Below are 288,358 nucleotides of genomic sequence, written 5' to 3' on the forward strand. Positions count from 1 at the left end.
AGAAAGCGTTTTAGTTAAATAAAGTGAGTCCCAACTTGATCGTTAGTTCTTTCCTGCGGACCGCAGGAATCTATAGGCGTGGCGCCAAGACACCTCTCTGCCAGCCGTTGTCGGCTTTCTCGACCTCGGAGCTGCTACCACTCAATCAAGCAGCCCTTCAATTGGCGTCGGAAGACTTAACGCAGGCAGTTCCAGTCCTCCCACCGAGGAAAAGTCTCTGGCAGTGCCGGGTCCTCCGGCGAATAGCAGCCTGACACCCTGATCTTACTGCGCGTAAGAAAGCGCTACGTGCGGAAAGACATCAACTGACTGTACATCAGTGTGTCTGAACACGGTAGAGGAACGGCTCTGAGCCGAGTATTACATCGGCACCGTAATGCACGCTGTCAAAGTGAAAGGGTACAGTACGACCCAACATAGAAAAGATTGCAAGTTGCAACTTTATCTGGCTTTTGCCATCACAAGAATTATTGTGTTTCTTGTTGTTGTTGAGTCTGGAAATTAGTGCATGCCAAGAAGGCGTTTTAGTTAAATAAAGTGAGTCCCAACTTGATCGTTAGTTCTTTCCTGCGGACCGCAGGAATCTATAGGCGTGGCGCCAAGACACCTCTCTGCCAGCCGTTGTCGGCTTTCTCGACCTCGGAGCTGCTACCACTCAATCAAGCAGCCCTTCAATTGGCGTCGGAAGACTTAACGCAGGCAGTTCCAGTCCTCCCACCGAGGAAAAGTCTCTGGCAGTGCCGGGTCCTCCGGCGAATAGCAGCCTGACACCCTGATCTTACTGCGCGTAAGAAAGCGCTACGTGCGGAAAGACATCAACTGACTGTACATCAGTGTGTCTGAACACGGTAGAGGAACGGCTCTGAGCCGAGTATTTCATCGGCACCAGAATGCACGCTGTCAAAGTGAAAGGGTACAGTACGACCCAACATAGAAAAGATTGCAAGTTGCAACTTTATCTGGCTTTTGCCATCACAAGAATTATTGTGTTTCTTGTTGTTGTTGAGTCTGGAAATTAGTGCATGCCAAGAAGGCGTTTTAGTTAAATAAAGTGAGTCCCAACTTGATCGTTAGTTCTTTCCTGCGGACCGCAGGAATCTGTAGGCGTGGCACCAAGACACCTCTCTGCCAGCCGTTGTCGGCTTTCTCGACCTCGGAGCTGCTACCACTCAATCAAGCAGCCCTTCAATTGGCGTCGGAAGACTTAACGCAGGCAGTTCCAGTCCTCCCACCGAGGAAAAGTCTCTGGCAGTGCCGGGTCCTCCGGCGAATAGCAGCCTGACACCCTGATCTTACTGCGCGTAAGAAAGCGCTACGTGCGGAAAGACATCAACTGACTGTACATCAGTGTGTCTGAACACGGTAGAGGAACGGCTCTGAGCCGAGTATTTCATCGGCACCAGAATGCACGCTGTCAAAGTGAAAGGGTACAGTACGACCCAACATAGAAAAGATTGCAAGTTGCAACTTTATCTGGCTTTTGCCATCACAAGAATTATTGTGTTTCTTGTTGTTGTTGAGTCTGGAAATTAGTGCATGCCAAGAAGGCGTTTTAGTTAAATAAAGTGAGTCCCAACTTGATCGTTAGTTCTTTCCTGCGGACCGCAGGAATCTATAGGCGTGGCGCCAAGACACCTCTCTGCCAGCCGTTGTCGGCTTTCTCGACCTCGGAGCTGCTACCACTCAATCAAGCAGCCCTTCAATTGGCGTCGGAAGACTTAACGCAGGCAGTTCCAGTCCTCCCACCGAGGAAAAGTCTCTGGCAGTGCCGGGTCCTCCGGCGAATAGCAGCCTGACACCCTGATCTTACTGCGCGTAAGAAAGCGCTACGTGCGGAAAGACATCAACTGACTGTGCATCAGTGTGTCTGAACACGGTAGAGGAACGGCTCTGAGCCGAGTATTTCATCGGCACCGTAATGCACGCTGTCAAAGTGAAAGGGTACAGTACGACCCAACATAGAAAAGATTGCAAGTTGCAACTTTATCTGGCTTTTGCCATCACAAGAATTATTGTGTTTCTTGTTGTTGTTGAGTCTGGAAATTAGTGCATGCCAAGAAGGCGTTTTAGTTAAATAAAGTGAGTCCCAACTTGATCGTTAGTTCTTTCCTGCGGACCGCAGGAATCTATAGGCGTGGCGCCAAGACACCTCTCTGCCAGCCGTTGTCGGCTTTCTCGACCTCGGAGCTGCTACCACTCAATCAAGCAGCCCTTCAATTGGCGTCGGAAGACTTAACGCAGGCAGTTCCAGTCCTCCCACCGAGGAAAAGTCTCTGGCAGTGCCGGGTCCTCCGGCGAATAGCAGCCTGACACCCTGATCTTACTGCGCGTAAGAAAGCGCTACGTGCGGAAAGACATCAACTGACTGTGCATCAGTGTGTCTGAACACGGTAGAGGAACGGCTCTGAGCCGAGTATTTCATCGGCACCGTAATGCACGCTGTCAAAGTGAAAGGGTACAGTACGACCCAACATAGAAAAGATTGCAAGTTGCAACTTTATCTGGCTTTTGCCATCACAAGAATTATTGTGTTTCTTGTTGTTGTTGAGTCTGGAAATTAGTGCATGCCAAGAAGGCGTTTTAGTTAAATAAAGTGAGTCCCAACTTGATCGTTAGTTCTTTCCTGCGGACCGCAGGAATCTATAGGCGTGGCGCCAAGACACCTCTCTGCCAGCCGTTGTCGGCTTTCTCGACCTCGGAGCTGCTACCACTCAATCAAGCAGCCCTTCAATTGGCGTCGGAAGACTTAACGCAGGCAGTTCCAGTCCTCCCACCGAGGAAAAGTCTCTGGCAGTGCCGGGTCCTCCGGCGAATAGCAGCCTGACACCCTGATCTTACTGCGCGTAAGAAAGCGCTACGTGCGGAAAGACATCAACTGACTGTGCATCAGTGTGTCTGAACACGGTAGAGGAACGGCTCTGAGCCGAGTATTTCATCGGCACCGTAATGCACGCTGTCAAAGTGAAAGGGTACAGTACGACCCAACATAGAAAAGATTGCAAGTTGCAACTTTATCTGGCTTTTGCCATCACAAGAATTATTGTGTTTCTTGTTGTTGTTGAGTCTGGAAATTAGTGCATGCCAAGAAAGCGTTTTAGTTAAATAAAGTGAGTCCCAACTTGATCGTTAGTTCTTTCCTGCGGACCGCAGGAATCTATAGGCGTGGCGCCAAGACACCTCTCTGCCAGCCGTTGTCGGCTTTCTCGACCTCGGAGCTGCTACCACTCAATCAAGCAGCCCTTCAATTGGCGTCGGAAGACTTAACGCAGGCAGTTCCAGTCCTCCCACCGAGGAAAAGTCTCTGGCAGTGCCGGGTCCTCCGGCGAATAGCAGCCTGACACCCTGATCTTACTGCGCGTAGGAAAGCGCTACGTGCGGAAAGACATCAACTGACTGTACATCAGTGTGTCTGAACACGGTAGAGGAACGGCTCTGAGCCGAGTATTTCATCGGCACCGTAATGCACGCTGTCAAAGTGAAAGGGTACAGTACGACCCAACATAGAAAAGATTGCAAGTTGCAACTTTATCTGGCTTTTGCCATCACAAGAATTATTGTGTTTCTTGTTGTTGTTGAGTCTGGAAATTAGTGCATGCCAAGAAGGCGTTTTAGTTAAATAAAGTGAGTCCCAACTTGATCGTTAGTTCTTTCCTGCGGACCGCAGGAATCTATAGGCGTGGCGCCAAGACACCTCTCTGCCAGCCGTTGTCGGCTTTCTCGACCTCGGAGCTGCTACCACTCAATCAAGCAGCCCTTCAATTGGCGTCGGAAGACTTAACGCAGGCAGTTCCAGTCCTCCCACCGAGGAAAAGTCTCTGGCAGTGCCGGGTCCTCCGGCGAATAGCAGCCTGACACCCTGATCTTACTGCGCGTAAGAAAGCGCTACGTGCGGAAAGACATCAACTGACTGTACATCAGTGTGTCTGAACACGGTAGAGGAACGGCTCTGAGCCGAGTATTTCATCGGCACCAGAATGCACGCTGTCAAAGTGAAAGGGTACAGTACGACCCAACATAGAAAAGATTGCAAGTTGCAACTTTATCTGGCTTTTGCCATCACAAGAATTATTGTGTTTCTTGTTGTTGTTGAGTCTGGAAATTAGTGCATGCCAAGAAGGCGTTTTAGTTAAATAAAGTGAGTCCCAACTTGATCGTTAGTTCTTTCCTGCGGACCGCAGGAATCTATAGGCGTGGCGCCAAGACACCTCTCTGCCAGCCGTTGTCGGCTTTCTCGACCTCGGAGCTGCTACCACTCAATCAAGCAGCCCTTCAATTGGCGTCGGAAGACTTAACGCAGGCAGTTCCAGTCCTCCCACCGAGGAAAAGTCTCTGGCAGTGCCGGGTCCTCCGGCGAATAGCAGCCTGACACCCTGATCTTACTGCGCGTAAGAAAGCGCTACGTGCGGAAAGACATCAACTGACTGTACATCAGTGTGTCTGAACACGGTAGAGGAACGGCTCTGAGCCGAGTATTTCATCGGCACCGTAATGCACGCTGTCAAAGTGAAAGGGTACAGTACGACCCAACATAGAAAAGATTGCAAGTTGCAACTTTATCTGGCTTTTGCCATCACAAGAATTATTGTGTTTCTTGTTGTTGTTGAGTCTGGAAATTAGTGCATGCCAAGAAGGCGTTTTAGTTAAATAAAGTGAGTCCTGTCGTGAATCACAGTAGAGCAGCGATTTGCAGTCTAACAACACTTTATTACATAGTCACAGAACATACAATATAACAAGTCAAAGATACATTGTCCTAAGAGTAAACAAACAGTCTCTCACTTGCGAGAAGTACATCACTCTGTGACATCCTCCCCACCCTGGTCGACCTCCAAAGGTACGGCCAGCTGCACAGGACGACTAATGATGTGACCTTCTGGTGTCCGGAGTATTATCGTCCTTACCCTGCCGTCTCTTCCTGGTAGTACCTTTTCTATCCTGGCCTTCTTCCACATATGTCGCGGACGAAGGTCCTCTTGGATCAGCACGATGTCGCCAGGGCGAAAGGGGATGACTCGTCCCGATGGGAGTTTAACTTCATGGTAGTTCCGGAGCTCCAATAGGTATTCTTTAACCCAACGGTTCCAAAAACTGTCACAGAGTTGCTGTCTCAATCGGAATTCCTTTGTTAAATTCGTGCTCGCTGAAGGCTCTGGTCCCGTCGGAATAGTCGTAAGTTTTTCTCCCGTCAGAAAATGGGATGGTGTGAGTGCATCACAATCATCTCCTGGTGTGATGGGCCTGGAGTTCACCGCGGCTTCAATACTGATCAAGGTGGTGTTCAGTTGTTCCTCAGTGAGCTTTGCGAGTCCCAGTACCTTCCGTAGGCAACGCTTTATAGTGCCCACCATTCTTTCCCACCATCCTCCCCACCAAGCCGCACGGGAGACAATGAATTTCCAAGTAATACCGTGGTGGGCGAGGAACTGATAAGATTTTGTGGTGGTTAATGCCTTCCAAAGTTGGGCTAGTTCCATATTCGTGGCGTGGAATGTTTTCGCGTTATCTGTATATATCGTGTGAGGTAGTCCGCGTCTTCCGGCGAATCGCTGAAGTGCCATAAGAAACTTGTCCGTTGACAAGTCTGTACAGAGTTCGAGGTGTACAGCTCGTGTGGTAGCACATGTGAAAAGAGTAATATATGACTTGTGCGTTTCCTTCCCCACTTTGATGAATAGTGGGCCAGCAAAGTCTATTCCGGTTACAGCAAATGGTTTGGCAGGTGAAACTCGTTCAGGTGGCAGCGGTGCTTCGATCTGTTGCCCTCGTGGATTCTTCAAGATCTTGCATGCGAGGCATGAGTATAGGATTCTTTTGATGGCCTGACGAGCTCTAAGGATCCAAAATTCGGTTCGCAGTTCGGATAGTACAGAACGAACACCAAAGTGATGAAGGCGGATGTGTGTCTCTCGAATAACCAATTGTGTGAAGTGGTGGGAACCGTCAAGGAGTACAGGATGTTTTTGTTCCCTATTTAGGCTAGTGCACTGCAGTCGACCTCCTAGACGTATCAGTCCATCTTCTAGGAAAGGATTGTATCGTGCGATTTTTGACTCTCTTGGCAGTGGTAAGTTATTCTGAAGTGCATGTAATTCGTTGGGGAAGGAATCTCTCTGGCCCACTTGAATCCAATACATTTTGGCAGCTGATAATTCGGTGGCAGTAAGTTCTCCTGAAGATTTATTCTTCTGACGAATGTTGTGTAGGAAACGGAGAGTCCATGCTGTGATACGAATGAGCTTCCAGTATGAGCTGAATTTAAGTAAGTTCAAAAGGCTGGTTGGCGTAGATATCGACAAAACTTGGCTCTGCGTTTTCTTCCTCTTTTCTTCGGCAGGAAGTCGTACCATCGTTGGAGTATCGTTGTTTGGCCAGCATTCAGGGGGGCGTGTAAGCCAAGGCGGCCCATGCCACCAAATGTCCAAAGAATTCATTTGGTAGCCGAGGAGTCCACGTGAGAGGTGGTCAGCAGGATTGTCTGGTCCTGGGCAGTGTTTCCATTGCGTGGGAGTCGTGTGTGTTTGTACCTCAGTTACACGATTACAAACGAAGGTCTTCCATTTGTTAGGATCACAGCGAATCCAACTTAGTGTTATTGTAGAATCCGTCCACAGTATTGCACGGGCAATTTTAAAGTCTGTTGCGCGGCAAAAGTAACACAATAGTCTGGTCCCAACTACGGCTGCTAAAAGTTCGAGTCGAGGCAATGTCACCTTCTTAATAGGAGCAAGTCTGTTCTTGCTACAGACTAAATGGGTTACGACGTCATCATCTAAGACAGTACGAATGTACAAAGCTGCTCCATATGCCTTTTCCGAGGCGTCACAGAATACGTGCAGCTGAGAGTCTCTTCCATGAGCTGTAGCTATCCATCTAGGGACACGTATATGTGACAATGAAGGTAAGCTAGATATCCAAGTGCGCCATCGTGCCCCTAAGTCCCAGGGCATAAGTTCATCCCAGCCAATTCCTCGGCACCATGTGTCCTGGAATAGCAATTTCCCAACAAGAGAAACTGGGGAAAACAGTCCGAGTGGGTCATAGAATTTAGCCGTACATTGTAAAAGGAGTCGTTTGGTGGCTGGCTCTTCTGACGACCTTCTGATGATTTCGCTAGGGTCGATACAGAAGTAGTCACCTGCGGTGTTCCAGTCTACACCTAAAACTTGAGTCTGGGTGTGGAGTTCTCGCCCTTCTGCCCTCCAGATAGTGTGGAGTTGTTCACAGTTGGTAGCCCATTTTGATAAGGGGAGACTGATCAATTTCATTAGGGTTACAAGTTCATAGTATATAGTTATCACCAAATTATCACCTTCTACTGAGATCACAAAATCGTCCATGTATGCGGTCTTGTTTATAAGTGGCGCTACGGTGGGAAATGCTGTCATACACTTGTCGGCAAGTTCTCTTAGTGTTGCAGAAAGTAAAAATGGGCTGCAGATCAGGCCGAATGGGAGTCTGTTAAAACGGTATTCTGTTAGTTCGTCCGTCGTTTGAAGATTTCCTGTTTGATCCTGGCTAATTTTGAACCAGAAGAATCTGGTCAAGTCTTTGTCCTTTTCGTTCAAGGTTAATTGAAGGAAAGCTTGTGTGATGTCTGCGACGATAGCCGTAGAATATAATCTGAAACGCAGTAAAATTTCCAGAATCTCTGGTAATAGGTTCGGTCCTACTTCTAATACCTCATTCAGAGAAGGTGCATTGTTTTCGTGAGATGAGGCGTCAAAGACTATTCTCCACTTAGTGGTTCCGTATTTCTCCTTCCTCACTGCATGATGAGGGAGATAAAATAGCTCCTTTCCTGAGAGTGGGGTGGGAGCGACCTCTACTTGCCCCTTCGTAATGTAGTCTAGCATAAGATCGAAATACATTTGCTTAAATGTCTCTTGACGTTGAAATCTTTCCCTGAGGTGCTTGAATCGTTTTTCCGCGATAGGTCTGTTACTCGAAAGCACTTTATGTTGCATTCTGGGAAGTGTAACGACTGCTCGATGATCCTTTATAGAGAAAGATGCTCTAAACTCTTCAAGAAGTCTCGTATCCTTGTTGTTCACAGGTAGATCCTGATCGGCAGTAATCCCTATAGTTTCCAAGTCCCAAAAGCGTCTGAAATCATTGTCAGAGTGCAGAGGAGATCGGTCAGTCTGAGCAAAATTTACCACGGTTGTATGCACACAGGCTTGTGACTTGTTACCACTAAGTATCCAGCCAAACAGAGAAGGAACTAACACTAAGGTTTCAGAGATGCGTATGGGCGAATTGTGCTTCACTATCTTCCAATAAAAATCGCCTCCTACAAGAATCTCCACGGGAAGATCTTCTGTTGAATCGGTTTTCGGATCTGCTAGTGTAATCTTACGGGCATCTGGTAAACTCTTTATATGGTGTGGAACTGAAGGCTGGTGAGAAATAACGTGAGTACTTTCGAAGGCAGTAAGTGGCACTGAAGAATTCTGCCAAAGTCCCTTCATACTAAACTGAACAAGCCTGCGGTGGCGTGGGCGTGTAGGGTTTGATTCAAAGGAACAAACGGTTAGTTCTTGTCGGTCTACCGTTTGCAGTTTCAGATCATCAATCAGCGATTTTGCTATGAAGCTGGACTGACTGCCTGCGTCCAGTAGACATCGCGTTGTCCTGCTCAATCCTGTAGGTCCTGAGACGCATACTTGGGCTGTCTGAAGGTACGTGTAACCGTGGGGAGCGACAGATACCTTTCCAACGGAAGTAACGTTTGTCTGACCCGCAGGACCCCTAATATCCTTTCGTTCCTCACAAATGGACTTATGATGCAGTCTTTTACAGTTAACACACCGAGCCTTTTCTTTCTTTTTGCAATTTGACACTTTGTGCCCACGTTGAAGACAAAGAAAGCATCTGTTTGCTAGTTTCAATTTCTCTATTCGATCATTAACGCGTACGATCTTCTTACAGTCTTGCGCCCAATGACCGTCGGATTCACAAAAGACGCAGAATGGTTCCTTTACGCTGGTATCCTTCGGAGTCGATCTTTTAGATTTCGCGTGTACGTGAAGTGTGGACGCTGTGGGAAGGTTACTAGAAGTGCTTGAAAATTCACCGCGTATCTTCTGCGTGGTAAGCGCCCCGTCGACTTCCTCGTTCAGAAACTCCATCAGTTGCAAAATGTCCCCTTCGGATATTCCTGTACGCTTGGCGTGAATTATCCAGCGGCGGCATATATCATCCGGAAAAGCGCGTAAAATTTTCGGCGCGAGGACTCGACCGTATCCGTTCACGTCTTCCCCAAGTGCCCGGAGAGCTTGAATACGTCGCTGGCATTCAATGAATGTTGAATTAAGTTCCTCTGGGGTGGACAGCTTAATTGGTTTTATGGCTTCGAGATAATCTAAGTGGGCTTGAATTATTCGATCCTTGTTGCCATAACGCGCTCGGAGAATCCTCTTCGTTTCTGCGTACGTCTCGGCCGTCACCGCAATACCGTCCACTAAATGCTTTGGTTCTCCCGAGAGATAGCCGCGAAGAAAAATGTGTTTATTGATTGTAGTTACCGTCGGATCTTTGTCAACCGACTGCTCAAACTGCTCCCAGAATCGCGCCCATGTCTCAATATCGCCTGAAAAAGGCTCAAGTTTGATCGGCGGAAGTTTTACTGAAGCTGTGGGAACACTCATTGTTACAGATTGTGCCGGCGGATTGTCGGGAATCTTTATGTCTGCTACCGATTTCGCAAGCTGTTTCTCTATTTCGTGAGACAATCGGGAAATTGTGAGTTTCGCGGTGTCTATATAATCTTCGCATTTAGGAACATCTTCTTCGTATTCGCCATCGTCTAACAACTCGTGAATATCTTCATCTAATTTAACGAGGCGGTCCAGAACGCTTCCCAATCTGTCATTGTAATATTTATAATCCGCGATTTCCGATGTGTCGGGCAACCTTGCAACTTCCGCCACGAGTCGCGTAATGTTTGCTCTTTCTCTCGTACGTTTTCTCTTTAGAGAGTGTAATTGCGCTTCTGGTTTGTGGTCTGGCACGTCCATTCCGTCAGATTACTCGAAAGTTTAAAGCAGTGTCGGCTAGCGATCAGCTGGTCCTAGTAAGGCGTTATCTTTGGTTCGCTAGTCGAAGTAGTTCAATCAATGGTCGCTAGATGGCAGCACTAGTCATAAACAATCTACAGGCGTAGCGTAGGATCTGATAATTCGTTAAAGCGCTAATCGAACAGCTACAATAGCAGTACACAGCGGCAATAATGTAATCAGTTGCCTTTACAAATGGCACTACAAAACATGTTGCGTGATAATTCAGTTGAACTTAGCTGTGTATGATGGCGGTTGTCGTCGAAGAGCTTGTTGCGTGGTGTAACAAATCGCTGCAGTAAACCCCGTCGTAGTATTGCCGCGTGACTTGCGTCCAGAATTCGGTTCACTACGACAATCGTGGAATTGTCTCGGGCAAAGTCTGTCTCCCGGGTTTCGGCACCAAAAAACTCTTGTGTCGTGAATCACAGTAGAGCAGCGATTTGCAGTCTAACAACACTTTATTACATAGTCACAGAACATACAATATAACAAGTCAAAGATACATTGTCCTAAGAGTAAACAAACAGTCTCTCACTTGCGAGAAGTACATCACTCTGTGACAAGTCCCAACTTGATCGTTAGTTCTTTCCTGCGGACCGCAGGAATCTATAGGCGTGGCGCCAAGACACCTCTCTGCCAGCCGTTGTCGGCTTTCTCGACCTCGGAGCTGCTACCACTCAATCAAGCAGCCCTTCAATTGGCGTCGGAAGACTTAACGCAGGCAGTTCCAGTCCTCCCACCGAGGAAAAGTCTCTGGCAGTGCCGGGTCCTCCGGCGAATAGCAGCCTGACACCCTGATCTTACTGCGCGTAAGAAAGCGCTACGTGCGGAAAGACATCAACTGACTGTGCATCAGTGTGTCTGAACACGGTAGAGGAACGGCTCTGAGCCGAGTATTTCATCGGCACCGTAATGCACGCTGTCAAAGTGAAAGGGTACAGTACGACCCAACATAGAAAAGATTGCAAGTTGCAACTTTATCTGGCTTTTGCCATCACAAGAATTATTGTGTTTCTTGTTGTTGTTGAGTCTGGAAATTAGTGCATGCCAAGAAGGCGTTTTAGTTAAATAAAGTGAGTCCCAACTTGATCGTTAGTTCTTTCCTGCGGACCGCAGGAATCTATAGGCGTGGCGCCAAGACACCTCTCTGCCAGCCGTTGTCGGCTTTCTCGACCTCGGAGCTGCTACCACTCAATCAAGCAGCCCTTCAATTGGCGTCGGAAGACTTAACGCAGGCAGTTCCAGTCCTCCCACCGAGGAAAAGTCTCTGGCAGTGCCGGGTCCTCCGGCGAATAGCAGCCTGACACCCTGATCTTACTGCGCGTAAGAAAGCGCTACGTGCGGAAAGACATCAACTGACTGTACATCAGTGTGTCTGAACACGGTAGAGGAACGGCTCTGAGCCGAGTATTTCATCGGCACCAGAATGCACGCTGTCAAAGTGAAAGGGTACAGTACGACCCAACATAGAAAAGATTGCAAGTTGCAACTTTATCTGGCTTTTGCCATCACAAGAATTATTGTGTTTCTTGTTGTTGTTGGGTCTGGAAATTAGTGCATGCCAAGAAGGCGTTTTAGTTAAATAAAGTGAGTCCCAACTTGATCGTTAGTTCTTTCCTGCGGACCGCAGGAATCTATAGGCGTGGCGCCAAGACACCTCTCTGCCAGCCGTTGTCGGCTTTCTCGACCTCGGAGCTGCTACCACTCAATCAAGCAGCCCTTCAATTGGCGTCGGAAGACTTAACGCAGGCAATTCCAGTCCTCCCACCGAGGAAAAGTCTCTGGCAGTGCCGGGTCCTCCGGCGAATAGCAGCCTGACACCCTGATCTTACTGCGCGTAAGAAAGCGCTACGTGCGGAAAGACATCAACTGACTGTACATCAGTGTGTCTGAACACGGTAGAGGAACGGCTCTGAGCCGAGTATTTCATCGGCACCGTAATGCACGCTGTCAAAGTGAAAGGGTACAGTACGACCCAACATAGAAAAGATTGCAAGTTGCAACTTTATCTGGCTTTTGCCATCACAAGAATTATTGTGTTTCTTGTTGTTGTTGAGTCTGGAAATTAGTGCATGCCAAGAAGGCGTTTTAGTTAAATAAAGTGAGTCCCAACTTGATCGTTAGTTCTTTCCTGCGGACCGCAGGAATCTATAGGCGTGGCGCCAAGACACCTCTCTGCCAGCCGTTGTCGGCTTTCTCGACCTCGGAGCTGCTACCACTCAATCAAGCAGCCCTTCAATTGGCGTCGGAAGACTTAACGCAGGCAGTTCCAGTCCTCCCACCGAGGAAAAGTCTCTGGCAGTGCCGGGTCCTCCGGCGAATAGCAGCCTGACACCCTGATCTTACTGCGCGTAAGAAAGCGCTACGTGCGGAAAGACATCAACTGACTGTGCATCAGTGTGTCTGAACACGGTAGAGGAACGGCTCTGAGCCGAGTATTTCATCGGCACCGTAATGCACGCTGTCAAAGTGAAAGGGTACAGTACGACCCAACATAGAAAAGATTGCAAGTTGCAACTTTATCTGGCTTTTGCCATCACAAGAATTATTGTGTTTCTTGTTGTTGTTGAGTCTGGAAATTAGTGCATGCCAAGAAGGCGTTTTAGTTAAATAAAGTGAGTCCCAACTTGATCGTTAGTTCTTTCCTGCGGACCGCAGGAATCTATAGGCGTGGCGCCAAGACACCTCTCTGCCAGCCGTTGTCGGCTTTCTCGACCTCGGAGCTGCTACCACTCAATCAAGCAGCCCTTCAATTGGCGTCGGAAGACTTAACGCAGGCAATTCCAGTCCTCCCACCGAGGAAAAGTCTCTGGCAGTGCCGGGTCCTCCGGCGAATAGCAGCCTGACACCCTGATCTTACTGCGCGTAAGAAAGCGCTACGTGCGGAAAGACATCAACTGACTGTACATCAGTGTGTCTGAACACGGTAGAGGAACGGCTCTGAGCCGAGTATTTCATCGGCACCGTAATGCACGCTGTCAAAGTGAAAGGGTACAGTACGACCCAACATAGAAAAGATTGCAAGTTGCAACTTTATCTGGCTTTTGCCATCACAAGAATTATTGTGTTTCTTGTTGTTGTTGAGTCTGGAAATTAGTGCATGCCAAGAAGGCGTTTTAGTTAAATAAAGTGAGTCCCAACTTGATCGTTAGTTCTTTCCTGCGGACCGCAGGAATCTATAGGCGTGGCGCCAAGACACCTCTCTGCCAGCCGTTGTCGGCTTTCTCGACCTCGGAGCTGCTACCACTCAATCAAGCAGCCCTTCAATTGGCGTCGGAAGACTTAACGCAGGCAGTTCCAGTCCTCCCACCGAGGAAAAGTCTCTGGCAGTGCCGGGTCCTCCGGCGAATAGCAGCCTGACACCCTGATCTTACTGCGCGTAAGAAAGCGCTACGTGCGGAAAGACATCAACTGACTGTACATCAGTGTGTCTGAACACGGTAGAGGAACGGCTCTGAGCCGAGTATTTCATCGGCACCGTAATGCACGCTGTCAAAGTGAAAGGGTACAGTACGACCCAACATAGAAAAGATTGCAAGTTGCAACTTTATCTGGCTTTTGCCATCACAAGAATTATTGTGTTTCTTGTTGTTGTTGAGTCTGGAAATTAGTGCATGCCAAGAAGGCGTTTTAGTTAAATAAAGTGAGTCCCAACTTGATCGTTAGTTCTTTCCTGCGGACCGCAGGAATCTATAGGCGTGGCGCCAAGACACCTCTCTGCCAGCCGTTGTCGGCTTTCTCGACCTCGGAGCTGCTACCACTCAATCAAGCAGCCCTTCAATTGGCGTCGGAAGACTTAACGCAGGCAGTTCCAGTCCTCCCACCGAGGAAAAGTCTCTGGCAGTGCCGGGTCCTCCGGCGAATAGCAGCCTGACACCCTGATCTTACTGCGCGTAAGAAAGCGCTACGTGCGGAAAGACATCAACTGACTGTGCATCAGTGTGTCTGAACACGGTAGAGGAACGGCTCTGAGCCGAGTATTTCATCGGCACCGTAATGCACGCTGTCAAAGTGAAAGGGTACAGTACGACCCAACATAGAAAAGATTGCAAGTTGCAACTTTATCTGGCTTTTGCCATCACAAGAATTATTGTGTTTCTTGTTGTTGTTGAGTCTGGAAATTAGTGCATGCCAAGAAGGCGTTTTAGTTAAATAAAGTGAGTCCCAACTTGATCGTTAGTTCTTTCCTGCGGACCGCAGGAATCTATAGGCGTGGCGCCAAGACACCTCTCTGCCAGCCGTTGTCGGCTTTCTCGACCTCGGAGCTGCTACCACTCAATCAAGCAGCCCTTCAATTGGCGTCGGAAGACTTAACGCAGGCAATTCCAGTCCTCCCACCGAGGAAAAGTCTCTGGCAGTGCCGGGTCCTCCGGCGAATAGCAGCCTGACACCCTGATCTTACTGCGCGTAAGAAAGCGCTACGTGCGGAAAGACATCAACTGACTGTACATCAGTGTGTCTGAACACGGTAGAGGAACGGCTCTGAGCCGAGTATTTCATCGGCACCATAATGCACGCTGTCAAAGTGAAAGGGTACAGTACGACCCAACATAGAAAAGATTGCAAGTTGCAACTTTATCTGGCTTTTGCCATCACAAGAATTATTGTGTTTCTTGTTGTTGTTGAGTCTGGAAATTAGTGCATGCCAAGAAGGCGTTTTAGTTAAATAAAGTGAGTCCCAACTTGATCGTTAGTTCTTTCCTGCGGACCGCAGGAATCTATAGGCGTGGCGCCAAGACACCTCTCTGCCAGCCGTTGTCGGCTTTCTCGACCTCGGAGCTGCTACCACTCAATCAAGCAGCCCTTCAATTGGCGTCGGAAGACTTAACGCAGGCAGTTCCAGTCCTCCCACCGAGGAAAAGTCTCTGGCAGTGCCGGGTCCTCCGGCGAATAGCAGCCTGACACCCTGATCTTACTGCGCGTAAGAAAGCGCTACGTGCGGAAAGACATCAACTGACTGTGCATCAGTGTGTCTGAACACGGTAGAGGAACGGCTCTGAGCCGAGTATTTCATCGGCACCGTAATGCACGCTGTCAAAGTGAAAGGGTACAGTACGACCCAACATAGAAAAGATTGCAAGTTGCAACTTTATCTGGCTTTTGCCATCACAAGAATTATTGTGTTTCTTGTTGTTGTTGAGTCTGGAAATTAGTGCATGCCAAGAAGGCGTTTTAGTTAAATAAAGTGAGTCCCAACTTGATCGTTAGTTCTTTCCTGCGGACCGCAGGAATCTATAGGCGTGGCGCCAAGACACCTCTCTGCCAGCCGTTGTCGGCTTTCTCGACCTCGGAGCTGCTACCACTCAATCAAGCAGCCCTTCAATTGGCGTCGGAAGACTTAACGCAGGCAGTTCCAGTCCTCCCACCGAGGAAAAGTCTCTGGCAGTGCCGGGTCCTCCGGCGAATAGCAGCCTGACACCCTGATCTTACTGCGCGTAAGAAAGCGCTACGTGCGGAAAGACATCAACTGACTGTACATCAGTGTGTCTGAACACGGTAGAGGAACGGCTCTGAGCCGAGTATTTCATCGGCACCGTAATGCACGCTGTCAAAGTGAAAGGGTACAGTACGACCCAACATAGAAAAGATTGCAAGTTGCAACTTTATCTGGCTTTTGCCATCACAAGAATTATTGTGTTTCTTGTTGTTGTTGAGTCTGGAAATTAGTGCATGCCAAGAAGGCGTTTTAGTTAAATAAAGTGAGTCCCAACTTGATCGTTAGTTCTTTCCTGCGGACCGCAGGAATCTATAGGCGTGGCGCCAAGACACCTCTCTGCCAGCCGTTGTCGGCTTTCTCGACCTCGGAGCTGCTACCACTCAATCAAGCAGCCCTTCAATTGGCGTCGGAAGACTTAACGCAGGCAGTTCAAGTCCTCCCACCGAGGAAAAGTCTCTGGCAGTGCCGGGTCCTCCGGCGAATAGCAGCCTGACACCCTGATCTTACTGCGCGTAAGAAAGCGCTACGTGCGGAAAGACATCAACTGACTGTGCATCAGTGTGTCTGAACACGGTAGAGGAACGGCTCTGAGCCGAGTATTTCATCGGCACCGTAATGCACGCTGTCAAAGTGAAAGGGTACAGTACGACCCAACATAGAAAAGATTGCAAGTTGCAACTTTATCTGGCTTTTGCCATCACAAGAATTATTGTGTTTCTTGTTGTTGTTGAGTCTGGAAATTAGTGCATGCCAAGAAGGCGTTTTAGTTAAATAAAGTGAGTCCCAACTTGATCGTTAGTTCTTTCCTGCGGACCGCAGGAATCTATAGGCGTGGCGCCAAGACACCTCTCTGCCAGCCGTTGTCGGCTTTCTCGACCTCGGAGCTGCTACCACTCAATCAAGCAGCCCTTCAATTGGCGTCGGAAGACTTAACGCAGGCAGTTCCAGTCCTCCCACCGAGGAAAAGTCTCTGGCAGTGCCGGGTCCTCCGGCGAATAGCAGCCTGACACCCTGATCTTACTGCGCGTAAGAAAGCGCTACGTGCGGAAAGACATCAACTGACTGTACATCAGTGTGTCTGAACACGGTAGAGGAACGGCTCTGAGCCGAGTATTTCATCGGCACCGTAATGCACGCTGTCAAAGTGAAAGGGTACAGTACGACCCAACATAGAAAAGATTGCAAGTTGCAACTTTATCTGGCTTTTGCCATCACAAGAATTATTGTGTTTCTTGTTGTTGTTGAGTCTGGAAATTAGTGCATGCCAAGAAGGCGTTTTAGTTAAATAAAGTGAGTCCCAACTTGATCGTTAGTTCTTTCCTGCGGACCGCAGGAATCTATAGGCGTGGCGCCAAGACACCTCTCTGCCAGCCGTTGTCGGCTTTCTCGACCTCGGAGCTGCTACCACTCAATCAAGCAGCCCTTCAATTGGCGTCGGAAGACTTAACGCAGGCAGTTCCAGTCCTCCCACCGAGGAAAAGTCTCTGGCAGTGCCGGGTCCTCCGGCGAATAGCAGCCTGACACCCTGATCTTACTGCGCGTAAGAAAGCGCTACGTGCGGAAAGACATCAACTGACTGTGCATCAGTGTGTCTGAACACGGTAGAGGAACGGCTCTGAGCCGAGTATTTCATCGGCACCGTAATGCACGCTGTCAAAGTGAAAGGGTACAGTACGACCCAACATAGAAAAGATTGCAAGTTGCAACTTTATCTGGCTTTTGCCATCACAAGAATTATTGTGTTTCTTGTTGTTGTTGAGTCTGGAAATTAGTGCATGCCAAGAAGGCGTTTTAGTTAAATAAAGTGAGTCCCAACTTGATCGTTAGTTCTTTCCTGCGGACCGCAGGAATCTATAGGCGTGGCGCCAAGACACCTCTCTGCCAGCCGTTGTCGGCTTTCTCGACCTCGGAGCTGCTACCACTCAATCAAGCAGCCCTTCAATTGGCGTCGGAAGACTTAACGCAGGCAGTTCCAGTCCTCCCACCGAGGAAAAGTCTCTGGCAGTGCCGGGTCCTCCGGCGAATAGCAGCCTGACACCCTGATCTTACTGCGCGTAAGAAAGCGCTACGTGCGGAAAGACATCAACTGACTGTGCATCAGTGTGTCTGAACACGGTAGAGGAACGGCTCTGAGCCGAGTATTTCATCGGCACCGTAATGCACGCTGTCAAAGTGAAAGGGTACAGTACGACCCAACATAGAAAAGATTGCAAGTTGCAACTTTATCTGGCTTTTGCCATCACAAGAATTATTGTGTTTCTTGTTGTTGTTGAGTCTGGAAATTAGTGCATGCCAAGAAGGCGTTTTAGTTAAATAAAGTGAGTCCCAACTTGATCGTTAGTTCTTTCCTGCGGACCGCAGGAATCTATAGGCGTGGCGCCAAGACACCTCTCTGCCAGCCGTTGTCGGCTTTCTCGACCTCGGAGCTGCTACCACTCAATCAAGCAGCCCTTCAATTGGCGTCGGAAGACTTAACGCAGGCAGTTCCAGTCCTCCCACCGAGGAAAAGTCTCTGGCAGTGCCGGGTCCTCCGGCGAATAGCAGCCTGACACCCTGATCTTACTGCGCGTAAGAAAGCGCTACGTGCGGAAAGACATCAACTGACTGTGCATCAGTGTGTCTGAACACGGTAGAGGAACGGCTCTGAGCCGAGTATTTCATCGGCACCGTAATGCACGCTGTCAAAGTGAAAGGGTACAGTACGACCCGACATAGAAAACATTTGTCTCACTGGGTACAATAATACGGTTGTATAACAACATACTTCGTTGTTCTTGTCAGACAGCGGTTTTATGGTAACACAGTTTTATTCATTACACTTCTTCTTCTTCTTCTTCCGTATCCGGATGCACCAATTATATCTTCCCTTCCCAGTACTTATCAACGTAGTTTGCTTTGTCATTGACTTTCAAAATATCATCTTTAGTGCATGTTATAGACATATCTGGGCAAATCAGTAGGTGGTCCAAGTCCTGTATTGCTCCGCATTCACACCTATCGCTATCACTGTAACCCCATTTAAATAGGTTTGATCTGCACCCAGTTACTCCAGTGCGCAGCCGGTTTAATGACCTCCAAGTTGTAAAAGGTAGTTGAAATCCTGCAGATCCCTCCTCAAGTAGTTCCATTGTGGAGTGTGGCACCATTTCTTCCCAAAGAGATAGCCGCCTTGCGACGGGCTTGGTGGCGAGCTCTTCAGTAGTTTCAATGAAACTCCTGCGGGATTTCAGCCGGACACGTTGTTTTCGGTGTATATGCATCGGGTGTCGAGGATCATTCTTTTGTTTTGATCTTTCGATCTCGGCGGCTACTTGTCTGCGGATAGTGGGTGGTGCTATGCCTATGATGGGATAAATGATGTCTGAGGGAGTTGGTTTGAGGCATCCTGTGGCAATACGTACAGTTTCGCTTGCGGCGACGTCAACTTGCTTAGTGTGAGCAGAGTTCCTCCAAACTGGCGCCGCATATTCCGCTGCTGAGATACTCAGCACCAGACCCGTGGTGCGCAAGACAAGTGGTTGAGCTCCCCACGGTGAACCTGTTAGCTTCCGCAGTATGTTGTTCCTGGCACAGACCTTTTTTTTAGTGTTGTGACAGTGCTGCTTAAAAGTAAGTGCTCTGTCCAGTGTTACTCCCAGGTATTTTGGGCTGTTTGTATGTTTCAGCTCTTCCCCTTGCCACATGACTTGGAGTTTCCGTTTGGTTTGTTTGTTCCTAAGATGGAAGGCGGATACTTGAAATTTACTAGGGTTTGGTTTGAGATTATTGCCGTCGTAATAGGTAGCAAGTTCTGTTAAGGCTCCTGTGAGATTCTCCTCCACTTGTTCAAAGGTTTTATCCTGAGTGGCCACTGCTGCATCATCAGCATATATGAACATTCGTGTCTGGTGGCTGATGGGAAGATCATTGGTATAGTGTTAAATAATATTGGAGCCAAGACACTACCCTGTGCAAGTCCATTTTTCTATGTCCTCCATCGGCTGTTTTTAGATTGTAAGGTTACATAGTAGCGTCTGTTCTGTAGCATGCATTGCACGAACATAGAAAGGTTGTAGTCCTTAGTGACATTATACACTTTCTGGGTAAGCAACTTATGGTTAACTGTGTCATATGCAGCACTGAGGTCCAGGGACCCCAGTTACTTCTCCTCTCTGATAGCCGTCTTCGATGTACTGTGTGAGATTAAGGATTTGGCCACAGCATGATTTTCCTGCTCGAAATCCAGCTTGTTCGTTAATGAGAGCTTTGTCCACATAATCAGCTATACGTTTGAGGATCATTCGCTCCAGCACTTTAAATAAATGACAAAGCAGTGAGACAGGCCGGAAATTTTTAACTTCAGCTGGGTCTTTCCCTGGTTTTAATAACGCAATAACCCGAGCTTTCCTCCACAGTTTAGGAATTTGCATTGTTGTGATACAGTTATTCATTAGCTCTAGGATCCATGCTTGTACTCCCGGTCCAAAATGTTTAATTTGCTCAAATCTCAGATTGTCGAGGCCAGCGGCTTTATTGTTTTTCAAATCGTTGATGGCATCTTGTAGCTCCTGAATGAAGAACGGGCTAGCAAGGAAGCTAATCTCCTCGTTCAATTTTCTTTTAATTTTGCCATTCCTGATCTTCCTTTTAGTTTTTCAGTTCATGAGTAGTTGGTGAGCTATCTGATCAGGTGTAACTTCACTGTAATTTGGTTGCGGTTCTGTTGGGTCGTTGTTGAGACTTTTGACCAGTTTCCATGCCTTCCTACTGCTGTGCTTCATGTCCGTCTCTTGTAGGAGGTTGCACCACTTTTCCTTTCTCGCTTCGGAGATACCAGACATCAGTACCTCCCCTGCCTGGATCGTTTCCTCTGAGAGGGGGTCCTTATTGTACAGTTCTGCAGTACTGCAGTAATCAAACCAGATGTAATGCCCTTCAAGAGACGCTTCAATTTCAAAAAAGCTCATTGGGAACTTTTCACAGAGGACCTTGATAAGGAAATCTTGGAAATTAAACCAGAGATACAATCATATGAAACTTTTATAGACCTTGTCAAGAAAATCTCTCGACGGCGCATACCTAGAGGGTGTCGCACCCAGTATATCGCTGGACTCAATGGTAGCAGCAAGGAAGCTCTGAAGAAGTATGAAGAACTGTACAATAAGGACCCCCTCTCAGAGGAAACGATCCAGGCAGGCGAGGTACTGATGTCTGGTATCTCCGAAGCGAGAAAGGAAAAGTGGTGTAACCTGCTACAAGAGACGGACATGAAGCACAGCAGTACGAAGGCATGGAAACTGGTCAAAAGTCTCAACAACGACCCAACAGAACCACAACCAAATTCATTACACTGAATCTGGATAGTGATGTAGGAAAGAAGGAAAATTTGTATATTTAATTATTAATACGTGCACTTCCTTCAGAAATATGACCCTTTATCCAGTTTTGTGATGTTTCAGAAATGAGTGAATGGTTTGTTTGTTGTATGCTTTCCACAGACAGTGGATATAGAATCTGTAATTATCTTTGAGACAGTCCTCTGGTCACCTTTGGCAGAAGCAAAGGAAGGAAGTATTCCAGAGCACTAGAGGGTCTGGAGTGTGGCTGACCAATAAGGTAACAGGATCCTCCCCCACTTCTGAGGAAGCGTGGGATGTACTGCTGAACGGCCATGTTCTGACAATCTGTCGCTGGTCCCTAAAGTTGAAACACCTATTTTCAGTGTGCTCCGTAAAACTAAAGAATATGGGAAAGGTATGCCTGTGGAATATTTAAGAGTAGCTCGAAAATAATGATTTCCCCTTTCACAATATCGACGAGAACAAAACTTTTGGTGGAGGATCCATGTAAAGGTAGCTAGGTGAAACTCAAGGGGAACTTAGGATTCCTTGGTAGTGACCAACGGTCACAATGATACCACGCGTGGTAATTTTGAGATAAGTTACTTACGTGTGGTAATCTTAAGTTGAGATACTTGCGTGTCTAAATTTAAGCTGAGAATATTTCAGAATTGCATGTGCAGAATTTCAATTAGGAACAAGCACTTCCACATGGTGCGTACTGACTTTGTCTCAATGTGACCAAGAGACAATGGAAAACAGAAGTGTTTGTGCAAACTTTCAGTTGAGGATCCGTGTGTGACATAATTAAGTAATCATGATATCAAAATTACCGTTGTTAATTATATTCGTGTGAAGCAAGTCAGAAATTTTGATAGAGAGAAAAAGGTGAGCTAGCCCAGCAACCCAATGAGGGTTACATTGCAGAGAGGGGTCCGCCTCCTTAGCGTAGCGGTAGTGTTTCCGCCTACCACGCAAGGGACGCGGGTTCGATTCCCGGGACCGGGCGTTGTGTGTCCTTCTTCATCATTGATCCGCAAGTCGCCGAAGTGGCGTGAACTGAAAAGGACTTGCGATATGGCGGCCGAACTCCCCCGCTTGCGGCCTCCCGACCAACAAAGCCATTCGATCTTTTTTTTTTTTTTTTTTGAGAGGGATGAGCGTAAATCCTATACGTGTGAAATTTAATCAGAAGGTCTGTGACTTGCTAATCTGGGTTGAAATTTCGTTGTGGGGAAGTCGGTTGTTCTGCTTTCTTTTACATGTTTAACCTATGTAATTTGGATATGGTGACTTAGTTACAAGTACTGTACCAAAAAGCGAGTATTTTCTTTGAATAGCCTGACCCCTAGTAAGTTCTGTAGTTTATTAATGAATGAGCTTATGAGAGAGAGAGTGGATATCTGTACCAATCCCGGAATTGCACTATAGTAATAAGGAAACACATTAAGAGACCATATGATCTTGAAATGTGTACGTAATAACATGTGCACTGGGCAGAAATGTCTTCTTTTCTTTCATGTTTAAATGCATTGGAGGAAATTCTGTATCATTGCGGTGGTAGAATCTCAGAAAATAAAAGAGGAGATATGAAACAAAATGGTGGTCATTTTCATTCACTAGAGGGTAGCAATTTTGTTCAGGCATTTTTTGCCATAAGCTCCCTATTACTAGAACAGCCATGCTCTGATTAAAATGAATACAATAGAACGGGAATGTGGTCTTGCCAAGGTGGAGTGAGTCCACCGTAAATGTTTACAGACAGTGCCATATTTAAAATTTATTCGTCAGATGCGTTTAATTCCGTTGCGTTGAGATAATTAAAAAGAAAAAAATATAGCAAAACAGTTGGGTGATATGGCTTCGCTATCAATGTACACTAGCAGTGGCTACGATAAGTCATGTGAACATTTCCGATGCACAGATATTAAAAGCACTCGCTCGGCAGGCCACACAACTAGTAGGCCTGATTGTTAGGTGCAACAGGTGGGAGAGTTGAGACCAGGAAAGATAACGGTAGGAACCTCTCAACAGAGGAGTGTCTGTGAGGCAATGACATTCCCGAAATGGACTGGCCTGCCCACAACCCCGACCTCAACCCAATGGAACACGTTTGTGACGAGTCAGACCGCCGACTTCCCTCCAGACCCCGCCGTCCAACACCACTGCTGTGTGTGGTTTCTCCTATTGAGGAAGAATCGGCTGCCATTCAACGTGTCCGCAGTGGAGTTGAAGCCGTCAGAAAGACGCAGGGTGACACACCTGATATTAAATCCTCGCACGAACGAAAAAATGGCTGACACCGAAATAAGTGTCCAAGGAATAGAAAAACAACTGAAATCACTCAACAGAGGAAAGTCCACTGGACCTGACGGGATACCAATTCGATTCTACACAGAGTACGCGAAAGAACTTGCCCCCCTTCTAACAGCCGTGTACCGCAAGCCTCTAGAGGAACGGAAGGTTCCAAATGATTGGAAAAGAGCACAGGTAGTTCCAGTTTTCAAGTAGGGTCGTCGAGCAGATGCACAAAACTATAGGCCTATATCTCTGACATCGATCTGTTGTAGAATTTTAGAACATGTTTTTTGCTCGCGTATCATGTCATTTCTGGAAACCCAGAATTTTATCTGTAGGAATCAACATGGATTCCGGAAACAGCGATCGTGTGGGACCCAACTCGCTTTATTTGTTACATACAGGCTCCCAGGTAGATGCTATTTTTCTTGACGTCCCGCCGGCCGAAGTGGCCGTGCGGTTAAAGGCGCTGCAGTCTGGAACCGCGAGGCCGCTACGGTCGCAGGTTCGAATCCTGCCTCGGGCATGGATGTTTGTGATGTCCTTAGGTTAGTTAGGTTTAACTAGTTCTAAGTTCTAGGGGACTAATGACCTCAGCAGTTGAGTCCCATAGTGCTCAGAGCCATTTGAACCATTTCTTGACGTCCGGAAGGCGTTCGATACAGTTCCGCACTGTCGCCTGATAAACAAAGTAAGAGCCTACGGAATATCAGATCAGCTGTGTGGCTGGCTTGAAGAGTTTTTAGCAAACAGAACACAGCATGTTGTTCTCAATGGAGAGACGCCTACAGACGTCTACAGACGTTAAAGTAACCTCTGGCGTGTGTTATGGGACCATTGCTTTTCACAATATATATAAATGACCTAGTAGATAGTGTCGGAAGTTCCATGCGGCTTTTCGCGGATGATGCTGTAGTATACAGAGAAGTTGCAGCATTAGAAAACTGTAGCGAAATGCAGGAAGACCTGCAGCGGATAGGTACTTGGTGCAGGGAGTGGCAACTGACCCTTAACATAGACAAATGTATTGCGAATACATAGAAAGAGGGATCCTTTATTGTATGATTATATGATAGCGGAACAAACACTGGTAGCAGTTACTTCTGTAAAATATCTGGGAGTATGCGTACGGGACGATTTGAAGTGGAATGATCATATAAAATTAATCGTTGGTAAGCCAGGTGCCAGGTTGAGATTCGTTGGGAGAGTCCTTAGAAAATGTAGTCCATCAACAAAGGAGGTGGCTTACAAACCACTCGTTCGACCTATACTTGAGTATTGCTCATCAGTGTGGGATCCGTACCAGGTCGGGTTGACGGAGGAGATAGAGAAGATCCAAGGCGAGCGGCGCGTTTCGTCACAGGGTTATTTGGTAAGCGTGATAGCGTTACGCAGATGTTTAGCAAACTCAAGTGGCAGACTCTGCAAGAGAGGCGCTCTGCATCGCGGTGTAGCTTGCTGTCCAGGTTTCGAGAGGGTGCGTTTCTGGATGAGGTATCGAGTATATTGCTTCCCCCTACTTATACCTCCCGAGGAGATCACGAATGTAAAATTAGAGAGATTAGAGCGCGCGCGGAGGCTTTCAGACAGTCGTTCTTCCCGCGAACCATACGCGACTGGAACAGGAAAGGGAGGAAATGACAGTGGCACGTAAAGTGCCCTCCGCCACACACCGTTGGGTGGCTTGCGTAGTATAAATGTAGATGTAGATGAAGGTCCACCAACAGGTTCCCGATAATTTTTGATCGAATAGTGTACATCATGTAGGCGATGATAACAGATCCTGGTCACTTGCAGTAACGAAGTCGATCGCTATTAGTTACGGACATGTCACGAACAGTAGCAAACAGTTTACTTCCCTAATTAATAAAGAAAGAGCAATACATCGAAATTTCAGAATGGAAAGTTTAACGACAGACATCCCTACCTCAACTGCAAAGTGATTTTCCACAATGGCGTGACAGTCTCTGTTGACCGAGTTAAACTACTGGCCATTAAAATTGCTACACCACGAAGAAATGCAGATGATAAACGGGTATTCATTGGACAAATATATTATACTAGAACTGACATATCATTACATTTTCACGCAATTTGGGTGCATAGATCCTGGGAAATCAGTATCCAGAACAACCACCTCTGGCCGTAATAACGGCCTTGATACGCTTGGGCATTGAGTCAAACAGAGCTTGGATGGCGTATACAGGTACAGCTGCCCATGCAGCTTCAACACGATACCACAGTTCATCAAGAGTAGTGACTGCCGTATTGTGACGAGCCAGTTGCTCGGCCGCCATTGACCAGACGATTTCAGTTGGTGAGAGATCTGGAGAATGTGCTGGCCAGTGCAGCAGTTGAACATTTTCTGTATCCATAAAGGCCCGTACAGGACCTGCAACATGCGGTCGCGCATTATCCTGCAGAAATGTAGGGTTTCGCAGCGATCGAATAAAGGGTGGAGCCACGGGTCGTAACACATCTGAAATGTAACGTCCACTGTTCAAAGTGCCGTCAGTGCGAACAAGAGGTGACCGACACGTGTAACCAATGGCACCCCATACCATCACGCCGGGTGATAGGCCAGTATCGGTATGACGAATACACGCTTCCAATGTGCGTTCACCGCGATGTCGCCAAACACGGATGCGACCATCGTGATGCTGTAAACAGAACCTGGATTCATCCTAAAAAATGACGTTTTGCCATTCGTGCACCCAGGTTCGTCGTGGAGTACACCATAGCATGCGCTCCTGTCTGTGATGCAGCGTCAAGGGTAACTGCAGCCATGGTCTCCGAGCTGATAGTCCATGCTGCTGCAAACGTCGTCGAACTGTTCGTGCAGACGCCGGCCGCTGGTGGCCGAGCGGTTCTGGCGCTACAGTCTGGAACCGCGCGACCGCTACGGTCGCAGGTTCGAATCCTGCCTCGGGCATGGATGTGTGTGTTGTCCTTAGGTTAGTTAGGTTTAAGTAGTTCTAAGTTCTAGGGGACTTATGACCTCAGTAGTTGAGTCCCATAGTGCTCAGAGCCTTTTTTTGTTCGTGCAGATGGTTGTTGTCTTGCAAACGTCCCCATCTGTTGACTCAGGGATCGAGACGTGGCTGCACGATCCGTTACATCCATGCGGATGAGATGTCTGTCATCTCGACTGCTAGTGATACGAGGCCGTTGGGATCCAGCACGGCGTTCCGTATTACCCTCCTAAACTCACTGATTCCATATTCTGCTAACAGTCATCGGATCTCGACCAACGCGAGCAGCAATGTCGCGATACTATAAACCGCAATCGCGATATGCTACAATCCGACCTTCATCAAAGTCGGAAACGTGATGGTACGCATTTCTCCTCCTTACACGAGGCATCACAACAACGTTTCACCATGCAACGCCGGTCAACTGCTGTTTGTGTATGAGAAATCGGTTGGAAACTTTCCTCATGTCAGCTCCTTGTAGGTGTCGCCACCGACTCCAACCTTGTGTGAATGTACTGAAAAGCTAATCATTTGCATATCACAGCATCTCCTTCCTGTCGGTTAAATTTCGCGTCTGTAGCACGTCATCTTCGTGGTGTAGCAATTTTAATAGGCAGTAGTTTAGTTTATCTCATTCCTATCGCATCTACCCTTGCGAAGGAAACGTCAACAATGGCAAGGATGTCCCCTACCAGGCCTGCAGTGGCACCATACGGCACCAAATTTAACTCGCCGTACGAGAGCGAGTGCCAGGGTGTGGGCAGATCCGTGCAGCAACAGTGGCCAGTTTCTCCCGGCACGCGGCGGCGATTATCTGGACAGGGGGCAGGGGTGACGGCTGAGAGGCGGGGCGAGCAGCAGGCGGGGCGGCCGCCGGCTCGAGAGGCCGGTAATCGGGGGCGCGTGGCCGCCCAGCCCCAGCCGCGGGCAACGCAAACACCGTGACACCAGGCGGCGGCGGTGGAGCTGCTGCCACCGCGCGAGGCTTTCCACCTCCGGCGGCGACAGCGAACGCGCCCTAAGTTACGAAAAATTAGGTCGAGCTGATTAGCGATGTAACATTTCTGGATGTCGGAGCCACACGTTTCGTTCCAACGCTTCTCATCTCAGTAGCGCTAAGTCACATAGTGGAGTGAGGTATGTAATGGTACTTGAATTACGTAACCACTACGGCACCTCACTTCAACCTCTCGATACCAGCAATATTCTACTGTGTTTCTGTAAAATAGTTGACATATTTCTGTGACAGCATTCAGATTTGATTTCATTAATGTAGAGGTACTTAGATACATCGATATGTATATATTGCAATGATATTATTCTTATGTGTATTCTTTCTTTCGTCACTATGATCATTGACGTACTTGTAACTCTGAAATTTGGACGCGTAAGCTGTTATTAGAGAGTCAAGCTTTGGTCGTCATGTTAAAAAGACGCAAATTGTAGTCAGTTTATCAAATGTGAACTTCAACAGTGAGGAAGATATTTTCATGTACGTTTTATATTGTGAAGTGATGTTTTGGAACGAGTTACGTGATATTGCAACAAAAGTAATAAAAAAAGAAGTGTAACTTAAATTCGGAGTGGTGATTACTTTTTTACATCGCCATTGTCCTAACTTGCAAAAGTTTCATCTTCAAGAATGGTTTATGAAACACATCTATAAAAATTTTGAATATCGCAGAATAACACCTAGGCCTCTTTGCATCCGAGCTTGGAATCATCACTACCTAGATTTTCGACGATTGAACCATGAGTTCACAACGAGACCAGCGTGGGAAACACGAAAAGATGAGTGCCTAGTTTATCCATTATTTCAAGAAATGACTTTATTAACTGTGCTCTAATGACACCTACCACATAATATAACTTTGTTGTTGCCCGAAAATGCAATATGTAGCAGCGTGAGCAACACTACAATCATAATTAATTTTTGACCTTTGTTGTGGTAGGGTTGTTAGAGGTACGAACAACAAACGTTGCCATAAGAGCACCTATCGTGAGAAAGTGCATCGTGTGAACAGTCTCGTAATCGGATTGGCTGTTATGGTGGAAGATGGGTGCATTATCGGGGAACCAGCCTGCCAAAACGCACATTTCTCCCTTATTAATTATTAGTACAGTGTAATTAAATGGTTCAAATGGCTCTGAGCACTATGGGACTTAACATCTGAGGTCATCAGTCCCCTACAACTAAAACTACTTAAACCTAACTAACCTAAGGACATCATACACATCCATGTCCGAGGCAGGATTTGAAACTGCGAACGTACCAGTCGCGTGGTTCCAGACTGAAGCGCCTACAACCGCTCGGCCACCGCGGCCGGGATACAGTGTGATTAACATTACATTTCCGATAGTAAGGAAAACCTCCGCATGCTAAGCTATGACCATACACTTAAAATTTGACTTTGATATCAAATTTTCGAGAGTATCTGAATAACGAGACGGAGTCGCATTTGTTCGTTTGTTTTTGTCGACTGTGCGACTTACGATCGCCCAGTGGAACCGTTCGCGGTGAGACAGTCACAGGGCTTAGCGGAGCAGTCCGTGCCACCCACGTTCTGTCTCAGTGGAGAGGCCGAACTAGTCAAGTCCCGAGTTAAGCGCCGAACACTCGTTCGGGAGAGACCTAGTATTGAAGTTGCTACGATTTCACTGTGCGTCCAAGTCGCGACTCTGCAAGCAAGCCAGTAAGGAATTCAGCTAACGGTGTATATCTCAGATTGTGAAATACTAATAATACTTTCTATCTTTCGTGAATATAAGAACGATTAATGATTTGACGACGCGTGAATCTTGTAGACGAAAATTTTTTGTCACGTAATTTCTGTTATCAGTTTTCGGCTTTTCTGGTGAAAAGTGAAAAATAAAAAGTCGACGGCACCCCATCAGACTTGTGGATTTTAACTGCAGTAGCAGTGAGACGTGGCCAGTTTATGAGCAGCAGCGCTAAAATGTTCAAATGTGTGTGAAATCTTACGGGACTTAACTGCTAAGGTCATCAGTCCCTAAGCTTACACACTACTTAACCTAAACTATCCTAAGTACAAACACACACACCCATGCCCGCGGGAGGACTCGAACCTCCGGCGGGACCTGCCGCACAGTCCATGACTGCAGCGCCTAGACCGCTCGGCTAATCCCAGGCTGCGCTAAAAACTCACAGCAACAGCATTCGGCTGGCCACCCTACACGCCAGGTCTCTGCTGTGACGAAAACATCACCTGAGGACGCCAGGATGGCGGACATTTGCAGAATTCCAGTGTTCTGTGACACAGCTAAGCGCCTCACGCGTTCTGCTGCTCCAGTACCACATGGAGACAGTCACGTGGTAACCACCAGCGCACGACTGACTCACGTCACATCCGGTAGCCACGGCACTGTGTGCTAATCACACACACGTCTGTAGCGGAGGGTCGCCGTAGAGCGCTAGCTCAGTTGGAGGAAGGAAACCGAGCGGTCGCGGCCTTTTCAGGGACACATCCCAGAATTCGCCTGCTGTAATTTATGGAAGGCGCGAGGGTCTTAAGCGTAGAGACGTCGGCCTGCTGTTTGAACCCCACCAATCCCGGATACGAGTCCAGTGCTGCATATCGATAACTCCGTAATCTTCGGTTTTAAACGCTTATCATTTTCTCTATAATAAGGCTCCTGTAGGAATAAACATCCTGCGAATAATGGGACTTAGCCGGCCGGAGTGACCGTGCGGTTCTAGGCTCAAAATGGCTCTGAGCACTATGCGACTTAACTTCTGAGGTCATTAGTCGCGTAGAACTTAGAACTAATTAAACCTAACTAACCTAAGGACATCACACACATCCATGCCCGAGGCAGGATTCGAACCTGCGACCGTAGCGGTCACGCGGTTCCAGACTGAAGCGCCTTTAACCGCACGGCCACACGGGCCGGCTGCGGTTCTAGGCGCTACAGTCTGGAGCCGAGCGACCGCTACGGTCGCAGGTTCGAATCCTGCTTCGGGCATGGATGTGTGTGATGTCCTTAGGTTGGTTAGTTTTAATTAGTTCTAAGTTCTAGGCGACTGATGACCTGAGAAGTTAAGTCGCATAGTGCTCAGAGCCATTTGAACCATTTTTTTTAATGGAACTTACTTTACTTTCTTTTCTAACAACCAGTTTTTAATCGGCATTTTACCAATTAAAATGCTAAACCATCGCTTATTTCAGTGCTTGAAAAAACACATGCTTATAATTCACCGCATATGTAGTAAACTGATTTCACTATTCACAATCAAAAAACCGTGAATGAAAATGAAGAAACCTAAATAACGCTCAGAGAGAAAATTCTACATTATACGTACAAAAGTACATAGGACGAAGGGACAGGATGGTAACACGTTGGTTAAGGCATCGACGACTGACTTCCACAGTAGCAGATAGAGCTGTGACGGATAAAAACTGCCGGGGAAGATAGAGACTGCAATGCAGCCAACATGTAATTAAGGATGTAGGGTCCAGCTGCTACTCTTGCATTAAGAGGTTGGTACGAGACGAAAAACCGTGGCGAACTTAAAAAATTAGGTTGAAACGTAGTAAAAGCAGGGAATTTTAATGAAGAAGCGTAAGAACAATTCTGAGAAAAGTGTTGGGGTATTCAAAAAAGAGTAATGAACACAGAAAGAGAAATAATGCAAATCTGTACATGTACGGTTAGCCAGAATCTACGAGCATGGGAAAAAATGCTCATATTTTATGGTTCTCTAGCACTAATAGCAATTTATTGATCTATTGATCATTTTTGCAGTGGCATGGGATATGTTCAAATGGTTCAAATGGCTCTGAGCACTATGGGACTCAACATCTTAGGTCATAAGTCCCCTAGAACTTAGAACTACTTAAACCTAACTAACCTAAGGATATCACACACACCCATGCCCGAGGCAGGATTCGAACCTGCGACCGTAGCAGTCCCGCGGTTCCGGACTGCAGCGCCAGACCCGCACGGCCACCGCGGCCGGCATGGGATGTTGTTGTTGTTGTGGTCTTCAGTCCTGAGACTGGTTTGATGCAGCTCTCCATGGGATATGTATCCTTAATTCAAGGAGCCAGTATAACTGAAACTTAACTAATTTATGCATACAGTCTGAGAGTGAGTTAAAAGTCTTCTTAACTCTTTCGCCTATAGGCCGATGTATTCGTAAATAAGATTGGAACACTAAAACTAGTGTCACATATTCAGTGCACACTGCACACACGAAACCCACCTAAACGTTCGGCTAAGACAGTACCAGTAGGAAACTGCTCCCTTTCTTCACGCTGTGATATGTCATAACGCCCGTATAATGAATTAGATACACAACGTTGTAACATTAACGGGGTTAAAGCTATTGCACACAGAACTGGATGCAAGATTTTTAATCTATTGTTAGATGGTTTGTATCACGAAATCATATTACAAAATGCTAGCGAGATTTCATTGTTAACTTGCGTTATAATTTTATTAGCACCTGTTCAGTATTATTTGAATAATCATTGACTGTGCAGTATACATGACGTCGTCCTTTTTAAACATGCGTATTTATAATACACTCCTGGAAATGGAAAAAAGAACACATTGACACCGGTGTGTCAGACCCACCATACTTGCTCCGGACACTGCGAGAGGGCTGTACAAGCAATGATCACACGCACGGCACAGCGGACACACCAGGAACCGCGGTGTTGGCCGTCGAATGGCGCTAGCTGCGCAGCATTTGTGCACCGCCGCCGTCAGTGTCAGCCAGTTTGCCGTGGCATACGGAGCTCCATCGCAGTCTTTAACACTGGTAGCATGCCGCGACAGCGTGGACGTGAACCGTATGTGCAGTTGACGGACTTTGAGCGAGGGCGTATAGTGGGCATGCGGGAGGCCGGGTGGACGTACCGCCGAATTGCTCAACACGTGGGGCGTGAGGTCTCCACAGTACATCGATGTTGTCGCCAGTGGTCGGCGGAAGGTGCACGTGCCCGTCGACCTGGGACCGGACCGCAGCGACGCACGGATGCACGCCAAGACCGTAGGATCCTACGCAGTGCCGTAGGGGACCGCACCGCCACTTCCCAGCAAATTAGGGACACTGTTGCTCCTGGGGTATCGGCGAGGACCTTTCGCAACCGTCTCCATGAAGCTGGGCTACGGTTCCGCACACCGTTAGGCCGTCTTCCGCTCACGCCCCAACATCGTGCAGCCCGCCTCCAGTGGTGTCGCGACAGGCGTGAATGGAGGGACGAATGGAGACGTGTCGTCTTCAGCGATGAGAGTCGCTTCTGCCTTGGTGCCAATGATGGTCGTATGCGTGTTTGGCGCCGTGCAGGTGAGCGCCACAATCAGGACTGCATACGACCGAGGCACACAGGGCCAACACCCGGCATCATGGTGTGGGGAGCGATCTCCTACACTGGCCGTACACCACTGGTGATCGTCGAAGGGACACTGAATAGTGCACGGTACATCCAAACCGTCATCGAACCCATCATTCTACCATTCCTAGACCGGCAAGGGAACTTGCTGTTCCAACAGGACAATGCACGTCCGCATGTATCCCGTGCCACCCAACGTGCTCTAGAAGGTGTATGTCAACTACCCTGGCCAGCAAGATCTCCGGATCTGTCCCCCATTGAGCATGTTTGGGACTGGATGAAGCGTCGTCTCACGCGGTCTGCACGTCCAGCACGAACGCTGGTCCAACTGAGGCGCCAGGTGGAAATGGCATGGCAAGCCGTTCCACAGGACTACATCCAGCATCTCTACGATCGTCTCCATGGGAGAATAGCAGCCTACATTGCTGCGAAAGGTGGATATACACTGTACTAGTGCCGACATTGTGCATGCTCTGTTGCCTGTGTCTATGTGCCTGTGGTTCTGTCAGTGTGATCATGTGATGTATCTGACCCCAGGAATGTGTCAATAAAGTTTCCCCTTCCTGGGACAATGAATTCACGGTGTTCTTATTTCAATTTCCAGGAGTGTAGTTAAGGCAGCTTCTTTACTCGCACTGGCCATTTTATTGAATAATTATGTTTCCTGGTAGACAACGAATTTCGAGGATGAGATTTTCACTCTGCAGCGGAGTGTGCGCTGATGAAACTTCCTGGCAGGTTAAAACTGTGTGCCGGACCGTGACTGGAACTCGGGACCTTTGCCTTTCGTGGGCAAGTGCTCTTCCGACTGAGCTACCCAAACACGACACACGCCCCGTCCTCACAGCGGTTCGCAGGAGAGCTTCTGTAAAGTTTGGAAGGTAGGAGACGAGGTACTGGCAGAAGTAAAGCTGTGAGGACGGCGCGTGAGTCGTGCTTGGGTAGCTCAGTTGGTAGAGCACTTGCCCGCGAAAGGCAAAGGTCCCGAGTTCAAGTCTCGGTCCGGCACACAGTTTTAATCTGCCAGGAAGTTTCAGCGCATTTCGAGGTTAGCGTTTTTACTTGGTTGTTTAATTAAGTTAAATTTACCGTTTGTTATATGGTAATTAAGAGATATATCTATGATTTGTTATGTGGTAACGAAGAGAGATATTTTGTAATAATTTTTAATGTGTTCCGTAATATGGAGAACTGATTTGTAGGTACTTAAACACTGAAATTACCGTCACAAAACTAATTGATGCGTATCATAAACAACGCTCTTTCTGAGTTACTACTCTGTGAGAGTCTCATATTAATGTATTTTGGATTTGATAAGTTTTTCACAAAGAAATTACGTTTTTTTATGGTTTGTACTATGTCCATGCTCCCACAGAATAACGCTGCTCCTACCAGTCTGCCCTGCGTCCGTGGCGCGCTGCGCGTTTCGAGCCACCGTTTATCTCTATGGCGGTGTTTGTGGAAACGACCAGCGACATAGTGTTGCAAGAATGTGGTTCACCCAAAGAGCCGACACGTTTCCATTGATCGACACTCGAATCCCGATGGTCTCGTGCTCACTGTAATCGTAACTGGCGACGTCGTTGGGGCCACCATGTGAACACGTAGTGGTGGTCAACTGCGGAGCTCCATGTTCAACAACGTACGATGAACGGTGTGCTTCGAAACAGGTGCGTGCACCAGTATTGTGCTCTTTCGGCAGAGATGCCAGGTCACCATCTAACCTACTTTACAGACCAGACAGGTCTCCGAACCCCACGTTCTGGGAAGAGTCGTGGACGTCCGACCAATTAGCGCCTAGTTGTAGTTTCACTGTCCTACTTTTTCCGTAGATGCTCACGACAGTAGCACGTGAACATTCGACCAGCTTCGCCTTTTAGAGACCCTCGTTCACAGGCTCTGCCTGTTAATAATCTGCTCTTTGTCAAAGTCGCTTGACTCAATGGATTTCCCCATTTGCAGCCCATATCTTCACTAAGGTGATTCCCCGTCCGTGTCTGCTCCACATACATACTTTTGTTACCGCGTCACGTGCCCGCAGCGCCAGTACGTGACATCCAACGTTGCGGTGGGCGATGGTCATAATTTTTTAGCTGCAAAAGTTAAGGACGAGCTCTATAAAGTAACATAACGCATTAACTACTCGGTGGAAATCCACGAAAGTACAGGAGCATGTTGCCACAGGTCTCCCAGTCGAGCACAGAAAGTTGTACGTCACATGGCGTGACGTCTATATGAATATAGCGCCATATGGGGCTGGCACTGAAACACGAGCCAGTGTGTGTCAGTCATCGAGCAGCTACGGTGCGCTGTGGTGGTGTTTTTGATCATAACATGGCCAGGAGACAACATTCGGATGACTTCACGTGGGGAAGAAGCATCGGGACACTGGAAAAAGGACGAAGTGTCCGGAGTGTAGCACAGGAGCTGGGTATTGCTCACAGCTTCGGGAGCGTTTGGGACCACAGGCACTATCGCCCTTATATATATAAGTACGAAAGGGCCCTTAAAACATGCTCCACAAGTATTTTGGAAATTGAAAGTGCTATTGATGTGCGGTTGTCATAGTAGTTCGGTTGACAGCGTCTCGTTTCGTTAGCCAACAAACAGATAGTAATTATACTTAGAAAATGTATTTTTTCCTGCAAACAAACACGGTTTGTAAATGGAAAGTGCCTATTCACATTTGTTGTTGTTGTCTTCAGTCCGGAGATTGGTGTGATGCAGCTGTCCATTCTACTCTAAAGCGTGCAAGCCTCGTCATCTCCGAATAACTACTGCAACCTACATCCTTCTGAATCTACTTAGTGTATTCGTCTCTTGCTCTCTCTCTCTACGATTTTTACTCTCCATGCCTCCCTCCAATACTAAATTGGAAATCCCTTGATGCCTCAGAACATGTCCTACCAACCGATCCCTTCTTCAGACAAGTTGTGCCACAAATTCCTCTTCTCCCCAATTCTATTCAATACCTCATCATTACTTACGTGATCTACCCACCTAATCCTTAGCATTCTCCTGTAGCACCACATTTCGAAAGCTTCTATTCTCTTCTTGTCTAACACTGTTTATCGTCCATACAAATAGTTTCAGAAAGGACTTCCTGATACTTAAATCTATACTGGATCTCAACAGATTTCTCTTCTTCAGAAACCCTTTCCTTGCCCTAGCCAGTTTGCATTTTAAATCCTCTCTACTTCGACCTCATCAGTTATTTTCTTCCCCAAATAGCACAACTCTTTTACTACTTTAAGTGTCTCACTTCCTAATCTAATTCCCTCAGCATCACCTGATTTAATTCGATTGTCCTGATAACGACGCCCTCCTGAGTAGTCCCCGCCCGTAGATTGGAATGGGGGACTATTTTACCTCCGGAATATTTTACCCAAGAGGACGCCATCATCATGTAACCATACAGTAAAGCTGCACGCCCTCGGGAAAAATTACGGCTGTAGTTTCCCCTTGGTTTCAGCCGTTCGGAGTACCAGCACAGCAATGCCGTTTTGGTTGGTGTTACAAGGGCAGATCAGTCAATCATCCAGACTGTTGCCCCTGCAACTACTGAAAAGGCTGTTGCCCCTCTTCAGGAATCACACGTTTGTCTGGACTCTCAACAGATACCTCTCCGTTGCGATTGCACCTACCGTGCGACTATCTGTATTTCCACCAACGGCAAGGTCCAAGGTTCATGACATTAACAGACAAAAAGTAGGGTAAATTGGATTGTCACTGGTGTTTGTTGCAGGATTCTAGTGCGAGCAGTTTACGAGGTGTCGTATTTTGAAAAGTTCCCACACCGACATTTGTTCGACACTTGTGGCAGCTCATATTAAAGGCAACCCAAGTGCGTCACTAGTTGCCGGCATTCTTACTAGTAACGAGACAATTGACCATCACAGGTTGTGTTCAGAATGACTACTGGCAGCGTCAACACACGCTTTCAGTCTGGTATGGAACGACTGCTGCACACGTGCTAGCACTGAGGCTGCAATAATACGTAGTTGCATATCATCGGGTGTAGTTGATCAGACATTGTAGACAGGAGTCTCCCAGCTTTCCCCACAGCAAAAAGTCTATAGGCGACGAATTCCGGAACGGACCGGTCGATGTATAGGTCCTCTGTGTTCGATCCAACGGAAGGGAAACAACGCGTGGAGGCACGCTGTAGCACCTTGTACACTATGACCTGGACAGCCATCATGTTGGCACCACAGGTTCCGCCTAGTCTGCAGAGGAACGTCTTCTAGGGTCCGTGGAAGATGGTCTGTTAGGAGGATGCGATACTTGCGCGCGTTCAGTGTTCCGTCTATGAGACTCCGATCTGTGTCCTGATGGTTTACTATCCCACACCACACTTTCCATGGAGGCTGACGTTCCACCTGACGAAGCCAAGGGGTGCTGTCAACAGACCAAAAGGGCATGTTTCTACGGTTTATCTGCCATGTTTGGTAAATGTGGCTTCATCACTAAACAAGATACATGATGCATCTGGAGTATACTGTCTTAATGTCAACGTACAAAAGTTAACACGATTCTCACAACCGTTTCCATGCAGATCTTTATGAAGATAGATGTGATAGAGATGGAACCTATGTGGCTGCAGAATGTATACGACACTTGCCTAACTCGTGCCACTTTCTCGTGCAGCAGCAAGAACATTAGTTCCCCCTCTGTTTCCTTCTGTTCCGCTGTCTAGGTGTTACACAACCACTTTCACGAAACTAGCTTAAGATGTTGATAAATAATTGCCAAGATGGTTGATGTCCATAGGGCTATCTTGCTACATACACCGCCCAAGAACGAACTGCATTCTCGGGCATGGATGTGTGTGATGTCCTTAGGTTAGTTAGGTTTAAGTAGTTCTAGGGGACTTATGACCTCAGCAGTTGAGGCCGACAGTGCTCAGAGCCATTTGAACCATTTTCGAACTGCATTCTTCCCACATTCTCCACACACCATAAGAATGTCGGCTTTTCCTGCATTGATAAATCCCATCGTCCACTCGCGACCTACTGCTTGGACTGTTACACACTGGCTAGCATGTCGAGTGCACTCAAGGAACACACAAGCACACTGTAAGCAAATATTACATCATCATACCTAGCAAAAACGCGGGTTCAATGGCACAAACATGTGTCGGAGTGGGAACTTTTCAAAATACGACATCTCGTGAAGTACTGGCAGTAGAATCCTGCAACAAACACCACTGGCATTCTAATTTACCCTACTTTTAGTCTGATAATATCAGTAGGCATTGTTCCATTAAAAATGTATGTTTGCACAAAAAATACACTGTCTTAGTGTTATTATAATCTGTTTACTGGCTAACAATACGAGCCTCTGACTACCAAACCATTCCGTGAAAACAGCACATCAGTGGCCCTTTCCATTTCCACGATATTCACGGTGCAAGCTTTAGGTGATTCACCCTGTATATATTACACCTGTCACATAGTCTTCCTCGTCTGCAGCACCAAATACCTCGTTTGTAGAGTCTCGTGTGGCTAATTCAACACTTCTAATTGTTTGGGATTCCATCCTTGCTTCACAGGATATCGGAAGGTTCAATTCAGACAACTGAGTGATTTGTAATTCATAATTGATTCCGCCCCCCATGAACCATGGACCTTGCCGTTGGTGGGGAGGCTTGCGTGCCTCAGCGATACAGATGGCCGTACCGTAGGTGCAACCACAACGGAGGGGTATCTGTTGAGAGGCCAGACAAACATGTGGTTCCTGAAGAGGGGCAGCAGCCTTTTCAATAGTTGCAGGGGCAACAGTCTGGATGATTGACTGATCTGGCCTTGTAACATTAACCAAAACGGCCTTGCTGTGCTGGTACTGCGAACGGCTGAAAGCAAGGGGAAACTACAGCCGTATTTTTCCCGAGGACATGCAGTTTTACTGTATGATTAAATGATGATGGCGTCCTCTTGGGTAAAATATTCCGGAGGTAAAATAGTCCCCCATTCGGATCTCCGGGCGGGGACTACTAAGGAGGACGTCGTTATCAGGAGAAAGAAAACTGGCGTTCTACGGATCGGAGCGTGGAATGTCAGATCCCTTAATCGGGCAGGTAGGTTAGAAAATTTAAAAAGGGAAATGGATAGATTAAAGTTAGATATAGTGGGAATTAGTGAAGTTCGGTGGCAGGAGGAACAAGACTTTTGGTCTGGTGATTACAGGGTTATAAATACAAAATCAAATAGGGGTAATGCAGGAGTAGGTTTAATAATGAATAAAAAAATAGGAGTCCGGGTTAGCTACTACAAACAGCATAGTGAACGCATTACTGTGGCCAAGTTGGACACGAAGCCCACGCCCACTACAGTAGTACAAGTTTATATGCCAACTAGCTCTGCAGATGATGAAAAAATAGATGAAATGTATGACGAGATAAAAGAAATTATTCATGTAGTGAAGGGAGACGAAAATTTAATAGTCATGGGTGACTGGAATTCGTCAGTAGGAAAAGGGAGAGAAGGAAACATAGTAGGTGAATATGGATTGGGGGGAAGAAATGAAAGAGGAAGCCGCCTTGTAGAATTTTGCACAGAGCATAACTTAACCATAACTAACACTTGGTTCAAGAATCATAAAAGAAGGTTGTATACCTGGAAGAATCTTGGAGATGCTAAAAGGTATCAGATAGATTATATAATGGTAAGACAGAGATTTAGGAACAAGGTTTTAAATTGTAAGACATTTCCAGGGGCAGATGTGGATTCTGATCACAATCTATTGGTTATGAACTGCAGATTGAAACTGAAGAAACTGCAAAAAGGTGGGAATTTAAGGAGATAGGACCTGGATAAACTGAATGAACCAGAGGTTGTACAGAGTTTCAGGGAGAGCATAAGGGAACAATTGACAGGAATGGGGGAAAGAAATACAGTAGAAGAAGAATGGGTAGCTCTGAGGGATGAAGTAGTGAAGGCAGCAGAGGATCAAGTAGGTAAAAAGACGAGGGCTAATAGAAATCCTTGGGTAACAGAAGAAATATTGAATTTAATTGATGAAAGGAGTAAATATAAAAATGCAGTAAATGAAGCAGGCAAAAGGGAATACAAACGTCTCAAAAATGAGATCGACAGGAAGTGCAAAATGGCTAAGCAGGGATGGCTAGAGGACAAATGTAAGAATGTAGAGGCTTGTCTCACTAGGGGTAAGATAGATACTGCCTACAGGAAAATTAATGAGAACTTTGGAGAGAAGAGAACCACTTGTATGAATATCAAGAGCTCAGATGGCAATCCAGTTCTAAGCAAAGAAGGGAAAGCAGAAAGGTGGAAGGAGTATATAGAGGGTTTATACAAGGGCAATGTACTTGAGGACAATATTATGGAAATGGAAGAGGATGTAGATGAAGACGAAATGGGAGAAAAGATACTGCGTGAAGGGTTTGACAGAGCACTGAAAGATCTGAGTCGAAACAAGGCCCCGGGAGTAGACAACATTCCATTAGAACTACTGATGGCCTTGGGAGAGCCAGTCATGACAAAACTCTACCATCTGGTGAGCAAGATGTATGAGACAGGCGAAATACCCACAGACTTCAAGAAGAATATAATAATTCCAATCCCAAAGAAAGCAGGTGTTGACAGATGTAAAAATTACCGAACTATCAGTTTAATAAGTCACAGCTGCAAAATACTAACGCGAATTCTTTACAGACGAATGGAAAAACTGGTAGAAGTGGACCTCGGTGAAGATCAGTTTGGATTCCGTAGAAATGTTGGAACACGTGAGGCAATACTAACCTTACGACTTATCTTAGAAGAAAGATTAAGAAAAGGCAAACCTACGTTTCTAGCATTTGTAGACTTAGAGAAAGCTTTTGACAATGTTAACTGGAATACACTCTTTCAAATTCTGAAGGTGGCAGGGGTAAAATACAGGGAGCGAAAGGCTATTTACAATTCATACAGGAACCAGATGGCAGTTATAAGAGTCGAGGGGCATGAAAGGGAAGCAGTGGTTGGGAAAGGAGTGAGACAGGGTTGTAGCCTCTCCCCGATGTTATTCAATCTACACTCCTGGAAATGGAAAAAAGAACACATTGACACCGGTGTGTCAGACCCACCATATTTGCTCCGGACACTGCGAGAGGGCTGTACAAGCAATGATCACACGCACGGCACAGCGGACACACCAGGAACCGCGGTGTTGGCCGTCGAATGGCGCTAGCTGCGCAGCATTTGTGCACCGCCGCCGTCAGTGTCAGCCAGTTTGCCGTGGCATACGGAGCTCCATCGCAGTCTTTAACACTGGTAGCATGCCGCGACAGCGTGGACGTGAACCGTATGTGCAGTTGACGGACTTTGAGCGAGGGCGTATAGTGGGCATGCGGGAGGCCGGGTGGACGTACCGCCGAATTGCTCAACACGTGGGGCGTGAGGTCTCCACAGTACATCGATGTTGTCGCCAGTGGTCGGCGGAAGGTGCACGTGCCCGTCGACCTGGGACCGGACCGCAGCGACGCACGGATGCACGCCAAGACCGTAGGATCCTACGCAGTGCCGTAGGGGACCGCACCGCCACTTCCCAGCAAATTAGGGACACTGTTGCTCCTGGGGTATCGGCGAGGACCATTCGCAACCGTCTCCATGAAGCTGGGCTACGGTCCCGCACACCGTTAGGCCGTCTTCCGCTCACGCCCCAACATCGTGCAGCCCGCCTCCAGTGGTGTCGCGACAGGCGTGAATGGAGGGACGAATGGAGACGTGTCGTCTTCAGCGATGAGAGTCGCTTCTGCCTTGGTGCCAATGATGGTCGTATGCGTGTTTGGCGCCGTGCAGGTGAGCGCCACAATCAGGACTGCATACGACCGAGGCACACAGGGCCAACACCCGGCATCATGGTGTGGGGAGCGATCTCCTACACTGGCCGTACACCACTGGTCATCGTCGAGGGGACACTGAATAGTGCACGGTACATCCAAACCGTCATCGAACCCATCGTTCTACCATTCCTAGACCGGCAAGGGAACTTGCTGTTCCAACAGGACAATGCACGTCCGCATGTATCCCGTGCCACCCAACGTGCTCTAGAAGGTGTAAGTCAACTACCCTGGCCAGCAAGATCTCCGGATCTGTCCCCCATTGAGCATGTTTGGGACTGGATAAAGCGTCGTCTCACGCGCTCTGCACGTCCAGCACGAACGCTGGTCCAACTGAGGCGCCAGGTGGAAATGGCATGGCAAGCCGTTCCACAGGACTACATCCAGCATCTCTACGATCGTCTCCATGGGAGAATAGCAGCCTGCATTGCTGCGAAAGGTGGATATACGCTGTACTAGTGCCGACATTGTGCATGCTCTGTTGCCTGTGTCTATGTGCCTGTGGTTCTGTCAGTGTGATCATGTGATGTATCTGACCCCAGGAATGTGTCAATAAAGTTTCCCCTTCCTGGGACAATGAATTCACGGTGTTCTTATTTCAATTTCCAGGAGTGTATATATTGAGCAAGCAGTAAAGGAAACAAAAGAAAAATTCGGATTAGGTATTAAAATTCATTGGGAAGAAGTAAAAACGTTGAGGTTCGCCGATGACATTGTAATTCTGTCAGAGACAGCAAAGGACTTGGAAGAGCTGTTGAAGGGAATGGACAGTGTCTTGAAAGGAGGCTATAAGATGAACATCAACAAAAGCAAAACAAGGGTAATGGAATGTAGTCGAATTAAGTCGGGTGATGCTGAGGGAATTAGATTAGGAAATGAGACACTTAAAGTAGTAAAGGAGTTTTGCTATTTGGGAAGCAAAATAGCTGATGATGGTCGAAGTAGAGAGGATATAAAATGTAGACTGGCAATGGCAAGGAAAGCGTTTCTGAAGAAATTTGTTAACATCGAGTATAGATTTAAGAGTCAGGAAGCCGTTTCTGAAAGTATTTGTATGGAGTGTAGCCATGTATGGAAGTGAAGCACGGACGATAAACAGTTTAGACAAGAAGAGAATAGAAGCTTTCGAATTGTGGTGCTGCAGGAGAATGCTGAAGATTAGATGGGTAGATCACATAACTAATGAGGAGGTATTGAATAGAATTGGGGAGAAGAGGAGTTTGTCGTACAACTTGACGAGAAGAAGGGACCGGTTGGTAGGACATGTTCTGAGGCATCAAGGGATCACAAATTTAGCATTGGAGGGCAGCGTGGAGCGTAAAAATCGTAGAGGGAGAGCAAGAGATGAATACACTAAGCAGATTCAGAAGGATGTAGGTTGCAGTAGGTACTGGGAGATGAAGAAGCTTGCACAGGATAGAGTAGCATGGAGAGCTGCATCAAACCAGTCTCAGGACTGAAAACCACAACAACAACAACAATTGATTCCGCAGTGTAAAGCAAGGAGCATAGTTAATTTGTGCATATTCTGCGGGGCCTTTCTTTCGAAGAAGAACAATTCTTACTTATTGTTGACACCCTTGAAAGTTTCCTATGTCGAAGGTCTCATTTATTACATTAGTTAAGGCAAGTTACATGCTGCCTAAACTTTCTCTTAGTTTAGAGATGGACGCTTCATCTATTCCTGCTGACTTCCTACTCTTTCACTTTTGTGTCACTTTCATGGCTTCACACAGTGGTGACTAACAAAATTAATTATACTTGTTGCATAGGATTTTCAGCAGTTACATCTGGTTTTTGAAACGTTTGTTGGATTTTGTATGCAAAACAGAGAAAATACTCATTAGCACAATTTGCTAGTTACTATGGAACATTTGCTGATTGATCTTGTCGTTTATATGCAACTACTAATTAACACAAGGATCAACAAGGAACACATTGAAAGTAACTACGAGTATTTTTTCTTTTCTCTGAATCCTGTATAAAAAGGTTCCAGGTCGCATCAGCTTCCTTTTACAAGTATTTCAATAATGGTGATAAAAATTTGTCACTATGACTATTTTATAGAATTAAAATTGTTAAAATGACTGCTGAGATTTCTAATACCCACACTTATTCACTTGTTTGAATCTGACACGGATGCTTCTGAAAATTGCTCAATATTACATAGCGATTAGAAAATTCTGCATCTAAGTTGGTTTCGGTATACCACGGCTTCCATCTTTTGACTTACTGTCCTTAAAAAACTTTTGACTTCCGACTTTTGGAAAAAAATTTCTGCAGGCCTGGAGTTAAGTGTACTTTTCAAGTCGACCAAATACCTTTCTTACGCGTCAGTGGCAATCCATGAGGTCGACATATTTTGCAAATACACCGAGGTGTTCTCCCTTTGTGTTTATAGCAACAGACTAAAGGTTTAGTGTCCCTTCTTGGACTATCGATCAACTGGGACATTCCGAAATAGTCAGTGGTCCACAATGAATGAATGTATTTTCATTCCGAAACGAAGTGTGTGCTGATTTGAAAGTACCTGGCAGATTAAAACTGTGTGCCGGGCCTGTATTCCAACCTGGGCCTCTGCCTGTAGCGTGCAAGTGCTGTACCGACTTTTCTTTCCGTTTTGTTCCTCACTTTCCTCGCCGTCTGATCTGGTCGGACGTGACAGAACAGCGCTTCATATTCATGGTTGAATATTTCACTCAGCCGTTTTATTATTATTATTACGGACGGCAGCCAGCCCTCTGACCGAACGTGGCGCCAGCGAACCGACTGATCTACCCAACGGCAATTGACGGCCGTCCTCGCAGCTTCACCTCCACCAGCACCTCACCTCCTCACGACGTTTATGAGGTTACTGCTCATTTCATCTACGATATTTCTGTTTATGTTTATATTTGAAACCAGATTATTTTATCTTTGGGGTTTGTGGTCCAGTAATCATCACACATTTCTCCTAGACTTATGGGTTTCCTGTGTATTCCCTATCACTTCCCATGCAAGGACGACACAGCTCTTAACACGATGTGGCAGCAGCGTACATTTTTACACAGTGAGAGAATCAGGTTATTCAAAAGTAGGCTTTTACAGGACTTCTCCCCTGATGACGTAAGTGGTCGGTTTTGCTGTCTACGAACACCGAGTTATTATATGCAGTTAAGTAAAAGTGAGAGTAGCTCGCATGATGCTAATTTTCAGAGAACGGCACTGCAGTCCTTTACTTTAGGAGTGGCTGCCCATGTCACTAGTTTTCCTTTCTGTTTCACATATTCCCAGAATTAGTATTATTCTGAAATCTTTCTTATGGATTACATCAGGACTTATATAGTGCAGCTCCACTCACTGTTACTCGCATAGCTGCAGAACATTCTCGACTTTTAATCTTGAACAGCTATGCGTCTTTCAGAATATGAATATATGAAATCAAGTGAGACAGTGTTTAATCAAAGAGTAATGTGACGCCCAGTGACTGTAAACCGGGCTTTTGATTCACCTCAACTACCATTCAAGTTATTTTAACAGTACTGTCTAAGAAAAATAAAAGTGAGAGTATATGCGAAGACTACAGGACTTTGAAATGAAACTAAACAAGAAAAATTACAATACATGGGATAACGTTGTAGCTTGGAACACTCTTCAGTCCTGTAATAGAATTGTAATATATTTTCTTATTTCATTTTTAAATGACGACATCACTTTTAATGCCCTGTGGTCCTTTTCTGAAACCACAAAAAATGGTTCAAATGGCACTGAGCACTATGGGACTTAACTTCTGAGGTCATCAGTCCCCTAGAACTTAGAACTACTTAACCCTAACTAACCTAAGGACATCACACACATCCATGCCCAAGGCAGGATTCGAACCTGCGAACGTAGCGGTCGTGCGGTTCCAGACTGTAGGGCCTAGAACCGCTCGGCCACTTCGGCCGGCTGGTGTGATAGTGTGGGGAGTCATGAGTGAGACTGGGGGAGAGTGAGTGCCGTTCTAGCTCCGATTGCCTTTTATCTCGTTAGTCGCATTTCCTCCGTTTGAACCACATTCATTTCCACAAATTTCGTATTGGCGCTGACAACCTCGTTGTTGACCGCCCCTAAAACACACAACTGCCCTCACCCCCCCCCCCCCCCCCCACACACACACACACACATCACGAGCGCGCTCTTCCATGCTCTCACATCTCTTTTTGTTTCAATGTACAAGACTGCGCACGACCGTTTAAGTATGGCTAATAGTCCACATTTTATGTAATTAACTCTAAAAATATATAGCATTTTACTCACCATATAATTCTATACCTGAAGAATTAACACTATCCTAAAAATGACTTTGATTGCAGCACTTAAATATGCGGAACGCAAAATTCAAATGTATTTACAAATGCTGCACAAAACACAACCTCATGTCTATCAACAACACAGACTGTAGAAAACAGAGGAAACTGTTTATGGCGGTCTCTAGTGCGCACTCCACATAATTCTGAAATCAGCCACTAGCCTGAAGTGGCGACGAAGAAACATCGCGATTCTTGTACTTCTGTTTCTGATTCTTATTTAGATCTTATTCGCTGGGACACCACTTTCGCCTTTCGCCACGGACTTTTGAAGACCTTTATAACTGTAAGAATTTGAGGGAAACAGCATTTTATTCTCAGTCCCACAGTAGGTGCAACGTCATGAGAAGTCCCACTGAAAATCTATTTTTTATGGCGTTGTAGATGGATGTGGAGACTTGGACACGACGATACACATAGGATGATAAGAATTTGAGGGAAACAGCATTTTATTCTCAGTCCCACAGTAAGTGCAATGTCGTGCAAAGTCCCACTGAAAATCTATTTTTTATGCCGCTGTAGATGAATGTGGAGACGTGGACACGACGATGCACATAGGATGTCTCGTTATACGTTTCCCACGCATTTTCCAAACGGCGTACGCTTTCTGTTATTGCTTTCACAGGAAAAATAGGAATGTGGCGGACCACGAATGGAGCTAAGAGGAAGAGTGACTTATATTGTATATCATGGACATTACTTGTGAAATCCTTTACGCTCGCAGAAAACACTGTGCATAAAGACAATCACCTAATCAACACGATTCCCTAAGATACATCGAGAGTTACTACTAACAGTCTGTCCTTAACATCAGAACATGAACCGCGTGGAAGTAAAAGTGGAGTGTGCGAACGCCAGGAAAACGAAATAACTTTGTGTCTCATAACACACGATCATTCGTACCAGAGAAAACTTAGGGAAAATTTGTACAACGTATTGATATCAGCATGCACTGCGATCGCATGTTGAAGTTCCAAGGGAAGGATAGCCAAGTCCACTGCATTTGATAAAAGGCAATAATTTTAATAAAAGGTAATCTATTGGAGCATTCCCAGCCACACAGGTTTTCTTTCTGCTTAGGGAGTTGAGTGTGATGCACTTAGGTGAGCCTGCTATGGATGGACAAATCAGGCGAGGCTGTAAAATATGGAATAAAGTAGGTAAAATGTGATACTCACACATTTGGATATAGATATGAATATTCTTCTACTCAGTGACTGGAGAATTATTGGATTAACTAACGTCGTAGAGGGAAAAACTCTATTCAGCACTCACATGTTGGTTGGTACGACACAGACGTACAAGTTCAACTTGGATAGTCACCTACGAGTTACAATCGCAACTAGAACGATCAAAACAGAAAAATTATAGGTACATTAATTCATTGATGGCAATCAATCAACTACATGATTAGAACGGTACACACTTCAAACTCGGTGCAGCGTTTGTAATGTCTCTTGCAGCGGTCTCTCCGCGATATTTTCAGAAAATTTTATAAATTATATAACTCAGTACATATCTTGAAATATCTCTTCTTATCTTACCGATTATCAATGCAAAGTAGTTTCAAGCCCAATTATTCCTTGGAGCGTCCATTTACTCCATGGAATAGCTTCTCTGCTATCTATGTTTTCTCGTATGAAAAGAATGAAGGAATGCTTGCCGATTAGTCGTGAAAGAAGGAGGATGTATATGTATGTATTGTTGAGCTAGTCGCCATCTTGATGAGATTCTGTATGAGAAGTAAGTGTGTTCGTGTATTATTTAACTGATTATTATTGACAGTGTCTGCTTACTACGCTGTGTTGCACGGGATCAGTGGGGAACGTCTGATTTACACTGGACGAACCTGCCGTTTTGTATGCTCAAGATATCCAGTTTACTACTTCAAATAAATAGGCTAACACGGTCTTACCAGCAGATCTCCGGTCTTCCCCATGTGATCACCGAAAGTTAATAATTATTACAAATGTTTCCAGGAGATCGACTGACAATTTTCGTCGCACCGAGACTTCGAAATTGCTTCACTGCCTTATGGAATTTAAGTTAAGCTCAATTTAATCAAGATAGAACAGTATTGAATTGTGTGAATGTGATAAGCCTGCTTTGTGATTGAAAATTCCCTTAACATACGCATGTTTTTACCATCCTGATCAGTGAAGCTAAATCAGGCCGGTGTGAGAGAGGTTTTAAATTTTAGATCCCAAAAAAAAAAAAAAAATGTTAAACGTTCTCAGGCATAGTTAATGAAAACAAGGGAAATTTATTCACATTGATGTGTGTGAAATCTTATGGGACTTAACTGCTAAGGTCATCCGTCCCTAAGCTTACACACTACTTAACCTAAATTATCCTAAGGACAAACACACACACACCCAAGCCCGAGGGAGGACTCGAACCTCCGCCGGAACCAGCAGCACAGTCCGTGACTGCAGCGCCAATAGACCGTTTGGATAATCCCGCGCGGCATTTATTCACATTGTCTTATTCTCTAAGCACATTGTGTAATCCTACCCTCCCACACATCACCATTAAATTTCTCTGTCTCTGCAAAAGTTTTGAAAGCTTCGTGAGGCGTAGTATATACAAAAGCAAAACTTTTCACTTATCTTCATTTTCATTTCTTGTTGTTGCGTCTAGAGGTACATTCTTGCGGCTGAAATTTTGATTTAGCATTGTGGGCTCTTGTTGATCTGAATAGTGTTTGAAGATTTGCCTGTTTTACTATGGAATTTTATTTTTTGTCACATTTTTCAATATCACATGGTCTTTACGATTTCCACTTAATATTCCAGATTAGATTGTTAGTGTTGATCATAAAAAAAATACGTCTGTCTTCATCAGAGGGATATCCACTACTATTTACATTCTGCGTTACTCACAATATTCCAGAGAGTTTACAAAGCAAAAGAGTTTACAACCGTTCTTGACAAAAGAAGAATCTTCCAGTGATATTATTATTTTATAAATGAGACTAGAAATAAATTTAATAATTCGTATTAGATTTTGCAATTAATAATACGAATTTTAAGTATGCCAGATATTTCGTAACTTCAAATATTTCTAAAAGAAGAATAATTTTAACCACACATAGAGAGTGTAATAAATTAATTATGCCGCGCGGCCTGAGGGGTCTTGTCACGGTCCCCCCTCCGTCGAAGGTTAGAGTCCTCCCTCGGGCATGGGTGTGTGTATCGTCCTTAATGCAAGCTAGTTTAAGTTAGATTAAGTAGTGTGTAAGCTTAGGGACTGGTTCAAATGGCTCTGCGCACTATGGGACTTCACAACTGAGGTCATGTCCCCTAGAACTTAGAACTACTTAAACCTAACTAACCTAAGGATATCACACACATCCATGCCCGAGGCACGATTCGAACCTGTGACGGTAGCAGTTTGGTCCCATGCGAATCTGCAATTTCCACAAAATCAAATGAAACTCTTTCAGTGAAACAGCCAAGAATGTTCACCTATACCAGATTCGGAATTAATCCTGCTATCGGCTATTTCTATAGAAAAAAATGTTATGTTTTCTAACGGGTGTCCCATTACAAGCGCGATTATGCATTAATCAAGTAGTAACCAGGGAAAAAACAACTGCTGAATCTTCGGCGTCGCCGGCTGGTGTGGCCGAGCGGTTCTAGGCGCTACAGTCTGGAACCGCGAGACCGCTATGGTCGCAGGTTCGAATCCTGTCTCGGGCATGGATGTGTGTGATGTCCTTAGGTTAGTTAGGTTTAAATAGCTATAAGTTCTAGGGGACTGATGACCACAGATGTTAGGTCCCATAGTGCTCAGAGGCATTTGAACCATTTTTTCTTCAGCGTCAGACCTAGCACAGAGGATTAAGACGTAAGACCACATTAAAATGACAAACTTCTTAGAAGTTGGACCAGAGACTCGAAATCATTTTGCACCCTGTTGACACGTATCGTACGACCAGTTTTTCCTACCGCTGCTGTTGCTGAGAACATTATACGCCGCACCAGGACAGGCGTGTGTCTACGAATAATTCAGGCGAATGGAAATGAACCTTTCTGTGTAGGCCGACTTGCCCCAGTGTGTTATATCGCAGACGGGCTGTTATTGAACCCGACAGCAGGCGGCAGTGAGTGTGCCGGTTCGGCGAGAGCAGGCGGTGGCAGCGCGAAGCTGGTGAGGCGGCCGCGCGGTGTGCGGTGAGCTGCGCCAACAGGTGAGGCAATTTCAGGGTCCAGGGCGGCCGAGCGGCGCTAAGCCGAGGGCCGCGATCCGCCGGGGAGCGGAGGGCGCGCGAAAGGGAAAGGGAAAGGGCGAGGGGAGCGGGCGAGGCGCGCAAAACTCCTCCCACGTCTTCCGCCGCCCTCCTTCTTCCCTTCTTCCCCGCCATCGCGGCTGCACCTTCCCTCCCCACCTCTCCCCACCCCTCAAGTCGTCCAGCTCTGCCGGCAGCGGGTCGGGTCTTTGTGCGCCGCCGCTGCTGCCGCCGCGGAGATCAAAAAGTGGTCACGAGGTGAAGCGCTCCCCCCCCCCCCCCCCCGCTTCCACCCTACCACTGGCCGCCCTTTGAGGGAGGATTTCTCTTCCTTTTTTGTGTGTGTGTGTGCGGCGTGCACCCGCTGTCGCAGGCTCGTACCGCGGCGCCTTCAACAGCTGACATGCAAATTAAAAAACTTTGGCCCGGGCCCCGGAGGCGGGCCAGATTAGCCGCGGCTTACACCGCGCCACACCACACCCGCCTCTGTGCCGACTTAATCGCGCTTTACGCGGAAATTTCCGCGGCGGCGGCGGCGTACAGACGGGTCGCGACAACTTCGGGCGCCCGTCCCTCGTCTTCTGAATGCGACTCTTGGGCCGCTTTTCGTTTTTCCTCCCGCGAACGCTGCGGAAAATCTCGTACTGCTGCGCTGTTACGCCCTCTTCCCTCGCCACAAGCAGGCGCCGAGTGTGTGAGCGGAAGGAAAAACGCCCATTGAAAGGCACAAAGGCGGAGTTCCGCGAAATATACAATCAAACGGAACGTCCGGCGAGCCCTGCGCGTCCCGGGCCCTTTACCGACGTCGAATGAAAAGCTCTTCGGATTTCGGTCTACGGGACCATGAATTTGCGAACGAGATCGCTACTCGGCAGCTGTGGCCAACCGTTGCCTCAGCTCGGCGGCTCTTAGTGGCCCTCCACAGCAACTCACACGTTTTCTGCCATTTCTAATCAGTACTTCATCCAAAGAGATTCTGGTCGTATGTGAAGTATGTTAGCTGCAAGAAACAATCAATGCCTTCTCTGCTCGTTAACAATGGAGATACTATCGAAGACAGTGCCGCCAAAGCAGATTTACTAAACACAGCCTTCCGAAATCACTTCACAAAAGAAGACTAAGTAAATATTCCAGAATTCGAATCGAGAACAGCTGCCAACATGAGTAACGCAGATGTAAATGTCCTCGGAGTAGTGAAGCAACTTAAATCGTTTAATAAAAGCAAGTCTTCTGGTCCAGACCGTATACCAATTAGGTTCCTCTCGGAGTATGCTGATGCTTTAGCTCCATACTTAACAAACATATACAACCGTTCGCTCGACGAAAGATCCGTACCCAGAGACTGGAAAGTTGCACAGGTCACACCAATATTCGAGAAAGGTAGTAGGAGTAATTCACTAAATTACAGGCCCATATCGTTAACGTCGATATGCGGCAGGATTTTAGAACATTTATTGTTTTCGAACATTATGAATTACCTCGAAGGAAACGGTCTATTGACACACAATCAATATGGGTTAAGAAAACATCGTTCCTATGGAAAACGACTAGCTCTTTATTCACATGAAGTGCTGACTCCACATTGACAACGGATTTCAGATCTATTCCGTATTCCTCGATTTCCGGAAGGCTTTTGACACTATTTCACACAAGCGGCTCGTAGTAAATTTGCGTGCTTATCGTCTCAGTTATGTGACTGGATTTGCGATTTCCTGTCAGAGAGGTCACAGTTCGTAGTAATTGACGGAAAGTCATCGAGTGAAACAGAAGTGATATCAGGCGTTCCCCAACGTAGTATTATAGGCCCTTTGCTGTTCCTTATCTATGTAAACGATTTGGGAGACAATCTGAGCAAGCAGCTTTCTTCGGTTGTCGTTTATCAACTAATAAAGTCTTCAGAAGATCAAAACAAACTGCAAAACGATTTATAAAAAATATATGAATGGTGCGAAAAGTGGCAGTTCACCCTAAATAACGAAAAGTGTGAGGTCATCCACATGAGTGGTAAAACGAAAACTTCGGTTACACGATAAATCAGTCTAATCTAAAAGCCGTAAATTCAACTAAATACCTAGGTATTACAATTACGAACAACATAAATTGGAAAGAACACATAGAAAATGTTGTGCGGAAGGCTAACAAAAGGCTGCGTTTTTTGGCACGACACTTAGAAAATGTAACAGACCTACTAAGGAGACCGCCTACACTACAATGAAATTTCATTCTAGAAACATCCCCCCGGCTGTTTCTAAGCCATGTCTCCGCAATATCCTTTCTTCCAGGAGTGCTAGTTCTGCAAGGTTTCGCAGGAGAGTTTCTGTGAAGTTTGGAAGGTAGGAGACGAGGTACTGGCAGAAGTAAAGCTGTGAGGACGGGGCGTCAGTCGTGCTTGGGTAGCTCAGTTGGTAGAGCACTTGCCCGCGAAAGACAAAGGTCCCGAGTTCGAGTCTCGGTCCGACACACAGTTTTAATCTGCCAGGAAGTTTCGTGCCGAGACTAGGCTTGTCCGTCCTCTTTTAGAATACTGCTGCGCGGTGTGGGATCCTTACCAGATCGGACTGACGGAGTACATCGAACAAGTTCAATGAAAGGCAGCACGTTTTGTATTGTCGCGAGGTATGGGAGAAAGTGTCACAGAAATGATACAGGGTTTGGGGTGGAAACCATTAAAAGAAAGGCGTTTTTCGTTGCGACGGAATCTTCTCACGATATTCCAATCACCAACTTTCTCCTCCGAATGCGAAAATATTTTGTTGACACCGACCTACATAGGGCGGAACGATCACCACGATAAAATAAGGGAAATCAGAGCTCGTACGGAAATATATAGATGTTCATTCTTTCCGCGCGCTATACGAGATTGGAATAATAGAGAATTGTGAAGGTGGTTCGATGAACCCTCTGCCAGGCACTTAAATGTGATTTGCAGAGTATCCATGTAGATGTAGATGTAGATAAAGGATTATATATTGTTATGCCGACAGCAAAAGTTTCTAGCGTTTTCCTCATTACAGCAACAATATCTTGCTACGACCTTCTTTTACATTAGTCACTCATCATTCGTTAACTGCACCCTATTCTCTTAAATATGGCTTCAATCTTGGTGACTATTGACTACCTATGATCAAAATAACACAAAAGACAACTGCATAACATACTTATGACGTAGTCAGGGTTGCCACAAGTTTCCCCAAGTGAAATTCCCTGATATTTCCCTGATTTCCAGACAAGTTTCAACATTTTTCCCTGACAAATTTAGAGATCAGGGGTAATTTAAGACGTAAGTTGACAATCTGTCTTTGCAACTACAGTACAAGAAACGATAGTGCAAGCTAGGTGATACGCCCTGCTAACCCGCAGGACAGGTTGTAAGTAGGCTGTTTAGGTTTTTTTATTGATAACGCCACCTCAGTATGAAAATCACCGGCTGTGCCGTGTGCAGTCTGTGGCTGCTTTGCATTGTTGTAATACTCAACCATTGTAGTGTTAGGCAGCTGGCTGTGAACAGCGCGTAGCGCTGGGCAGTTGGAGGTGAGCCGCCAGCAGTGGTGGATGTGGGGAGAGAGATGGTGGAGTTTTGTAATTTGTCATGATATCAAGGTAAATAATTGTTTGTTCTCTATTGATATCTTTCATTTGCTAACTATCCCTATCAGTAGTTAGTGCCTTCCATAGTTTGAATCTTTTATTTAGCTGGCAGTAGTGGCGCTCGCTGTATTGCAGTAGCTTGAGCAGCGAAGATTTTTGGTGAGGTAAGTGATTTGTGAGACGTATAGTTTAATGTTAGTCAGGGCCATTCTCTTGTAGAGAATTTTGAAAGTCAGATTGCGTTGCGCTAAAAAAAAATATTGTGCGTCAGGTTAAGCACAGTTGTGTAAAAATGATTAAAAGGGGACGTTTCATATGTCGACCCTTAGCCGAGGATACCTCACTGGAATCTTCTGATTTTTTCTTGTAGTTTGTGCAATTAGTGTAGATTTTGTTTATTGCTAGCGCGTAATAGTAGAGAGAATCTCCTTTATAGTTGTAGTTTTTCATTGTTGTACAGTAAAACAGTTGTGGCATGCATGTAGATTTGCACCAAGTATTTCGCAGCTGCGTTTGCAATTAACTACATATTATTTTCAGTGCTATGTTAATGTGTTCTCTTATTTTTGCTCTTCAAATTGTGTTTTTCTGTGTTGTCGTGTGAAATACTGTGACAATAATGGCGTGTGAAAAACGTAATACTAGGCTCCAAAGTAAACTGCGAAATGACAGTGAAAACGAAAGCAGCATGTTAGCGCCACCGAGTAATGAATTAACTAATGTTAACAGTAGTAATTTGGTAATTGCGCATAGGGAAATGGAGCGGGTTGCAAACAATGGCGTAGACAGTGAAACAATTAGTGAGCAGGGAAGCATTATCGATCGGTCGGTCGGCAACAGCTCGCCTCAGGAATCCGAAATGACAGGACACAATTTCGCAAATACTGTAGATTCAGGTTCTGGGTCATCACCGTTTTCTCAAATGAGTCAAGACACATTTTCTGCTTGTCAAAATGTGAATGTTGTCGGTGAAAATGCACTGCCAAAAAGCATAGAGAAACAGATTCCAGACACTAATACATTATTATTGCAATTAATGCAACAAATGGAACAAAATCAGAGACAAATGGAACAAAATCAGAAACAAATGGGACAAAAGCTTGAAAAATTAGACACAATGGAACAACACCAGAGACAAACACAGCAACAGTTAGACGTAATGGAACAAAATCTTCAAAAGTTAGACTCATTGGAGCAAACTCTTGAACAAACACGTGAGGATTTAACTAATGAGTTACATCACATTGAATCGAAATGTCAAAAAGTCTGTAACGACGTAAAAACACAAATTTGTGAGCATTTCCAACCTATTTTTTCGCGTCATGAAAATGCACTACAGAATCACGAAGCAGCCATAAAAGAACTGCAAACTACTGTTCATGAAAATCATGAGACCTTACAAGCTAAATTTGACTCGGTTGCATCTACCGATTCGGTTACGCAACTTGCAAAAACTCAGGAAAACTTGAAGGACACAGTAGATTCGATTTCAACACAAATGGACAATCTGAAACTTGGTTCAGAAAAACACACTGAGGAAATGTGTTCACTATCGGAGAAAGTAGGCGAACTTTCGGATCAGGTCACTAACTTATCTACAAAGGTAGATGATGATCTGAATGACACAAGACCTGTAGCCTTCACTGACACAGAAGAGTATGAACAAATTAGAAAATTCAAACAAAATCAAAATCAAATTAATACTCAACACCAAAGAGAAATCCGGGAAGTACAAGATCAGCTGACACAGGTAATACAAGAATTACGTACTTCAGAGGACACTCGCACCCCAACACGGGAAGAGGGACATAGAAATACGGAACAACCACAAAATAATAACACAGGACACTTCGGAAATTATGAAGGAAATTGGCAAGGCACACCGAATTTTGAGATGGAACCGCCGACACGACGTAACAATGACCGATATGCGACTCGCCGACATGATGACTTTGACTATAAGCTGTTCATTACTACACGTAAATTCAAAACGTTTAAAAATTCTGCCAACGACATTCATCCACAAGCGTGGCTCCATCAATTCTCTCATTGTTTTCCCCCCAACTGGTCATTAGAACACAGATTAGAATTTATGTGTGGCTATTTAGAGAATGAACCAGCTGTAAGAATGCGTTCGGTCATTCATGATTGTCATAGTGAAGGAGAATTTTACCATGCCTTCCTCTCAGCATATTGGTCTCAAGCCACACAAGACCGAGTAAAACATGGCATCATAATGATGAAACATTTCGAACAATCTGAATTCTCCAGTCTTGTGAAATATTTTGAAGACATGTTGCACAAGAATCAGTACCTGTCAAACCCATACAGCCCCTCAGAACTCATCCGCATTTGCTTAATCAAACTGCCTGAACATTTGCGACATATTATTTTGGCAGGACGTTGCAAAGACGACATTGAAGCATTTCAAGGACTCTTACAAGAACTGGAAATTGACACTGACAATCGCGGAACGCACGAGCACAACAATTACAGATCACATCCGTCGCAATTCCGCGATGAAAGAAGTAATAACTGGACACGACAAGGCTATTCTTTCAACGTAAATCGAGACCGAAACAGACACCACCCGTATGACAACCGTTGGCAGAGTAGTAATAATTACAGGGAAAGATCACCTCTCCGCGGTAATGACTATCACAGAGACAATCAGAGAAACAGACAATATGGGAACCAAAACAATTATTATCAAGGGAGGCAGAATAACTTCAGACGCAACAGTTCGGCGCACAGTTACGATTCAGGGAGAAATTCTCCACCACGTGACGGACAAGGAAGAAACTACGGAACCTACCGACATGACGACAGACGGTATATTCGTAACGACAGACCTGAATTGCATCAGAACTGGCGGGATTTAAACACGGCAGTGCCCTCTCGGCAAGGCGAATTTGTAGAAGTTCGGTCTCCTAATCCGAATAACGACACGCGCCAGCAAAGAAACAGACAATGACTCGCACAGCAGGCAGCCGCGTGCGCCCGCTGGCTCCGAGAAAAATAACACAGACGCTAACCTTGAGAAAAATTCCAGTATTCTTTACCGACGTATACCACTTGATAATTGCGTTAAAGTTGAAACTCTGCGTACTAGGAAGAGCAAAGGTTTACACCACATTTCACATGTAACACCGTTTATTGAAAGATAATCTGCTTTTTTTTAATGCAACATTTTGGTTTACTTGCAAATACATTATGGATTCAAGGTGGTTTCTGAGAGATACCAGATGATACAGGGGTTAGTTTATGTGACAGCTACACGATGTTATCACGACGCTACTAATGAGTGACAGTTTACAATGTTGCTTTTGAGGTGTTTCTGTTTTATATTTGCACAGTTTTCTGAATTCTTTTGGAAAGAAAAACATGTTTTATTAGTAACTTTTGTGGTATAGCTACAATGAGACAGCCTTTTTCGTGGCACAACAATACGTTACAGGACAGTACTTTCCTCATCACGGCAATAAGCGTAATAACTAAGATATCTATACGCAAAGCATTTCACTTTTGTGTATCATCAGGTAAGTACATTGACTTCTGTAGAACTTAGCTTTCGGAGGACGATAACTACGAGACTTCCACAGAGATTATCTTACAACATGACGCACAGTTTAGCGCTACAGGACACGTATTTGAGTGATTAATTTTGTACTTAAAACATTTATTTTTAAAGATTTTTAAATTGCAAAGAAAGTTTTCCGAGAGATATTTCATTCCATTGCTGTAATCTGTAACACCTGAGGGTATAATTACATTAATCCTCAGGGGGGTGCACGCTTACTTTGTGTACCATGTGTGTGGCAACCACAAGGAACCCTAGCTAATATGGTATTTGCTTATACAACTTTACACATCGGTACCATATTTCTCTAACACATAAATTACACAGCTATCTGATTATTTGACAGAGAAACAAACATTCTTTTTACTACATCAGTGACAGATGTTTACGTAATTACACAGTTGGATACCTTCACACTCACGAAATTGTATTTTGTCTATACTTTGTGAACTGTTCATATTTTTTTTTGGACCCATTGTGATACTATGAGAGCTTTGAATGATATATTTGGTAAGGGAGCATGATTTTAAAGTACGTTTGAGGTAGATAACACTTTTGAAATGAGCAGAGAATTTTTTTTTAGGTTTTAAAATATTCAGGAAGCTACGACGATTTTGAGATTTGGCTGAGGTTTTATGATGTTATGACGACGATGTGTATTATGCTGCTGATGTATGTTTATGGTCAAGGAGCTGATGCTATATGAGTTATTTGATTATGTTATGTATTTATTAACAGGAAATATTGAAGAAGCGTCGACGAATTTGTATATATGTAATAAGGTAAGGAGTAATGAATAGTGATTAGGGCACTCTGATTTGTGGAAAAGGATGTTGGAAACCAAGAATCGTACTTTAAGAGTTATGAAATGTGTGTAAATGCGTGAATGTATCACAATGACGGCGAAAATTTCTTGGACACTTATATTCATAGGATTTTGTTTCTACAGATTTGCAACGCTAATTCTTGACCTGTGAAATATTTTTATGTGAGACTGTCGTAGCGGAAACTGCTGTCGTATATATTTCGGTAAGAAAGTTCAGTGACCACCTGCACGTAATGCGTCGTGGGCACGCAGCTGGGCGACAGCCGCCCGAAAAAAAAAAGCCATTAGCCTTCCAGCGGCATAGGTAGAAAAAGAAAAAGCCATTAGGGGAGGCCATTATAATCGCTATTGACGTTCCTTTGTAGAAAGCATCGCAAAAACGACACGGTCGAACTTGAAAACGATGAGAAACATTTCACGGCTATTGTCGTGCTAATTGAGAGAAATGCCATATGGCTAGTGAATGACGTTTCACGCCTTGCTTTGCCCATTTTGTTTAATATCTAGTTTCTAGCTGCACTGCAGCACTGGTTAAAATAAAATTTTATAGATGTACTAATTTAAATATTTTCTGTCTACAGATCTATTAAATAATAATTTTGTAATCCACATTCTTAAAAAAAAAAAGGAGCACTTGGAAAGGAAAGAACAATAAGAAGGGACTAGTAACAGTAACTGCACACACAATTTTCTTTTCAAGTATATGGTAATATTTTTTTTACAATAAGTTGTTGTGGTGCACCACTTTAATTACTTAGACATTAAGATGTGATTATACATTTCCCTTATCTGCATTGTTATCTTTAGTGTACTATTTTTTCTGCTTGAGCTATGTCATATTTAGGTATAAGTTGCTGCTGTTTGCCAGGCATAGTGTTATTGAATTTGATTTTGTATTATTCTGTTAAGCCAGTTTTACTAATGATTTATTTTTATATTTTTATTGTTTGCTGCACATTGCCTTAGATTAGTTGTAGTATTACAATTGCTTTGCTAATTTCTTAATGCTGCTTGCTTCGCAAATCTGCGTTTTTTTGTTGTTGTTTATATTAATTGTTTTATGTGATGCTGCATTGCCTTGTCCCTTAGTTTAGCATCTGAGCTCAGTAGATTTAAGTTAGCTTAAGAGGGGGTAGACTATATAAGAGAACAAGTTGTGATGAATTGGAAGAAATACATTGAAAATCTATAGGAAAATGGTTTGGCCAAAACAGTATTTTGAAAGAGGATATGAACCAAAAAAAGTAGGGTTTAGGGACAACAGGTTTAGGTAGGATTTTCTTGGAAATAAATGATGAAGTAAGATAATGGAAAATAAATAATGAGGTAAGAAATATGTGAACCTATATATACAGAAAGCATGCTTGAATAGGATTTTTTTGGTGGAAACAAATGTGGAAATAAGATGAAAGATCTATGGAATGAAGTCTTGGGTTGGACTGCAGTACCAAAAGTTACACTGAAAACGAACCCTGTCCTTTCCATTGTGTTATCCCCCTATGTGTTTGTGTACCCTTGTGTATTTGTTTTCTTCCTGTCTCTGTGTAGTTTCATAGAATTTTTTCTTCTTCTAATACTAAGCTACATTCACTATGATGAGGAATACTGTTCTCCTCAACTATAATTGGCATTAATAATATGTTATTTTCTTTGTAAAGATGTTAGACTTTAGTAATTCTGCTCTGTTTTAATGCTCATGTGTAAAGTTGATGTTTCAAAAGCTATTCTGATCTTTTATGTATGTACTCATGTCATAATTCCTGTAACACTGACGTATATGTCTATTTCTATTCTTTTGTAAAGCCTGTTTTACTACAAATGTTATCTGTATTGTTATGTTCTGTAATGATGTATTTTATACCTTTGTTATTTTGTTCTTATGTTGTAAATTTATAATTGTATAGACACCAGTTCTTCAAATTAAGTATATTTTGACTGCTCACGTTTCTGTTGGTCATAGCATATGCACAATATGTGAGAAGTAGGGAGTGATAGTGTTTGCACGTGTGTTAATAATTCAGCAAGGGACTGGATAACAGCATTGCTTGTTCTAAGGACAATTCCAACAACTTTGTGAGTGCACAAGTGGTGGTTATGGACTTGTTATATTATCCGCAAGACTCTTCAATGGTGATTGTGTACCTGCACAGTCACAACAGATGGCTGCTGGCCATCTCTACAAGGACTACAGTGGGTCTGCGCCTCTGGTGGCCCACCAGTACCATTATCTCTACAAGGACTACAGTGGGTCTGCACCTTTGATGACTCACCAATACCATTATTTCTACAAGGACTGCAGTGGGTCTGCGCCTCTGGTGGCCCACCAGTACCATTATCTCTACAAGGACTGCAGTGGGTCTGCACCTTTGATGACTCACCAATACCATTATTTCTACAAGGACTGCAGTGGGTCTGCACCTCTGGTGGCCCACCAATACCGTAATCTCTACCAGGACTACAGTGGGTCTGCTCTGTGATGACCTACCCACCAATACTCTTCAAAACTTCGACTGACTCCGCTGTGGGTTTGCTCTCTTGTGGCCCATTACCTGTCAGCATGTCGAGAGTCAGCACTGTCTTTCCGTTGGAAGGACAACGATACTTCTTCAAGACTGCATGGAAATCCACTACTTCCGTGTGCATTTTCTTTTACTGCTCAGACTTTGAGAAAAACACTGCAATGTTATGAATGATCAGAACTGTCTTTATGGACTGTGAGAAAATTTTAGCTTTTGACCAACATTGTATCAATAAGTGTGTGCATTTGATTTCTTTGTTATTGTAATTGTGAAAAAAAAATTTTAACAAATATGTATTGGCCAGTGCCCAACAAAATTTGTAAAATTTTTTGTGGGGAGCATGGGGGCTATGTAAGTAGGCTGTTTAGGTTTTTTTATTGATAACGCCACCTCAGTATGAAAATCACCGGCTGTGCCGTGTGCAGTCTGTGGCTGCTTTGCATTGTTGTAATACTCAACCATTGTAGTGTTAGGCAGCTGGCTGTGAACAGCGCGTAGCGCTGGGCAGTTGGAGGTGAGCCGCCAGCAGTGGTGGATGTGGGGAGAGAGATGGTGGAGTTTTGTAATTTGTCATGATATCAAGGTAAATACATTGTTTGTTCTCTATTGATATCTTTCATTTGCTAACTATCCCTATCAGTAGTTAGTGCCTTCCATAGTTTGAATCTTTTATTTAGCTGGCAGTAGTGGCGCTCGCTGTATTGCAGTAGCTTGAGCAGCGAAGATTTTTTGGTGAGGTAAGTGATTTGTGAGACATATAGGTTAATGTTAGTCAGGGCCATTCTCTTGTAGAGAATTTTGAAAGTCAGATTGCGTTGCGCTAACAAAATATTGTGTGTTGAAAGTCAGATTGCGTTGCGCTAAAAATACTGTGTATCAGTTTAAGCACAGTCTAGTAATATTGATAAAAGGGGACGTTTCAAGGTGAGTTAGTTCAAATTGTGGAAAGGGGCCAAAATAAGTGGCTGTCACTTACACTCGAACATACAACTTTATTATTTGATCAAACATTACAGAGCCCTAAGAAAAAATAATTTTTACACACACGCCTTTAATCTTTGGGACTTAATTACTGGCTGAAAGTCACTTTAATTTAAAAACGGCTGAAGGCCAATAACTTAAAATGCAAACATAATCAGAAAGTTAAAAGGCGAGCCTTATCTTACAACAGTTCTTTATTTAGGCTGAATGCCCAAAGAATCAGACACATCAAGAGCAAAAAAGTTAAATTTAAATCGGCTGAAGGCCTAACACTTAAAGCCGTAACATTAATTTATTTGAAATACCAAAAGCCTTACGTGAAACAGTTCTTTAATTCAGGCTGAAGGCCTTAAGAGCAAAACAACTCAAAATCGTCTGAAAAAACAATGGCTCTGAGCACTATGGGACTCAACTGCTGTGGTCATAAGTCCCCTAGAACTTAGAACTACTTAAACCTAACTAACCTAAGGACAGCACACAACACCCAGCCATCACGAGGCAGAGAAAATCCCTGACCCCGCCGGGAATCGAACCCGGGAACCCGGGCGTAGGAAGCGACAACGCTACCGCACGACCACGAGATGCGGGCAAAATCGTCTGAAGGCCCAACGCCTAAAATTCAACAACATTAAAATTTTTTAAATGCCAAAGGCCTTAAGTGAAACAATTCTTGAACTAGGCTGAAGGCCTTAAGACAGAGCAACTCAAACTCAGAATCGGCTGAAGGCCCAACTCTTAAAATTTAACAACATTAAAATGTCAAAGGTCTTACGTGAAACTGTTCTCTAAATTAGTCTGAAGGCCTAAAAAATCTTACGCCTTTAGGGCAAAACAACCTTAATTTTTTTTAAATCGTCCAGAAGCCATACAAGTACAAGCAACAAGAACAAATAAAAAAAGGGCAGTACACCCAAGGGCGCTCAGTTGTTCGAGGGTCGGCCTGAAATTCAAACACTAATGCTCGCTTAGCTGAGACAGGCAATCGGGCCAAGCATTCACGATCCGACGACAACCCAACCGAGCGACCGTCAACGGCTCCACCGACAGGGTAACTTCCACTTCACCCGACCAGAGCACAACAGGGAATTCAACGGAACATTGTAGGAGATATTGGAGCCCACAACCTAACATACATGGAGCTGTCAAACTACACACCATGCTGGACAGCAACAACACGATGAGGAATCTATACTGCCTCAAATTTACGTCAACGACCAGGGCAGGTAACCGGAACGTCAACGGCCACAAGGCAGAAGATTCCGTTGGTGCACTCCAATTCAAATAACCAAATACAGTGAACCTCCACTAGAATTTTCCAACTTGAAAACCACGTTTTTGCTCGCGGGAATATCTCAACAGCCTACAACGAACTCCAAATGACACAATGCGAACTGTCTTGACTTGCTGGTAGATTAAATCAAAACTCAACCTTCGTGTCCAGGGTCGGTGAGCCACGGACCTCGTAGCAATGGGAACAGCCCACGCACTCCGACACCGCGTAGAGACCGCCAGTGGCCCCGGCCAAACTACGTCTCGCAGAGAATTCCTCGCTGCTCCACGCCAACTGGCCGACTACCCATGCCCGCAAACGGTGGAAGGACTAAGTATAGGTCGGCCGATGAGACGACCAACCGAACGACCAACCAACGGTCGTCCCCCTCCAATCACACTCCGTCGGACAGTCCATGTGTGTCGCCAGCGGTCGGCGAGCACTGGCTGTCGGCGCCTCACCGGCGCTCCGTCCCCGACTTCACTGCTGCTGCGTCCCGATTGCACAGCTGGTCCGTCTCCGACTGACTGCCAGACACACGAGGACCGGAAATACTGTCGGTCGCTCCAGAGATGGTGCGACAGTGCACTTACCGATACGCGCTGCTGCTGCCGCTCACGGACAAGTAAGGCAGGAAGTTAGTGACGCTAGTAAATGGAATAAGAAAACGAGGTGACAGTATCGTAATAGAAGATGACAAATAATAAATGGGTTAAACGTGCACGGCTCAATAGGAAATACCTAAAAAGAAACTTGCAAGCAGATAGCGTTTCCGCCGGCCAGAGTGGTTCAAATGGTTCAAATGGCTCTGAGCACTATGGGACTCAACTGCTGTGGTCATAAGTCCCCTAGAACTTAGAACTACTTAAACCTAACTAACCTAAGGACAGCACACAACACCCAGCCATCACGAGGCAGAGAAAATCCCTGACCCCGCCGGGAATCGAACCCGGGACCCCGGGCGTGGGAAGCGAGAACGCTACCGCACGACCACGAGATGCGGGCGGCCAGAGTGGCCGAGCGGTTCTAGGCGCTACAGTCCGGAACCGCGCGACCGCTACGGTCGCAGGTTCGAATCCTGCCTCGGGCATGGATGTGTGTGATGTCCTTAGGTTAGTTAGGTTTAAGTAGTTCTCAGTTCTAGGGGACTGATGACCATAGATGTTAAGTCCCATAGTGCTCAGAGCCATTTGAATCATTTTTAGATAGCGTTTCCTGATGTGAGCAAAAATCTTGAGTACTTACATCAACATCTGTTATAATGAAATGTTTATAGATGGAGAAAGCAAGTATGTGTGTTTCCTTAAGACCACTGATGTTACTTTATTTCAATAAAACGAAACACATTTGGCAACAAATATTCGCATTTCCTTATAGTCGCAAGACGGATTCCACAAATAACCTCAGAAAAAAAAGTAGGCCTCTTGAAAGAAGTGTATAAGGTGGGGAAGAATTGTGTAAACCAACACTATACGTGACTGTCAATAAAATGTTGATTCTACTATTTTCGTTGTTGTCGTTTATTACCCACTGTGTTATATCCATTATTTTACAGGTATTGTGTGATTTTTCTTTCAAGAAATGCATGAGTACATAGTTCACAAACTGCCAGCAACTGCCACAATTTTCTTCTTCTTATCGTCCATACTTTCTATAACATAAACTATTTTTTTTTTTTGAAGTTTGGAAATTTGTGGTAAGGTCTTATGGGACCAAACTGCTGATGTCATCGGTCGCTAAGCTTACGCACTACTTAATCTCACTTGAACTAACTTACGTCAAGGACGACACACACTCGCATGTCTGAGAGTAGACTCGAACCTCCGACGGGGCAGCCGCATGGACTGTGACAAGGCGCCTGAGACAACGCGGCTATGTTTGAAGTGCCAAAATATACTAGAATAAATAAAATGTCTATAAACTGCCGCACTGTACAATGTACTTGCAGTGCGACTGTCGCAATTCCTGAAATCCATCACGCGTGGCCTCTGGCCTGATGATGAACAATGCAGTTCTGGATCCATGGATGAACCACGAAAATCTGCTGCATTACGGCACACACAGACAGACCTAGCCTGCGGGCAGATCGGTGAGACTAGATGTGATGGGCAGGGCGTGCACATTAGTGGGCAATGGGGGGTTGTTTTGGGGAAGGAGACCAGACAGCGTGGTCATCAGTCTCATCGGATTAGGGAAGGATGGGGTAGGAAGTCGGCCATGCCCTTTCAAAGGAACCATCCCGGTATTTGCCTGGAGCGATTTAGGGAAATCATGGAAAATCTAAATCAGGATGGCCGGACGCGGGGTTGAACTGTCGTCCTCCCGAATGCGAGTCCAGTGTCTAACTTAGTGGGCAATGATGGGCTTGCGATCGGCAGGGCCAACCCATTACAGATACCCGCTGTAGCGGCACTACCGTTTGGGATAGGAAAAGTCAGTTTTGGTGCAATATTTCTGAGCACGCAAATTACAGCCAGCCACATGCCTGTTTACAGTAAGTTACGCTCACCAGCAGGTACGAAATAAAATAGAGGCCAGAGGGGTGTAGAACTGCCAGAAAAAGTACACGCAGTGGTTTGCATGATGCAAAGTCACAGGCAGAAGGGGCCCACTGGCCAACCTAAATGTTATGAGTACGTGACACGGAGCGGCACGCTTAGCAAAACAGAGGCGCACAGCTGCATGAAAATAGGTGCCGGTTCACTAACAAAGCATTCGTGTGTAACAGCTCTCCTGGACGGCCAGGCGTGTCACACCACTGGCTACACGCAGCAGCAGATGGGGTGCCAGCGTTCCAGTCCACAGCAGGTCACTGGTTTGACCCTCTGAGGCCAACACGGGGACTGCAGCCAGCCAGTGGCAGGCCATACCACGGCTCGCTACCACGGGCAGACTTGTTGGCTCGCAACACACGCTGGAGGCACGCCGAGGCGAGGGCTGCAGATTAGGACGTCGGATCGCAGAGCTTGTTGTCGCCCGTGATCTGAACCACGATGGCAAAGAAGCGTGCAGCAGGCTGCCTGCGGCTCCTGGCGAGAGGCACTGAGGCGGCAGGGGCGAGGACCGCCGAGTCGGCTGCTGGCGCACCTTGACGTCCCAGCCGTGCAAGGCCTACACACAGCAGTACATGCACGGGTCACTGAGGAAGCCACTCCACGCCAAGCCATTTTGCAGACAGCGAAGTGGTGTCCTCAGCATTGTGGGACCTGGTGACGCAGACATAGGGGAACGGGGCCACTGTAGCTGGAAATAATAAATCACTGCAGAAACTCAGACGAGTCTTAATATGGTGCCTTCTACCTCTTCCTGCTACAATTGGTGTTACTGTTACATTTGGTGTCAGAAGTTTCCACTACACCACAGAAACGGCATCCTGTTTTGGCCTGTCACGGAGATCCACATGTGTGGCCAACCATTAATGAGCCACAAACAGCATGTTGATGAAACGAGACCATGGTGATCGTTCCATGCAACAGATAACTTGTTCAAATACTCTGAGAATGAATACTAATGAGGATAGGTAGCGACTCACTATAAAGATGATTGCTGGGCCACAGGCACGTAGCAAATACAATCACACTCTCACAACTAAATTTTCGGCCATAGCTTTTGTCTCACACACACATACATTGACACAATCACTCAGACAAAACTGATGCACACATGACCACCGCTCCAGCCGCTGCGTCTACAGTCTCTGAGAGTCAGATCCAAACCAACCACTCCTCACGTTTGGCTGCCTCTCGTCGGCAGCTGCTAGGCTAGCTGCAGGAAGTGCTGGCAGCACTGACTGCAAGCTGAGGGCAGTGGTAGGACGAGCAGATGCAGTAGGAATGAGGCAGCAGGGAAGCGGCGCACGTACACAGCTGCACCCATCCAGCGCTCATGCATGACCCCTCAGCAAACAAACCATTTCATATTCTGACACAAAAATGAGATTTTGCCAGTGTTTTTTTTTTTTTTTTTTTTTCAAATTTCCCTGATATTTACCGTTTGAAATTCCCTGAATATTCCCTGGTGTGCCTGACTTCCAGAATCTAAGGCAACCCTAGTAGTATTGCCTTGCATATGGAAGAGCTGGGAGGTTGATGGTCCTACAAAATTTTCCCTTGATTTTTACTCCCTTGTCTCCTACCGAGTACAGTTCTGGAGAATATTCCAAAGGTCTTTACCAAGATCCCACCTGACAAAGCAAGGTTTGCAAATACCTCCAAAATCATACTTCAAAAACGTCCATTATTAGTCACTTGTTCTAAATGATAACCAATCCAAAACCGAGCCAAATAACTTTTGTAGTCACACCACCGATTAGGAGAGTTAATCTTTACTAACATGGATGAAAAAGCCACCCTCCATGTTAATGTTGTGGTGTCACCGCCAGACACCACACTTGCTAGGTGGTAGCCTTTAAATCGGCCGCGGTCCGCTAGTATACGTCGGACCCGCGTGTCGCCACTGTCAGTGATTGCAGACCGAGCGCCACCACACGGCAGGTCTAGAGAGACGTCCTGGCACTCGCCCCATTTGTACAGCCGACGTTCATAGCAATGGTTCACTGACAAATTACGCTCTCATTTGCCGAGACGATAGTTAGCATTGCCTTCAGCTACGTCATTTGCTACGACCTAGCAAGGCGCCGTATCTTATGAAGCATGTACAGTCAAGAGAGATGTTCACCAATTGTGGATTAAAGTTAAGTATTCTACCAGTTACCTCCTGTTTTGTTAGTCTTATTTCTCTGACCTGTTCCAGACCTCACGCCAGTCTGCGTGTAATTAAACGCGTGCATTTCGGCCTCCTCTAGCAACCCGGTGTTGGCTCTTCAGCCAACACAGCAAATGTACTATCTTTTCACCGTCTACATTGCATTGTCGCCAGGTGACGAAAGCACTTTTCAGAGCCCCTCTCATTATGAATAGCCTGTAAAAATTATGTTATTGTTTAAATATCGAAGAGTGATGAATGCTATTACCTGCGAACGACAGGCACAGTTTAAATTACCACTGACAAAAAGTTCCTCAGTTCATGCAGAGACAGAGATCCTGATGAAGACCAGCTTCTCACAGTTGATGCGGTAGTGGAAAACTCGAAACTTAATCTGCAGCACGTCGTCGGTAGGCAGCGTCCTGATAATGTAGGCGCCGACTTCTGCCGTGCAGCAACTCTGTGTCAACACCTGGCCGCGAAGACTGTCGAAGAATTCTAAGTTCTTCCGAAAACGAGCGACCAAGTCACAAGACTGTCCGACTCTGAGGAAGATCAGATCCCGAAACCCACTTCTGTGATGCGATGCAAGCAGCAAAGCCAGCATTGCTCAACTCCCTACTCTCCTCGGAAACCGCGAACCAGCATCCAGTGCCGATTCCAAAATTCTCCCACACTGTCTCGGAACATCATTCGCGCCAATAGCGACCGTTCCCTCTAATTTCGAGCAGGGTTTTATGACGTCAACTAGCCTCAGTTTAAGTTGACCAATCATGCCTCTGCTATTCAGCTGAGGGCACTGAACTTGCCGTTTGACCGGCTCCAAAAACAACCTGCCTAGACCATCGGCCATCCGACGCCAGACAGTCTCACCCAGCAGAGCACAGTCCACAAGTATTCTTAGAATCAAGAGGACAATGCAGTCAGTCGGTGCCAGGAGTCTTCGTTCCGGACGAGCCGGAACAGTAAACACATAAACTGCGGCGACACTCAGACGTCTCGCAGGTCGTTTCGCCCTGCATACAATAGGGGAAACTCGGCCGACGTCAGTCGTTCCGCCAGGCGCTTAAGCCTGCTGGACGAACTCCTCAGAATTCAGAGAAGTGCAGCCCCCAGCCGGAAGTGCCGTGTGCCGCGTCCTAAGATGCTTGTCTCGCACAGGCCACCCAGGGAAGTAACCCAACATGTTTAGCAATCAAGTGGAAAGTATTTTTTTGAGCTCTCAGTACAAATACTCTCATTACAATAACCTTATTTGGTCTGTTACGACCGTGCAATGACATAGAACTTTAATAAAATTGATTAAAATGAGAGGAGACATGCAAAAGAGGGCATGGAACCTCTCACTGTCACTATCGCCTAGAGACAAAGCAGCAAAGCGAGCACTGCGAACGCGTAGCTTCAGCACCAGCCGTCGGCGGGCAAGGTGACGCTCTGTACTTAGACCGTCGCGGTACGCTGCCGCCATCACTTTACACGCTTCTACAACGACAGCCGTGGTGGCAGCCCACCAGCCCAAACCAGGCCGCAATCTGCTCGGCTTCCGCAACCGGTGCTTCCCCGTGAGTAACGTCACGCCGACTCCCGCCGCACGAACGACAGACCTGCCGATTACGCCGAATGCCGGACATTTGCCACACTTGCCCGTTCGCCAGGTAGATTGAGTAGAGATCCCTCAGGTAAGGGACGCCCTTCCCCGTACTTCTTCTGTCCGCTTTCAAACCGCCGTCTCCACATCTTACTCGATACAAACAGTACGTAAGGGACCTTCTTCTTCGACATCTTGGCCAAATACAGAGCTTCTTTTCCGAAATCGAAATATTTATAACTTTTGGGAAACGAAAGCAATACCGACGAATATGTCAGTATGTAATTAGTTCTGTCAAGAATAAACATAGATCCCTCTGTCTGTATGGTAGCTTCCTTTCACGCTTACTGATTGCGATAGGAACAGTCCGTCGGCAGGGGAGCGAGAAGAAAGGAACGATGTAAAGAGAATACGAATGTACGCTAATCATTTCTTTTTGATCACTGCATTTGTGGCTACTTCAATTATTACAACTGCATGCCCCCCCAAAAAAAATGGTTCAAATGGCTCTGAGCACTATGGGACTCAACTGCTGAGGTCATTAGTCCCCTAGAACTTAGAACTAGTTAAACCTAACTAACCTAAGGACATCACAAACATCCATGCCCGAGGCAGGATTCGAACCTGCGACCGTAGCGGTCTTGCGGTTCCAGACTGCAGCGCCTTTAACCGCACGGCCACTTCGGCCGCATGCCAAAAAGACAATAAGGAAAGAAGAAATGGAAATGTGAATGTTTGAAAAAAAGAACGACATATTTGATATTAATTTACTCTCTAACATCCGATATCCCTTGCGGCGAAACATTAATTAATAAAGTGTAGCGGGACAACGTTCAAAACATGACTGAAAATACGTTCACTAAATAGAGATAAGAACATTTATGATTGACTTGTCATCTAAAGTCGACGTACAATTTTAAAACGTTCGAAATAAGGAAATGAAGTCATACAGAATGTTATGCTTGTAACGTACATTGTTGTTCTAGATTGTTTAACTCTGGTATTTACAGGGTCACAGAGAAAGCATCTTAGGTTTTGGAGGGAAAAGCCGTAATTGTAATTATCTGCACTAGAAAAGAAACAAGAAACACTACTTAAGGAAAAATAATGTAATGTGTGCTTCAGCTGACAAACGACATTGAAGCAATTAGTTCCTGTGACTTAGTATGGGCAGAGGTTATATTCGACAACCGGAATAAATTAATAACTGGCTCCTTTTACCGAGCCTCGGTCTCACATGAAACAGTTGCTGAACAGTTCAAAGAAAACTTGAGTCTCATCACAAATAGGTACCCTACTCATACAATTATAGTTGGCAGTGACTTCAATCTATCTTCCATACGTTGGCAAAAATACATTTTCAGACCCTATTGTAGATAGAAAACAACTTCCGTAATTGTTGTAAATGCTTTTTAAAAATTTATTATTAACAATTAGTTCACGAGGCCATTCAAATTGTAATTGGTTACGAAAACACACTTGACGTCTTAACCACAAATAATGCTGAGCATCACGACGGAAACAGGGATTAGTGAACACACAGTCGTAGCGAGGCTCAATTTCGTAACAAAGAAAGTCACCAAAACTAAACGCGAAATATATCTATTTATAAAAGCAGCTAAAAATTCGGTTGACGTCTTTCTAAGAGATAGTCTCCAATGCTTCCAAACTATGTAAATGAAGACCATATATGCCCGCATCTCGTGGTCGTGCGGTAGCGTTATCGCTTCCCACGCCCGGGTTCCCGGGTTCGATTCCCGGCGGGGTCAGGGATTTTCTCTGCCTCGTGATGGCTGGGTGTTGTGTGCTGTCCTTAGGTTAGTTAGGTTTAAGTAGTTCTAAGTTCTAGGGGACTTATGACCACAGCAGTTGAGTCCCATAGTGCTCAGAGCCATTTGAACCATTTTTGAAGACCATATGTGGCTTAAGTTCAAAGAAATAGTATCAACACCACTCGAGAGATTCATTCCAAATAAATTAATAAGAGACGGAACTGATCCCCCATAGTACACAAAATACGATAGAAAGCTGCTGCAGGAGCACCGAAAAAGGCACGTATAATTTAGACGAACGAAAAATCTCCAAGACTGGCGAAGTTTTACTGAGGTTCAAAATTTGGTGCAGATTTCAATGCGAGATGCATTTAATAGTTTCCATAACGAAAGTCTAAAAATGGTTCAAATGGCTCTGAGCACTATGGGACTTAACTTCTGAGGTCATCAGTCCCCTAGAGCTTAGAATTACTTAAACCTAACTAACCTAAGGACATCGCACACATCCATGCCCGAGGCAGGATTCGAACCTGCGACCGTAGCGGTCGTGCGGTTCCAGACTGTAGCGCCTAGAAGCGCTCGGCCACTCCGGCCGGAAACGAAAGTCTCTGTAGAAATGTGGCGGAAAATCCAAAGACATTGTGGTCCTATGTTAAGTAAACCAGCGGTAAGTACCTTTACTGCACGACAACGATGAGGAGGAGGAGGGGGAGACAAGGGACCCAACCCTTCGGAGCAGGTAAAATCGTGGCAAACGTTCGGCGTGGCACACCGATTACGCCACACCGGGCCGTCGACCCCGCTCCAGGTGTTTGGAAGCGGCCTCGGCACACGGAGCCTTCTGCAACTGTCAGCTCACAGGGGCGCCGACCCCCTGCACGTACCGACACCCTGCTGCCTTCAGCCACCATCAACCATCACGCCGTGGCAGCCGGGCCGCCGCTACCGTCCACACAAAACTCCTGCGTCGGCACCCCCATACCAGTGTGCTGGCGTCCGAGGTTTACCTGCCCTCGCCTGCACTCAGTCTGTTTCAGATGTGCTGATCCGTGCCTGTTCGTGTTCTTCAATAACGTGTTCTATCAACGCCTTGGCTGCCTTCTTCGTCCAGGTGTGATATTTCTGACTGTGGCCGCCAGTAATTTATTTTGCTAGAAGTTCGTCTTGATGCAGCTCGATACAGGTGAAGCAGCACATGGTACAAAAGTGGGGTGAGGTACAAGCGACAGATGGTACAGTTGTAAGGTGCCAGGACATGAGCACTTACGCTTTAGCTTACCAACATTAGTATTAATAATAAAGGGACTGGCCGGGGCATCAGATCATGACTCTATTGAATTATGATAAATATGAGGCACTCTCGAGTAGTATTCCCTGCATGTCTGCATGATTGAGCCACTAACTTAAAGCCTCGGTGAAAAGTGTCGGAAGTTGAGAATTGTGGAATATAAAGTCTGCAGCTGGCCGTAGCTCGCCGGGCCGCCGTGGGCGGCAGGTAGCGCTCACCGGAAACGTGGGACGATACGGCGCTTTTGGGGGTAGCCCGGCATCCGGAGCCACCTGTACTGGGCAACACGTGCCGAAGACGGGAATTTCGTTTGCCTAGGGGCGTTATGACCTACTCGAACATTGGGTAGATCTCAGTGGAGGGATTTCAGAGATGTTAGAGCGTTCGACATTGGCTGAAACAGAGTATTCTTCCGCCGCGTTTTCGTACGCGTGGGCGACTAGAGAATTGTGGAAGGGCTTCGCCTTCAGCCATCGAGCGGTACGGACTTGGAGACGGCGTCTCGGGCATCGTCTTCGAAGTGAGATATGCGGTCTGTATCGCAGCACTGCATCAACGCGTGTTCCGTGCAGAGTTCTGCGGTTAGAGCTCTTTGTGTGCTCATAAGCGAGATTTTCACCAACGCTTAACCACTTCCAACAACTTACCTAATATTCTTGATCTGGTAGTTATCCTTGCGAGGTGCCGAATATTTACAACGTAGCAGCCGGCAATAGGGGCGCGTAATTGCAAACTGTTAATGTGCCATTCTCAGGAGTGTGTGGGTGGACAAAGAAATTGACCTTTTTTTTTTTGTAAATTTTGTCAGTTGTGGGGGATATCAAATAAAAATTCCAGTATTACACTCGAATTATCGTCTTCATTGTAGCTAGCATTTCACCTGTCCCACTAAGGTTTACATGTACTCTAACAGCTTGCCCAGACGGGAAGGAAAGAAAGTTTGCGGTCTTCTATGTCAGCGACGGACAAATAAGCTTACACAGTATGTACCAGTCCCGCGGGAGAGCCGGCCAGTTGTACTGAACTTGCTTCTCATTGGTTGGCAAATTCGGATGTCAGGCACCAGAACACCTAACTTCTATTATTACTTGTTTATATGCTTTTTTATTTAACCCAGTTTTCAGTAAGACAGTCCCTCATGGTTACCCTAAGAGTCTACAGTTTTTGTTTATCAAATGTCAAAAGTTTTGAGAAACATAAGAGCAACGAGATTGCAACCGAAGTGCTTCGGACACCTTCGGGTCGCTTTGGCGTGCCAGGGAGTCGAAGAATTTCAGCTGCGCTAGTCACTCTGTTTCGGGCGTTCTGAAGGTCCGGTCACGCATCTCTGTTTCGGGGGTTCTTCAGAGCCGGACGCGTAAGTCTGTTTTGGGCGTTCTTCAGAGCCCGACGTGTTGTACTCTACATCGGAACTTGGGTAGAAAAGTTAGCATACAATTAAAAAAGCTATGTCGAGTGTTGTAAAAGACAGTTTAAAATGTATGAATATTTAAATAATAAGGAAGCAGGCTACATTAATGAGGTGACGCCTACCATCGTTTTCAGTATTACAGATCTTGCCCTCTGTAGATACGGAGACTAAACTGCGCAAGTGTCATCCCATAAAAAGCACAATAACAGGTTCCAGTTGACAGCTTAGCAGCCTCTTCATCTACATCTGCATGATTACTCTACTATTCACAATTAAGTGACTGGCAGAGGGTTCAATGAACCACCTTCAAGCTGTCTCTCTACCGTTCAGCTCTAGAACGGCGCGCGGGAAAAACGAGCACTTAAATTTTTCCGTGCGCGCCCTGATTTCTCTTATTTTATCGTGATGATCATTTCTCCCTATGTGGGTGGGTGCCAACAGAATGTTTTCGCAATCGGAGAAGAAAACTGGTGATTGAAATTTCACGAGAAGATCCCGTCGCAACGAAAAACGCCTTTGTTTTAATGATTGCCACTCCAATTCACGCATCATGTCTGTGGCACTATCTCCCCTATTTCGCGATAATACAAAACGAGCTGCCCTTCTTTGTACTTTTTCGATGTCATCCGTCAGTCCCACCTGATGCGGATCCCACACCGCACAGCAGTACTCCAGAATAGGGCGGACAAGTGCAGTGTAAGCAGTCTCTCTAGTATAACTGTTGAACGTTCTAAGTGTTCTGCCAATGAACCACAGTCTTTGATTTGCTCTACCCACAACATTATCTATGTGATCGTTCCAATTTAGGTTATTTGTAACTGCAATCCCTAAGTATTTAGTTGAATTTACAGCCTTCAGATTTGTGTGACTTATCGCGTAATCAAAATTTAGCGGATTTCTTTTAGTGCTCATGTGAATAACTTCACACTTTTCTTTATTCAGAATCTATCGCCACTTTTCACACCACACAGATCTCTTACCTAAATCGTTTTGCAATTTGTTTTGGTCATTTGATGACTTTACAAGACGGTGAATGACAGCATCATCTGCAAACAATCTAAGACGGCTACTCAGATTGTCTCCTATGTCGTTAATATAGATCAGGAACAATAGAGGGCTTTATAACACTTCCTTGGGGAACGCCGGATATTTATTCTGCATCAGTCGATGACTTTCCGTCTATTACTACGAACCGTGGCCTTTCTGCTAGGAAATCACGAATGCAGTCGCACAACTGAGGCCATATTCCATAGGCACACAGTTTGCTTAGAAGACGCTTGTGAGGAACGGTGTCAAAAGCCTCCTGAAAATCTGAAAATATGGAGTCAATTTGACATCCCCTGTCGATAGCACTTATTGCTTCATGAGTATAAAGAGCAAGTTGTGTTCCGCAAGAACGATATTTTCTGAATCTGTGCTGACTATGTGTCAATAAATCGTTTTCTTCGAGGTACTTCATAATGTTCGAATACAGTATATGTTCCAAAACCCTACTGCAAATCGACGTTACTGATGTGGGGCTGTAATTCAGAGGATTACTCCTATTTCTCTTTTTAGGTATTGGTGTGACTTTCCAGTCTTTAGGTGCGGAACTTTCTGTGAGCGAGCAGTTGCATATAATTCCTGTATATGAAGCTATTGCATCTGCATACTCTGAAAGGAAGCTGACTGGTATACCGCCTAGACCCGAAGCCTTGCCTTTATTAAGTGATTTAAACTGCTTCGCTACAAAGAGGATATCTGCTTCTATGTTTCTCATCTTCGCAGTTGTTCTTGATTTGAGTTCGGAAATATTTGCTTCGTCTTCTTTGGTGAAGTGACTTCACCGTTGTTATCCCGCAGTTAAGGTACTGATTGCGTCTTGTCACTGCTGTGCTTTATATATGACCAGAATCTCTTTGGGTTTTCTGCCAGATTCCGAGACAGAGTTTCGTTGTGAAAATTATTAAAAGTTCCTTGCATTGAAGCACGCGCTGTTTCGAACATTTGCAAAACTTTGCCAATCTTGGGGATTTTGCGTTCTTTTAAATTTGGCATGCTTTTTTCGTTGCTTCTGCAACAGCGATCTGACCCGTTTTGTGTACCATGGGGGATCAGTACCATCACTTATTAATTTATGTGGTATGTATCTCTCAATTGCCGTCGATATTATGTCTTTGAAATCATTCCACATCTTTTCTACGCTTACGTGATGCCTCCGCCGAACAAGATGCAAAGACCGACGAGCTTTCTTCTGCGCTGGGGACACAATTTTAGAAGGCGACAGGTAGGTGGAAAGAACGGTTAGGGACTCTGATTCAATCTCTGCAGATCTCTCCAGCTTCCAGATCTGACTTCCAAAGGACACATAATTTATGCAGTCCAAGGTCAAGCTCCAGCAGAGAACCACTCGCCCACTCCCACCCTGTCATGGTGGTTATTCTGAGCAAAATGGCCGTCGCTGAGAAAACAGGAGAGGAAACAGTTCGGCATCTACTGAATGAGGTAGCTAAGGCTAGAGCTGACACTGAAGTTTTGTGTACAGAAGTCATTCGTTGTAAGGGTGAAAGAAGCTAAGGGTTATCTTCGAGCACGTCTTCGTATACCCCTGATGCTGATGTGGCCTCACTGGCGGCACAGTTTTCCTGTAAATCTGGGGAAGACGTTTTTGTATTCGTGGGTGGTTTGCACACTGCCGTGAAATGAGGGTACTGCAGTGATGAACAACTCTTCAACGTAGCTCGTTTAAAATTGGTAGGAGATACCAGGGCGCACTTGATGTGCAATGAGATACTGCGGGACGCTCTGTCCTGCGCCGACTTTCGTGGAGGATTTGTGGATCTTTACGGGAAGAAGAATACCTCGCGATATTATCATATACAACTTAATAGTGCAGCACAGAATCAGAAGGTTTTGTGAACCGCACCAGGCTAATCGGTGTCAATAAGAAGGAAATAACGAATGACGATTGTGCCAATAAAGCAATTTTCCAGGAGGCAGTACAATGGATGCTTTATGCAGTTTTACGAGGCCTGCCGTCCGAAATGTCACGGAAAGTGCGCAAGGAGTTCCGGAGAATCCTTGACGATGCAGTGCCAACTGCGGTAGCTTTGACTGGAACTGATTCTATAACTAGACCAAAGGAGAAGCGAGTAATGAGGGGACTGTGTGTTGCACGTGTGGTACTCCGGCCCACATTCTGCGTTTCTGTACGAAACTGCAATATCAGAGGCGCAAGTAAGAGGAGTAATCTGTTCAAAAATGTCCACAGGCGCGTAGACGGTGGAATCAGCCTAACAAGGGGAGGCCGCCAATTGTGAAATTCAGATTCGATTCATACTGCGCATAATAAAAGCTCATGGCCAGAGGTGTAATGTGGCAAAGCACCAAGATGCACTTCTCAGCCGTTGTCGAGAAAATCGACAGTTAAAAGAAACCGTTGCGGTGAAATACTCTTTACGATTAATAACTTTCTATATAATTCCCGGCAATCAGTTGCAACAATTATGCATATCATAAGTTGTTGAAAGTCGTTTGTCGTGGAAAAACTGGCGACTTCGAACATCATTATGTTTTCCGTAAACAAAGTTCTATTTCACAAATGTTATTAATTGTCTTCATATGTTAACCACGTATGGTTAACGGAAGACGTAGAAACGATATCCCGAAACGAATACGTATAGCGTAAGTCAAACGTTCGAATTAGAATAGAGACCCCACGAACATAAATTTGCTGTGGCAGGTATGAAATATAAACTCCGTTACCCGCTCGTTACACTTGAAGAACAGACGTTGAATGGGCCGAAACGAGCCGCCGCATAACTAGCGTAGTTGCCTGCAAACTTCGAAAGAAGGTAGATGCGGTCCCTAGCGCAACTTATAACATCGTCGAAAATCAGTGCGGACGGGAGAGCTTTGGTACACCCTGTTAAACAAACGGAAAAATGGAGGGGGTACAATCGGAGAGCGGTCCGCCTTCACCAACATGCATAAGCAATTCATTAATAGTATATATATATATATATATATATATATATATATATATATATATATATATATATATACTCGGGGCGGTTAGTAGACCCGCAACCGAGCGCCTCCCCAGGTGGCGGATAGGGGAATGCCTCCTAGATATAGGTGGTACCGAGGAAATGAAATACTCGGGGCGGACCAAAACTACTAGTAGCGTCTGTTCCCACAGTGGGCGGCTACAAAAGGCGTCTGCTCCACATGTCAGTGGCGGCCTCAACCAACCTCCTGATCTGGAAAGTCAGGTTGTAGTCGGCAGCATGCCATACATCCAACTACTAAACACCATGATGGTACAACGAGAAAAATCTCACTACCCCGGGCCCCAGTCAATAGACTGGGATCGTCGTGAGCATCGGATTCCGGGGGCTCACGGACATCATGAGAAGAATCGGAGCTTCTCAAACTCCCTCAAGACCAAACGCAAACACTACATCGGCACACTCAACGTGAACACACTGATGAAGACAGGAAAGATGAAACAACTGACAGACACTCTCGAAAAATTTCAAATCAAAATATGTGCACTGCAAGAAACACGATTCACAGACGAAGACCATTTCAACACGGAGAATTTCAGTATATACAAAGGAAAACCATCGAGACAACTGAAAAACCTAAGGCTTTGTGGCACAGGATTTGCAGTACACAGGTCCATCACGGACAGCAAAATCGACTTTTCGTCACCAAACGAAAGAATCAGCACCATCACAGTGAAATCAGCCAATAAATCCTACACAATAATCAACGCACATGCACCGACTAATGACTACAACAGGAAAAATCCGGACGAAATTGATGACTTCTGGACGACAATGGAAGAAACTATCAGAAAAATTCCTGCACATAGAGTCAAAATAATATTGGGAGACTTCAACGCCAAACTCGGAAAAGAAAAGATATACAGACATATCACAGGAAAACATACTCCACACAAGGAAACCAACAAAAACGGAAAACATCTGATAAACTTTTGCAAAAGCCACGACCTCGCCATTATGTCAACAAAATTCAAGAAACCAACACGAAAACTTACCACATGGAAATTCCCCAGCGGAAAGCAAGAACTACAAATCGACCACGTAATAGTGCAGAAAGACTCACAAAAAGAAATTTTGAACATAGACACCCGTAAAGGCTACTTCGACTCAGACCACCACCTACTACAGATCAGGATTCGCCTTTTGCCCAAGAAAAAGCTCCAGAAGAACAAAATTGTTAGACCAGATCCAGAATACGTTACTTTAAACCAGACACAAATATTACACAAAATTAAAATGGAGAAAACGACAGACTGGACACAACTTTCACGAAGAATCCGAGAGGCCATGAAACTAGCACAAGCACCACGAACACGGAAACACCGTTGGTGGAACCACACATGTGACCAAGCTATTGACCAACGAATCAGTGCATGGAAAAAATTTAGTTGCCATAAATCCCAAGAGAATTGGATGAACTTCTTGAAAACACAGAAGCAATCAAGCAAAATCATTCGCAGTGAAAAACGGCAGTATGACAAACGGCGACTGACAGAGATCGAATCGGACTTCATGAAGAACAATACAAGAAACTTCTACAGAACGTTCAGAGAAAATATGACTGGATATCAACCACCCAACTTGTGCTTCAGAAGACCGGATGGAACACTAGAAACCAATACCAAAAACAATTGTGACATTCTGGCAAAGTACTTTGAAAAACTACTCAACACGGACCCCCCCATGAAAGAAATGATGACAGAAACGAGCACATACAATCCAGATAGTGAACCTCCAACTCTAGAAGAAGTTAAAGAAATAATAAAGTCACTCAAGAATCGTAGAGCACCAGGAGAAGATGGCATCATCGCGGAAATCTGGAAGTTACAAGACCCAGAACTCACTAAAGCCATCCACAGGATCTTGGAAGACATCTGGAAGACCATCAAAATTCCTGACGACTGGAAAACTGCCCTGATACACCCACTACACAAAAAAGGTGACAAGACTAACCCGAACAACTACAGAGGAATATCCCTACTACCGGTCACATACAAGATCCTCTCTAAAGCTTTACTGAACAGACTAGAATGCCAAACCGACCACTTGATTGGGGAATACCAAGCAGGCTTCCGTAAAGGGCGGTCTTGTGCGGAACAAATTTGGAACCTGAAAATGATTTTACAACACAAACAGAACCGGATCATTACCTTTGTTGACTTCAAAAAGGCGTACGACTCTATCGACCGGAAAACTCTCTTCAAAATTCTAGCAGAATACAAAGTAGACAACAAAACACGGGCTATCATAGAGCAAACTTTAACCAACACGACCTCCAAAGTAAAGTTCTGTGGGGAACTATCAGAGCCCTTTGAAATTCGCACAGGTGTCCGACAAGGTGATGGCCTCTCACCTCTCCTTTTCAATCTGGTGTTAGATAAGGTCATAAAAGAATGGGAAACATCACAACAGGGGATAACCTTAGGAAACCTACAGATTAAATGCCTGGCTTTTGCAGACGATTTGGCGATTGTCACGAAAGGTATAAAGGAAACAAAAGACGCTATTGAAAAACTGCACGAAATCGCTGCCAAAACTGGACTACAGATCTCTTACGAAAAGACACAGTTTATGAGCACAAAGAAACTCTCATCTCTGAACACAAAGTATGGCACGATTTACGAAACGGCAAACTTCAAATACCTCGGTGAAACACAACAAATGAGTGGACATAACAGAGACTCAAACGAAGAAAGAAAGACTAAACTGGACAAGGCATACAAAGTAGTGTGGAATCATTACAACAAGAAGTCTATCTCACAAAAAGCCAACTTACGCCATTACGACACGGTGGTGCTCCCCGAGGCACTATATGCAGCAGAGACCACACTAATCCTTGGGCATACACGTATCAGACAATTAGAAAAAGTAGAACGGAAAATACTTAGGAAAATATTTGGCGCAACTAACAACAATGGAATATGGATCAAGAAACCTACAGAGGAACTGTACAAACATACGGAGACAATCACAGAAAAGATTAGAAAACGCAGACTACAATTCTATGGACACCTATACAGAATGCCAGCACACAGGCTGACCAAACAGATCTTTGACTGGGTAACCACTAGAAACAACAAATGGGTGGCAGAGGTAGAAAACGACCTGAACCAGCTCAACATAACAGCAGACACAATAAACGACAGAATAAAGTTCAGAAACATCATTAAGAAAAGTAGACTACATGAGATACAATGCGACAAACGAACAGGCATAAAATGGACCGAAGAACGCAAGCAAGATCACAGCCAGAAGATGAAAGAAATATGGGCAACCAAAAAGGCAATCAAGATGAAGCCGAAGACACAAAGCCGACAAGAAGCATGGACAGAGGACCGGAAACAGAAACACAGCGAGCGAATGAGGGAAGTTTGGGCAGCAAGGAAGGCAGCAAAAGGAACTGGCCATGTAGTTTAGTCCAAATGCGCTCTTTAAGGGCAAAACACCAATAATATATATATATATATATATATATATATATATATATATATATATATATATATATATATATTTGAATTACAAAAAACTAATTATAAAAAAAATTGCATGGCGCGAGATTCGATCCGGCGACCCTTGGATTACGAACCCGAGCGCTTACCGCTGCGCCACGACGCTGGAGAAAATTATTAATCGTAGAGAGTATTTCACCGCAACGGTTTCTTTTAACTGTCGATTTTCTCGACAACGGCTGAGAAGTGCATCTTGGTGCTTTGCCACATTACACCTCTGGCCACAAGCTTTTATTATGCGCAGTATGAATCGAATCTGAATTTCACAATTGGCGGCCTCCCCTTGTTAGACTCGCACCCCTGCGTTGAACGGTACAGGTGACTCTGTGACCACTGCGCAACGCTCCCACTGAGTTCCACTATGGGACACCCGAGTGCAAAACCAGTGGCAGACATGTGCATATTCGGCTATATATCAAGAGAAGGTCGTGTAAGGTATTGCTGGATACAGTGTCACAAACATTCGTTGTTAACCAGCGTATATTAAGTGCAGTGAATTTGAACCCACTACGCTGTCGGCTAAGTGGTGTGGGTAGTAAAGATGAGAGTTGTCTCCGAGTGGGAGGGAGAGACTTCCGAATGTGAGTGGAAACTCCGTGGGCGTTAGGTACGATGTCATCCTGGATCTAGACTTCCTGAGTAAACATCGTGCTAAAGTCGTTTTGCAGCAGTGCACGGCAGAGCTGGGTGAGATATTGTTTCTTTTCGGCTTACGTCTGAAAGAGGCGAATTGTCACAATGAACAACTGAGACGTCCGGTATGCCGCTCAAACTGCGTACACAGTCTCTTAGGCACGACTTGCGGGATACGAGATCTGATGGCCAATACTGTTTGTGTGGTAGAGACCTTGCCAGACAACGAGGCACCAGATAAGGCGTAATGCTTTGTACGACGAAGTTTGTTGTACGTGCAAGAGTTAAACGGCAGCCGAGGAGTAACCGTCAGTACCAATAATTTTGGTTCAGAGGAGGTGAAGCCAGGAAAAGTAATCCTCATAGTTAACTTAGAGGTTTTAGGGGACAGAATAGAAAGGGGTTTCAGTGCAGAATATCAAAAGATGGGAGAATTTGTCAGTTTTACTGCACTGAGGGGAATTGTGTCGCACCAAGTGGGACGTCAGAGAGTAGATACGGAGAAGCTATTAGAAGAACATGCAAGACTGTTTAACCCATCTGGACCACTACCAGCTTCACCTCTGCTACAAGACTGAGTTCCTACATCTACATCTACATCTATACTCCGCGAGCCACCTTACGGTGTGTGGCGGAGGGTACTTATTGTACCACTATCTGATCCCCCCTTCCCTGTTCCATTCACGAATTGTGCGTGGGAAGAACGACTGCTTGTAAGTCTCCGTATTTGCTCTAATTTCTCGGATCTTTTCGTTGTGATCATTACGCGAGATATATGTGGGCGGTAGTAATATGTTGCCCATCTCTTCCCGGAATGTGCTCTCTCGTAATTTCGATAATAAACCTCTCCGTATTGCGTAACGCCTTTCTTGAAGTGTCCGCCACTGGAGCTTGTTCAGCATCTCCGTAACGCTCTCGCGCTGACTAAATGTCCCCATGACGAATCGCGCTGCTTTTCGCTGGATCATGTCTATCTCTTCTATTAATCCAACCTGGTAAGGGTCCCATACTGATGAGCAATACTCAAGAATCGGACGAACAAGCGATTTGTAAGCTACTTCTTTCGTCGATGAGTCACATTTTCTTAGAATTCTTCCTATGAATCTCAACCTGGCGCCTGCTTTTCCCACTATTTGTTTTATGTGATCATTCCACTTCAGATCGCTCCGGATAGTAACTCCTAAGTATTTTACGGTCGTTACCGCTTCCAATGATTTACCACCTATGGCATAATCGTACTGGAATGGATTTCTGCCCCTATGTATGCGCATTATATTACATTTATCTACGTTTAGGGAAAGCTGCCAGCTGTCGCACCATTCATTAATCCTCTGCAGGTCTTCCTGGAGTACGTACGAGTCTTCTGATGTTGCTACTTTCTTGTAGACAACCGTGTCATCTGCAAATAGCCTCACGGAGCTACCGATGTTGTCAACTAAGTCATTTATGTATATTGTAAACAATAAAGGTCCTATCACGCTTCCTTGCGGTACTCCCGAAATTACCTCTACATCTGCAGATTTTGAACCGTTAAGAATGACATGTTGTGTTCTTTCTTCTAGGAAATCCTGAATCCAATCACAAACCTGGTCCGATATTCCGTAAGCTCGTATTTTTTTCACTAAACGTAAGTGCGGAACCGTATCAAATGCCTTCCTGAAGTCCAGGAATACGGCATCAATCTGCTCGCCAGTGTCTACGGCACTGTGAATTTCTTGGGCAAATAGGGCGAGCTGAGTTTCACATGATCTCTGTTTGCGGAATCCATGTTGGTTATGATGAAGGAGATTTGTATTATCTAAGAACGTCATAATACGAGAGCACAAAACATGTTCCATTATTCTACAACAGATTGACGTAAGCGAAATAGGCCTATAATTATTCGCATCTGATTTATGACCCTTCTTGAAAATGGGAACGACCTGCGCTTTCTTCCAGTCGCTAGGTACTTTACGTTCTTCCAGAGATCTACGATAAATTGCTGATAGAAAGGGGGCAAGTTCTTTAGCATAATCACTGTAGAATCTTAAGGGTATCTCGTCTGGTCCGGATGCTTTTCCGCTACTAAGTGATAGCAGTTGTTTTTCAATTCCGATATCGTTTATTTCAATATTTTCCATTTTGGCGTCCGTGCGACGGCTGAAGTCAGGGACCGTGTTACGATTTTCCGCATCTTCTAAGTGTCCTGCCAATGAAACGCAACCTTTGGCTCGCCTTCCCCACAATATTATCTATGTGGTCTTTCCAACTGAAGTTGTTCGTAATTTTAACACCCAGGTACTTAGTTGAATTGACAGCTTGAGAATTGTACTATTTATCGAGTAATCGAATTCCAACGGATTTCTTTTGGAACTCAAGTGGATCACCTCACAGTTTTCGTTATACCCCATAAGCTGCGGGCCTATGGGGTATCGTCTCAGTTGTGCGACTGGATTCGTGATTTTCTGTCAGGAAGGTTGCAGTTCGTAGTAATAGACGGCAAATCATCGCGTAAAACTGAAGTTATATCAGGTGTTCCCCAGGCAAGTGTCCTGGGACCTCTGCTGTTCCTGATCTATATAAATGACCTGGGTGACAATCTGAGCAGTTCTCTTAGGTTGTTCGCAGACGATGCTGTAATTTACCGTCTAGTAAGGTCATCCGAAGACCAGTATCAGTTGCAAAGCGATTTAGAAAAGATTGCTGTATGGTGTGGCAGGTGGCAGTTGACGCTAAATAGCGAAAAGTGTGAGGTGATCCACATGAGTTCCAAAAGAAATCCGTTGGAATTCGATTACTCGATAAATAGTACAATTCTCAAGGCTGTCAATTCAACTAAGTACCTGGGTGTTAGAATTACGAACAACTTCCTGCTATGAGCAACGACGTTCCGGCAGCGCCCAGCGCATAGAGCTATAAGGTCAGGGATTGCTTGTCAATGATACGCAGTGCTGCAACGCTGTGAAAGATCATGACTCTAGCAAGGTTGGGAATTGTCATTTTATCGTTGAAATAAATCAGACGTCATTAGGGAGGCAACATCTACTCCAATCAAGACATTATTTATGTGTGTAAGGTGGCTATAATTTCGCACCTTACAAGCACTCATCTACATACTTTGCCGTGATCTACAACTACAATTAGGTATCATTTGATAGGTTGTACATCGTATATTTGAATATTTAAAGAAACTCACAGTGTCACTTATTCCTTGTAAATAATGTTTAAAGCTTTTGCATGAAAGGTGACGGAGTGTCTTTATTATCAAAATGGCGTAATGAATGATTGCCTATACTATAGTTGAATTCTTTTATCTTGGCGGCTCGCGCATGCCCGCCCAGACGCGGGAGATTGCTGCGTTGCCAGTTGCACACGACGCACGCGCCAAGAGAAGCAGCTCCATAGTATAGTATAGTTCGCAAGCTTACGTTTAGGGGGGAGCGCGCAGTTTATGAAGTAAAGCCACCACGGCCGCATTAACCCAATCGCTGCTACAGAGACGTGCTCCCCGCATTCCGCGCTGTGCGCGATTTTGTCACTGCACTGCTCGCCTGTGCTGACACATGGTGTTTCCGACTGCTTTGACACACTTATCATTCGATTCCACAAAAACTATTTGGCCCAAAAATTAGATTTTTACACATCTTCTTGACTGATACCTTCCCCCCACTTCCTTTGACTGATTGAAGTGCTTTAAAATAAAGCCAAACGCGGCCGGTGTAAGTAAAACTTTTATTACAGTCGCGAAAGACGGAATATTTCTCAATATTACATACGACACTTATGTGGCACTTAAATTAAATGAGATATTGTTACACAGTAAATTTTATATGAAATTTAGGTACGTTGTCCACATTTCATTCTCAACATTGTGGCAACTAAAATCGACCTTACGGAAAGTATACGCTATGGACTTTTACCTCGGCAAATTCTTCAAAATTTCGTGCAATGGTTTACTACATTTAATGCTGCACAATAACTGGGTTGAACATCGAAACAAAATTAAGTCATTTATGGGGGGAAGGTATCAGTCAAGAAGATGTGTAAAAATCTAATTTTTGGGCCAAATAGTTTTTGTGAAATCGAATGATAAGTGTGTCAAAGCAGTGGGAACACCATGTGTCTGCACAGGCGAGCAGTGCAGTGACGACAAAATCGCGCACAGCGCGGAATGCGGGGAGCACGTGACTGCAGCAGCGAAAGGGTTAATGAAGAGACAAAGCACTAGAAATTTCAAAAAATTGCATTCAAACGAATAAAATTCGTGAAGTAAGACACTTCGATATTGTTTTTAAATAAAGAAAATATTTAGTATCGCACAAGTTTTGAACTCTTTACCTTTCGCTTTCTAACCCAACGCCTTAACCGTTACGCTAGCGCAGCACGACGTGCAATGTCTCTCCATAAGGACTCGAACGAGTCTCGCAAAATTCTGACAAACACTGTTGGTATGCCTATGAATTACTCGCACTTCGTCGAAGTACAATAGGAAATAAACAAATACCGCTGTTCTTTATTGCGAAAAAGCGGTTCGTGAAATTGATACAAACACCTTTCCTTGCTATCGCCTGAATTAAGAGTCTTATTGCCTGTTTGGTTTAATTAATTAATAGAAAATGAAGCAATTGGTATAAAGAATGGTTTTTCCAAACTTTCAAAAAACAAAGTCTGCTATCAAGACATTGCTTTTGTTCTATTACTTTATTTATGACTGAACGTTTCTAAAACTGAAGACACTCGTCCGTGCTCTGCTCTGCAGTCGAGATCCGGCAACGTCGTTCTCTGTTCATTGGCTGACTGTATTTTTTGACGTCAGATGCGCAGAACGAACCTAAACTCGGCCGCCAACATAAATGACGCGCACTTTAGTAGGAGTTGGAACGCCAGTGGAGATGAATCGGCAGGCGGAACTGAAGCCCTGGGTGGAAGGCCCGCACAGGTGTGTTGTTCGTGCTTAATCACAGGAAGCAGCAAGACGGACGTTAGGGCACCTGAGCGCTGAGGCACAATAGAGTCGTGGCCGGCTGGTCTTATAGTCGGACCGGAAGGATAACCGGGAGCTCTGCAAATCGTGGACGCATCTGAGAGGAACGAGGAAGCGTCAGCTCGGAAATCAAACAGGCTGGATTATTTCCAAGGATTTTTACTCAGAAACGTACCGTTGTACTAGTATAGGTATTCCCTCGCAAACTTTCCGCGCTGGATGACAAAAGACTGAAATATGGTTGGTCGGCGTTTGGAAGAATCTGTAGAGAGGGAGAATATTACGGGGTTTCGAGAATATGATTCGCTTTCTGCAGTTACGAAGAAGGGGAGCCGAGTCTTGCTGGGAAGCCAGTGGTGGAGAGGAAGAGGTCCTCCATTTTGAGCGCCCGTGTGTGACGGTTGCTTACAAGGGAACCTCCCCATCGCACCCCCCTCAGATTTAGTTATAAGTTGGCACAGTGGATAGGCCTTGAAAAACTGAACACAGATCAATTGAGAAAACAGGAAGAAGTTGTGTGGAACTGTGAAAAAATAAGCAAAATATACAAACTGAGTAGTCCATGGGAAGATAAGCAACATTAAGGACGATGGGTCTCGTGGTAACGTGAGCAGCTGCGGAACGAAAGGTCCTTTGTTCCATCGAGTGAAAAGTTTAATTTTTTATTTTCAGTTTATGTGAAAAACTCATGTTTTCATCACTTTTTTGGGAGTGATTTTCACATCCACAAGAAAACCTAAATCGGGCAAGGTAGAAGAATCTTTTTACCCATTCGCCAAGTGTACAAGTTCGGTGGGTCGACAACATATTCCTGTCATGTGACGCACATGCCGTCACCAGTGTCGTATAGAATATATCAGATGTGTTTTCCTGTGGTAGGAATCGGTTGACCTATGACCTTGCGATCAAATGTTTTCTGTTCCCATTGGAGAGGCACGTCCTTTCGTCTACTAATCGCACGGTTTTGCGATGCGGTCGCAAAACACAGACACTAAACTTATTACAGTGAACAGAGATGTCAATGAACGAACGGACAGATAATAACTATGCAAAAATAAAGAAAGTAAAATTTTCATTCGAGGGAAGATTTTAACCAAAGACCTCTCGTTCAGTAGCTGCTCACGCTACCACGGGACCACGGCGCTCCTAAGCTTACATTGTCCATTATGTTCTTTATGTGGCCCATGGACTACTCAGTTTGTATATTTTGCTTATTTTTCACAGTTCCACACAACTTCTTCCTGTTTTCTCAATTGATCTGTGTTCAGTTTATCAAGGCCTATCCACTGTGCCAACTTATAACTAAATCTGAGGGGGGTGCGATGGGGAGGTTCCCTTGTTAGTATCAACTTTGTTGATACAGACGGACTTGCTGTCTTTGATCACAGGAGAGTTTATAATTAGAACGGTTAGGCACTGTACTGTTTCGAAGTTATACGATTCTGGACTTCGCTTCCGGGTTGGAAGTCGTCATTGAGTATGTAGCGTTCAGTGTTTGAGAGGAATTCTTCTGCTCATACTTAGGTTCCGACATTATTTGAACTCCATCCTTGTGGCTGGGAGTTGGCCTTTCTCGTCTGTAGAACACAGAGAGGAGAAAACAATATTAGAGTATATTAGGACCACCTTCTGCCGTCCTAGTGTTTGAAAGAGTTTATTTTGTGGCTGTAGTTCTCCCATCGTCGCAGGCGAGTACGAGAACCATCACTCCGACACACCGGACACACCGGACGCAGTACATACGGTGATATTGCTAACTGCTTCGGATTATTACGGCTATGAAGCTAAACAGCTGTGATCACGTTAGTTTATTTCCACTGAGGTTCCGCACCACCGTAGATCATCTTTGAAGGTAGTGTCTGCTAGTGTTTGGTACGTAGATGATGTCAGTCATTTCGCGTTACTTATGTTAGATCGCGTAGCCATGAAAAGGGGCAGAGGTGGGAAACTGATCAGCAATTTTAGTTAGGAAATATATACATTTGTAATAAAGGGTTGTTTTCTAATCTACAATCAATGTATAATAAGAAACAAGGTTTATTATTTACTAGTATTAGTTGCCTTAATCATTCATTTATGTTTATGTTGTAATTTAAGTGTTAAAGAGCATTAAGAGATCCTAAGATCTGCTTCAGGGTGGAAGTCAGACAGGGCCAAATCATCATTTTAGCGTTCATTATTTTCCATTGCGCACATGGATTTTACACCCGCCTGGAATAGCATCTTGGAAGTGAAATGTTTATTTCATTTAAAAAAAGCTTTAGAATGGACAAACGTCTAAATAAATCATGAAGTCACGAGGGTTACGAGGCCAGAATATTTACTGAGAGAAAAGTGAAGTATCAGTTGGCAAACTCACCAGGTGGGGTCGAAATTAGTTAATAATCACGTATGTGACTTTGTGAAATTTATGTCGACGTGCCTACACATCAATTACAGTAGTTGTTTGTCTGTACAGGATGCTGAAGGAAGTCGTGCAAATAAAAACCGCGGGCGAACGTGGGAACGGGAAAGCAATCACGAATCTGAACTTCCATTTCGTGATCGTCATAACACGTCGAATCTCCTGATTACGCTCGTCATTATAGTCAGTGCGATACGAGCAGGAGGGTGACAACTGATACCGAGGATGACTCTGTAACGCGGCCATTTTTCGCTGAAACTGTCCACTAACATATTTCAGAGGTTGATAAGCAATTCCCTTGATCAAGTAGTCGCTGAATACACTGCTCTGTAATTCGAGATCTAGATTAGCATTGCCCAGTGGCTGTTTTTCGCTTCCCTTCTGCGTTTCTTATGTGGTTGACGGTGGTTCCGAAGACCGAAAAGGTCGCAAGATGTAGCGCAAGATTTAGAGACTCCGTTAAAAGGAATCCGCCGCTATAAAACTGTAGCAAACGCCCTGTCCGCAGGAAGGGAGCTCGGCGATCTCGTCGCCAAGCACGCTCTGCAGAAGGGATGGGGAACACTCGCTCCTCTGTCGAAGGAAATACCAGATTCCTCACGGAAGCTCTTATGGAGAGATAAGAAATCTCTGGGCAGGTATTGCTTCTCACAAGGCTTGTAAATGTTCGTTAAGAGTCCTCAGAGCACAGTCCAGTTTAAACTATAGCCTTCTGACTGGCTCACACTGTCATTTCCGGGAGTGCCCACTCTTTTTCAGGATCACGTTATGGAGTGGAAAAAATCTCCCGGCTCTAGCTGCCCGCCTCTGAGCGATTGGGTGACGTATAATTGGGACAGAAAAGAGTAGGAGTTTGTTTAACGCTGTTACGCATTTTTCATTCATCGAAACTTGGAATCTCCGCGGTCATTGGGCTGCGATTTCCAGTGCTGGCAGCAAGACAGACGAGTTTCAGACGGCTCTTAGAGAAAACTCGTGGCATTAGGTTCAGTGACGACTTTGCTTTGGGCTTCGGGCTAGAGGAGATGAGGGACGAGGCGCGCCTTGCTGCCGCTGGGGAGATGTTTGTACTTCAGCGCTCTAACAAGGAACCTCCCCATCGCACCCCACTCAGATTTAGTTATAAGTTGGCACAGTGGATAGGCCTTGATAAACTGAACACAGATCAATTGAGAAAACAGGAAGAAGTTGCGTGGAACTGTGAAAAAATAAGCAAAATATACAAACTCAGTAGTCCATGCGCAAGATAGGCAACATAAGGGAGAATGTGAGCTCAGGAGCGCCGTGGTCTCGTGGTAGCGTGAGCAGCTACAGAACGAAAGGTCCTTGGTTCAAGTCTTCCCTCCAGTGAGAATTTTACTTTCTTTATTTTTACATCGTTATTATCTGTCCGTTCGTTCATTGACGTCTCTGTTCACTGTAATAAGTTTAGTGTCTGTGTCTTGCGACCACATCGCAAAACCGTGCGATTAGTAGACGAAAGGACGTGCCTCTCCAATGGGAACCGAAAACATTTGATCGCAAGGTCATAGGTCAACCGATTCCTCCACAGGAAAACACATCTGATATATTCTATACGACACTGGTAACGGCATGTGCGTCACATGACAGGAATATGTTGTCGACCCACCTACCTTGTACACTTGGCGAATGGGTAAAAAGATTCTTCTACCTTGCCCGATTTAGGTTTTCTTGTGGATGTGATAATCACTCCCAAAAAGTGATGAAAACACAATAGTTTGTCACATAAACTGAAAATTAAAAAAATAAACTTTTCACTCGATGGAGGATTTGAACCCAAGACCTCTCGTTCCGCAGCTGCTCACGTTACCACGAGACGACGGCGCTCCTGTGTTCTTAGAGTCCTTGATGTCGCCTATCTTCCCATGAACTACTCAGTTTGTATATTTTGCTTATTTTTTCGTAGTTCCACACAACTTCTTCCTGTTTTCTCGATTGATCTGTGTTCAGTTTTTCAAGGCCTATCTACTGTGCCAACTTATAACTAAATCTGAGGGGGGTGCGATGGGGAGGTTCCCTTGTAAGTACTAAAGGAGGCCTGAAATCCTATTTTGTAGTCGTTGCTGCCGTCAGCCTGACCGATCGCTAAGACGGCTCACTGTCGGGCCCGCCGTAGCAGTTCAGAAATGAATCTAGCTCGCTCCCCTCAGGAGTATACTTCGTGAACTTAAGTCGCCGGCCGGAGTGGCCGAGCGGTTCTAGGCGCTACAGTCTGGGACCGCGCGATCGCCACGGTCGCAGGCTCGAATCCTGCCTCGGGCATGGATGTGTGTGATGTCCTTAGGTTAGTTAGGTTCAAGTAGTTCTAAGTTCTAGGGGACTGAAGACCTCAGAAGTTAAGTCCCATAGTGCTCAGAGCCATTTGAACCATTTTTGAACTTAAGTCACTCATTCAGCTCGTTACTCTCAGTGTGCATTTTTGGCAACCTGATGGTCTTTACTCCTAATTTCCGTGTACTTTCTACAACTTGCGCAGTCACTGGCAGTGTCCGCAAGCTGTTATCATATCTGTGTTTTATCCTCCCTACCGACCACTGCCAAGGCTATACTTTGAGTTGTATTCCCTTATCTGACAGTCAGTTGTTATTTTTAAGATACCAGTGGGTAAATTTGATGTTCAAAGTCAGTAAATTTATTTGTTATAGAGTCAGTATGTTTTCATTTAAAACTAAAAGATCCCTTCTCCCATTAATATATCTATGGGATTGGTATGGTACCGATTTCTTTCGTGTTTAATTGGGTTACCCCTATTAACATTCATATAGATAAGTTGTTTCCCGTTGTACGACAGTATCCTTGTTTTCAGACGAACAACTGAGGTGGTTCCTCATCCTCTTGAGCATCAGAATTTGGTTTCTTCCGTTCTAGAAGTATGCTCCGATCACAAGCGACATCCCACAGTTGCCAGTTGCTAGAACTGCTCTGCCAAGGACCCTATCCGTGCTGTTGCAATCTGCTGTTCCAGCTGGCGGTGCGACCTGCGGATTGCCGATGTGTTCAGTGGGAACCCTTAGACGAAGTCTTTGTTTCCGGTCTGTAATGAACTGAGTGCATCCTTATCCCCAACAAGAACATCGGCAACCAGTCCTCTAAAGTTATATCGGCCCGCCATTGGTTTGATTGTTCGCTTAACAAGATATCATGCCAAGAAGAGGCGATACGTTGAGAAACCAGTAACGTTTCTTTTCTGCTCCTGACGTCACAGCAGTTTAAACAATCGATGTCCTCTCAAGCAACAGCTGGCTTCGGGTCACAGGCCCTGGCAAAAGCTAAAAAACTTTGGTAGCAGCTAACAGCCAACTCTGCGGTGTTCTCTGAATCCGTGGTATGTCAGAGCTGTGTTGCCATTCTGTTTGGAAAGCCGAGATATGTTTACGAATAGAATGCACTTCTCTGAATATGGTCCGAAAGCCTACCTCCTGCAAGCAAAGTTCCGTCGTTCGGAATGAATGCTGACAGCTCAGCCGTCCAGACTGGATACGTGCAACACACCGCACAGGAGGCTGGGTGCCGGTACGACGCTAGCCGGGGCTTCTTTCTTGAGACAACATGAGGGCAGCTACACCAGCACCTCCCTACCTCGCAGTTCTGTGCAGGCCTCGCCTTATGGGAGCTGCTTTTGCCTATTGCGACTCCTGTCTCATATTCGCAGCGCGCCTCAGTTCTAAAACTCACCCAGAAAAGCAGATTCAACTAAATAATGTTAAAAAAAAAAAAACAGGAAATGAAGTCAGCGCATACAGTCACATTAATCTCATTAATCCATCTGAGCTTTATATTGTCAGAGTGTGTCTAACTCAAATCCCATCCGGAAGAACTATACACACATCCAAAAAGTTTTTCATCACCCCGGTTCCCAGAACTCGTCAAATTAGACGTTGATGGTGGATATTGTATCACAGACACGGTCCCTTTGACTGTTCAGAAATGTCACTAAACCCGCCCGAAGATGTAAACAACCCTGCATGAGCAGCGCTTATTAGACGGAGGGGGTCCGACAGCCGATAAGTTCCACTCATTCCACCAGGAAGGAGGTACATGGCTCATGTTGTCAGTAGTTCAACCGTGCCTAGATGGTCAATACCGCGGTTCGATCGTGTCCGCATTGTTACTTTGCGCAAGAAAGCCCTCTCAACTAGGTAAGTGTCCAGGCGTCTCGGAGTGAACCAAAGCGAAGTTTTCGGACATGGAGGAGATACAGAGAAACAGGAACTGTCGATGACATGCCTCCCTCAGGTCGCCCGAGGGCTACTACTGCCGTGGATGACCGCTACCTACCGATTATTGATCGGAGGACCTCTGACAGCAACGCCACTATGTCGAATAATATTTTCGTGCAGCCACAGAACATCGTGTTACGACTCCAACTGTGCGCAATAGGCTGCATGATGAGCAACTTCACTCCCGACGTCCATGGCGAGGTCCATCTTTGCAACCACGACACCATGCAGCGCGGTTCAGATAGGCTCAGCAACATGCCGAACGGACCGCTCAGGATTGGCATCACGTTCTCTTCACCGATGAGTGTCGCATATGCCTTCAACCCGACAATGGTCGGAGACGTTTTGGAGGTAACCCGGTCAGGCTGAACGCCTTAGACACACAGTCCAGCGACTGCAGCAAAGTGGAGGATCCATGCTGTTTTGGGGTGGCAGTATGTGGGGCTGACGTACGCCGCTGGTGGTCACGGAATGCGCCACGATACGTGAATGCCATCCTCCGACCGATAGTGCAACCATATCGGCAGCATATTGGTGAGGCATTCGTCTTCATGGGCGACTATTCGCGCCCCATAGTTCACATGTGGTGAATGGCTTCCTTCAGGATAACTACATCGCTCGACTAGAGTGGCCAGCATCATCTCCAGACATAAACGCTATCGAACATTCATGGGATACCAGAATGAGATTTTTCACTATGCAGCGGAGTGTGCGCTGATATGAAACTTCCTGGCAGATTAAAACTGCGTGCCCGACCGAGACTCGAACTCGGGACCTTTGCCTTTCGCGGGCAAGTGCTCTACCAACTGAGCTACCGAAGCACGACTCACGCCCGGTACTCACAGCTTTACTTCTGCCAGTACCTCGTCTCCTACCTTCCAAACTTTACAGAAGCTCTCCTGCGAAACTTGCAGAACTAGCACTCCTGAAAGAAAGGATATTGCGGAGACATGGCTTAGCCACAGCCTGGGGGATGTTTCCAGAATGAGTTTTCACTCTGCAGCGGAGTGTGCGCTGATATGAAACTTCCTGGCAGATTAAAACTGCGTGCCCGACCGAGACTCGAACTCGGGACCTTTGCCTTTCGCGGAAGTTTCATATCAGCGCACACTCCGCTGCAGAGTGAAAATCTCATTCTGGAAACATCCCCCAGGCTGTGGCTAAGCCATGTCTCCGCAATATCCTTTCTTTCAGGAGTGCTAGTTCTGCAAGTTTCGCAGGAGAGCTTCTGTAAAGTTTGGAAGGTAGGAGACGAGGTACTGGCTGAAGTAAAGCTGTGAGTACCGGGCGTGAGTCGTGCTTTGGTAGCTCAGATGGTAGAGCACTTGCCCGCGAAAGGCAAAGGTCCCGAGTTCGAGTCTCGGTCGGGCACGCAGTTTTAATCTGCCAGGAAATTTCATTCATGGGATACATTGAAAATGGCTGTTTATGGACGACGTGACCCACCAACCCCTCTAGGGATCTACGCCGAATCGCCGTTGAGGAGTGGGAGAATCTGGACGAACAGTGCCTTGATGAACTTGTGGATAGTATACCACGACGAACACAGGCATGCATCAGTGAAAGAGAACGTGCTACTGGGTATCAGAGGTACCGGTGTGTACAGCAATCTGAACCACCACCTCTGAAGGTCTCGTTGTATGGTGGTACAACATGCAATGTGCGGTTTTCATGAACAATAGAAAGAGCGGAAATAATGTTTATGCTGATCTGTATTCCAATTTTATGTACGGCTTCTGGAACTCTCTCAACCGGGGTGATGCAAAACTTTTTTGATGTGTGTATATCATGATTAAATGAAAATCGACAAGACGAGCGCCTTCCTGCTTTTCAGGCGTTGTTAACAACGCACACCAAATTATCAGTGTCATCAATAAGTATTTTGGTGCACGTCCGTAACAGTGCTCAGCAAGTAAATACAAACGTCAAAGGATAACTCCTACTATCGCGCCTTTTTCCCAGTATGGACTCAACAAGTCGTTTGAAGTCCCTTGCAATAATTCTGAGCCATGCTGCCTCTATAGACGTCCATAACTGCGAAAGTGTTTCCGGCGCAGGATTTTGTTCACAAACCGACCTGGCCTATAAAAATTAGATGGCATTCAAGTCGAGCGAAATTGGTTGCCAAATCATTTTCTCGACGCGACATCGTTGTCTGGGAACATGAAGTCCATGAATGGCTGCAAATGGCCTCCAAGTAGCCGAATATAACCATTTCCAGTCAGTTCAGTTCGCCCAGAGGACGCAGTACATTCAATGTAAACACAGCCCACACCATTATGCAGGCACCACCAGTTTGCACAGTGCCTTGTTGACAACGTGGGTCCTGCGTCACATTCGAACCTTACATCAGCTGTTACCAACTGAAACCGGGACTCATCTGACCAGGCCGCTGCTTTCCACTCGTCTAGGGACCAACGATATGGTTACGCGTCCAGGAGAGGTCTCTGGGCGACGTCGTGATGTTAGCAAAGGCTCTCGTGTCGGTCGTCTGCTGCCATAGCCCATTATCGCAAAATTTTGCCGCACTGTCCTAACGGATACGTTCATCGTACGTTCCGCATTGATTTCTGTGGTTATTTCACGCAGTGTTGCTTGTCTGTTAGCACTGACAACTCTACGCAAACGTTGCTGCTCTCGGTCGTTAAGCGAAGGCCGTCGACCACTGCGTTGTCTGTGGTTAGAGGTAGTGCCTGAAATCTGTTATTCTCGGCACACTCTTGACACTGTGGATCTCGAAATATGAAATTCCCTAACGATTTCCGAAATGGGATGTCCCCTGCATCTAGTTGCAACTACCATTCGGCGTTCAGAGTCTGTTAATTGCCGTGGTGCGGCCACAATTACGTCGGAAACCTTTTAGACATAAATCAGCTGAGTACCAAAGACAGCTCCGCCAGCGCACTGCCCTTCTATACCTTGTGTAAGTGATACTATCGCTATCACTATATGTGCACATCGCTGTCCCATGGCTTATGTCACCCAAGTGTGTATTATACACTGCAGTACGAGCTATGTAACCAGCGGATCTGCATGTGTACCACCACACCTTGCACGGAAGTCTATGCGTCTGCACGCCCTTGTGGAGTATGCCGGGCTTCACGCTTCGAAAGGCATCCTCGACACTTATGCGCCATTCTTCAGAGGCCTGTCTTGCATCCACGTTGAGCCTCATGGGACTTTATTTTTCCCACAACGAGTGTGGCGTTGTGAGATGCAGCATCCGTGGTAGCAACTTCAGTGGGGTTGAAGGTATTTCTGAACCACCCCAACGGCTTCGAAGATTTTCGTCGTGCAACTCACGCACTTGAATAGCAGCAGACTGTGCTGGTGCTCCGTCCTGCTGAAACCACCCATGATCCACGATTCCATAGTTGTTGACATGAGGTGTTAACCAAGTTTGAAACGTGTCTAGATAAGAATTTCAATTCACATTACCTTAAAAAAAATATAGGCCGAACAAGTGTCGTGGTGACACGCATGCTTCCTACAGCCCAACAAATAAGCTGTTGCCCCAGTTTCCAGTGAATATTCCGTGAACTACGGGGAAGTCGAGATATTGGCGACAGCCTCATGTTATTGGCATTCTGGTTCAGGGAACCTGTATTAAGGGGCTCCGGAAAGGCTCAAAATCATGAAAAATTCAAGTTTTACCTTTTTTGCGTTTTCTGAATCTGCAGACTATTACCTTTTAATAGATGTATAATTTATTCAATTCCGAAGACTACAACTATTTTTAAATTTTTTTTGAAATGTGTTCTACATGAGCGTGACCCACTGTGGCGCTGTTAAACTGCTGTCAAATGGTGTTATTATTAACGTCCGTGTTCATCAGGTACATTTTAGTGATGTGAGATAAAGTATGTGTTGTGGCTAACCTGTGATGGTTCAATATATATCGCTGGTGTGATTGTCGATTGTTTCATGTTTATTTACTCTGTCGTTATCTCGAAAATATTCGTAATTAATTCTGTTTCTTGAGTCTCGGTTTTGTTGAAGTATAATAATGAGTAAAAGTAAAGTTATTAGAAATCCTCTTAAGGCTTTTAAGAAAAGGAGAAATGTTGGAAAGCCAAAGGTATGTGTTATTACTGTAAACAATAAAGACGATGAAAATCCGCAACATAGCTTGTGTCCCAAAGAAGAAGACAGTTGGTGTAAATATAACAAAGGATTGCTAACTGGTGAAGTGTACACTCATAAGCATAGTCTGCCTCATGCAATAATGGAGGTGATAAAACCTATTTTCAGAGACTTAGCAGCACCTGAACTGTTGAAAAAGTGTATTCACGGAAAAACTCAAAACCCCAATGAAAGTGTGAATAGTGTTATATGGTCGAGAATCCCCAAGACTGTATTTGTTGGAATAGAAACACTTCACTTTGGTGTGTATGATGCTGTTGCGACTTTCAATGATGGCAACATTGTAAGGTGCAAGGTATTTAGAAACATGGGAATGAAGATAGGTTCTAACATGGTACGAGCGATGCTTGCTTTAGACAAGGAACGCCTTCGGGCTGCAGACAGGGCTGTAAAGAGTCTAGAAATACAAGCAAGAGTAAACAGGAGGAGGAACAAGAGGAAGCTGGAGGAGGAGTTTGCAGAGGATGAAGATAATCCATCCTATGGACCTGGAACGCACTAAAAAGTTAATCCAATCTTTGTCGCTCGATTCCCAAAACTTTTATTTTCTGATACTAATTACATGTTTTCTAAGGATCTTCCAAACATATTTGTTTCAAACTTTCAGTAAATGTTACACAGTACCTTCTGCATAATTTAACACAGCCTTTTTCCAAAAAACTGTATATTTTTGAATATATAAATAAAAAATTGCAAAAAAATGTTGTGAATTTTCATTACATTTGAAAAAAAAAATCATCTTTAATAACTGAACTAAAATTTTGTAAAATCCCTGTGTTAAGTTGTAGCCCATATTTCAATAAATAATCTGTAAAAAGTTCAACTTCCTACCTCAAATACTTTGTGAGGAAAGATGTAATTTATAAGCGTTATTTTAACACTGCAAGTATAGGGCGTTCCGGAGCCCCTTAATAGAATTAGCAAGCGAAATGCTCCACTGAGGCGAGGATTTCAAGCTCGACAGGTCATCGAAATGATTCGTCTCAAGTCTGCGCTCTCAGAGGAGTTACTGTTGTGAATCTTCTCTGGCTGGCGTTGCAACACATGCCACCCGTTTTAGTAGTCATGCACGTAATTCGTAAGCACTGTGAATTTGCTGATTCTGCTCCTGTTTTGTGTTACTTTTCAAATTAGAAGCGTAAAGTTTTATGTGACTGACGCTCTTGTTGCCGACACTGTTCTCTAGCTTCCTCGCGATTGCTCCACACTGTTGTACCAAGTGGTTTAAATTCCTCCACCGATTCGGCCGGAAGATGGCTGTAACGTTATCACCTGAAATGTTGGAAGAAGAAACTATACTATCCGAGATTGCCGCCCAAAAGGTGATGGAGTGAGATAAACAGGCTGCTTGGCTACTGCCAACGAATATTCCGACATTTTTAGGACTGCAGGATATTTGTTATTTACCACGATAATTATGCTTGCGGAATGTGTTCGTGTCACAATCACAATCACTCTGAATAAAAATCACACGAAGTTGAGGTGAAATAAAACACGTGCTTTTTACAACAAGCTCTCGCGCTATGTACTGTACGTGTCTCTCCATGCACTTTCAGTGTCAAGACTGTCCGCAGCTCGTGTTCTAGTGGCTAGCGATGCTGGCCGGATTCGATTCCCAGCCGGGTTGGGGATTTTCTCTGCCCGCGGACTGGGTGTTTGTGTTGTCCTGATCATTTCATCATCATCATCGTCATTCGTGACAATGGCTACATTGGACTGTGAAGGAAAATTGAATTGCGAAAAAATTGGGACTTCGTACAGGAGCTGATGACCGCGCAGTTGAGCGCCCTGTAAACCAAACATCATCATCATCATCGTCACTGTCAAGGTTGCGGCCACACCTTGTCAGGCCTTTCTGGAAACTATGTCCTCGAACCCTGCCCCCTCAGGGGGCTGGAAAGTCAAAGCTTCCTGTAAAGGGCGTGCTCTGTACAGCCAATGGAAGATCAGAAACCTACTCATAAGTACGCTACCACGCACGCAGAGCGTGATCACAACGAAACACGTGTCTCCCAGTTGAGTTCATCCCATAAGGCATAGTGCGACATTACACTTCACAAACACCTCATTATTTGGCTCTAATGACCTTCTCCAACAAACCAACACCATGTAGTAGCTTTGACACTTTCTGCAGAGTGCCAATTAGACAGAATTTTACACTGTACCCTGTCTGTAGGTGAATCAGACCCCACCTGGACAAGACATGGCGCAGCTTAAGTCTTTCATCTGAAAGAGAGCTGTTGTCTTCATTTATATCAACTGCTCAAATCAAAAAATGCGGATTTCGTGTAACTGATCACAGCCTCTTCCCTGGCAAGCCCCAAACGAAACGCATATTACTATAATTTACGTGGTAACAAGAGTTAACCATCGCAAGCACCACGGAAAAATGAATCATTAGCCTCAGGAAGAAATGATTTGTTAGTGCTGCAAGGAGAATAAGTTGAATCAAGGCGTTGCAAACTTCGTGAAACTCTTAGCGTAATAAAGGACGCCTTCTACACGATCTTTCGTGCAACGAACATGTTCACACTGTGCATAATCTGAAACAACTCTGTACCACACTGAAGTGCAGAAATTGAGCTCTCTACGTGGAAAATGTGGTTCCCTTTGAGCTTGCGGTAAGAGTTCCTGTGCTGGCTGTACTGTAGCATTTGCCATCAGTCTGCTGTACAAGTTTTCATACGTACCCTAAAATGATGAAAAATCTGGTAATATACCGGGTGATCAAAAAGTCAGTATAAATTTGAAAACTGAATAAATCACGGAATAATGTTGATAGAGAGGTACAAATTGACACACATGCTTGGAATGACATGGGGTTTTATTAGAACTAAAAAAATACAAAAGTTCAAAAAATGTCCGACAGATGGCGCTTCATCTGATCAGAATAGCAATAATTAGCATAACAAAGTAAGACAAAGCAAAGATGATGTTCTTTACAGAAAATGCTCAATATGTCCATCATCATTCCTCAACAATAGCTGTAGTCGAGGAATAATGTTGTGAACAGCACTGTAAAGCATCTCCGGAGTTCTGGTGAGGCATTGGGGTCGGATGTTGTCTTTCAGCATCCCTAGCGATGTCGGTCGATCACGATACATTTGCGACTTCAGGTAACCCCAAAGCCAATAATCGCATGGACTGAGGTCTGGCATGACGAAAGTAGCGGCTGAGCACACGATCATCACTAAACGATGCGCGCAAGAGATCTTTCACGCGTCTAGCAATATGGGGTGGAGCGCCATCCTTCATAAACATCGTACGTTCCAGCAGGTGTTTATCAGCCAGGCTGGGGATGATGCGACACTGTAACATATCGGCGTACCTCTCACCCGTCACGGTAGCATTTACTGACGTTTTGCTGTCCAGCGCCATCTGTCGGACATTTTGTGAACTTTGTTTTTTCCTTTTTTTTTTTTTTTTGTTCTAATAAAACCCCATGTGTGTCAATTTTTACCTCTCTATCTACATTATTCCGTGGTTTATTAAGTTTTCAAATTTATACTGACTTTTTGATCACCCTGTACAATAATATTACCCGAGAGTTGCGAAATGTGCAAGATATTCATTAGTGCCTGTGCAATTAAACATGCCGTGGAATCATCGTATGAGCTGTTGCAGATCGTGAGCTTAAACAAGCACGTGGTTGCGAAAAAAATACTGAAGATTTGGAAAAAGGTAGCATGTCGACTGCAGATTTGTTGATAACGTGCTGTGTTAGGAATAAATCCTTTTACAGAATAAGCAGACGTACATTGAGCCGCCATAAGCAACATCTAAGTTCAAACAAGGCACAAAATAAATCACTTTATGGGATAAGTAAAATAGTGATATCTAAGAATTCAACGGATTTGTTACCGAATGAGTAGGGTTTCTAGTATGTAGCATGATCATGGATGGCAACAGACAGAATATTTCGGTCCAAGCGGACCCACGACTAAAACCCATCCACAAAGTAAGTAACTTCAGTTTTCAGTCGGAATGCTAAGTAATCGCAATTGGTTTACCGTGTCGAACTGCGACACCAGAAGAACAAGTTCTCTCTACACCTACGCAGGTAGCCTACTTACATGGGCCGCGCGGACTGGCGGCGCGGTTAGAGGCGCCATGTCACGGATTGCGCCGCCCGTCCCATTGGAGGTTCTAGTCCTCCCTCGGGCATGGGTGTGTGTGTTGTTCTTACCATTAGTTGGTTTAAGTAGTGTGTAAGTCTAGGGACCGATGACCTCAGCAGTTTGGTCCTTCAGGAATTCACACACACACATTTTTCGCCTTTACATGGCTTAACACATCAACAGGCCCGAGGTTGCCGGCGGCCATAGCAGAGTCATACGCTGGCGCGGCAGCCGACGCTCCACAGGGTTTACAACAGTACACCGCATACTGAGGAACCCTGCACTAATTTGTGTTTCTCGACTGCGTTGATGCCGGTGTACAATAGCAATTGTGTACCATATTTGTATAATGTAACAAGCATCTCTCAGAAATATGTAAACTAAAGCGCCGAAGAAACTGGTGTAGGCATGCGTATTCAAATATAGAAATATGTAAACAGGCAGAATATGAAGCTGCGGCCGGCAAACGCCTATACAAGGCCGTTCAAAAAGTTTTCCAGTCATCTCAATTTTTTTTATTTTTTGCAGGAGAAGAACAAAAATTTTTGTGGACATACTTGGACCATTTAGCTATACACTGAGCCTACTCAATGTAGCCTCCATCAGCTGTGACGCATCTGGCCCAACGTTCTTTCCATTATGTAAATGCACTTTGGTAAAATTCTGGTTACTGACTTTTACACCATCGCCGGACACAGAAAATAAGGTCTCCCTCACTATTAAATGTTTTACCGCGCAGGTGGGCCTTCAGACGACCAAAGAGGCAAAAATCAGACGGGGTCTAGTCCGGACTGCAGGGAGGATGAGGAACAATTTTCCAACCCATTTTCCTGGTTTTCTCCTGCGCCATAGGGGCTGTATGGGGTTTGGAATTGCCATGGTATAGTCTGATGAGCTGACCCTAAAGCTGTGGTCTGATCGCAACTTGTCCTATAACAAACAGTAACGGTCCCGGTTAATTCTGGAGCCAGGTTCCAAAAAGTCTCCTTATTCACATCACTCACTGCCGTAGATGGTCTACCGCATCGCGGATTGGCCAGTAGAGAGAAATCACCTTCCTTAAACCTCTGCAACCACCGCTGGATACTGCTGCGATCCACTGTGTCCTCCCCATAAACAGGGAGCAACTTTCTGTGAATCGATGTGGCAGCGTCATCGCCGGTCTTGAAGAGGAACTCCATCACCGATCGTTGTCGCAACCTGACATCTTCTTCACAGTCCATTCTGGCTCACCTGTAAATAAAAGAGAATACTTGTATATACCAATTTATAGCGTCTGTCGCAGTTGTTGGATCGGTTACTGCTGCTACAATATCAGTTTATCAGGATTTAAGTGAGTTTGAACGGAACGAGCGATGGACCACAGCAACTCCGAAGTAGCGATGAAGTGGGCATTTTCCCGTACGACCACTTTTCGAGTGTGCCGTGAATATCTGGAATTCTGTAAAATGTCAAAACTCCGACATCGGTGAGGCCGGATAAAGATCCTGCAAGAACGGGAACAACGACGACTGAAGAGAATCATTCAACGTGACAGAAGTGCAACTCTTCCGCAAACTGCTGCAGGTTTCAATGTTGCGCCATCAACAAGTGTCAGCGTGCGACCCGTTCAACGAAACTCGATATGGGCTTTCGGAGCCGAAGGCCCTCTCATGTACCCTCGATGACTGCACGAGATAAAGCTTTACGCCTCGCCATCGACATTGAACTGTTGATGACTGGAAACATGTTGCCTGGTCGGACGAGTCTCGTTTCAAATTGTTTCGAGAGGGTGCACGTGTGCAGGTATCGAGACCTCATGAATCCATGGACCCTGCATGTCATCAGGAGACTGTTCAAGCTGCTGGAGGCTCTGTAATGGTATGGGGCGTGTGCAGTTGGAGTGAAATGGAACCCCTGATACGTCTAGATACGACTCTGATAGGTGGCACGTACGGAACCATCCTGTTTGATCACCTGCATCCATTCATCTCCATTGTGCATTCCGATGCACTTGGGAAATTCCAGCAGGACAATGCGACACCCCACACGTTCAGAGTGGCTCTAGGAACATTCTTCTGACAAGGGAACTTCCCCATCGCACCCTCCTCAGATTTAGTTATAAGTTGGCACAGTGGATAGGCCTTGAAAAACTGTGGAACCATGAAAAAAATAAGCAAAATATACAAACTGAGTAGTCCACGCGCAAGATAGGCAACATCAAGGATAATATGAGCTCAGGAGCACCGTGGTCCCGTGGTTAGCGTGAGCAGCTGCGGAACGAGATGTCGTTGGTTCAAGTCTTCCCTCGACTGAATTTTTTATTTTCAGACAATTTTAGTGTGGGAGTAGACGTGATTACCATTCCTCCAGGTTGTACACGTCTTGTGGAACCGTTAAATATGTTTGATTTTGGGCAAGTTAAATACTTTGTAAAAAGATTCTATGATTTTGCGAAGCTGCACAGGTACACAGAGCAGTATTGTTTACGTGATCGTGTGTCAATTATCAAAGTTCAGGCACTGACACATAATCAACTCCGCTCTCCAGAGTTCCAGGATATGTTCAGATTTGCTTGGACATATGCAGGATTTGACGGTCTGCACACGGAAAAATTTTAAAACGTTGAAAACATATGTTTTGACAGAGCACAGGGAAAACTGTGCGACTGTGAAACTGTTGCATTCAGTTGTTGCCGTTTATGTGACAAAGTCTTACGTATTCATCGCTTTTTTGGGAGTGATTATCACTTCCACAAGAAAACCTAAATCGGGCAACGTAGAAGAATCTTTTTACACATTCGCCAAGTGTACAAGCTAGGTGGGTCGACAACATATTCCTGTCATGTAACGAACATGCCGTCACCAGTGTCGTATAGAATATATCAGATGTGTTTTCCTGTGGAGGAATCGGTTGACCTATGACCTTGCGATCAAATATTTTTGGTTCCTATTGGAGAGGCACGTCCTTTCGTCTACTAATCGCACGGTTTTGAGGTGCGGTCGCAAATCACAGACACTAAACTTATTACAGTGAACAGAGACGTCAATGAACGAACGGACAGATCATAACTTTGCGAAAATAAAGAAAGTAAACTTTTCACTCGAGGGAAGACTTGAACCAAGGACCTCTCGTTCCGCAGCTGCTCACGCTAACCACGTGACTACAGCGCTCCTGAGCTCACACTCTCCTTGATGTTGCCTATCTTGCACATGGACTACTCAGTTTGTATATTTTGCTTATTTTTTTCGTAGTTCCACACAACTTCTTCCCGTTTTCTGGATTGATCTGTGTTCAGTTTTTCAAGGCCTATCCACTGTGCCAACTTATAACTAAATCTGAGGGAGGTGCGATGGGGAGGTTCCCTTGTGGGTGTAAACACTTCCGCTGGCCAACAAACTCTCCAGACATGAAGATTATTGAGCATATCTGGGGTCCCTTGCAACGCGCTGTTCAGAAGAGATCTCTGTGGTATCGATAGTTGCGATGCCGCAGTGTAGGTGCACGCTCGTAGGTTGGCACTACGAGAGCAGACGAACCACGCCGACCACAGAGCCCTCTAGCCGACGCTGTGGAGCTCAACGACCGCCGCTCTACTTTCTGCCCATTTCATCAGGAGCAGACGGCATGGATACATCGCTTCAACTTCAGAGGCTTGCTATTGAGACTCTGTACTACTTACGAGGGGAATACGGCTTCGCACCTACGTGCTCATCATCGCAAAGTTATGTAACCATTTATTAACTTGTTTTTGCCTATAGTAAACATCTTTAAATTTACACGCAGTACCGAAGTGCTTTACCTCTCCTCCTCCTACCCGCTTCATTCATTCGGCCTATTTTGCAGATCACAAGAGCAGACCCACGCGCCGCTTTCCAAGCAGGATACAAAAATCTCCGCTCCTTTCTCACAGATTGATTGACAACCCTGCAGGATTCATGGTGTCAGTCTGCAGCAGTACTTCCGACATTAGTCGAGTCCATGTCGCGTCGTGTTGCTGCACATCTGCATGCTCGCGGGGAGCGCTACACGGTATTAGGCAGGTGTACCAGTTTCTTTGGCTCTTCAGTGTACGTTTGAGGCTTAGCCCGTTTTGCCGCGCATGTCTTCAATTGGAGAGACAAAACTTCCAAAACGGAACGCAACTACAGAAAAGCTAAAAACATGTGCTTTGACAGACCACAGAGAAACCGTGTGATTGTGAAACTCTTCCGTTCATTTGTTGCATCTAAATGGTTCAAATGGCTCTGAGCACTATGGGACTCAACTGCTGTGGTCATAAGTCCCCTAGAACTTAGAACTACTTAAACCTAACTAACCTAAGGACATCACACACATCCATGCCCGAGGCAGGATTCGAACCTGCGACCGTAGCGGTCGTGCGGTTCCAGACTGTAGCGCCTTTAACCGCTCGGCCACTCCGGCCGGCCATTTGTTGCATCTCATGTGACAGATTATTATACAGGGTGTTACAAAAAGGTACGGCCAAACTTTCAGGAAACATTCCTCACACACAAAGAAAGAAAATATGTTATTTGGACATGTGTCCGGAAACGCTTATTTTCCATGTTAGAGCTCACTTTATTACTTCTCTTCAAATCACATTAATCATGGAATGGAAACACACAGCAACAGAACGTACCAGCGTGACTTCAAACACTTTGTTACAGGAAATGTTCAAAATGTCCTCCGTTAGCGGGGATACATGCATCCACCCTCCGTCGCATGGAATCCCTGATGCGCTGATGCAGCCCTGGAGAATGGCGTATTGTATCACAGCCGTCCACAATACGAGCACGAAGAGTCTCTACATTTGGTACCGGGGTTGCGTAGACAAGAGCTTTCAAATGTCCCCATAAATGAAAGTCAAGAGGGTTGAGGTCAGAAGCCGTGGAGGCCATGGAATTGGTCTGCCTCTACCAATCCATCGGTCACCGAATCTGTTGTTGAGAAGCGTACGAACACTTCGACTGAAATGTGCAGGAACCCCATCGTGCATGAACCACATGTTGTGTCGTACTTGTAAAGGCACATGTTCTAGCAGCACGGGTAGAGTATCCCGTATGAAATCATGATAACGTGCTCCATTGAGCGTAGGTGGACGAAACTAAAATGAGCTCTAACATCGAAATTAAGCGTTTCCGGACACATGTCCACATAACATCTTTTCTTTATTTGTGTGCGAGGAATGTTTCCTGAAAGTTTGGCCGTACCTTTTTGTAACACCCTGTATTTTCATCGTTTCCTTTGACATTCACATTGATACGAACACCTAAATCGGGGAAGAACGCCTATCTCACTCACTTACCAGTCGTTCAAATTAGGTGCGTCGGTAAGACATTCCTGCCATATGACACACTACTGTCGTTAATGCCATGCATTACACACCAGACATGTTCTCCGGTGGAGGATTCGGTTGACTCGTCGCCTTGTCATCAAAAGTTTGCGGTTCTCATTCGAAAGCCACTTTCTTTCGGCTGCTAAAGGAGTAGATGCGCAGAATCAACTTTAATTATAGGTCCCTTCGTCAAACCTCGCTGTTGCAGTTACACCACGACACACAGACACAAATTTGAATACAGCGAACAGTGGGAAAAAAAGGCACAAGCCGCTCGGGGTAGTAGCGCTGTCTCAGGCGTCTTGTCACGGTCCCGGCGGCTCCCCACGTCCGAGGTTCGAGTTCTCCCTCGGGCATGTGTGTGTGTTGTCCATAGCGTAAGTTAGTTTAAAGTTAGATTAAGTAGTGGTTAAGCTTAGGGACCGATGACCTAAGCAGTTTGGTCCCATAAGATCATACTACAAATTTTACACAAAAAAAGGCACGAGGAAGGTTTGAACAGGGCTCACGCGCTGGGTAGTCCAGCACCGTGACCACTTAAGCACAACGGCGTTGCTTTTTCAGGCTGCTCTATATTGCACGTCTCGGACTGGGATCGTTAACCGTTTCTATATCGCCTTTTTTCACAGTTCAGTACACCTTCCTCCTGTCTTGATGCTTGATCTGTGATCATTTTTTGACGGGCTATCCGCTGTGGCATCTTATCATTCAAGCTGGGGGGCGGGGGGCGGGTCCAGTGGGAGTTTCCCATGTTATTCATCAGCAATGTGATGAGGAGTCCCAAATGGTCAAGCCGGCCGAAGTGGCCGTGCGGTTAAAGGCGCTGCAGTCTGGAACCGCAAGACCGCTACGGTCGCAGGTTCGAATCCTGCCTCGGGCATGGATGTTTGTGATGTCCTTAGGTTAGTTAGGTTTAACTAGTTCTAAGTTCTAGGGGACTAATGACCTCAGCAGTTGAGTCCCATAGTGCTCAGAGCCATTTGAACCAAATGGTCCATAATGACCCTACCACATGGGATGGCTACAGTACTGGCTTTTAACTGCACATTTGAGTCCACGCAGTTATTGTGCACAGAGGGTTTCAGCACTGTAGGCAGCAGGTGCTATCTAAGGCATTCTTCTCCAGTCTGTCCACACTGCAGAAAAAATTTTGAAAATGGAGATAAGATCCAAAATGGGATCAAAATTATTTCTAGCCGTGCGGTCTAACGCACTGCTTTCCGGGTGGGAAGGCGTGCCGGTCCCCGGCATGAATCCGCCCGGCAGATTAGTGTAGAAGTCTGGTGTGCCGGCCAGTCTGTGGATGGGTTTTAAGGCGGTTTTCCATCTGCCCCGGCGAATGTGGGCTGGTTCCACTTATTACGCCTCAGTTACTTTCTCCACGTACGCGTACACCATCGTTACTCTACCATGCAAACATTGGGGTTACACTCGTCTCGTGTGAGACGTTCCCGAGGGGGAGGGGAGAGGGGGGAGGGGGGAGGCGGGAGGGGGGGGGGGGAGAATCCACTGGCGGCCAAACCGCACAATAACAATTGTCGGTATAGGACGGGGACGGCGGTGGGGTGCGTGGACTGCTGTAGCCTGTTGTGGGGTTGTGTACCACTGAGGGTAAGGCGGGGACGAAGCCTCTCCGTCGTTTCTGGTCCTCAGTTCCAAACAATACAATACAAAATTACTTCAGCCGAAAAGTGATGTTAGAGATATTAGTGAATACGTCGACGAAATGAAGCAGAACCCAGCGGAAAGGCGGGTCAAGATCAAAGGCTGCCACAATGAGGAAGAATGAGATGCAACGATAGATAGTTGGAAATGGGAGACTGCAAGATAAGGAAGGCAGCAGGTGTTGCAATATCTTGGAACTCTATGCTTGTCACACACATACTGACAAGAAAGTCATGAGCCCCCTCAAATCAACCAATTGATATATATTACTGTTATATATTGGCCTAATACAAAAATACGATTGAAAACGGGCTTGGAAAGCCTCTTGGTATTATTTCAGATAGTATGGCATCAGGATGTCTAGGAAGCTGCAGTTAACAAGGCTAGCTAAAGAGAAGTTACAATACTACTACTGTGTCGGAGAGCCAGACATTAAATTCACTGGTCGTGATAGGTTTTCGAACAGTACATGGTGAATTTCTAAATGAGTGTTATAGTTCCATTTCAAACACCTTTTTCACATTGTTCATAAACATCGAGTAAAACAGAAGTGATTTCTGGCGTTCCCCAAGGTTATAGGCCCTTTGCTGTTCGTTGACTATATAAACGATTCGGAAGACAATCTGAGAAGCCGTCTTAGGTTGTTTGCAGATGACGCTGTTGTTTATCGACTAATAAAGACATCAGAAGATCAAAACAAACTGCAAAACTATTTACAAAAGATATCTGAATGGCGCGAAAAGTGGCAGTTGACCCTAAATAAGGAAAAGTGTGAGGTCATCGACATGAGTGCTAAAAGGAATCCGTTAAACTTCGCTTACACGATAAATCCGTCTAATCCAAAAGCCGTAAATTCAACTAAATACCTAGGTATTACAAGTACAAACAACTTAAATTGGAAGGTACTCATAGAAAATGTTGTGGGGAAGGCTAACCAAAGAGTGCGTTTTATTGGCAGGACACTTAGAAAATGTAACAGATCTACTAAGGAGACTGCCTATACTACGCTGGTCCGTCCTCTTTTAGAATACTGCTGTGTGGTGTGGGATCCTTACCAGATAGGACTGACGGAGTACATCGAAAAAGTTCAAATAAAGGCAGCCGGTTTTGTACTATAGCGAAACATGGGAGAGAGTGTCACAGAAATGATAGAGGCTGGACATCATTAAATGAAAGGGGTTTTTTGTTGCGACGGAATCTTCTCACGAAATACCAATAGCCAACTTTCTCTTCCGAATGCGAAAATATTTTGTTGACACCGACCTACATAGGGAGAAAGGATCACCACGAAAATATAAGGGAAATCAGAGCTAGTACAGAAAGATATAGGCATTCATTCTTTCCGCGCGCTATACGATATTGGAATACTACTGAATTGTGAAGGTGGTTCGATGAACCCTTTGCCAGGCGCGTAAATGTGATTTGCAGAGTATCCATGTAGATGTACACTCCTGGAAATGGAAAAAAGAACACATTGACACCGGTGTGTCAGACCCACCATACTTGCTCCGGACACTGCGAGAGGGCTGTACAAGCAATGGTCACACGCACGGCACAGCGGACACACCAGGAACCGCGGTGTTGGCCGTCGAATGGCGCTAGCTGCGCAGCATTTGTGCACCGCCGCCGTCAGTGTCAGCCAGTTTGCCGTGGCATACGGAGCTCCATCGCAGTCTTTAACACTGGTAGCATGCCGCGACAGCGTGGACGTGAACCGTATGTGCAGCTGACGGACTTTGAGCGAGTGCGTATAGTGGGCATGCGGGAGGCCGGGTGGACGTACCGCCGAATTGCTCAACACGTGGGGCGTGAGGTCTCCACAGTACATCGATGTTGTCGCCAGTGGTCGGCGGAAGGTGCACGTGCCCGTCGACCTGGGACCGGACCGCAGCGACGCACGGATGCACGCCAAGACCGTAGGATCCTACGCAGTGCCGTAGGGGACCGCACCGCCACTTCCCAGCAAATTAGGGACACTGTTGCTCCTGGGGTATCGGCGAGGACCATTCGCAACCGTCTCCATGAAGCTGGGCTACGGTCCCGCCCACCGTTAGGCCGTCTTCCGCTCACGCCCCAACATCGTGCAGCCCGCCTCCAGTGGTGTCGCGACAGGCGTGAATGGAGGGACGAATGGAGACGTGTCGTCTTCAGCGATGAGAGTCGCTTCTGCCTTGGTGCCAATGATGGTCGTATGCGTGTTTGGCGCCGTGCAGGTGAGCGCCACAATCAGGACTGCATACGACCGAGGCACACAGGGCCAACACCCGGCATCATGGTGTGGGGAGCGATCTCCTACACTGGCCGTACACCACTGGTGATCGTCGAGGGGACACTGAATAGTGCACGGTACATCCAAACCGTCATCGAACCCATCGTTCTACCATTCCTAGAGCGGCAAGGGAACTTGCTGTTCCAACAGGACAATGCACGTCCGCATGTATCCCGTGCCACCCAACGTGCTCTAGAAGGAGTAAGTCAACTACCCTGGCCAGCAAGATCTCCGGATCTGTCCCGCCTTGAGCATGTTTGGGACTGGATGAAGCGTCGTCTCACGCGGTCTGCACGTCCAGCACGAACGCTGGTCCAACTGAGGCGCCAGGTGGAAATGGCATGGCTAGCCGTTCCACAGGACTACATCCAGCATCTCTACGATCGTCTCCATGGGAGAATAGCAGCCTGCATTGCTGCGAAAGGTGGATATACACTGTACTAGTGCCGACATTGTGCATGCTCTGTTGCCTGTGTCTATGTGCCTGTGGTTCTGTCAGTGTGATCATGTGATGTATCTGACCCCAGGAATGTGTCAATAAAGTTTCCGCTTCCTGGGACAATGAATTCACGGTGTTCTTATTTCAATTTCCAGGAGTGTAGATGTAGATTAGCAGAGGTAAAAATACGGTTTACAAAAAGTGTCTTCAATGATAACTACGGAGAGTACGGAAAGAAAAAAGGAATAAAAGTGAGATAGTGTTAATACTTTCATCCTTCTTTACCTCCTCTGCATTACAGCAGATGACGTTGTCACTGAGCACATTTGTACTGAGCATGCAGTACACGTGAGGCGCCTAGTTGTTTCCACTGCCCTGTGTGGAATACATAAGTTCTTGTACACTTCACTGATCTGCTGTCTTCATGATGATGATGTCCCCAGCGCAGAAAACAGCACGCAGGTCGTGGATTCTTTTTCTTGGCTGAAATTAACTTCGCGAGGAACTGCTGCTACGAGTAAACTATAACTGATTTGGGATGCCACTCGCGTTTTTATTGATATAGACACGAGAAACTATTCTTGATCACAACGTATTGAACATATCTCCCCACAGTCATTATATCTGGCTAAAATAACTGGAAATACATCCTGCCACAGACAACATGTCTGTCTACTGGAACCGTCGGAACTGGAGAACAAAATTACATGAATCAAATACTGCTATTACAGACAACATGTCTGAACCTAGCGACTGTCGGAACTGTAGTAAATAAAATTGCGTGAAACAAATACTGCTGTAACAGACAACATGTCTGTCTACTGGAACGGTCAGAAATGGAAAGCCGGACTGCCCGAGACACTTCGCGCGCCAAGCCAGCAAGGCGCAACCCGAACGCCACCGAAGTGCATCAGCAGTAATATCGTCAGTGTTTTGTTTTACTAATACTTTGATTTTAATAATTTTGAAATCACTGATTGATAGCTGGCTGTTGAGAGATGTATATTTAAAAAAAATGAACTAATTTGGATGGCATGTTTAGTTAATAATAGCAACTAAAGTTTAACGTTTTGGCGCCCTACCGCCGAACACAGCAGCCAATCACAGAGCAGCAGTATCATGCAAGCGGTCTTTCTCACGGGAATGGTACCGAATCTAACATCTGTCACCGGTACCTCATCCCACATTGCGTCATCTCTATGCTTCTTGCATCCCCACTGCCCTGGGAATAGCTTCCTGGAGCCTAATATGACGGCTGAATAAGCCAGAAATATTACAAGAGGTTGTGTATTTATTGAAATACGACAAGCAATTTCGCTTGTATGTTTCTTTTATTATAATAAGAATGGGGATTGCAGTAGCAATATTTTTATTAAAGCATATCTGATCGCAGCGACTATACATATCAGCTCTCCCCCTAGCTTAATTTATTTTTATTTAACCCGGTGTGTGAGTGGCGCATTTTCTGGATTATTTCTGTGTGCAGCGCACTGGGTTTGGGACAGACAGAGCAGGGAATGCCAGCCCAGACCGGGGCGAGCTCTGCGATTTGCGGCCGCAGACCAGAGACCGTCCCATGAGGCGTGTCACGTGTCCGCGAGCAAACCATCGACACCGGTGTCTACACGCGTGCCTGTTTGGATGATTCGGGACAGCGCCGCGTTAGTGTCTCAGTGAAACGAGACGTGGCGAAAAGCAGACGCAAACGCGCTTCGCACTGAAATTTCGTGCACTCGACGAGCCTTCTCAGAGGACGGCAGTGGTCCGACTATTTGCCAGTAGGCTGGCGCGGAAGCGATCCCCGGTATTCCATTACTGGCGGCGTCGGCCTTAATTGAGAGCCCGCACGTCTTGCCCCGCCCTCCGCCCTCCGCCCTCCGCCCTCTGCCGCTCCTTTGACAGGCGCAATTAGGGCTCGTGTGCCTCTTTCGTCTGCGTCTGCCGGATGGCGCTCCCCTTCCGGCCTGATTTCTTGATCTTCTTTTTGCCGGCCGCTCCGTTCCTTTTATTGCGAAGCGATTCCTCGGCGCTCGGCGGTAATTTGGAGCTGGCTCTCAAAGACGGGCGCAGAGGTGCGCGCGGCGCGGCCGACGGGAAAAATTACGGGGATTCTTGCGAGAGCCGCTAATTGCCGGCGCGCGGCTGCTGAAAGAAGTGGCGGCCGGGACCCCGCCCCGCCCCTGGGAACGGCGACACGTGCCGGCCGGCCTCCGGTAACAAAGAATCACTACCCCCTCCCACACCTCCAACTCCCACCCGTAGCTCCGCCACGGACGCGCCCAAATAATGATTTCCTTCCCTTTCTGCCGACTCGTCTCGAGCCCAAGAAACGTGCGATTTTGTCCGCCAAGTGCCGCTGTCCCAGTCACCGTCCACTGCAACATTCCCCGTTACCAGTGTCGTGCTTCTCACTCTCGGACGTTTTACTCCAGATTCGCGTTTTAGACCTTTTGCTAACAAATCCTAAGAAATTTTGGTCTTATGTCAAAGCGGTAGGTGGATCAAAACAAAATGTCCAGACACTCTGTGACCAAAATGGTACTAAAACAGAGGATGACAGACTAAAGGCTGAAATACTAAATGTCTTTTTCCAAAGCTGTTTCACAGAGGGAGACTGCACTGTAGTTCCCTCTCTAGATTGTAGCACAGACGAAAAAATGGAAGATATCGAAATAGACGACAGAGGGATAGAGAAACAATTAAAATCGCTCAAAAGAGGAAAGGCCGCTGGACCTGATGGGATACCAGTTAGATTTTACACAGAGTACGCGAAGGAACTTGCCCCCCTTCTTGCAGCGGTGTACCGTAGGTCTCTAGAAGAGCGTAGTGTTCCAAAGGATTGGAAAAGGGCACAGGTAACCCCGGTTTTTAAGAAGGGACGTCGAACAGATGTGCAGAAGTATAGACCTATATCTCTAACGTCGATCAGTTGTAGAATTTTGGAACACGTATTATGTTCGAGTATAATGACTTTTCTGGTGGCTAGAAATCTACTCTGTAGGAATCAGCATGGGTTTCGAAAAAGAGGATCGTGTGAAACCCAGCTCGCGCTATTCGTCCACGAGACTCAGAGGGCCATAGACACGGGTTCCCAAGTAGATGCCGTATTTCTTGACTTCCGCAAGGCGTTCGATACAGTTCCCCACAGTCGTATAATGAACAAAGTAAGAGTGATTTCAGGTGTGCCGCAGGGGAGTGATGTAGGACCGTTGCTATTCCCATTATATATAAATGACATTGTGAATAACATCGGGGGTTCACTGATGCTTTTTGCGGATGATGCTGTGGTACATCGAGAGGTTAAAACAATGGAAAATTGTACTGAAATGAAGTAGGATCTGCAACGAATTGACGCATGGTGCAGGGAATGGCAATTGAATCTCAATGTAGACAAGTGTAATGTGCTGCGAATACATAGAAAGATAGATCCCCTATCTTTTAGCTACAAAATAGCAGGTCAGCAACTGGAAGCAGTTAATTCCATAAATTATCTGGGAGTAGGCATTAGGAGTGATTTAAAATGGAATGATCATATAAAGTTGATCGTCGGTAAAGCAGATGCCAGACTGAGAGTCCTAAGGAAATGCAATCCGAAAATAAAGGAAGTAGGTTACAGTACACTTGTTCGCCCACTGCTTGAATATTGCTCAGTAGTGTACGATCCGTACCAGACAGGGTTGATAGAGGAGATAGAGAAGATCCAACAGAGAGCAGCGCGCTTCGTTACAGGATCATTTGGTAATCGCGAAAGCGTTACGGAGATGATAGATAAACTCCAGTGGAAGACTTTGCAGGAGAGACGCTCAGTAGCTCGGTACGGGCTTTTATTGAAGTTTCGAGAACATACCTTCACCGAGAATTCAAGCAGTATATTGCTCCCTCCTACGTATATCTCGCGAAGATACCATGAGGATATAATCAGAGAGATTAGAGCCCACACAGAGGCAAACCGACAATCTTTCTTTCCACGAACAATACGAGACTGGAATAGAGGGGAGAACCGATAGAGCTACTCAAAGTACCCTCCGCCACACACCGCCAGGTGGCTTGCGGAGTATGGATGTAGATGTAGATGTAGATTCGCTGTCTACAACGTGTCCTACGCGGCAAGGCGAACTGATAACTGGGCAGTAGCGGAAAGTACCGTGAAGTGTCTCGGCCAGCTGACTACGTACATGCACGCTCAAGTTCAAAGTGACGCCTGTTTGTACCTCGTAATAAGAACGCCGACAGTGACTGTAGAAAATACCTTTGCCGGAAGCGGCGACAACTTGCTGTCGACGTCATTAATTTTTCTAACGATGAGAACGACGAGCGTGTGAGAGCGCCCACTGAAAAGGCGGCTGAACGTCCAGGTAACTGTTGACAAGCATAAGTCTAGTAGGTCAATGGTGTGCGAATTACAGAAGTAGTGACGCAATGTCCCATGTATCGGGGTCAAGTATCTGCCCTAAAACAGAACGTGCACACATTAAATCTTTCGTCGATTGTATAAATAAAAGTTTTATCAGACAGCAAATTTTTTATCATTTTATCTCATCTTTATAGCTCGCCGAACTTGTATAAAATGTCCTAGTGGATAACGATGCATTAACAACGAAGTGTCAGCGTTCGAAGCGCTCGTAAAAAGCTCTGAATCTCACATACTTAAAGGCACAGGAAGGTGGTCGATACCCGTAGGGCGAAATTTAACACTATACCGAAAGGTTAGCGAAGTGGAAATGCCGCGCATTGCAGCCGCGTGGTCTCAGAGGGCCTTGCCACGGTCCATGCGGCTCCCCCCGTCGCCAGTTCGAGTCCTCCCTCGGGCATGGGCGTGTCTGTTGTCCTTAGCGTAAGTTAGTTTGAGTTCAATTAAGTAGTGTGTAAGCCTAGGGACCGATGACCTTAGTAGTTTGGTTTCATAGGAACTTACCAGCACCACAAATCAGGAAGTGGAAATGGAGTGGGGTATTTGTTGCAATAGAAAAAAAATTCAAATCCATCGAGTATGTCTGAAACTATTTGGGCAAGACTCAGTATCGAAGGTGGGCAGAAATTTATAATAGGATCCTTCTATCGACCACCAGATTCTCCTCCTGATGTAACCGAAAACTTTAGAGAAAACCTCAGTTCACTTGTACAAAAGTCCCCCCAATCATACTGTAATCATCAGTGGAGACTTTAATCATCCAACAATCAATTCGGATAATTATAGTTTTGTTAGTGGTGGGTGTGATAAAACATCCTGTGCAACATTACTACATGACTTCTCTGAAACCTACCTAGAACAGGTAGTTCGGAACCCCACTCATGATGGAAATATATTGCATCTAATGGAAATAAATAGACCCGACCTCTGTGAAGAAGTCAGCATCGAAACTGTTATCAGTGACCATGGGGCAGTTATAGCAAGAATGAAGACCAAGTACAAAGGGCAACTGGAACAAGCAGAATAGTTTATATGTTCATCAAGTTAAACAAAGAACCAAAAGTGTCATATCTCAGTGAGGAATATGAAACTTTTAGTTGAATACAGGTGCACGTAGAGCACCTACGGTTCAAGTTAAAAAGAATGCACTTGGTACATTTGCCACAATTAGGACAGTTCAGAATGGAAGGGACCCTCCGTTGTATTCAGTCACTCCAAAGAGACTACTAAAGGAACAGTGACTAGGACATAAGAGGTGTAAAACAAATCACAGGACTATACACAGAGGTGCTGAATAAAACGCGATTCACAGTAAAGGCAGCAATACGTGAAACTTCCAGTGACTACCGCAGCAGAACATTCTCGGAACACCTTTCACTAAATCCAAAGAAATTTTGGTCGTATGTAAAGGCACTTAGTGGTAACAAAGTCAGTGTCCAGACACTCATGGACAAGACAGGAACTGAAATTGAGAGTAGTAAAGCAAAAGCAGAAATGCTTAAGTCTGTTTGAAAGTCTTCCTGTACAAAGGAAAACCCAGAAGTATTGCCTCAACTGACTTGACGTACCACTGGAAAGACGAGTGGAATAATGTCAGTGGTGTGGAGAAAAAGCTGAAATCGTTAAAATCAAAAAGCTCCAGGTCCCGATGGAATCCCTATCAGATTCTATTCTCAGTTCGCGGTTGAGTTAGGCCCTCTGTTATCTACAATCTATCGTAGATCCCTCAAACAATAAACTGTGACCAGTAGCTGGAAGAAAGCACAGGGCACACCCATCTACAAGAAGTGATCCACAGAACTACCGTGCAATATCTTTGACGTCGATTTGTTGTAGTGTCTTAGAACATAATCCGAGCTCAAACTTAATGAGATTGTCCAACAGAACGACCTTCTCCATGCCAACCAGCATAAATTTCGAAGACATCTATTACGTGAAAACCAATTCGCACCTTTTTATCACACGAAGACCTGAAATCCATGGATCAAAGCAGCCCCATAGACGCAGCACTTCTTGATTTCCGGAAAGTATTTAATTCAATATCGCAGCTACGCTTATTATCAAAAGCACGATCGCATGCGGAATGGAGCGAAATTTGTGACTAGGTTGTGGGTTTCTTATGGGGCTTGAGAGTCATCGACACATGAAAAAGTCAAGACAGAATGGAATTAAAAGACATCAGCAGCCAGTGGGCACTGAGTTATATCAATGGGGCAAGTTGAAAATATTTGTCAGACTGGGGTTCGAAACCAGGTCTCGTGTTGACCAGGCAGATAGACTGATTAGACACAGTCGTTACCACAACCATACCGACTCCTTCCTCATTGGCCTACTGAATTGCGATATAACTGACCTTGGACGCACATGCGTGATGAAACTTTACAGCAAGTAAGGCTATCGTTATCGTAGGAAAATAATACCGGTTAGTTGGAGGAAAGTGCACAGCAGACTCTTGGAAGGAAGAATTTATTCTAAACTTAAGCTAAATACTGACGATAATTTTGAAATAGGAGGAATATAGTGCAATCGTTCACGAACCGCACAGGGGGGGGGGGGGGGGGGGAAAGGGTACCACGCAATATTTACTATAAAAATTACTGATAATACAAAGAAAACACTGATTAGCTAAAAAGGGGATAATTAAACGGTCGGCAGCCCGCTAGGTAAATGAGTCTGCAGAATCTTAAGAAAGGTAATGGCAAAGAAATTTAAGCAAATAATCACTGGCGTGTCAACAGAAGGTTGTCACGATTTTCCACAGCACAAGAGTTCACGAGAAAATAAATGAATCAGAACGTACGGAGTTTGCAGTACTTATTCTGAAATACTAAATTTTGAGAGTAAAGTTAAGTGGAGTTTCTGGTTAAATAAATGACTGGCTTAACTTAAACTTTGTAACGTAAACAATGACTTTCAGTAACCTCAGTGTAACGTTATGCAAAATTTAGAAAAAGGACAACAATTTACTTTCGATTTTTGAAAGATTGGATTACATTTACTTTAAGCAACTGAGCAACTGATTTTACTTTTAAAATAACAAAAATACACGCCAAGCCAGCAGAAGTCACTCGCTAAGCTACATACAGAATAAATGAAATTGCACGCTGTTAATTTGTGCTGTATCTTTAGTGTTATTTTTTTTTTGCCAGTGAAATTTTATGTTAATTCAAATGAATGAAGTTAATATTAAAATTGCAAATTTTTAAGCTTCTGTTATGAAATACACTACTGGTCATTAAAATTGCTGTACCACGAAGATGACGTGCTACAGACGTGAAATTTATCCGTCAGGAAGAAGATGCTGTGATATGCAAATGATTAGCTTTTCAGAGCATTCACACAAGGTTGGCGCCGGTGGCGACACCTACAACGTGCTGACATGAGGAAAGTTTCCAACCGATTTCTCATACACAAATAGCAGTTGACCGGCGTTGCCTGGTGAAACGTTGTTGTGATGCCTCGTGTAAGGAGGAAAAATGCGTACCATCACGTTTCCGACTTTGATAAAGATCGGATTGTAGCCTATCGCGATTGCGGTTTATCGTATCGCGACATTGCCGCTCGCGTTGGTTGAGATCCAATGATTGTTAGCAGAATATGGAATCGGTGGGTTCAGGAGGGTAATACGGAACGCCGTGCTGGATCCCAACGGCCTCGTATCACTAGCAGTCGAGATGACAGGCATCTTATCCACATGGCTGTAACGGATCGTGCTGCCACGTCTCAATCACTGAGTCAACAGATGGGGACGCTTGCAAGACAACAACCATCTGCACGAACAGTTCGACGTCGTTTGCAACAGCACAGACTATCAGCTCGGAGACCATGGCTGCGGTTACCCTGGACGCTGCATCACAGACAGGAGCGCCTGCGATGGAGTACTCAACGACGAACCTGGGTGCATGAATGGCAAAACCTCATTTTTTCGGATGGATCCAGGTTCTGTTTACAGCATCGCGATGGTCGCATCCGTGTTTGGCGACATCTCGGTGAACGCACATTGAAAGCGTCTATTCGTAATCGCCATACTGGCGTATCACCCGGCGTGATGGTATGGGGTGCCATTGGTTACACGTCTCTGTGTCGTCTTGTTCGCATTGACGGCACTTTGAACAGTGGACGTTACATTTCAGATGTGTTACGACCCGTGGCTCTACCCTTCATTCGATCCCTGTGAAACCCTACATTTCAGCAGGATAATGCGAAATGTTGCAGGTCATGTACTGAAAATGTTCGACTGCTGCCCTGGCCAGCACATTCTCCAGATCTCTCACCAACTGAAAAAGTCTGGTCAATGGTGGCCGAGCAACTGGCTCGTCACAATACGCCAGTCACTACTCTTGATGAACCGTGGTATCGTGTTGAAAGCTGAATGGGCAGCTGTACCTGTACACGCCATCCAAGCTCTGTTTGACTGAATGCCCAGGCATATCAAGGCCGTTATTACGGCCAGAGGTGGTTGTTCTGGGTACTGATTTCTCAGGATCTATGCACCCAAATTGCGTGAAAATGTAATCACATGTCAGTTCTAGTATAATATATTTGTCCAATGAATCCCCGTTTATCATCTGCATTACTTCTTGGTCTAGCAATTTTAATGGCCAGTAGTGTACAAGAATGAGCAGTTACTGAGGCAGCAGAATTTAGACTGAAACAGATCATTAGCAAACACACAAATCTGGCGTTAAATAGTAAATCAATTTTCATATTCTTACAACACTTGGTGACTGCCTGGCAAGGAAAGTGACCCTGCCTGGTAATAACGTGTGAGGACAACGACTACACAGGTGCCCTACAAGTTTTAACTGTGGCAGGTTATTGTTCAAGTTATATTTTGTGAAAGAAATGCCACTGGGTAATGGCTGTACAACGTTAGTTGTATTTTGTCACTTAACAGTCTTACGATGTTGTAGCTGTGCGGACGACGAATAATATAGCCGACGACAATGCTGAGCTGCCGTTGTTGCTGCTGCTGTTTGAGAGCCCCGAGTCGCTTCCAGAGCCACGGGTAATTAGGGGACAGGCAACAGTTGGAACTGCAGCTTTCTCCGCCTGTCCACTCGTGCACCTCAATACTCGCGGGTTAACAAATCAGGCGCGCCTACCCTGGCGCGATCATAGCGGCACATCGAATTCCTCGGGAGCGCCCAACAAACACTGCCGCACTCTTTCATGACTCAAGCTGCTCTGCCTCCTCTCTGCTCGCAACACGACAGATACTCTCCACACACAAACATAAACAACGGCGCAGCTACTGCCATTTCGTCGTTACTATCGGCACTTCATTAGTTCCCTTGGCTAATACACAGCAGTTCGCAATAATTTCTTTATATTCACAATGAATAATATACAGTCAGAAAGAAATACGCTATTACATTGATTAGCGATTAAATACAGTTTCTGTAATACAGCTTACAGCTTCAGAATCAGAAGTACGGTACAAGGTATCAACGGATATTAAAAGGCGAAAATTTTGGATGGTGCAGGAGGTATTTTATCTGCATTTTCGGTTTTACAATACCATACATTTCTGACGTAGTGGCCGTAGTGTGTGGAAGCGAGAAGCCAAGGTGAGATTTACCGCGCACCGTTCTTCTGTATTTTTAATTCACCGCTGGCCGGTGTGGCCGAGCGGTTCTAACAAGGGAACCTCCCCATCGCACCCCCCTCAGATTTAGTTATAAATTGACACAATGGATAGGCCTTGAAAAACTGAACACAGATCAATCGAGAAAACAGGAAGAAGTTGTGTGGAACTATGAAAAAATAAGCAAAATATACAAACTGAGTAGTCCATGTGCAAGATAGGCAACATAAAGGACAATGATAGCTGTGAGCGCCGTGGTCTCGTGGTTAGAGTGAGCAACTGCGGAACGAAAGGTCCTTGGTTCGAGTCCTCCCTTGAGTGAAAATTTTACTTTCTTTATTTTCGCAAAGTTACGATCTGTCTGTTCATTCATTGACGTCTCTGTTCACTGTAATAAGTTTAATGTCTGTGTTTTGCGACCGCACCGCAAAACCGTGCGATTAGTAGACGAAAGGACGTGCCTCTCCAATAGGAACAGAAAACATTTGATCGCAAGGTCATAGGTCAACCGATTCCTCCACAGGAAAACACGTATGATATATTCTTTACGACACTGGTGACGGCATGTGCGTCACATGACAGGAATATGTTGTCGACCCACCTAACTTGCACACTTGGCGAATGGGTAAAAAGATTCTTCTACCTTGCCCGATTTAGGTTTTCTTGTGGATGTGATAATCGCTCCAAAAAAAGTGATGAAAACATAAGAGTTTGTCACATAAACTGCATCAAACGAATGCAACAGTTTCAGAGTCGCACAGTTTTCCCTGTGCTCTGTCAAAACATATGTTTTTTACGTTTTCAAATGTTTCCGTGCGTAGACCGTCAAGTTTTGTATATGTCCAAGCAAATCTGAACATGTCCTGGAATTTTGGAGAGCGAAGTTGATTATGTGTGAGTGCCTGAACTTTGATAATTATCTGAAAATAAAAAATTAAAATTTTCACCCGAGAGAAGGTTTGAACCCACGCCCTGTCGCTCCACAGCTGCTCACGCTAGCCACGGGACCACGGCACTCGTAAGCTAACACGCTCCTCGATGTTGCCTACCTCGCGCATGGACTACTCAGTTTGTATATTTTGCTTATTTTTTTCATAGTTCCACACAAGTTCTTCCTGTTTTCTCGATTGATCTGTGTTCAGTTTTTCAAGGCCTATCCCTGTGGCAACTTATAACTAAATCTGAGGGGGTTGCGATGGGGAGGTTCCCTTGTAAGCGCTTCAGTCTGGAACCGCGGGACCGCTACAGACGCAGGTTCGAATTCGTCCGGGGCATGGATGTGTGTGATGTCCTTAGGTTAATTAGGTTTAAGTAGTTCTAAGTTCTAGGGGACTGATGACCTCAGAAGTTAAGTCCCATAGTGGTCAGAACCATTTGAACCATTTAATTCACCTTCTCTGTTGTTTTTCTGATCGTTTCGCCAGCCGATGCTGGAATTTGGAAAATAGGTTTCATTATAAAGTCGATTAATAAGTTTCGCCGTGAAACAGTGTTGCAACAATAGCAACAGTGGAAACTATGCCACAGAATATTAATAAAATATAAGTAATATTTAACATCAGAGTGGCTGCAACAACGAGAAAAGGTGCGTACATTCGCGAGTGAGTGGGCTGTCTAATAATTACTGCACTTGGGGATGATGGTAAGACATTGTAATTGCTGTAAAAGTCACTCACATATGACGAGTATAAGGGATAGATAGACGCACGTATTTCCTTAGATTTAGCTTTCCTTGTGGCCTGGTTGCAAAGAATATCGGTTATGGTGGAAGTAAGAATCAGTTAAAATCATAACCAAAGAAACTGAAGTTCGTTAGAAAAAGACGAATCATAAATATTGCAGGTATTAGTGTCACGGCAAATGACAAAATTAAAAATAATGAAAATGGCGGCCACAAAGAATGAAAAGAGTATGTTCACCTACCTCCATTTTTGTGCAACGCCGTCCCGAGGATCGCCGCTGCTATTTGTATCCATCTCGTATAATAATAACAATATTGGTCCAGGAGAATGTGTTTCTAGGCTTCCATAAATAATGATAAACGCGGAGATTTCATTTTGACTTAAACTAATGATTATTCAAATCATCATCATCATCTTGGACAGTTTCCAGCCACTGGCTGGGTCTGTCGGGAACACAAGCCTCTCCATCGTGTTCTGTCTTTCCACCATTCCCCCTCTTCCACCTTCGTCCAGTTCTCTCCTCTTCTCGTCACACATTCCTTCACTCCCTTCACCCATCTATCTCTTGGTCTTCCTCTGGGCCTCTTCCCCTCCAGTTGCAGATCAAACATCCTCTTTGGAATTCTTCCCTCATCCATTCTCTTCATGTGTCCATACCACTGCAATCTTGATTTTTCTATCCTGTCCTGTACTGGTTCCTCCTTTAGTCTTTCCCTCACATACACATTTCGCAATCTGTCTCGTCTTGTTACACTCAACCTGCTCCTCTGGAACTTCATTTCACTAGCCTGTATTCTACTTTTGTCGCTTTTGTGCATTACCCATGTCTCACTTCCGTATGCCAATATGGGGACAAAGTAGGTTCGGTATATAATTCCCTTGGATTTCTGTGGCACCTCCTTGCCTCAAATAAGCCCCCTAATGCATTTGTAGAACTGCCCTGCTTTTCTGCACCTTTCATTTATTTCCATTGCGTTTCCCCCCTTACTTTCAATCATGCTTCCCAGGTACTTGAAGTTCTCTACCACTTGTAGTTTTTCCCCTCCACAAGTTATATCCACATTCTTCTTCCTTGTTGTGACAATTATTTCACTTTTCTTTGCAGAGAAATGCATTCCATATTGAACTGCCGTTGCCTCCCATGCATGTAACTGCTCTTGCACCTCCTTCTCGCAATTTCCCGATAACATCAGGTTATCGGCATTTTATGATCTCCAATTGCATCTGATACTTGCGATTATTCAAATAAAGTTTCATAAATATAGTACCAGGTTTCACATGACGAACAATAACAGAAGAGAAGACTGCTACTAAAGCTAATAATTGAAGAGCCTAATTATGTCATTGTCTCTCAGAGTCTATCAGTGCGCTTTACTATCATTGATTGTCAAATATTTTACATTTTGGTTTGTCAATAAATATTTATAAAATATCTCCACGTTGGTATCAACAGACACTTCACTCAGTGGTGCGCACAGGTGTGTAGCAAGTAGCAGAAGTCCATAAACTCCCCTCTCCCTCCCTGATTATCGGACGTAAACACGACGGCCCCGCTACCTGGCGAGGTAACCACTTTGCTTTGCCGCGCCACAGTAAATGATAGGAAGGCAGTATAAGTTCTCGTGTACAACATGTAACGCGTCAGTTCCGTACCGCCACTGTCTACTCGTCTCTGTGGCTGTTGTGTACGCCCAGTAAAGTGGTTTACCAAAGCCTGCTGGTAATGGGCCGCTCTGCCCCTGGTCCTCCTCAATGAAACGGAAGAAGGGAACAATAGAGTTCAACGCCCCACTAACAACCATGTCACTGGATCACAAGCTCTGACTGGGGAAGGAGACAGAAAAAGATCGGCCGTGTCCTATCAGAGGAACCATCCCAGCGTTTGTCTGGAGCGATTTATAGAAATTTCGGAAAACCTAAACCTGAGTGGGTGGACGGGGATTTGAACCGTTGTCCTCCCGAATAAGACTACTACGCGACCTCGTAAATGGGCAGTGACCTGGCCATACGACGTCGGTTCAAGGTCGAGTGATTTGCCCATATGGCTGCTGTTTTCCAACCTATATTGCAGAGAAACTTGTTAAAGTCATCACAGAAAGCAGCGCCTTACGGAAGTGCTCTAACTGTAAGCAGGAAGCGGAATGGAAATGATCACATTCTGTTGCTGATTGTGATTGACTGCAAAGCGTCTACTTATCTCCTGTGTCTCTCGTGTCCTAAATACCATGTAAACTACTGTAGTACTGCATTTTATTGCCACAATATGTAGAAGATGTAACAAATCTACCAAAGAGACCACTTGCACTGCCAGTAACCGAGGGAATCGGAGGTGACTTTAGTTTTGTCTCTTATTTCTGGTATTTTTTAAGATATTCTTCGCATATACTCTAATGAGGTAAATATACTCCAACTATCATTTTCGACAAGTGAACCAGCGTGTGAGCACTCTCCATTAGTATTTACAATAAATTTTGATGTCTTGTATTCCTCACTCATTCCTATTTTTTTTCCATATTCTGTGTTTAAAGCAATTTGTAAGCCTTTCTTACACGACGGCAATGGTCTGTTGCTTTTCGAATAGCAGTCTATAATTTTCCTTCGGAGCAAAGTCGTCCACATTAACTGCGCTTAAGGGAGTATTTTGTTTAACAGATACCAGATTAAGTCTTTTCACTATATTGCTTCTTCTTCTTATCACCTGTGGAATGACGTACTGTTGGAACAGTAGCAGTCAATGGTACTTTTTTTCTGAAGATTCGAAAAATAAAATGCAATATCTAGTCCATTACACTTAGATGCAATATAGCCACTGAGCCGTGGCCAGGTTTCTGGTGTCGCCTTTCGAATTCCTGGCGCCACTAGCTCGATCTGTCATGTTAGGTCCCTCTGGTTTGAGGCCACTTACAAGGGAACCTCCCCATCGCACCCCCCTCAGATTTAGTTATAAGTTGGCACAGTGGATAGGCCTTGATAAACTGAACACAGATCAATTGAGAAAACAGGAAGAAGTTGTGTAGAACTATGAAAAAATAAGCAACATATACAAACTGAGTAGTCCATGGGCCACATAAGCAACATAATGGACAAATTGAGCTTAGGAGCGCCGTGGTCCCGTGGTAGCGTGAGCAGCTGCGGAATGAGAGGTCCTTGGTTCAAATCTTCCCTCGAATGAAAATTTTACTTTCTTTATTTTTGCATAGTTATTATCTGTCCGTTCGTTCATTGACATCTCTGTTCACTGTAATAAGTTTAGTGTCTGTGTTTTGCGACCGCATCGCAAAACCGTGCGATTAGTAGACGAAAGGACGTGCCTCTCCAATGGGAACAGAAAACATTTGATCGCAAGGTCATAGGTCAACCGATTCCTCCACAGGAAAACACATCTGATATATTCTATACGACACTGGTGACGGCATGTGCGTCACATGACAGGAATATGTTGTCGACCCACCTAACTTGTACACTTGGCGAATGGGTAAAAAGATTCTTCTACCTTGCCCGATTTAGGTTTTCTTGTGGATGTGATAATCACTCCAAAAAAAGTGGTGAAAACATAAGAGTTTGTCACATAAACTGAAAATAAAAAATTAAACTTTTCACTCGATGGAAGATTTGAACCAAGGACCTTTCGTTCCGCAGCTGCTCACGTTACCACGAGACCACGGCGTTCCTGCGTTCCCATCGTCCTTAATGTTGCTTATCTTCCCTTGAACTACTCAGTTTGTACATTTTGCTTATTTTTTCACAGTTCCACGCAACTTCTTCCTGTTTTTTCAATTGATCTGTGTTCAGTTTTTCAAGGCCTATCCACTGTCCCAACTTATAACTAAATCTGAGGGGGGTGCGATGGGGAGGTTCCGTTGTTAGAACTTCGCTCTAGCTTGTTGATGGGGACGAGGCGTGAGGCGGCGTGGCGACTCGGGGAGTGATAACGAAGCGAGGAGAGCGGCGTGAGAGGTCCACCTGGCGACTAAGGCGAGCACTTGCGCAAGCGTCTTGGGCACGGAGCCCGGAGAGTGGTTGCTGGGCATATTTGTAGGCCGATTTGAATCCGTGGCTGCCTGAGTGCCTGCACGTTTTGTCCTCGGTTTTGCCCAGATGGCCGCTCCCCTAAATAAACTACGCAGCAAAGAGAGAAAATTTTCTGGAGTGAAAGCCAACAGACGATTTTTTTAGGCTATTACCAATGCGACGGTCTTAGCTGTCCCGGATTTGGGCAAAAGATTTATCATTTAAACTGAGGCCTCCAGTGCGAGTATTCCTGCTGTGTTGTTGCAAGAGGATCAAGGTACGAGGTGTGGCTAGAAAAAAACCGGACTAGTACTGGTGAAACACTAAAACGAATGCAATAAGGCTGAAAGTCGCGTGGCCTGTCACGTGACTCTCGCTCCGCCTACTGCTCGAGTTTCATCTGCCTCCTGCACTCAGTCTGCCCGTGGCGTCTGTTTTAAGTAGTTGACGTTTTGTCTGTGCGTCGGAAAATGTTGAGTGTACAGAAAGAACAGCGTGTTAACATCAAATTTTGTTTCAAACTAGGAAAATCTGCAAGTGAAACGTTTGTAATGTTACAACAAGTGTACGGCGATGATTGTTTATCGCGAACACAAGTGTTTGAGTGGTTCAAACGATTTAAAGATGGCCGCGAAGACACCAGTGATGACACTCGCACTGGCAGACCATTGTCAGCAAAAACTGATGCAAACATTGAAAAAATCGGTAAACTTGTTCGACAAGATCGCCGTTTAACAATCAGAGCAGTGTCTGAGTTAACAGGAGTTGACAAGGAAAGTGTTAGGCAGAACAAATCATTCTTCGGCGTTCCTTTTGTTCAATTGTGAGACACTTTGGAACCATTTTTGAACACACTTTGTTCATGTTGAAACTTTCATGAAGAATCTGCCTAACACTTTCCTTGTCAACTCCTGTTAACTCAGACACTGCTCTGATTGTTAAACGGCGATCTTGTCGAACAAGTTTACCGATTTTTTCAATGTTTGCATCAGTTTTTGCTGACAATGGTCTGCCAGTGCGAGTGCCATCACTGGTGTCTTCGCGGCCATCTTTAAATCGTTTAAACCACTCAAACACTTGTGTTCGCGATAAACAATCATCGCCGTACACTTGTTGAAACATTACAAACGTTTCACTTGCAGATTTTCCTAGTTTGAAACAAAATTTGATGTTAACACGCTGTTCTTTCTGTACACTCAACATTTTCCGACGCACAGACAAAACGTCAACTACTTAAAACAGACGCCACGGGCAGACTGAGTGCAGGAGGCAGATGAAACTCGAGCAGTAGGCGGAGCGAGAGTCACGTGGCAGGCCACGCGACTTTCAGCCTTATTGCATTCGTTTTATTGTTTCACCAGTACTAGTCCGGTTTTTTTCTAGCCACACCTCGTATAAGCTGGCCATTAGCCTTTGCGTCTAGGTTGTCTGGTCCCGAGATGAATTACTCCGTTTATGAGTGCGTGGCGGTAATTGGCTTTTCGCCTTAGAGAAGTTTCATTTATATCCTGAGCATAGGGAGATTGAACTGTATGTAATTTGCCTATATCAAATCTGGAGGCCACGCGTTTTCTTTCTGGCCAATCAGACCGTTCGTATTTGTTATAACTTCTACATCTTCATGACGGGTAAGGTCTGAGCAATCCTGTCGTCCAAGACAACAGCTGTAGCCGCAGGTCTGCTCGCACACGTTCCTCGTTTGACCAACACTCGAGCACCATATCACAGACGGACTGGGCTGCTAAATCACACCACCCTGGCCTTGGCCGTTTGCAACAGTGAGTGCAGCGGAGCACCCGCAGTATGGTGGCTCTACGGTATTAGATTGTCGTTCACTGGCCTCGACTGGATATGGTGTACCCGAAAACACTTTGAAACGTCTCTGTGGAGTCGTTTCATAGACGCTCGTCTCACGATTCTGTGCATCCTATTCTGTCCACCGCCTGATTGCGGTTTAGTTTATTAACTCTCCCAGAAAGACTGAGCAATCAAGCGAAGGCTTATTAAATGATATTATGTTTGATTTTTTTTGTTCCATAGGAAACTGTGACTTGTACGAGGGGCGTTCAGAAAGTAAGCTCCGATCGGTCGCGAAATGGAAACGACTATGAAAATCCGATAAAGCTTTGCACAGATGTGTTGGGTAGTGTCTCTAGTATAACCCCAGTTAGCATCACGTCGCTCTTCTCATTTCTGAGCTCGCAGTGAGCGCGTAAAGATGTCTAGAAAATAGTGTCTGCCGCCAAGTACGAGGGCCTGGTGAGAAATTTCGCCTGAAGCTATGCAGCTAACATTACATAACTGTCGTGCTGTTTCTTCTTCAAGAGAATTCTCAGCCGCATTCTGCAGGGGCAATGAAGATGCTCCTGCATCGTTTTCAAATGGAAATGTGAGATTACCCACAATACAGTCCGCAATTGTCTCCCCCTGAGTTTCATCTCTGGTCACATGAACCGCTGTCTTTGAAGACAACATTTTGACACAGACAACGAGGTGTAGGCCAGCGTGGAGAATTGGCGGAAAGCACTGGTGGCTGCCTTCTATGATGAGGCTATTGAAAAGTTGGTACAACGCTATGACAAAAGTCTAAGTCAGAACGGCGACTACGTAGAGAAGTAGCTGAAAGGTGTAGCTAATTGTTACAAGTAAAACATTTCTGATGTTCACTGTGGTTTCAATTTGGCAATCAATCGGAGCTTACTTTCTGAACAGGCCTCGTATTTATTACGTTTTTCCCTTCACCCTACCCTACGTGTGCGTGAATGTGACTGAATGAGTGTTTTTACGAGTCGTTTCGGGTTTATTTTGTGGGGGACGCTGAGTTGGTTGTCGTCTGCTAGGAGCAGGTGATGTTTGCTTCTCGTTTAGAGGGTAGCACAGGATGACCAACTTAGGATGCCAGTACCTGAACAGAGAGGCTTATCCCTTTTAGTCTGAGGTTCGTTTGTCTGACAGGTTGGTGGCGGAAGGCTACCCCTCTAGTAGCTTCCGTTGCACCGGTAGCTAAGCGAAGCTCGGGGGAGAAGGGACACACTGCAGCTAGAGGTTGGTGAGTACAGTTCGTAGCTCCTAGACAGGGTTGCCGCTGATAGGAAGTAGGTCGAATTAGAACTTCCCTATGTTAAACTCATGGCATATTTAAGTACTTCAGCTTAACTGAAGCGTGTGTAGTTACGTATTTTCGGAATGTGGCATAATTATTTTGTTAAAAATCGACGATGTGGTGGTTGAAATTAGAAGTGTGGAAGTTGCTTTGTTCCTTTCGGACAGTCGTGGGTATGTAGATAGAATGATTGAATAATTGTGTTCCACTTCCGTTTTGTGTGCTTTTCCTTTTTAATTGCGCGATTCTACAATTTATTTTTTTTTTTCCATGAACCATGGACCTTGCCGTTGGCGGGGAGGCTTGCGTGCCTCAGCGATACAGATAGCCGTACCGTAGGTACAACCACAACCGAGGGGTATCTGTTGAGAGGCCAGACAAACATGTGGTTCCTGAAGAGAGGCAGCAGCCTTTTCAGTAGTTGCAGGGGCAACAGTCTGGATGATTGACTGATCTGGCATTGTAACATTAACCAAAACGGCCTTGCTGTGCTGGTACTGCGAACGGCTGAAAGCAAGGGGAAACTACAGCCGTAATTTTTCCCGAGGACATGCAGCTTTACTGTATGATTAAATGATGATGGCGTCCTCTTGGGTAAAATATTCCGGAGGTAAAATAGTCCCCCCTTCGGATCTCCGGGCGGGGACTACTCAAGAGGATGTCGTTATCAGGAGAAAGAAAACTGGCGTTCTATGGATCGCAGCGTGGAATGTCAGGTTCCTTAATCGGGCAGGTAGGTTAGAAAATTTGAAAAGGGAAATGGGTAGGTTAAAGTTAGATATAGTGGGAATTAGTGAAGTTCGGTGGCAGGAGGAACAAGACTTCTGGTCAGGTGACTACAGGGTTATAAACACAAAGTCAAATAGGGGTAATGCAGGAGTAGGTTTAATAATGAATAGGAAAATAGGAATGAGGGTAAGCTACTACAAACAGCACAGTGAACGCATTATTGTGGCCAAGATAGATACGAAGCCCACACCTACTACAGTAGTACAAGTTTATATGCCAACTAGCTCGGCAGATGACGAAGAAATTGAAGAAATGTATCATGAAATAAAAGAAATTATTCAGATAGTGAAGGGAGACGAAAATTTAATAGTCATGGGTGACTGGAATTCGAGTGTAGGAAAAGGGAGAGAAGGAAACGTAGTAGGTGAATATGGATTGGGGCTAAGAAATGAAAGAGGAAGCCGCCTGGTAGAATTTAGCACAGACCACAACTTAATCATAGCTAACACTTGGTTTAAGAACCATGAAAGAAGGTTGTATACATGGAAGAACCCTGGAGATACTAAAAGGTATCAGATAGATTATATAATGGTAAGACAGAGATTTAGGAACCAGGTTTTAAATTGTAAGACATTTCCAGTGGCAGATGTGGACTCTGACCACAATCTATTGGTTATGACCTGTAGATTAAAACTGAAGAAGCTGCAAAAAGGTGGGAATTTAAGGAGATGGGACCTGGATAAACTGAAAGAACCAGAGGTTGTACAGTTTCAGGGAGAGCATAAGGGAACAATTGACAGGAATGGGGGAAAGAAATACAGTAGAAGAAGAATGGGTAGCTTTGAGGGATGAAGTAGTGAAGGCAGCAGAGGATCAAGTAGGTAAAAAGACGAGGGCTAGTAGAAATCCTTGGTTAACAGAAGAAATATTGAATTTAATTGATGAAAGGAGAAAATATAAAAATGCAGTAAATGAAGCAGGCAAAAAGGAATACAAACGTCTCAAAAATGAGATCGACAGGAAGTGCAAAATGGCTAAGCAGGGATGGCTAGAGGACAAATGTAAGGATGTAGAGGCTTATCTTACTAGGGGTAAGACAGATACTGCCTACAGGAAAATTAAAGAGACCTTTGGAGATAAGAGAACCACTTGTATGAACATCAAGAGCTCAGATGGAAATCCAGTTCTAAGCAAAGAAGGGAAAGCAGAAAGGTGGAAGGAGCATATAGAGGGTCTATAAGAGAGCGATGTACTTGAGGACAATATTATGGAAATGGAAGAGGATGTAGATGAAGATGAAATGGGAGATACGATACTGCGTGAAGAGTTTGACAGAGCACTGAAAGACCTGAATCGAAACAAGGCCCCCGGAGTAGACAACATTCCATTAGAACTACTGATGGCCTTGGGAGAGCCAGTCCTGACAAAACTCTACCATCTGGTGAGCAAGATGTATGAGACAGGCGAAATACCCTCAGACTTCAAGAAGAATATAATAATTCCAATCCCAAAGAAAGCAGGTGTTGACAGATGTGAAAATTACCGAACTATCAGTTTAATAAGCCACGGCTGCAAAATACTAACGCGAATTCTTTACAGACGAATGGAAAAACTAGTAGAAGCCGACCTCGGGGAAGATCAGTTTGGATTCCGTAGAAATACTGGAACACGTGAGGCAATACTGACCTTACGACTTATCTTAGAAGAAAGATTAAGGAAAGGCAAACCTACGTTTCTAGCATTTGTAGACTTAGAGAAAGATTTTGACAATGTTAACTGGAATACTCTCTTTCAAATTCTAAAGGTGGCAGGGGTAAAATACAGGGAGCGAAAGGCTATTTACAATTTGTACAGAAACCAGATGGCAGTTATAAGAGTCGAGGGACAAGAAAGGGAAGCAGTGGTTGGGAAGGGAGTAAGACAGGGTTGTAGCCTCTCCCCGATGTTATTCAATCTGTATATTGAGCAAGCAGTAAAGGAAACAAATGAAAAATTCGGAGTAGGTATTAAAATCCATGGAGAAGAAATAAAAACTTTGAGGTTTGCCGATGACATTGTAATTCTGTCAGAGACAGCAAAGGACTTGGAAGAGCAGTTGAACGGAATGGATGGTGTCTTGAAGGGAGGATATAAGATGAACATCAACAAAAGCAAAACGAGGATAATGGAATGTAGTCGAATTAGGTCGGGTGATGTTGAGGGTATTAGATTAGGAAATGAGACACTTAAAGTAGTAAAGGAGTTTTGCTATTTGGGGAGCAAAATAACTGATGATGGTCGAAGTAGAGAGGATATAAAATGTAGACTGGCAATGGGAAGGAAAGCGTTTCTGAAGAAGAGAAATTTGTTAACATCGAGTATAGATTTAAGTGTCAGGAAGTCATTTCTGAAAGTATTTGTATGGAGTGTAGCCATGTATGGAAGTGAAACATGGACGGTAAATAGTTTGGACAAGAAGAGAATAGAAGCTTTCGAAATGTGGTGCTACAGAAGAATGCTGAAGATTAGATGGGTAGATCACATAACTAATGAGGAGGTACTGAATAGGATTGGGGAGAAGAGGAGTTTGTGGCACAACTTGACCAGAAGAAGGGTTCGGTTGGTAGGACATGTTTTGAGGCATCAAGGGATCACCAATTTAGTATTGGAGGGCAGCGTGGAGAGTAAAAATCGTAGGGGGAGACCAAGAGATGAATACACTAAGCGGATTCAGAAGGATGTATGTTGCAGTAGGTACTGGGAGATGAAGATGCTTGCACAGGATAGAGTAGCATGGAGAGCTGCATCAAACCAGTCTCAGGACTGAAGACCACAACAACAACATACATTTTTTTGCGAATTATTTAGTTAAACTGTTTATTTAGGCACCAGTCATGTGTATTCATAGGATGTGCATCAAATTCAGTAATGAAATAGATGTGCTACGTAAAAGATAAACTCTGCGTCCTTTATCTTTCTCATTGATGCCAGTTTTCAAATTAATTTTCTATTCCCTGATTTTTTTTAAGTTAATCTGCTTGCTTGTGATGAACAGAAATGGGAGGAAAAATCAAAGTGAACGGTGTACCGTCTCAAAATTAAGAAATTATCACATTTAATTAAACAAGCTCATTGATATATGACATACAATGCTGTTCATCTTGTCAGTTTCTTCTTAATTTAATTAAACTGATAATTTCCAGTGCGGTCTTTTCTTAATTGTTAGGAAGGGCTTGGGCTGGTGGCGACCCTGTAATTTTTAAATTTATAATTGTCCTTGTGAGGTAGCTTAACCAGAAATTGCGCGCAGGGTTACATCTCCATTATTCTCGGTATGTAACATGTCGAGCCTTGGCTAGGATCCGTTTACAGTTCTACATACATACTTTACAACTTGTGGACTGTGCCACGCTGAATTGAGGCCATTATCGAAGCCAGAGGTGGTGTTACAGCGCGGTGCCAGCGTCACGTCTCCTGAGGTGGCTTCCTTTTTTTACGGTGCGCTTATTTTTGGCAGCGTGTACACTTTCTCATCAAAAGTATCCGGACACCACTATGTAATGTAGGTGCTACGTGGTGCGAACCTGCCAGTAACAAAGTGGGTCGAGAATATTGTCTTGCCAGTAAAGAAGCAGTAACAGCGACTTTTGCACGCCGACTAGTCACAGCCTGTCACCGAGTACTAAATCCACTAGAGCCATCTGAGTGACTTAACAAGCTTCATGGAAACTGGAACATCTAAACCGATGATGATGATATTTTGGTTTGTGGGGCGCCTGTACAAATTCCCAACCTTTGCTCACTCCAACCTTTGCGACTTTCATGAATGATGATGACAACACAAACACGCAGTGATCTCGGGGCAGGTAAAAATCCCTGACCCCTCCGGGAATCGAACCCCGGACTCCGTGCTCGAGAAGCGAGAACGCGATCGCGAGACCATGAGCTGCAGACAGCTAAACCGAAAAAAAAGTTCACATGTGGTTGAAATCTTATGGGACTTAACTGCTAAGGTCATCAGTCCCTAAGCTTACACACTACTTAACCTAAATTATCCTAAGGACAAACACACACACCCATGCCCGAGGGAGGAGTCGAAACTCCGCCGGGACCAGCCGCACACTCCATGACTGCAGCGCCTTAGACCGCTCGGCTAATCCCGCGCGGCAGCTAAACCGAGAAGGGACAGACCTCATATACTGATAGTCGTGGAGGGCGGTTGTAAAAAATCGCGTGAAACCAGCGAAAGGAACAGCTCGTGAGTTCCAGAGTGCTAGCAACAGTCCACTTGGCACAGTGAGTGTGCGCAAAAAATGGTTCAAATGACTCTGAGCACTATGGGACTTAACATCAGAGGTCATCAGTCCCCTAGAACTTAGAATTACTTAAACCTAACTAACCTAAAGACATCACACACATCCATGCCCGAGGCAGGATCCGAACCTGCGACCGTAGCGGTCGCGCGGTTCCAGACTGAAACGCCTAGAACCGCTCGGCCACACCGGCCGGCTGAGTGTGCGCACACAGTTAAGAAGAATAGCCTACACTGGGCTGGTAGCTCCTCGTAAGCCACACGTTACTGTAGTCAGTGCTAGGTGGCACACGACGTCGTACGAAGGTCGATGACAATGGAGAGGGGATGACTGGAAACGGAATGTCTGCAGTCACGAAACGCGCCATACCCTGCGGCAGTCCAATAGGAGGCTTTCGGTTTGCCGAATGCACGGAGAACGTTGCCAGCCAAACTACACTCCTGGAAATGGAAAAAAGAACACATTGACACCGGTGTGTCAGACCCACCATACTTGCTCCGGACACTGCGAGAGGGCTGTACAAGCAATGATCACACGCACGGCACAGCGGACACACCAGGAACCGCGGTGTTGGCCGTCGAATGGCGCTAGCTGCGCAGCATTTGTGCACCGCCGCCGTCAGTGTCAGCCAGTTTGCCGTGGCATACGGAGCTCCATCGCAGTCTTTAACACTGGTAGCATGCCGCGACAGCGTGGACGTGAACCGTATGTGCAGTTGACGGACTTTGAGCGAGGGCGTATAGTGGGCATGCGGGAGGCCGGGTGGACGTACCGCCGAATTGCTCAACACGTGGGGCGTGAGGTCTCCACAGTACATCGATGTTGTCGCCAGTGGTCGGCGGAAGGTGCACGTGCCCGTCGACCTGGGACCGGACCGCAGCGACACACGGATGCACGCCAAGACCGTAGGATCCTACGCAGTGCCGTAGGGGACCGCACCGCCACTTCCCAGCAAATTAGGGACACTGTTGCTCCGGGGGTATCGGCGAGGACCATTCGCAACCGTCTCCATGAAGCTGGGCTACGGTCCCGCACACCGTTAGGCCGTCTTCCGTTCACGCCCCAACATCGTGCAGCCCGCCTCCAGTGGTGTCGCGACAGGCGTGAATGGAGGGACGAATGGAGACGTGTCGTCTTCAGCGATGAGAGTCGCTTCTGCCTTGGTGCCAATGATGGTCGTATGCGTGTTTGGCGCCGTGCAGGTGAGCGCCACAATCAGGACTGCATACGACCGAGGCACACAGGGCCAACACCCGGCATCATGGTGTGGGGAGCGATCTCCTACACTGGCCGTACACCACTGGTGATCGTCGAGGGGACACTGAATAGTGCACGGTACATCCAAACCGTCATCGACCCCATCGTTCTACCATTCCTAGACCGGCAAGGGAACTTGCTGTTCCAACAGGACAATGCACGTCCGCATGTATCCCGTGCCACCCAACGTGCTCTAGAAGGTGTAAGTCAACTACCCTGGCCAGCAAGATCTCCGGATCTGTCCCCCATTGAGCATGTTTGGGACTGGATGAAGCGTCGTCTCACGCGGTCTGCACGTCCAGCACGAACGCTGGTCCATCTGAGGCGCCAGGTGGAAATGGCATGGCAAGCCGTTCCACAGGACTACATCCAGCATCTCTACGATCGTCTCCATGGGAGAATAGCAGCCTGCATTGCTGCGAAAGGTGGATATACACTGTACTAGTGCCGACATTGTGCATGCTCTGTTGCCTGTGTCTATGTGCCTGTGGTTCTGTCAGTGTGATCATGTGATGTATCTGACCCCAGGAATGTGTCAATAAAGTTTCCCCTTCCTGGGACAATGAATTCACGGTGTTCTTATTTCAATTTCCAGGAGTGTATCTGCACTGCCAGCTGCTGTGTCCCTCCTACAAGACAGCAACCTGCAAAGCTGCAGCACACTCGTGACCTGCGCGCGGCCGCAATTCGGGCACTGTCTGCCGCAGCAGGCACCAGTAACTGCAGGCCATACGCCGATTCCCGCTCGTCTCGCGCGTCGGCTAATGTTCCGCACGACAGCAACGCGCCGATTTGTTGTCTACATTGCCTCTGGCGACCGCCACGAGAGACGCAGAGTCCACTTGCCAGCAGAGCGCGCCTCCACGGTCGCACCACTACTTTCCTACGCCGTGCCACGTGGCCGCCAAGCAGCTCGCACCGTAACCGTGTGGCGCGGCAGTATTTAGCCAGGCGCACTACAACCTAATTACCAGGCGCTCGACCACGGATCGGCGACAATATCGTCACGTACAGTGGAAGCAAAATTATAGTCCTACAGCCATTTTCTCGCCCGCGTTTCAGAAACTTTGTCGTGTTCTCGCGGACGCTTTCGGTCGGTTTGGTAGGAGAGATACTCCACAGTAGCTGGCGTTAGATAGATAGGCAGAGCGTATTTCGAATCGAGGGCCCCTGGCGCGGTGGCCGACCGGGGTGGCCGAGCGGTTCTAGGCGCTACAGTCTGGAACCGCGAGACCGCTACGGTCGCAGGTTCGAATCCTGCCTCGGGCATGGATGTGTGTGATGTACTTAGGTTAGTTATGTTTAAGTAGTTCTAAGTTCTAGGGGACTGATGATCTCAGAAGTTAAGTCCCATAGTGCTCAGAGCCATTTGAACTAACCCAGGAGCGGCGGGACTAGACCGTGGACTCCAGGCCGGCATTCCAGAGGTTCCCCCAGTCGTCACCGAACCGGCTCACGTCGAGGACTCCGCTTCGGACACTGTTCCGGGTGAGACTGCGGATCAAGTACCACGTGGCAGTGCCGCGCGGAGCTTAAAAGCTGTGTCTACATGGGACACCAAAGTGAAGCACCGTGAAGAGAAACACGGCGAGCGCCGACGCCGGCGCGAAGCAGCGCTGCAGGCAATACGTCGCATTCGATAACAGATCCTGGAAGATACGGGCGATGACACCGAATGGTCGTCGTCGGCTGCTTCTACCGACTCCGCGTCTGTGGGTAAACCTACTGCTGTAGGGGAAGGCGGTGGGAATACGGACTTTTTTTTCATTTAAACACTACAGAATAGCCTACCACCTGGGTTACTAAGGTGGGCTGTGTGATACTTAAGACAAGTAACAAGCCAGGCAGCATGTAGGTCTCTTAGCCGTAATGGCTGCTCACAAGTTAGGTTAGCTTGACAAGCCCCATTCCGTTTCCCGTCCCTGCCACGAGGAGGCGAACCTTTTTCTAATATTTCTGCCCTGGGTGTTGCTCTGTGTGTCGGTACACTATATAATACAGTAAGTGATGTTTTAATGCAAAAGAATGGCTCTGAGCAGTATGGGACTCAACTGCTGTGGTCATAAGTCCCCTAGAACTTAGAACTACTTAAACCTAACTAACCTAAGGACATCACACACATCCATGCCCGACGCAGGATTCGAACCTGCGACCGCAGCGGTCGTGCGGTTCCAGACTATAGCGCCTTTAACCGCTCGGCCACTCCGGCCGACCTAATGCAAAAGAATTAATAAAACCAATATAATTATGTAAATATAAAATAAAACAAAATAGAAATAAAAATATACAAAAAAATTTCTAAACTATACGCTATCAACCAAAAACCAAGTTCTCACGGATGCAATTCCAGAGTGCAAGGCTGTACATGTACCCCAAAGTTGAACGGAACTAGATTTCTCTATATGAGATTATAAATGAAGTTAAAATTTCGCATGGAACATAAGAGCATAATGAACATTAAGATATAATGATGCAGGTTTAAGTTAAAGTTTCGATTCTATTAATAGAAAACTGAAGCCGAAATTCTTGCCTGAACAATCTTAGATACAGGAAGTATTCAGGTAGCTATAGTTGAACATAACAAGATTCCTCTATTCAAAATTTAAAAATTAAGGATGAGATAACATTAAAAATCATCAATCGTTAGAGACAATTGGCCACCAAAGTTAGTATAATTAATAAAAAGAATGTAATTATACTTAGTATAAAAGAAAATGAGTATAAACAGTGAATTTTTAAAATGTATGGTGTCTTTTAAAACTAGATTCTCACTCATGCAATTCCTGAGTGTGGAGGCTGTGTATGTGCCTTTAGGTTGAACATAACTAGATTTCTCTATATGAGATTATAAATAAGGTTTCAAATTTCACGTGAATAATAAAACAATATGAATATTAACGTATAACGATTCACTTATACCTTTTGCAGGCTATTAATCATAGCTGATACCAAAGTTCTCCCATACACAAATAAAAATACAAAAATATTCAGATTGCTGAAGGTTGTACATAATCAATTCCTCTATACAAAATTTTATTTGGGACAGTAGATTACTAAAGTGGAAACAATGTTAAAAATCCCTAAGTAAATCTAGCAGTAGATGGTTCAAAGACACATTGGAGAACAAATCATATATATAATATATCTTGAAAGCTAGAAATGTCTTTAGTAAACAAATCAAACGTTAAGTCTCATAGAAGTGTAGAATATAATAACTCAAGAATTAAAGAATACGGACTGTCAATAACTGCCAGACGCCGCAGACGACCGAGGTGTCCAACCTGTGCGCCGTAAGAGGACAATTAGCCAGAGGAAGGCGCAACAGCCACCGGCTACAACTAGCAGGAAAGGCCACCTAACCTGGAGACGTACAGTAGCTCAGTCTCCTGAACTCGGCGGGTGCTCCGCGCCACCGGCGGCGGCTCCACCGACATCGAAGGTACCGCCCATCGTGATTCACAATTGTTCCGACCACGCCGAGCTGTCCAGGGGATTCGTGCATTTGATTTCTGGCGGCTTGCGAGTGGCGTACAGTGGCGATGGAGAGAAGTGTTACGTCGATACATGTAAAGATTACCAAAATGTGTTTGATTTTTTGTCGGGCACAGCAACTGCTATGCCACACACACCAGGGTGCCTCTAACAAGGATTTGAAGATGGTCGTCAAGGGTCTCCCACCTTCGGTCTCTGCGGGTGAAGTCCCAGACGATCTACTGGCATAGATTTCTGCAATTAAGTGCGCGCATCAGTTCGAGCATACACGGCTGGGACACCTCCCCCCCCCCCCCTTCCCGGTCTGTGCGGTGACACTGTCAAAGGGCGACATCCACAGTACTATCTATGGAGTTCGTTATGTTCTATCTGTGAAGGTGAGGGTGGACGATTACCGTTCTCTCACCGAGCCCTTCCAATGCAAATGATGCAGGCGTTGGACACACACACGACGAACCGTTGCTGGTTGAGGACGCGTTAGATGAAGCATTCGGACGACCACCGGATTCAAGGGGCCGAAAACCGCTTGTCACCGGCCGTACGAGCGGCTCTGGAGCAGCGCAGGATGGCCCAGATCGAGCAGAACGCCCTCTATGAGAAAGAGGAAAGACTAGTTTATGGACCCGGAACAGCAGATTGAACGTAAGTTACATAATATTAGATTTATATGTATCCAAAACTTCAAACGCGTTTTTCTCGAAATGACTTTTTTTTTTATCGCACGGCATGGTAACTTCAAATCTACTGAACCGATTGGCATGATTCTTTGTTTCCGACGAAGCTAACTAAATTGTCTAGGAGTTGTACCACTTTTATTCCGATCCATCAACCATAAATATTTCTACTTGGCCGACGAAGTCGAAAAATCGATGAAAAAACCCTATTTTTTTCAAATGGCCGCCATTTTGTTTCCTACGGTCCAAATAACTTAAGCGAAGTACAACTCCTAAAGAATCTTATATACTTCGCTAACGTCAACTCAATTTTTATTTCAGACGAGCCGGCTGACCTGTGACATACCGCGCGTGAAGGTCTACATCGAAATTTTGTTTCGTTCCGACGGCACTTCCGCCTTCGCTCTGCGACAATTCCGGTCAACAAAATTCCACTTTATAGAGGAAATATCAATAACCATTTTGGCCAAATTTGACATTGACATCTTTAAAACATCCCGAGAAAAAAATTCTCAAAGAACATGATTTTTTCGGGCTAAAGATAGTAAACCTCCCCTTAAAGTTTCTTGGCAGCCAAAACTACTTCCACAACTTCATTGCCGCAGCGAAAAAATGTAGGTGGCGAAGGACAAGCTTCGAAGAGAGTTACACTGGTGGAAATACTAGCGCAGCTCGAGAGTCCAGACTAGCACGTACGACAGAATTTCGTATTTGTATGTGGAAAGCTACTGGTATACGGAATAAGAAATTCGAACCGAAAGATTTTATCATTCGCCACAAGACTGACATTGTGCTGCTGTCTGAGACTCATTTGAAACCTGCGGAAATCTTTGAACTTCGGAATATGGTGGGCTGTCGCTACCACCGACTCGAGGAACGTGGGGGTGGCACGGCCATCTACCTCCGCCGCACCCTCCGTCACCGAGAAGTCAATCTCCTACCGCTGCAGGACCCAGAAACAAACGCCGTTGCTGTCTGCACGGAATTAGGTGAGCTGATATTTGTTTCGACATACCTCCGCCCAAACGCTCAGCACATCGATCACGATTTACGAGCTGTCCTCACCCTCATGGAAAGACATTTATCGGTGACGACTAGAATGCGAAACGTCCCCCAACACCCAAAGACCTCTAGCTATGTCCTTTGGAACAGTAATTGGATTTGGAAGTGTAGGGTCCTACAGAGCCAACCCATATTCCCCAATCCAGTCGCCAACTGCCGGATGTACTCAATAGTGCCGTCTGCCATGGGCTGCAGGTGCACCTCCGGCTCGAGACGGTCAGTGAATTATCATCGGATCGTACCCCTGTGGAAATTTTGGAAATTTCTGGTAAGATCCTATGGGACCAAATTGCTGAGGTCATCGGTACCTAGGCTTACACACTACTTAATCTAACTTAAACTAACTTACCCTAAGGACAGCACACAAACACCCATGCCCGAGGGAGGACTCGAACTTCCAAAGGGGCAGGCCGCTCGAACCGGACCAAGGCGATTCAGACCGCACAGCTACTCCGCGCGGCTGTCCTGGCAAAGCTATCACGAACGAGACGTCAGACTCGGCGTTTTTTTTTTTTTTTTTTTTTTGGTCATTAGTCTACTGACTGGTTTGATGCGGCCCCCCACGAATTCCTTTCCTGTGCTAACCTCTTCATCTCAGAGTAGCACTTGCAACCTACGTCCTCAATTATTTGCTTGACGTATTCAAATCTCTGTCTTCCTCTACAGTTTTTGCCCTCTACAGCTCCCTCTAGTACCATGGAAGTCATTCCCTCATGTCTTAGCAGATGTCCTATCATCCTGTCCCTTCTCCTTATCAGTGTTTTCCAGTGTATTCCTCTCCGATTCTGCGTAGAACCTCCTCATTCCTTACCTTATCAGTCCACCTAATTTTCAACATTCCTCTATAGCACCACATCTCAAATGCTTCGATTCTCTTCTGTTCCGGTTTTCCCACAGTCCATGTTTCACTACCATACAATGCTGTACTCCAGACGTACATCCTCAGAAATTTCTTCCTCAAATTAAGGCCGGTATTTGATATTAGTAGACTTCTCTTGGCCAGAAATGCCTTTTTTGCCATAGCGAGTCTGCTTTTGATGTCCTCCTTGCTCCGTCCGTCATTGGTTATTTTACTGCCTAGGTAGCAGAATTCCTTAACTTCATTGACGTCGTGACCATCAATCCTGATGTTAAGTTTCTCGCTGTTCTCATTTCTACTACTTCTCATTACCTTCGTCTTTCTCCGATTTACTCTCAAACCATACTGTGTACTCATTAGACTGTTCATTCCGTTCAGCAGATCATTTAATACTTCTTCACTTTCACTCAGGATAGCAATGTCATCAGCGAATCGTATCATTGATATCCTTTCACCTTGTATTTTAATTCCACTCCTGAACCTTTCTTTTATTTCCATCGTTGCTTCCTCGATGTGCAGACTGAAGAGTAGGGGCGAAAGGCTACAACCTTGTCGTACACCCTTCTTAATACGAGCACTTCGTTCTTGATCGTCCACTCTTATTATTCCCTCTTGGTTGTTGTACATATTGTATATGACCCGTCTCTCCCTATAGCTTACCCCTACTTTTTTCAGAATCTCGAACAACTTGCACCATTTTATATTGTCGAACGCTTTTTCCATGTCGACAAATCCTATGAAAGTGTCTTGATTTTTCTTTAGCCTTGCTTCCATTATTAGCCGTAACGTCAGAATTGCCTCTCTCGTCCCTTTACTTTTCCTAAAGCCAAACTGATCGTCACCTAGCGCATTCTCAATTTTCTTTTCCATTCTTCTGTATATTATTCTTGTAAGCAACTTCGATGCATGAGCTGTTAAGCTGATTCTGCGATAATTCTCGCACTTGTCAGCTCTTACCGTCTTCAGAATTGTGTGGATGATGCTTTTCCGAAAGTCAGATGGTATGTCGCCAGACTCATATATTCTACACACCAACGTGAATAGTCGTTTTGTTGCCACTTCCCCCAATGATTTTAGAAATTCTGATGGAATGTTATCTATCCCTTCTGCCTTATTTGACCGTAAGTCCTCCAAAGCTCTTTTAAATTCCGATTCTAATACTGGATCCCCTATCTCTTCTAAATCGACTCCTGTTTCTTCTTCTATCACATCAGACAAATCTTCACCCTCATAGAGGCTTTCAATCTATTCTTTCCACCCATATGCTTTCTCCTCTGCATTTAACAGTGGAATTCCCGTTGCACTCTTAACGTTACCACCGTTGCTTTTAATGTCACCAAAGGTTGTTTTGACTTTCCTGTATGCTGAGTCTGTCCTTCCGACAATCATAACTTTTTCGATGTCTTCACATTTTTCCTGCAGCCATTTCGTCTTAGCTTCCCTGCACTTCCTATTTATTTCATTCCTCAGCGACTTGTATTTCTGTATTCCTGATTTTCCCGGAACATGTTTGTACTTCCTCCTATCATCAATCAACTGAAGTATTTCTTCTGGTACCCATGGTTTCTTCGCAGCTACCTTCTTTGCACCTATGTTTTCCTTCCCAACTTCTGTCATAGCCCTTTTTAGAGATATCCATTCCTCTTCAACTGTACTGCCTACTGCGCTACTCCTTATTGCTGTATCTATAGCGTTAGAGAACTCCAAATGTATCTCATCATTTCTTAGTACTTCCGTATCACATTTCTATGCGTATTGATTCTTCCTGACTAATGTCTTGAACTTCAGCCTACTCTTCATCACTACTATATTGTGATCTGAGTCTATATCTGCTCCTGGGTACGCCTTACAATCCAGTATCTGATTTCGGAATCTCTGTCTGACCATGATGTAATCTAATTGAAATCTTCCCGTATCTCCCGGCCTTTTCCAAGTATACCTCCTCCTCTTGTGATTCTTGAACAGGGTATTCGCTATTGCTAGCTGAAACTTGTTAGAGAACTCAATTAGTCTTTCTCCTCTTTCATTCCTCGTCCCAAGCCCATATTCTCCTGTAACCTTTTCTTCTACTCCTTCCCATACAACTGCATTCCAGTCGCCCATGACTATTAGATTTTCGTCCCCCTTTACATACTGCATTACCCTTTCAATATCCTCATACACTTTCTCTATCTGTTCATCTTCGGCTTGCGACGTCGGCATGTATACCTGAACTATTCAGACCGCACAGCTACCCCGCGCGGCTGTAGCCCTGTCCTGGCAAAGCTATCACGAACGAGACGTCAGCCTCGGCGTATCTGCTGGAAAACAAACTGGCCCCAATTCCACTGTTATGCGAACAACAATGTCGCCCCTACTTTGGAGGTTCAGACGCTGGTCCAAATCGATTGCGCTGTGAACTATCCCACACGCAAAATTCGATAGGTTCACCAGCTATCTTCCTTCACAGTAATAGAGGACCACCATTCCTACGGTTCACTGCCTCCTTTCACGAAGAACTTCCTTTATAGAAGAATCGTTCGCGCAAACTGTGTCAACGGACAAGAAACCCGACTTACCACTGACAGTTACACAGACTGGAAAGGTGGTCCGAAATCGCTTCGGGAATGGTGTACGGAGACGTGGGAGGCAAGCTGTCTTCCTTTTTCCTACAGACCAGAGAAGAATGGAAGTTGGTCAACAATTTACGGGCAGATGCCATTCCTAAGCCACTGCTCCAGGCTCCACAAGGCCTTACAGATAGCCCTCTCACTGCGTTTGTTACGGCCTCTGAACAACAGTGCTCTTGCGAGAATCGCTGACTGTTGCACAGAGGGAGGATGAACTTATTACATTCTAGATCGTCGACAGGAACATCACCGCGAACGACCGTCTGCAACCGTGTTTAACGACTCCCATAGAAGTGAAGGCTATTATATGGAAACTGAATGGAAATAAGAAGCCAGCCGTTACTGCACAAGTGGGTAGAAAAAATCGAGTACATCACCGTCTTATAAATTTAGAAAAGCTTTGCATAGAATGTGACATGTCTGCTGTTACTGTCTTTTGTGAAGTCACCTTTCTTGAGAGGTCTGATAATTGCATATTTCAATACGTCTCGGAAAACAGCCACAATTAATGTAGTAGAAATGCTGAAAGTGGCCAGTTTACGTTCAAAAAATGGCTCTGAGCACTATGGGACTTAACTTCTAAGGTCATCAGTCACCTAGAACTTAGAACTACTTAAACTTAACTAACCTAAGGACATCACACACACCCATGCCCGAGTCAGGATTCGAACCTGCGATCGTAGCGGTCGCACGGTTCCAGTTTACGTTTGATCCACTTTAGGTCGTACAATGTTGTGTGCCAAATGTGGCTAACATACCGAGATTGTTGTTAACGCTGGTAGGAGAGCCATACCTGCTTCCAGTCTCGAGTAAATACTGATGTGCAAGTTCTGATACTTTGCCGGCGTATTTCTTCTTCCAGCAATTTCCGGGTATGCACCCGGGTCCCGTCGACATTCTGCCACGATATTTCAATCCAGAGACGTCTGGCCATCTTCAGGTGAGTAGACAACTACTTGTGTAGACAAGTAGTTCAGGTGAGTGGACAACTACATGTCTCGATAAGTAGATGTCGGATGTCAGTTACAGCTTTTCCCGTTTACAGAAGAAATCGAACTTTGATTTCAACACCGAACGACCTGCTGTAGCTTTATTACATTTGTAGTAGTAGGCTACAGTGAACCTTCTTTCTCCGCAATCCTCAGTAATAATGCGATGCTTATCGTGTTTACATTTGACCGGATGTAAGGCTAAGACACGCTTTGGAACACTACTGACAGTTCTGAAAGACTGAGTTGCAGTTCTTCGGTGTATTCCGGTTTTTGTTGCGCTGTCACTCGCTTAGTTCGCCTCTTCCGCTGGAGTAGAAGACGAGATGTCACGCTTAGCAGGAAACATCTACACTGAAGCGCCACAGAAACTGGTATAGGCATGCGTATTCAAATACAGGGATATGTAAACAGGCAGAATATTGCGCTGCGGTCGGCGACACCTATATAAAACAAGTGTCTGACGCAGTTGTTAGATCCGTTACTGCTCCTACAATGGTAGGTTATCAAGATTTAAGTGAATTTGAACGTGGTGTATAGTTGTCGCACGAGCGATTGGACTCAGCATCTCCAAGGTAGTGATTAAGTGGGAATTTTCCCATACTATCATTTCACGAGTGAATATCAGGAATCCGAAAAAAACATCAAATCTCCAACATCGCTGCGGCCGGAAAAAGATCCTGGAAGAAAGGACCAACGATGACTGTAGAGAATCGTTCAACGTGAAAGACGTGCAACCCTTCCGCAATTTGCTCCAGATTTCAGTGTTGGGCCACCTACAAATGTCAGGGTGCGAGCCATTCAACGAAACATCATCGATATAGGCTTTCGAAGCCGAAGGCTCATTCGTGTATCCTCGATGACTGCACCACACAAAGCTTTACGCCTCACCTGGGCCCCTCAGCACCAACATTGGGCCGCGCGGGTTTAGCCGAGCGGTCTAGGGCGCTACAGTCATGGACTGTGCGGCTGGCCACGGCGGAGGTTCGAGTCCTCCCTCGGGCATGGGTGTGTGTGTTTGTCTTTAGGATAATTTAGGTTAAGTAGTGTGTAAGCTTAGGGACTGATGACATTAGCAGTTATGTCCCATAAGATTTCACACACGTTTGAACGTTTTGAACCAACATTGGACTGTTGATGACTGGAAACATGTTGCCAGGTCGGACGAGTCTCGTTTCAAATTGTATCGAGCGGATGGACGTGTACGGGTGTGGAGACAACCTCGTGAATGCATGAACCCTGCATGTCAGCAGAGGACTGTTCAAACTGGTGGAGGCTCTGTAATGATGTAGGGCGTGTGCAGGTGGAGTGATATGGGACCCCCGATACGTCTTGATACGACTCTGACAGGTGAGACGTACGTAAACATTGTAACGTTGTTACTTTAATTTGCTATGAAAGCGGTACTGATAGACAATAAAAGCGGGTTAAAAGCTGTGAGCTGTCTGGGGAAGTTAACCTTGCATTACTGAGCAACTGTTTCACCAGGTATCCAGTCTAGCTTACCGAATTCCCAAACAGACTAACATTAATTATAATCTTTTAATAGTCATACGACAACCGGTGATATATATATAAAAAAGAGAATTTAAATAAAAAAAAATAAATCAGTTTATATTTGGAAATTTATTTTAACATTGATCATTGAAATTTCAGCATATTAAACGTGCTTCATAACTGAACTGGTGCCTTATTTAGGACTGTGAAAATGTGAGTTTGTAATCTTACGGAACACATCAAATATGGAGCCAAGATTGGGAGACTACATACAACACTGCATTCATAAGATAACACACGAAGAACGTTGAAACATATGCAAGAGGAAATTAACCACAACCAACCGATTCAATTTTCACCCAAAGAAGTTACGTTCGTAGCACAATCCTGTCCGTCATGTAATTACCACACACTGGTATACTAAATTCATACTAACTCTCTGTGAAATCTTCCCGAAAAGAATAGCTGAGGGCTACTTTGATGATTACACCACATGCTTCACATGGTCAACTTGGTTTACACAAAGAGTGTAACTCCACAATAATTTTGATAATTAAAATAAATTAGATCAAAAAGCAATTTACAAAAGAAAAACCTCGAACTGGTTACTAACGTCTTACTGTTAACCTGATGGGTCAAACAATTGTATAAGCACGTGTACTGGTCTCACAAAGTACACCCCACATGGGTTGAACATAAACAAAAGTTGCTATATTGGAAAATATTGTCAAGACGAGACGTTATAATCTCACGCACATTCGCATTTAAGATTGATGATCTTAGAGTTACTGATCAACACGTGGTTCCACTTTACTCACAAAGTAGTGACAAAGCAACTACCGGAAGATATTCTGAACTTCACACGCGAATTACACTGCGTTGCAATTTAAGATAACATTAGATATTTTAGAGCTAAACCTGAAATAAAGGTGATTAAATTTTCAGTCAGGCTGAACTTAAGAAATCCATTGTCCTACGGACTTAGCAGACACGCGCTTAGCCGGAGATCTTACCACTTCAGACGCTCGCCACGGACAGACTGACCTGCGCTCCTACCGAGCGTGCTTCCTGAGGGTGGCTCACAAATACAAACGGAAGTGGCCAGAGGGGCAGCTTCCTATACCAACATGACAACGGACGGACAGGACCATACTAAGGATAGAAACCTCTTTGCTTTTAGAAAGCGTAGCTATCTGTTCCGACGTTGGTCCTACTGTTCTCTAGCAGACAGCCTTGTCTGCTACCCTCAAGCATGCAACTAGAAATAAATTTGCTCATTCATCCTCTCACACAGAAGGGAAGAGGGATGACAGTATCTTATCATATACAGTATATAAAAGAAAGCGGATGTAGGTTCCCTATGAGACTGTGTGACATGAATTACATATAAACTGTGTTTTAAAGTGTAGTAGTGTGACAGATCGTTCTTGTTTATGTGTAAAAGTAACACGTTCCACTACTCAGTCTCCTCCCAGATAGTCAAAAACGCCACAGTAAATTTAGAAGAGAAATTTATGCCGTAAATGACAACAGATTTAAGAAATTAAACATGAAAGGAATCCAACAGAGACCTTTCAACATCCTGTCTCATCACGTGCATCCACTCATGTCTATTGTGCATTCCGACGGACTTGGGCAATTTCAGCAGGAAATGCGCCACCCCAAGTGCAACAGAATGGCTCCAGGGACACTCTTCTGAATGTAAAAACTTCCGCTGGCCACCAGACTCCCCAGGCCTGAACATAATGAGCATATCTGGGATGCCTAGGAACGTGCTGTTCAGAAGAGATCTCTACGCACTCGTCTCAGTTCCCTCCATCAACACTTCAGACATCAGTCGAGTCCACGCCACGTCGCGTTGCGGCACTTCTGCGTGCTCGCGAGGGTCCTACACGATTTTAGGCAGGTTTCAGCAGTTTCTTTGGTTTTTCAGTGTAGTTTTCTGGCGATTCCTCAACAGTAACTATGAAATGTGTAATTGTGCTTTTATAAGAAATGAGAAGCATTTGTGCCGAGGATTTGTGGTTGTCTGAGTAAGGATTCACGTTATCAGTTTTGCTTAATCCAGTACACAAATGGAATCAGTATCAAGATACGCAATATAACATATTGGAAAACGTCAGTTAAAGAGAAAACTCTAGAGGTGAATTCGATATTAACACTCTGTTGTTTCAAAATCTTAGTTATTCTTCGAGTTTTAAATCTGAGAAGCAACATACATTCCAAATTTAGAGACTTGTTAGCATAGATTTTTGTATTCTTGGAACAATTTTTCCTGTCGAACTGTATATTACTCTCTTCCACATGTCTTTCGGTGCAGAAGATTGTATTATTCTGATAAAGAAACTGTTACTGGAAACAGTACAGTTAACGTAAAGATACTTTGAACAGTATGCGAGATGTCAGTCAGCTGATCAAGACGTTAGTTTTAAAATAGTAGCGTGACGTGCTGTCTATATCATCTACGAGCAACTGCAATCGCTCAACGCAGAGACGACCAGTGCACCAGATGGGACAGCAACACTGTTCTGGACAGTATGCGGAATAACGCGTCCCTCTTCTAGCAGTAGAGTACCGTAGGTTTCTGGAGGACCAAAGCGTTGCTGGCGATTGGAAAGAAAAGCACAAACACAACGGACGCTCAAAACTATAGATCTACTACATCTCTGACGTCGGTGGGTTGTAGAATTCGCGTATTACGGCACTTCTGGAGGCCGCAAATATACTGTGTAAAAGCCAACACGGGATTCGAATACGACGGTCCTGCTCGCTCTACCGTCCACGACACCCAGACTGGCGTCCATGTTGATGCCGGGTTTCTCGACTTCCGGGAAGCATTTGACACAACTCAGTACTGCCGCCTAACGAAGAAAATATGAGAGCACAGAATACCCTAGCTACTACGTGACTGGATTGAACTCTGCGTGTCATTCGCGTTAGAGAGAAGTCTTCACACGTGATAGTCAGTTCGGCAGATCCCAAGGAATCGCCAATTACACTACTGGCCATTAAAATTGCTACACCAAGAACAAATGAAGATGATAAATGGGTATTCATTGGACAAATATATTATACTAGAACTGACATATCATTACATTTTCACGCAATTCGGGTGCATAGATCCTGAGAAATCAGTACCCAGAACAACCACCTCTGGCCGTAATAACGGCCTTCATACGCCTGGGCTTGAGTCAAACAGAGCTTGAATGGCGTGTACAGGTACAGCTGCCCATGCAGCTTCAACACGATACCACAGTTCATCAAGAGTAGTGACTGCCGTATTGTGACGAGCCAGTTGCTCGGCCACCATTGAACAGACGTTTTCAATTGGTGAGAGATCTGGAGAATGTGCTGGCCAGGGCAGCGGTCGAAGATTTTCTGTATCCAGAAAGGCCCGTACAGGACCTGCAACATGCTGTCGTGCATTATCCTGCTGAAATGTAGGGTTTCGCAGGGATCGAATGAAGGGTAGAGCCACGGGTCGTAACACATCTGAAATGTAACGTCCACTGTTCAGAAGTGCCATCAATGCGAACAAGAGGTGACCGAGACGTGTAACCAGTGGCAACCCATACCATCACGCCGGGTGATACATCAGTATGGCGATGACGAATGCACGCTTCCAATGTGCGTTCACCGCGATGTCGCCAAACACGGATGCGACCGTCATGATGCTGACAGAACCTGGATTCATCCGAAAAAATGACCTTTTGCCATTCGTGCATCCAGGTTCGTCGTTGAGTACACCATCGCAGGTGCTCCTGTCTGTGATGCACCGTCAAGGATAACCGCAGCCATGGTCTCCGAGCTGATGGTCCATGCTGCTGCAAATGTCGTCGAGCTGTTCGTGCAGATGGTTGTTGTCTTGCAAACGTCCCCATCTGTTGACTCAGGGATCGAGACGTGGCTGCACGATCCGTTACAGCCATGCGTATGAGATGCCTGTCATCTCGACTGCTAGTGGTACGAGGCCGTTGGGATCCAGCACGGCGTTCCGTATTACCCTCCTGAACCCACCGATTCCATATTCTGCTAACAGTCATTGGATCTCGACCAACGAGAGCAGCAATGTCGCGATCGCGATAGGCTACAATCCGACCTTTATTAAAGTCTGAAACGTGATGGTACCCATTTCTCCTCCTTACACGAGTCATCACAACAACGTTTCACCAGACAACGCCAGACAACTGCTGTTTGTGTATGAGAAATCGGATGGAAAGTTTCCTCCTGTCAGCACGTTGTAGGTGTCGCCACCGGCGCCAACCTTGTGTGAATGCTCTGAAAAGCTAATCATTTGCATATCAAAGCATCTTCTTCCTGTCGGTTCAATTTCGCTTGAGCACGTCATCTTCGTGGTGTAGCAATTTAAATGGCCAGTAGTGTACCTTTCGCAATACAACGTCGAAAGTTCCATAAGGCTTTTTCGCGGATGGTACCGTTGTATACAGAGAAATGGCGGCGGTTAGGTAATTGTAGCGAAATACGGGACGACCTACAGAGGATCGAAGCTCGATGCAGGAAGTAGGGAGTGAACCTCGACATAAAGAAACGTAGCGTGCTACGTGTACATGTGTGATTGCACGACTGCAGAACGATCACTGGAGGCAGTTGCTTCCACAAACGTCCAGTAGGGTGTGTGTACGTGTGGGGGGGTCTGAAGTCGAGCGACCGTGCGGAGCTGGTCACGGGAAGGGCGGACGCCAGACTGAGATTCATTGGAGGAATCGTCAGGAAATGTGGTCCATTAAGGAAGGAGGTAGCTAACGGAACTCTCTTCCGACCAGTGCTCTAATGTTGGTCGTCAGTATGCGATCCGTACCAGACAGGACATACAGGAAACAGAGAAGATCAGAGGAAGAGCAGCGCGTTTCGTTACAGGTTCAGGATGAAAGCGTCAGAGAGATGATCGACCAACTCCAGTGGCAGACTGCAGGGGAGGCGTTCTGAATGACGGTGTGGTTTATTATTAAAGTTTCGGAGACTTTACGTTCGTTTCTTCCTCCTACGTATGCTCGCGAAAAGACCACGGAGATGAAATTGGAGAGATTCTAGCCTGCTCTGAGGTTTACTGACAATCGTTGTTCCAGCAAACTTGTTGTGACCGTAGAAAATTTTTATTTTTATTCTTGCTTTTGTGACCATAATAAGAGTCCATGCTCCGTAGGCAAACAGCCAGCCAACATTAAGAAATAGTCCACCAGGACGCAGGGACAAGAAAAGCGGCGGAGACTGCCAAGTATGGCTTGTTGATCAAATAACTTAGTGTTGACTTCCTGCCAGAGGAAACAGCACGAATCAAACTTGTGCAATGGAAGACGCAAACACCAGGGCGATAATACAGCAAGAGTGTCAGTCACGTGCGGAAAAGACTCATGTGGAACCAAATTAAGTTGTGTGCAGCTAGAAACGAAAGTGTCGTGTGGAACCGAAGGCATTTTTGCGCAAGCCGACCAATCAGAAACGAGAGTGTCGTGTGGAACCATAAGGCGTTCTTGTGCAATACGATCACTTAGAGATGAAAGGGTCGTGTGAAACAAATTAACTCGTGTGCACCGAAGTACATGAGAAACGAAATAGAAGGCAGGCAGCGGAATAGCTAGAGGCAGAGATTCAGATGCAGATTCAGAGCCATTACCAACAGTTTGGAGATTCCGCAGCGAGACGCCAGCGGGGCCGAGTAGGCCTGTAGCAGCTGATACAGCTGATAAAGACTTCAACTACGAGAAGACGGCGATAGAAACAAAATAAAAGGCCAGGCAGCGGAATAGCTAGAGGCAGAGATTCAGATGCAGATTCAGAGCCAGTACCGGCAGTTCGGTGATTCCGCAGCGAGACGCCAGCGGGGCCGAGCAGGCCCATAGCAGCCGATACAGCTGAGAAAGACTTCAACTACGAGAAGACGGTGATAGAACCCAGTACGTTGTCCTTGATGGTGATTGTTCATCGGAGGTGAGGGTATCATCTGGAGTGCCCCAGGGAAGTGTGGTAGGTCCGCTGTTGTTTTCTACATACATAATGATCTTTTCGATAGGGTGGATAGCAATGTGCGGCTGTTTGCCGATGATGCTGTGGTCTACGGGAAGGTGTCGTCGTTGAGTGACTGTAGGAGCATACAAGATGACTTGGACAGGATTTGCGATTGGTGTAAAGAATGGCAACTAAATCTAAATATAGATAAATGTAAATTAATGCAGATGAATAGGAAAAAGAATCCTGTATTGTTTGAATACTCCATTAGTAGTGTAGCGCTTGACAGAGTCACGTCGATTAAATATTTGGGCGTAACATTGCAGAGCGATATGAAGTGGGACAAGCATGTAATGGCAGTTGTGGGGAAGGCGGATAGTCGTCTTCGCTTCATGTGGTTCATCTGTAAAGGAGACCGCTTATAAAACACTAATACGACCTATTCTTTACTGCTCGAGCGTTTGGGATCCCTATCAGGTCGGATTGAGGGAGGACATTGAAGCAATTCAGAGGCGGGCTGCTAGATTTCTTACTGGTAGGTTTGATCATCATGCGAGTGTTACAGAAATGTACAGGAACTCGAGTGGGAGTCTCTAGAGGAAAGGAGGCGTTCTTTTCGTGAATCGCTACTGAGGAAATTTAGAGAACTATCATTTGAGGCTGACTGCAGTACAATTTTACTGCCGCCAACTTATATTTCGAGAAAAGACCACAAAGATAAGAGAGATTAGGGCTCGTACAGAGGCATATAGGCAGTCATTTTTCCCTCGTTGTGTTTGGGAGTGGAACAGGGAGAGAAGATGCTAGTTGTGGTACGAGGTGCCCTCCGCCACGCACCATATGGTGGATTGCGGAGTATTTATGTAGATGGAGATGTAGACAAACCCTGGTGGACTCTCAGGAACTGCAGGTCAAGTAGGATTTTTAAAGTTTCATTGGAATAGTGTTGAACAGAGGCTGTCAGTCTTTGTCTCAATTAGTTAGAGAGATTTCAGTGCTAACCAAGAACAAGTGATTGCTTTGTACTCGTTTCATATATGTACCGGCAATTAGCTTTGAAGTAGCAAGTCCGAATAAATAGACTGAATCTTTCTAAGGGGTTTATAGTCTAATACCTCACATAAGTATATGTGAGAATAAACTTGATAGAAACTAACGAATCTTTTCTGCCTATTGCAATTGTGTAACCTATTTTCAGGAAACTTGTTTGCTTCAAACCAAGGAGATTCTCTCCCTCTCATCTCCGATATAAAGGTTGACAGCAATTGTCGTTAACGTCCCGATTGCGCTACGCAGTTCGCACGTACTTCACTCTGGTACAGTGAGGCTGTGCCGGGACGCGACAAACCGAACGCGACTGGAACGGGAGGACTAAGAATGATACACAAAGTACTCTCCATCACACACCGCAAGGTGGCTTGCGGAGTATAGTCCGTCGGTAAACTGAAGAGCGAGCGAGCGAGTCCCCACTCTGCCAACCCACCTACGTCACAGGACGCTTCTACAGGCTGTTTCACAACGTAGTACCGGCCCTGCCGCTGTGCGCGATTTAAATCTGTGGCGACGCCTTGTACAGATAGGTCTCGGCTGCGTTCATTTTGAGACAAATGCATTAAGACCATAAGGAGTACAAAAAACGATAGCTTCTTCCGAAACACAACGTAATAGAGTAAATAATATTAAGATAAGAAGTCAGGATTATACTACAAACATAGAAACGAATGCCTGTTCATGTGAATGTATTGTATGTTCCTCTACTGCTATTCGTAAAACGAACCCCATATAATGCAATCAATCTGTAGAATTTAAGGCTTGTTCTTACTTTGTGTTTCTACTAAAAGGTAAAAGTTTTCTTTGAAGGACTTGCAACACGAAGAGTGTTTAGAAGGTAAGCAGAAATTTATGATTTTGTGTATTGTATGAGTCCTATTTGCACTACTTTCTTGTCACTGTGTTCGTAAACATGTCTCAAACGTATGTGTACAATGTTATGCATATTGGGTACTTACTCTGTTGTCAGCTGTCAATAGGTTACATGTGTTTTCGTAGCATCAAGGATTATTTGTTTTGCATAAAAACAGATTAGAGAATCTGCATTAAATTTTGTTATAAGAATGGAATAAATTGTATGATATTTTTAGAGATGTTAAATATTGCTTTTGATGAGTCTGTATGTGAGTGAACCAAGGGCACATAAGTGGTATAAACATTTCAAAGCAGGCTTTAAAGGACAGCAGTTTTACAAGCATGGATGAGATTAAAAATGCACAGTTAAGAGACCTATAAACTATCGCGAAGAAACAGTTCCTAAAGAATTTCGGGAACTGGAAAAAGCACTGGCGCAAGTGTATAGTATGTAATTGGGAATATATTGAAGAGGATAACATTGCTGTAGATTAAGAAATAAAGTTCTTGCCAAAAAATAAAAATTAATGTGTGAACGCACCTCATATGTCAAGCTTTTTGCTTAGAAGTCCAGAATAGATATACATGTTTTGAAGAAAATTTCATCAGTGTTTAGAAAAGCTATTGAGCACATATTTCAAGCAATGTGTCTCAGAATCAGGTAAATAGTGACCGAGATAGAGATTTAGTGTTCCATAATCATCAAAGGTGTTACGTGATTTTGAAACGGTCTATAACGATCGGTTTCCTCCCAAGATTATTAGTTTTCCTTCATGGCGATGCCATTAAACTATGCGGCTTATTTTCGCGTTCGTGCCTTATGTGTCCTATTGGGCGAGGCTGACGTTTGCATAGATTGCAGCCCTTTAATTGGGACTGGTAATATTTGCTAACAGTTCTTTTTGGGCTGTCTCTTTAATTTACGCTGCAATAACATTAGAGACGATCGAAGGCTCGTTACTCCGCAAATACATCCTCTTCTCCGTATTCTGCACATTTTCTTGCAATGCTAGACGATTATCCATCACTTCCGGATATCGAAGTACATCAGTAAGTGTACAGGGTGTTACAAAAAGGTACGGCCAAACTTTCAGGAAACATTCCTCACACACAAAGAAAGAAAATATGTTATGTGGAGATGTGTCCGGAAACGCTTACTTTCCATGTTAGAGCTCATTTTATTACTTCTCTTCAAATCACATTAATCATGGAATGGAAACACACAGCAACAGAACGTACCACCGAGACTTCAAACACTTTGTTACAGGAAATGTTCAAAATGTCCTCCGTTAGCGAGGATACATGCACCCACCCTCCGTCGCATGGAATCCCTGATGCGCTGATGCAGCCCTGGAGAATGGCGTATTGTATCACAGCCGTCCACAATACGAGCACGAAGAGTCTCTACATTTGGTACCGGGGTTGCGTAGACAAGAGCTTTCAAATGCCCCCATAAATGAAAGTCAAGAGGGTTGAGGTCAGGAGAGCGTGGAGGCCATGGAATTGGTCCGCCTCTACCAATCCATCTGTCACCGAATCTGTTGTGGGGAAGCGTACGAGCACTTCGACTGAAATGTGCAGGAGCTCCATCGTGCATGAACCACATGTTGTGTCGTACTTGAAAAGGCACATATTCTAGCAGCACAGGTAGAGTATCCCGTAAGAAATGGTGATAACGTGCTCCATTGAGCGTAAGTGGAAGAACATGCGGCCCAATCAAGACATCACCAACAGTGCCTGCCCAAACGTTCACAGAAAATCTGTGTTGATGACGTGATTGTGCAATTGCGTGCGGATTCTCGTCAGTTCACACATGTTGATTGTGAAAATTAACAATTTGATCACGTTGGAATGAAGCCTCAACCGTAAAGAGAACATTTGCACTGAAATGAGGGTTGACACATTGTTGGATGAACTATTCGCAGAAGTGTACCCGTGGAGGCCAATCAGCTGCTGATAGTGCCTGCACACGCTGTACATGGTACGGAAACAACTGGTTCTCCCGTAGCACTCTCCATACAGTGACGTGGTCAACGTTACCTTGTACAGCAGCAACTTCTCTGATGCTGACTTTAGGGTTATCGTCAACTGCACGAAGAATTGCCTCGTCCACTGCAGGTGTCCTCGTCGTTCTAGGTCTTCCCCAGTCGCGAGTCATAGGCTGGAATCTCCCGTCCTCCCTATGACGCTCCCCTTTTTGCAGCGGTGTACCGTAGGTCTCTAGAAGAGCGTAGCGTTCCAAAGGATTGGAAAAGGGCACAGGTCATCCCCGTTTTCAAGAAGGGACGTCGAACATGTGCAGAACTATAGACCTATATCTCTAACGTCGATCAGTTGCAGAATTTTGGAACACGTATTATGTTCGAGTATAATGACTTTTCTGGTGGCTAGAAATCTACTCTTTGGGAATCACCATGAGTTTCGAAAAAGACGATCGTGTGAAACCCAGCTCGGGCTATTCGTCCACGAGACTCAGAGGGCCATAGACACGGGTTCCCAAGTAGATGCCGTATTTCTTGACTTCCGCAAGGCGTTCCATAGAGTTCCCCACAGTCGTTTAATGAACAAAGTAAGAGCATATGGACTATCAGACCAATTGTGTGATTGGATTGAAGAGTTCCTAGATAACAGAACGCAGCATGTCATTCTCAATGGGGAGAAGTCTTCCGAAGTAAGAGTGATTTCAGGTGTGTCGCAGGGTAGTGTCATAGGACCGTTGCTATTCACAATATACATAAATGACCTTGTGGATGACATCGGAAGTTCACTGAGGCTTTTTGCAGATGATGCTGTGGTGTATCGAGAGGTTGTAACAATGGAAAATTGTACTGAAATGCAGGAGGATCTACAGCGAATTGACGCATGGTGCAGGGAATGGCAATTGAATCTCAATGTAGACAAGTGTAATGTGCTGCGAATACATAGAAAGATAGATCCCTTATCATTTAGCTACAAAATAGCAGGTTAGCAACTGGAAGCAGTTAATTCCATAAATTATCTGGGAGTAGGCATTAGGAGTGATTTAAAATGGAATTATCATATAAAGTTGATCGTCGGCAAAGCAGATGCCAGACTGAGATTCATTGGAAGAATCCTAAGGAAATGCAATCGGAAAACAAAGGAAGTAGGTTACAGTACGCTTGTTCGCCCACTGCTTGAATACTGCTCAGCAGTGTGGGATCCGTACCAGATAGGGTTGATAGAAGAGATAGAGAAGATCCAACGGAGAGCAGCGCGCTTCGTTAAAGGATCATTTAGTAATCGCGAAAGCGTTACGGAGATGATAGATAAACTCCAGTGGAAGACTCTGCGGGAGAGACGCTCAGTAGCTCGGAACGGGCTTTTGTTAAAGTTTCGAGAACATACCTTCACCGAAGAGTCAAGCAGTATATTGCTCCCTCCTACGTATATCTCGCGAAGAGACCATGAGGATAAAATCAGAGAGATTAGAGCCCACACAGAGGCATACCGACAATCCTTCTTCCACGAACGATACGAGACTGGAATAGAAGGGAGAACCGATAGAGGTACTCAGGGTACCCTCCGCCATACACCGTCAGGTGGCTTGCGGAGTATGGATGTAGATGTAGATGTAGATTGCTTCGAACGTCTTCCTGTCGGGACACCTTCGTTCTGGAAATCTGTCTCGATACAAGCGTACCGCGCCACGGCTATTGCCCCTCGCTAATCCGTACATCAAATGGGCGTCTGCCAACTTCGCATTTGTAAACATTGCACTGACTGCAAAACCACGTTCTTGATGAACACTAACCTGTTGAAGCTACGTACTGATGTGCTTGATGCTAGTACTGTAGAGAAATGAGTCGCATGTCAACACAAGCACCGAAGTCAACATTACCTTCCTTCAATTGGGCCAACTGGCGGTGAATCCAGGAAGTACACTACATACTGACGAAACTAAAATGAGCTCTAACATGGAAATTAAGCGTTTCCGGATACATGTCCACATAACATCTTTTCTTTATTTGTGTGTGAGGAATGTTTCCTGAAAGTTTGGCCGTACCTTTTTGTAACACCCTGTATAGTCGCTGCGATCACATATGCTTTAATAAAAATATTGCTACTGCAATCCCCACTCCTATTATAATAAATGAAAAATACACGCGAAATTCCTTGTCGTATTTCAATAAATACACAAGCTCTCCGTAGTTTTCATTGAAGACACTTTTTTCAAACCGTCTTTTTACCTCTCCTAATCTACATCTACATGGATACTCTGCAAATCACATTTAAGTGCCTGGCAGAAGGTTCATCGAATCACCTTCACAATTCTCTATTGTTCCAATCTCGTATAGCGCGCGGAAAGAACGAACACCTATATCTTTCCGTACTAGCTCTGATTTCCCCCATTTTATCGTGGAGATCGTTTCTCCCTATGTAGGTCGGTGTCAACAAAATATTTTCGCATTCGCAGGAGAAAGTTGGCAGTACCTTTTTGTAACACCCTGTATAAAGTTAACTCACTGACACTGGCAACTAAGATCCCACGAACAGAAACGACGTATATCACTGCACGCCGATCTACACCGCTAGACAGGTAACGGGCAATACATTTTGGGTGCCCCTGTAGGCCGGTAGCAGCGTTCTTCCGGGAAAGGCCGCTTCCCCCGCCAAAAGCGCTGCTCACCCTTGAGTCTACAGACAGAGTATACAGGCGTAGATGTAGGTGGAGGCGTGCTCGAATGTGGTACGAGCAGCTAGCGTGAGGAATAGCGCCAGTGTCGCAGCCTGTGGAGACGGGCGCTGGAGGGCGAGTCGGGAGGGCGGCCCTCGCGTGGGGTGGGAGGCGGCGGCGGCACTTGAGTCGCGGCCGCAATGGCGCCGGCCCCCGGCACCGGGCACCTGCTCCCGGCCGCCGCAGCTTCGTGCCCTGCCGACCGCCGACCGCCGACCGCCGACCAGCCGATCTTTTGACTCGCGTAGTGGGAGGGGGGAGTGGCGGGGGGGAGGCGCCGGGGGCGGCCGCACCAACTTCACCTGCCCGCCAAAACACGCGGGGCAGGGGGCGGCCGGTGGAGGGGCTGCGCGGCCAGCGATTGGCCGGCGCCCCCCAGGGAGACACCCCTCGCTTGCGGCCGTCCCCGCCCCGCGAGTGTATATATGGGGGCGCGACGCGGCGGCCGCGGCACATCTAAAGTACAGCGGCGAGCCAGCGAGCGGCGGCGCCACAGACGGCACGCTGCCCCTCTGCTCCAGACACACGCCGCCGCCGCCCCCGCCGCTCTGCTACCGGGAGCTGCCGCAGCGCTGCTGCATGCGGAGGATGGGCACAGGTAGGCCACAACCACTTGCGTGCCGCAACAGCCCCCACTGTTTTCACAAAACACACCACTTCTGCATCTTCTTTCAGGCATACTTAAGCACTTTTCTGCACGCACTGTTCTTTTTATTTATTTCTACTTTGATTCCGTGTGCGATTCCGACATTAGTCCGGTACTAAGGACCAGTAACTCAGTTTACTTATTATTTACTTACATTTGACTAACAGTTGCTTATAATCTGTAACGGTGACTAGTTTCGAACACTACCGTTCATTTCCAAATCATTGCCTGCATCTGTAATATTTGACTGTACCGTAATTCCAGTGGAACATTCGAAAGATTTGTCCATACAGCAGGGCACTGCTATAAATGTTACTTGTTATGTTGATCTGGTGTATCAACAAGCCGGCCGTTGTGGCCGAGCGGTTCTAGGCGCTTCAGTCGGGAACCGCGCGACTGCTACGGTCGCAGGTTCGAATCCTGACTCGGGCATGGATGTGTGTGATGTCCTTAGGTTAGTTAGGTTTAAGTAGTTCTAAGTTCTAGGGGACTGATGACCTCAGATGTTAAGTCCCATAGTGCTGAGAGCCATTTGAACCATTTGTATCAACAAGTCCCTCGAATGTTCCACTGGAATTGTGTTACAGATGAAAGCAATGGTTTGAAAATGAACGGTAAAGCTCACTGTTACAGATTACAAGCAACTGTGACAGGAAACAAATAGTGACAAATTTCTTTTTTTTTATTTAGTGGCTGAAAAGTTTGTTGGCAGAAGCTTGTATTTGCCAAACTCTTTTGTTTCACATGCTTAACATACTTCGAGTAATTTGCGCCAGCCTCAGTGGTTTCTGTACCTCATCTTCTACCGTGTCTAATTCTTAACACAAAAAAGAAGTTGCCATGACAGACTGTTTTGCATTTCACAATTTTTAAATATTGTGCCGTGGGCCGCTTCCATACGATTCTGGCATACTTCGCCAGTGAGCATCTTGTTTAAAATTTTTTATGTGCTTTCTTTCAAAAAAAATGTTCAAATGTGTGTGAAATCTTATGGGACTTAACTGCTAAGGTCATCAGTCCCTAAGCTTACACACTACTCAACCTAAATTATCCTAAGGACAAACACACACACCCATGCCCGAGGGAGGACTCGAACCTCCGCCGGGATCAGCCGCACAGTCCATGACTGCAGCGCCTGCCTTCTTTCGATGTGTAAATCTCTTCACGCTTATCTCAGTACACAAGTCTATAATGCAAGCATACTGCATTTATCACTGATGGTATTGTCGTGCTGTATGCTGCGGATAAAAGTACATATTTACGTCAGAATACTGAGGTTGGGGGCGTTGGGTTGTTTTGGGGAAGAGACCAAACTGCGAGGTCATCGGTCTCATCGGATTAGGCAAGGATGTCGGCCGCGCCCTTTCAAAGGAACCATCCCGGCATTTGCCTGGAGCGATTTAGGGAAATCATAGAAAACCTAAATCAGGATGGCCGGACGCGGGATTGAACCGTCATCCTCCCGAATGCGAGTCCAGTGTGCTAACCACTGCGCCACTTCGCTCAGTTTCAGAATAGTGAAATCTAAATAATCATCACTATTCTAATTAACACTTTCTAACTAACAACACCAAAATAAAGGCTTTCGACTAAATATCTTTTTTTTTCCTTTTTTCCCTTTCGTTTCGGCATCTAGTGTTACTCAGAGATATTGTGAAAGTTGTTAGGATTTTTATATACCATTTTGTAACTCATATTGATTGCAGTTACCTAGACTGGAGCTTCTTTGACGACAAATTTTCGTCCAAGTCCCATTTGAGCCTCGAAAACATGTTACCGTATCATAAATAAATAATGTTCGCATAATCAGGTTGACGCAACGGCGTGTAAATGTTTATGGAGTGCAATTAAAAAATCTCAATAGTTGCCTTCTCTGCTGGCGAACCTTCAGCGATGTATTCGTATTTCGCAAACACAGAATCGCAACGAGGACTATTTCCCGTCATATCGACAGCCCGCTAGAAATGACAATTTTACACAATAACGAACTCTCATGATCTAATCTAAAGTGAAGCGTAGCGTTCAAGTAATACATAAATAAGTAAATACAGAACATCAAACTGCCAAACATGCATATGTGAAGTTATAAAAGGAAAGAACTCTTGCTTTTTTTTTAAGCCCCTATCCACGTGAGAAGGGCGGACAGCTTTAGAAATCTGCGGGTGAGCGAAGCAGTTGATGACTCGGAATATTTGCAAGGTGTGGAAGTGAATAGTCAACATTTTTCTTTCTCATTATATGAATGTGATATTTTTTGAATGCAAGTCACGTTTGCCAAATCTGTTGCATTTCAGATTGCTCGATGTAGCACAAATTATATTACCTACCTTTTTTTCTTAAAAGACATTCATTCGGTTATTGCGTTTCTTACGTGCACGTCAGTGAAATATCTGTGAGGGCTCTGCTGACCTTCAGTGTCAACAGATAACTCACAGATATTTCACTTACGTCCAGTCATACAAAATCTACTAAGCGAGATTTTACTGCTTGTTAGCACGACTTTCAAACGATCTCAGCCAAAAGAGGAAAGGACAAAAAATATAATTTATCGGACGCGTTATGGTATAAACTGATCACGTCAAGTACACAAATTTAACGTTGCCTTGAAAAAGCTATAGACAGCCATTATTTCGTTTTGTGGTTTTAACGCCTGGCTGCTTCATTGGCACGTTGTCTAGCGCCTCCACCCTTGATCACTATGAACTGGGTATTAAGACAGCCTGGGAGCACTTGTGAAAGACAGAGTCCGCTAAATACTTTGCAACAATATCACCTATTGTGGAGTCATTAAAATTACGTACACATATTTTATTAGCTCTCTCTTGCATCTTCTCAATTATTTTTCGTACAGAAAACTGTTATCTTTAACCTCAGTTACTAGGTATTGTGTCATGATCTCCTAGACAATGTCATCGTTGTTTCCTGTGACTCAGTTTAGGTCGAATTTATTTTCTTCGCGTATACTGACGCACTGGAACGAGAAAATGTGATAACTAGAAAATTAAAAATCTGGTTCTTTTCCGAGTCGGCAGTAAATTAGTTTAAACAATAAGTGAAACAGATCAACTACGTGCGACATTTGTAGTCGGAAATTGAGAAGCATCTTCACACATGCTCTCAGAGTAAATGACCTACATTATCCACAATAGAAACTTTGCACTGATTGTGACATAACAAACAGCTTTCCTAATTACGAAGTTCTTTCTGCCCAATGGCTCATTCATCCTGGAAAAGCTGAGAAATTCGTAATTTCAAAGTGTTACTCATTACGGTTCATGGATTATTTGAACTTTATTTGCTAGATGCACTGTAACGATAGATCACTGAGAATCTGTATTTGCCGGTACTTTTTCACTTTTGTAAACCAACTGTGCCCCTGTTTTCATGACACTTTATGTATGTGCTGTATCGGCAGAATATCTAACCTGTACTAATGTCAGTTTACAAATTTAATATTATTCCAAATTGTCTAAAGTATTTAACATCTAGAACTGGAACATACACCACAACGAATGACGTGTAAAATAATGTATTTGAAAATTAGAATGACACAGTGAAATCTCTTGTGTAGACGTACAAAATAGAAAGTACAGTTTTTGTTTCGGAATTAAGTAATGGACGACATACAGTGATCAAAATTTGTTAAAATTTTCCGAAAAGCTTGGCGCTACCGGCATGTCCTTCATAAGCATTTTATCACTGTAGCATGAAAACGGCAGAGCTAGCAACTGAAAATCCATGAATAAAAAAGGTACCACTTGCGCTATTGAAGATTTACAATTGCTTCTCGTTTCAATTTAAAGCAGATTTTTATTAAAACTTTACACTTCGAATATGAATTATGTATTGTCCACCACCTTTTTCTGACATTATCAATTTTTAAAACTTCCTTTCCTATGCGTTACAGAAGGAAACTGACAGATTTGGAACAAGGTTGACATTTTCATAAACTGCCAAAACGTGGTGCTCGAAAGATGATTCTCCCAAGTTGACCGGGAGCATCAGAAGGATGTTGTGTCAAAGTACGGTTCGAGAGGTCGCAGGTTTATTGCTCTCGTACTTGACAGGACTTTCATCTTTGCAGCGGTCTACGTACGTGAAAAGTACACAGTGGTCCTGCGGCAAATGACTAAATTAGGAGGTTTGAAAGTCGGGGGCAAGCTAAGGCCCACGCCTACCACAGCGATGTTACGTTCGGGGTAACGGCTGCTTCATTCCAGACACAGGAACACCTGGTGTGACGAGCCCGTAGAAAACGCTCATGATACCGTCAAATAATTTTCCGAAAAAGAAAGAAGGGCAGTTCTAAATGCAGTCGTACTGTAAACATAGCGCGCTGCATAACAGACTATGATGGCCTGTTGACACCTGTGCTCTTTTGGACACAAGAATTGGAACAGTCTTTGCACAAGTGACTTCTTAAACACCTTTTTTCTGGTACAGTTGCCCAAAAAACTACCACCTAGAGCAGCGTAGAGTTCCCAAGGTAGCTTACGTCGATTTTGTTTTGTCCTCTAGCACTTGCTGGAATATCGCTGCATTTCTGATGCACTGCGATCTAAGCAACATCGCGGCTAGGTGTTACGTTCATGCACAAGTCTCAGGAGCGAGACAGACGAGAACAACGCAAGAAGAGAATTTGCAGCGCCCGAGTAGTAACCACCGTAAAGCTGCTCGCAGACAGTAGCAGAAATTAAGTCAACTACGATAACAATGAAGAAAATATTTTTTTCCACGTTAGGTGGCGCTGCCGACTCGTGTTTCGTACACGGTCACAATTCGCCAGTTTTCAGTGCCGGCGAGGGGAAATTAGAACAGCTGTATCAGTAATGAGCCCACTTACCGAGAAGAAACCTACTGAAGCTGAACAAAGAGGCTTTTATTCACCACGCACTGACACACGATGAAGTCTCGGTAGCGCATCGTGCTTTGCATTACACTATACTTTATGTGCCACAGTCCAGTGATCCCACCGAGAGTTTTGGCGAGAAGTCAAGAACATGTTTTTAAGGGCAATACAATGGAATACTCAACAGTGTTAATATTATCTACATTAATTTTAAGATTTCCTGTGAACATTCTTTACAATAGAGCAGAAGGATTTGCACAACAAAAGGTATTTAATTCAATTTTATTCCACAGTACATCGTCCATAAAAGTCTTAAAATGGTCTGCCAGGTAATTGAATACATGAGGGCGGCTCTTTCCTGTGCTAATGTTAAACCACTCAAATCTTTGTAGATTTGGGATTTAAATCAAGTATTATTTTATTTTTTGAGGCAAGAGGAATATTGGAAACTACAAGGGACTACTGAATATTTGTTGAAATGGCTCTGAGCACTATGGGACTTAGCATCTGAGGTTATCAGTCCCCTAGAACTTAGAACTACTTAAACCTAACTAACATAACGACATCACACACATCCATACCCGAGGCAGGATTCGAACCTGTGACCGTAGCGGTCGCGCGGTTCCAGACTGTAGCGCCTAGAACCGCTCAGCCACACCGGCCGGCTGAATATTTGTATTGAGAAATAGTTGTCAAAACACAAGTTCTCGTTAGAGGTCTTTTACGTTGTTCGATGATTAAAATTAGGTACAATTCTCACAATACGCTCCTACATTCTGGTAATACGTTACCTCTGTAATTTGGCTTCTCCAAAAAGTTGACTGCGTAACTCGTTAGTGAATGAAGTAAACTTGCAGAATATATTAATTTCTTCATTTATAAATCATTTATAGCTGTAATCTTGCTTACTGCGACAGTAGGCGAACTAAGACACTTCATTAAATTTATAATTTGGATTTTAGAATAATAAATCTGTAGCCCTAAGAACTTATTATCACATTACACTATTTATTGTGGCGGACTATTTTTGTAGATTGTTAAACTCTATATAAAGTTCTGACTTCCATGAAAATTCAGTGATCATAGTCAATTTTCTTTTCTGTTGTTGGCGCTTAAAACTTCTTTATTAGCTGCTTTTGCATAAAAAAAACATTGATTCTGTTTCTTATCCGTACGTATTATCGTCCGCAAGGAGGACAAAATCGGGATCTTCCTAAATTCAAGTGGAACACGAGAATCTGCGTCAATGAATACGAAAGAAGCCGCGCGCATTTACCGTCAAAGAATTATCTCATTGTGGTTTTTTTGAAATTAAAAAGTAGGCAGAACCGGGCAACTTCTCCTCGAACCTTTCTCTCCAGGACTCATTGTCAGTGTGATCTCCCAGGTTTCCTCGAGTTAACAGTTGTTTACATTTTACACATGTTTTATCGGTTTCACAAGTGTCTAAAAGGCAGACGACAACGGGGCTGGATACAACTGTCGACAGACAGCCACTCCACACCTACCGCCACGAGCTGCGTCGTCCGTTGTATTGGCACGTACAGTCCTGCTTCGGCAGATTCATAGCACAGTCCACACCTCGCACCAGGCCACGTGAAATTGGTTTCAACACTGTAAGTTTTCAAACGACGATGGAACATATATATCTCTGTTCGATAACCGAGATTTCGGTTTCCGTGATTCTCGTACATTACTTCAGGGGAATGCCGGACGTATTCCTCCAGCACGCCTAGAACTGCAGCACTTGCTTCGTCTCTGATGATCTTGACGTGGACGAGCCTAAAAGCTGTCGCCTTCACTTTCTGTCCTGGAAGGAAAAGTGTTACCGACATCTATCGTTTATAACTGTGTGGCTCATTTCACAGTGTTAGTAATCTCTGTATGTGTCTTTTTAACTATTTCCCAGATAGGAAAAAGGGATTATTTCATTTTTTTCTTAGTTTTGCTATAGTATCGTGAGCTATTTCAGTTAATTTTTGGTGAGATATTCCGTCCATTTCTGAAATTAGGCAGCTTGGAATAAGTCGGGTACGAATGGGCTCCCTGCGTTTAGCAGACAACGCAAATCGAATCAGCAGGCTTGCCCAGCTTAACGCGCCACGAGAATCTGATTCCCTTCTGACCGACGCCTTCACCGGGTTGCCACTACGCCGGCGTTCTACCGCTCTCGTCTTCCCGAACGGTCGTCGCAAAAGAAGTGCGTACGACGCCCGTTAAAATATCCCGGGCTGTTACTCCCTGGTCAGATGAATTTCATGTCGAAACCCGAGGTTTCGTCCCCAGCTGCAAGGGACATCTTCAAGAGAGGGTTCCAGGTTTTTCGAGGGCCCGTCGCACACCCTGGCTCACTACTGGCCGAAGTGAACTTCCGTTTCAGTGCGCTCCCGCGCAGACCGTGACATCGTTCCGCAACAGCCGATCCGCCTGTCCCACAGTGACCCTCGGGGACGGAACGTTTGCTTTTAACAAGAAATCCATCCGGCCAGAGCACGGCAGCACGGAATGTTTTAGTGAGTGCGACATTTCCAGCTGTGGCAATTTACATTTTACAGAGCAACGTACTTCTGAAGAGAGAGGTCACGACGGCGTGTTAGGTTCCAGCTCTTGTCTGTCAGCTTTTCTTCGCATGTGAGAGGACGAAGAAACCAATACGCACGTTTAGCGAGTAGTTCCATCTGTGTTCTGGTTTTAAGAAACGTCAAACGTTGCGTTATTCGACCAGTCAAAAATTTCTGATAAATCTTCCACGAAAGATCGAAAAATTGTATAAATTAAAAGGTTTTTTTTCCTGCAAGTATTAATACCCGCCTGGTTGGCCGTGCGGTCTAACGCACGGCTTTCCGGGCGGGAAGGAGCGCCTGGTCCCCGGCACGAATCCGCCCGGCGGATTTGTGTCGAGGAGCGGTGAGCCGGCCAGTCTGTGGATGGTTTTTAGGCGGTTTTCCATCTGCCTCGGCAAATTGCGGGCTGGTTCCCCTTGTTCCGCCTCAGCTACACTATGTCGGCGATTGTTGCGCAAACAAGTTCTCCATGTACGCGTACACCACCATTACTCTACCACGCAAACATAGGGGTTACACTCGTCTGGTGTGACGCATTCCCTGGGGAGGGGGGGAGGGGGGGAGGCACCGGGTGCCGAACCGCACAATAACCCTGGGTTCAGTGTGGACCGGCGGAGGGGTGAAGTGGACTGCGGTAGTCGTCGTGGCGTTGCGGACCACTGCGGCTGCGGCGGGGACGGAGCCTCTCCGTCGTTTCTAGGTCCCCGGTTAACATAACATAATATTCATCGAAATCGCCGGTACAGTAATACTTATTGTTAAGAATACACCTGGTTCAGCTTGCATATGGGATCCAACCAAGTAGTTATCTATTCATTTAAGTACCATTTATTAACCAATTTATCATTTGTGCATCTACTGAGGTAGAGCACGTATATGAGCACCCCCATTCAGTATTCTGTTAACCTGTAGCACACGTTCGATATTGCCGTAGTGAGTAATTAACTTGACTTCTTGCAAGGAAATGATGTTAATTCTAGTCGCGTATCCCATATTCATTTCTGCGCCGCATAGTCATGACGGCAACGTCTACTGTGACCTGACAACTCCACATGTTTTCGGTTTAGGTGTCGCTGGGACAGTCTGAATATCAATAAACGTCTAAATAGGTCACTCGTTACCAATGTGGGTTTCCTATCTAACGGCTCCCTGAGGTAACATAAATTTGGTTCAAATGGCTCTGAGCACTATAGGACTAAACAGCGGAAGTCATCAGTCCCCTAGAACTAAGAACTACTTAAACCTAACTAACCTAAGGACACCTCACACATCCGTGCCCGAGGCAGGATTCAAACCTGCAACCGTAGCGGTCGCGCGGTTCCAGACTGAGGCGCCTAGGACCGCTCAGCCACACCGGCTGGCCTTAACATAAATTTATCTTTCAGTAGTTCATATAAATACTGCCAGAATTTAAAATGCTGGCATAATCTAGGTATTCATTCATAGGGGAAACATTACGTTGAAGGCTTAACGCCATAAATGCAATATTAAAGTGTGTACACGTCTCGATGCAGCGTAACTCGTCTCGCAGATACCCAGAATATGTTCTTACAGTATTTGAGAATGAAAGCATTTGGCGACTTCCAACATACTTGACACATAATTTCAAACCTAACCAAGTTTGTTTTCGTAGCCGTCATCCGCAGCAAGCACAGAAATATTAGTTTTGGATATAAAAACTTCCCTTATCTTGCTGCAATGTATTTTATTTGTTGAAAACATGAAGTGAACTGTTCTATAATCTACAATATTGCATATCAAAACAAAACTGTATCATTCTAGATTCCATTGGAAATGCCTCAGAGTAAAAGGCGAAATGCGTCTGCAACAAATAAAATACACTGCAGCAAGGAAAGGTGGTTTTTATTTGCAAGAAGGAAAATTTCAAACCTTGACCGAACTTTTTCTCGCCGACAACCCTCTACAAAATGACGAAAGAAAAGAAGTTTATCGCAGTACACTACGTGTAGTATAATATCAGCACTAGGCATGATGTTTCTAATTTATTATTCCTTTATTAGTAGCTCCATTTCGTAGACACTGTCCACATAACCACTGAACGTACCTGCAAAATTCCATCACTGTACGACACACAGTTCAAAGGATATGAAGTTATAAACACTGAGATGCGTGAAAAACTAGCTTTTCTTAAAACGGAGCTGTTTTGTACATGAGAGTTCTTTAAAGATTCAGATAAGAGTGGGGGACGGGGTTGTTACTAGCTGGTAAGAATGGGCCATTTCTTGTGAATTTAAGTTTTTTTTTCATGGCGATCTATTTTCTTCCAAGCATCATACAAGGCAAATAACCGTTAATTCTTCAGGTTGTTTTCTACAGTGAAGAAAGATTATTACTATAGCAAAAACCATGTCTCTCGGGCCATAATAGTCAAATGGATTCCGTGTAGTGTGCAATTTTTTATGGAACCATCGGACGGTGAAAACGCAAAGTATAGGAAACTACAAACGGAAAGAAAGAAAGAAGGTTTGAGCATTGCGTCTCATAGACGTTACAGCACTAATGTGGAGATTGTTGGGGAGGAAAGCAACAGTTGCCCGTTTAAGAAACCGTCCTACGGTTCTGTTAAACTTCCAGTTATTTCCAGCGGCGCAGCGGTCTCAGCGACTAACTGCACCTGGTTCAAAACGTGAAGAGCCAATTGGTTCAAATGGCTCTGAGCACTATGGGACTTAACATCTATGGTCATCAGTCCAATAGAACTTAGAACTACTTAAACCTATCTAACCTAAGGACGTCACACACATCCATGCCCTAGGCAGGATTCGAACCTGCGACCGTAGCGGTCGCGCGGCTCCGGACTGAGCGCCTAGAACCGCTAGACCACCGCGGCCGGCGAAGAGCCAATTATCTGCACATGAGCCTTCCACTTCGAACGTTAGTTAAAGGAGGAATAACTTTTTTATATAAAAAATGCGACAACAAGCCAGTGCTGCCAGTATTAACGCAAAACTTTCGCTATTAAAACTACGCAGTGTATGAAGGAAAACGATGACGCAGTTGAAGGAAGTAGATCAATAAGAAGTAGTAAAAAGTTATTTCAATAGCGAAATAATGACGGTGTCTAAAATATGCACATGTGGAAATTAGTTGGGAAATTACATTCACCTTTTTAAGAGTTTTAACGATTAGAGTTTGTTCTGTATTGAAATTTTAGGAGGCGTTTAACGGTGGTCACCACTTTACGTTCTCTGGACTGCACGCAGACGCCGCCGTGCCAAAATGAGGAGCACAGTTCAAAATGTTCAAATGTGTGTGAATTCCTAGGAGACCAAACTGCTGAGGTCATCGGTCCCTAGACTTACACACTACTTAAACTAACTTATCCTAAGAACAACACACACACCCATGCCCGAGGGAGGATTCGAACCTCCGGCGGGAGGGTCCGGGAGCACAGTTGTCATCACTCTGAAGGCTCTAACTGAGCGGTCGACAAACTGCCCCCCCCCCTCACCACCCCCCTCACCGCCTCGACTTGAGTATTCGTGTGGACCGAGGTTCTCAATCGTACTTTATAATAGCAAGTATCTACAGGGTGTTTCAAAAATGACCGGTATATTTGAAACGGCAATAAAAACTAAACGAGCAGGGATAGAAATACACTGTTTGTTGCAATATGCTTGGGACAACAGTACATTTTCAGGCAGACAAACTTTCGAAATTACAGTAGTTACAATTGTCAACAACAGATGGCGCTGCGGTCTGGGAAACTCTATAGTACGATATTTTCCACATATCCACCATGCGTAGCAATAATATGGCGTAGTCTCTGAATGAAATTACCCGAAACCTTTGACAACGTGTCTGGCGGAATGGCTTCACATGCAGATGAGATGTACTGCTTCAGCTGTTCAATTGTTTCTGGATTCTGGCGGTACACCTGGTCTTTCAAGTGTCCCCACAGAAAGAAGTCACAGGGGTTCATGTCTGGCGAATAGGGAGGCCAATCCACGCCGCCTCCTGTATGTTTCGGATAGCCCAAAGCAATCACACGATCATCGAAATATTCATTCAGGAAATTAAAGACGTCGGCCGTGCGATGTGGCCGGGCACCGTCTTGCATAAACCACGAGGTGTTCGCAGTGTCGTCTAAGGCAGTTTGTACCGCCACAAATTCACGAAGAATGTCCAGATAGCGTGATGCAGTAATCGTTTCGGATCTGAAAAATGGGCCAATGATTCCTTTGGAAGAAATGGCGGCCCAGACCAGTACTTTTTGAGGATGCAGGGACGATGGGACTGCAACATGGGGCTTTTCGGTTCCCCATATGCGCCAGTTCTGTTTATTGACGAAGCCGTCCAGGTAAAAATAAGCTTCGTCAGAAAACCAAATGCTGCCCACATGCATATCGCCGTCATCAATCCTGTGCACTATATCGTTAGCGAATGTCTCTCGTGCAGCAATGGTAGCGGCGCTGAGGGGTTGCCGCGTTTGAATTTTGTATGGATAGAGGTGTAAACTCTGGCGCATGAGACGATACGTGGACGTTGGCGTCATTTGGACCGCAGCTGCAACACGGCGAACGGAAACCCGAGGCCGCTGTTGGATCACCTGCTGCACTAGCTGCGCGTTGCCCTCTGTGGTTGCCGTACGCGGTCGCCCTACCTTTCCAGCACGTTCATCCGTCACGTTCCCAGTCCGTTGAAATTTTTCAAACAGGTCCTTTATTGTATCGCTTTTCGGTCCTTTGGTTACATTAAACCTCCGTTGAAAACTTCGTCTTGTTGGAACAACACTGTGTTCTAGGCGGTGGAATTCCAACACCAGAAAAATCCTCTGTTCTAAGGAATAAACCATGTTGTCTACAGCACACTTGCACGTTGTGAAGAGCACACGCTTACAGCAGAAAGACGACGTACAGAATGGCGCACCCACAGACTGCGTTGTCTTCTATATCTTTCACATCACTTGCAGCGCCATCTGTTGTTGAAAATTGTAACTACTGTAATTTCGAAAGTTTGTCCGCCTGAAAATGTACTGTTGTCCCACGCATATTGCAACATACGGTGTATTTCTATCGCTGCTCGTTTAGTTTTTATTGCCGTTTCAAATATACCGGTCATTTTTGAAACACCCTGTAGCAACTTACAGCCGAGTCCACAAAACGTAAACGTTGTTAAAGAGCTTCTTAAGAGTGTAGTTTTCATGTTACAGGTGCAGTAATATAAGATGCGGGTAAATTTAAATGACGTTGGTGAGTGAGCTAAGCGAAGTGGCTGCTTACCTCAGTGGTGGAGGGCTGCGAAGCGGGGTTAGAGGATGTGAGGGGCCGTCCAGTACACGACTCACGGCCGTGCACGACTCGCACCGATCGGCTGCTACGGTGTAAATTCGGTACATATTTCTGGCAATGACTATGATATTAACTGAAGCCTGTTATAATACAATGCATTGAGTAGAAGAAAAATCACCTCCAAAAACTGTAAAAATTTGTGATCGTGTCTCATATTGCAATAATCCATTTAAATATAATTACAAGTAGCGTTGTTAATAAATTGGTCATCCGGTCACACAGACAACACAGCAACACTCCGTCAGGCAGTTGCATAACCGTGGGGTCGCTGAGGGTGGCAGCAACCTGAAACAGAAAACAGTCGACACGAAGTGTTCAGAGTGGTCCTGACTTAACGATCAATACTGGGAGACCGATGAGATCTTATCGCCTCCTTACTACAGCTAGTCTTTTGGGGTCTCGCAATATACTAATTTATGAAGGTTACTAATCAATAATAAGATCGATACACATAGGAAACCGAGGCGCTGCCTCACAACGTTAGAATTGACTACTGAACAAAAAAAGTCTGGCGGCGATTTCTGTAGCGGATGGCTTAAAGGGCGATCTGGAATTGCATCATTTGGCCTGAATATCTGGAAGAAGACAATGCTACCTTTAGCTGATCGGTTTAAACTACACTGCTGGCCACCGTAAATGCAACACCCTGAAGGAAGCATCCGAATCAAGTGAAATTTACACCATGAGTTTGCAGCGATGAGATATGCAACTGATTAGAATTTCAGCGCAGACGCACATCACGCGCGCCTATGGCGCCACCTCATAGCGCCATTTAAGGCTTGGCGATTTCGACGAGTGTACGTTAGGCACGTGTGTTTACCTTGTGGTTGTTTCACAAGACGATCAGTTATGCCTCGTAGACAACAGCGAACATCTTTTGATCAAGTATCCGAGTTCGACAGAGGAAGGATAGTGGCTTACCGAGATTGTGGATTATCATACAGAGAAATCGCTAGTCGTGTTGGACTAAACCAAACAACTGTAATGCGGATATGTGACCGTTGGATGCCGGAGGGTACGACGGACCGACGTGGTCGATCGCATTCACCTCGGTGCACCACTGCACGTGCTGATAGGCAAATTGTGTGCATGGCAGTGACGGATCGCTCAGTGACATCCCGAACCATAGCACAGCACATTGCGTCTGTAATGCATCATCCAGTGTCTGCGCGTACCATTCGACGCCGTTTGCAGCAGAGTGGTCTGTCCGCAAGACGTCCATTGCTTCGTCTACCATTGACGCAGAACCACAGACGTCTCCGTCGCCAATGGTGTGATGACAGACGGATGTGGACGGCAGAATGGAATGACGTTGTCTTTACTGACGAGGCACGCTTCTGTCTGCAGCACCACGATGGTCGGATTCGAGTGTGGAGACACCGTGGAGAGAGGATGCTGGACAGCTGCATTATGCACCGCCACACTGGTCTTGCACCGGGTATTATGGTATGGGGCGGTATTGGATATTACTCTCGCACGCCTCTAGTACGCATTGCCGGTACTTTAAATAGCCGGCGCTACATATCCGAGGTGCTGGAGCCAGTTGTCCTTCCGTACCTTCAGGGCTCGGCCACAGCCAAATTTCAACAGGATAATGCGCGACCACACGTGGCACGCATTGTCCAAAGGTTCTTCGTCGATAACCAGATTGAATTGCTTCCCTGGCCGGTTCGCTCTCCGGATCTTTCGCCGATAGAAAACATGTGGTCCATGGTTGCTCAACCAGTGACCCAGATTACATCCCCAGCTGCCACACCAGATGATCTTTGGCAACGTGTGGAAGCTGCTTGGGCTGCTGTACCCCAGGAACACATCCAACGTCTCTTTGACTCAATGCCGAGACGTGTGGCAGCGGTGATCTCCACCAATGGCGGCTACTCTGGCTACTGATTATGGCAGGAACCACATGTCACAGACGTCTGTAAACGTAATCATTTGATACTTGGTCAACATGTTATCTACAAAATAAATTTTGTCGTGCTACCTCTTGTCTTTCTTGGTGTTGCATTTACGGTGGCCAGCAGTGTATTTAAGCTAAGCCTACTCATCCATATTTAGAGTCACTACTTTTTCGATCCCTCTACATTAGATGCTAGGCAACCTGCTGCTCATTGACTTCTGGAACACGGATCCACAATTAAAGCACACCGGTACTTGGACAGTTCGCAAAAACTGAAACGCGCAAAAAATACAGACGGTGTTAGCGGGCGGCATCATTCTGTTGCAGCATAATGCCCGCCCACTAGTTGCCAACGTTCTGTCGACTAGGAGACAGAAGTTTCCCTGGGAAGCCCTTACACGTCCTCCGCAGAGTGCCATTTTCATATTTTTGGAACTCTGAAGAAAGACGTCAGTGGCATTTGATTTGCTTCGGAAGAAGAGGTGCGCGTGTGGACAGAATCGTTGTTCTGTACGCAGCCGCAAACATTTTTCCACGACGGTGTTCACCGACTTGTCTCACAGTCAGATAAACGCGTAACCAGCTATGACTGTTACTTTGGAAACGATAAACAGTTTGCTCACGTTCTTTTCATCCGTCTCGTTTTCATTTGACTGCCTGTTATAGATGTAGACTAATATTAGACTTGCTTTCTGGAGCAAAAGGCGACACTCATTTAATTACTGTGCGGTTCGCCATACAAACATGGAACGACTCCTTAGAGAGGGACACATCCCAGTTACTTTCACGACGCATGGCGGAGTGTACTTGTAGCAGCACCAGTCTTTTTCAGTCTATTCGCAAATGGAGCGATGGAAAAGCGGCTGTCTATATGTCTCCAGACGAGTCCTAATTTCTCTTGCCTTGTCTTTATGGTTCTTCCGCAGAACGTACCTTGTCATCAGTAGAACAATTCTGCAGTCAGCTGCACACGGCGGTTCTCTAAAGTTTCTCACTAGCGCTTAGCAAAAAGAACACCGTCTTCTCTCCATGCATTCTTGTCTGAGTTCATCAAGCATCTCGATAACACTTACTTGTTGATCGAAGCTACCGGTAAGAAATCTATTTTTTATGTTTTTATTGTTCCGTGGGACCAAATTAAAGAGAAGTCTCCATGGTCATGGATCGAGTCAATACATGAAATTTAATACGATAGTAGAAACAGATAAAATGAAATATAAGTAACATATTCAGGCGACAATTCGTAAGTTTAAATAAAGGAAATCAACAATGTAACACTGGAATTTGCTTAATTTTTCAGCTCTTCCAGGAGCTCCTCGACAGAATAGAAGGAGTGAGCCATGAGGAAACTCTTCAGTTTAGACTTAAAGGAGTTTGGGCTACTGCTCAGATTTTTGAGTCCTTGTGGTGGCTTATTGAAAATGGATGCAGCAGAATACTGCACTCCTTTCTGCAAAAGAGTCAAGGAAGTGCATTCCACATGCAGATTTGATTTCTGCCTAGTATTAACTGAATGAAAGCTGCTAACTCTTGGGAATAAGCTAACATTGCTAACAACAAACGACATTAAAGAAAATATATAGTGTGAGGGCAATGTCAGAATTCCGAGTCTATTGAATAGGGGTCGACAAGAGGTTCTCGAACTTACACCACACATAGCTCGAACAACCCGTTTTTGAGCCAGAAACACCCTTTTTGAATCAGAATTACCCCAAGAAATAATACCATACGACATAAGCGTATGAAAATATGCAAAGTAGACTACTTTTCGTGTTGAGCTGTCACTTATTTAAGATACTGCAGATACTGTTCTAATGGTAAATAAAGCAGCATTTAGTTTCTGAACAAGATCCTGAGCATGGGCTTTCCACAACAGCTTACTATCTATCTGAACGCCTAGGAACTTGAACTGTTATGTCTCTCTTATAATATGCCCATTCTGTCTGATCAAAATATCAGTTCTTGTTGAAATGTGAGTTAGAAACTGTAAAAACTGAGTCATACTGTGATTTAGCATCAAATTATTTTCCACAAGCCACAAACTTATTTCATGAACTACATTATTTGATAATGTTTCAATATTATACTACCAAGCTGGTGTCATCAGCAAACAGAAATATTTAGGAATCACCTGTAATACTAGAAGGCATATCATTTACATAAATAAGAAACAGCAGCGGCCCCAGCACCGACCCTTGGGGAATGCCCCACTTAACAGTGCCCCATTGGGACTGAACATCACTACCACTCTCAATATTGCGGAGAATTACCCTCTGCTCTCTGTTCGTAAAGTAAGAGGCCAACCAATTGTAAGCTACTCCCCTTACTCCATAATGGTCCAACTTCTGCAATAGGAGCACGCCTGTGAATTGCTTCGACGTCTTCCTTCAATACGGCCTGGTGAGGACCCCAAACGCTCGAGCAATACTCAATAATGGTTTCGCACTAATTTTTTGTTTCTGGTCTCCTTTACACCACATGAATTACACTTTTCTAAAATCGGTCATATAAAAAAAAGTCGATCATTCCGCTTCTCTACTACCGCCCTTAAGTGTTCATTTCACTGCGTATCACTTTCGAACATTATGCCTAGATATTTAATCAGTCTGACTGTGTCAAGCAGCGCAGTAATAATACCGTATTCCAGTATTACGGGATTGTTTATCGTCTTTATTTCCATTGAGTTACATTTTTCCACATTTAGAGCAAGCCGCAGTTCATTAAATCAACGGGAAATTCTGTCTGAGTCACTTTTATCCCTCCAAAATCATTGAACGACGACACCTCCCCCTTCATCACCGCGGCTTCAGCTGTCTCAGACCGCTACTCATCACGTCTGTCAGGTGATTTATGTACATTGAGAACAAGAGCAGTCGCGTCGCACTTCGCCAGTGCACTCCTGACAGTACACTTGTCTCTAATGACTGCTCACCGTAGTGGGTGTTACTACTCACGAAATCTTCGAGCCACTCACACATTTGGGAAACTATTCCGTGTGCTAGTACCTTCATTAAACAGTCTGCAGTGGAGCGCCGCTTCAAACGCTTTCGGAAATCCGAGAAAATCGAACCTGTTTGTTTCCCTTCACATATGGTTCGCAAGATATGGACAAACAGAGTTGCGCACGAGCGACGCTCTGTAAATCCTTGCTGATTTGTGGAAAGAACGTGTTCTGTGTCAAGGACATTTACCATTGTCCAACTTAGAATTGGTTCAAAAAATCTCCGGCAAATCGATGTCGAGGATATTGGTCTGTAACTCTGCTGGTGCGTTCTTTTGCCCTTCTTACGTAACGGAGTCACCTGCGTTTTTTTTTTCCACTTGCTTGGGACTTTGCACTGGGCGAGAGATTTGCATTGAATGAAAGTTGTGTAAGGGGCCAGTGCCGCAGAGCACTCTCCGTGAAACCGATCTGGGATTCCGTTCTGGCCTGCCTCGACACATACACGAGGGCTATTCGGAAAATACACTACTGGCCATTAAAATTGCTACACCACGAAGATGACGTGCTACGGACGCGAAATTTGACCGACAGGAAGAAGATGCTGTGATATGCAAATGATTAGCTTTTCAGAACATTCACACAAGGTTGGCGCCCGTGGCGACACCTACAACGTCCTGACATGAGCAAAGTTTCCAACCGATTTCTCATACACAAATAGCAGTTGACCGGCGTTGCCTGGTGAAACGTTGTTGTGATGCATCGTGTAAGGAGGAGAAATACGTACCATCACGTTTCCGACTTTGATAAAGGTCGGATTGTAGCTTATTGCGATTGCGGTTTATCATATCGTGACATTGCTGCTCGCGTTCGTCGAGATCCAATGACTGTTAGCAGAACATGGAATAGGTGAGTTCAGGAGGGTAATTCGGAACGCCGTGCTGGATCCCAACGGCCTCGTATCACTAGCAGTCGAGATGACAGGCATCTTATCCGCATGGCTGTAACGGATGGTGCAGCCATGTCTCGATCCCTGAGTCAACAGATGGGGACGTTTGCAAGACAACAACCATCTCCAAGAACAGTTCGACGACGTTTGCAGCAGCATGGACTATCAGCTCGGAGACCATGGCTGCGGTTACCCTTGACGCTGCATCACAGACAGGAGCGCCTGTGATGGTGTACTCGACGACGAACCTGGGTGCACGAATGGCAAAACGTCATTTTTTCGGATGAATCCAGGTTCTGTTTACAGCATCATGATGGTCGCATCCGTGTTTGGCGACATCGCGGTGAACGCACATTGGAAGCGTGCAATCGTCATCGCCATACTGGCGTATCACCCGGCGTGATGGTATGGGGTGCCATTGGTTACACGTCTCGGTCACCTCTTGTTCGCATTGACGTCACTTTCAACAGTGGACGTTACATTTCAGATGTGTTACGACCCGTGGCTCTACCCTTCATTCGATCCCTGCGAAACCCTACATTTCAGCAGGATAATGCACTACCGCATGTTGCAGGTCCTCTACGGACCTTTCTGGATACAGAAAGTGTTCGACTGCTGCCCTGGCCAGCACATTCTCCAGATCTCTCCGCAATTGAAAACGTCTGGTCAATGGTGGCCGAGCAACTGGCTCGTCACAATACGGCAGTCACTACTCTTGATGAACTGTGGTATCGTGTTGAAGCTGCATGGGCAGCTGCTGTACCTGTACACACCATCCAAGCTGTGTTTGACTCAATACCCAGGCGTATCAAGGCCGTTATTACGGCCAGAGGGGGTTGTTCTGGGTACTGATTTCTCAGGATCTATGCACCCAAATTGCGTGAAAATGTAATCACATGTCAGTTCTAGTATATTATATTTGTCCAATGAATACCCGTTTATCATCTTCATTTGTTCTTGGTGTAGCAATTATAATGGCCAGTAGTATAAGTTCCGGTCGGTCGCGAAACGGAAACCACGGAGAAAATCGGATGGAACTTTGAACGGGTGTGTCGGTCAGTGTCTCTAGTATGGCCGTCGATCGCGTCGCGTCGCTCTTCTCGTTTCTGAGTGCACAGTCAGCCCGTAAAGACGCTAGGAAAATAGCTTCTCCCGCCAAGTATGAGGGTCTGGTGAGAAACTTTGCCTGATGTTATGCAGCCCACATAAAATAACTGTCATGCCGTTCCTTCTTCAAGACAAAACTCGGCCGAACTCTGCAGGGGCTATGAAGACGCTCCCGCAGCGTTTTGGATGGGAAGTGTTTGATCACCCAAAATACAGTCCGTAATATACAGGGTGATTCAAAAAGAATACCACAACTTTAGGAATTTAAAACTCTGCAACGACAAAAGGCAGAGCTAAGCACTATCTGTCGGCGAATTAAGGGAGCTATAAAGTTTCATTTAGTTGTACATTTGTTCGCTTGAGGCGCTGTTGACTAGGCGTCAGCGTCAGTTGATGCTAAGATGGCGACCGCTCAACAGAAAGCTTTTTGTGTTATTGAGTACGGCAGAAGTGAATCGACGACAGTTGTTCAGCGTGCATTTCGAACGAAGTATGGTGTTAAACCTTCTGATAGGTGGTGTATTAAACGTTGGTATAAACAGTTTACAGAGAATGGGTGTTTGTGCAAAGGGAAAAGTTCTGGACGGCCCAGAACGAGTGATGAAAATGTAGTACGCATCCAGCAAGCATTTGTTCGCAGCCCAGGAAAATCGACTCGCAGAGCTAGCAGAGAGCTGCAAATTCCACAATCAACTGTATGGAGAGTCCTACGAAAAAGGTTAGTTATGAAACCTTATCGTCTGAAATTGGTTCAAGCACTGTCTGCAGCTGATAACATTAAAAGAATCGATTTCTGTGATCTTATCCTTGCTCAAATGGAAACAGATGAATCTTTCGTTTCAAAGATTGTGTTTAGTGATGAAGCAACTTTCCACACTAACGGGAAAGTCAACCGTCACAATGTCTGTATATGGGGCACTGAGAATCCGCGGGAAACAACTCAGTATGAACGTGACTCGCCTAAGGTGAACGTTTTCTGTGCCATTTCAGCCAATAAAGTTTTTGGTCCCTTTTTCTTCGAAGGTGCTACTGTAACTGGACTACAGTATCTGGAGATGTCAGAGAATTGGCTGTTCCCTCAGCTCGAACAAGAAGCACAACAATTCATATTTCAGCAGGATGGAGCGCCACCACATTGGCACTTATCTGTCCGTAACTACCTGAACGTCAACTACCCGAGGCGATGGATCGGCCGCCAGGCAGCCCGTGACAGAGCACTTCATCACTGGCCTCCAAGAAGCCCTGATCTTACCCCCTGCGATTTTTTCTTATGGGGGTATGTTAAGGATATGGTGTTTCGGCCACCTCTCCCAGCCACCATTGATGATTTGAAACGAGAAATAACAGCAGCTATCCAAACTGTTACGCCTGATATGCTACAGAGAGTGTGGAACGAGTTGGAGTATCGGGTTGATATTGCTCGAGTGTCTGGAGGGGGCCATATTGAACATCTCTGAACTTGTTTTTGAGTGAAAAAACACCTTTTTAAATACTCTTTGTAATGATGTATAACAGAAGGTTATATTATGTTTCTTTCATTAAATACACATTTTTAAAGTTGTGGTATTCTTTTTGAATCACCCTGTATACTGTGTTCGAACATTATGAAGTACCTCGTAGAAAAAGACTTATTCACACATATTCACCACGGATTCAGAAAATATCGTTCTTGTGAAACACAATTAGCTCTTTATGCTCATGAAGTAATGTGTGCCTATGGAATATCGCCTTGCTTTTACGACTGGATTCGTGATTTCCTGTCAGAAAGGTCACAGTTCGTAGTAATAGACGGAAAGTCATCGAGTAAAACAGAAATAATATCCGTCGTTCCCCAAGGAAATGTTATAGGCCCTCTATTGTTCCTGATCTATATCAGTGACATAGGAGACAATCTGAGTGGCCCTATTACAGTGTTTGCAGATGGTGCTGTCATTTACCGTCTAGTAAAGTCATCAGATGACCAAAGCGAATTGCAAAATGATTTAGATAAGACACCTGTATGGTGCGAAAAGTGGCAATTGACCCTGAATAAAGGAAAGTGTGAAGTTATTCACATGAATACCAAAAAAATCCGCAAAATTCCGATTACATGATAAGTCACATAAATGTTAAGGCTGTAAATTTAACTAAATACTTAGAGATTACAATTACAAATAACCTAAATTGAAATGATCACGTAGATAATGTTGTGGGTAGAGCAAATCAAAGACTGAGATTCATTGGCAGAACACTTAGAGGATGCAACAGGTCTACTAAAGAGACTGCTTACATCAAGCCTGTCCGCCCTATTCTGGAGTATTGCTGTGCGGTGTGGGATCCGCATCACGTGAGACTGACGGATGGCATCGAAAAAGTTCAAAGAAGGGTGGCTCGTTTTGTATTATAGCGGAATAGGGGAGGTAGTGCCACAGACGTGATACGAGAATTGGAGTCGTAATCGTTAAAACAAAGGCGTTTTTCGTTGCGACGGGATCTTCTCATGAAAATGTCAATCACCAGTTTTCTTCTCCGATTACGAAAACATTCTGTTGGGACCCACCTACATAGGTAGAAATGATCATCACGAAAAAATAATAGAAATCAGGACTCGCACAGAAAAATTTAAGTGCTCATTTTTCCCTCGGGCCGTTCGAGAGAGGAACGGTAGAGAGACAGCTTGAAGGTGGTTCATTGAACCCTCTTCCAGGCACTTTATTGTGAATAGCAGAGTAATCACGTAAATGTAGATGTAACTGGCTGCCCCTGAGTTTCTTCTCTGCCCACATGATGATGAATGGTTTGTGGGGCGCTCAACTGCGCGGTTATCAGCGTCCATACAAAGTCGCGATCTTTCCACAGTCCACTCTCGCCACTTTCACGAGTGATAACGAAATGATGAGGACAACGCACCCCTCCCCTCACATGGCTAAATTCTGACGCCGGAAGTTTCTTACACCACCAGGATTCGAGCAGTGTACCACCGTGTCCAACACCGCCGAACACGAGCTGGGAGGCTGCGGAGGAGAGTCTGTAACCACGGTGCATCCTGAATTTCCGCACTGCAGCGAAACACCGTCACAGGTATCACGGAGAACCGCAGCGGTACTGAGCAGGGAAACATCCTCACACTCTGATGTGGCAACTTCGTACTGTATAATCCTCAGAATGCCGGGATGGCTCCTCTGGAAGGACACGGCCGATTTCCTTTCCTATTATCGACACAATTCGAGTTTGTACTCCGTCTCTAATGACCTCGATGTCGACGCGATTTCTAATGACCTCGATGTAATCGGGACGTTAAACGCGATCTTCCTTCCTTCCTACAATCCTCGGCCGCATGCTCTACTCCAGTCCGCCACCATTAGTGGAGGATGAAACTTTGACACCGACAGCCGCTCGTACTGGGGAAGTTTCAGGAAAGTTGCTCAATAAACGTCAGCCGGAGAACCCAAGAAGGACTATTTGTCAACAAATGACCACAAGGTCTCGTCAGTTTTGTTGCATTGATCGTCAACTGTCATTCCCTACACCGACCGTCGGCCCTTTCTAGGGAATCCCCCGTTTCGCTGCAACTTTCTGGCGTCCTGACTCTCGTACATGCAACAGCATCATCCACTAACAGCCCTGTGGAGCTTCCACCCAGATCGTTTACGTCGTGAACAATACTGGTCCTACAACGGGCTCCTGAGGTACGCCCAAAACTACTTAAATATCTGACAACTTCGCCGCTTGGGAAAGAAGAAACTGACTTCCGTCTCCTAGGAAGTCCTCAGTCGAGTCACAGAGCCGATGCGGTAGTCGGTGAATATACGACGACACATACGTGTGTATCTATGCTAGAGGTGCATGTCAGAGGGTGCTTCCTACTGTACCAGTTAGCAACGCTTCTTCCGAAACCATTCACGACTGGAGCGCGTGGAGACTGACCAGCCTAATGGGCCTAGTTCCGTGCGCGCGTCGCAACTAGTCTAATCGCGCATCGGCTGTTCATTCCTCACTTAAAACTGACTCTTAAAGCTTTGTGTGTACGCTCTGTCGGGATAGTTGACGTCTATCATGAAGTATATGCCAATTCAGACTTTTCATCATTTCCGTCACTCTCGTCTGTGGCACCAACAAACCGGTCACTAGTTTCAACCTTTCCTGTTCTCTTTCTCAGTCGGCAAGTCATAACAAGATGACATTAGTTAAAGTTTGTTTGTTTGTTCTCCAGAATGAGAATTTCACTCTGCAGCGAAGTGTGCGCTGATATGAAACTTACTGGCAGATTAAAACTGTGTGCCGGACTGAGACTCAAACTCGGACCTTTGCCTTTCGCGGGCAAGTGCTCTGCCGACTGAACTGCCCAAGCACGTCTCACGGCCCGTCCTCACAGCTTTATTTCTGCCAGTATCTCGTCTTCTACCTTCCAAACTTCACAGGAGCTCCGTTGCAGAATGAAATTCTCATTCTGGAAACATCCCCCAGGCTGTGGCTAAGCCAGGTCTCCGCAATATCCTTTCTTTCAGGAGTGCTAGTTCTGCAAGGTTCGCAGGAGAGCTTCTGTTAAGTTTGGAAGGTAGGAGACGAGGTACTGGCAGATGTAAAGCTGTGAGGACGGGGAGTGAGTCGTGCTTGGGTAGCTCAGTCGGTAGAGCACTTGCCCGCGAAGGGCAAAGGCCCGAGTTGGATTCTCGGTCCGGCTCACAGTTTTATTCTGCCAGGAAACTTCTGTTTGTTCTCTTTACATGTTTTGTGCTGCTGGTGGTGGCGGTGGCGGTAGTAAGGTCTTATGGGACCAAACTGGTGAGGTCATCGGTGTCTAAGCCTACACACTACTTAATCTAACTTAAACTAACTTACGCTATGGAAAACACACACATGCCCGAGGGAGGACTCGAATCTCGGACGGGGGGAGCCGCACGCACCGTGACAAGGCGCTACCCCGCGTGGCTAGAAGTTTTGCTTCGTCGCAGAGATGGAGGCATCTCGCGTCACGGAGTTTATCGAAAGCCGAGTCATACAGACTTAAATGTATAGGTGCAAATAGCTGCCAGCACACCTCGCTGACGATGAGTGTCCTTTGGTTCACAGAGCACGTGGCACTGCTGACGACAGCTGTGTGCAGTCAGCTCTTACACATGAACAGATATTCTCCACAGTACATACTTAAGACGCTGCCATTGAACCTAAGGTACGCATAAGGAATGAGGAAGCAGAGAGAGAGACTTGCATCCAGTGCTTTCCTGCCACATACACTACTGGCCATTAAAATTACTACCCCACGAAGATGACGTGCTACATACATGAAATTTAACCGACGGGAAGAAGATGCTGTGATGTGCAAATGATTAGCTTTTCAGAGCATTCACACAAGGTTGGCGCCGGTGGCGACACCTACAACGTGCTAATATGAGGAAAGTTTCCAACCGATTTCTCAAACACAAATAGCAGTCGACCGCCGTTGCTTGGTGTAACATTGTTGTGATGCCTCGTGTAAGAGGAGGAATACGTACCGTCGCGTTTCCGACTTTGATAAAGGTGGGATTGTAGCCTATCGCGATTGCGGTTTATCGTACCGCGACATTGCTGTTCGCGTTGGTCGAGATCCAATGACCGTTAGCAGAATAGGGAATCGGTGGCTTCAGGAGGGTAATACGGAACGCCGTGTTGGATCCCAACGGCCTCGTATCACTAGCAGTCGAGATGACAGGCATCTTATCCGCATGGCTATAACGGATCGTGCAGCCACGTCTCCAGTCAGCACATGGGGACGTTTGCGAGACAACAACCATCTGCACTAACAGTTCGACGTTTCCAGCAGCATAGACTATCAGCTGGGAGATCCTGGCTGCGGTTACCCTTGACGCTGCATGACAGACAGGAGCGCCTGCGATGGTGTACTCAACGACGAACCTGGGTGCACGAATGGCAAAACGTCATTTTTTCGGATGAATCCAGGTTCTGTTTACAGCATCATGATGGTCACATCAGTGTTTGGCGACATCGCGGAGAACGCACATTGGAAGCATGTGTTCATCATCGCCGTACTGGTGTATCACCGAGCGTGATGGTATGGGGTGCCATTGGTTAGAAGTCTCGGTCACCTCTTGTTCGCATTGACGCCACTTTGAACAGTGGACGTTACATTTCAGATGTGTTACGACCCGTGGCTCTACCCCTCACTCGATCCCTGCGAAACCCTACATTTCAGCAGGATAATGCACGACCGCATGTTGCAGTTCCTGTACGGGCCTTTCTGGATACAGAAAATGTTCGACTGCTGCCCTGGCCAGCACATTCTCCACATCTCTGACCAATTGAAAACGTCTGGTCAATGGTGTCCGAGCAACTGGCTCGTCACAATACACTACTCTTGATGAACTGTGGTATCGTGTTGAAGCTGCATGGACAGCTGTACCTGTACACGCTATCCAAGCTCTGTTTCACTCAATGCCCAGGCGTATCAAGGCCGTTACTAGGCCAGAGGTGGTTGTTCTGGGTACTGATTTCCCAGGTTCTATGCACCCAAATTGCAGTTCTAATATAATGTATTTTTCCATTGAATACCCGTTTATCATTTGCATTTCTTCTGCGTGTAGCAATTTTAATGGCCAGTAGTGTATGTTGGCTCCTCGCCAACTGCGAGGTTATCCGCCTCGAAGGTAAACAACAGCACCTTGGGTTGCGTCGACCTTTCGTACGTCGGACAGACGACACGCACAGCCCACGAAAGTTGCCTGGAACGCCTGCCGGTCTCCAGGAAAGACTGCAGCAGGGCGAGCGTCGCCCCGGACTCCATCTGCCGCCTCCGCCGCCCCGCCGCCCGCGGAGACCGTAATTAAAGGATTAGGTGGGGGCGGCTAAGCCGTCACCTAGCGCCCCTCCCCCCTTGTGCTCCGGCACGGGCATTAGCCGGGCACGGCCGCGATTACAGCGGCAACACGGGGCGGGAGGCGGCAGGCGGGAGGCGGCAGGCGCGCTTCTTGCCGGGAACTGCCGGCAGAAGTGTGCGCAGTAGGAATTACAGACACGCCAGGTGCGCTACAACGCTCTAAGTGAGGATTACCGAAAGGCACGATCGATGGCGTCCCGGGCCCGGTCCGCAGCCGACCTCTGACACGCCACTGCCAGTGCGACTCGCGTCCTACTGGTTCGCAAGATAGCACCGTGGGGCAACACCAAAACAGACAACCATGTGTGACGAAAAGTTCACTTTATCGAGTTTGCCGCAGCTTACGTCGAATGGTCAAAGGTCACGAACTTTTATCCTTCCGCATGTGTCGGATAGCCAGGGGTAGCTGTTTTTCTTCCCTCTAAGGGCATTGCAAAAGCAGCACTCACTCACCTCGCGAATTGATACGTAGAAGCTAAGGATTATGTGTCGCGCGCCATCTCATCAGCGTGAAAACAGTTGACTGGTAAATCTTTGGTCCTTATGCACTCATACACGTATCTAAAATACGCAATGCAATATTCCCAATAATTTATCAGGCCTACTGCAGGTACATGACACGATTAAAGTTTCAAACAACTTCCGGGAACTCAACCAATTAACACTTTCAGCGACCGCCGATATTCCGGCGGGAGAACCCCCCCTGCCATTTTCAAGGCAAACTGCAACGGACAGGATACGTGCATGCAAATTTAAAACCTCGGTTCTCGGACTGAAGCAGGAAAGATAACACACACACTGGACACTAGTGCCACCAAAGATGAGCAAAGTTAGAGCTATCGATAGTGAGATTACTAATTCGCAGGTGAGGTAGCATTGACTCCGTCCCTCTGTTTTTTGACAACGGAGAGAGCCGAATTCCAAACAGAGTTTAAATAAAAACCTTCATCCCTGTTAACGAGGTTACTAGCTAATTTAATCTCTACTGCCTCCTTAATAACACTGTCCCAATAGCTGGACGTGCATGCCAACACCTCGGTCTTAATATATAACATGAGGTGACCAGTATCGAAGCAATGTTCGGCAATAGTAGAACTACTTAGTTGCTGTAATCGTGTGTGCCGTTTATGCTCAGTACATCGGTCCTCCACGGTCCTGATAGTTTGATAAATATATGCCATGCCGCAGCTACAAGGAATACGATATACACCCGCCTTACGCAGACCAAGATCATCCTTACCAGAACTCAAAAACGCTATAATTTTAGATGGAGGTCGGAAAACACATTTCACATCGTATTTCCGGAAATTACAACCGATCCTGTTGGAAGTGTTTCCTACGTAAGGCAAAAAGGCACTAGACTTAGGTGTCGACTTGGTCATCTTTAGTGGCACTTGTGTTCAATGTGTGTTATCTTTCATGCTTCAGTCCGAGAACCGAGGTTTTAAATTTGCAATGTACGTCGCCTGTCCGTTGCAGTTTGCCTTGAAAAAGGCGGGGTTTTCTCCCGCCGGAATATCGGCGGTCGCTGAAAGTGTTACCTCGCTGAATTCCCGGAAGTTATTTGAAAGTTATATACGCCAAGAGAAACTCAAGTCTCACATGATTAAAGTGTTTGTCTGTAGAAAAAAAAGGCTGTTAGGACGTAGCTTTTGAACATTTTATCCTTAACATAAGGAAGATGCGGAATTCAGAAATTGGCCATTCAGTATCGATTAAAAATATGAATCAATATATTTTTTTTGGCTCTACAGGTAGAAGCATGTGTAGATCGGCATCTCGGAAAATTTGTATCTGAATTAGTTCAGGAATATGTCCAGTTTGTAATTGTCACAACATGCAGGTACCTACTGGAAGACGAAAACCTCGCTATCTTCTCGACTGAAATCGAACAGATATTAATCGAAACTTCTGTGTAATCATCTTACAAGAGTGAGACGGAAAACGTGATCTACAGATAGTAATACTCAGCCACTCTATACAGGGTGGTCGGAAATTCCCGTTACAGACTTCTAGGACTTCTAGAGGCGAGTGAGTACATCGTATTTTGAACAGGAACCCATGTCCGGAAACGTCATCCAACGAGACTACAGAGGGTCAGAGTTATAGGCGCGGGCGTCTGTAAATGTACGTATACACGGCGTGATTCCGAGATGATGATACACTCCTGGAAACTGAAATAAGAACACCGTGAATTCATTGTCCCAGGAAGTGGAAACTTTGACACATTCCTGGGGTCAGATACATCACATGATCACACTGACAGAACCACAGGCACATAGACACAGGCAACAGAGCATGCACAATGTCGGCACTAGTACAGTGTATATCCACCTTTCGCAGCAATGCAGGCTGCTATTCTCCCATGGAGACGATCGTAGAGATGCTGGATGTAGTCCTGTGGAACGGCTTGCCATGCCATTTCCACCTGGCGCCTCAGTTGGACCAGCGTTCGTGCTGGACGTGCAGACCGCGTGAGACGACGCTTCATCCAGTCCCAAACATGCTCAATGGGGGACAGATCCGGAGATATTGCTGGCCAGGGTAGTTGACTTACACCTTCTAGAGCACGTTGGGTGGCACGGGATGCATGCGGACGTGCATTGTCCTGTTGGAACAGCAAGTTCCCTTGCCGGTCTAGGAATGGTAGAACGATGGGTTCGATGACGGTTTGGATGTACCGTGCACTATTCAGTGTCCCCTCGACGATCACCAGTGGTGTACGGCCAGTGTAGGAGATCGCTCCCCACACCATGATGCCGGGTGTTGGCCCTGTGTGCCTCGGTCGTATGCAGTCCTGATTGTGGCGCTCACCTGCACGGCGCCAAACACGCATACGACCATCATTGGCACCAAGGCAGAAGCGACTCTCATCGCTGAAGACGACACGTCTCCATTCGTCCCTCCATTCACGCCTGTCGCGACACCACTGGAGGCGGGCTGCACGATGTTGGGGCGTGAGCGGAAGACGGCCTAACGGTGGGCGGGACCGTAGCCCAGCTTCATGGAGACGGTTGCGAATGGTCCTCGCCGATACCCCAGGAGCAACAGTGTCCCTAATTTGCTGGGAAGTGGCGGTGCGGTCCCCTACGGCACTGCGTAGGATCCTACGGTCTTGGCGTGCATCCGTGCGTCACTGCGGTCCGGTCCCAGGTCGACGGGCACGTGCACCTTCCGCCGACCACTGGCGACAACATCGATGTGCTGTGGAGACCTCACGCCCCACGTGTTGAGCAATTCGGCGGTACGTCCACCCGGCCTCCCGCATGCCCACTATACGCCCTCGCTCAAAGTCCGTCAACTGCACATACGGTTCACGTCCACGCTGTCGCGGCATGCTACCAGTGTTAAAGACTGCGATGGAGCTCCGTATGCCACGGCAAACTGGCTGACACTGACGGCGGCGGTGCACAAATGCTGCGCAGCTAGCGCCATTCGACGGCCAACACCGCGGTTCCTGGTGTGTCCGCTGTGCCGTGCGTGTGATCATTGCTTGTACAGCCCTCTCGCAGTGTCCGGAGCAAGTATGGTGGGTCTGACACACCGGTGTCAATGTGTTCTTTTTTCCATTTCCAGGAGTGTATGTCCAATAAACGTGGGCTCTAAATTGCATACCTGAGGAGCTATAACCATTCGTTCACCTTCGATAACGTGAAACACATCTCCTCTAATGAGCAAGTGTTCATAGCTGTTAAGGTACGCACTTTAGAGCCTGCTTTTATTGGATATTTTTCTCGTTTTTATCGACAGTACCACCACTGAAACTTACCAGCCATACAATCTTCGCAACGCATGAACCGTTACATGTATTCAACTGTCAGAGGTATCATAACGGTTTTCGTTTATAACTTTCGACTCGTTAGTTTCTGGTACAGGGATCCTTACTTCAAATTAATGCATTTATCGTTCTTCATCAGCCTTGAAACTCTGTAACATCATCACGGAATCACCCCATGTATACGTACATTTACAGACGCCCGCGCCTATAACTCTGACCCTCTGTAGTCTCGTTGGATGATGTTTCTGGACATGGGTTCCTATTCAAAATACGATGCACTCACGCCCCTCTACAAGTCGTAGAAGTCTGTAACTGGAATTTCCGACCACCCTGTATACTCAATAATGTCACAGAATTACGCACAATTTTCGTTTCTCCAACACATGATGAGAGTAATTAAGAGGTAGATAATGTCTTCATATACCGTGCTGAAGTTAAGCCGACACAAGCGTATCTCCATGACTCACCGGACTTCCAGCTTTCACGATTCCCATTCCGGTGAAAGTTGACTTCGAGGTGCGCTAACTCAATATGACCCATTTTCAGGGTCTGAAATGACGTGGGCTCTACGAACCAAATTAGCAACTGAGTTATTCCACCTGAAACTCACCTTTGGCCAGAATGGTTATAGTGAAAGAAACATCTGACGCATGTTGCAGAATCGACTAGCCGCGGGTGAGTGATGAAAATAATGAGGTGGCGCCTAAGTCAACGAACTTTTTGCGTTCGCAGGTAGGATTTACAACAGGATTGGATGTATTCTGAGCAAATACGGTGGGAAATATGTTTTTCTACCACCATCTAAAATTCTGTCTCCTTCAGGACATTTATGGATGATATTGGTTTGCGTAAGGCGGGAGTCAGTCGTATCGCATTAAGTTCTAGCGTTTCGTACACTAGGCACATCATCAGGACGGTGAATGACTAGTGTGCGCATTACAAGCGTCACGCACGCTTAGAACAGCCGAGCAAATCTGCTCCTGCATAATACTGCCAGCACCGTTCGTCGTATGGAATATAACAACACAGAGCCTCTGTCAGGCATGTTCAGCTGCTGAGAGTGTGCTATTAAGGAAGAAATGTAGATTAAATTAGTAAGTTACCTCATGGCGACGGAGCGTTTCGCTCAATTACTGCTTGAAATTCTGCTCTCCCTCACTGGGCAAACAACAGGTGACGCGTTGGTAACTGATATTCACTATCGATAACTTCTGACGATGGCCGTCGTTTACGGTGAGTATTGTTGTTTTATATCACATTACGGTTACTAGTCGGCGTAGCACCGTCAACCGAGGGTTTCATATTTCCTTGTGCAGCACTCTGTCGTTGCATTTGCGTCTTGAAAACGACGAGGTGTGTAGCTGTCTAAATATCGGTGGTTGTTGAAGGCGTCACCCGTTGCATTCCCGTAAGTTGTTTGAATATTTCATACGCCGACAGAAGCTCAAGTTCCACACATTACAGACTGGTTTAAGTGTCCTTCTCATCTCAAACTTTTTAATCATATTTACAAAAATAGAAAAAGTATTACAGATACTTGAATCAACCCAGTAAATATTAGTTCTATGAAAACATCTGAGGTCATCAGTACCCTAGACTTATAACTACTTAAACCCAACCAACCTAAGGACATCACACACATCCACGCCCGAGGCAGGATTCGAACCTGCGACCGTAGCAGCAGCGCCGTTCCGGACTGAAGCGCCTAGAACCGCTCGGCCACAGAGTTCGTTCTATCCTAACAGGATCTCTTCTTGAACTACGATAAGGAAAAGCTACAGTTTACTTTTCCCCATGTACCTAGGTTACCAGAATCGGATAACTAGCACAGTTTGGACGTTACGATCACTGAAACGACAGGTGCTGCTAGTGTCGCTGCGACAACAGAAGCTCATTTTCCAAAGCAAAAACTCGTTACGAGCAGTCACCCAGTCGATGCAGCGAAAACAAATCACCAGACCAATCATTCGCCGCAATTACAGCAGCTGCACATTGATATTGGCAAAATTAACAAGTCAGCCGTGTGCAGTCCACGGCACAAGCTTCGTACGCATGTGCTGCAAAATTGTCTCTGCCACTGACTCGTCCAACGACGAAAGCAGCAAGTTTCAGGTAGTTGTAAGAGCTGTAATTCTCTATAACAGCTGAGAAAAATCTGTAAACTTTTTTGTGGTTCCCACCAGCGCAGCTATTGCTAGCGGAGCATATGTCTAAGCTTTCTGAGAAATCATGGCAATGTTAAAGTAAGTATCTGAACAGGTGTTTAAGTCTAAAAGATACGGGTGCTCTACATCTACATCTATGCAGTGCAAACCGCTGTGAGGTGCTTGGCAGAGGAAAATTCCCACTGTACCAGTTATTAGAGCTTCTTGCCGTTCCATTGACGTCTAGAGCGCGCGAAGAATGATTGCTTAAACTGACCTGTGCTGATTGTAATTACTCTTGTCCAAGCCAATCCTGTGGGAGCTATAAGGAAGGTGTTCTACTGTATTCCTAGATTCTTGAAACTCTCTACAAACTGTTCATTCTGGGAAGCCCCTCGTTACGCTGTTTGACCAGAGTGCCTGTTTCGACACAAGTAGGAAGACGAAGTAGGGATTAGGACCGACATTCACTTGTTTCACTCTTAGATTTCAAAATATAAACGATTTCAAGCTCTGTTACTTATAACATTACAGTGATCGACTCTGTCTGTTTCGTCTGCTTTCCTTTACGAGCTCTGTCGATACAGCCACGCCCGTCAGCTGCAACGCTGGGAGTCTTGTGAACGAGTACTAAGACTTCACGGGACAGTTTACATCTACACACACGAACAAAACTTTTGCATCATCTCTTTATTTCAAAATTCGTGGCACAGGAAACAAAAATTGCCTCTGAGACATGCATCTATATTCATTTGCAATGGGTCCAGATCATCAAGTAAAAAGAATTGAGTAACGGCAGAATCGTTTGTTTCCCATGAGGGGAGGGAAGAGGTTCACAGTAGCCTTGAGCAATGTCTGTAGCTTGTGAAACATCCCTTTGCTCGGTTGCAGGATGGAATCAGTCGTGTCAGTCGGTCGCACACATGTTCAGTTGGGTTCATGTCTGGGGAACAGGGATGCCTCTCCATTCTAGTGATTCTAGAACGCTAAAGGAACTAGTTATGTTCACGAGCACAACACGATGAGCAAGCGACTTATCATTCGTCAAGACGAAATTCTCGCCAAAATGTTTGCGGTACAGCACACTGGTGCTTGCAGAGCCTCGTCCCTGTACCGAAGAGCAGTCAGACTGCCCTCAACAACCACGAGAGGTGTACAGTAGCTCCTTCGAACATCTGTATACCACAACATTGTTGGACAAGGCATTGGAGGCGTTCGATATTACCGTGTTATGTCCACACACGTTGTCTGCGATCATCAGGGTACAAACAGATCCGTGTTTCGCCCATAAACAAAACCGGACGCCAATCCTGGGGCGTCCATTCTGCTCGATTTCTTGCGCATCTGTGACGGAGTCCGAGGTGTCGTGGTGTACGACCTTGTGTTCCCCACGATCGTCGGGAATCGAGATTCGTATCGTGCAGTCGTCTCCCAACAGTTTGATGCGATACATGACGTCATGTAACCTCTTCGAACGCCGAATTCAGTTCTCCAGCACTCACAAGGGAACCTCCCCATCGCACCCCCCTCAGATTTAGTTATAAGTTGGCACAGTGGATAGGCCTTGAAAAACTGAACACAGATCATTCGAGAAAACAGGAAGAAGTTGTGTGGAACTATGAAAAAAATAAGCAAAATATACAAACTGAGTAGTCCATGTGGAAGATAGGCAACATCAAGGAGAGCATGAGCTTAGGAGCGCCGTGGTCCCGTGGTTAGCGTGAGCAACTGCGGAATGAGAGGCCCTTGGATCAAGTCTTCCCTCGTGTGAAAATTTTTCTTCCTTTATTTTCGCAAAGTTATGATCTGTCCGTTCGTTCATTGACGTCTCTGTTCACTGTAATAAGTTTAGTGTCTATGTTTTGCGACCGCACCGCAAACTTACAGTTCGGAAAATATTCATTGACCTTGTTATTGAAGTCGCGAGCTATATTTGCTGGATTCATATTGCCCACGGAATACATCTCACGTATTTAATGCACTCCCGTCCAAAGTAGCGAACAGTCAACTGCCAGTCAGGGAGCCTCGTTAGCAGGAATACTCTCTCCTCCGTGCGCTGTTGTCGACTGACGTCGTGTGTTTCGATGTTTGTTTAGGTGTAGCATCCTCATGCTATGGCGCAGTTACCTCGCATCGGACGGACAGATAATAATTGTCTGAAAATAAAAAAAATAAACTCTTTAGTCGAGGGAAGACTTGAACCAAGGACCTCTTGTTCCGCAGCTGCTCACGCTAACCACGGGACCACGACGCTCCTGAGCTCACGTTCTCCTTGATGTTGCCTATCTTGCACATGGACTAATCAGTTTGTATATTTTGCTATTTTTTTCATAGTTCCACACAACTTCTTCCTGTTTTCTCGATTGATCTGTGTTTTTCAAGGCCTATCCACTGTGCCAACTTATAACTAAATCTGAGGGGGGTGCGATGGGGAGGTTCCCTTGTCCGTACAAGTTTCTTTTCACTCAAAAGTCGAACATACTGCCCACTAGTCGAACATTGGTGGCTTTTGCAGTGTAAGTCCTCAACACTACCTGTCAACTCGAACCGATTCCACGTCCGCACCGCATCATTTTGTGACTCCGGTGCACACATCTAGCTACTTCCCCAGTTGAGCAGTCTTCTGCGCATCGCGTGATAATGCGGACACGATCACCGGTTGCCATTGTCCTCGGTGACGTGATGGTTGTACACTGTGCTGTTCCACATACGTCTCCAATCCGTCCCTAGTGGTGCTTTGCTTTCAGCCGAAATGCTCCAATTCTCGTACTTTCGACTGGAGAGTTCAACCCGTAGGTAGCGCTCATGGTAACTGTATGTACGGGGTGCTCAAAATGTCTCTGCGCAGTGCCCTATGATTGGTAGCCGCGCGTGCCGTATGCCGCAGTGAATATACCGAAATGAAACTCAGTAAAATACAAGTTATTAATTTATTGAATATTCATTTTTACTTACAAATTTGCACATTAAATGTTGAAAGTGTCCCCCTGTTGTTGAAAACACAATTCAATTCGTCTAATCATGTTTCCAAACACAAGCTCTAACGTTTCTTCTGTAACAGAAGCAGTGAAAGTGGACATCGCAGTTTTCAATTCATCGATGGATTTTGGGCGGTTTTTATAGACAGTTGCTTTCGCTGCACCGCAGAAGAAAAAGTCAGGTGGTGTTAGGTCACGCAATCGTGGAGGCCAAAGTCCCTGCGAAATTATGCGATTACCAAAAACATCAGCAAGCAGTGACATCGAAACGCGAGCTGTTTGCGCGGTTGGATCATCTCGTTGAAAACAACCGTTCAGTATTTCACTTAGCACAAGTTCTCCAATGAATGGGTACAGAATATCACTGCAGTAACGTTGTGCGTTTATTGTTTCGTTGAAAAATATGGAACCCACAATCCGACGTCTAGAAATTGCAATCCAAATTCCTATTTTCACAGAATGATGTGGTTCCTCATGAAACACAATGGATTTGCAGTACTCCAAATACGAGCATTTTGCGGGTTCATGTGCCCGTATAAATGAAACCACGCCTCGTCAGTGAAAAACGTTTCGCTAAGAATATCCCTTCCATTTTGTTGAACAAATTTTTTGAACCATTGACAATAATGCAGTCTCTTGCCATGATCAGTATTTTTCAGTTCTTGCACGACAGTCACTTTGTATGGGAAAAGATCTAATCTTTTCCTTACAGCTGTTTGGGCCGTTCCGACACTGACATCGATTTCCTGGAAGAGTTTTCTTACTGACTTGTTCGGGCTCATGGACATTTTATCGGAAATATGGAGTAGTTTATACTCAAACAAAACGCTAAAACGACCACTTCTCTGTGCATCTGTCACTGAATCCGTACTTCGAAATTTGTTAGTCAAATATCGCACAGCATCGCGATGTTTGAGTGTTGTCTCCGGGAAAACTGAATCAAATGTTTGACGAACTGAAACTGTGTATTTACCGCCAGCTTCGAACACTTGTTCGACAAAAAACACACGTTCTTCAATGGTTAGAATTTTAACAGAGACAAAAACGAATAAACGAACAAAGGAACTAAATTTAAACGTTCACGACAACACGTAAAGACACACGCCAACGATACTAGTGACGTTGGCTGAGATAAACGAACCAGTGGAATGTTGGGAGAGTCCACTTGAAGGGAAGTAACCCAGGCAGCTAACAATCAAACGGCACTGCGGAGAGACTTTTTGAACACCCCGTATGTTTACAAACAACGTGAGGGATGACCTTCAGACAGGTACAGAAACAGACACAAAAACAGCACATCCGCACGGCATATCGGGTTGATTGAAAACTTTCTTGATGTGTGTTTCTTCAGTCGTCTACTAGTTCAGTTTTTTCTCCCCTCCACCAGGTACCCCTAACTGACAGTATTTTCCTAGTCTTCCAACAACGATCCGAAGTCTGCCAACTACTCTGCTTACAGACTAAGGCTGTGTTATGTTATGTTAACGGGGGACCTAGAAACGACGGAGAGGCTCCGTCCCCGCCACAGCCGCAGTGGTCCACAACCCCACGACGACTACCGCAGTCCACTTCACCCCTCCGCCGCCCCACACCTAACCCAGGGTCATTGTGCGGTTCGGCCCCCGGTGGACCCCCCCAGGGAACGTCTCACACCAAACGAGTGTAACCCCTGTGTTTGCGTGGTAGAGTAATGGTGGTGTACGCGTACGTGGAGAACTTGTTTGCGCAGCAATCGCCGGCATAGTGTAGCTGAGGCGGAACAAGGGGAACCAGCCCGCATTTGCCGAGGCAGATGGAAAACCGCCTAAAAACCATCCACAGACTGGCCGGCTCACTGGACCTCGACACAGATCCGACGGGCGGATTCGTGCCGGGGACCAGGCGCTCCTTCCCGCCCGGAAAGCCGTGCGCTAGAACGCACGGCCAACCGGGCGGGCTAAGGCTGTGTACTCGTTCCATTTCTTGTCCTGAAAAATGTTTCATCCAGGTATTTATATGAGTTGACCGATTCCCGTAGCGACTCGTTGATACCGTAGCCATTGGATACCATGTTTCTTCCGCACAATTTTACATTTCTGAACTTTTAGAGCAAGTTACCAATTTTGCGCCACTTTACGATCTTGTCAAGATCCGAATAAATATTTGGCCATTTTTTTTTCAGACAACAATTCATTACAGATAACTACAGCGTCTTGAAAAGTCTGAGGCACAGCTGAAGCTATCTCTACTTCTGGCTGTGGCTTCCCATAACATGTTGCGTCCTCGCCATCAATAAATCTTCTGTCCAGTCACAAATTTCGCATTAATTTCGGTTTGTACTCGTTACGACATTGCTTTCAATAATGAGCGTAGGTGGGGTACTGAGTCAAATGCTTTTCCGAAATCGATCAACACTGCATCTATCTGACTGTCTTTCAGGACGCTACGTGGGGCAAACGCGAGTTGGGTTTCACATAATCGACGTTTTCGGCTGACTGGCTGGCTGGCTGGTACGAGGGAGGTAATTCTGCTCGAGATACGTGCTCATGCCTTGTCGGAGTAGGCGTTCTCTCATTAGTATCACTGTACCCACAGTCGTCGGCCGAAGTGGCCGAGCGGTTCTAGGCGCTTCAGTCTGGAACCGCGCGACCGCTACGGTCGCAGGTTCGAATCCTACCTTGGGCATGGATGTGTGTGATGTCCTTAGGTTAGTTAGGTTTAAGTAGTTCTAAGTTCTAGGGGAGTGATGACCTCAGAAGTTAAGTCCCATAGTGCTCAGAGCCATTTGAACCATTTTCTACCCACAATCACCGTTGCACACTTGCTGCCCTAATACTGAAATTACGTAGTAATACAGTTGCGGTGATTGTGATTAAATGAGTGACGTGTTTATCTCTCTGTCTCTTGCGTTTTATACAGTAGTGTCGTGGATAGGTGCATATCACATTTGGTGTATACGTGATCCTGTGCAGGACATCAAGGAACAGAGGTTTTTGGTTCCAGAACACCATATATTGGCACAGAAGGAAATATAAATGCTGTCTGGGTATACGATATCTCAGCTGAAGGACGTCTTTCTTGTTCCTGTCAAATTTAACGTCACAGGCAATGTACAAAAAATAAATGCAGACATTCTGAATCATATCTATTGCTCTTGCTTTAAGGGGACGCTCAACAAGGAAATTCAGCTATGTCATTGTTTGGACATGCGTTGAGAAATTGTATTCTTTTACCCGAGGCCAGAGAAGCTTCAGCAACTCAGATGTAGAATTTACACAATTGCATCAGAAAAAAATTATATCCGATTAAGAATAAGTGGGGACGGAAATGTCTAGACAACGCATTTCCGGGGAAAAAATTGGACTTTATAAAAATGTTTCTATGTTATAGTCCACTCAGAATCACGCAGCCTCAACATATTTTTATGACACTCCTCACCTAAGAGTCAAGAAACGTTGCTAAAGATAAACGTAGCACGTCTTTGTCGAATTGTCAAGCATCGATGTTACGCACTTGAGGGAGGGAATCGTATCCCGAAGCACGTCGTGTGTAGGTCAGATGAAATGCGTGAGCGGCTGACTGGCCGCAGCAAAATTTTTTACATTAAAAATGAAACTGTATCTGTACCCGGTCTGACGGGTGGACTGACAGTCCGCTCGGAGGGGGGCGTGGCGGAAGGGGAGGGGATGGTGGGGGTGGAGTAGGCGGAAGGGTCGGCGTCTGTGAAACAGCCTTCTCCCGGCTGCACCAGTTCCAAGTCGGACAAGACGCTCAGCTCTCAGGACGGACTTCGTAAAATAAACTTCTCTCGTTTTCTCTGTCGTTGTTCCTCAAGTATCACCCAGGTTGAAGAGGCGCTTTTCTCATAGCGTTCCTACTCTCGACAAAATTTAACAGTTAGGAAAAGCTAGAAACGAACTGTTAGCGGTAATTTGGAAGTGAAGTGTTTTAGTTCTTGACACATATACGCTGGTTTAATGGTTGGTGTATCCATGTGGAAATGTTTGTGCCAGATGATGGTTCACAAGTTATGGATAAGCTTTTCTGAACCTTCGTTTCGCCGGTGGGGCCCTCGGTGCTCGCTGAGCTGAAGGACGTCTGTGGCCGTTCTCTACCAGAGTGTACACCCGATTGCTCATCAAACGCTAACGCTCACGTAATCTGGTGCTATGCCTGTACACATTCTTGTGTGAGACATTTGCGCCTGGATATTCAGCACGCATACTGAGAGCCTTAGGTTGCTGAAAATGCAAAATCCCAGATGATTGAGGTGCATGGTGGTGGTGATTAGTGTTTAACGTCCCGTCGACAACGAGGTCATTAGAGACGGAGCGCAAGCTCGGGTTAGGGAAGGATTGGGAAGGAAATCGGCCGTGCCCTTTCAAAGGAACCATCCCGGCATTTGCCTGAAACGATTTAGGGAAATCACGGAAAACCTAAATCAGGATGGCCGGAGATGGGATTGAACCGTCGTCCTCCCGAATGCGAGTCCAGTGTGCTAACCACTGCGCCACGTCGCTCGGTTATTTTTTGAGGTGCACATCTAATGTTATGGTTTACCGTTCACGTCACCAAGAAATGTACATTGGTGTAACCACTGGATGTAGGCAACAATTAACGCAATTTAAAATGTTCACTTTGTTTATGCTCACCTTTTCATCTGTCAATAAAACAAACTGACACTTATGTAGAAGGTGAACCATTATTGAATTACGAGAATAGCTCACTCTTGCTTCTTTTCGAATCAGGCAAATAAGAATGGGGACGTTGTCCTTTCGTGTCATCAAATAGAAAGCGTATTTCTACCTGCCTTGGGTACTGTAGATTGTGAGGATTTTGCTCTAAGTCCACTGCTTTTCCTGATATATATCGATGATCTACCACTGAAAGTAACGATTGGTTAAAAAATCTGCTTATAAATGACGATACTCATTGCGAAAGCCGGCCGCTGTGGCCGAGTGGTTTTAGGCACTTCAGTCCGGAACCGCGCTGCTGCTACGGTCGCAGGTTCGAATCCTGTCTCGGCCATGGATGTGTGTGATGTCCTTGGGTTAGTTAGGTTTAAGCAGTTCTAAGTCTAGGGGTCTGATGACCTCAGATGTTAAGTCCCAGTGCTTTGAGCCATTTGAACCATTTCATTGCGAAAGACGCAAATGGTTTAGTAGACAGAATAGTCCCAGAACTCTCGATAAACACACAAACGATTTTTTCTCTGCTGAGACTTCGTTAATCGTCGTGCAATGAATACGTTTCCTGTGGAACTAAGAAATGTGAATGATAAACCCCAAATTTTCAAAATTAAGTTGCAAAACTTGCTTGTGACACTCACTTATTATTCTATACGAGAGTTTTTTGCAGTTGGTTAGAATTCACCACTGTAAAACGTTTCTCTTTTTTTCGTATTCTGTCGCAAAGCAATCGTTTTCGCGTTAAAATGTCTAGTTTTTTTTTTTCAATTTTGGAAGTCAGATATCATCAGTAGAAAAGTGCTGAGTAACCAACCTGTTAATACTGCACAAGCGTTCTTTCGATTAAAAATTAGTTTCCTGGACTTCTACATCTACATTTACATCTACATGATTACTCTGCAATTCACAATTAAGTACCTGACAGTGGGTTCATCGAACAACCTTTAACCTACTTCTCTACCTTTCCAGTCTCGAATAGCGCTCGGGAAAAACGATCATTTCATCTTCCCGTACGAGCTCTGATTTCTCTTATTTTATTATGATGATCGTTCCTCCCTATGTAGTTGGGCGCCAATAAAATATTTTCACGATCTGAGGAGAAGGATGCTGATTGATATTTTATGATTAAGTCCTGCAGCAGCAAAAAAAGGCCTTTGTTTTAATGACTGCTGCCACATTTCGCGTATCATATATGTCGCACTCTCTCCACTATTTCACGATAACATAAAACGTGCTGCCCTTCTTAGACCTTTTTCGATATCCTCCGTCTGTCCTATCTGATGCGGATCGCACACCGCACAGCAATACTCGGGAACAGAGCAGACAAGCGTAGGGTAAGCAACCCCCTCAGTAGAACTGTTACATTTTCTAAGTGTCCTGCCAATAAAACGGAGTCGCTGGTTTGGTTTCCCCAAAACATTACCTGTGTGATAGTTCCAGTTTAAGTTATTCGGAACTGTAATCACCAAGTATTTGTCTCATTTATCGAAATTTAGCGGATTCCTTTTAGTGCTCGTGTGGATGACTTCACACTTTTCATTATTTAGGGACGACACTCTTTGTGCCATACAGATATCGTGTCTAAATCATTTTTCGATCATCTGATGACTCTACAAGACGGCAAATGACACCATCATCTGCAAAAAATCTAAGAGGGCTGCACAGATTGTCTCCTATATCTTCATGTGGATCAATAATAACAGAGGGCCTACAACACTTCCGTGGGGAACGCTAGATATTACTTCTGTTGTACTCAGTGACTTGCCTTCAGTTATCAGGAACTGTAACCGTTTTGACAGAAACTCACGAATCCAATCACACAACTGAGACGATACTCCAAAGCCACGCAATTTGATTAGAAGTCGCTTGCGAGCAATTGTGTCAAAAGCCTGGAAATCTAGAAATATGGAATCAATTTGACATCCGCTGTCGATAGTACTCATTACTTCGTGAACGATATTTTCTGAATTCGCGTTGACTATGTGTCAATAAATCGTTTTCTTCGAGGGGATTCATAATGTTGGAGTACAGTATATGTTCCAAAATCCTACTGAAAACCGACGATTTAAGCTGCTTCGCTACACCGAGGATATCAACTTCTAGTTTACTTATGTTGACAATTGTTCTTGATTCGTCTTCTTTCGTGAGGCAATTTCGAAAAAACGTGTTGAGTAACTCTGCTTTAGTGGCACTGTCATAAACAACATTGTCACTGTTACCGCTCAATGTAGATATTGCCTGTGTCTTGCCACTGGTGTACTTTACATACGACCAGAATATCCAGAATATCTTTGGGTTTTCTACCAGATTTCGAGACAAAATTTCGTTGTGGAAACTATTAAAAGCATCTCGCATTGAAGTTCGCGCTAAATTTCGAGCTTCTGTAAAACTTTGCCAATCTTGGGGATTTTGCGTTCTTTTATACTTGGCAAGCTTTCTTCGTTGCTTCTGCAGCAGTGTTCTGTTTTGCGTACCATGGGGTATCAGTACCATCTCTCATTACTTTATTTATTATATATCTCTCAATTGCCGTCGATACTATTTCTTTGAGTTTAAACCGCATTTGGTCTTCGCTTATATAGTCAGATTGTAAGAAGTGTGGACTTACGACGGTGTCAAGCGATTTTTTATATGGTTTCTTAAATAGATGTGTCTTATGACTTCGTTGGCTTTCTCGGGCGTAGTAAGTCTTGAAAGTCTCCTCGGGTTTGCTGCTGGATCGTAAAATCAACTCGATTCGACATTTCGGCGCTCAAACTGTTCGCCATCTTCAGGAGAAATCTGCTTCTGCTGATGAGTCCCGCTGAGAATTTACGCCAGGCTGCTAATCGACGTCCTATACAGGGTGAGTCACCTAACGTTACCGCTGGATATATTTCGTAAGCCACATCAAATACTGACGAACCGATTCCACAGACCGAACGTGAGGAGAGGGGCTAGTGTAATTGTTTAATACAAACCATACAAAAATGCACGGAAGTATGTTTTTTAACACACACCTACGTGTTTTTAAAATGGAACCACGTTAGTTTTGTTAGCACGTCTGAACATATAAACAAATACGTAATCAGTGCCGTTTGTTGCATTGTAAAATGTTAATTACATCCGGAGATATTGTAACCTAAAGTTGACGCTTGAAACCTCCGACGTTCAGTTGCGTGTTGTAACAAACACGGGCCACGGTCGGCGAGCAGCATCTGTAGGGACATGTTTACGATGACGACCGTGATTACGAGTGTGGCTGTAGTGCACTGTTGTGGCTTGGTCTAGCTGTCGCAGTGTCCGCATGTAGCGCTTGCTGCTGTTGTTATTCTGCATTCGTCTCCGCCCGCAGACCAACTGTAGTACACCGTGTTACCAGACGTCTGTGATAGTGTAGTGTTGTAGGAACTGTGACCATGGTGTATACGAACTCTGAAAAGGCGGAGATGATACTCATCTATGGCGAGTGTCGACGAAATGCAGCTGAAGCCTGCACGGTGTATGCAGAACGGTACCCGGACAGAGAGCATCCAACGTGCCGCACATTGCAAAACATCTACCGCCAACTGTATGCAACAGGTATGGTCGTAGCACGCGAACGGGTCCGTAATAGGCCCGTCACAGGAGAAGCGAGTGCAGTTGGTGTGTTAGCTGCTGTTGCCATGAACCCACACATGAGTACACGGGACATTGCGAGAGCCGATGGACTGAGTCAAAGTACTGTCATGCTCATACTGCATCGTCACCGCTTTCACCCGTTTCATGTGTCGCTACATCAGCAATTACATGGTGATGACTTTAATCATTGACTGCAATTCTGTAAATGGGCATTAACAGAGAATGCGTTGCAGTTCTACCTGTTTACCGATGAAGCGGGTTTCACAAACCACGGGGTAGTGAATCTACGGAACATGCATTACTGGTCCGTGAACAATCCTCGCTGGCTCAGACAGGTAGAGCGACAGCGACCGTGGACTGTAAATGTTCATTGCAGGGGCCCAATCAGCTGCAACATACATCGCGTTTCTACAGAATGATCTGCCAACGTTGCTCGAAAATGTCCCACTGGATTCATTACGCCAGAGATTGCAATTGTGTGCAGCAAATGATGGCCACCACATTGAACATCTATTGGCCTGACATGCCGGAACACACTCTATTCCACACCGTAATTGAAAACGGAAACCACGTGTGTACGTGTACCTCACCCCTCATGGTAATGTACATGTGCGTCAGTGAAAAAGACCAATAAAAAGGTGTTAGCATGTGGACGTAATGTGCTGTTCCAGTCTCTTCTGTACCTAAGGTCCATCACCGTCCCCTTTGGATCCCTACGTAATTCGGTGCTCTCAGATACACACGATCGAACAGCGGAGGAGTGGTACTCAAGCGTCAACTTTAGGTTACAATATCTCCGGATGTAATTAACATTTTACAATGCAACAAACGGCACTGATTACGTATTTGTTTATATGTTCAGATGTGCTAACAAAACTAACGGGGTTCCATTTAAAAAAAACGAAGGTTTGTGTTAAAGAACATACTTCCGTGCATTTTTTTATGGGTCAGTATTTGATGTGGTTTACGAAATATATCCAGCGGTAATGTTAGGTGACTCACCCTGTATACGCCTCCGTACCGTACACGGCGCATGCGCCGCCCATCATGGTTTCTGCCCTCCAAGAATGGGCAGGTGGCGCCGCGCTTAGTAGAAGACCGGCGGCAACGATATATCGCACTCAGAGACGATTTTCGAACACTCAGTTTGGCCGCACCCAAGAACGTTCTGTCTTGATGCGGGATAGTACAGGATTCCAAGCCCTGCTAAGAGGAAAGGCATTATCTCTATTAATTAAATACCCGCCAAGATGTATTTTGCATTTATTTTTAGTGCATTTGGATGTTACGGTATTCAGCCTTCTACAAGAACCTTGTGACCACTAATCCCCGTATCTATCATTGTGCTCCCTATTTGGTCAGGATTATTTGTTGCTTAGTGCTCAAATATGTTTTGGCAACTACTAAAATTTCAAGTGAGCACTTGAACTAATAGTTCAAAATAATTTTCCGAGGAGGTATTCAATCTGATTTCGGACAACTTTTTATATCTACCAGCGACTTTAAACATTTATATTTTCGCCAACATGTCGAGGATAGGATGAAGTCACCACCACCTATAATTGTAGTGCGTCATACTTATTTGAAATGAGTATTAAGTTTCCTTTGAACTGTTCAGCAGCTGTATGATATAAGTCGGGGATTCGGTGAAAGAATCCAATTATTAATTTATGCCAGTTGCCAAATACACTCCTGGAAATTGAAATAAGAACACCGTGAATTCATTGTCCCAGGAAGGGGAAACTTTATTGACACATTCCTGGGGTCAGATACATCACATGATCACACTGATAGAACCACAGGCACATAGACACAGGCAACAGAGCATGCACAATGTCGGCACTAGTACAGTGTATATCCACCTTTCGCAGCAATGCAGGCTGCTATTCTCCCATGGAGACGATCGTAGAGATGCTGGATGTAGTCCTGTGGAACGGCTTGCCATGCCATTTCCACCTGGCGCCTCAGTTGGACCAGCGTTCGTGCTGGACGTGCAGACCGCGTGAGACGACGCTTCATCCAGTCCCAAACATGCTCAATGGGGGACAGATCCGGAGATCTTCCTGGCCAGGGTAGTTGACTTACACCTTCTAGAGCACGTTGGGTGGCACGGGATACATGCGGACGTGCATTGTCCTGTTGGAACAGCAAGTTCCCTTGCCGGTCTAGGAATGGTAGAACGATGGGTTCGATGACGGTTTGGATGTACCGTGCACTATTCAGTGTCCCCTCGACGATCACCAGTGGTGTACGGCCAGTGTAGGAGATCGCTCCCCACACCATGATGCCGGGTGTTGGCCCTGTGTGCCTCGGTCGTATGCAGTCCTGATTGTGGCGCTCACCTGCACGGCGCCAAACACGCATACGACCATCATTGGCACCAAGGCAGAAGCGACTCTCATCGCTGAAGACGACACGTCTCCATTCGTCCCTCCATTCACGCCTGTCGCGACACCACTGGAGGCGGGCTGCACGATGTTTGGGCGTGAGCGGAAAACGGCCTAACGGTGTGCGGGACCGTAGCCCAGCTTCATGGAGACGGTTGCGAATGGTCCTCGCCGATACCCCAGGAGCAACAGTGTCCCTAATTTGCTGGGAAGTGGCGGTGCGGTCCCCTACGGCACTGCGTAGGGTCCTACGGTCTTGGCGTGCATCCGTGCGTCGCTGCGGTCCGGTCCCAGGTCGACGGGCACGTACACCTTCCGCCGACCACTGGCGACAACATCAATGTACTGTGGAGACCTCACGCCCCACGTGTTGAGCAATTCGGCGGTACGTCCACCCGGCCTCCCGCATGCCCACTATACGCCCTCGCTCAAAGTCCGTCAACTGCACATACGGTTCACGTCCACGCTGTCGCGGCATGCTACCAGTGTTAAAGACTGCGATGGAGCTCCGTATGCCACGGCAAACTGGCTGACACTGACGGCGGCGGTGCACAAATGCTGCGCAGCTAGCGCCATTCGACGGCCAACACCGCGGTTCCTGGTGTGTCCGCTGTGCCGTGCGTGTGATCATTGCTTGTACAGCCCTCTCGCAGTGTCCGGAGCAAGTATGGTGGGTCTGACACACCGGTGTCAATGTGTTCTTTTTTCCATTTCCAGGAGTGTATAACCTCTACCTATTTTAACTCACTGGAACTATCGACTCCAATTTCATTAGAAGATAAGCTACTTCTGACAGCAATGATCACTCCCCCACCAGTTGTATTTAAATTATCCTTTCTGGACACGGTTAGGTTCTTTGTAAAAATCTGGACTGAGCTTATTTCCGGTTTTAGCCAGCTTTCCGTACATACGAGTATAACGATTTGAGATTCAGCTCTTTCTATTAGTACTTGGAGCCCTGGTTCTTTTCCAATACAGCTAAGACATTTTATATCTACAGTACTGATTTTTGCATTGTCTGCCCTCTCTCTATGTTCGTGCTTCACCATTTGAAACTGAAGTCCTTTCTGCACTTTCCCTAGACCCTCTAACCTAAAAAGCGCCTAGTCCCCTCCACTTCAAATTATGTTTTCGAAATACAGCATTCTGCAGAGAAGTAAAGTAAAAAGAAAACCGAGTAAGTGATTCTTCTTTTTATGAGGGCAGTCTGACACCGTTTGGAGACTTAAGACAGCATCGTAATTCAGAATGAAATCACAACACATGTATATCTTTTTCGCGTGCAATGCTGCAGTTTAGCATCGGACCAACTGCACTCTTTATGGTTACTTCGTTCTGGTATGAAGTAGCACTTGCATCAATAACTTCTCCCAGAAGACAGTCCGTAAGCACTTACAATCACAGTAGAGAATGTCATAAATTGTGTTTTGGTTCATTTTCTAAGATCAGATCGATGACAGAAGATCGGATATCGGTCAGGCGTCAATACGCAACATTGGAAGCGAACGTAAGATCAGGCGTATCTCATAATATGGAAACAGAGCCTCTAGTATTTAGAACACTCGTAAATAAGTTTGTCGAACTGTTGAGTAATATTGTCCATGGACAAGGGTGTCGTTTAAAAGAGAGGTCATTCTCATGAGAGGTGCTGCTGCATAGACGAGGTGTGGGTGCTGAGCCTTTGATGCGATGGCGGACATCCGTCTCTGGCCAGAAGCAAATTTAATGCGTATAAGTAGACAAAATATAACTGCGTAGGCTTCCGCGGCACAGGAGAGAGAATGCCGCCATAACCGCGGCCTAAACGTTGGTTTCTCCAGCGCAGCTTTTTTTCACATTCTGACGCAGTACGACAGTCAAGCGGATAAAAGTTTGCCCTACTTTTATTTTATCGCTGGAGGTATGGTTCACCGAGTATATGTACTATGAAAACCGGGGCAGAAGAGAAGAATACCGAGATGTCCCACGACCAGCAAACGTGGTGACGGTGTGAATTTTCTATACACTGAACCTTCAATGCGACAAGTTTGATTTTGGTTATTGAGGGAACATTCTACCTCGAAAATTACCTCGTCGTCATTCTGGAGGCGCCCGCCACAGCTTCACTGGCGGGAAGAGCTCAGTGGGTGCCGTGTCAGGAGAACACAGGATCAGGCAAAATTTGGTAACCCAAAGTGTGGCTACGTTCAGTGCAGAATGAGCTGGGCCGTTGCCCTTTAGCAGACATACATCCTCCCAACCCTTTCACCCCGCCCTCCCTCCCCCCCCCCCCCACACACACACAGGGACCACCGCCCCCACGCCGCCCCGCGCATCCTGTGCCAGCTTCTCGTGACTCTCCGTCTTAACAGCCTCCCTAAGTGTTCGTCAGGAGATTTCGGCAGTATGCTCCTGTGATGGTTGGGCGCTTACCAGCATAATCTGTTAGCGTCACATCGCGGCAGTAGCAAAAAACAGTCTGTATTCTTTAGCCCGACGATGGTTGGGTGTCAGACAATACCCGTCCGCGTTGATTAGGCGCCAAGAGAAATCACCTGCTTTGGGCCTGACTCAGCCTCAATACTTCCACTGCTACCTCGGATCGACGAGCTCTCAGAATGTGTGCGAAAAGTCGCACAACATAACGGGCGGCGACTTTCGCCTCGTTTGAGATGTCGTGTAAGATGTTCAAAACTGACCGATAACTAATTGCACTTTCACTTTCGATACTGTTTTGATAGGCCGCCCTCCGAACATCAGCGTCTACACTTCGCAGTTCTCCACAGACAGCTGGTCTGCCACTTCGAGACCCATTACTGTTCCTTTACATTATTGGCGATCAAGCACGTACTGTAAAATACCTAGAAGTTACATACAGCAAAGTGGAATCACCACACGAAACCAATACAGCAGTGAGTAAAGTAGACTCTAGGCTGAGGTTCATCGGGAAAACCTGAAGGAATGTAATACACCGACGAAACGAGTGGTTTATAGAACATTGTCCGACTGGTTCTCGAGTATTGTTCATCAGTCTGGGACCGACACTCAATGAAGAGCGGCGCGTTTCGTCACGGTATCGTTTAATAACCGCTAGAGCTTCACGAAGGTGCTCTACGAACCCCCGGTGGCAGATGTGCTATACGACAGACACTGTGCCGTATGCAGAGCGTTACCGATAAAACTACCTTAAAAAGACCAACTTCGCTTCTTCTTTACCTTCATTTGTCTTCTGAGAAGATTCCAGATCACTCTAGAACATTCTCGGACCGTATTTAACTTTCTATCACTTTCACTTTTCCGGGAATCTCTGTAATCGATTCCAAAAATATATTGGCACATGCGTCTCGCCATTGTCTAAATATCTCCTTCTGAGCTGGAACGTGTCTTCTCAACAACGCGGTAATGTTCTCGAACATGGTGCAACATCCTAGAACATTTTCAAAGATTCTAGAATAGTCTCCACCATCCTGGAAAATTGTGTGACATTCTGGGACATTAACGCAAATCGTCGAACGTTCTGGAACATTCTGTATCATTAATCAACATTAATCAGATGGCAACCCAGTTCTAAGCAAAGAAGGGAAGGCAGAAAGGTGGAAGGAGTATATAGAGGGTTTATACAAGGGCGATGCACTTGAGGACAATATTATGGAAATGGAAGAGGATGTAGATGAAGATGAAATGGGAGATAAGATACTGCGTGAAGAGTTTGACAGAGCACTGAAAGACCTGAGTCGAAACAAGGCCCCGGGAGTAGACAACATTCCATTAGAACTACTGATGGCCTTGGGAGAGCCAGTCATGACAAAACTCTACCATCTGCTGAGCAAGATGTATGAGACAGGCGAAATACCCACAGACTTCAGGAAGAATATAATAATTCCAATCCCAAAGAAAGCAGGTGTTGACAGATGTGAAAATTACCGAACTATCAGTTTAATAAGTCACAGCTGCAAAATACTAATGCGAATTCTTTACAGACGAATGGAAAAACTGGTAGAAGCGGACCTCGGGGAAGATCAGTTTGGATTCCGTAGAAATGTTGGAACACGTGAGGCAATACTAACCTTACGACTTATCTTAGAAGAAAGATTAAGAAAAGGCAAACCTACGTTTCTAGCATTTGTAGACTTAGAGAAAGCTTTTGACAACGTTAACTGGAATACCCTCTTTCAAATTCTGAAGGTGGCAGGGGTAAAATACAAGGAGCGAAAGGCTATTTACAATTTGTACAGAAACCAGATGGCAGTTATAAGAGTCGAGGAGCATGAAAGGGAAGCAGTGGTTGGGAAAGGAGTGAGACAGGGTTGTAGCCTCTCCCCGATGTTATTCAATCTGTATATTGAGCAAGCAGTAAAGGAAACAAAAGAAAAATTCGGAGTAGGTATTAAAATTCATGGAGAAGAAGTAAAAACTTTGAGGTTCGCCGATGACATTGTAATTCTGTCAGAGACAGCAAAGGACTTGGAAGAGCAGTTGAACGGAATGGACAGTGTCTTGAAAGGAGGATATAAGATGAACATCAACAAAAGCAAAACGAGGATAATGGAATGTAGTCAAATTAAATGTAGACTGGCAATGGCAAGGAAATCGTTTCTGAAGAAGAGAAATTTGTTAACATCGAGTATAGATTTAAGTGTCAGGAAGTCGTTTCTGAAAGTATTTGTATGGAGTGTAGCCATGTATGGAAGTGAAACATGGACGATAAATAGTTTGGACAAGAAGAGAATAGAAGCTTTCGAAATGTGGTGCTACAGAAGAATGCTGAAGATAAGGTGGGTAGATCACGGAACTAATGAGGAGGTATTGAATAGGATTGGAGAGAGGAGAATTTTGTGGCACAACTTGACTAGAAGAAGGGATCGGTTGGTAGGACATGTTTTGAGGCATCAAGGGATCACAAATTTAGCATTGCAGGGCAGCGTGGAGGGTAAAAATCGTAGAGGGAGACCAAGAGATCAATACACTAAGCAGATTCAGAAGGATGTAGGTTGCAGTAGGTACTGGGAGATGAAGAGGCTTGCACAGGATAGAGTGGCATGGAGAGCTGCATCAAACCAGTCTCAGGACTGAAGACCACAACAACAATCAACATTATACAAAATTCTAAATACATTTTCGAGCGTTCCTCCATTCCCAGGAAAATTCTACAACATCTTCGTTGATCCATTATGGATCATGGGACGACGGCTGGCATTAAGTTCTTGATGTAATAATTTACCAACAGCCGTATGTATTGTAGAAGTTTGTTTTATTTTATGAACTTCTATGTGCTACCAGTTTCGGCATAACACTGATGCCATCTTCAGGCCCCACTCGTCATAGTCGTAAAATCGCTATACACCGAAGGAGCCATATAACTGGATCCGTGAATCAAATCGCTATGCAACAGGCCTTGGTGGCCAGGTGACACAGAGTGACCACCAAGAGCTGTTGTCGCCTGGCTACCAAGGCCTGTTGCATAGCGATTTGATTCACGGATCCAGTTATATGACTCCTTCGGTGTATAGCGATTTTACGACTATGGCGAGTGGGGCCTGAAGATGGCATCAATGTAATGCCGAAACTGGTAGCACATAGAAGTTCATAAAATAAAACAAACTTCTACAATACATACGGCTGTTGGTAAATTATTACATCAAGAAATTCTACAACATTGTCTGGAACATTCTGAACATTAAGCAATATTCTGGAAAGTGCCTGCCACTGTTGCACTCGATTCCTAGCTGCCCCACCAACTTCCCCTATCAAGTCCACTGGTGCGATCCCAGTTTTTAATAAACGCATCCCACATGACCCCATAGTCTGCGGGGGTAGGTGGCAGAGTTAGAGGGGTACGACAATGACACACCACGCTTCCATATATTATACACATATGGCTTTTGAGAGCAAACGTTCCGGGAAGAGTCACACAACGCATCTCTTCCTTCGACATAAGCCTCGCGATACAGTTCGGACCACAAGGTCAGAGACATCAGAGCTGAAACGCAGTTTTACCGACAGTCATTCTTCCCAAGAGTCATTCCCGAATGGAGCAACAAAATGGGCGAAAAGACAGTACTACGCAGAGTAGTCTCCACCACATACGATAAGGTATGGTACTGCAGAGCAGTATGAATATGCCTGAAAGACTGGTGCGATAATTTCAGTGACTCAGTCCACTGCATACACACACCTGCAAGCGAACAAAAAAATTTGTCTCCCACCTTTATGTTTTGGGGGCAATGATCAATGCAGTACTATAAGCCTCATACGTTGATTTAGAAATCGTGGGTGGGGCACCTGCGAGTACTCGTTCGGCCGCCTAGCTAGAAAGGTTTTGTTTCTCTGCGTACAATGGAACCTTTCCTAAGGGTGGTGTGAATGTTCTGTCTTAAATGCATCTGTTCTACGTGGTGACCACGACGAGCGGATTTAAAAAAAAATGGTTCAAATGGCTCTGAGCACTATGGGACTTAACTTCTAAGGTCATCAGTCCCCTAGAACTTAGAACTACTTAAACCTAACTAACCTAAGGATATCACACACATCCATGCCCGAGGCAGGATTCGAACCTGCGACCGTAGCGGTCGCGCGGTTCCAGACTGTAGCGCCTTTAACCGCTTGGCCACCCCGGCCGGCGCGGATTTTTAATTTGATATCAAGATGTAGGGGAGAGGCTGAAATCCGATGCCAGTACAAAACCCACTCCTCCAGATGAGCTTAACAACTTCTTCCCACGTACGACCAACAGTGTCGCAAGCTTTTAACTACACCAGACACTGCGGAGAACATTAATTGGCCTTTCTCCGCCATTTTCCGCCCCCATGCTGACTGCAAATTCCCTTTCACCACTACCGAGTTACATCGGAGCCGACCACGAGCCTCACATCCCAGTCGCATAGAATCCGCACTGAGGTGTGAGTTATTCAGGAAGATGGTCGCTCATTTGGACACCTCACTTAGATGAACGCTCTCCTACTAGAACATCCATCTGAATAGAGCCAGTTACATCAACTACGAGGCATGCCTCCCCACTCCCCACTCAAAGTTCGAATGATTCTTCTCGCCGGCTGCTGTGGCCGAGCGGTTCTAGTCGCTTCAGACCGGAACCGCACTGCTGCTACGGTCGCAGGTTCGAATCCTGCCTCGAGCATGGATGTGTGTTTAAGTAGTTCTAGGTCTAGGGGACTGATGACCGCAGATGTTTAAGTCCCATAGTACTTATAGCCATTGGAACCATTTTTTAAAATTCTTATTCACTAACCAAAATTGATAAAAATTTGATTTAAACTGTTTTGTAGGCAGTTAATTAAGATACAGTAACCACAAGAGAGAGAGAAAATTAAATTCTTCGCTACCTGACAAGAGGCAACGGCCTTGCCGCAGTGGATACACGGGTTCCCGTGAGATCACCGAAGTTAAGCGCTGTCGGGCGTGGTGGGCACTTGGATGGGTGACCATCCGGGCCGCCATGCGCTGTTGCCATTTTTCGGGGTGCACTCAGCCTCATGATGCCAATTGAGGATGTATTCGACCGAATAGTAGCGGCTTCGGTCGAGAATACCATCTTACGACCGGGTGAGCGGTGTGCTGACCCCACGCCCCTCCTATCCACATCCTCCACCGAGGATGAGACGGCGGTCGGATGGTCCCGGTAGGTCTCTCGTGGCCTGAAGTCGGAGTGCTACCTGACAAGTAAAGTGATGCACATAGATCGAGAGGAAGAAATGAAATGAAACTCAACGGACTGAGAAGGTAAGAGACATTATTTCAGTAATTACAAACAAGAGTCAACTTTACAAATAACTTGGTGGTATAAGGCAGTGTCAGTATGACACTGTATCGCCTCTGGAACGGATGAATGCACTGATTCGGTTGGGAAGGGTGCTAGAAAGACGTTGTATCCTCTCCTGAGACAGGCTGGCCCACAACTGTTGTGGCTGGTCCTTGGTGTCCTGGACGCTGGCACTGAGACACAGTTGAAATCCGAGCTGGTCCCACAGACGCTCTATCGGGAACAGATCTGGAGGTCTTGCTGGCCTCGGGAGTACCTCAGCGGCACGCAGACAGTTCACAGACAAGTTGATGTGTGGACGAGCATCGTCGAGCTGAGAAATGGCGTGACGACGCTGTCACGCGAGTGGTAACACAAGAGAACGCAGCATGTCCGTGACGCACCGTCGTGCCCTCAATCACTGCTCACTATTACGGGAAGGGCTACCCGCTGGCTCCCCACATAATGACGCCAAGGGTAAAACCGTAGTGCCGCGCGGCATTAGCCGAGCAGTCTGAGGCGCTGCAGTCATGGACTGTGCTGCTGGTCCCGGCGGAGGTTCGAGTCCTCCCTCGGGCATCGATGTGTGTGTGTGTTTCTCCTTAGGACAATTTAGGTTAAGTAGTGTGTAAGCTTAGAGACTGATGACCTTAGCAGGTAAGTCCCATAAGATTTCACACACATTTGAACTTTTTTTTTTTTTTAAAGCGTCGTTTCCCGCCGACGATGGTTATCTGGCGCAGCAGAGAGCCGTAATTCATCCTTGAACACGGTGTGCCGCCATTCATCAGCGGTCCATGTTTCCCCATCACGGCATTGTTCCTCAGGCAGCAGTCTGTGTTGCGGTCTTAATGGCAACCGAAACATGGGACGGTAACTCGCCAGTCCAGCAGCTACTTACACGACTTGGTAGGCTTTCCCGCCGTAATAAGTCTCGAAAGTCTGTCCAGGTTTGCTGACGGATCCTAAAATCAACTTGACTCGATATTTCGGCGATCCAACTGGTCGCCAAATTCATGGAGAATGCTGCGTCTGCTGATGAGTCCCGCTGAGATATGGTGCCAGGCTGCAAATCGACGTCCTATATAGGCCACCGTTCAGTACACGGCGCATGCGCCGCCCATCACGGTTGCTGCCCTCCAAGGCAGGGAGGTGGCGCCGCACTTAGTACAACACTGCTGGTAACGATACACCGCACTCAAAGCCGCACCGAAGAACGTTCAATTTTGATGCGAGATAGCACAGGATTCCACGTCCTGCTAAGTCTCTGTTGATTAAATTATCCGCAGTTGGAACAGAGGACGATACAGTCGGCAAGTGCTGGGCCACGAGATCAGGTGATGTTGCCGCGTCCTGCCCCGTTGCCCCCGGCAGTCGGGCGGCTGCAGCGCGCGTCCCGGCGCCGACCGCTGCGGGGTGGAGCTTTCCCGTGCCGCTAATAACCGCCGGACAAAACCGGCTACAAAGCGCCGGCCCACCGCGGGACATAATCGCGCTTGTCGCTGCCATGCTCTCCCCCCCCCCCCCCTCGCGCCACCCACACAGCTAAATGTACGCGCGGGGCGCTTTTTTAATTCCCCTTTCTCCCCGTGGCGCGCGCGCGTATTTTCCCTTTTCCTTTTTTTAGGCGATTCCGCGCCCGGCAGCAGGCGGGGCGCATGACTTGTCTGTAAATATCCGGCCCGGGCGGCGCTGCGCGCTAATCCAGTGTTAGCGCGGCGCGGCGCCGATTGTGCGAGCGGTCGGGGGCGGGGGTCGGCAGGTGGAGGTGTAATCCTATCAGCGCGCATATTGGCGGCCTCTCGCTAAACGGGCCACCCGGCCCACGCCGCAGCAGCGGGTCCGCCCTTCGATGATGAGCGCCGTGGCTTCCCCCGAGAATTACGCCGGCCGACACTGCTGGCTGGCGAATTTAGCTTACGGCACGGCACTCCAATCCCCAGCTGCCGCCCGACGCGCGGGCGCAGAAAACGTCACACCACGTTTCTTCTTCCTTTATATACAAATCACTACGCATCAAGACACGTAACGTGTATCCACAGGACATGTGGCCTGTAATTGAAGAAGTGTCATGATGATCTCTCCATTAGCAAAAGATTCCGGAATAGTCCCCCATTCGGATCTCCAGGAGGGGACTGCCAAGGGGGAGGTTACCATGAGAAAAAGACTGAATAATCAACGAAAGGATAACGTTCTACGAGTCGGGGCGTGGAATGTCAGAACCTTGAACGTGGTAGGGAAACTAGAAAATCTGAAAATGGAAATGCAAAGGCTCAATCTAGATATAGTAGGGGTCAGTGAAGTGAAGTGGAAGGAAGACAAGGATTTCTGGTCAGATGAGTATCGGGTAATATCAACAGCAGCAGAAAATGGTATAACAGGTGTAGGATTCGTTATGAATAGGAAGGTATGGCAGAGGGTGTGGTGAACAGTTCAGTGACCGGATTGTTCTAATCAGAATCGACAGCAGACCAACACCGACAACGATAGTTCAGGTATATATGCCGACGTCGCAAGCTGAAGATGAACAGATAGAGAAAGTGTATGAGGATATTGAAAGGGTAATGCAGTATGTAAAGGGGGACGAAAATCTAATAGTCATGGGCGACTGGAATGCAGTTGTAGGGGAAGGAGTAGAAGAAAAGGTTACAGGAGAATATGGGCTTGGGACGAGGAATGAAAGAGGAGAAAGACTAATTGAGTTCTCTAACAAGTTTCAGCTAGTAATAGCGAATACCCTGTTCAAGAATCACAAGAGGAGGAGGTATACTTGGAAAAGGCCGGGAGATACGGGAAGATTTCAATTAGATTACATCATGATCAGACAGAAATTCCGAAATCCGATACTGGATTGTAAGGTGTACCCACGAGCAGATATAGACTCAGATCACAATATAGTAGTGATGAAGAGTAGGCTGAAGTTCAAGACATTAGTCAGAAAGAATCAATACGCAAAGAAGTGGGATACGGAAGTACTAAGGAATGACGAGATACGTTTGAAGTTCTCTAACGCTATAGATACAGCAATAAGGAATAGCGCAGTAGGTAGTACAGTTGAAGAGGAATGGACATCTCTAAAAAGGGCCATCACAGAAGTTGGGAAGGAAAACATAGGTACAAAGAACGTAGCTGCGAAGAAACCATGAGTAACAGAAGAAATACTTCAGTTGATTGTACAAACATGTTCCGGGAAAATCAGGAATACAGAAATACAAGTTGCTGAGGAATGAAATAAATAGGAAGTTCAGGGAAGCTAAGACGAAATGGCTGCAGGAAAAATGTGAAGACATCGAAAAAGATATGATTGTCGGAAGGACAGACTCAGCATACAGGAAAGTCAAAACAACCTTTGGTGACATTAAAAGCAACGGTGGTAACATTAATAGTGCAACGGGAATTCCACTGTTAAATGCAGAGGAGAGATCAGATAGGTGGAAACTATACATTGAAAGCCTCTATGAGGGCGAAGATTTCTCTGATGTGATAGAAGAAGAAACATGAGTCGATTTAGAAGAGATAGGGGACCCAGTATTAGAATCGGAATTTAAAAGAGCTTTGGAGGACTTACGGTCAAATAAGGCAGAAGGGATAGATAACATTCCATCAGAATTTCTAAAATCATTGGGGGAAGTGGCAGCAAAACGACTATTCACGTTGGTGTGTAGAATATATGAGTCTGGCGGCATACCATCTGACTTTCGGAAAAGCATCATCCACACAATTCCGAAGACGGCAAGAGCTGACAAGTGCGAGAATTATCGCACAATCAGCTTAACAGCTCATGCATTGAAGCTGCTTACAAGAATAATATACAGAAGAATGGAAAAGAAAATTGAGAATGCGCTACGTGACGATCAGTTTGGATTTAGGAAAAATACAGGGACGAGAGAGGCAATTCTGACGTTACGGCTAATAATGGAAGCAAGGCTAAAGAAAAATCAAGACACTTTCATAGGATTTGTCGACCTGGAAAAAGCGTTCGACAATATAAAATGGTGCAAGCTGTTCGAGATTCTGAAAAAAGTAGGGGTAAGCTATAGGGAGAGACGGGTCAAGACGGGTCATATACAATATGTACAACAACCAAGAGGGAATAATAAGAGTGGACGATCAAGAACGAAGTGCTCGTATTAAGAAGGGTGTAAGACAAGGTTGTAGCCTTTCGCCCCTACTCTTCTGTCTGCACATCGAGGAAGCAACGATGGAAATAAAAGAATGGTTCAGGAGTGGAATTAAAATACAAGGTGAAAGGATATCAATGATACGATTCGCTGATGACATTGCTATCCTGAGTGAAAGTGAAGAAGTATTAAATGATCTGCTGAACGGAATGAACAGTCTAATGAGTACACAGTATGGTTTGAGAGTAAATCGGAGAAAGACGAAGGTAATGAGAAGTAGTAGAAATGAGAACAGCGAGAAACTTAACATCAGGATTGATGGTCACGAAGTCAATGAAGTTAAGGTATTCTGCTACCTAGGCAGTAAAATAACCAATGACGGACGGAGCAAGGAGGACATCAAAAGCAGACTCGCTATGGCAAAAAAGGCATTTCTGGCCAAGAGAAGTCTACTAATATCAAATACCGGCCTTAATTTGACGAAGAAATTTCTGAGTACAGCATTGTATGGCAGTGAAACATGGACTGTGGGAAAACTGGAACAGAAGAGAATCGAAGCATTTGAGATGTGGTGCTATAGACGAATGTTGAAAATTAGGTGGACTGAGAAGGTAAGGAATGAGGAGGTTCTACGCAGAATCGGAGAGGAAAGGAATATGTGGAAAACACTGATAAGGCGAAGGGACAGGATGATAGCACATCTGCTAAGACATGAGGGAATGACTTCCATGGTACTAGAGGGAGCTGTAGAGGGCAAAAACTGTAGAGGAAGACAGAGATTGGAATACGTCAAGCAAATAATTGAGGATGTAGGTTGCAAGTGCTACTCTGAGATGAAGAGGTTAGCACAGGAAAGGAATTCGTGGCGGGCCGCATCAAACCAGTCAGTAGACTGATACCAAAAAAAAAAAAAAAAAAAAAAAAAATGCATCATTTGGATGAATTAGTTCAATAGTTCAATTAGTTCAATTAGTTCAATAGTCCCCCCATGAACCATGGACCTTGCCGTTGGTGGGGAGGCTTGCGTGCCTCAGCGATACAGATGGCCGTACCGTAGGTGCAACCACAACGGAGGGGTATCTGTTGAGAGGCCAGACAAACATGTGGTTCCTGAAGAGGGGCAGCAGCCTTTTCAGTAGTTGCAGGGGCAACAGTCTGGATGATTGACTGATCTGGCCTTGTAACATTAACCAAAACGGCCTTGCTGTGCTGGTACTGCGAACGGCTGAAAGCAAGGGGAAACTACAGCCGTAATTTTTCCCCAGGACATGCAGCTTTACTGTGTGATTAAATGATGATGGCGTCCTCTTGGGTAAAATATTCCGGAGGTAAAATAGTCCCCCATTCGGATCTCCGGGCGGGGACTACTCAAGAGGACGTCGTTATCAGGAGAAAGAAAACTGGCGTTCTACGGATCGGAGCGTGGAATGTCAGATCACTTAATCGGGCAGGTAGGTTAGAAAATTTAAAAAGGGAAATGGATAGGTTAAAGTTAGATATAGTGGGAATTAGTGAAGTTCGGTGGCAGGAGGAACAAGACTTTTGGTCAGGTGATTACAGGGTTATAAATACAAAATCAAATAGGGGTAATGCAGGAGTAGGTTTAATAATGAATAAAAAAATAGGAGTGCGGGTTAGCTACTACAAACAGCATAGTGAACGCATTATTGTGGCCAAGATAGACACAAAGCCCATGCCTACTACAGTAGTACAAGTTTATATGCCAACTAGCTCTGCAGATGATGAAGAAATAGATGAAATGTATGACGAGATAAAAGAAATTATTCAGGTAGTGAAGGGAGACGAAAATTTAATAGTCATGGGTGACTGGAATTCGTCAGTAGGAAAAGGGAGAGACGGAAACATAGTAGGTGAATATGGATTGGGGGGAAGGAATGAAAGAGGAAGCCGCCTTGTAGAATTTTGCACAGAGCATAACTTAATCGTAGCTAACACTTGGTTCAAGAATCATGAAAGGAGGCTGTATACATGGAAGAAGCCAGGAGATACTGACAGGTTTCAGATAGATTATATAATGGTAAGACAGAGATTTAGGAACCAGGTTTTAAATTGTAAGACATTTCCTGGGGCAGATGTGGATTCTGACCACAATCTATTGGTTATGAACTGCAGATTGAAACTGAAAAAACTGCAAAAAGGTGGGAATTTAAGGAGATGGGACCTGGATAAACTGAAAGAACCAGAGGTTGTAGAGAGTTTCAGGGAGAGCATAAGGGAACAATTGACAGGAATGGGGGAAAGAAATACAGTAGAAGAAGAATGGGTAGCTCTGAGGGATGAAGTGGTGAAGGCAGCAGACGATCAAGTAGGTAAAAAGACGAGGGCTAATAGAAATCCTTGGGTAACAGAAGAAATATTGAATTTAATTGATGAAAGGAGAAAATATAAAAATGCAGTAAATGAAGCAGGCAAAAAGGAATACAAACGTCTCAAAAATGAGATCGACAGGAAGTGCAAAATGGCTAAGCAGGGATGGCTAGAGGACAAATGTAAGGATGTAGAGGCTTGTCTCACTAGGGGTAAGATAGATACTGCCTACAGGAAAATTAAAGAGACCTTTGGAGAGAAGAGAACCACTTGTATGAATATCAAGAGCTCAGATGGAAACCCAGTTCTAAGCAAAGAAGGGAAGGTAGAAAGGTGGAAGGAGTATATAGAGGGTTTATACAAGGGTGATGTACTTGAGGACAATATTATGGAAATGGAAGAGGATGTAGATGAAGACGAAATGGGAGATAAGATACTGCGTGAAGAGTTTGACAGAGCACTGAAAGACCTGAGTCGAAACAAGGCCCCAGGAGTAGACAACATTCCACTAGAACTACTGATGGCTTCGGGAGAGCCAGTCATGACAAAACTCTACCATCTGGTGAGCACGATGTATGAGACAGGCGAAATACCCTCAGACTTCAAGAAGAATATAATAATTCCAATCCCAAAGAAAGCAGGTGTTGACAGATGTGAAAATTACCGAACTATCAGTTTAATAAGTCACAGCTGCAAAATACTAACGCGAATTCTTTACAGACGAATGGAAAAACTGGTAGAAGCTGACCTCGGGGAAGATCAGTTTGGATTCCGTAGGAATGTTGGAACACGTGAGGCAATACTGACCTTACGACTTATCTTGGAAGAAAGATTAAGAAAAGGCAAACCTACATTTCTAGCATTTGTAGACTTAGAGAAAGCTTTTGACAATGTTGACTGGAATACTCTCTTTCAAATTCTGAAGGTGGCAGGGGTAAAATACAGGGAGCGAAAGGCTATTTACAATTTGTACAGAAACCAGATGGCAGTTATAAGAGTCGAGGGGCATGAAAGGGAAGCAGTGGTTGGGAAAGGAGTGAGACAGGGTTGTAGCCTCTCCCCGATGTTATTCAATCTGTATATTGAGCAAGCAGTAAAGGAAACAAAAGAAAAATTCGGAGTAGGTATTAAAATTCATGGAGAAGAAGTAAAAACTTTGAGGTTCGCCGATGACATTGTAATTCTGTCAGAGACAGCAAAGGACTTGGAAGAGCAGTTGAACGGAATGGACAGTGTCTTGAAAGGAGGATATAAGATGAACATCAACAAAAGCAAAACGAGGATAATGGAATGTAGTCAAATTAAGTCGGGTGATGCTGAGGGAATTAGACTAGGAAATGAGACACTTAAAGTAGTAAAAGAGTTTTGCTATTTAGGGAGTAAAATAACCGATGATGGTAGAAGTAGAGAGGATATAAAATGTAGACTGGCAATGGCAAGGAAAGCGTTTCTCAAGAAGAGAAATTTGTTAACATCGAGTATAGATTTAGGTGTCAGGAAGTCGTTTCTGAAAGTATTTGTATGGAGTGTAGCCATGTATGGAAGTGAGACATGGACGATAACTAGTTTGGACAAGAAGAGAATAGAAGCTTTCGAAATGTGGTGCTACAGAAGAATGCTGAAGATAAGGTGGGTAGATCACGTAACTAATGAGGAGGTATTGAATAGGATTGGAGAGAAGAGAAGTTTGTGGCACAACTTGACTAGAAGAAGGGATCGGTTGGTAGGACATGTTTTGAGGCATCAAGGGATCACAAATTTAGCATTGGAGGGCAGCGTGGAGGGTAAAAATCGTAGAGGGAGACCAAGAGATCAATACACTAAGCAGATTCAGAAGGATGTAGGTTGCAGTAGGTACTGGGAGATGAAGAAGCTTGCACAGGATAGAGTAGCATGGAGAGCTGCATCAAACCAGTCTCAGGACTGAAGACCACAACAACAACAGTTCAATAGTAGAAATACGAGGGCGAGTCAAATGAAAACCTTAAATATTTTTTAAAATATTATTTATTCTGCAGAAGTGGTACAAACCTGTATCACGTTTCAACATAATCTCCCTGTTGTGTACATAGTTCCGCGTACTCAGCGTGTACACAACTTTCCCACTAGAGCGCGCCCCGCTAAGCACAACAGCGCGGGCGCAGCGCTCGTCCGTCTCCGCACTACAGGATGGCGCTGTCATAGAGACGGACCAAATTCTGCTTCCGCCGATCCGCGTATTGATATGTAACGTAGCCAATGAAATTGTTGCTAGCGTAGAACCTTTTCTCCTCGCGGATCACACTCGCGCAGTGATACCTGAACGCTCGAGGTATTATAACGAGTGTACAGACCTCCGATCGGTCAGTCTGCATTAGTCTGCATTTGTCTGCACCAGTCTACATTAGTCCGTACCAATCTATAGTCAAGTTTCAGTCTGCGCCTAATAAGATTATCATATTCCTGTACATAGCCATGAAGAGAAATGTATAGACACTTTGTCAAGTATCAGAGATATGTAAGAATAAGATTAATGTACCAAGACCAAAGGAACTTCAGATTGTCAGTTGTAAACAGCCTCCAGAATCAAGTTACGTAATGTCTATATTTTTTATTATTTTAATAAATGTGTGCGAAAATTAATCAAGTTCTGTTTAAAGTTGGTCACCGTCAATCTGCTACTCTAAGCGTGCAAGTGGCACTTCTATCGTCTGACCTAACGGCAGAAGATAAACACGCCACGATAAGACCACGAGACATATTGCTGACACTCGCCTACTTCATTAGAGCGACAAGTCAAATAATCTGATGGTGTGTGTACCGAAGGTCTTACAGTACGGACACCATACTCCCCCACGCTCAATGCAAGTCCTCCAGCGCTTACAAAGTGCATCAATTTCTTTAGAAAAAAATTATTTTGGTAGTCCGCGCAACCACTCATGCACCGCGTGGCGTACCTCTTCATCAGAACGGAACCTCTTTCCTCCCATTGCGTCTTTCAGTGGTCCAAACATATGGAAATCACTTGGGGCAAGGTCGGGTGAGTATGGTGGATGAGGAAGACACTCAAAATGCAGGTCTGTGATTATTGGAACTGTTGTACGGACAGTGTGGGGCCTTGCATTGTCATGTTGCAAAAGGACATCTGCTGACAGCGATTCATGTCGCTTTGATTTGATTGCACGCCGCAGATGATTTTTTTAGGAGATCTCTGTATGATGCACTGGTGACAGTCGTCCCTCTAGACATGTAATGCTCCAAAATGACGCCTTTTTCGTCCGAAAAGAGAGTCAGCATAACCTTTCCTGCTGATGGTTCTGTTCGAAACTTCTTTGGTCTCGGTGATGAGGAATGGCGCCACTCTTGCTCGCTCTCTTCGTTTCCGGTTGGTGGAAGTGAACCCAGGTTTCTTCCCCAGTAAGGATTCTTGCAAGGAATCCACCACCTTCTCGTTAAAAGCACCGAAGAAGTTCTCTCATTTCAGGAGTCATCTGCCGTGGCACCCATCTTGCACACACTTCGTGAAACTGGAGCACATCATGCACAATGTGGTGTGCTGACCCATGACTAATCTGTAAACATGCTGCAATGTCACTCAGTGTCACTCGGCGGTTTTCCTTCACTGTGGCTTCAACTGCTGCAATGTTCTGTGGAGTCACAACTCGTTGTGCCTGACCAGCACGACGAGCATCTTCCACTGAAGTAACACCATTTGCGAACTTCCTACTCAATTCGTACACTTGCTGCTGTGACAAACATGCATCACCGTACTGAACCTTCATTCGTCGATGAATTTCAATAGGTTTCACACCTTCACTACGCAAAAACCGAATAACAGAACGCTGTTGTTCCCTGGTGCAAGTCGCAAGTCGGGCGGCCACTTTTATACTGATACTGCGACGGTATGTGTGAATCTGCACTATGCTGCCACCTACAGGCCACTCCGCACGCTGTTTGTAGCACGCTTACCAACTTACAGGATAACGGCGCGAAATTTCGATTTGTTATTACAAATTTAAGGTTTTCGTTTGACTCACCCACGTATAACCAATATAAGTCTTTAATAATAAATTCCTTGTGTCTGTTAAACAGTCAATGTACATTTTGAGGTTCAGGGCTTCAGCTGACTTTCGAAACTTTGTGATGTTGACGTGACCAAAATCCGTATCTGTAGGAGATAACAGTGGAGTTTGTACCATGTTTCGTAAAGTTGTGGTAGATCCTTACATTTACGGTAAAATATGCAGGATGACAATTATTGAACTATATGAGAAAAAACGTAAATTACTTACAAACTACGACGTGCACACACTTTATTCAAAACGTAAACGTCACTATAGATATTCGGATTTAGGTTATGATATGTTCGATACGCCTGCCATCATTGGCGATGATGTAGTGTAGAAGAATAGCGAAATTTGCATGACCCGATAAAGTGTCGGAACATCGATATTGTCTTGACCTCCTGAATGGCTGTTTCCAGCTCAGCAATGGTTTTGGCGTTAGTGCTGTAGACGTTGTCTTTAGTATAGTCCCACGAAAAGGAGTCGCAATGCGTTCAGAACCGGAGAATATGGCGGCCAGTCGAGGCCCATGCCAGTGGGCTCTGGGTACCCAGAACCAGAATTCAGTCCTCAGAGTGCTCCTCCAGGACAGGGAACACTCTCCTGCTTCGATGGGGTCGAGCTCCGTTTTACATCTCGTCGAAATCAGGCTCACTTTGGATAATGGGGATGAAATTGCGAGGTGCCGAGGCTAGCAGTGTATTTAACACAAAATTATTCTAGAATCTACATATGTAAATGATGCTCTAAGCCCCCCTATCCTAACTCCGACTTTTGCTGCTGCACATGGATTAAAAAGATACGCGAACTGACTGTAATCAACCCTGCATTCACAATGACAGTGGTGGTATCTGCTTCAGTTTATGGGGACTTTCAGGCACACTGTTTGCATACACACAACAATAAATACAAAATACAAACAAAAAACATGGTGTGGAGAACAATACAGAAATTTGTAATTTGTGCGCCCTACTCTATCACTTACATAAGAATTACAGTGTAAAACACAAACACATACAAGGTATAACATACATTACAAAAAAACAACACTAGAGAAAGAAATTTTAAGAAAAAAACAAGGTTCATGGGGTGTCAAGTTGTGCTTCCACATTGCACAATGTTCACGACTGTGCTGAGAATGAGGCACTAAATCACATTGTTAGAAATATTCGAAGCACTTCACAAATTCTACAATACTGACATCACATAGGGCTAAACGTCAGGTGTTGTTGCTACGTTGTTGCAACAGCAATGGGGTGTGCTGGAGCATCTGCAGTACTCTGTTGAGATTGCAGCAAGACCCACGCATATGATCACGGCAGTACGGTAGGAAGACACAGTGATAGGCTCTCCTCACATCGATTAATTGTCTCTGAGGTCTACTTGTTGGGATACATCACTAGTCTAGGTCTCTTCTCTCGCTGGACAGTACTTTACGTTTCCCAATATTGCAGTTCGACGAGGGATGATGGCACGTGGAGTGACTCCACAAGTGTGTGAGGTCATCCATACAGGATCGAACTAGGAGCGACTATTGTTAAAACTGCTCTCTAATAGAGAGGAGAAGTAAGAAATGAGACCATACATTTGTTAGTGTGTGTGGCACGATGCTGCTTTGTGTATGCATATCGGCCAATGCTAGTGAGTTGTAAAAACCCAAACAGGTGAGTATATAGCGTCCCTTTCTGTCCTGAGGCACATGAGGCGCAGGTTCTGACACGATATGTGATCTTCTTCGTGTACTCACGACAACATGGTCTGCCGCAGGGAATCCCTCCAAACGGCTGCCGTGTCCGGAGAGCTAGCAGGCTGTCGCGTGTGGGTCGCGTGTCAGTGTCAACGGCCAGCCTCACTTTCTTTTGTGGCCCGGCGAGGATCCCGCCTAATCCCTCAGGTATACGGCCCGGTGACTGACAGCTTGTAGGACCGGATGCTCTCGCGCCCTTCACGTCAGGTGGCGCGCTGACGCTCCCCTTCCTACAGGTAGCCGATGACCTCTTGTTTTTTTTTGCTCCGCCTGGCCTCTGCATTGCCACGATTCCCATCATCTGCACAGTTCTGACAAAAATCTTATGCCTAACTTTTTCCCATGACCTTCTATTTTATAATAAATTTACATAACGATACATTGATGGTCTGTCATTTCAGACACTCTTATTTTAATTTTATAGTTATCAATCTACGGCTATCACTATAACCAAATCTTGGTGTATCTAAGCTAGACATGGAAATAATCTATCCTGATATTTGTGTAGAGACTGATCTCACTACTGTACATGATGTGTGACGCTATACTGGATGAACAGCTAAAAGTGCGGGCGCACACCAATATTACTATTACTTATATAGATCGACAGTAGACATGCTCAAGAATTAACTACCATATGCCAACGATCTACATTCTATGTCTTCTGAATAAATTATGTTATTATGCAGGCTGAAGTTTTACTGAGCTATAAAGAACATGCAACTATTCTACGTTCGCTCGCCGGTCGTCCCTCCATCTCGGGTCTGTGATTTGATGACCTGAAAAATAACATCCCAACAGGCGCGCGCCAAACATTCCTACTTGTGGTAGAAAACCCCAATAATATTAATCTAGTTATTGTTAAATCCTACGGTTTAACTTATCCGAGTATATCGTACCTTTTTTTGTTTTTTCAATACTCTACCATAATTCCTGTTACGCTGAGATGTCTCGCTGCTCGCCGCTATTGACGACAGTGATGTGCGCGCCGTACGACATGGCCTCCGAGTTCTCACTACGCCTCACTGAAACTCCAGAGACTGGGTTAGCCATGGCTAAGACAATAAATTTATAGTTGAACTTAATTTTGTATGTGATGCAGTTTTGGCAATGAGAGCGCACCTTTCCAGAGGCAATGTAATATGACCAAGCCAGGACTGGTTCCTGTTGAGGATTCAGTCGCCCACCACACGCCAGCTACACAGTATGTCACGAATATCCAAATACAAGTCCCTGGTTATTCATCTGTGACAGTCGCAAGCAGCATGCTAAATCCCCAAGCAGCACATTGGCATGGTAGGCTTTATGCCCGCATTTCTACCGTCTAGGGCACCATTGGAGTCAAACGCTCACAGGTTCACACCGACTTGCAAGACAACGATGCTGGCGCATCACTGTAAAAACTATACTGCCCATATTCATCCTCGAAATCACGCAATATACCACAATCTTGTAGTGCACTGTTGCGTGCCTGCAAGCATTGGTATGAACGTCTCACGAACTTGTTGTGGCCGCTATGGAGCGTATCACGACTTCTCAGAACGCTTCTAAGAGCACGTTCTTGTATGCGCCCGTTTGTGCGACGTCTCATCACTCATCCTTATCCCTTAACATGGACACCAGATAGGAAAGGACAAAAACATTGCTCATGAAAAGGTAGTGTCTCCTACTCCATCGACATTGGAGATCGCAAACATAAACAAAAAAAGGATAGCAGCAGTAAATTCTTATGTGAGATAACGCAGCGTGTTAATACTTTAACAATCTTAATCTATTAATGCAACGATTATTGTTCCCCGAAGAAAGGTTCATATGTTTGCCTATTCTACTATGTACACCACTTAAACTACTATTATTCCACGAACTTCTTTGTGTGAGAGATGTGGTGGAATCCTATGGACTAGCGCCAATCCCTTGTTAGACTCCCCCTCCTCTGACGTGCATTAGGATTTGGAGGTCTAATTTCAATCTCCTGGTTCTCCTGTTGTCCTTGATTTCGCTCTCTCCAGTTACGGTCGCTTTGCCGTTCGTTATTCCTTCTGTCCCAGATTCCTTGTCTAGATTGACCCTGTTCCCTGACGTTCTGGTTTCCGTGTCTCTGGTTTCCATAATCTTGAATTGCGTAACCTTGATTTCCGTAACCCTGCTTTCCTAACTGACGAGCGCGATTATGCGATCTGTTGTCGTCTGCCCTTGCTGGCCCGTGGTATTTGTTATTTTGCGCCTTCTTCCTGTCCTTTGCGTCTTGTTTATCGAAGACTACTTCGAGTTCGCGCAATAGACTCTTGAATGCTTCTATGTCAGATCCACACTTGCCGACAAGTGTCTGTTGATACCTAACAGGCAATTTGGAAAAACAAAATTTGATGATCTCTCCCTTGCTATATGGACTATCTAAAAATTGATTCTACTTGAGTAAATCATCAAAAAATTTGGTTGCGCTCCTATGCCCGGACACTTCCAGTTCAGGACAAAATATTATTTCCTCTTTAATCCTGTCTTGCGTTTCCTTTGACCAGTAGATCCCCAGGAACCCATCAACAAATTCCTGATAAGTCTGACACGTCGCTGCCACACCCCGCATCTTTTCCGCGGCTTGGCCTTCGATGTGTCCACACACGAATTCTAATTGTGCCAGGGTTGGCCATGATGACGGTAATGAATTGTAAACTGCATCACCCAGCTCTAGGGGATGCATCGACCCTCCATTATCTCTGAACTTTTGGAATTTTAGTATCGACAGGAAGTGATCAAAATCCTGTCCGATCCTCGCACTGGTGTTGTCACTCGTTTCCGATACTTGCACGTCTGCTGAGTGTCCTGATCTATCTTGCTGATAACTGTGATGTGCTACCTCTGTATCACAGTGGCAGTGGCACTCAGAATTCACTCTCCTAAGTGGGCTACAATTATTGGAGCTATTACTAGGTGTTTCTGCGTGTGCATTGTTAGTTCCGCACTCTGTCACTGGGCTAGAGCACGGTGGGCTTTTCCTCGGAGACACAATTCTGTGTACTCCATCATTGGTATCCGAACGCGCAGTGCTCGTGTGCCCGTTTCGCTCTAGTTTTGCTATCCGACTCTCTACTTCTTTCATTCGTTTCGTGATGTTCGTAACCGCAATATTACCTTGGGTTTTTAAGAACGCTAGGGGCTTTGAGTGGGCTTGTGTCGCACGTCGCAAGCGACTTGCAAGTTGAGAAGTTACTTTTGCGATTTTCATTGCCCCTGTTGCTGCCGTTTTGGCTAGGCCTGCTACTTTTTGTGCTACCATTGACAATTGGTTTGCTTCTCCACATTCTTTCTTTATTGTTAGTAATTCCCCACGAATTTCCCCTATATGCGAAATTATTGCCTCTGTGTCCTTCTTACGCTGTTTCTCATCCTCTTCCTTCTCCTTCTTACGCTGTTCGTCAGCTTCTTCCTTCACCTTCTTACGTTGTTCATCAGCTTCTTCTTTCATTGATCGTAGGAAGCTCAGTATTGGGTTTACGTCATCTTTTTGATCCTCTTCAAACTTGGGCGATGTAACTCTGGACAACTGGGCGCTAGAGCTCTGACGTGACCGAGCTGGTCTCTGTCTGCACTCGTTCGTTTGAGTATAAACTTCTGCTACCGTCTCGACCTGTGTGCCTGTCTCTGTTCCATCCTCCACTTCACTATCATAATCACGGTCGCGACGTTGCTCTAAGATCGCGTCCAAATCACCTTCCTCATCAATGACCCTGTCGTCCTGTGCTGCTAAAAATGTGCCCATCTCATCTCCGAACCTATCCTCGTCAGTAACCTGCCTCTTATCCATTATGCTATCCTCTTTTGTTTTAGTTTCGCTCGATAATAGTCGTGCCTTACTTCTTGTGATCATTCATGAAAAAACAAATTTATCTAAAATTCACAATAAAAATCATCTACTCCCAATATTTTTCCACATAGACATAAAATTTCAACAACGCCGTTCCAACGCTGTAACTACAAGCACGATTTGTTGTGGTACAGAAACCCGACAAAGTGTGATGAGGTACGGACACCACATCAAAGAAACACAAAAAAAAAAAACAATGACAAACAAAAAAAATATATACACTGAAAACAAAAACTGTAACCATGCGCCGCTAATAAAAACTAATCGCGGAACAACAAGAAAAAGAACTTGAGTACTAATCATAAAAATAGTAGAGAAAAAAATTTGAATGTTCCTACTAAGAATACTGTTTGTTAATCAGTGGGTCACAGGAAAGATCCGAGGCTAAGGGTCGCCATTTTATGCGAGGTGCCGGGGCTAGCAGTGTATTTAACACTAAATTCTTCTAGAATCTACATCTGTAAATGATGCTCTAAGCCCCCCCCCCCCCCCCCCCTATTCTAACTCCGACTTTTGCTGCTGCACATGGATTAAAAAGATACGCGAACTGACTGTAATCAACCCTGCAAGTGAAGTAGAAAAGAGTTTGGCACCTGCAATAATTTAATTTGATAAATAATTTAAATAAAGGAAGGTTTCATTAACGTAGTGAGAAATGATAGGGTTGCTCTACCGATTAACAGAATGAAAGTTCTGTCCAAAATAACAATATGATTTATTAAGACTAAACACAAAATAATAAACAAAAACACATGAAACATTTACAATACATCAAATTGGATACTCAAACAAACGCTGTGAAGGTGAAGTTGTCCCTAAACTAGATTGTGACGTTTCTGACGAAGTGGTATGTGGAGCCAATTCCTTGCCACTCAAATCTTAAGAGAGACACACCGCTAACCCAACATTAATTGCTGCTACATTAGTGAGAACTCAGACAATGAACGCCCAAGATAGAACGAAGTTAGAAAAGACGAACAGGCGCGCTCTGCTGAGCTCTGATTATCGCCTAGCAAAAATGCCTGCTTTGCCGGTGCTGCGGACGTACATTACCAAGCTGTCTTCTTAGCTGCAAGGACACGATCTGGCGTACTGGAAGCGATGGTTGGTTGCTTCGACGTCCCGTCGTGGTGATGATAATGTCACGAGTATAGCCCGAAACAAATTATCCTGGCCTGGTTGTTCCAGACTAAAGACTTCCTAGCAATACAAATGCACCTCTGAGGGCGACGAAGAATGCTCGCCACACAATCACTGACGGTACAGTGATTGATTTTAACAAGCGAAGTCACCCAGTAACTCCGATACAGTCAACATTAGCCAAAACTGCTCAAGACAGACAACATAGGCCTCTTGTACACAGAACGCTCAATTGCCAACTGTACTCGGAAAGTTACGTTGAAGTCGAAACTTCAGCAACTTCGTCAAACAGTTACAATTAAATAAAAGTATATTAGTCAGCCATCGGAAGGCACGCTGACCCGCGCAGCGAGAGCTGAGTCTTGTAACCTACTTCCCGAAAGGCGAGAGCTGACTACTCCTGAGCACCCGTACAGGCCGACCACAGACCGTTCCCGCCCCCACGACAGTGGCCGTGGTTAACCGTTACGTCACGGAGCTATGCCCTGAGCAAGCCAATCACAGTTACTATACGGCAGAAAAACGCGGGAATTTGCGCGCCAAGGCTGCTTGGGAACACAAGTCATTCCCACGCCTCGCTGGTAGCCCGCCAGAAAGTGTTTTCGCTAAGTTTCTGCGAAGTAACGGAACGTCTAGCCCAGCCGCTACTTCAGGCCCCTCCGGGCGTGTCTTTTGACAATGTCGGCGTCTGGAAAGCATTCACTCGACTCCCTCACACCCGTCGGCTTACCCTTTCAAGATCGGCAGAGCCCGCCTGTCACCGGACCACCTGGGTGAGGAGAGACGCTGCGTGGGAAGTCCGCGTGTGAAGGAATAGCAACTTTACACCGCATGCAATTGGAGAGGAAAATCGTAAGATAGAAATATGAGAGGGGGCTCATGCCACCTCTCAAAATCATCTTGCAAAAGCTTCACGTACCGTTCGGCAGTCACCGTGCCATCAAGGAATATCGTACCGATTATTTTGTGACTGGACATTACATACCACACAGTCACCCGTTGAGGGTGAAGAGACGTCTCGATCGCGAAATGCGGATTCTCAGTCCCCCAAATGTGGCAATTTTGCTTACTGACGAACCCATCCAAATGCCAGTGGGCTTCATCACTAAAAGACCAAACCATACGTCACCTACTAATTTCTATCATGCCCCACACCCAACCGTGCAGTTTGAACATCCTAACGCAAACCGTTCAGAAGTTACAACGATTTTATTTCATCTAGGCTAATAATTGTCGCCCTGTGTGCACTCTTTGTTAAAAAATAGTTTTAATGTATGTCTTGCTGAGAACTTTTGCAAGCTTCTGGGTTCTATCAATTGCAACCAGGACTTTACTAAAATGGCAAAAGTAATGTAAATCAGAACACTGGGAGGAGTTGTGGTCTAAATAACAATTGATTTATTCTTTCTTAACATCACATGGCAAATGATGGGTAAAGAAATGCTACACAAACAATTTATCTGACAGTTGCTTTCAATAATATCCGGTCTATGGTTAACAAAGTGGTCAGCTGCAGATCAACGCACCACCCTAACCAGAACTAATAGCTTTATCTTGAAAGATTACCGTCAAACCTTCTTGCCTGGAGACGCCAGATGGAAGTTGATGTCGTCAAGCCCTGAATGACAATTGCGCAACAGATAACTGGGGAGGGGAGCTTGAGAGCGCTAAATAGAGAGCGTGCCCTATTCTGTAAGATACTAGGCAGGGGGCTGGGGGGCTCACACGCTGATGTGTGGGTCCCTGCATTCTGTATCTTTTATTTTAAATGAATTCCTTTAACTTGATTCCTTTGTGATTTTTAGGGTATGTTAAAGATTGATGACAATTGATTACCTATTTATTTTAAACATTATCACTCGACTTTACAGCGACTGCAGCAATTGTTCCAGTTTACAGATATTACAATTTTACAACTTATAGCTCGGGTATATTATATATTAATCTGCACGTACATTTCTACGGGCAACACGGAATTGCGTTGGCCAAATGTATACCACCAAAGTCTCCCAATATTTTACGTGGGACATCCACTATGTGAGTAGGATAACGGGCAAACTGGGGACCAGATACATTAACATAGGGGGGTCAAATTTCCGAAATTAAACGAGAACGTTCATTTCCTTACACGATCCGAAGCTGGAAATAAAAGAATTAGTGCAAATATTCAAATACGTCTCTTCCACGTGTGAACATCGAGACAGACGCATTGAGGGCACGTCTGCTCACTTAGTCTTCTGTAACACTCCTAGAATATCGCGGGGCCGGGCAGGGTGGCCGAGCGGTTCTAGGCGCTACAGTCTGGTACCGCGCGACCTCTACGGTGGCAGGTTCGAATCCTGCCTTCGGGAATGGATGTGTGTGATGTCCTTAGGTTAGTTAGGTTTAAATAGTTCTAAGTTCTTGGGGACTGATGACCTCAGAAGTTAAGTCCCATAGTGCTCAGAGCCATTTGAACCATTGTTGAATATCGCGGGCACCCGGAGGTCTTCCTGGGCCCCGGTGGAGGGGGTGGTCCAACTACTTGGCCGTGACCAACCTCTCCACCCCAAATCTTGTAACACTGGAACATCTTTGACTTTTACCTGCCTGTGCTGTCTTTCTAATCCCCTACCCAGGAGTAAGGTTGGCACTACTATACTACAGAACTACTTCCCAACTAAGATTTGGCCACGCTTTATGGAAAGGTGTAAGGAGGTTAGGAAAGTTCATGTGCAGTTTCACATTCACGTATAAGAAATGCATAATACGTATCATGAAGCCTGACACATTTCTTTCCACCCGTCCACATGGGTTCTGTTGCACCCGCGGCCGGCCGCGTCGTGCAGTAAAATTGGCAGCGGAGCCGCCTACGTTTGTATTTCCCGGTGCGAGCGAGCAGCGAAACCTGCTGCTTATGGAGCGGAAACTACTGTACCGTTTCAGTCTGACTTCATAAATGTGAATCTGTGGTATGGCCCAATAGCTACGCTACTATAAAGTATCTATACTCTACTATTACATAAAGAAGAACGTGGTTCCAAAGAACAGGGTGGTGAGAAGCATATATTGGAGCCCTATGCCACAGCAGCGGATACTTTACACTTCTGCAGCTGAGGGCGGCACAGCAGGACGTGCTTGCCGAGTGAAGTCGTGGACAGCGGCAATCTGTTACTAACAGCACATGCCCGGAAATATGCAAGTACGCGGTCTTGCTCGCGTTCGGTTGATTCAGAATACAATTACTTGTCTATGAGCCTCTGAAACCCCGGTGGATTTCTGGTCTGTCAAACCAATTTGTCTCTGTGACACGACTATGCGTGACAGAATATGTCAAACGTTTAGACGGGCGACTCAAAACAAATAAGTACACCCACACATAGCTCGTTGTGTGCGTGATGCAAGAAGCGGTACCTCTGGCGGTTCAGATGGTGACTAGCACAGCCGGCCGTTGTGGCCGAGCGGTTCTAGGCGCTTCAGTCTGGAACCGCTTGACCGCCACGGTCGCTGGTTCAAATCCTGCCTCGGGAATGGATGTGTGTGATGTACTTAGGTTAGTTAGGTTTAAGTAACTCTAAATTCTAGAGGACTGATGACCTCAGATGTTAAGTCCCATAGTGCTCAGAGCCATTTGAACCATCCAACTGCGCAACGCTACGCGCTGTTCACATCCAGCTGCCCAACACCACAATGGCAGACAACCATGCGAACTAGCCACAGACTCCGCACAGCACAGCCAGTGATTTTCATACAGAGCGCTACGTGGCGTTACCAATAAGAAAACCTAAACAGCCTACTTACAATAAGTAAAGTCTACCGCTATGCCTTCACTAGAGCACACAAGCAAGAGCATTAACTACTGCCCACTATTTCATCAAATAAATGAAGTCAGGTCGTATCAAATGTAGCAACCACGTAATAAAGATTACCTTCCCTATAAACATCAAGCAGCATGACACTGATCAAAAGTGGGAGTGCCCTGCAATCCCTCACTTTCCTGATTTCTGTTGCGTGTGATTTTACAATGAAATGTTTTAGACATGTTATTTAGATTCACGAACACCCGTGCCCCCCCCCACGCCTCCCGCTCCCAGCCATCGATCTTGTCGAGGCAGGGATGCACGTATACCTCAGGGATACTTCCAGAGGTGTGCCTCAGGTGTAACCATACCGGAGGAATGTCTGTGAAGAAATCAGACTTCCTGAAGAGGGGCACCAGCATTTTCAATAGTAGCTGGAGAAACAGTCTAGAACAGTCGTTATGTTCCCGAAGGCATGCAGCTCTTCTATACGGCTTCAGGACAGCATTGGGTGAAATATTTCGGAGGTAAAACAGGAACCCATTCGGATCACTGGGCAGCGACTACTCAGCAACATGCTGTCCACAGAAAAAAAAAAAAAAAAAACGCGTTTCCCGGCTCTGAGAGTGCAATGTTAGATCTCTTAATGGTATAAGTAAGCACAGAATTTAGGAAGAGATAGGGCTGGGTTAAATTTAGATGCATTGGGAATCAGTGATGTGCGACTGCAGGAAGAAAAGGACTTCTTGTGAGATCAGTACAGGGTTGTCAGTGGAAAAGCAAAAATGGTAAATGCTGCATTAGCATAGTCAAAGCACTATCGCGACCAAGATAGGTACAAAGCCAGCTCTCATCACACTGCTAACAGGTTATATGCCTACAAAATGCGCAGAGGATGAAGAGATTCAAAGAAATTATTCACGTTATTAAGAGACACCAACGTTTAATTGCGATGGAGAACCGGAATACCATAGCAGGGGAGGAAAGGGCAGTAAAAATAGTTAGAGAACCTGGCCTGGAGAAAAGGAATGAAAGGGGAATCCGAATGGTAGAATTTTGCGTCAAGCTAATTTTAATAATTGCTAACAAGTTATCTGAGAACCATGAAAGATTGTACACGTGGAAGAGACCGCGAGACACTAGAAGGGGTCAGATTACTTACAGGGTGTTTCAAAAATGACCGGTATATTTGAAACGGCAATAAAAATTAAACGAGCAGCGATAGAAATACACCGTTTGTTGCAATATGCTTGGGACAACAGTACATTTTCAGGCAGACAAACTTTCGAAATTACAGTAGTTACAATTTTCAACAACAGATGGCGCTGCGGTCTGGGAAACTCTATAGTACGATATTTTCCACATATCCACCATGCGTAGCAATAATATGGCGTAGTCTCTGAATGAAATTACCCGAAACCTTTGACAACGTGTCTGGCGGAATGGCTTCACATGCAGATGAGATGTACTGCTTCAGCTGTTCAATTGTTTCTGGATTCTGGCGGTACACCTGGTCTTTCAAGTGTCTCCACAGAAAGAAGTCACAGGGCGAATAGGGAGGCCAATCCACGCCGCCTCCTGTATGTTTCGGATAGCCCAAAGCAATCACACGATCATCGAAATATTCATTCAGGAAATTAAAGACGTCGGCCGTGCGATGTGGCCGGGCACCATCTTGCATAAACCACGAGGTGTTCGCAGTGTCGTCTAAGGCAGTTTGTACCGCCACAAATTCACGAAGAATGTCCAGATAGCGTGATGCAGTAATCGTTTCGGATCTGAAAAATGGGCCAATGATTCCTTTGGAAGACATGGCGGCCCAGACCAGTACTTTTTGAGGATGCAGGGACGATGGGACTGCAACATGGGGCTTTTCGGTTCCCCATATGCGCCAGTTCTGTTTATTGACGAAGCCGTCCAGGTAAAAATAAGCTTCGTCAGTAAACCAAATGCTGCCCACATGCATATCGCCGTCATCAATCCTGTGCACTATATCGTTAGCGAATGTCTCTCGTGCAGCAATGGTAGCGGCGCTGAGGGGTTGCCGCATTTGAATTTTGTATGGATAGAGGTGTAAACTCTGGCGCATGAGACGATACGTGGACGTTGGCGTCATTTGGACCGCAGCTGCAATACGGCGAACGGAAACCCGAGGCCGCTGTTGGATCACCTGCTGCACTAGCTGCGCGTTGGCCTCTGTGGTTGCCGTACGCGGTCGCCCTACCTTTCCAGCACGTTCATCCGTCACGTTCCCAGTCCGTTGAAATTTTGCAAACAGATCCTTTATTGTATCGCTTTTCGGTCCTTTGGTTACATTAAACCTCCGTTGAAAACTTCGTCTTGTTGCAACAACACTGTGTTCTAGGCGGTGGAATTCCAACACCAGAAAAATCCTCTGTTCTAAGGAATAAACCATGTTGTCTACAGCACACTTGCACGTTGTGAACAGCACACGCTTACAGCAGAAAGACGACGTACAGAATGGCGCACCCACAGACTGCGTTGTCTTCTATATCATTCACATCACTTGCAGCGCCATCTGTTGTTGAAAATTGTAACTACTGTAATTTCGAAAGTTTGTCCGCCTGAAAATGTACTGTTGTCCCAAGCATATTGCAACAAACGGTGTATTTCTATCGCTGCTCGTTTAGTTTTTATTGCCGTTTCAAATATACCGGTCATTTTTGAAACACCCTGTATATAATGGTAAGGCAGATTTTCAAAACCTGATTTTAAACAGGAAAACATTTTCAGGGGCAGTTATGGACTAACCATAATTTATTGATTATTAAATGTGGACTAAAATTGAATAATTTGCAGGAAAGTAGGAAACTGACGAAATAGGACCAGGAGAAATTAGAGTCTGAAAGGAAGCAGCAGATCAAACAGGGGGAAGGAATACTACAGAACGAGAATGCCAGGTGTACCGGTATGAAATGAGCGTTTTTTTGTGAAAATGAAACACTAATTTTGAATTGAAAAGTAAAAACATTTTATTCGAAGTACTGACCATTGCTTTCTATACATTTTGACCACCTTTCTGGCGATTTGTGGACACCCCGTCAATAGAAATGTTCGTCTTTTGAAGTAAACCAATCAGACACCCAATTTTCGAAGTGTTCCTCAGCCGATGCGTGTCCCATTGATGAAAATAAATGGTAGTCGGAAGGAGCCAAGTCTGGTGAATACGGCGGGTGGGGTAGCAGCTCCCAGCCAAGTGTTTTGATTGTATCCTGAACAAATTTTTCTTTGTGTGCAGGTGCATTGTCTTGTAAAAAAATTACTTTGCCATGTCTTCTGGCCCATTCTGGTCTTTTTTCGATCAATGCATAGTTCCAATTGATCATTTGTTGTCTGTAGCGATTAGTATTCACAGTTTAACCGGGTTTTAGAAGCTCATGATACACCACACCTTTCTGATCCCACCAAACACAGAGCATTGTCTTCTTGCCGAATCGATCTGGTTTTGCAGCCGATGTTGATGGTTGTCCCGGATTAACCCATGATTTTTCCCATTTAGGATTCTTAAAATAAATCCATTTTTCATCGCCAGTAACAATTCGATGCAAAATTGATTTTCTTTCATGTCTTTGAAGCAAAATTTGACAAATGGTTTTTCGGTTTTCCATCTGTCTTTCATTCAATTCACGTGGCACCCATTTTCCACACTTTTTGATCTTTCCCATAGCTTTCAAATGGTCAGAAATTGTTTGTTGGCAACATTTAGCATTGCTGGCATTTGCTTCTGACTCAAAGAATCATCTTCATCCAATATTGCTTGCAATTCGGGGTCTTCGAACTTTTTTGGTGGTCTTCCACGTTCTTCATTTCTTACATCAAAATCATTTTTTCTGACCGGTTGAAACCATCTTTTGCATGTTGCTTCTGATCGAGCATGATCACCATATGCCTAAACATAATTCGATGCGACTCTGCAACACTTTTTTTTAAATGAAAACAAAAAATTAATGCTTTCCGCAAATCATCACTTTCTGGTACAAAATTCGACATTGTTAACACGATGAAAACATATTATATTGTTTGTTCCATGAGTTGATGTATATTAAATGTCTTTTACAGATGTCATACCAATCAAACAAAAACAAAAATTAAGGCTCGTTCACAACAAATGTTCCCTATCGACACATTTGTATCTTAATGCTCATTTCATACCGATACACCTGGTAGGTAGCTCTGAGAGATGAAGTCGTGAAGCGTACAAAGTAACAAACACATTGTAATACACTGTTCAAAAGAGTTATGGGAATAAGTGTATCAGCATCCGATATGTCAGGCAGTGAATGTGGTCTTACTGCATAATCTGACGTCTTCGCCTTTAGTGTGCGCAAGAACTAAAGTCATTCGCTATCTGTGTTGTGCATGACAGTGTGAGGTGAGCCGTCAGAAGGAATTGAATACCAGTGACCCAGTGTGGTATACAGACGGCAGCTGTCATTTGTGGACATTGTAAGCAACCAGGCAGAAGCAGTGCGACATCCTAAAGCAGCGCAGGTCGCAAGTGCAGTCTGTTTGATTCAAGAATGATGGACTATTCGTCCTGTTGCTGCAGACACCAATGTCTCGCCATCTGTCATCGTTAGGTTATAGACACGCTACAGGGAGACAGGTCAGTACAGAATTCGAGTTGGACAAGGTCGCCGACGCATTACAGCCCCACATGAAGACCGGTATCTGACCATCTCTGCGTTGTGGCGTCGTACGGTTATCGCCAGAGTACTGTAATACGATCTCAGAAGGGCCACTGTAGCCGCTGCGTCTGATCGGACTGTAAGGGGCAGGGTTCGAGAAACGACCTTACGATCCAGACGTCTTGTTCGAGTACTCCGCTTGACACGACAGCGTCTCGCAGCTCGCCTTCAGTTCTGCTGTTCCGAGATCAGCAGCGAACTTCGTCAATGGCGAAGCGTGTTCTTCACAGACGACTACAGATTTCCTCGCCGCAAGGCGATGGCCGTGTTCGAGCGTGGAGATGCCGTGGTGAGCGGTACTTGCCAAATGTTATCCAGGAGTCGACAGATTCAGCCAAGGTCCTGTGAAGGTGTGGGGAAGCATCGATGTTGGCAGCCGTACTGATCTTCTCGTTCTCCCCGATCTCCTTACCGCCGGACAATACATAGGGCAAATCCTATTTGACCATATGATGGTTGCGGCATACGGCCTAGGTGGCCCTAATTTCCTCCTCACGCACGAGAATGCCAGGGTCTATGCGGTGGGCGTTATCAGGGATTTCTCGCGAAGCTTGAACAGGGTAATGGAATGGCCGGCGGTTAGTCCCGACCTAAACTCACCGACTGTGGATGAGACATGTATGACAGACGTGTTAGTGGTTCCACCACAGACTCTCCGACAACTCTCAAGTGGTCTCAGGAATGCTAAAGGGTACTAGAGAGTCATATCCGTAGGCTTATAAGAAGCGTGCCAAGCAGGGCAAACACGTTAGTGAAGCTCTCACAGTCCAATGAAACCACCCCGGATGACGGATGAATGATCGTTTCCACTTTGTTTTCGACACCTGTCGGGCATTTTAGTTCTTGTTACACAAATGACGAGGACGTAACGACGTTTCGTTGTGTACTTGTGTACACAAGCAACATAGTTCTCAAACTTGGACCATACGCAGAAATAACTGCTACAGTATAGTACAGTGCAGGAGGTAACTGGTAAGAATAAGCAATGAGACGAACAAAGGTGACATTTTTTATTCGAAGACGATCATTACCCTCGAGTAACCGCGATTAATGATGGGTCCATGTGCATTAGAAAAGGTAGGGCTCTGTTCTTAATTGGGTGTGTGGTGGCCAAGGATGGCAATGCATGCTCTGCAAAGTGCTCCCTGTTGGCCGCAAGGTTGGTAAGGAGTTCTTGCGGTACGGCGTTTCATTTCTCCACCGGCGAGGATGAAAACAAGTGGATGGTCGTCGGTGCATGTGGGCGGGCCTGCACATGCTCGATGGGACTGAAGTCGGTGGAACGGGCAGACCAGTCTATTCGCTGAATATCATCTTGTTCCGAAAGCTCTCCCAGCGTCACAATAACTCTGATCGGAGAGTGTACCGTATTCAAAGATTTGGTGGTCAGTGCGCCCATGCAACATGATGCCTTCCCTGCTCCGTAACATCTGGACTACCAAAACGATCATGTTAAACAATGTTCCTGAGTGAAACTTCCTGGCAGATTAAAACTGTGTGAGGGACCGAGACTCGAACTCTGAATTAAGGCTGTGAGGATGTGTTGCGAGTCGTGCTTGGATAGCTCAGATGGTAGAGCACTTGCCCGCGAAAGGCGAAGGTTGAAACGTCCCCTTTGAACAATTATACAAGACTGTGCTTAAACTGATACACAATATTTTTTTTGGCGCAACGCAGTCTGACTTTCAAAAATCCCTACAAAAAAAATGGCCCTGACTAACATTAACCTATGCGTTTCACAAATCGCTTACCTCACAAAAATCTTGGTTACTCGAACTACTGCAATACAGATAGCGCCACTACTGCCAGCTAAATAAAAGATTCAAACTATGGAAGGCACTAACTACTGATAGGGATAGTTAGCAAATGAAAGATATTAATAGAGAAAAAACAATGTATTTACCTTAATATCATATATATATATATATATATATATATATATATATATATATATATATATATATATAGCAGTTCATGACAAATTTCAAAACTCCGCCATCTCTCTCCCCACATCCACCACTGCTGGCGGCTCACCTCCAACTGCGCAACGCTACGCGCTGTTCACAGCCAGCTGCCTAACACTACAATGGCGAGTATTACAACAATGCAAAGCAGCCACAGACTGCACACAGCACAGCCAGTGATTTTCATACAGAGGTGGCGTTACCAATAAAGAAACCTAAACAGCCTACTTACATAGCCCCCATGCTCCCCACAAAAAATTTTACAAATTGTTTTGGGCACTGGGCAATACAAATTTGTTAAAATTTTTCATAATCGTAATTACAATAACAAAGAAATCAAATGCACACACTTATTGATACAATGTTGGTCAAAAGCTAAAATTTTTTCACAGTCCATAAAGATAGTCCTGGTCATTCATCATAATAGTAATTTCAGTTTTTTTTCACAAAGTCTCATTAGTAAAAGAAATTGCACACAGACGTAGTGGATTTCCATGCAGTCTTGAAGAAGTAGTGTTGTCCGTCCAACGGAAAGACAGTGCTGACTCTCGACATGCAGGCAGGTAATGGGCCACAACAGAGCAAACCCACCGCAGAGTCAGTCGAAGTTTTGAAGAATATTGGTAGGTAGGTCATCACAGAGTAGACCCACTGTAGTCCTGGTAGAGATTGTGGTATTGGTGGGCCACCAGAGGTGCAGACCCACTGCAGTCCTTGTAGAAATAATGGTACTGGTGAGTCAGCAAAGGTGTAGACCCACTGCAGTCCTTGTAGAGATGGCCAGCAGCCATCTGCTGCGACTGTGCAGGTGCACAATCACCATCGAAGAGTCTTGCGGATAATGTAGCAAGTCCATAACCACCACTTGTGCACTCACAAAGTTTTTGGAATTGTCCTCAGAACCAGCAATGCTGTTATCCAGTCCCTTGCTGAATTATTAACACACGTGCAAACACTAACAGTCCCTACTTCTCAGATATTGTCCATATACTATGACCAACAGAAACGTGTGCAGTGAAATGTAACTTACAAGTTAATAATATGATGAACTGGTGACAATTACAATTTTATAATACAGATAACATTTGTAGTAATACAGGCTTTACAAAAGAATCGAAATATACTTATACATCAGTGTTACAGGAATTATGACATAAATAGATACATAAAAGATCAGAATAAATTTTGAAACATCAACTTCACACATGAGCATTAAAGCAAAACAGAATAAATAATGTCTAAACATCTTTACAAAGTAAATAACATATTATTAATGCCAATTGTATTTGAGGATAACAGTATTCATCATCATAGTGAATGTAACTTAGTATTAGAAGAGAAAAAAGTTCTATGAAACAGTACACAGAGACAGGAAGAAAACAAATACACAAGGGTACACAAACACATAGGGGAATAATACAAAAGGAAAGGACAGGGTCTGTTTCCAGTGTAACATTTGGTACTGCAGTCCAACCCAAAACTTCATTCCATAGATTTTTCGTCTTATTTCAACCATTGTTTCCACCAAAAAAATCCTATTCCAAGCATGCTTTCTGTATTTATATGTTCACATATTTCTTACCTCATTATTTATTTTCCATTATCTTACCTCATCTATTTCCAAGAAAATCCTACCTAAACTTGTTGTCTCTAAAACCTACTTTTTTGTTCATATCCTCTTTCAAAATACTTTGTTGGGTAAACCATATTCTTATAGCTTCTCAATGCATTTCTCCCAATTCATCACATCTCGTTCTCTTATATAGCCTACCCCATTTTAAGCTAACTTAAATCTACTGAGCTCAGATATATATACTAAGGGACGAGGCAATGCAGCAGCACAAAACAATTAACACAAACATCAATGACAAAAAATTCAAATTGGCAAAGCAATTGCAATATTACAACTAATATAAGGCACTGTGCAGCAAACAAGAAAAATAAATGCGTAGTAAAACTGGCTTAACAGCGTAATACAAAGTCAAATTCTGTAACATTATGCCTGGCAAACAGCAGCAGCAAAAAAAATAAAAAAACTTATATCTAAACATGACATAGCTCAAGCAGAAAAAATAGTACACTAAAGATAACAATGCAGATAAAGGTAATGTATAATCACATCTTAATGTCTAAGTAATTAAAGTGGTGCACCATAAAAACTTATTCTATGAAATAAATTACCAAGTATTGTAAAGAAAATTATGTATACAGTTCCTGTGAAGGGAAATGTCTTTTTGTGCTCCCTCATTTTTTTGGAAATATATCACAAAACTATTATTTACTGGATCTGTAGACAGAAAATATTTATATTAGTACATCTATTAAATTTTATTTTAACCAATGCTGCAGTGCAGCTAGAAACTAGATATCAAATGAAATAAGCAACTATGTACAAAGCAAAGCATACGAACATTGTTCAATAGCCATGTGGCATTTCATAAGTAGTAAAAAAATCTCTCATCTAGAAAGACAGTAGTCATAATCAGGTGTGTAGACAAACTATTTCTTGTCATTTCTTTAGGCATTTCAGTAAATATCAGAAAGTACGATATGTTTCCAAGTAATTAGCGTGTCGTATTTGCGATGCTTTCTACAAAGGAATGTCAGAAGCGAGGTTAATGGCCTCTTTTTTTTCACCTAATGGCTTTTTCTGCAGGCAGCTGGCCCAGCTGGGCGCCACAACGCATTACGTCAAGGTCACTTACCTTTCTTACTGAAATATTTACGACAGCAGTTTCCGCTACAGTGGCAGTCTCATATAAAAAATTTCACAGGTCAAGAATTTGCGTTACAAATCTGTAGAAACAAAATCCTGTAAATATAACAGTGTCCAAAAAATTTTCTCCGGCATTGTGATACATTCACGCATATACACACATTTCATACCTCTTAAAGTACGATTCTTGGTTTCCAACATCCTTTTTTACAAACCAGAGTCCCTAACCGCTACTCACTATTCTTTACCTTTTTACACATATACATATTCATCGACACTTCTTCAATATTTCCTCATAACAGACATGTAGCATAATCAAATAACTCATATAGCATCAGCTTATTAATCATAAACATATCCCAGTAGCATAATACTCATCGTCGTCGTAATAATATTATAACACCTCAGTCAAATCTCAAAAACGTCGTAGCTTTCTGCAATAATTTCAAAACCTAAACAAAATTCTCTGCTCATTTCAATAGTGTCATCTACCTCAAACGTACTTTAAAATCATGCTCCCTTACCAAATACATCATTCAAAGCTCTCATAGTATCACAATGGTTCCGAAAAAATATGAACAGTTCACAAAATACAGACAAAATACAATTTCATAAGTGTGAAGTTACCCAACTGTGAAATTGCGTAAACATCTGTCACTGACGTAGTAAAAAAATGTTTATCTCTCAGTTAAATGATCAGATAGCTGTGAAATTTGTGTGTTACAGAAATATGGTACCTATGTGTAAAGTTGTATAAGCAAATACCATATTAGCTAGGGCTCCTTGTGCTTGCCAAACACATGGTACACAAAGTAAGCGTGTACCCCCCTGAGGATTAATGTAATTATACCCTCAGGTGTTACAGATTACAGGAATGGAATGAAATGTATCACGTAAAACCTTTGTATCATTGCACTTCAAATATCTTAAAAAAAATGTTTTAAGTGCGAAATTAATCACTCAAATACGTGTACTGTAGCGCTAAATGTTCGTCTTGCTGAAAGATAATCTCTGTGGAAGTGTCGTAGTTATTTTCCTCCGAAAGCTAAGTTCTGCAAAAGCCAATGTACTTACCTCATGATAAACAAAAGTGAAATGCTTTGCGTATAGATATCGTAGTTATTACGTATAGTACCGTGATCAAGAAAGTACTACACTGTAACGTATTGTTGTGCTAATAAAAAAAAAGGCTGTCTTATTGTAGCTATACCACAAAGTCACTATTAAACATGTTTTACTTTCCAGAAGAATTCAGAAAAACTGTGCAGATATAAAGCAGATACAGCACAAAAGCAACAATGTAAATTGTGTCACACATTAGTAGCGTCGTGATATAATTGTGCAGCTGTCAAAGAAACCAAGTGCTAAGTCATCTTTAATCCCACAGAAAGTACTTCGAATAAAGGATGTATTTTCAAGCAAACCAAAATGTTGCATTAAAATCTCATTAGCAGTACCTGTATATGCTTGAAGTATGTGAGCCTTATTGTCGTTACATAATCGTGCAACTAACAAGCAAGAATGCACACACACAATAACACTGTGTCGTCTGTTCACAATAACAATGCATTCGTAATTTCTGTTTAAATAAGTTCTCTTGGTTCTTGACTGGATATTTAACTTCAAACATTGTTGCATGGTAACAGTTTCTAAGTCTGACAATGCATACTAGAAATGTGAAGTGAAACGTTTTATGGCAAAGACAAAGTTAAAAAGCAGATTATCTTTCAATAAACGGTTTTACATGTGAAATGTGGTGTAAACCTTTACTCTTCCTAGTACGCAGAGTTTCAACTTCAACGCAATTATCATGTGGTATACGTCGGATTCTGTAAGGTCCACTGTAAACTAGAAAGAATTTGTGACTCAAGTGTTTCTTCTTATGTGACAATGAATGAGCTTTAATGAGAATTTTCTGACCAATATACAATTTCTTTGCATTTGCTTTACCGTGTAAATTTTTTCTCCTTTTGTCTGCTGCAGATTTTATACTTTTAAGAGCCAAATCAATTATGTCTTTGTGTCGAAGTTTACGTGTATTCGGGAAAGGTACAAGCTCTCTGATTCTGTTCGGTGGTTCTTCATTCTTCAGTACAAGAGTAGGTGGTAAAGCAGTGGAATCATGAGGCATTTCATTCAGCACGTTTTGAAATAAGTATAAATATCTGTCCCAATGCTGATGCTTTCTGTGACAATAAAGTCTGCAAAGCTTATTGATTTCTTTCATAATCCGTTCGGAGGGATTACAATGTGGTGAGTACAATGAAATAAAAACAGGTTTGATTTTATGGTTGCGAAGCATGCGTGACCAAACAGCAGATCTGAATTGCGGTCCGTTATCTGAAATGACTTTACTAACGTGTCCAACTTCACGTAAGAAATTTTTAACAAAGGCGTTGGATACAGACCGTCCAGTGGCTTTACGTAACGGTGTGAAAGAAACAAATTTTGAAGTAAGTTCAACAGCGACTAGAACGTACGAAAATCCATTAGATGTTCTGACAAGCGGTCCCAAGAGATCAACAGCAGCAAATTCTTTTAATTTAGAAGGAATGATAGGAAACAGCGGAGCACGATGGGAGATAGTAGATGGTTTCGCCTTTTGACAAAGTTTACAAATAGACAAGACTCTTCGAATTCTCTTTTCCATATTGTTAAAATAACAAGTCGTTCGAAGAATATGATAACATTTTCGTGGGCCAAAATGGGCGTAGCTGAAATGAATGTACCAAATGAGCTTATTAACAAAATCGTCTGGAATGCAAAGTACCCATAGCTTGTCATCAACAGTGCAGCGTTTGAAGAGTATGTTGTTTCTAACCAGGTAATAATGCCGAATCTGAGTGTGTGTCTTTTCATGCCATTTACTTTTGATGTCTTTCCAAATCGGATCTTTATCTTGTTCATGAGCAATGTCCTTTAAAGATGTGGTGATGAAGTTTTCAAAGGCGACTTTCTGAATGTAAAGAATACTGAAATTTTTCTCAATGTTGCCTTCTGTGTTACTTTTCTCAAGCCCAGCTGGTGCGCGTGACAGCGCGTCCGCAACAATGTTCTCCTTGCCGGGAATGTAGACTAGTGTGAAGCGGAATTCTTGCAGAAACAATGCCCAACGTTTTAACCTGTCATGATTTAATTTTGAAGACATAAGAAATTGTAATGCACGATGATCACTGTATACTTTTAAATGCTTACCAGAAAGAAAGAAACGGAATTTGTTAAATGCCCAAACGATAGCTAAGGCTTCTAATTCAGTAACGGAATAATTTTTTTCAGATTTTGTTAGCACTCGGCTAGCAAAAGCAATGGTTTTCTGAACAGTAATGTCATTTTCTATGGCTTCTTGAAATACATGGGCACCAAGACCGACTTTAGAAGAATCCGTGCTAAGGCAGAAATCTTGTGACAGATCTGGATGAACTAGTATTGGCGCGTTAAGTAGCGATTCTTTCAAAGAATTGAATTCCAACTGTGCTTCTTCGTCCCAGTTCCAAATAGTATTTTTTCCAGTGAGAGAACAAAGTTTTGGTGTAACAAGAATTTGCATATTCAGAAAACGACGGTAAAAATTTACGAGACCTAGAAAACTGCGGACTTGTCTTTTTGTGGATGGAACTGGAATGGCTCTGATTGCTTCTAACTTTTCAGGATCCGGCTGAATGCCTTCAGAAGAAATAATATGTCCCAAAAACTTCACCTTTGTCCTACCGAATTCAGACTGTTCCAAGTTAACTGTAATTCCAGATTCTGCAAAAATATGTAACACGCTGTTGAGGATGCGATTGTGTTGTTCCCATGAGGCTTCTGCTATCAGAATATCGTCTACATATAAGGTGATGTGACTTTTTAAGAACTCAGGTAATATGAAATTTAGCCCGCGAATGAATGCTGCCGAAGAAATGTTCAAACCAAAAGGAAGTTTCCGAAACTGATAACAAACGCCGAAACAAAGGAAAGCTGTGTATTTTCTACACTCTGGATGAAGTTCGATCTGATAAAAGCTGGATCTGAGATCAATAGAAGATAACACTTTTACGCCATTAAAATTTTGAAGAAGTTCTTCCAACGTTTGCGGCCTGTCTGTTTCAGGAATAATGATAGTATTGATTTGTCTCGAATCTAAGACAAGTCTGATCGATCCATTTTTCTTCTCAACAACATGTAACGGATTGTTGTATGAGCTTACTGCAGGCTCAATAATGCCCTCGTCAAGCATAGATTGTATTTCTGTTCTAACACGGTCCCTATAATGTGCTGGAATTATGTATGGTCTAACACAAAATTTAGTATGCTCACGAACACGAAATTGGTACTGAAATCCCTTGATTGTTCCTGTTTTGTGAGTAAAAATTGTGGAATGTGCTTGTAAAATCTCAAAAAGGTCCTGCCTATCAGTGTCATTACAATTCTCAATTGTTTGAATTTTATTTTGAATTAACTCATTAATTTCAAATATGACGTCGATATCATCCCTGTCAGTACTTGCAGAGCGATTGTTAGTGTCTAGTTCCGTAGAAAATTCCGAACTGTTGTCTAACAGAAGGTAAAGCCGATTAATTTCCCCGTCATGGTTTGAGAGCCAATCTTCAAATTTCAAAGCTATTGACTTACCTTCCTTCTCTAAACTTATTTCCGCATCGTGAAAGTTTAAGATTGCTTTGTATTCATTCAAAAAGTCTACTCCCAATATAATTTCTGTCGACAATAATGGAACAATAAGAAAGTTCATAGAGAAGCTGTAGCTTTGGCAAAAGAATTCTAAATTGGTTTGTTGGCGTACATCTACACTTTTTCCAAAGATTGCACCTTGTAATTTAATCTTACGTAACGGAAGTGTGGGGCAATCGTTCGATTTGTTGCATTTGCTAAAAGCTGTTTCACTAATTACTGAAATGGGACTGCCAGAGTCAAGTACTGCCGTAAATTTTACGTCATTTACAGTAATGTGAATCACAGGATATGCAATGTTGTTATGTTTTACGTCGTGTTCCTGGAGTAAGATGTCCCTAATGTCTTCCATTTTTACGTAATTGCTAGCTACGGCAGCTGCGTCGTTAGTTTCATACGTACGTTTTGTGGCTGCCAGCGGTATGAGTCATTGCCTATTGTCTCTTTGTTGGCGCGCGTCGTTATTGGGGTTTGGAGACCTAACTTCTACAAATTCACTTTGTCGATAGGGCCCTGCTCTGTTTGAATCCCGCCAGTTCTGATGCAATTCAGGTCTGTCGTTACGATCATATCGTCTGTCGTCATGTCGGTAGTTCCTGTAGTTTCTTTCTTCTCGGTTAAGTGGTGGAGAATTTCTCCCTGAATTATCACTGCACGGTGGACCGTTGCGTCTAAAGTTATTCTGTCTCCCGTAATAATAATTGTTTTGGTTCCCATAGTGTCTGTTTCTCTGATTGTCTCTGTGATAGTCATTACCGCGGAGACGTGATCTTTCACTGTAATTATTACTGCTCTGCCAATGGTTGTCATACAGGTGGTGTCTGTTTCGGTCACGATTTGTGTTGTGAGATTAGCCTTGTCGCGTCCAGTTATTATTTCTTTCATCGCGGAATTGCGACGGATGTGATCTGTAATTGTTGTGCTCGTGCGCTCCGCGACTGTCAGTGTCAATTTCCAGTTCTTGTAAGAGTCCTTGAAAAGCTTCAATGTCGTCTTTGCAACGTCCTGCCAAAATAATATGTCGTAAATGTTTAGGTAATTTGATTAAGCAAATGCGGATGAGTTCTGAGGGGCTGTATGGGTTTGACAGGTACTGATTCTTGTGCAACATGTCTTCAAAATATTTCATAAGACTGGAGAATTCAGATTGTTCGAAATGTTTCATCATTATGATGCCATGTTTTACTCGGTCTTGTGTGGCTTGAGACCAATATGCTGAGAGGAAGGCATGGTAAAATTCTCCTTCACTGTGACAATCGTGAATGACCGATCGCATTCTTACAGCTGTTTCATTCTCTAAATAGCCACACATAAATTCTAATCTGTGCTCTAATGACCAGTTGGGAGGAAAACAATGAGAGAATTGATGGAGCCACGCTTGTGGATGAATGTCGTTGCCAGAATTCTTAAATGTTTTGAATTTACGTGTAGTAATAAACAGCTTATAGTCAAAATCATCATGTCGGCGAGTCGCATATCGGTCATTGTTAGGTCGTGTCGGCCGTTCCATCTCAAAATTCGGTGCACCTTACCAATTTCTTTCATAATTTCCGAAGTGTCCTGTGTTATTATCTTGTGGGTGTTCCGTATTTCTAAGTCCCTCTTCCCGTGTTGGGGTGCGAGTGTCCTCTGAAATACGTAATTCTTGTATTACCTGTGTCAGCTGACCTTGTACTTCCTGGATTTCTCTTTGGTGTTGCGTATTAATTTGATTCAGATTTTGTTTCAGTTTCCTAATTTGTTCGCACTCTTCTGTCTCATTAAAGACTACCGGTTTTGGGTCATTCAGATTATCATCTACCTTCGTAGATAAATTATTTAGCTGATCCGAAAGTTCAACTACTTTCTCTGATAATGAACTAATTTCCTCCATGTGTCTTTCTGAACCAATTTTCAGAGTATCTACTGTGTCCTTTAAGTTTTCCTGAGTTTTTGCAAGTTGCGTAACCGAATCGGTAGATGCAACTGAGTCAAATTTAGCTTGCAAGGTCTCATGATTTTCATGAACAATAGTTTGCAGTTCTTTTATGGCTGCTTCGTGATTCTGTAATGCATTTTCATGCCGCGAAAAAATAGGTTGAAAATGGTCACAAATTTGAGTTTTTACGTCATTACAGTCTTTTTGACATTTCGATTCAATGTTATGTAACTCAGTAGTTAAATCTTCACGTGTTTGTTCAAGAGTTTGTTCCAATGAGTCTAACTTTTGAAGATTTTGTTCCATTGTGTCTAACTTTTGAAGCTTTTGCTGTGTTTGTCTCTGATTTTGTTCCATTGTGTCTAACTTTTGGAGATTTTGTTCCACTGTGTCTAACTGTTGCTGTGTTTGTCTCTGGTGTTGTTCCATTGTGTCTAACTGTTGCTGTGTTTGTCTCTGGTGTTGTTCCATTGTGTCTAACTTTTCAAGCTTTTGTCCCATTTGTTGCATTAATTGTAATAACAATGCACTGGTGTCTGAAACATGTTCCTCAGTGCTTTTCGGCAGTGAATTTGCACCGGCAACATTCACATTTTGACAAGCGGAAAATGTGTCTTGACTCATTTGAAAAAACTCTGAGGACGCAAAACCTGAATCTACAGTATTTGCAAAATTGTGTCCTCTCATTTCGGATTCCTGAGGCGAGCTGTTGCCGAGCGATCGATCGATAATACTTCCCTCTTCACTAATTGTTTCACTGTCTACGCCATTGTTTGCAGCCCACTCCATTTCCCTATGCACAGTTACCAAATTACTACTTTGAACGTCTGTTAATTCATTACACAGTGGTGCTGGCAAGCTACGCTCGTCGTCACTATTATTTCTCAGTTTACTTTGGAGCCTAGTGTTACGTTTTTCACACGCCATTATTGTCACAATATTTCACACGATAACACAGAAAAGCACAATTTGAAGAGCAAAATTAAGAGAACACATTAACATAGCACTGAAAGTAATATGTAGTTAATTGCAAGCGCAGCTGCGAAATACTTGGCACAAATCTACATGCATGCCACAACTGTTTTACTGTACAACAATGAAAGGCTGCAACTATAAAGGAGATTCTCTCTACAATTACGCGCTAGCAATAAACATTAGCTACACTAATTACACAAACTACAAGAAAAAAATTAGAAGATTCCAGTGAGGTATCCTGGCAGGGTCGCCATATGAAACGTCCCCTTTGAACAATTATACAAGACTGTGCTTAAACTGATACACAATATTTTTTTTTAGTGCAACGCAATCTGACTTTCAAAAATCCCTACAAAAAAAATGGCCCTGACTAACATTAACCTATGCGTTTCACAAATCGCTTACCTCACAAAAATCTTGGTTACTCGAATTACTGCAATACAGCTAGCGCCACTACTGCCAGCTAAATAAAAGATTCAAACTATGGAAGGCACTAACTAGTGATAGGGATAGTTAGCAAATGAAAGATATTAATAGAGAAAAAACAATGTATTTACCTTAATATATATAGCAGTTCATGACAAATTTCAAAACTCTGCCATCTCTCTCCCCACATCCACCACTGCTGGCGGCTCACCTCCAACTGTGCAACGCTACGCACTGTTCACAGCCAGCTGCCTAACACTACAATGGCGAGTATTACAACAATGCAAAGCAGCCACAGACTGCACACAGCACAGCCAATGATTTTCATACAGAGGTGGCGTTACCAATAAAAAAACCTAAACAGCCTACTTACAAGGTCCCGAATTCGAATCTCGGTCCGGCACGCAGTTTTAATCTGCGAGGAAGTTTCGCACCAGCGCACACTCAGCTGCAGAGTGGAAATCTCGTTCTGGAAACATCCCCCAGGCTGTGGCTAAGCCATGTCTGCGCAATATTTTTTCTTCCAGGAGCGCAAGTTCTGCAAGGTTCGCTCCTACGAAGTTTGGAAGGTAGGAGACGAGGTACTGGCAGAATTCAAGCTGTGAGGACGGGTCGTGAGTCGTGCTTGAGTAGCTCAGAGGGCAGAGCACTTGCCCGCGAAAGGCAAAGGTCCCGAGTTCGGGACACAGGTTTAACCTGCGAGGAATTTTCATATCAGCGCACACTTCGCTGCAGAATGATAATCTCATTCTGGAAATGTTCCTCGGTGTATCACGTACGCTCATATGGCGAGATGTGGTAACGCGTAATGCACCCGGGAACTGTAATATTTCTCTCCACTCATAAATTTTGTATTCTCGTCATTTACCTCTGATCTAACTTCTATCGCTTTATTAAAAAGCATTTTTGCCGGCATTTTCACGTCATGTGTATTGTCAGCGAGAATACGATACCACCTGCAAAAGGACGTACGTGGGGTGTACAGTAAGTAATCGAAACACTGTTTTTTTCCTCGTAGTTGAAAAAAATCGGAAATTGATGTGGGACATCGTGGAATATTTCCGCTTCGGCCCCTATAGTTGCATAAAGTACCGATTGGTGGCACTGCTATACGTAGCTTTCAAAATGGCGTCTGTAATGGAAATGCGTTCCAAGCAGTGAACCGTCGTTTAGTTTCTTTTGGCGGAAAACCAGAGCATCACAGATAACCATCGGTGTTTGCAGGATATCTTCGGAGAAGAACAAAAGCACTATGTAACGTTGGGCGAGGCGTCTGTCATCATCGAAACGAAGTCGCGCGGATCTGTCCAATGTCCGACCGACCGCACACAGCTGTGACTCCTACAATGTAAGAACATGTATAGAGACTCACTGTAGGCCATCGACGGATGCAAGCGAAGTTTTGCCTTCTCCGTGACGACGCAAACCTCACACAAGTCTGCGCACCCGAGGGTAACTCACAGAAACTCACTGGAATGTTCTTCCTTATGCACGCGAAAGCCCGGATCTCGCAATTTCCGACTTCCATCTGTTCGGCCCAATGGAGGATGAACTCCGTGGGAAGCCGTACGTGGATCACGGGGAGGTTTCTGCTGCGGGAGGACGTTGGTTCCGAAGTAGAGATACCATGTGGGCATGTAGGCTCTCCCAGTAAGCAGGCGTAAGCCCTTCGCATTGAACGGAGATTGTTTTGAGTATAGTGTTTTTTAGCCATAAGAGTGGAGAACAATGTGGACTATTGGAATCTTGAATAAAACCAAAATACTTTTAGAAAGAGTTGTGTTGCATTACTTACTGGACGCCCCTCGTATACTGATTTTTATTCCTATGTGAACTCCCTCTTCTGTTTCGATTGCTGCATCCGTCGTTTCCAGTATCACTCTGATGAAGAATGTCATCTCGTACAGTTACATCTACACCAATACTCCCAAAGCCACCTAACTGTTGGTGGCGGAGGTTTAATTCACATACCACTATCTGGTTCCCCTTCGCTTTTCTATCCACGGATGGCTCGTGGGTAGTATGGTGATCGGTAAATCTCCGTATTGGCTCTGTTTTCTTGAATTTCCTGCTTGTGGTCACTTCGCGAGACGTATATGGGAGGAAGTAATATATCATCCTACCCTTCACGGAATATATTCTCTTGGAACTTCAATAGCGAATCTCTCGGTGAGGCACGACGCCTTCTTTGTAGCGTGCCGCTGGATTTTGTTGAGCGTCTCTGTAAGGCTGTCGTGCCGACCAAACGACCCCGTGACGAAACGCGCCGCTCTTCATCGAATCTCCCCCATCTCTTCTATCAGTCATACCTGGTAGGGATGAGCAGTACTCAAGAATCGACTTGTAAGCCACTTCCTTAGTGCGTAAGTTACGTTTCGTTAAGAATCGTACAATGTAACTCTGTCTGGAATCTACTTTTCTTACTATTTGTTTTATTTGGTCATTCCAGTTAAGGTCGCTCCTGACATATAACTGAAGATTCTTTACAGTATATACTGTTTCCAGCAATTCACCTTTCCAGCATTTACCTTTCATCAGTTGTCTGCAGGTCATTGTGCAAACTGTCTTCTGCCGTTTCTCCTTTCTTATAGACAACCACATCATCTGCGAACAGTCTTCAATTCCGACACTTACTATTAGATCATTTGTATTGTATTGTATGTTAACCGGGGGCCTAGAAACGACGGAGAGGCTCCGTCCCCGCTGCAGCCGCAGTGGTCCACAACCCCACGACGGATACCGCAGTCCACTTCACCCCTCCGCCGCCCCACACCTAACCCAGGGGTACTGTGCGGTTCGGCCCCCGGTGGAACCCCTCCCCCCCCCCCCCCCCCAGAGAACGTCTCACACCATACGAGTGTAGCCCCTAAGTTGGCGTGGTAGATTAATGATGGTGTAAGCGTACGTGGAGTACTTGTTTGCGCAGCAATCGCCGACATAGTGTAGCTGAGGAGGAATAAGGGGAACCAGCCCGCATTCGTTGTGGCAGATGGAAAACTGCCTAAAAACCATCCACAGACTTGCCGGCTCACCGGACCTGGACACAAGTCCGCCGGGCGGATTCGTGTGCCGGCGACCAGGCGCTCCTTCCCGCCCGGAAAGCCATGCGTTGGAACGCACGGCCAACCGGGCGGGCGTTAGATCATTTACATACATTGTAAACAGTAACGATCCAGTCACATTTCGCTGGGGTACTCCGGAAATTGCTTTTACATATGTCGGTTTTGTTCCGTTAAGAGCAACGCCTTGCGTTCTGTCTCAAAGGAAGACGCAAATTTGGTCCACTACTCGGTAACTTCGAATTTTTCCCCCATATGGCAATGCGGTGCTGTCCTTGCCTGTTGTTGTTGTTGTTGTTGTTGTTGTTGTTGTGCTCTTCAGTCCAGAGACTGGTTCGATGCAGCTCTCCACGCTTCTCTATCCTGAGCAAGCCTCTTCATCTCCGAATAACTACTGCAACCTACATCCTTCTGAATCTGCTTAGTGTACTCGTCTCTTAGTCTTCCTTTACAATTTTTACCCTCCATGCTGCCATCCAATATTAAATTGGTGATCCCTTGGTGCGTCAGACCGTGTCCTACCAAACGATACCTTCTTCTAGTCAAGCTGAGCCACAAATTCCTCTTCTCCCAAATTCTATTCAGTACCTCCTCATTAGTTACGTCATCTACCCATCTGATATTAGGAATTCTTCTGTAACACAACATTCCGAAAGCTTCTATTCTCTTCCTGTCCAAACTACTTATCGTCCACGTTTCACTCCCATACGTGGCTACACTTTACGAAAGACTTAGTGACACTGAAATCTAAACTCGGTGTTAACAAATTTTTCGGAAACTGTTTTCTCGCTGTAGCCAGTCTTTACGAAAGACTTAGTGACACTGAAATCTAAACTCGGTGTTAACAAATTTTTCGGAAACTGTTTTCTCGCTGTAGCCAGTCTACACTTTATATCTTCTCTACTTCGACCATCATTAGTTAGTTCGCTCCCCAAATAGCAAAACTCATCTACTACTCTCACTTCCTAATCCAATTCCCTCAGCATCAGTCATTTTAATTAGACTACATTCTATTATCCTCGTTTTGCTTTTGTTGATTTTCATCTTATATCTTCCTTTCAAGACCCTGTCCATTCCGTTCAGCTGCTCTTGCAGGTCCTTTGCTATCTGACAGAATTACAATGTCATCGACAAACTTCAAAGTTTTCATTTCTTCTCAATGGATTTAAATTCCTACACCGAATTTTTCTTTTGTTTCCTTTACTGCTTGCTCAATACACAGATTGAATAACATCGGGGATAGGCTACAACCCTATCTCACTGCCTTCCCAACCACTGCTTCCCTTTCATGCCCCTCGACTCGTATAACTGCCATCTGGTATCTGTACAAATTGTAAATAGCTTTTCGCTCCCTGTATTTGATCCCCTGCCACCTTCAGAATTTGAAAGAGAGTATTCCATTCAACATTGTCAAAAGCTTTTTCTAAACTACAAATGTTATAAACGTAGGTTTGCCTTTCCTTACTCTATCTTCTGTGATATGCCGTAGGGTCAATATTGCCTCGCATGTCCAATATTTCTACGGAATACAAACTGATCTTCTCCGAGATCGGCTTCTACCAGTTTTTCAATTCGTCTGTAAAGAATTCATGTTAGCATTTTGCAACCGTGACTGATAGTTTGGTAATTTTCACACCTGTCAACACCTGATTTCTTTGGGATTAGAATTCTTCTTGAAGTCTGAATGTATTTCACCTGTCTCACACATCTTGCTTACCAGATGGTAGAGTTTTGTCATGACTGGCTCTCCCAAGGCCGTCAGTAGTTCTAATGGAATGTTGTCTTCTCCCAGGGCCTTGTTTCGACTTAGGTCTTTCAGTGCTCTGTCAAATCCTTCACGCAGTATCTTATCTCCCATTTCATCTTCATCTACGTCCTCTTCCATTTCCATAATACTACCTTAAAGTATATCGCCCTTGTACGGACCCTCTATATAGTCCTCTCACCTTTCTGCTTTCCCTCCTTTGCTTAGGACTCGTTTTCCAACTGGGCTTTTGTTATTCATGCAGGTGGTTCTCTTTTCTTCAAAGGTCTCTCTCGAATTTTCTTATAGGCAGTATCTATCTTACCCCTAGTTATACATGCTTCTGTATCCTTATATTTCTTTTGTAGCCATGCCTACTTACCCATTTCGGACTTCCTGTAGATCTCATTTTTGAGACATTTGTACGAGTATGACCTAAGTCCTGATTTTACGGCGAAGGCCCTGGAATATTCTGCTTCCGTTTTCACCATCGGTTTCGAGCCTTCCTGTAACTTTTATACTTCTTGTATTCTTCTTTTCTATTCTAAACTGCTCCATTTTCTTCTATTTTTTCTCTGTTTACGTTATCGTAGGATTTCTTACAGTCAACAAACAATACTATTGTTTTGTTTTATTCCCGATATTTTGATACGGCTTATTTTAGTACAAATATCTGACAAGCAGTGGATCTGTTCTCCATAAATCCCGCCTGTTTCTCGTCTATTACGCCATTAAAATATGGTTGCAACGTTTTCTGGAGAATCTTGGAGAACGCTTTGAGACTGTGGTGGCTTTACAGTTTCTGTATTCCTGTTTATCGTCCTTTTTTTGGATGAATAAATAAATAAATAAGGTGTAGTATGGTGCATATGGAGCATTCGTACAGTTATTCTGCTGCGCTGCAGTAAAGAGCGGTCTGCGGAGTGTTTGCGTAGCTGTAAATAATGCCGGCGACGGGCGTAATCTCGCCGCGTGGTCGCCGCGCTGCATTCTGGGAAGGCGCGGGCGGAGCGCCGGGAACTCGGCGGGGGATGAGCCGGCGCTAATCAGATTAGCGCCGCTCCAAAGCCGATCACCGGCCAGACGGCGGCGGCGACAAAAGAAGCCTACTTAAAAACAACCGGCCGCTAACTCTTTCCTCCGGACTTCCTAATGAACACAGCTCTCCCAGCGTCTTTGAGAATTCCGGGGGCTTACGTACTGCGCAAATCCCTTCTCGTGGTAGCATTCTTTCGAGAGCGAACATTATCCCTTTTGGCGCTCTCTCTAAGTAGTCACTTAGCTATGCGTTAAAGTCCCCGACTACGAGCTACCTACATCGTACACTAATATTTCTGTAAGTTGCAGTACTTTCAGAGGTGAATGAAATGCCGTCCAGTATAGGCCTGCTTATTTCTCAGTATGAAGCCATTTCTACAAATGGGATGGTCGGACTTGCTAAATCGAAATCTCTGTTCATTTCTTTCCCACTGTTAGTAAACTTTGAAAAATTTCTGTACACGGGCCGGCCGATGTGGCCGTGCGGTTCTAGGCGCCTCATTCTGGAACCGCGAGACCGCTACGGTCGCAGGTTCGAATCCTGCCTCGGGCATGGATGTGTGTGATGTCCTTAGGTTAGTTAGGTTTAAGTAGTTCTAAGTTCTAGGGGACTGATGACCACAGATGTTAAGTCCCATAGTACTCAGAGCCATTTGAACCATCTGTACACGGCATTTTAGCTTCTGTCATGATGTGAAAGCCAGACCAAAAAACTGTGAAATAAGACTTTCCTCGCATGGTTTCCACGATTGAAACTGTCTCATGTACAGCCTTGAATTCGACGTGCCACTCTTTGGTCATTGTGAAAGGGCGGTGTATGAATTAACATTCTTCTTTGGTACTTGCGGCGGTCGTAAGAACGTCACAGATTGGGGGGTCGCCAAATGAAAGAAATTGTATGAATTAATATTATGCTACCACTATCGTTATTAGAAATGGGATGCCTAGGCTGGAAAGTCAGATAACAGATACTTTAAAGAAAGTTTATAATCACATAATGCAATGTGGGATAAACAAAAGTACCTCGAGCAAGAACAGGATTTTATCGTGTTATTCACATTATGTTCACGTCCAACTGGGCTCGCCTGAAATATCTGAATTTCTACGATTGTATCGGCCCATTAAACCCATTAATAATTGTGAAATGAGCAACAGATTACTTTAAGACCATAACGCAAGCTCAGTGGCACGCAATAACGTATGGAACGACATAATATGCATTACGATGAATTGGTTCCATCCCCTATCTAAAACAAACATCACAATTCCGGAGCAGATTAAACGTGTGGGAAAGGATCAAGTTCGGATTCGTACGCAGTATCGGTAAAAGATGAGTGTTGGCGACTACTGGGAACAGCAGTTTATTTGTACGTAAAACACATGGTTGCCATGAACGTTAAAAATGAAAAGACGACAGCGTGCCGGCCGGGGTGGCCGGGCGGTTCTAAGCGCTACAGTCTGGAACTGCACGACCGCTATGGTCACAGGTTCGAATCCAGCCTCGGGCATGGGTGTGTGTGATGTCCTTAGGTTATTTAGGTTTAAGTAGTTCTAAGTTCTAGGGGACTGATGACCTCAGAAGTTAAGTTCCATAGTGCTCAGAGCCATATGAACCATTTTTTGACGACAGCGTCTTCAACATACAAATGCACTGTTAACAAGGACAATAATGCCGATGTTGCTATTTTAATTTCTATTGCTTGAATGTTAAATTTTGGTGGTTGAAATTATATTTATTACTATGATTTCATTTCTAATTCTTTTGAAATAAAGCTTAATCCTAATTAAACGGCCCTCAACGCAGTTAAAAAACACGATTGTGGAAGAGAGATGCTATTACAAAAATGGTTGAGCACGTGTACGTAGCGGACGTGGAGGACCGTAGGAATAATTCGTACAAGTTCTGAGAAATGGTCATACTAAGGATATTACAGGGTGTGATGGAGCGCTTCGAGGAACATAGTAGCGAGTTCCAGTTGATGTTCTGGCCCCCCAACTCGCCAGATCTGAATCCAGACGAACACATACGGGATATGATTGCACGTGGCTCAGAGCTCATCGCCATTCTCTCCCGAATTTACGGAAATTAGGTGACTTGTGTGTGCAGATGTGGTGCCAACACCCTCCAGCGACCTATGGAGGCCTCGTTGCTGCCGTGCCACATCCCGTCGCCGCTGTTATCCCCGTCAAAGGTGCTCATACCGGTTAGTAGGTAGGTGCTCATAACATTTTGGCTCATAAGTGTACATAACGTAACGACACACACACAGAGACTGTCAGCTGATGGCAGTACCACAGCGACGATGCCTGGTTTCCATTTTCCGTACCGGAACTTCCTAGCCTGGAAAACTGAGTCGCATCCTTCTAACAAGTGAGACGATGAGCTCAGTTATAGGCTGAGGTGTTATATTTATTTGTGTTTCATTTCTTACCAATCCGCTACTCTGTTTTATCTTATCCTTCAATTTTTTTTTTTTTTTTTTTTTTTTTCTCATCAGCCTACTGACTGGTTTGATGCGGCCCGCCACGAATTCCTTTCCTATGCTAACCTCTTCATCTCAGAGTAGCACTTTCAACCTACGTCCTCAATTATTTGCTTGGCGTATTCCAATCTCTGTCTTCCTCTACAGTTTTTGCCCTCTACAGCTCCCTCTACTACCATGGAAGTCATTCCCTCACAAAAGCAGATGTCCTATCATCCTGTCCCTTCTCCTTATCACTGTTTTCTACCTATTCCTTTCCACTCCGATTCTGCGTAGAACCTCCTCATTCCTTACCTTATCAGTCCATCTAATTTTCAACATTCGTCTATAGCACCACATCTCAAATGCTTCGATTCTCTTCTGTTCCGGTTTTCCCACAGTCCATGTTTCACTACCATACAATGCTGTACTCAGAAATTTCTTCCTCAAATTAAGGCCGGTATTTGATATTAGTAGACTTCTCTTGGCCAGAAATGCCTTTTTTGCCATAGCGAGTCTGCTTTTGATGTCCTCCTTGCTCCGTCCGTCATTGGTTATTTTACTGCCTAGGTAGCAGAATTCCTTCCTTAACTTCATTGACTTCGTGACCATTAATCCTGATGTTAAGTTTCTCGCTGTTCTCATTTCTACTACTTCTCATTACCTTCGTCTTTCTCCGATTTACTCTCAAACCATACTGTGTACTCATTACACTGTTCATTCCGTTCAGCAGATCATTTAATTCTTCTTCATTTTCACTCAGGATAGCAATGTCATCAGCGAATCGTATCATTGATATCCTTTCACCTTGTATTTTAATTCCACTCCTGAACCTTTCTTTTATTTCCATCATTGCTTCCTCGATGTACAGATTGAAGAGTAGGGGCGAAAGGCTACAGCCTTGTCTTACACCTTTCTTAATACGAGCACTTCGTTCTTGATCGTCCACTCTTATTATTCCCTCTTGGTTGTTGTACATATTGTATATGACCCGTCTCTCCCTATAGCTCACCCCTACTTTTTTTCAGAATCTCGAACAGCTTGCACCATTTTATATTGTCGAATGATTTTTCCAGGTCGACAAATACTATGAAAGTGTCTTGATTTTTCTTTAGCCTTGCTTCCATTATTAGCCGTAACGTCAGAATTGCCTCTCTCGTCCCTTTACTTTTCCTAAAGCCAAACTGATCGTCACCTAGCGCATTCTCAATTTTCTTTTCCATTCTTCTGTATATTATCCTTGTAAGCAGCTTCGATGCATGAGCTGTTAAGCTGATTGTGCGATAATTCTCGCACTTGTCAGCTCTTGCCGTCTTCGGAATTGTGTGGATGATGCTTTTCCGAAAGTCAGATGGTATGTCGCCAGACTCATATATTCTACACACCAACGTGAATAGTCGTTTTGTTGCCACTTCCCCCAATGATTTTAGAAATTCTGATGGAATGTTATCTATCCATTCTGCCTTATTTGACCTTAAGTCCTCCAAAGCTCTTTTAATGTATAAAATTTATAACTTAACACGTACTTTCTAACTGCCTTTTCTGATAAGTTTGTTTTGTATGTGTATTGTGTATCGAACCGGGGACCTAGAAACGACGGGGAGGCTTCGTCTCGCCGTAGCGGTCGGTGGTTCACAATCCCACAACAGGCCACAGCAGTCCACCCACCCCGCCGCCGCCCCATACCGAACCCAGGGTTATTGCGCGGTTGGTCCCCCGGTGACTCCCCTCGGGAACATATCATACGAGACGAGTGTAGCCCCAAATGTTTGCGTGGTAGAGTAATTATAGTGTACGCGCACGTGGAGACAATGTTTGCGCAGCAATCGCCGACATAGTGTAGCTGAGGAGGAAGAATGGGAATCAGCCCGCATTCGCCGAGGCGGATGGGAAACCTTAAAAACCATCCACCGGCTGGCCGGCACACCGGACCTCGACACTGATCCGCCGGGCGGATTCGTGACGGGCACCGGCACGCCGTCCCGCTCGGGAAGCAGCGCGTTAGACCGCGCAGCTAGCCGGGTGGGCAAGTTTATTTTAGCTATCTCTTTAACTCCCTTGCGAAAAACTACCTGCCTGCAAATTTTACAAAATAGATTCAGCCATCGGTTTAAGTCGTTCTCTGTTACCGCCTGCTGTACGGTTCGTGGCAGCGAGTGGTTTTGTGGTAAATCTTCTGGATTCTTAGGACGTGTCATTTCTTCTGTGTCATCGACGTTTCGCCCCTCTGCTCGCTTATTTTTCAGGGTCTTGTAATGTTCGTGTAACATCCCCCTCACTTATCGACCTTAATGACAGTGAAAAATTAAACCGCGTGCACCTAATGGAAATTTGGGAAAAGCAATCGTCACCGAAGTTAATTTGTCGGTAAAGAGGGAGGAAAGGGTTACATCTAAATGAAAGGAAAAATGCAAATGAAATTGGTGAAAATTAATTTTGACAAAAGGGTAAAATTAATAAAGAAAGTAAATGTGCGGTCGTTACGTTAACAATTAATTGGCGTTAATTAGATATTTGAGATTTGGGGAAAATTACGGTCGCCAGTCCTATGCACAACTACTATAATAACTGAAAATGAAAGATTAAGCCGGCCGTGGTGGCCAAGCGGTTAAAGGCGCTACAGTCTGGAACCGCGCGACCGCTACGGTCGCAGGTTCGAATCCTGCCTCTGGCATGGATGTGTGTGATGTCCTTAGGTTAGTTAGGTTTAAGTAGTTCTAAGTTCTAGGGGACTCATGACCTTAGACGTTGAGTCCCATAGTGCTCAGAGCCATTTTGAAAGATTAATGCACATACAATTAGCACTAAAAGCGTGGCAACTGAAGGTTGACACGTGTAAAGTGAAAACTGAAAGTTGTCAGAAGTAATAAATTTCGCTACACTCTGACTTAATTTAGCAAAAGATTTAATAGAAACGGAAAATTGAAAGTTAATTTAGTGACTGAAATTAATAGTGAACTTTGTTTCTGAAGCACTACGATATTCAATAAAATATGGTTAGTCTTGGGCTACCTCAACAATCATTTCAAAGGCTACTTGAATCCACGCAATATAGAAATAAGAGATTTAACTTTGAACTCGAATTAAATGATTCTGAACAATTAACAATAGTAAAATTTAGTACGTACCAAGGTGAGCTGCAGTCACAGGTAAGCTAAAATATGGTAACTAAACTCGCACTCTTAATTTGTGCTTGTGTAATCTAAATATTGTAGCCTGCTATGAATACTTTAACTGAACTTCGAAATTAAAACAGTGAAATGGAATGATATTACTTTAATGCTGGCGTATGAATTTCAACGACACTCGGGTTCATTCCAGAAAAGGAAGGAACCCTGCTTGGTAATGCAACTGGGACAATGAGCAACAAAGGTTCATGCTAAGTTGCTGTATTTTGCTAATGGAATGGTTTGTAAAGCTGAGGTCTGCCATACAGTTCTAAAAATTTACGTGCTTTTAGTCTTCCTTGTTGGTTGATTGAAGGTTCGCAGTCGTCTATCGAGGAGGTGGCGACAGTCACTCATTGTCGGCCGCCGCTGTTGCAGATGCTGGATGTTGGCGCGCCTTCTTCTCGACGCAGTCACCAGGCGAAACGGGCTCTTGATGTGCGCCAGCTAATGCTTCCCATCCGCGACACCGTGTCAGAAACCATCATAGCAAGTCGAGTGCAATTACATGCTGCCAAACCCCGAAAGCGCGGCAACTCGCGGAAGCGTCACACAACACACCTGCTCCACCGCCCTACCCCAGCCAGACTCTCTCTGCCCGCGCTCCACGCGGCAGAGTTAACTACCAAAGATCCTAAACACTTTGGTTCTCCACACGACCTATCGATGTATTCGTTCGATAGCATAGTTTTTCCTAGGCCAGACCCAGCGTGAAAATACAAATAATATTTACAAAACAATTATACATCGACATATATATATATATATATATATATATATATATATATATATATATATATATATATATATACACACTCCTGGAAATGGAAAAAAGAACACATTGACACCGGTGTATCAGACCCACCATACTTGCTCCGGACACTGCGAGAGGGCTGTACAAGCAATGATCACACGCACGGCACAGCGGACACACCAGGAACCGCGGTGTTGGCCGTCGAATGGCGCTAGCTGCGCAGCATTTGTGCACCGCCGCCGTCAGTGTCAGCCAGTTTGCCGTGGCGTACGGAGCTCCATCGCAGTCTTTAACACTGGTAGCATGCCGCGACAGCGTGGACGTGAACCGTATGTGCAGTTGACGGACTTTGAGCGAGGGCGTATAGTGGGCATGCGGGAGGCCGGGTGGACGTACCGCCGAATTGCTCAACACGTGGGGCATGAGGTCTCTACAGTACATCGATGTTGTCGCCAGTGGTCGGCGGAAGGTGCACGTGCCCGTCGACCTGGGACCGGACCGCAGCGACGCACGGATGCACGCCAAGACCGTAGGATCCTACGCAGTGCCGTAGGGGACCGCACCGCCACTTCCCAGCAAATTAGGGACACTGTTGCTCCTGGGGTATCGGCGAGGACCATTCGCAACCGTCTCCATGAAGCTGGGCTACGGTCCCGCACACCGTTAGGCCGTCTTCCGCTCACGCCCCAACATCGTGCAGCCCGCCTCCAGTGGTGTCGCGACAGGCGTGAATGGAGGGACGAATGGAGACGTGTCGTCTTCAGCGATGAGAGTCGCTTCTGCCTTGGTGCCAATGATGGTCGTATGCGTGTTTGGCGCCGTGCAGGTGAGCGCCACAATCAGGACTGCATACGACCGAGGCACACAGGGCCAACACCCGGCATCATGGTGTGGGGAGCGATCTCCTACACTGGCCGTACACCACTGGTGATCGTCGAGGGGACACTGAATAGTGCACGGTACATCCAAACCGTCATCGAACCCATCGTTCTACCATTCCTAGACCGGCAAGGGAACTTGCTGTTCCAACAGGACAATGCACGTCCGCATGTATTCCGTGCCACCCAACGTGCTCTAGAAGGTGTAAGTCAACTACCCTGGCCAGCAAGATCTCCGGATCTGTCCCGCATTGAGCATGTTTGGGACTGGATGAAGCGTCGTCTCACGCGGTCTGCACGTCCAGCACGAACGCTGGTCCAACTGAGGCGCCAGGTGGAAATGGCATGGCAAGCCGTTCCACAGGACTACATCCAGCATCTCTACGATCGTCTCCATGGGAGAATAGCAGCCTGCATTGCTGCGAAAGGTGGATATACACTGTACTAGTGCCGACATTGTGCATGCTCTGTTGCCTGTGTCTATGTGCCTGTGGTTCTGTCAGTGTGATCATGTGATGTATCTGACCCCAGGAATGTGTCAATAAAGTTTCCCCTTCCTGGGACAATGAATTCACGGTGTTCTTATTTCAATTTCCAGGAGTGTATATATATATATATATATATATATATATATATATATATATATATATATAAAGACACAGAAATCTTCAGGTAACAAAATAAGGAAAAAAACTTATATTACAATAGATGGAAATAGGAGAATATGCATTTCCGGCGTTACAGGTGACGGTTAACTGAACACTGTCAAAGATCAGTGTCGCGTTCCTCAGACAAGTGATTTGTCCCGCGCTTATGCTGAAGAAGTGGGGTGTCGGGTAAAAGTCTCGGCCACCACGGCCGGCACCACTCTGTCAAAGATGATTATTTACTGTACGTTTCTCCTTCAATCTAGATGTGTAACTTCTTTTCCAAGGTCGTTTACAAACAATGTAACTTCTTTGGCGACGATAGTCAGTAAATGTCTGAAGATGGCCTTTTAAGTCGAAAACCGGTTAACACTTGAAAAGTAATACCGTAGAACAAAAGCAAACTAGCGCTTTTCATTAATTATAATGTTGCTCTACCAAGAACCGACGGAAGATTCAATTAACATGAGTCCTTTGTAGATGAAAGCAAGAAAGCAATGTCTTGTAATCGTGTAAAAGGTAACAAGGAGGTAAGAACCATATATCGATCGCTGTATATACGACCAGATGTAATGCGAAAAACTTTGTAAGTGAAGCTTCATGTTTTGCATTCATGAAAAAGACCTTTACCTTCCGCGGGCAATCGTTAACATTACCTAAAGATTTAATCGGTCAGGAAGTTTCACGGCAGCGTGCATTCTTCTGGAGATTGAAAGATTCATTCTGGCAGCATAGTGGATGCAGTATAACTTGCCGTTCTTTGCTGGCAGAATAGTATCGACAGCAAGTTCAATACCGAAGTTGAAAAGTGGTCACTTCGTCACGGCTCCTTTTGTACATGGAGCATCCGCACTTTGCGTAAGTCACTTGTCGGCTCACAGACGATCACGCAAGACGTCCCCGTCTGAAGGAGAGGAACGTGTCTGTGCAACACGGGATGGCAGGTATCTGTCGAGGCAACGCTATAGCTCTCACCCGCGCCAGCCAGTCAGAGCAAAGTTTTGTTGTCCACTGTTATCTCGTCTTTCGCCTAGGCATCGATCCAGGACAGAAGCAGCACAGATGTTTGTCTAGCGTATCTATTATGGGCACATTTGACCAGCAACTTTCAGTTCCGAATGTTGAAATTTTCAGCAAGCTGCGACCATTTGGGTTGCATTCACGCGATTGCTAACCGCGAGAGTATTGAACTTAGCTAAAGTCTCGCTATTTCATTTCACACACGGACCCGTGCGTAATGTTTTCTTTGTTCTCGTTTTCAATTCCTTAACAACACGCGGTAATCGGTATCCGTCTCTGATTGAAGCGTTTATAAATTCAAGTGATTTACAAACAGATTCTCTCGCTCTTCAAGCCATTTCTAAACAGTTTCTAAAGCTATTTTTTCATTTTGTGCCACTGATGTTCCGAAGGGATATCAAATGTTCTGAGTCGTTGCTTGTCCTTAACCATAGCGATTAACTTTGTATACCAGAAATGTTCACGTAGGCCTATTATACTAGGTTCTTCATAAGTGTGGACTTCGCGAATTCATTATTTTTTCCTTTGTTCGCTAATTCTACCACGTGTGTCTTATATGCATGTTTGAAAAACTAATCTGTTTCCAATAAAACGTGCTCTACTCAGTTACATCTCAATTTGCTCTTGGCCTCAGCTACACGTGTTTGCAGTGCTTGTATTTATTTTCTGTAAGAAATTTTCTGCAATCCAGGTAAGGCGACGCTGATGCAGTTCATCGTGAATTCTTGCTTTCATCATACACCGCATAAGAAACTGAAGGATCACTTTTCCGAAACTCCGGCATTGTCTCCCATGGCAGAAGTTTGGAATTTGACTCAAAATTGCCTACAACCTTCGCCTGTAATGGTGCAAAAGCGTTGCACACTACGATGTTACCCTTGTGCTCAGTAAGCTGTCGACACATGCGGAAAAAAGGCCAGAGCCCAGAAGTTCATGTGAGATGTGACGTGGGTTACTCCTTTTGGCACCACATTGCACCACAGTTCTGTCCAACACCACCGTGGACATGTCACACTATGGTAAGGTCGTCAGCTTCCCACCCCACCCCACCCCCCTCTTACCACATTTCCTCCTCTTGACGCCTCTGCGATGGAAGTCAAAAGCGTTGTAATCACGCTATTTTCTCAAGGGTGGCCGATGAAAGCATTTCAGACACACCGCCGCTCTGAACCACCATGAAAAGGCCCCAGAGGGTGCAATCAAGTGCGTCAGTGAAACCATTCCTTCTCTCGGGGCGTTCATTTACCCAAATTTCGCGGCCGAAAACGACAGTTTGCAGGGCGATGTGGAACGTAACGACGCTCTTCACAATTTCTGACACTGCTGACAACCCTGCACGGTTCAATCCTTCTCTAAAGACACGTGGGGTTACAATCCTGATGAAAATTACCCACCTCTCTTGGAATCTAGAGTGACCGCAATTTTTGCTCTGGTATATAGGGTGGAACCACTATGGACTGTTCAGAAACATTCGACGAAATCTGAGCGTGATCTGAAGCAGCAAATATGCTTTTTGAGCCCTCCTGTGTCTCCCCCTTCTGTGGCGTGAACACGGAGGATTGCGACAGTGATGTGTGCGTGAATAAAACAGCAAAGGCTCCCTCTAAGACCCCCAGTTCCGAAACACCCTCAGTGTCACTCTCGCACATCTGTTGAGCATGTTAAAAATGTACCTGTCTCTTCTATCTCTATGCACTCCTTTGACATCCCTTCAGTATTACACACCTTTAGACAGACGCTACAATCGCTTAGTAGTAGAAAGGCGTCAGGACCAGATTAGATACCTAAAAGATTCAATAAAGACTATGCAAAAGAACTTGCTCCCCTTCTAGCAGTGATTTATCGCAAGACCACTTGAGCAACGACTGGAAAAAAGCGCAGGTCACTCCCGTTTTTAAGAAAGGACGTAAGATAGATCCACACAATTATAGGCCTATATCGTTGACGTAAATCTGTTGTGGAATTATGGAACGTGTTTTATGCTCAAGAATTATGACGTTTTTGGAAAATGAACATCTCGTCTATAAAAATCAACATGGATTCCGCAAACAGAGATCCTGCGAAACTCAGCTCGCTCTGTTCCTCCATGAGATCGACAGTGCAATGGACAACGGTGCTGAGGTTGACGCTGTGTTCCTTGATTTCAATAAGGCATCTGACACCGTTTAATGAAAAAAATACGAGCTCACGGAGTATCAGAGCAGACTTGCGATTGGATTCAAGATAGAACTCAAAGCGTCGCTCTTAACGGAACTAAATCGACAGATGTAAAGGTAGTATCCGAAGTACCACAGGGAAGTGTGAGAGGACCGTTGCTGTTTACCATATATGTAAATGATCTAGTTGAAAGCGTCGGAAGCTCTTTAAGGCTATTCGCAGGTGCTGCAGTTGTCTATACCAAGGTAGCAACGCAAGAAGACAGTAAGAATTTGCAGAACGACCTGTAGAGAATTATTGAATAGTGTAGACTCTGGCAGTTGACCCTGAACGTAAATAAATGTAACATATTGCGCATACATAGGACTAGAAATTCACTACTGTACAGCTACACTTTTGATGACAAAGAGCTGGAGACAGCGACTGCCGTAAAATGTCTAGGCGTAACTATCCAGGGCGACCTTAAGTGGAATGACCATATAAAACAGATAGTGGGAAAAGCAGATACCAGACTCAGATTCACCGGAACAATATTATGAAATGTAACGCATCCACGAAAGAAGTGGCTTATAAGGCGCTCGTTCGCCCGATTCTTGACTTGTATTCATCTATCTGGGACCCATATCAGATAAGACTGATAGGGAAGAAAGAGAAGATCCAACGAAGAGCGGCGCGTTTCGTCACGGGATCGTTTAGGCGAGAGAGCGTTACGGAGACGCTAAACAAACTCTACTGGCAGACGTTACAAGAGAGGCGCTGTGCATCACGGAGAGATTTACTATTGAAATTTCGGGACAGCGCTTTTCAGGAAGGGTCGGAAACATATTACTTCCCCCCACATACATCTCGCGTACTGACCACGAGGAGAAAACTCGAGAAATTAGAGCCAATGCAGAGGCTTACCGACAATTGTTCTTCCCATGCACTATTCGCGAGTGGAACGGGATTGGAGGGATCAGATAGCGGTACCGAAAGTACCCTCCGCCACACACCATTAGGTGGCTTGCGGAGTATGATGTACACTGCTGGCCACCGTAAATGCAACACCCTGAAGGAAGCATCCGAATCAAGTGAAATTTACACCATGGGTTTGCAGCGATGAGACATGCAACTGATTAGAATTTCAGCGCAGACGTACATCACGTGCGCCTGTGGCGCCACCTCATAGCGCCATTTAAGGCTTGGCGATTTCGACGAGTGTACGTTCGGCACGTGTGTTTACCTTGTGGTTGTTTGACAAGACGATCAGTTACGCATCGTAGACAACAGCGAACATCTTTTGATCAAGTATCCGAGTTCGACAGAGGAAGTATAGACGGACCGACGTGGTCGATCGCATTCACCTCGGTGCACCACTGCACGTGCTGATAGGCAAATTGTGCTCATGGCAGTGACGGATCGCTCAGTGACATCCCGAACCATAGCACAGCACATTGCGTCTGTAACGCATCATCCAGTGTCTGAGCGTACCATTCGACGCCGCTTACAGCTGAGTGGTCTGTCCGCAAGACGTCCATTGCTTCGTCTACCATTGACGCAGAACCACAGACGTCTCCATCGCCAATGGTGTGATGACAGACGGATGTGGACGGCAGAATGGAATGACGTTGTCTTTACTGACGAGGCACGCTTCTGTCTGCAGCACCACGATGGTCGGATTCGATTGTGGAGACACCGTGGAGAGAGGATGCTGGACTGCTGCATTATGCACCGCCACACTGGTCTTGCACCGGGTATTATGGTATGGGGCGGTATTGGATATTACTCTCGCACGCCTCTAGTACGCATTGCCGGTACTTTAAATAGCCGGCGCTACATATCCGAGGTGCTGGAGCCAGTTGTCCTTCCTTACCTTCAGGGCTCGGCCACAACCATATTTCAACAGTATAATGCGCGACCACACGTGGCACGCATTGTCCAAAGGTTCTTCGTCAATAACCAGATTGAATTGCTTCCCTGGCCGGCTCGCTCTCCGGATCTTTCGCCGATAGAAAACATGTGGTCCATGGTTGCTCAACGAGTGACCCAGATTACATCCCCAGCTGCCACACCAGATGATCTTTGGCAACGTGTGGAAGCTGCTTGGGTTGCTGTACCCCAGGAACACATCCAACGTCTCTTTGACTCAATGCCGAGACGTGTGGCAGCGGTGATCTCCAACAATGGCGGCTACTCTGGCTACTGATTCTGGCAGGAACGACATGTCACAGACGTCTGTAAACGTCATCATTTGATACTTGGTCAACATGTTATCTACAAAATAAATCTTGTTGTGCTACCACTTGTCTTTCTTGGTGTTGCATTTACGGTGGCCAGCAGTGTAGATGTAGACACTAGAACAGAATCGTGTCCAGGGGTTTCCTGCCCATAGGCGCCTAGATACTGAAGAGACAGCAGTCTCTCTATAGGAACATTTCCAACGTGTTCAACAGAGGTATGTAGGTGGCACCCTGGGGGGGGGGGGAGGCTTAGAGGGACCCTTTACTGTTCTATTTGCGCATATGTCAATGTAGTGTAAGCAGAGAAGGGCGCGAAATAGGAGGGCTGAGAAAGCAATGTGAAAGATTGTCAAAATGTTCTGTTGCACTCCACACAGCAAACTGTCGCGAGATGTGTTTCAATGAATGCTTCAAGAGAAGGATGGCTTCAGTGACGCCCATTAGGCTTAGGCCACCCCTAGTGGCCCTTTCGTGTTGATTCTAAGTGGCGGTGTGTTTGGAATGTTTTCCTCGGTCACCCATAAGGAAACAGTGATTTCAGCAGTGAGTGTCACGGTTCTCACCTCCGTTACAGACGCGTCAAAAGAAGGGGTGAAATGTAGGTAAGAGGGGATGTGAGGATTTTATCAACGTGTGACAAGTTGGGCAAAACAGTGGTGTAATTTGGTGCCAGTGTGACGTCATTGCCTCACCTTACAACTCACGTGAACGTCTGAGCTGTGGACTTGTTTCCGCACGTGTCCGACATCTTTTCGTGTGCAGCGTAGTCGAGTTCGAGGGTGACGTCACAGGGTGCTGCGCATTACAAAGGAAGGTTGTAGACATCTGTGAGCCACATTTGATACTTCTGCGTCGCAACTGGAGACAATGATTGGGTTTCGAAAAGTGGTGCCCAAGGTACCGTGTCTATTTTCAGATCATTAGGTACTGCAGACAACAGATAACAAAAATATTTGTCCTTCGACAAATCGAGCATCTAAGGCCCGATTTCATACATTTCGAGGCAGTGTACTATAAGGTTTGCAGTTAAATGTTCTAGATCAATACTCACTTGTATTACTGCCGAATAACCTCCTCCCCCCCCCTCCCCCTTGTCGTTGCGTTTTCCTTAGGCTTCGCCTTCTCCAAACTTCGAAGTCAGATTGCGCTGTTAATGGGTCATATTCATTGTCCGCTGCTACCCGAATATTTCAGAGTATAGACTGGATTCGTAGCCTTGTGTCAACACTGAGGTAGAATTTCCAAAGCAGTGGCAGACTTAAAAAAGAATCCGCATCAGTTATCCGTAGAATGTTTCACACAGACCACATTATTCAAAATGGCTCTGATCACTATGGGACTTAACATCTGTGGTCATCAGTCCCATCGAACTTAGAACTACTTAAACCTAACTAACCTAAGGACATCACAAACATCCATGCCCGAGGCAGGATTCGAACCTGAGCGCCTAGAACCGCTAGACCACCGCGGCCGGCCCTCATTATTCTTTTGGCGACTTATCGTTTCTATGAAAAAATACGTGGAAAACAACTCTCCAGCTGAGGGCTAAAAAAATAATCCCTCGTACAAAATCTAGAGTAAATATTACTGTCATGTAGGAGCTACAGCCGTACAGTCACTAAATGTCGGCAATGCAGAACTGTCGGTAAACTGGACTGCTATGGAAAACATTGGAGAGAACTGTGACTCTGCTGTTTCCAAATATAACCACAACAGTCATACCGTGCATATGATGGAAAACGTGTGTTCGTATTTTTAGCCAAAATAGCTGGTATCATCCGTCAACGTAACGTATCGAAAAACTCGTTACCGAGAGAAGCACGTATCCTGAAGCGGTAACACTAATCTTTCTAGCAGTGCGAGAGTCGTTATTGCTGTCGGAATCCAGCTAGTTGGGAACAATGTCTTGGATACATAGCTTCAAGGCCGCAGTGGTTGTAATGAACCAACGCTGAAGAGGATCTGCCACAACAAACTAATTGGACACAGATGACCTCAGAAGTCATCTCACATCTCGAATAATTTGTTTCTGCTGCTTTAATTCGACACGAACTTCACAAACTAAACGTCCACATCTTTGCACAAATCTCTAAACGTGATTTACACAATAAACGTTAGAACAGTTCGAACAGTTACACATTCGTAACAGGGTCCGATATGCCATCATCATCTTTGTAAGAACATACTGCGTTCATGTCTAATGGAATTCAAAATAAAGTTACAGGTAGCACCGGATACTAACTAATCTACCAGCCAACAACGAGGCTTTGTGACGGTGTTAACTGCAGTTGTAAGGAACTCTCTTCGCTTCCTGTTGCCATTCAATCGGGAATTTGAACCAAGGATTATGTGGAAACCCTGAGTGACCAAAAGGATCAAATGGTAAGAGTTTATTTTCCTATACACTGGCGCCGTCTTACGTGATAAAAAATACCCATCAAACTTTGTTAGGGTTTAGTTAACTGATTTGGATAGGAAAGCATAGCCTGCAAGGGATAACCACCACGAACATTAGGGAGCCGATTTTAGATAGAGTATACGATGCAATATTCCACTCAAATCATGCTGTACTGGCCAACGAATGCTACAAAATTCCTCTGGAAAACTGCACGGTAAGTGGATGGTTGCACTATTTTATGACTATTCGTATCCTGGAACGGTGCGCATTTTCCCTGCATCGAGCCGCTGTAAAATATCTGACAGAGTACCAGACGCCAGACTTCAGTGAACTTTGTGATAAAAAGCCTGTTGAAATCCTAGCAGAAACGTCCAGTAAAACAGGCTATCATCTATCATTTCACCGAAAAAGTATTACCTTCAGTGTCAACGGCAGTCGCTTCAGGCGTATATAATAAATACACTCCTGGAAATGGAAAAAAGAACACATTGACACCGGTGTGTCAGACCAACCATACTTGCTCCGGACACTGCGAGAGGGCTGTACAAGCAATGATCACACGCACGGCACAGCGGACACACCAGGAACCGCGGTGTTGGCCGTCGAATGGCGCTAGCTGCGCAGCATTTGTGCACCGCCGCCGTCAGTGTCAGCCAGTTTGCCGTGGCGTACGGAGCTCCATCGCAGTCTTTAACACTGGTAGCATGCCGCGACAGCGTGGACGTGAACCGTATGTGCAGTTGACGGACTTTGAGCGAGGGCGTATAGTGGGCATGCGGGAGGCCGGGTGGACGTACCGCCGAATTGCTCAACACGTGGGGCATGAGGTCTCCACAGTACATCGATGTTGTCGCCAGTGGTCGGCGGAAGGTGCACGTGCCCGTCGACCTGGGACCGGACCGCAGCGACGCACGGATGCACGCCAAGACCGTAGGATCCTACGCAGTGCCGTAGGGGACCGCACCGCCACTTCCCAGCAAATTAGGGACACTGTTGCTCCTGGGGTATCGGCGAGGACCATTCGCAACCGTCTCCATGAAGCTGGGCTACGGTCCCGCACACCGTTAGGCCGTCTTCCGCTCACGCCCCAACATCGTGCAGCCCGCCTCCAGTGGTGTCGCGACAGGCGTGAATGGAGGGACGAATGGAGACGTGTCGTCTTCAGCGATGAGAGTCGCTTCTGCCTTGGTGCCAATGATGGTCGTATGCGTGTTTGGCGCCGTGCAGGTGAGCGCCACAATCAGTACTGCATACGACCGAGGCACACAGGGCCAACACCCGGCATCATGGTGTGGGGAGCGATCTCCTACACTGGCCGTACTCCACTGGTGATTGTCGAGGGGACACTGAATAGGGCACGGTACATCCAAACCGTCATCGAACCCATCGTTCTACCATTCCTAGACCGGCAAGGGAACTTGCTGTTCCAACAGGACAATGCACGTCCGCATGTACCCGTGCCACCCAACGTGCTCTAGAAGGTGTAAGTCAACTACCCTGGCCAGCAAGATCTCCGGATCTGTCCCCCATTGAGCATGTTTGGGACTGGATGAAGCGTCGTCTCACGCGGTCTGCACGTCCAGCACGAACGCTGGTCCAACTGAGGCGCCAGGTGGAAATGGCATGGCAAGCCGTTCCACAGGACTACATCCAGCATCTCTACGATCGTCTCCATGGGAGAATAGCAGCCTGCATTGCTGCGAAAGGTGGATATACACTGTACTAGTGCCGACATTGTGCATGCTCTGTTGCTTGTGTCTATGTGCCTGTGGTTCTGTCAGTGTGATCATGTGATGTATCTGACCCCAGGAATGTGTCAATAAAGTTTCCCCTTCCTGGGACAATGAATTCACGGTGTTCTTATTTCAATTTCCAGGAGTGTATATACATTAGTCACAGAAGCTTCCATACTCAAATCTCTAGATTAATTCCTTTATTAATTCCAAAAGCGTCCATTTTAGTTAGGAAAAATTATCGTTCTGCTAGCTACTACTGTTTGGAAATGAAACTGAACATTAGCGGTCGTACGTATATTGCGTTTCAAGGTAGGAACCTTCCAGTCATTTGCTTTTTTTTCTACGTATTAGAATTTTCCTTACGAATATGCAACAAGTATTAATCAACAAATGTAAAGAAAGTCGGCTTAAGTTTAACGTAAAACAGATTCATGTAAATGGTCAGCATGTTGCCATATTATTGGCACAAATGGCTCTGAGCGCTATGCGATTTAACTTCTGAGGTCATCACTCGCCTAGAACTTAGAACTAATTAAACCTAACTAACCTAAAGGCAACACACACATCCATGCCCGAGGCAGGAATCGAACCTGCGACCGTAGCGGTCGCACGGCTCCAGACTGTAGCGCCTAGAACCGCGCGGCCACTCAGCCCGGCAGCCATATTATTACATTCGTTAACTGTCCTACATGATCCGAGGTCGCAGTTATGTTCCATAGAACATGCAAACAGCAAACATAATATGAAATCCATTTGCCAGTGGAACGAGAGATGAGCATATTTTTGCTCCTACAGAAGATAATGAATGATTTAAATTACTAAGTCACTCTTGCAATAGAAAACGCTGCTAGTCATACACGCGTTTAGAAGTCACGGAAATCGTAGTAAAGCATTGTGTGTTAATAAACGCGTTTTAATCGCTAGTATGTGGCACTATCCCGAGCGGTACTCATCTCTTTTGTCGATTTTGGAGCCGCGCAAGGGTACAATTCGTTTGTAGTTAAGACAGACCGCCATTACATTCAGTTTAGATGAAACCACAACAAGCGTTTGTACTTCTGGTGCGGTTCATTATTTTTAGGAGATTATGCAAGGTGGAAAACTGTATTCATGTAATGCGGGATTTTAAAAAACGTATACGGCACAGCGCGTATTTTACAGCACAATAATTTCTCTGAGCCCTCTGGTATTGCGTTATTTTGAAAGTAATTCCAGCCGATACACCAGATGTAGCCAATAGCAGTTCCCGCCATGTATTCACCACGGTCCACTAATATAGTCTTTAGGCATACTATTCACTATTACCCGCACCACACAAAAAAATGAATATGCTTACGAGGACAATCACCGAATCACAATCTGACTGTACCCCGAAATTTTAACTTCAGTATATTTGAGTAAACCTCCACGACCTCAAACAATTAGTTTCAGTTTGATTCGAGTAGTTATAAAATAATTCATCAAGACTCACTTACGTACGTAGTTGCCTATGAGTGATTTACACTTACCTATATCTGCAGTAACGTAGACTGTCGCAACAAGTAGCATAAGTAGCGGAAGATCACAATATAGAATAGCACTTACGTACTAATACAGTGTTTCTTTCGTTTGTTTCTTGCGTCAATAAATAGAGATTGTATCATCTCTGGCGATACCAGTGAGCAGCTGTTTAAGAACTTTGTCAACCTGTCACCAAGCTACAGGTTCAGACCCATAAATATCTATCCGCACAATGAAACAGCAAATAGCGGAATACCGTACACAGTTGGAGATCAAGTAAAATAGGAAATAATACTTTGAAAATCCAAACCGCAAAACTAAGGGACTAAGATAAATTATTTTTATATACGAAAAATGAACCAAATACTAATATTTAATTCCCAAGTGCAGCTTTAGCAGCAGATTTACTGAATCGAGTGATGGCTTCTTCGTCATCTTATCAGCCGGTTTACGGTATTTTATGCATTTTAATTTGGAAAGAAGACTTCAACATGCATTACATGTCAAATAACTGCAGTCTATTTGCAACTAATTCAGGGAAATATTAAAACTTGGTTACGTTATTCTTTACGATTTTAAACATTAATTTCGTGTACTGAATAGTACACTGTAATCTTCCAGAGCAAAAGTGTATTGTATTTACTATCAAAATTACACATAGCAACCCGATATGAACAGATGAAACACTTAGAGAGGAAGCTGAGTTTGAACCCATGCTTCACCATTCAGTACATTTCTTCACCAAGGTACTGCTCTTTGACGTATGGACTCACTGTTAAGAGAACTCGTCAATGCACTGTGGTTGCACACACACATACGCCACATTTTAAATAATCATGTTTTATATAGCGACAGCCCGCCCCGATAGCTGAGTGGTCAGCGCGGCGATCTGTCACGCCAAGGAGCCTGGGTTCGATTCCCGGGTGGGTCGGAGATTTTCTCCGACCAGGGACTGGGTGCTGTGTTGTCCTCATTATCATTTCATCATCATCAGTGGAAGGCAACGGGAAACCACCACTGGAATCACTTCCCTAGACGCTCATGCGGTGGACCTCTCTGACGAGGCTTCCCCCATGACACGATCTGCCATTAGGCAGAACACAAAGTTTATATAGCGGCAATCAGTTGCAAATGCGTCATTGTCTAATCTGTCCTTTATTTGATCTGAGGATGGGTCGAACGTGGTTCTGATTCTAAAATTTTGACTGTTTTCGATCCCCTACATAGGTACGATAAATCAGTAACTTTAGGAGTGACTATCGTAGTTTATTGTGCCTTAACATAACAACAGAAGAACTTTTTTTGAGATGAAATTATTTTTAAAAAACTGTGTACAACTACACTTTTTCTTCAGTTACACTGTAAATCTATTGGCTACAGTCTAGACCAGGCCCAGTGGCTGTCTACTGCTCAGCAGCACGTCAGTTTCGCGTAGCGAGTGGGATGATTCTTTGGCACAACCGATGAGAGGCGAGAACAGAGGGAACGTATTTATAGCTCCGAAATTGAAACCATTGTCTCATTTATTGTTTTTCGGTGTATTAGTAAGTTTCGAGAGAAATATTTCCCGATTATGGTAACGAGTGTTATAAAGTGGACTGATTTATGCGATTAAGTTCCGCACGGCGACGTGGTCCTTTGCTGCGTGTCTCACGTATTAATTGCAGTGGTTCGGAAGTGTGTCAAAAGTGACGGTGAAATGACTCTTAAAAAGTCACAGGGCTGTGTGGATGCAATCATCTGAAAGTGCGGCAAAAGCCGCCAGCCGCGCGGGGTAGCCGCGCGGTCTCCGGCGTCTTGTCACGGTTCGCGCGGCTCCCCCCGTCGGAGGTTAGAGTCCTCCCTCGGGCATGGGTGTGTGTGTCGTCCTTAGCGTAAGTTAGTTTAAGGTAGATTAAGTCGTGTGTAAGCTTAGGGACCGATGACCTCAGCAGTTTGGTCCCATAAGACCTTACCACAAGTTTCCAAAAGCCGCCACTTTTGGTAAGTAGGTCTCTGTTTATAATTCAGCCGTGACAGAGGATAGATGGATCAATGTTTATTAATAACGGAGTCGCACGTTCGGTGATGCACCTGCCTTCTCCAATGATTTAAGTAAAAAAATATTGATCCACCTACCTTCTTCCATTGATCCACTTACTCAGTGTTGTTGCTCAGATCGATTGCTTAGCAACACAGCACAGAAATATTTTACTCCTTTTCCGAATGTAACATGGGTTGCGAAGCTGTCCTTGGGTTTATAATCCTCGTTTACAGCAATGTTTAACCCTTTCTTCCGAATGTATTACTTCGAAAGGCATCGTCTGCCTGCAGCTCTCTCATTGGCTGTGTAACACAAACAGCTCACATACCTTGCTTCGTTCCCCCCTACCTGACGACAACCTCTGACAACATTTCTGCACGATACACGAAAGTACCCGACTGGTCCTTGTAGCACAATTAACGATATTAACTATAGTAGTCTTATCTAAATTGTTTTTCGGTTTTTACCTAATGCGACTTCTGTATATGGTTAGACACTGGACTCGCATCCGGGAGGACGACGGTTCAATCCCGCGTCCGGCCATCCTGATTTAGGTTTTCCGTGATTTCCCTAAATCGCTCCAGGCAAATGCCGGGATGGTTCCTCTCAAAGGGCACGGCTGACTTCCTTCCCTAATCCGATGAGACCGATGACCTCTCTGTCTGGTCTCCTTCCCCGAAACAACCAACCAACCAACTTCTGTATAACTACTCTCTTCGATGTAACATCAATGTAAATGTTTTATTCTTTATTATTTGATTACTAATAGAACCTCGAGTTTTTCCCTCTCAATAACAATCTTTCTAGAATTGATAAATAGTTCGATACGCTTTCCTTTATACACTCCGTTCTAGACTTCTATCAATCAATTTCCGTCGTTCGACGTATTTAAAGAAATCCTCTCCTCAATCACTGAGAGCTAGACGTGAAATTATGAAAGAAAAAATTTCATTTCAGCATAGTTTTTTATGTATACCAATCTTTACGGCATTAAAGAAGCTGTGTCTTGCACAATACCTGGAAAAGTATAGATAATACAGGAAACGACAATTTCTTTATACCCTGATGATCCTTAATATGGAATAGATTGAAACACAGGAAGAATATTCCTCATTTCTTTCACGTTTTTGCGTCAGTTCACGGAGAATAACGACGCAATATCTGAAAGTAATGGTACGCCCAGTATCCGATCTCATGTAAGAGCAAACTGAAATTTGTGTGAAAAAAGTCGTTTCAGAATTACCAGAAGGTGCTGATGAAATGAATGTTTAGTGACTATCAATTTCGGTCAACCTTTAATCATCAAGCACCATAAAATTATTGCATTGCCCTGTATGGCAATGTTTGTATTGTACCAGCTAAAATAAAATTAAAAAAAAAAAAAACATCATGTGTCACTGAGATATCCGCTAATACTTGTAGAATTAGCAGCTGGTGTCGCAGGATAGTTTTTTATTTTATTTTTGACGCCACTGTACAAACCTTGTTTTGAAGGCTGAAGTAAATAATTTTATGGCACTCTAATGATGCTAGTTTCATCTAACTGATAGCACTGTTGACATGGGTTCTATTTCTGATATTAAAGTATGTGCTTCTAGACCATTTTACCGTGGGAAATTCAAATATGTAAACAAAATATCGTTGTAACGGATAGTTTTTATGTAATATATATATACACTCCTGGAAATGGAAAAAAGAACATATTGACACCGGTGTGTCAGACCCACCATACTTGCTCCGGACACTGCGAGAGGGCTGTACAAGCAATGATCACACGCACGGCACAGCGGACACACCAGGAACCGCGGTGTTGGCCGTCGAATGGCGCTAGCTGCGCAGCATTTGTGCACCGCCGCCGTCAGTGTCAGCCAGTTTGCCGTGGCATACGGAGCTCCATCGCAGTCTTTAACACCGGTAGCATGCCGCGACAGCGTGGACGTGAACCGTATGTGCAGTTGACGGACTTTGAGCGAGGGCGTATAGTGGGCATGCGGGAGGCCGGGTGGACGTACCGCCGAATTGCTCAACACGTGGGGCGTGAGGTCTCCACAGTACATCGATGTTGTCGCCAGTGGTCGGCGGAAGGTGCACGTGCCCGTCGACCAGGGACCGGACCGCAGCAACGCACGGATGCACGCCAAGACCGTAGGATCCTACGCAGTGCCGTAGGGGACCGCACCGCCACTTCCCAGCAAATTAGGGACACTGTTGCTCCTGGGGTATCGGCGAGGACCATTCGCAACCGTCTCCATGAAGCTGGGCTATGGTCCCGCACACCGTTAGGCCGTCTTCCGCTCACGCCCCAACATCGTGCAGCCCGCCTCCAGTGGTGTCGCGACAGGCGTGAATGGAGGGACGAATGGAGACGTGTCGTCTTCAGCGATGAGAGTCGCTTCTGCCTTGGTGCCAATGATGGTCGTATGCGTGTTTGGCGCCGTGCAGGTGAGCGCCACAATCAGGACTGCATACGACCGAGGCACACAGGGCCAACACCCGGCATCATGGTGTGGGGAGCGATCTCCTACACTGGCCGTACACCACTGGTGATCGTCGAGGGGACACTGAATAGTGCACGGTACATCCAAACCGTCATCGAACCCATCGTTCTACCATTCCTAGACCGGCAAGGGAACTTGCTGTTCCAACAGGACAATGCACGTCCGCAAGTATCCCGTGCCACCCAACGTGCTCTAGAAGGTGTAAGTCAACTACCCTGGCCAGCAAGATCTCCGGATCTGTCCCCCATTGAGCATGTTTGGGACTGGATGAAGCGTCGTCTCACGCGGTCTGCACGTCCAGCACGAACGCTGGTCCAACTGAGGCGCCAGGTGGAAATGGCATGGCAAGCCGTTCCACAGGACTACATCCAGCATCTCTACGATCGTCTCCATGGGAGAATAGCAGCCTGCATTGCTGCGAAAGGTGGATATACACTGTACTAGTGCCGACATTGTGCATGCTCTGTTGCCTGTGTCTATGTGCCTGTGGTTCTGTCAGTGTGATCATGTGATGTATCTGACCCCAGGAATGTGTCAATAAAGTTTCCCCTTCCTGGGACAATGAATTCACGGTGTTCTTATTTCAATTTCCAGGAGTGTATATATATATATATATATATATATATATATATATATATATATATATATATATATATATATTCACAATTCATGGCAAACACAGAGACGTTACAGAGAAATACGGGTATGTTTCCGCATCCAGTAGTGATAGAACGTGATAATTTCTTGTGCAACAGCAGGTGGGAAGAATCAGACATCATTAGGTTATCCCCCGCCACACCTATGTCATTAAGACCACCTTAAACATCTCAGTAACTCGAACGGCGACAGCCGGTCGCTGCCTCGGCAGTAAAGCTTCACACCTCCTAGGGGCAGTTGCATCGAGTTTACAACAGTGGTGTTAGCCACAATTTGTGTCAGTCTTAACGAGTGGGTGTTTTGGCTGACAAGTAACTGTCTGTCATATTTCCGAGCACGGTTGAATTTTTTAGTTCCTGTGTGTAAACTGATTGAGCCTGGTGCTGAAGGTAAAACGACTGCTTGTTTTTACACATCAGCGTTCCTCTAGTTCCCTACTATTAATTTAATACAGGTGTATTACCAAAGTGGTATTTTTAAATTTGCAGAAATGTCACGTCGTCGTGGATGTCGATATAAACCGGACAACTTCTGCTACATGTGTGGGAAGTTCACTTTTGCCAGAAATAGGAAGAAAATTTCTTCAGTCATAAAGAAAGCAAACAAACATTACTTTGGAGTAGAGGTAGGAGACCAAGATAAAGAATGGGCACCACATTTCTGTTGTGCTACATGTTACTGCAATCTAATTCAGTGGTGGAAAGGTAAAGAGAATGTGGCGTTGTTTGCTGTTCCCATGGTGTGGAGGGAGCCTAAGGACCATGTTACTGATTGTTATTTCTGTCTAACAAAAATTCAGTGTTTTACAAACAAAATGTCGAAGAGGCACATTGTTTACCCAGATCTGCCTTCAGCGAGAATGCCAGTGCAGCATTCCGACAACCTTCCAGTATCTTCAAGAGCTCGAGGTCAAATTCCGAGTGACAGTGAAATAAGTAGTACTGAAGAAATCACAGATGATGATTCTTTATATCACTGCACAAGTGAGTCATCGCCACATTTGTTAACACAGGCAGATTTAAATGATTTAGTACGTGAGCTAGGACTAAGTAAACAAAAGGCGCAGCTGCTTGGTTCAAGATTACGAGAGTATAATCTACTGCACCAAAGTACTAAAATCAGTGTGTTCAGGCACAGAGAACATGCCTTTATTTCTTATTTTTCAACTGACAAAGCACTGACATTTTGCAATGACGTTTCTGGCCTGATGAAAGTGCTGAACTTCACTTATATTTCACAGGAGTGGAGACTTTTCATAGATGCATCGAAAACAAGTCTGAAGGGTGTTTTGCTCCAAAACGGAAATAAAATACCCTCTGTTCCAGTAGCTTACGCTAGTTTGACAAAAGAGAATTACGAATTCGTACAAAGGATGCTAAATTCATTAAAATACAATGAACACAAATGGAAAATATGTGCAGATTTCAAGGTAATTGCTATGGCACTGGGAACGCAACAAGGCTACACAAAGTATGCCTGTTTTCTTTGCGAGTGGGATAGTCGAGACCGAAATTCTCACTACGTGAAAAGAAATGGCCTAGGCGAAGACGGAAAGTTTCCGAAAAGAATGTACAACATGAAAGTTTGGTAGCTCCTGAATATATACTACTTCCACCGCTTTACATCAAACTTGGCCTGATGAAACAATTCGTGAAGGCCATGGATCCAACAGGCTGTGGGTTAGCATATCTAGCTACCAAATTCCCCCGTCTTTCAGCTGCTAAAATAAAGGAAGGTGTGTTTGTGGGCCCACAAATCAGGGAGCTGCAGAAAGATGCAAATTTTGAAGCGTGTTTAACTGATAAAGAAAAAACCGCATGGGACTGTTTCAAGATGGTGTCGGAAAACTTCCTCGGAAAAAGAAGAGCTACTAACTACAAAGCAATGGTGAAGGATATGATCAAAGCATATCATGATTTGGGGTGCAATATGTCTTTGAAGGTACATATGATGGACTCTCATCTGGACTACTTCACAGAGAGTTGTAGTGACGTATCTGATGAACATGGGGAAAGATTCCATAAAGACATTTCTATCATAGAAAGGCGCAATGAAGGGAAGTGGGTACCTTCTATGTTAGCATATTATTGCTGGAATATCATTCGAGAGAAGAAAGATTCACAATACAAGAGAAAAAAGTGATGTGCATTACAAGGCAGTGGCTCATTGTTTGTCAATTTTCTGTAATTTCTCATGTCAAATAAATGCTTCAAAGTGTATACACAAAGGTTACTGTGTTATATGTTAGATCCCACCCTCCATTAATGTGATGAACCTATAACATCTTAAAGATGTGCATTTGTTTGTCGAATTTCATCTCACGTTTGCTGCACTATATCAGAAACTGAAAAGAGAAATAAAATTGCGATTACTCATAAACTATCCCTGACAGAAAAAAACCAAAAACAGTTTTCAATTCAACTAGGATCACAATATTTTTTATCAGAAATAGAAAAAAAGGTTTTTTTTGTAGAACAGTGTAGTTAATAAGGTTTTATTTCGTAGGAAGAAATCTTGGTGGTTATGATACACGTTTATTTGAAATATTTACAGGATGTGGGGCACCGCACCAGTAAAACGCCAGACATAGGATTCAGAGGTCTCAGGTCCGATCCCTGCTCTGTCCCAGAAATTTCATCTTTGCTTAGTACATGTATATCTATACTCAGCAAGCCACTTCAAGGTGCGTGGCGAAGGGAACTTTATGTACCATTTTTCTTCTTCCAGTGACGGAAGGTCTACGGGGAGAAAGATTGGTGATAAGCGTCCGGGTGAGCTCGAATGTCTCTAATTTTACTTCATAGTCTTTTCTCTAGATCTACGTAGCACGAAGCGATACATCTGTTGACTTCTCTAAGAACGGGCACTCTCTTAACTTGAGCAGAAAACCACGCCTTGACCGCGCGTGGTAGTCGCGCGGTCTAGGGCGCCTTGTCACGGTCCGCGCGGCTCCAGCAGTCGGAGGTTCGACTCCTCCCTCGGGCATGGGTGTGTGTGTGTGTGTGTGTGTGTGTGTGTGTGTGTGTGTGTTGTCCATAGCACAAGTTAGTTTAAGTTCGATTAAGTAGTGTGTAGACTTAGAGGCCGATGACCTCAGCAGTTTGGTCCCGTAAGACCTTACCACAAATTTCCAAAATTTTCCACGCCTTGACGCACAACGGCTTTCTTGTAACGTCTGCCACATTCGTTCGCTGAGCATCTGCGTGACGATTGCGGGCTAACTAAATTAACCTGTAACGAAACTCGCTGCTTTTCTCTGTGTCTTCTCTATTTTTTCTATCAGTCCTATCTGGTGCGAATCCCAAACTAGCGAGTATTTTTCAGGTAAACATTTCATATCACAAATTAATTTTTTAACAGAAAAGCTTCTATCAAACAATTAATTAGAGAGCTGTTGTCAAATAATTAATACGATATATTTACGATTTCTACTAGCTGCAAAGCACCACATCTACAAGACTATTTTCAGGTGTTGGTCGAACACCTTTATGGGTGTACCATACATGCTGAGGATTCTTCCAACGGACCTCGGTCTGGCATCTGCCTTAGCTACGATTTCATTTATGTCGTCGTTCCAGTTTAAACTGCTCTCTGTACGTATACTCCTACGTACTTTCTGGATGAGAATGCTTCCAGTGCATTGCTGTAGCCGTACAAGAATGGGTTTTTCTGGCTCTTTGTGTTAAATGCGTCACATTTGTTGACGTTGATCGTCAACTGCCAATCCCAGCACCAAGCTTCAAACTGTCTTCTCCACGCGGTACTATTACAAACGTGCTTTTCATGTATTGTACTGAGTGTTGGGCGCTCACTGAAGAATCTGCTCCCAAATGAGCGAACACGATCTCCTCAAATCCTACAGTGGGAGTAATTCTGTGGCGAGAGCGTCGGTTGGTTCTTTGCGGCCTAAACGAGCTCGTGTCGCACGAGTTTGTAACCTCGGCTGCAGTTTGGTACGGTTAAGAGGACTCGTTTGCTCCGAACGTTAGTTCAGCTTTTGGGCCTATACATCCTGCTGTGAAGTACGCTGCATTTATTTTTTCTGCGTCCCACAATGACTTGCTGTCCTGCACCAACGTCTTCACCCAAAGCCCTTGCACCCAGCGTCCCCAACCGTTCGTTGGTCGTATTCTAATCTCCGTCTGCCACGATATTTTTTTTTACCCTGCACAGCTCTCTCCACTACCATGGTGGTAATTACTTCATGTCTTAACGCATACCCTATCATCTTGTCCCTTCCTCTTGTCAATGTGTTCTACACGTTCTTAACCTTGCCAGTTGTACGAAGAACCTCCTCGTTTCTTAAAAAAACAAACTTCCCTGTATGAAACAGTCCCGTTTTAAGAAACGTTAGTTTTACTTCTCAATGTTTGAAACGTCCCCTTCGAAAAATTATTAATGACAATACTGGTAAACCTCTTACGTTATTTGAATTTCAAACAGCTGAGCAAAACTGAACGTACTCAGACATTTCTCTCTTTACTTATTCTGATCAACACTAAACTGACACACAATATTTTCAGTGTAACGCAATCTGACTTTCAATAATCCCTACAAAAGAATGGCCCTGACTAACAATAATCTATACCTTTCATGAATCACTAACCTCACAAAAATCTTCGTTACTCGAACTACTGTAACACAGCGAGCGCCAATACTGCCAGCTAAATAAAATATTATAACTACTGAAGGCACTAACTACTGATAGGCATAGTTAGTAAATGAAAGATTTTGTTGGAAAACAAACAATGTATTTACCTTAATAGTGTTCAAAGGTCATAATATACATATATCACTTCATGACATCCAGTCTTACAAATTTCGTTCTTCTGACGGACACACGTCCAGATCGTCCGCTCTCAAAACTCTGGCTTCTCTCTCCCCACATCCACCACTGCTGGCGGCTCACCTCTAACTGCGCGACGCTACGCACTGTTCACATCCAACTGCCCAACACTACAATAGCAAATATTCCAACAATGCAAACCAGCCACAGACAGCACACAGCACAGTCAGTGATTTTCATACAGAACGCTACGTGGCGTTACCAACACAAAAACCTAAACAGCCTACTTACACGTTTATGACGTTATATCTCCTGAGGTATGTGTCGCACAATGACGTAATTTTGCTGGTGCATTCTGGGGCAGATGCGAGTCCATTAAAACGTCATGTTTAGAACTGCAAGAGAGGCGAAAATGTAGTAAACGACAAATTTTCGTTTCATTATTTTGTGGGAGATATTAGGGGAGAAAGTTAAGAAAAGATTTGAGATCTTGTGTTAAGTTTGTTCGAAGTCGATAACTGTTCCCATTCTCAAATTTTGGTTGAATGTTGTCTGGGTAATCTGCAGTTACGCTGCCTCAAGCGCCTACCTTTATTGCTTGTCTTATTGCGTTAAGCCGTTAACGTAAAATTACACCTCTTAAAGAGTAGATTATGACAGCGTTTATAACAAATATTAAAAATTTGGCTCATGCAAAACACCATTTATTTCTTTTCATTCACCCAGGCACGTTTCGATACCTATATGTCGTCTTCGAACATGTCAGGATGAATGAAAAGAAATAAATGGTGTTTTGCATCAGGTGGCGTTTAGAATAAACTCAAATTTTAACCCGCAAACACGGAAAACGCCAAGAGGAGCTTCCAACCC

The 288,358-nt window shown here is 45.0% G+C and overlaps 1 protein-coding gene and 1 pseudogene across 1 annotated transcript; both read left to right on the plus strand.

Annotated features, from left to right (window-relative positions):
* The first annotated feature begins 26,764 nt into the window (after positions 1-26,764).
* On the plus strand, positions 26,765-187,032 carry LOC126224247 (translation initiation factor IF-2-like). The gene is made up of 3 exons (XM_049942207.1): positions 26,765-27,010; positions 160,126-160,537; positions 186,929-187,032. The coding sequence occupies exons 1-3, from the start codon at positions 26,765-26,767 to the stop codon at positions 187,030-187,032; spliced, it is 762 nt and encodes a 253-aa protein (XP_049798164.1).
* A 26,910-nt stretch (positions 187,033-213,942) lies between these two features.
* Positions 213,943-214,060, plus strand: LOC126210934 (5S ribosomal RNA; annotated as a pseudogene).
* The last annotated feature ends 74,298 nt before the right edge of the window (positions 214,061-288,358 follow it).

Source organism: Schistocerca nitens, chromosome 1 (genome assembly GCF_023898315.1).
Source record: "Schistocerca nitens isolate TAMUIC-IGC-003100 chromosome 1, iqSchNite1.1, whole genome shotgun sequence".
Classification (NCBI taxonomy): domain Eukaryota; kingdom Metazoa; phylum Arthropoda; class Insecta; order Orthoptera; family Acrididae; genus Schistocerca; species Schistocerca nitens.

Bases quoted from the DNA above. Each gene is read 5' to 3' on its own strand.
- LOC126224247 (XM_049942207.1), top strand. From the start codon at position 26,765: ATGTCCCCTACCAGGCCTGCAGTGGCACCATACGGCACCAAATTTAAC. The intron at 27,011-160,125 runs GCAACGCAAACA...CGGCCGCCGCAG, and splicing joins CCGCCCAGCCCCAGCCGCGG to CTTCGTGCCCTGCCGACCGC. The intron at 160,538-186,928 runs GTAGGCCACAAC...GCCGGTCTCCAG, and splicing joins CATGCGGAGGATGGGCACAG to GAAAGACTGCAGCAGGGCGA.